General features: G+C 46.9%; 1 protein-coding gene and 2 long non-coding RNA genes across 7 annotated transcripts; all 3 read left to right on the top strand.

The window, feature by feature from the left end:
* The first annotated feature begins 5,137 nt into the window (after window positions 1-5,137).
* LOC129622631 (uncharacterized) lies at window positions 5,138-10,668 on the top strand. Of its 2 annotated transcripts, none has more exons than XR_008700094.1 (4): window positions 5,138-5,427; window positions 6,551-6,640; window positions 7,829-7,909; window positions 10,491-10,668. It is a non-coding gene; the product is annotated as an uncharacterized LOC129622631 (long non-coding RNA). The 2 variants fall into 2 exon arrangements; XR_008700093.1 differs by having other exon boundaries at window positions 5,138-5,548.
* A 42,495-nt stretch (window positions 10,669-53,163) lies between these two features.
* Window positions 53,164-272,934, top strand: MED27 (mediator complex subunit 27). 4 transcript variants are annotated; one of them, XM_055541463.1, is made up of 8 exons: window positions 53,169-53,456; window positions 55,746-55,890; window positions 124,259-124,389; window positions 195,163-195,256; window positions 241,284-241,391; window positions 252,701-252,742; window positions 270,357-270,434; window positions 272,387-272,934. In XM_055541463.1, the coding sequence occupies exons 1-8, from the start codon at window positions 53,254-53,256 to the stop codon at window positions 272,519-272,521; spliced, it is 936 nt and encodes a 311-aa protein (XP_055397438.1). In that variant the 5' UTR covers window positions 53,169-53,253; the 3' UTR covers window positions 272,522-272,934. The 4 variants fall into 4 exon arrangements, with proteins under 4 accessions (XP_055397436.1, XP_055397438.1, XP_055397439.1 ...); XM_055541464.1 differs by lacking the exons at window positions 270,357-270,434; window positions 272,387-272,934 and adding an exon at window positions 255,692-255,876; XM_055541461.1 differs by lacking the exons at window positions 241,284-241,391; window positions 252,701-252,742; window positions 270,357-270,434; window positions 272,387-272,934 and adding an exon at window positions 228,271-228,654 and having other exon boundaries at window positions 53,164-53,456.
* LOC129623677 (uncharacterized) lies at window positions 55,918-86,768 on the top strand. The gene is made up of 3 exons (XR_008700619.1): window positions 55,918-56,094; window positions 66,280-66,453; window positions 80,849-86,768. It is a non-coding gene; the product is annotated as an uncharacterized LOC129623677 (long non-coding RNA).
* Window positions 272,935-288,358: the final 15,424 nt, after the last annotated feature.

Raw genomic sequence — 288,358 nt, 5'->3', positions numbered from 1 at the left:
AGTGCTCAGACCATCCTGGGTGGGAGAAATGACTGCCCTCTCGCTGTGCCAGCCCCGAGGAAGGGGAGCCCATTCCCGGAGCAGGGTGGACCTGGAGAAGGTCGCTTCTGTGCAAACGTTACTGAGTCCAAGCTCGCTCTGCTCGCCACACGACAGGCCGGTGAACCCAAGAGACCAGGGGTTGAGGCGAGGAAGAGACTTTTTTCGGGGAGCCGGCTGACCGAGAAGATAGCAGGCTAGCGCCTCAAGATAACCGTTTATTGGGGTCTGGATGCCAGTTTCTTTTATAGATCAGAGATGAGGTGGGGTGAGGAAGCAAAATCAAAAGGCCATTAACCTTGCAAACATCTCCTAGAAAGGCAAGCCTCAGGCCGGGCTATGTTCGTTTCTTCCTTCCTCCGTCTACAGGTGCACAGGGTTCTAAACAAAGGCACTCTAGTTTTAGTTCGACAGTCCAGCCGAGGGGCAGACTTCTCTGGGGCAGGTCCTTCTGTTTGATTATAATAACAAAAGCAACGAGAAGCAAGTCAAAGAGAGCTTCCAACAGGGAGTCAGAATTGGCTTCTTTGCAACACAAAGAATCCTAACATCTTAGATCCTGGACCCAGAAGGGACCTAAAGAGACTCTCCAATCCGTGTCCTCAGCCTATATGCCACAAAAGATGGGCACTTCTGGGTAAAACTGAGATTCAATGCAATCCCTCCTCCCCTGCTGCTCAAAAAGGAAAAAAAAAAAAAAAAAAATCAGTTCACGTGTATGCTACTGGTGGGCCTGAAACTCTGAGAGCCAGGGCAAGCATTCTGGTCCCCAGAGAGTTTCCAGGAGTGCCATGGGAAGTGCAGGGGCCAGGGGACTTGAGACCGACCTCAGCAGCAAGCACCCTCTGTGCCCCGCAGCTCCATACGCTCGCGCTGGCCCATATGGAGGGTGCTGATCCCCTGGAGGAGGGCATGGTAGCCCACTCCAGTGTTCTTACCTGGAGAATCCCGTGGACAGAGGAGCCTTGCAGGCTATGGTCCATGGGGAAGCAAAGAGTCAGATACGACTGAAGCAACTTGGCATGGTGACTAATACTGCCAAACACCTTTTCATGTGCTTAATTAGCTAGGGCTCTATTTAGAGGCAGGACTTGCCTCCCCCACAGGAATTAGAAAGATTAGAAGCAATCACACACAAAGCACATCTTCAAACCACTGATTTGCACTGTGAGTGCTGGCTCAGCGGTAAAGAATCCACCTCCCAAGGCAGGAGACATGGGTTCAATCCCTGGGTTGGGAAGATCCCCTGGAGTAGGTAATGGCAGCCCACTCCAGTATACTTGCCTGGGAAATTCCATGGACAGAGAAGTCCAGAGGGCCTGTGGTCCACGGGGTTGCAAAAGAGTTGGACATGATTGAGCAACTAAGCAACAACAATAAAACTCTTAGAGGCAAATGAGAGAAATGTATCGTAAACCAACGTAAGCCAAAACGCGTGTATTGCTTTAGGTCAGCAGCCAACAAAAACAGAGAGGTTGGTGAAAGGGTTCCCTTAATCCAGGGACTTGAACAGATTCAAGGATTTCTATTTCTATCTCCCTTCTCGACTCTTCTCTGTGGATAAGCCCCATTCTCTCAGAAAGAACAGCTGTGCGGCTGCTACAGCCTTACAACTCCTTACTAAGGTAGTGTAGAAAAAAGAGGACTTTCTCCCTTAGCTTAAGTATGAAAACTTTCAGGGAAAGACTTCTATTGGCCTGGCTTGGGTCACATGACCACGCATGGACCAATCATTACAGTTTCCTGAAGGAAAGGGAGTTTTTGACCCCAAGGAGATGGGAGGAGGGGTCTGTTCAGCACAGTTCTCCCCATCTGTGATGGGAAGAGAGGGAAAGGAGGAGAAAAAGGAGGGCAAGAGAGAAACAGTGTTCTTCAGGCTCCCATTCCTTCTCCCATCACCATTCTGGGGATAGTTTTCAGAGTCTTATCTCCCTTGACAACTCAAACAGAGCCAGATCCCCTAAACTCCAAGAGCTCTCATGTCCCTGGAGCCTGTATTGCTAAGTCCACATACTACCCAGCTTACTACCTAATTAAAAATTTTAAGTGTATTTTTTGTCCGAGCCAAGCAGCGTGTAGTATGTTAGTTCCCTGACCAGGGATCGAACCCTAGCCTCCCACATTGGAAGCTCAGAGTCTTAACCACTGGAAGTCCCTAATTTAAAAGTTTTGAATCATCTAATGTTTAACTTCATAATAAGTGCTTTCAAAAGAAAGTTTATATTACAATGGTAAATGGAAAATCAGTGCAACTGGCTGCAAACAAGGTAACTATAAAAATAAATACAACAGAAACTAAATGATGCTGACAATTTCAGAAGGAACTGTTTCCATTGGAAGCGGGGGAGCCTGAGGACAGACCTCCTTGTTAAGGAGAGAGATTAGAAGGTATCAGGGAGGCGTGAAACATGCAGAAGCACCAGAATCACAAGTTTCCCTTTAAGCAAAGGCGGAGGTTGAAAAAGAATTGGAAGGAGAGTAATTCTCACTGAGATTTGACATTATTCAACATCATGCTCGATTCTACTGAAGCTCTTCCACTTTCCACCTGGGCCACGCATCCCACACGTTGGCAGACAGTGAAATAATCCGTAAGGAGAGTCCACTCAGGGGGTCCTTGTGTCAGATTTCAGAAATCCAAATCATTAGGTTTGCTACCCCATCCGTCTGCCCTTTGCCCTTGGTTTCTGGCTGGGTGGGGAAGGGTGTGTTTATGTGTGTCTAACTGACTCCACGGTCTAAGCGCATCTTCTCATTAGGGTCCTAGAAGGCCAGGGACGCAGGACAAGCTGGCCTGTGTTCCCGGTCTCAGAGATTCCATTCAGCCAAGGTCTGGAGGTTATTACAGCCCCCTCTCCCCCGCAACTCCCTAGAAACCTCTGACACTCCATCAGCCAGGATGATAAATTGGTAACATTAGTATTTTGATAACTCCAGGCCCTGAAGCCACTCACCAGCAGAGACAACCCCACCCCAGGGCTGAATTATTAAAACAATGTCGATGTGATTGGAGAAACTAGAATGAGTACTCCCTGAGCCTTGCTCGGAGAGAAAGAGCGTATACAGATCTTCAGCAAGGCCGTGGGCCGGACTGCCTGTCATTGTTTTTATTAACTGTACAGACATCAGCTCTCTGTTGCTGCTTCTTACTTTATATTTCAGGAACAGGGGGTCGCTGGCAGGGGGTGCAGGGAATCCTTTCAAAAAGAAATTCAAGTCAGCTTTGAGAATAAGAAGCAGGGGGAGGGGAAACTCTTCCCTAAGCGCTGGGTTTATTTTGGGGACTTGTGGAGAGCAGGGTAGACTCTGAGACTTGCTTATTGAAACAAAGTTATCGATTGCTAGAAATCAATAGAGGGAGAGTTGTGTCTGAATCACCGGCTTTGAAGGACTCAGAAATCGCTTCCCTTCCTGCGTTCTTTCCCCTGCCAGGACTTGGAGAATTCTTGTCGGGGGCCAGGTGAGTCTGAAATTGAGACAGTGCTGAGTGAAAGTGACTCGGGTTCGGTCCCTGGGTGGGGAAGATCCCTTGGCTTCAGAAATGGCAACCCACTTCAGTATTCTTGCCTGGAAAATCCCACGGACAGGGGAGCCTGGTGGGCCACAGTCCACAGGGTCATAAAGAGTTGGACATGACCAAGCGACGCAGCACAAGAGTGCAAGCAGTGATTTTGCTCCCAGGAATCCAAACAGGAAGACTTTCATTCTGACATCAGATGGCCCGTGGAGTCATTTTCTGGAGGCAGACAGGCTTTTTTCCCTCAGGAAACCGAACACCGAGTTTCCTGATATGGGATCTTGGTGGTCAGGGGAGAGAGAATGGGGAGGAAGTAGGGCGGTCATCCTAAATAATGGGTTTCTAATGGACTTGGAAAAGCTTTGTTGCGTCTCTGGTGGTCTCTCCTGAAACCAAACCATCTGCTGGGGGCTAGCCACGGAAAAGGAAAGAGCAGAGGGGAGGAGAGTCTGCTGATAAAGGAGGAGGGGAGTGAAACATGGCCCCCCACACCCCAACAGCCGCTGCGCTGACCTCGTTTTCGCAGAAAGCTGAAATTAACAAGGACTGAAGACTTCTGGGAGTTAAGTCTTGATAAGAGTGCGGAATTAAGCATTATCAGCCCTGGTCAGTGTTAGATGATGCCAGTAGCATCGTCCTGTGTCCCTTCCGTGGCTGTCTTGTGATAGGCACAAATCCTTTACACGGGTTTTCAACTTTTCCTTCTAGATCCCTTTGTAGAGGAGCGGGAGGGGAGGGAAAGTGGGGAGGGGAAGGCCGAGGTCCTTCTTCCCTGACTTAAGTGACAGTCACTCAGTTGTGTCCAACTCTTTAGGACCCCATGGACTGTATACGACCCCATGGACTGTACAGTCCATGGAATTCTCCAGGCCAGAATACTGGGGTGGGTCGCCTTTCCCTTCTCCAGGGGCTCTTCCCCACCCAGGTCTCCTGCATTGAAGGTGGATTCTTTACCAGCTGAGCCAGAAGGGAAGCCCAAGAATACTAGAGTGGGTAGTCTATCCCTTCTCCAGGGGATCTTCCCAACCCAGGAATCGAACCAGGGGTCTCCTGCATTGCAGGCAGATTCTTTACCAACTGAGCTCTGAGGGGAGCCCCCCTCCACCCCCACCATCTTAAGGCTGAGAGAATGAAGCCTACAGCGCTGCTGTGGAAGAAAGTGACAGACATTCTGAGAGGGACTCACAGGAAGCGGGGGCCCCCAGCCTCTCCCCTCACCTGGCTCCCTCCGGGTGATCAGATGCTCCATCAGCACGTCAGGGCAGAGCGTGGAGGGCCCTGGAGGAATCACCGAACCTACCTGGTATTTTGGGAAAATCATACTGGGTAAAGCTGAGACTCGAAATGCAAGATGATGTGAATGTGGTGTAGATATCTCAGAGAAGACAGAGGAATTGCTCTCCAGTCACTCGCCCGTGCTTGGAATGCAGCCACTGGGCCACCTCCCCGCAGGACTCAGAACAAATTGCTCCCTTTTCCCGCTTGGTTTCATGCCCAACCCCAACCCCACCCTCGATCAACCTGTGACTAGAACCCATCAATGTGAAAGCGTTTCCCCAGGCGACGACCTGCCGTTGGGCAGAAAGAACAGGTCATCTGTCTGCCGTGGGACAGACTGACTAAGCTGAGCCCTGCCAGGCACACGACACAGCTCTCCCCGCAGAGCCCTGGAAAGCGCCAGACGCCGCTGTCCTTTGGCTTCACGTGCTCAACGACCCTTAAGATGAGAGCTGTCACCTCAGGCGTCTGGGGAGGAGACTCGGACTCAAAGGTTGAAGGTTTTGCTCCACGTGGAGGCACAGCTTCTGCCCAGTGGGGTTGAACAGTCCCGTTATGCTTCTGGCCTTGCCTCCATCTCACCCCAGCGACCCGTGAGTCTTAGACACAGAGGAGTTTACACCTGGCAGAGCCACGTTTTCAGCCTTCTTTTGCTTGTAGCCACCACCCACTCTAAACTTCTCCAAGGCTGGCTGGAATCTCCTTATACCTCTGGTCTGCTTCTCTCCCTCCCTCTTTTAAAAAATTATTTATTTACTTGGCTGCATCGGGCATTCAGGATCTTCTTGTGGTATTCAGAATCTTCCTTGCATCATGCAGGATCTTTCGCTGAGGCACATGGACCCTCTAGTTGCGGCGAGTGGGCTCAGTAATTGCAATGCGAGGGCTTAGTTGCTCCAGGACATGTGGAATCTTAGTTCCCTGACCAGGGAGCGAACCTGCACTGCAAGGGGCACTCTTAACCACTGGATCCCCAGGGAAGCCCCACTTGTTCTCCTTTGTCTGGGCTTCCCTTCCCTTGTTTTCCTCTTCCCTTCCCTTCAGAGCCCTTCCCAGACATAGCACACTTTGGTTAATAGATGTTTGTTATAGACTGTATGAATATATTTTGCCATTGTTGCTAAGCTGAATAATATACATATATATTTTTTTGTCTGCAGAGGAACCATTTGCCATACAAAAGAATCTTAAAGTGAGTTCCTTTGCAAATGAAGAGGGTGGACATCTGGCAGGGTCATTGCTGACAAGGCTTCTCTACTTAGGGACAGGGTAGGGATGGGGTGGAGGCTGGGTTAGTGTGAACAACCTCCGGGCTTCCATCCAACTCGAAGGGTCCTTGTTTCACATGTGTTGGCATTCTTACTTTATCTTTAGTTCATCTTAGATGATCTCCTCGTGATCTTTCTCTGTGTTCATATTTTACATAACAGATGTCCTTTAAGATGGACTACATTTGGAATTCTACAAGATAAATGACTTAGTTTCTTTCACAGCTAAATGGCATTTTCAAAAGGATATGATGCAGACTAAGAGGCATGTCCATCAAATACAATATGTGGTCCATAGGAACCAGCTGTATAAAAGACATTTTTTTAGATAATCGGGGGGAACAATTGAACAAGGACCAGGTATTAGGTAATATGTCATAAGGAATTACCTTCAAGTGTGTTTGATATGATAACGCTCTTGTGGTTATTTTTTTAATATCTGTTAAAGGTACATTGCGAAGTCATTACTGATGCTAATGATATGATGTCTGGGCTTTACTTTAAAGTGTCTTCTCCTGCCAAAAAAGGAAAAGGAGAAGTAAGGAGATATGATAAGAATGGTAAAATGTTGTAACTGTTGAAACTGGATGATGAACGCCTGGGAGATCATAGTCAATTTGCATTTCATGCATGTTTAAATTTCCCATCATAAAAAATTAAGGTTTTAAAACACATGTTACACTCAAGTACTATTAGATTTTCTTTCCTTTTTTTTTTTTTGGCTATACCCCACAGCATGTGGGATCTTAGTTCCCTGACCAGGGATCTAAACCGCATCCCCTTCATTGGAAAGAGGATTCTTTCTTTTCTTTTTAAACTTTTACTTTGTATTGGGGTATAGCCGATTAACAATGTTGTGGTAATTTCTGGTGAACAGTGAAGGGACTCAGCTCTCCATATATGTGTATCCATTCTCCTCATTTGAAAAGACCCTGATGCTGGGAAAGACTGAGGGCAGGAGGAGAAGGGGACGACAGAGGATGAGATCGTTGGATGGCATCACAACTCAATCACCAACATGGGTTTGGGTAAACTCTGGGAGTTGGTGATGGACAGGGAGGCCTGGTGTGCTGCGGTTCATGGAGTTGCAAAGAGTCGGACACGACTGAGCGACTGAACTGTTTCTCCTCCAAATCCCCCTCCCATCCAGGCTGGTACATAACATGGAGTAGAGTTCCATGTATGCAGTAGGTCCTTGTTGGTTATCTGTTTTGAATATAGCAGTGTGTACATGATGGAAGGCGGATTGATAACCACTGGCGCACCAGGGAAGTCTTGTCAAGTATTTTTAAATGTAGCCTGTGACTGACTGCATGCTGCATTCATGAACACCCAAACCTGGCCACTGCTCTCTGTGTGGTGGGCACATGTGTATATGAATGTTCTGTTTGCTTAGGTGGACTATGAGATTCTAGAGGACAAGGTTCGCTTCTTCCATATTATCTCAGCCCAGCACGGTGGAAGCCAGAATCCAGTGGGTATTTAGTACATGGTCTTAGCTGGTTGACCAAGGAATGGAGAGATTCACTGAAACTCAGCAAGCATCCCAAAGACCATGGTGTTCCCAGCAATGTTTCTTATGAGAGCAAGCAGGTCACCGAGCTAAACCATCCTTCGGCTGGGACAATATATGCAGGGGAACTGGGATAGCTATGAGATTTGATTTTAGTAAAATGTCTGCCATAATATGTTATGAAACTTTCCTTACAAAATAAATTCAACCTAGGATGAAGAAGAACCTCATTTTGAGAATGGAACTGCACACGCGCAAGCCAAAGATAAATGACGGAGGGCGGTCTCGTTGAAGGTGTGTGGAATTGCTGTCTGTCCCACTCTTATTTAACATCTTTAATAATGATCTGAAAGGTGGAGTGAACAGTTCACTAATGAAATTTGCATAAGGTCCTTAATCGGGAGGCGTTGCTCTCACCAAGAAGGCCCGAGAAGTAATGCAGAGGCCTCAGAGCAGGGTAAAGATATCGATGGAAAATAACAAAAATGAGATTTGGCTCAGAGGGAGAAATCAAATTCAATTGGGAGGGAAGTCTAAAATGGGATATTCCTTGGGGAGAAGAACAATGCAAAAATAATGCTGAAAGAGGTTCAGGCAGAGAGCAACCTCAGCTGAAGTGAGATGTGGGGGGAAATGGTCAAGATTAGGGAGGATGTTTGAAAGAAGACACACACGCCAATGGTGGGGTCCCCTTGCCTCCTGCTCCCCCAGAGTTTCATGGGCTCCAAGGCCTCCATCCAGGGCCGCACAGGTCACTTGGGCCCCAAAACTTCTGCGTGGTAAAGGGTCCTTACTGGGCAGTAGGGAATTTCCTTTATGACATCGTCCTGGTTTCCTGGAGACTAGACAAACATTTCCCAGAATCTTTATCCACTGGGACGGCACTGTGGACCGGGAACGTTTGGCCCCTGGAAGGCCAGTGGACGAGGGCCAGTCAGGCTGACCCAGCAGATGGCCCTTTGTGGTTTTCTGGACCAAAGAAATAGAAATTACAGCTTCTGGAAATGCTCTGCAAAGACGGGGAAATCCAGGAGGTTGATACTCTGTAGAAGGCATCTTACCCGGTGTGGAGATGCTAGTACCATTTCTGTTCACTGGAGATATAAAATTCTTTTGTTCAGCAAGTATTCTGTGAGCATCCACTGCAGTGCCAGCATCCATGCAGACGTGGGCCGTGTCCTTCTGGAACTTAGACTCTAGTGAACATAATACTTGTCCTCCAGTGACCACCTACCTCTAAAGGAATCGAGATGAGGGTGGTGTTGTGATTATATTCTTTTCTGAGAAGACATCCTCTAGACAATTACACAAATTCCTCCCCCCCTCACCTTCCTCCCCACCCCCCAAAAAAACAGGAAAAAAATAGTCCAGGAGATCGGCAGGTGACAAGTAGTGATTAAAGAAGTGGGGAGAGAGATCTAGAAAGATGAAGATGAATAACAAGATCAAGAAAGTAAGATGTAGATCATTGTCAAGTTCTGATGCGAGGATGATATTTTTCAAGTGTTGGCTCCCAGGCTGATGGCTGTTTGGGTCTCAAGTCTGCAATTTAATGAGAAGGACAGCCAGACAATAATGTTGAATTAATTGGTTAATTTCAAGTTAATAGACCTTTGAAATTAGCAGACTGGGTTTCAAGTTCAAGCTTCAGCTCTTACTAGTTGTGTGACCTTGGGCAAATCACTTGACCTCTCTGAAACTCAGTTCTTTCCTTCGTAAAGTGGGAACATCAACGGCACCTCACTCTTGGGAGTTGACATGAGATTTTAAATAAAATAGTTCACATAAAGTGCTTAGTGCTGGATCTGACTCTTGGTAAACTTTCAGCAGATGTAACTCTTAATGACTTTATTAGGGACTTTCCTGGTGGCTCAGACAGTAAAGAATTACCTGCAATTCAAGAGATCTGGGTTTGATTCCTGGTTTGGGGAGATCCCTGGAGAAGGGAATGGCTACCCACTCCACTATTCTTGCCTGGAGAATCCCATGGACAGAGGAGCCTGGCTGGCTACAGTCCATGGGGTCGCAAAGAGTCAGACGTGACCAATCCACTAACACACACACCCTAGGCTGTGACCTTAAACCACTATGCACAAGACAATCGACACCACGGCTTGAGCAGCGTCCCGGCCAGCTGTTTATACTTGCAGTCTGTCGGTGGCGATGGCAGCACACTTACTCTCCCAGGTGTGCAATACGGTGGAGGCATGGCACCTTCCCCCCCAGTCTTCCCTTTGGTAAAGTTATTTTCCAAACTTTTCATTCATTGTTCAACCAAATATTTATTGAGCTCCTTCTCCGTCCCAAGCTCCAAGACAAAGAAGAGGAAGCCCATCCTTGTGCCCAGGGCACTCCCAGTTCAGAACAGACAACTCAATAAACGGCCCTGCCTGTTTCCTCGATGCCTGGGTCAAGAGGCTTGCTCCCCAAAGATAGCTCTTTGACTTTTCTTCTCCCATCTTTGGGATTTGAGCCTCTTTATACTGTATTGCAGGCTTCCCCGGTGGCTCAGTGGTAAAGAATCCACCTGCAATGCAGAAACCACAGGACATTCGGGTTCAGTCCCTGTGTCAGGAAGATCCCCAGGAGGGGGGCATGACAACACACTCCAGTGTTCTTGCCTGGAGATTCCTATGGACAGAGGAGCCTGGCAGGCTACAGTCCACGGGGTCGCAAAGAGCCAAACAGGACTGAAGTGGCTTAGCACGCACACTTTATTGCCACTCTTCTGACTTCCAGTCTCAGATGTTATCAAGATTGAAGTGATGGACTCTGAGTTAGGAAGACTTGGATTTGAAACCCAGGTCTGCTTCTAGTTTGCTGTGTGACCGTGGAGAAGTTACGTAACCTCTCTAAACCTCAGTCTTCTTCACAGGGAAATGAAGATAATAGTGCCCACCTCCTAGGATTACTATGAAGACTGAATGAGGTACATCACCTGGCTTGGAAGCCCTTTTCCACAGCAGTGGGACGTGCTCAGGAAACAGTATTAAACTGCCATGACCTTAACCATGGCTGTAATTATGTGTGTAATTGTGCATTATCTTATCCAATAGAATCCTATGGCTTATTTCTATTTTTGTGGATTTATATCCCAAGGGCCAAACTGTCTTGAAAATATTGATCTTGCAACTTTATTGAGACCATCTCTTCCCTGGGGCCTCAGTTTCCCCATCTGTAAAATAAGAGAGCTGGACTCCCAATCATTCCTATGGACCCTCCAGCTTCCAAGTCTCAGTGTCCGTGGCTGGGGCAGGACAGGAGTGGGGTCCTCACTTCCTGGTTGACTTTGAAGCATCAAAAGTGATGCCAGATGAAATGAGTGGACCACTGTTGAAAAATGGAGAGTCCTGGGGAGGAGGGAGGAATGGTTAGCTGGGTCAGAGGAGGCATGATTGATGAAATTTAGAAACAGGTGGTATAGACTACATCTCAACGGAAAGCTCTCTGCCAGTGAGAGGTCAGCCTTCTTAGAAATTCCCAGCATTTACAGCCAGGATGGTCCAGCCATCCTGAAGTGGAGCTCAAGCAGATCTTTGCTGGATGGGGTTTGTAGCCACGAGGAGACCTGAGGAGTGACGGCTAGAGGTGTGGGGAATCTGGGGAGGAGCACGTGGGAGCCAGCAGGAAGCCAGGAATGGGTGGGCAGAGAGCAGAGGCCCTGAATACAAAAGCCATCTGAGGGCCTCTGGTATCTTCTGTATTTTCCACGTGTGTCCCATTGGACTGGGCACCCCCTCCCAAGACTCTCTACACAAGTGCTCTCCTGTCCCCATAACTGCCCTGTGAAGCAGGAATAACCATCTCAACAGTACAGATAAAGAGATTGAGGGTCGGGGAGGTTAAATGACTTGCCTGGGATCACACAGCAAGCAAGAGATGGCAGAGGGATTCAAACCCTAAAGCCTGGAGGTTTCCACTGCCCTAGAACAACATTTTTGGCCCTAGGGACTGGTTTTAGGAGAGACGATTTTTCTGCAGATGAGGGCCGGGGTTGGTTTGGGGATGATTCGAGTGTATTACATTTATTGTGCATTTATTGAGATCCACCTCAGATCATCAGGCATTACATCTGGGAGGTGGGGAACCCCTGTTGTAGAAGACACATCCATCTGGACAGAACCGAGAGGGTGCCCTGACCTTAGTCTTCTTGTTACCGCTTGCCGCTCAAAAGCCAACAAACAGGCCAGGCTGGTGGAAGGGGAAGTTTGCTTTATTTCAGGTGCCAGCAGCTGGGAAGGGGAAGGTGCCAGACTAAGGGGGCTACATGCAGAAATAGCACAGTCATCTCTAACAGTCATCTTCAGACTGGTCATTGGTGGTCTGACCAGAGTTATCTTGCTTGTTGTAGGTACAGTCAATCTTTAGTTCCAGGGTCCATTTGTTCCCATTTCTTTGTGGCCACTTCTCGGCATTGTGGCAGCTCAAGTCCTGGGTGTAGTCTGGTCATCGTGTAGTTAACTTCTTCCACCTGGGGTTTCAGCATCCATAAGACAGGTCTCAGGATATGGCTCAGAATATTATCTATAGCCCTTGAGAAAGAGCTAAAGGTCCTTAACTATGCTTGCTGCTGCTGCTGCTGCTAAGTCGCTTCAGTCGTGTCCGACTATGTGCGACCCCAGAGAAGGCAGCCCATCAGACTCCCCCGTCCCTGGGATTCTCCAGGCAAGAACACTGGAGTGGGTTGCCATTTCCTTCTCCAATGCAAGAAAGTGAAAAGTGAAAGTGAAGTCACTCAGTCGTGTCTGACTCCTAGCGACGCCATGGACTGCAGCCCACCAGGCCCCTCTGTCCATGGGATTTTCCAGGCAAGAGTACTGGAGTGGGTTGCCATTGCCTTCTCCTAACTATGTTTAGTGACTACATTACCATTATTTAGTCTCCTTTGATTGTTTTCCTTTATTTCCTCATTTCTCACTTCTCTGATTAAACTTATTCTTTGACTAAAGTTTTCTACAGACAAAAGGCAGGCAGAGGAAGGACCATAGGGCTCTGCTCCATTTCACTGTCTCAGGAAGTTTTTATTACACTAGTGAGCAGAGCAATAGCACTTGATGCTTTTATCTCAGGATACTTTCATATCAACCCTGTGTGGCAGGAAATGTATCATTTCATTTCTGTTTAACAGGTGAGGAAACAGGTTCATGGTAGTTAAGTAGCAAGGTCACTAGATAAGCTAGTGGCAGAGTTGGATCTAGAGTTCTACATTCCTAACTCTAACCCAGTGCTTTTCTTTCTTTCTGACTTTTCTTCTTTAATTATATTCCAGTGTCATTTGTTTTTTAATTGAGGGCTTGAGGTCTGGTGAGAATCACTTCCTAATAGGGAGACTTCATGAGATTTGGGGCAAGCTTCAAAGGAAAGATGGCCAGGGAGATGAGATAGATGAAAATGATTGAGGAAAGGCAGATGGTTTGGGGCAAGTCTTTTAACTTCTTAAGGTTCAGTCTTCTCTGTAAGATACGTGATAATGACCACCCATCTCTTCAACTTCTGCAGTCCCCCACCGCCTCCTGGGGGTTGCTCCTTGTAAAAAGGGTGCAGGGAAACTTTCAGTGAGAGCCTGGTGGGTAACACGTGCTCCGTAAATGACATCGCTGTCATTATGAAGAAAAGTGTGTTTGGGCTAGGGCTCAGTTGCCTCCCAAACTGGGAAGCTGTGGACCACTTTAGGGAAGAGAGATGAATGTCAAAGAAGCCTAAAAATCGAGCTCTGCACACTTAAAAAAAAAAAAAATTATTTCTGGGAGTTCCCTGGTGGTCCAGTGGTTAGGAACCTGCCTTCCAATGCAGGAGATGTGGTTTTGATCCCTGGTCCAGGAACTAAGATCCCACATGCCATAGAGCTACTGAACCCAAGCTAAGACCCAACATGGCAAAATAAATAAATACCTAAATAAATAAATATATTTTGAAAGTTTTTATCTTTGGCTGTGCTGGGTCTTCGTTGCTGCACATGGGCTTTCTCTAGTTGCAGCCGGCGGGGGGTGCTCTCTAGTTGTGGTCTGTGGGCTTCTCGCCGTGGGGGCTTCTCTCGCTGCAGCCCACAGGCTCCGGATGTGAGGGCTCAGTAGTTGTGACACACGGGCATAGTGGCCCTGCAGCATGTGGAATCTTCCCGAACCAGGAAAGGATTCTTAACCACTGGACCACCTGGGAAGTCCTCTGCACACTTCTAATATGCCTCAGCACACAGATTAGGGCTTCCCTGGTAGCTCAGTTGGTAAAGAATCTGCCTGCAAAGCGGGGAGACTTGGGTTTGATCCCTGGGTTGGGAAGATCCCCTGGAGAAGGGAAAGGCTACCCACTCCAGTATCCTGGCCTGGACAGTTCCATGGACTTTATAGTCACTGGGGTCACAAAGAGTCAGACATGACTGAGTGACTTTCACTTTCACTTCAGGACACAGATTTTTCTGGATCTTTTTGTCCCTTGAACCTCAGGGGCTTCACACGATGATTAAACAGCAGGTCATTTCCCAGGCATATATTGGCCCATCTGTCTCGAGCCTTCTCATCCAGGACCTTCTTGGCAATGCTCATCCAGACCCTGGTACAGCAGAAAGCTAGAGGAGGTGTCCCCCCTGGGCCCCCCCTCTCTTTCTCATACCTCTGTTCTCCACCACTTGCAGGCCCCGCCCCCCGCCCCCCAGCCACTGATGGAGCCAGGTACTTGCAAACAGCTTAGGCACACATTCACACAATCGATATCACAAAAGATAAATCTGCAGCAATTGACTCCAGGCTGTACTGTCACTAAGTGACAATGAAAAATGATCAGCACTTGAATACATTGCATTTTTATCTTTAAATCTTTCTACAGAAGCAGTGTCAATATAAGAGCACTAAATAATCTCTAGGTAGCAGGAAGAAGCAAGAACATTTTTTTCCTTCATGGAAGATGAATGTAGCTTTTTCGAAGATCTTAAATACTGAAGTAAGGAATTAGCTCTCTAAAGCCCTACGATGACTGGCTCCCTTGTCAGTCCTCCGAGGGCGATTTGAATACCCAACTCCTCTCTTCCATCAGTGTTCTTTAAATAACAATGCTTGGATCTGGGGACTAGAGACCTCTTCCAAGCCCTAATGAATCCATCAATCACGGCTTGCTGCATTTTATTCCTCAGACCCAGCTCAGTTAGCCAACAGGGGAAATTGAGGCAGAAGGAAGTTTAGAGTCTTATCTTATAAAGTCATGCAGGAATTGTTTTCCTTCAGAGTCAATCCTCTGGTCCTTAAGAAGAGGACATGGTCAGTTTCACCAGGGATTTTGAGATGGAAGTTTCATCAGCAATCAGATTGCTTGGTTGTCATCATCAAATGGGCATCAAATGCGGGGCATTATTAAGTGTAAGAGACTGATAGCCATTAGAAATGCAGAGAAATCAGCCTTCCTCTTTCCAGCTTACAAGGTATTGGGTGGAAGGACATTTGCTTAACAATGATGACCACCATACATTGAGCGATAGCAGCTCCAGGTTCTGCACTAAGAACTCTTGTTATTGATCAATCCCTAAGTTGCGTCTGACTCTGTGACCCCATGGACTGCAGCATGCCAGGCTTCCCTGTACTTCACCAACTCCCAGAGTTTACTCAAACTCACGTCAATTGAGTCAGTGATGCTATCCAACCATCTCATCTTCTGCTGCCCACTTCTCCTTTTGACTTCAATCTTCCCCGGCATCGGAATCTTTCCCAGTAAGTCAGCTCTTCACATCAGGTGGCCAAAGTACTGGAGCTTCAGCTTCGGCATCAGCCCTTCCAAAGAATATGCAGGGTAGATTTCCTTTAGGATTGACTGGTTTGATCTCCTTGCAAAACAAGGGACTCTCAAGAGTTTTCTGCAGCATCTCTGCGTGTACCCTGTCAGCTGAGCGGACCTCCCAGTAGTCCTACAAGGGGAGCATCATCAACCCCATTTTACAAACAAGGCAACATTGCCAGGGACAGATATCCAGGGCAGGACAGCAGACCCGGACTCGAGTCTCAGCTCTGTGTGAACTGGGGTAAGATATGACCCTCTTTGGCAGCTTCCTTTTAAGTAAAGTGAGGGGAGTCAGATTCTATGAACCCTGAAAAAAATACCCAGCCTTTACAATCATTAGTTCCATGACTATTCAACTAGATAGGCAATCTGTGTCCCTCGGCATTTGCCAAGTGCCTGCTTCACGCCAGGTCTGAGTTATCACTGAGCAATACATCTTCTGTTCTCTGTGTAGATAGAGAAGCTATGACAACAACCCTCTCCCATAAAGTTATTATAATAAAAAAAGCAATTAAATAGTAATCAACTCTAGTGTGCCTGGCACTGTCCCGGGGGGTGTTGGTATAGGACATGCAAAGAAGAAGAAAACAGTTTCTGACTTGAAAGAGTTTTTAGTTATGCTGGAGAGAGGAGACTGGTGTCCAATAAAATAGCCTTCATGATCAAATCCGGGAATAGGGGCTGGGGAGGCTGTAGGGTAGAGAGCACAGGGGAGGTGGAAGCCAAAGCCCTTTGGTCCGTAGTTAGTCATTAGGGAGTGGAGTAAGGTGCTCCAAGTTTGGAGCTGAAGACCCTCTACAGCAAGAAACTGGTAAGAATCAGCATGGAAGATATAATCATAGACATTTACTCACTCTGAGAAATAACCTGTGAATGCCTTGCTGACTTGGAAACACTCAAATCTAATCAAAGTGACCAAGCACTGACTAAGAAAGTGGTAACCCAACTGATTGGACTCTAACCTGTGTGGAGGAAAATTATTAACAGAAAAGTACTTGTCAGCATCAAGTACGAAAGGAGGGGAGTTGAATAGCAGGAACTAGTCAGCCTTTATCCATTACTCCCCAAAGGAGAGAGAGACTGAGGCAGCATTTTCAATGCCTTTTTGTCAGCTCCCTTCAGTTCCCTGAAATGCTTGGGTAAAGAGTTTCAAAATCCAGTACAGTTGGGAAAAGCTGCATGACATCCCCTCGGTGAGAGTCAATCTGGACATTAAAGCCCATTGAAGGACTTCCCTGGTGGTCTAGTGGCTAGGACTCCGAGCTCTCATTGCAGAGAGTCTGGGTTTGATCCCTGGTCAGGGAACTAGATTCCACAAGCCGCAACTAAAAAAGATCTTGCATTCTTCAACTAAGACCCGGGGCAGTCAAATAAATAAATACTAAAATAAATAAAGCCCACTGAAGTTCAGAGAAGTCATATAACAAGCAAACAAACAAAAATGCAAAACCTTACTTATCCTCCTTTAACCTGACATTTTAGGTTATTTGGAGATGAGATGGGGAAAAAACGTCCATGAATATGAAAGACAATTTAGAAAAGAATGATCTAAAGACTTAGATGAAATGCATTAATTGGTCTCACAGAAAAAGATAAATTATGAGGAATGGGGGAAACAATTTTAGAGAGATGCTAAACTAATATATACAATTGATGAGGATGATCTCACAGGTATATTGTATCACGTGAGAAAATCTAGATACAGAAGAGTGTGTGAAGTGTACTTTCATCATTTTTTAAAACAAGAAAGTATAAAAATATACATGAATATATATATGTATATTCTATTTATATTTGCTCACTCATGTCTGACTCTTTGCAACCCTGTGGCCCGTAGCCCACCAGACTCCTCTGTCCATGGAATTCTCTAGGCAAGAATCCTGGAGTTGGGTTGCCATTTCCAGGGGATCTTCCTGACCCAGGGATCTAACCCTGTATATAGAAGTGTATATATATATACACACTTCCATAGGCATAAGTTCAGTTCATTACAGTTCAGTCGCTCAGTCATGTCCGACTCTTTGCGACCCCATGAATCGCAGCACGCTAGGCCTCTCTGTCCATCACCAACTCCTGGAGTTCACTCAGACTCATGTCCATCGAGTCAGTGATGCCATCCAGCCATCTCATCCTCTGTCGTCCTCTTCTCCTCCTGCCCCCAATCCATCCCAGCTTCAGAGTCTTTTCCAATGAGTCAACTCTTCGCCTGAGGTGGCCAAAATACTGGAGTTTCAGCTTTAGCATCATTCCTTACAAAGAAATCCCAGGGCTGATCTCCTTCAGAATGGACTGGTTGGATCTCCTTGCAGTCCAAGGGACTCTCAAGAGTCTTCTCCCAACACCACAGTTCAAAAGCATCAATTCTTTGGCACTCAGCTTTCTTCACAGTCCAACTCTCCAACTCTCATATCCATACATGACTACTGGAAAAACCATAGCCTTGACTAGACAGACCTTTGTTGGCAAAGGAATGTCTCTGCTTTGAATATGCTATCTAGGTTGGTCATAACTTTTCTTCCAAGGAGTAAGCGTCTTTTAATTTCATGGCTGCAATCACCATCTGCAGTGATTTTGGAGCCCAAAACAATAAAGTCTGACACTGTGTCCACTGTTTCCCCTTCCATTTCCCATGAAGTGATGGAACCAGATGCCATGATCTTCGTTTTCTGAATGTTGAGTTTTAAGCCAACTTTTTCACTCTCCACTTTCACTTTCATCAAGAGGCTTTTTAGTTCCTCTTCACTTTCTGCCATAAGGGTGGTGTCATCTGCATATCTGAGCTTATTGATATTTCTGCCAGCAATCTTGATTCCAGCTTGTGCTTCTTCCAGCCCAGCGTTTCTCGTGATGTCCTCTGCATAGAAGTTAAATAAGCAGGGCGACAATATACAGCCTTGACATACTCCTTTTCCTATTTGGAACCAGTCTGTTGTTCCATGTCCAGTTCTAACTGTTGCTTCCTGACCTGCATACAAATTTCTCAAGAGGCAGGTCAGGTGGTCTTGTATTCCCATCTCTTTCAGAATTGTCCACAGTTTATTGTGATCCACACAGTCAAAGGCTTTGGCATAGTCAATAAAGCAGAAATAGATGTTTTTCTGGAACTCTCTTGCTTTTTCAATGATCCAGCGGATGTTGGCAATTTGGTCTCTGGTTCCTCTGCGTTTTCTAAAACCAGCTTGAACATCTGGAAGTTCACAGTTCATGTATTGCTGAAGCCTGGCTTGGAGAATTTTGAGCATTACTTTACTAGCATGTGAGATGAGTGCAATTGTGCGGTAGTTTGAGCATTCTTTGGCATTGCCTTTCTTTGGGATTGGAATGAACACTGACCTTTTCCAGTCCTGTGGCCACTGCTGAGTTTTCCACATTTGCTGGCATATTGAGTGGAGCACTTTCACAGCATCATCTTTCAGGACTTGGAATAGCTCATCTGGAATTCCATCACCTCCACTAGCTTTGTTCGTAGTGATGCTTTCTAAGGCCCACTTGACTTCACATTCCAGGATATCTGGCTCTAGGTGAGTGATCATGCCATCGTGATTATCTGGGTCATGAAGATGTTTTTTTGTACAGTTCTTCTGTGTATTCTTGCCACCTCGTCTTAATATCTTCTGCTTCTGTTAGGCCCATACCATTTCTGTCCTTTATCGAGCCCATCTTTGCATGAAATGTTTCCTTGGTATCTCTAATTTTCTTGAAGAGATCTCTAGTCTTTCCCATTCTATTATTTTCCTCTATTTCTTTGCATTGATTGCTGAGGAAGGCTTTCTTATCTCTCCTTGCTTATATCTTTCCTTTTCTCCTTTGCTTTTCGCTTCTCTTCTTTTCACAGCTATTTGTAAGGCCTCCCCAGACAGCCATTTTGCTTTTTTGCATTTCTTTTCCATGGGGATGGTCTTGATCCCTGTCTCCTGTACAATGTCACGAACCTCATTCCATAGTTCATCAGGCACTCTATCTATCAGATCTAGTCCCTTAATCCATTTCTCACTTCCACTGTGTAATCATAACGGGTTTGATTTAGGTCATACCTGAATGGTCTAGTGGTTTTCCCTACTTTCTTCAATTTAAGTCTGAATTTGGCAATAAGGAGTTCATGATCTGAGCCACAGTCAGCTCCTGGTCTTGTTTTTGCTGACTGAATAGAGCTTCTCCATCTTTGGCTGCAAAGAATATAATCAATCTGATTTCGGTGTTGACCATCTGGTGATGTCCATGTGTAGAGTCTTCTCTTGTGTTGTTGGAAGAGGGTGTTTGCTATGACCAGTGCGTTCTCTTGGCAAAACTCTATTAGTCTTTGCCCTGCTTCATTCTGTATTCCAAGGCCAAATTTGCCTGTTACTCCAGGTGTTTCTTGACTTCCTACTTTTGCATTCCAGTCCCCTATAATGAAAAGGACATCTTTTTTGAGTGTTAGTTCTAAAAGGTCTTGTAGGTCTTCATAGAACCGTTCAACTTCAGCTTCTTCAGCGTTACTGGTTGGGGCATAGACTTGGATTACTGTGATATTGAATGGTTTGCCTTGGAAACGAACAGAGATCATTCTGTTGTTTTTGAGATTGCATCCAAGTACTGCATTTTGGACTCTTGTTGACCATGATGGCTACTCCATTTCTTCTGAGGGATTGCTGCCGCAGTAGTAGATATAATGGTCATTTGAGTTAAATTCACCCATTCCAGTCCATTTTAGTTCGCTGATTCCTAGAATGTCGACATTCACTCTTGCCATCTCTTGTTTGACCACTTAAAATTTGCCTTGATTCATGGACCTGACATTCCAGGTTCCTATGCAATATTGCTCTTTACAGCATCGGACCTTGCTTCTATCACCAGTCACATCCACAGCTGGGTATTCTTTTTGCTTTGGCTCCATCCCTTCATTCTTTCTGGAGTTATTTCTGCACTGATCTCCAGCAGCATATTGGGCACCTACTGACCTGGGGAGTTCCTCTGTCAGTATCCTGTCATTTTGCCTTTTCATACTGTTCATGGGGTTCTCAAGGCAAGAATACTGAAGTGGTTTGCCATTCCTTTCTCCAGTGGACCACATTCTGTCAGACCTCTCCACAATGACCCGCCCATCTTGGGTGGCCCCATGGGCATGGCTTAGTTTCAGTGAGTTAGACAAGGCTGTGGTCCTAGTGTGATTAGATTGACTAGTTTTCTGTGAGTATGGTTTCAGTGTGTCTACCTTCTGATGCCCTCTTGCAGGGGTTGGTCTCAGCGTTTGTTCAGCCTCCTTAGGAGAGCACTGTCAAAGGAAGTGAAAGAGCAAGTGGGCACAAACTGGTTCGGGAACAAATACTATTATATCCCGGAGTACAAGAACTGGAGAACTTCACTAGGAATGTTTTAATTCGTCGGAGTCTACCCTTATGGACAGCTTTCTTGAAGAAATGTAACTAGCGCAGGCGGCTGCGACCGGCGCATTTAGCGCAGCCGAGAGGAGCTACCCCACATCCGAGGTCAGGGGCAGAAGCCCGGAGGACCCCATGCCCGAGGGGAGGCGGCCAAGAGGAGTTACCCTACGTCCAAGCTCAGGGGCAGCGGCCGAGAGTGCCAGGCTGCGACAGCGCAGGAACGGCCGAGAGGAACTACCCCACGTCCGAGGTCAGGGGCGGCGGCCGGGAGGACCTACCCCACGCCATAGGCATAAGACATCCCCAGAAATAGAAAAAGGAAGTCAATAACACTGGCTGACTCCTGGGAAAAAAGAGAGGAAAGAGACTTTTCAACGAATCCTTTCAAATTTTGAATCATGTAAAAGTATCATCTATTAAAAAGTAAAACAAAAATATCCTGAAATATTAGGTACCATTCAATGTGAATGGAACTAACAAGTAACTATTGCTAAGAGTCATTGCTCCCCTTAAAATACTTCAGCAGCTTTCCACGTCCCCTTGAGATAAAGACTAGACCTCCTGGAGGCCCTGCGTGGTGTGCCTTATCCCTCCTTCCATTCCCATCCATCTTCTCCACAGCAGCCACGCTGGTATTCTTGCAGCTTTTCTAAAAAACTATAGTCTGACTCTCTTCTCATGGTTTTTACATAAGCTAGACATTCCACTTGGAGTACTCTCTCCCCAAATGTTCGTATGGGAAATCCGTGCTCCTCATTGAAGTTTTTCATCGGATATATTTGATCCACCCCGTTAGCCACCTCCCACGGTGTCCACTGCCTCTCGGGCCACTCTGCAGTGTACCCTGTGTGGGTTGCTGTCCGTGGTGCTGATAATAACACAATTGGGAACGGGGCGATCTGCCCTCGTGTTGTTCGGATGCTACAGTGATGAAACTGAATGTACACATTACAAGCCATTTATTAATGGTGCCCCTTTCATTCTCAGAGTGTCATTTGGATTTTAAGTTATCAAGTCATGCCAGCTATGAAGAAAATAAAGCGTGCTAAAAAAGTAACGCGCTGTTACTGCATTGTGGGCCAAGGTTTTTCATGACCCTTGAGTTGAATGTGTGTGAAAAACAAGCATCCAGAAACAGGAGAACAAAATAAAGGGACGGGTTGTTTCAAAGCCCACTAGAAGCAAAGAGGCCTTTAAAAGTAGGGTCTTGTCCCTCTTGAGAATTACTTCTGCTCTTAGCTTTCATAGGTAATATCTCTTATCTTTAATCTTTCAGCAGTCACAGAAATGCTGAACTGCAGTGAAATAAAATGACCCAAGCAAAGTGGAAGTAAGATTTCCCATTGTGGGGACCAAGGTGATATATAAACACATTTTGTATGTCTTTCTTTCTTTGTTTGCAACAGGACTTAGAAGCACCCAGGATCTTTAATTGTGGCATGTGGGATCTAGTTCCCTGGCTAGGAATTGAATCTGGGCCCCCTACATTGGGAGCAGGGAGTCTTAGCCACTGGATCACCAAGGAAGTTCCAGTATGTATGTCTTTCTAATCAACCTATTGGAGGGTGGAGGACAGAAGGAGATAGTTAGGGAGCTAAAAGAATGTACTCCTCTGGGGCTTTATTCCCTCTTCACCCAGTGTCCTGGAGTGGAAGAAGTGTGTTTATGAAAATTCTATCACTTTTTAATATTGACATTGCAGACCTAGACAAATGCTTTTTCACAGCCAGCTTTTAATCCATTTATTCTTGTTGAATTCTACTTTCTGAATCCTGATCTGGTTGCTTTTTCTGAATTTTGGGGGCGTTGCCTCACTAGGCTGGGAAGCGTGCATTTTGGAGAGTGGTAACTGAAAGTTTTGGTCTCGATCAATGGAGAGATTTTATTTGTGTAGCTGAAGAACTTAATCAGGACTAGGATCCAATCTTCCAGGCATATCATTATCAACCACGGAGTGTGTGCTTTCCTTGTAAATACATGTGGTTCCTGATATGATGCCAGAAATACATTTTAGGACAGGCTTTTCTTTTCCTCCTTGTGCCCAGAGCCTATAATTGCCAGGCTATATTTGAGAAGTGAGCTCAGATGCAGATTTCTAGACTATGTTTTGTTGTAGACAGTTCTTGTCCTAACCTCCTCCCAGCCACGACAACTATCTACAGGAAACAGAATGTTTGTATCAACCTGGGTTTTGCTAACCAGTATCTCTAAAGATCTCATTTGTACCACTGTGATTGTGGGTGAGGTTTTGTTTTGGGATTTTTATTTGTTTGTTTGTTGCCTCTCATGATTATTTAATGAGCCTAGTATACACACAGAGGTTTTTGAAACTTTGGCAGAGGCAGAGAACCTCTTCTTAAAAGACAACTACTCAAGTCTCAATATAAATGGTGTAAAAATAGAGCTGTTTTTGGTTGAAGAGGGCCTGAGGATCTACTCTCTGACCATCCCTTTCCTTATCTTTATTCTTGAGGCCTACCTTATCTTCATGATATTTCTAAGGACTTCTGGTGCCTTAAGGAACCCAGTTTGAAAACCACTGGTATGGAAGCATAGCACTACTTCAAAGTTCCAAGACCTGGTCCTATATTAGTCCTCCCCTTAGCTATTGGACTTTGAGCAAGTCACTCAATCCCAGTGGGCCCAGTTTCTCTACCTATGCAGTGAATTTCCCAAACTGGATAATTTCTAAAATCCCGAACTCTCAGCTTTGATATGATGAAGATCGCATGACTGTGAAATTTCAGTTCCGTTCAGTCACTCAGTCATGTCTGACTCTCTGTGACCTCATGGACTGCAGCACATCAGGCCTCCCTGTCCCTCACCAACTTCCGGAGCTTGCTCAAACTCACGTCCATTAAGTTGGTGATGCCATCCAACCGTCTCATCTTCTGTCATCCCCTTCTCCTCCTGCCCTTAATCTTCCCCAGCATCAGGGTCTTTTCAAATGAGTCAGCTCTTCACATCAGGTTGTCAAAGTATTGGAGCTTCAACTTCAGCATCAGTCCCTTCAGTGAATCTTCAGGATTGATTTCCTTTAGGATGGACTGGTTGAATCTCTTTGCTGTCCAAGGGACTCTCAAGAGTCTACTCCAACACCATAGTTCAAAAGCATCAGTTCCTTGACACTCAGCTTTCTTTATAGTCCAACTCTCACATCCATATATGACTACTGGAAAAACCATAGTCTTGACTAGATGGACCTTTGTTGGCAAAGTAATGTCTCTGCTTTTCAATATGCTGTCTATGCTGGTCATAGCTTTTCTTCCAAGGAGTAAGCATCTTTTAATTTCATGGCTGCAATCACCATCTGCAGTGATTTTGGAGCTCAGAAAACTAAAATCAGCCACTCTTTCCACTGTTTCCCCATCTATTTCCTATGAAGTGATGGGACCAGATGCCATGATCTTAGTTTTCTGAATGTTGAGCTTTACCCCAACTTTTTCACTCTCCGCTTTCACTTTCATCAAGAGGCTCTTTAGTTCTTTTTCACTTTCTGCCATAAGGGTGTTATCATCTGCATATCTGAAGTTATTGATATTTCTCCCGGCAATCTTGATTCCAGCCTGTGCTTCCTCCAGCCCAGCATTTCTCATGATGTACTCTGCATAGAAGTTAAATAAGCAGGGTGACAATATACAGCCTTGACGTACTTCTTTCCCAATTTGGAACCAGTCTGTTGTTCCATGTCCAGTTCTAACTGTTGCTTCCTGACCTGCATACAGGTTTTTCAACAGGCAGGTCAGGTGGTCTGGTATTCCCATCTCTTTCAGAATTTTCCACAGTTTGTGGTGGTGATCCACACAGTCAAAGGCTTTGGCATAGTCAATAAAGCAGAAATAGATGTTTTTCTGGAACTCTCTTGTTGTTTTGATGATCCAGCAGATTCTGGCAGTTTGATCTCTCGTTCCTTTGCGTTTTCTAAAACCAGCTTGAACATCTGGAAATTCACGATTCATGTATTGCTGAAGCCTGGCTTGGAGAATTTTGAGCATTACTTTAGTAGCGTGTGAGATGAGTGCAATTGTGCGGTAGTTTGAGCATTCTTTGGCATTGCCTTTCTTTGGGATTGGAATGAACACTGACCTTTTCCAGTCTTGTGGCCACTGCTGAGTTTTCCAAATTTGCTGGCATATTGAGTGCAGCACTTTCACAGCATCATCTTTCAGGATTTGAAATAGCTCAACTAGAATTCCATCACCTCCACTAGCTTTGTTCGTAGTGATGCTTCCTAAGGCCCCCTTGACTTCTCATTCCAGGATGTCTGGCTCTAGGTGAGTGATCATGCCATCGTGATTATCTGGGTCATGAAGATCTTTTTTGTACAGTTCTTCTGTGTATTCTTGCCACCTCGTCTTAATATCTTCTGCTTCTGTTAGGTCCATACCATTTCTGCCCTTTATTGTGCCCATCTTTGCATGAAATGTGCCCTTGGTATCTCTAATTTTCTTGAAGGGATCTCTAGTCTTTCCTATTCTATTGTTTTCCCCTATTTCTTTGCATTGATCACTGAAGAAGGCTTTCTTATCTCTCCTTGCTAGTCTTTGGAGCTCTGCATTCAGATGGGTATATCTTTCCTTTTCTCCTTTGCTTTTCGCTTCTCTTCTTTTCTCAGATATTTTTAAGGCCTCCTCAGACAGCCGTTTTGCTTTTTTGCATTTCTTTTTCATGGGGATGGTCTTGATCCCTGTCTCCTGTACAATGTCATGAACTTCCATCCATAGTTCATCAGGCACTCTGTCTATCAGATCTAGTCCCTTAAATCTATTTGTCATTTCTAGTGTATGATCGTAAGGGATTTGATTACATCATACCTGAATGGTCACACAATGGTTTTTCCTACTTTCTTAAATTTAAGTCTGAATTTGGCAATAAGGAGTTCATGATCTGAGCCATAGTCAGCTCCTGGTCTTGTTTTTGCTGACAGTATAGAGCTTCTCCACCTTTGGCTGCAAAAAGTATAATCAATCTGATTTTGGTGTTGACCATCTGGTGATGTCCATGTGTAGAGTCTTCTCTTGTGTTGTTGGAAGAGGGTGTTTGCTATGACCAGTGTGTTCTCTTGGCAAAACTCTATTAGCCTTTGCCCTGCTTCATTCTGTACTCCAAGGCCAAATTTGCCTGTTACTTCAGATGTTTCTTGACTTCCCACTTTTGTGAAATTTAGGTTCCAAAATTTTATGATCCTCAAATTCTGGAAGTCTTCATCTTACAATTCCTAAGAAGGATTGTGTACTTTAATGATAATTTCATAGTAACTATTATATCTTTTTAAATAGGCTTTGAGTGTTAGTTTTTTTTTTTTTGTTTTTTTTTTTTAAGAAAGAGTAGTTAAAAAATGTATTTATGGAGGAAAGGATTGAGTAATACAAAGATCTGTGGGAAAAGTATTCCTGGAAGAAAGATGAGCATATGCCAAGGCCCTGTGGTGGGGAGTGAGCTTGGCACATTCAGGGAAAAAGTAAGCAGACCAGCAGGGCCGGAATGGAGTAAGCACGGGAGAGGGTGTTAAGAGGGGGGTGGAAAGGTTGGCTGGGGTCCTCTCTGCAAAGTACTGAGTCTGGATTTTATTCTAAGTGCAAACAGTAGTCACAGGGGAGATACAAGCAAGGGGAGACATAACCTGACTTTTTAAAAAAATTTTTATTGGTTGATTTACAAAGAGATCAGGCAGAAAGCTAAAACAGCGTTCCAGATGAGAGGTATCTGTGACACAGAGCTGGGAAGCATCAGAGGAGGTGGCGAGACGTGGTTAGCTTTGAAATACCTTTGATGGTGGAACTCACAGGACTCGATGACTGATTGGATGATAACTGCAGACATAAGAAACAAAAAGCAAATTCTAATACGAGCCTTAAAGGTCGTGAGCACGATGCTCAGCATTGTTGATGTTGGTCTGCCATTGGGCTGCTTCTCACGTGGGCAGCTTTAGGGAGAGCCTGCTCTAGGGCACAGAGGAGCAAGGGCGTATTTATTTCACAATTGCTCAAGATTCTTTTGAACCACACAAGTCAGGCCAGCTAGTACAGATGTGAACATGTATTAATATACATATACGCAATATATGGATATGTATATACATATATACATATAATATACATATACATATACGCACATGGTATATGTAGCCAAAAGTGAGCAATTTTCTTTTTCATGCACTTAAAAATTTTTCTAAGCTTTTTTAACAGGTGAATATAAATCCCTTTAAGACAAAAAGTAAATCTACTCTGGCACTCCTGGAGAGAGATGTAGTTTGAGACATTCGGGGAGAAGGTGTATTTTGTTTCTCTTGCCACCTGCAATGTCTTTCTTTAAAAAAACTTTTTTTAAGATTTCTTCATTTATTTGGCTGTGTCAGGTCTCAGTTGTGGCACATGGGGCCTCCCTGCATCGTGTGGGATCTTTCATTGCAGCACATGGGATCCAGAGCGCATGGGCTCAGTAGTTGCTATAGGCAGGTTTAGTTGCTCCATGACATGTGGGATCTAAGTTCCCCGACCAGGGATGGAACTCGTGTCCCTTGCATTGCAAGGCAGATTCTTAATCACTGGACCACCAGGAAGTCCCTGCTGTCTTTTATAATTCCCAGTTCTCAGCTCTTAACTACAGCTTTTGATCATTTGCCTACTGACAAGTGTCCCACTTTGGCTGCCCACCCTTTCCTCCCAGCTGTCTCTTGGGTTTGGGCTTCACTGGCACCTGGGCTGTACCAGAGGGGCCCTGGCTTTGGCACCCTGACCTACACCTGCTCAGAGCGAGGAACACCCTGCTCAGGCAGTAGCTGTGATTTGACCGCCTGATTGATTCATTTGTCTAATGGGAACACATTGCTGGGGTGCTAAGTTTGCTATTCCCCCAAACATTTTGAGGTTTTCCTCCTGACAACTGTGTTCATTGCAGTCCTGGTGAAAACAACAAAATGGAAAGGAATCTCATGGGCCACACACTTCGACACGATGTAGGGAAACATTTGGTTTCTCGTAGCTGTCAACACAATTATACCCACAGAGAAAGAAAATGAAAGGCGAGGCTGAGACAGCTCAATTGGGCTTGGAGAGTGGGTGCGAAGGCTTGGGACCTTCACGCCTGGGCAGAAGGATGCCAAGACCTCTCTGGCTGGGCAGGGGCCGAGCCCCTGTGGAGACACACCGGTGAGAGGGAGCTGCAAGGTCGGCAATACACGAGTGTTTAGCCAAAGACCTGCCAATCCTGCAAAGAGTGTGATGTTAAAGCCCCAGGGAGGAGATGAAGGGGCGATGAGGTCTCCAATGCTGGAGATCCCAAGAGGATGACCCTTCCTCCCAGCATAGGTGACAATGGCTCCCAAGCCACACTTGCAGTTCTTTTCCTCTCTGGGGACTCACAGGAAAGAACCATACCAAACAACGCATGATTTTAAAGTAAGGCAAGATTAAGTTTTCTGGAGGCTCCTTTGGACTATTGATTGCTCAGTGAGAAGAAGGGATTTCCCCTTGGGGGAGGGACCAGAGTCTCAGTGAGAGCTTTTTTCATCTAGTTCCTACCCCCACCTCCCACACATTCTAATTTTGCCATCATAGGGGGAAGTGGGCTCTACCACCAGCTACAGCCATTGATGGAAGTGCCTTAGTCATTCATTCAGTGACTCCGTGCCAGGCACAGGCTTCAGGAGGACCGAGGCTAGAAACATAGGTTCTGAGCCTCTGGGGTTTAATTTAGACTCTGTGACAAAGACTAGGTGAACACAACTGAGGTTTTGTGTTACTAAGTCTTCTCCCTTCTTCTGATGTTCTTATTTGAAAAGCAGAGGGGAAATAATGCCCATATTGATTGAGTTCCTCCCTCCAATGTGCCAGACATCACGCTGCTGTACATGCCTCATCTCATGTGATCCTAAGAAGGTTAAGGAGTGGATATTCACCTGACTTTTACAGAGGAAAAAGTGAAGGCTCAGGGAAGGTAATGAACTCGGGTCACACAGCGAGTGCATGGCAGAGCGGGATGCTGGCTCAGGTGTCTCTGACGCTATAGCACGTGGATGAGGGCCTTGTGACTTACGTGGACGGGCTGCATCCATATTACTTGGGCATTTGTTGGAAAGGCACCTGCTGAATCATGACTCGAGCTTTTAATACGGATCGAGGTGATTCATTTACACATTAACATTTGAGAAGCACTGAACCAGGAAACTCACACACAGAAACACTCTCAAGCACAGTACACTCTTTGGAAATCAGAAAGATTTATCACGTTTGCCCCATTCTGTTTTCATCAGCTTCTCAAATGCTACCCTGCAGCTTTTAAAGAGAGTTCCTCCCCAACCCAGAGTGGGAAAACCTTGCATTTAAGTGGCGAAAATCGCCAGGTGGACTTTGTGTACTAAGGGTGATTCTCCACACCCTGCTCCATGTGCTGTCCAGGACGGATCAGACAGTGGGGGCAGGGGGAGTTTTTATTTACCAGTCATAGTGGCCAAGACTGAACGCCCCAGTTTCTCAAAGGGTGGCCAGAGGATGTGGACCTTGTTTCGGGAAATAATTGGCACCAGTTCTAATAGAATTGGTCAAAGTCCACTATTCGCTTTCTCACTTCTCAGATGAGCTAGTGCAAGCCTGCTGCCTGGGAGACTAACACCCACCCAGCTCAACTTTGGGGTTTGTATGTATTAGTCACTCAGTTGTATCCGACTCTTTGTGACCCAGTGGGCTATAGCCCACCAGGCTCCTCTGTCCATGGGATTTTCCAGGCAAGAATACTGGAGTGGGTAGCCATTCCCTTCTCCAAGGGATCTTCCTGACACAGGGATCAAACCTGGGTTTCCTGCATTGCAGGTGGATTCTCTACCGTCTGAGCCACCAGGGAAGCTTTGGGGTTTAAAGACCCTAATAATCAGTCCAGAAATCATTGATATGAGGCTGCTCATGGATCTCTAAACCCTACAACCTAACACGAAGTCAGAGTTACTGCTGAGTCATATAGCAGTACCTTTGTGCAAGCTATTAATAGAAAAAGTGTCCCCTCCAGATGGATTCTGTGTTCCCCAAACTGTGTTGACTTAGCGAGGGGAATGAGGGTAGATTTCAGCTCCCCATTGCCTCTTTGGCCTGGAGCCTTTGTGCAGTGAATACCCTGCACAACCACACATGGCAGCCCCTCAGGAAATAGTTATTTAATATCAGTTATGAAGTTGTATTGTCAGCTCTACAAGCACAGAGATGACATCTGTCTTGCTCATCTGTATCCAAGCATCTAGTTCAGAGCCTGACTCAGAGTTGGTGCTTAATTAAATACATGCTGGACAGATGGATGAATGAGGAAGGAAAATAGAGTTAGTGACTCACCAAGCTCAGATGTGCAAAGTCAATGGCCTTGGAGAGCCTGAGACAAGGAATATTCATGAGATTATCTCTGTTACCTGCAACTTTCCACGCACAGGTTGAAAGCCCAAATACTGCATGAGAAGGCGCTACTGCAAGTGGACCTATGCTATTCTGCCTTTGCAAAAGGTACAGGGGCCCTTTCTGAAATTGTTGCATGAGGGCTTTTATTAACAGATATTCTTGTTGTTGTTCAGTGGCTAAGTCATATCCGACTCTTTGGGACCCCCCAGTGCGCCAGGCTCCTCTGTCCCCCACTGCCTGTCAAAGTTAGCTTAAATTCATGTCCTTTGAGTTGGTGATGCTATTTAACCATCTATCCTCTGTTGTCCTTTTCTTCTTTTGCCTTCCATCTTTCCCAGCATTGGGGTCTTTTCCAATGAGTCAACCCTTCACATCAGGTGGCCGCAAGTATTGGAGTTTCAGCTTCAATACCAGTCCTTCCAGTGAATATTCAGGGTTGATTTCCTTTAGGATTGATTGGTTTGATTTCCTTGCAGTCCAAGGGACTCAGGAGTCTTCTCCAGTAGTGTACATCTTACTTCTTAGGAACTAAGGCATGAAACTAAACAATTCTGATTCTCATGACAAAGTTTTTTTGGGGGGTGGGTTGAAAAGAGATCCAAGAATTCAGGAAAGAACCAGTAGATTCAGGTCCCCTAAGGTCCTATTTCTTAAATCTCTTCTCCAGGTCTAAGAAAATCAGTTAAAAACAAAGATGCCAAAAAAAAAAAAGAGAGAGAGAGAGATGCCTTGTATGGAAACCAGCAACTACATGACTGGTACATGAGAAAAAGATGAAGTTCCGCCTGCAAACATTTCAGGTTAGCCTTATATGGTGGGGGTTCAGGAACAAAGAACATGGATGTGCTCTGACCAAGCACATCCGCAAATAGAGCTCCAGATTTTCAAGCCCTCAGGTGCTCCAGATGCTTGGCCAGTGTTTCCCAAAGCATCTTCCATCGAATTCTGATCCTGGGGGTTGCTTCTTGGGAACAGGTACCATTGTCAAAAGGAACAACCTTTTTCAGAATATTTCCAATGAATATTCAACTATTTGGCATTCCTGCCCATTTCCTTTGTTTAGCCTAGCATTTTCCAAACTCACTTGACCCCAGACAACCCACCTTTCCACTGCACACACCTTTCACACATCTGTGACTAATCATGAGGTTTTCCTGATGGCTCAGCAGGTAAAGAATCTGCCTGAAATGCAGGAGACACAGGAGACATGGGTTCAATCCTGGGTCAGGAAGATCCCTTGGAGAAGGAAAATGGCAACCCACTCCAGTATTCTTGCCTGAAAAATTGATCCCATGGACAAAGGAGCCTGGTGGGATACAGTCCAAAGGGTTGCAAAGAGTCGGACACGACTGAGCAACTAATCACCACCACTAGTCAGCAGGGCAAGACCTAACAGAAGCAGAAGATATTAAGAAGAGGTGGCAAGAATACACAGAAGAACTGTACAAAAAAGATCTTCATGACCCAGATAATCACGATGGTGTGATAACTCAACTAGAGCCAGACATCCTGGAATGTGAAGTCAAATGGGCCTTAGAAATCATCACTACGAACAAAGCTAGTGGAGGTGATGGAATTCCAGTTGAGCTATTTCAGATCCTGAAAGAGAATTCTGTGAAAGTGCTGCACTCAATATGCCAGCAAATTTGGAAAACTCAGCAGTGGCCACAGGACTGGAAAAGGTCAGTTTTCATTCCAATCCCAAAGAAAGGCAATGCCAAAAAATGCTCAAACTACCGCTCAATTGCACTCATCTCACATGCTACTAAAGTAATGCTCAAAATTCTCCAAGCCAGGCTTCAGCAATACATGAACTGTGAACTTCCAGATGTTCAAGCTGGTTTTAGAAAAGGCAGAGGAACCAGAGATCAAACAGCCAGAATCTGCTGGATCATCAAAACAGCAAGAGAGTTCCAGAAAAACATCTATTTCTGCTTTATTGACTATGCCAAAGCCTTTGACTGTGTGGATCACAATAAACTGTGGACAATTCTGAAAGAGATGGGAATACCAGACCACCTGACCTGCCTGTTGAGAAACCTGTATGCAGGTCAGGAAGCAGCAGTTAGAACTGGACATGGAACAACAGATTGTTTCCAAATTGGGAAAGGAGTACGTCAAGGCTGTATATTGTCACCCTACTTTTTTAACTTATATGCAGAGTACATCATGAGAAACGCTGGGCTGGAGGAAGCACAAGCTGGAATCAAGATTGCTAGGAGAAATATTAATAACCTCAGATATGCAGATGACACCACCCTTATGGCAGAAAGGGAAGAAGAACTAAAGAGCCTCTTGATGAAAGTGAAAGAGGAGAATGAAAAAGTTGGCTTAAAGCTCAACATTCAGAAAACTAAGATCACGGCATCTGGTTCCATCACTTCATGGGAAATAGATGGGGAAACAGTGGAAAGAGTGGCTGACTTTATTTTTCTGAGCTCCAAAATCACTGCAGATGGTGATTGCAGCCATGAAATTAAAAGATGCTTACTCCTTGGAAGGAAAGTTATGACCAACCTAGACAGCATATTAAAAAGCAGAGACATTACTTTGTCAACAAAGGTCTATCTAGTCAAGGCTATGGTTTTTCCAGTGGTCATGTATGGATGTGAGAGTTGAACTATAAAGAAAGCTGAGCGCCAAAGAATTGATGCTTTTGAATTGTGGTGTTGGAGAAGAGTCTTGAGAGTCCCTTGGACTGCAAGGTGATCCAACCAGCCAATCCTAAAGGAAATCAGTCCTGAATATTCATTGGAAGGACTGAGGCTGAAGATGAAACTCCAATACTTTGGCCACCTCATGTGAAGAGCTGACTCATTTGAATAGACCCTGATGCTGGGAAAGATTGAGGGCAGGAGGAGAAGGAGACGACAGAGGATGAGATGGTTGGATGGCATCACTGACACAATGGACATGGGTTTGGGTGGACTCTGGGAGTTGGTGATGGACAGGGAGGCCTGGGGTGCTGCAGTTCATGGAGTCACAAAGAGTCGGACACGATGCAGCGACTGAACTGACTGAGTCAGCAAGGCTAGTCAATTACAGAGAACATGGTTCTGTGGCAAATTTAGGGAATAAGTTTATTTTCCTCTGGGCTCAAGAGAGAAGTGTCCTGCTCAAGGGCCTCCAGATTGGGTTTCCATCTCCCTTTGAGGATGTCAGTCCATGGAAGTCTGGGCTTCAATGTTTTGACAGTACATCTCACATGAGTTTTGCTTGTGAGGACCCAGCATAATCTGATGGTGATCAGCATTGCATTTTATTCATTTTTTAAATTAATTCATTTATTTCAATCGGCGGCTAATTACTTTACAATATTGTGATGGTTTTGGCCATACATTGACATGAATCAGCCATGGGTGTACATGTGTCCCCCATCCCGAGCCCCCCTCCCACCTCCTTCCCCATCCCATCCCTCAGGGTCATCCCAGTGCACCAGCTTTGAGTGCCCTGTTTCATGCATCAAACTTGGACTGGTCATCTTTTTCACATATGGTTATACACATGTTTCAGTGCTATTCTCTCAAATCATCCCACCCTTGCCTTCTCCCACAGAGTCCAAGAGTCTGTTCTTTATATCTGTGTCTCTTTTGCTGTCTTGCATATAGGGTCATCGTTACCATCTTTCTAAATTTCATATATATGCATTAGTATTTTTCTTTCTGACTTACTTCACTCTGTATAATAGGCTCCAGTTTCATCCACCTCATTAGAAGTGATTCAAATGCGTTCTTTTTAATAGCTGAGTAATATTCCATTGTGTATATGTACCACAACTTTCTTATCCATTCGTCTGCTGATGGACATCTAGGTTGCTTCCATGTCCTAGCTATTGTAAACAGCACTGTGAGCATCACATTTTAAAAGAGAGACAGAAGGGGCTTCCCTAGTGGTGCAGTGGATAAGAATCCACCTGCCAGTGCAGGGGACGTGGATTTGACCCCTCATCCAGGCAGATGTCACATGCTGTGGAGAAACTAAACCCAGGAACTGCAACCACTGAGCCCGTTTGCCTTAGAGCCCATCCTCCCCAAGAAGGGAAGTCATCGCAGTGAGAAGCCCCCTCCAAACAACCAAAACCCAGTGCAGCCAAAAATAAATAGATAAATAAAATAAAAAAGAGAAATATAGGAAACCAACCAGAATCACCTGCCATTCTCCCATCCCCAGACTAGAAGTGATCGCGTTCTTTCAACTCTTCACCACCAGGGTGTCAGAACCTGGGCAACCTGGGGTCCTGGTCGAATCACAGGAGGGACAGGCACCTCCTTGTTGATGGAGGGCAGAATCTTCTTTTACTCCCCAGGCAAGTGCCCCTGCCAGGGCGGCCCTTCTTCCTTGAGATCTTCTGAAGTAGAGCAGAAAGGCGAGGGTAGCCGAGGATGGAGATCGGCCCAGGCTGCCAGAGCAGGCTGAGCTGTGTTCACGTTCCCAGTGAGCAGGATGCCAAACAGAGCCCCACCCCTATCCCGACTCCCCAGTCTCCCTCCAGTCCTCCTTCCTGCCTCCCCCACCCAGGTCTATCCCAGGAAGCATTGTTATTCCCAAGCTGACCTCTCCACCAGGGTCTCCAGACCTGCTGGGAGGACTCCGGGCAGTGACAGGTGTCTGCAGTTCACAGGGCCCTGTCCACCATCCCTCTAGCTCTTGTGGCAGCAGCCACTGTGATTGCCTGAGAGGGCAGAGGGCTTCGTCGCCTCCCCAGACCTCCTGCAGGTTTGATATCCTTTACTGCGATTATCTCCCTCTTGCGATTTAATGAGGCTGAAATCAGAGAAAATCTGAAACTGACATAGGGCCTGTGTTTCCCAGAACCCACCACCTGCCTCCTTTCTCAGGGAGCATCCTTCCTGTCTCTCCCCTTTAAAACATTTTTTTAAGTTAATCAAAGTAACACATGTACATGGTTTAAAAAGTGAAAAAGAACCAATAAGGCTTATATTTTAAACTGGTCCCACTTGCTGACCCTGGTCTTGTCCCCAGAGGAAGCCACCTTCAACCCTTTCAGCTGTATCTTGATTTTTCAGCTATAGGCACCTTCTAATTGACTTCCACTAGAGAAAATGAAGATTTAACTCTGCTACACACACACACTCTCTCTCTCACATACTTCCTCCCTACTCTTCCTCCCAATCTCATAGATTCTACTTAAATCAATCTTCAGTGCTTACTGTTCTAGGATTTATGTAAATATTGCTTGCCAAAACCACCCAATATATGATGATGACATTTTTGTACGAGTTTGTATTTCTCAGAATTAATAATATTTCTGGTTGTTTAGTGTTCTGTGTAGCTAACTATGTCTCCAAACTCTACATCATGACTCTAAGATTCTTGTTACTATAACGGAAACCTCAGGAACCTATAAATTCCACATTTCGCTTTGAATCCTATACCCTGGGCCCAGTCAAGGCTGATTGCTGTGCTGGGCCTGAGGTCTATCTGTGAGTCAGGGCACACTGGGAGCTGGGGTCTTCTGGGATAAGCTTTGCCTTTCTCCTGTGTTACATCTGCTCTTCCCTGGATTCTCTGCTTTCCACTTTCTTGGTTTACCCCCTCGTTTTGATGGGGCACATCCTCTAGTAGCTTTCTGATAAAGGGTGCATAAGAGTAAGATTTGGTGAGACCTAGCACGTCTGAAATGTATTTTGTCCACATTTAGGCTTAAGGGATAAAATGGTTAATAAATTCAGGGCTGGGAATTATCTTTCCTTCAGGATTATGAAGGTTCTGTACCATGTCTAAGTTTTAGTGATGATGTTAAAAGGTTCAGCGCCTGATCCCTGATCCTTTGTGGACGATATTCTGTTTTTTGAAGCTTTCAATAGGCTTCTGTGCTTGGCATTCTGAACGCTCTTTAAATCTGGAAACATACAGTCCTGGGAAACTGCCATATATACTTTCGTTTTTTTTTTTAATAATAATTTCCTCCCCTCTGTTCTTTTAGTCTAGATCTCTTATTTTTGGATATTAAACTTCATGGATTGTGGTAGACAGAATAATCCTCTCCAACCCAACCCCTGAAACCTGTGAATGTGCTGTCTTACATGGCAGAAGGGACTTTGCTAAGGTAATTAAGTTAGGGATCTTGAAACAGGGAGAATACCCAGGATTAATCAGGTGGGCCCAGAGTAATCACAAGAGTCCTTGTAAGAGGGAGGCAGAAGTGGGGGTCAAGTCAGAAAGTGGAGTTGTGGAAATGGAAGCAGAGGTTGGCATGATGTGCTTTAAAGATGAAGGAAGGGGCCCTCCTGTACAGCACGGGGAACTCTGTTCAATGTTATGAGGCAGCCTGGCCAGGAGGGGAGTGTGGGGGAGAACGGATACATGTGTATGTATGGCTGAATCCCTTTGCGATCCCCCTGAACCTATCACAGCATTGTTAATTGGTTATGCTCCAATATAAAATAAAAAGTTTCAAACAAAGATGAAGGAAAAGGCCACGAGTTAAGGAATGTGGGGGCCTCTAGAAGCTGGAAAGACAAGGTACTGGATTCTCACCTCGTCTCCAGTAAGAACACAGCCCTGCAGGCACCATGATTTTAGCCAGGTGAGAACCAGTTCAGACTTATACCCTCCAGAACCGTAAGAGAATAAATGTGTATCGTTTTCAGCCACTAACTTTGCAGTGGTTTGTTACAGCAGCCACAGGAATCCCATAAAAAGGACTGGAGAGCATCTGCTACATGCCCAGGCATCACCCAACAGTGTACACTCTTTAACTTCTCCATGGACGCTCTCCTGAGCCTTCACAACAGAATGGACCCCATGCTGCAAACTCTCCCTGCTGTGTCCGTCGTCATGCTGATTGAACTGTGATGGCTGTGGTTATTCCTCGAGTGTCTCTCTACCCACTGGACCACGGGCACCAGGAGGGCCGGGATTGTGGGTCTGTTCATTTCATTCACCACTTTGTCCCAGTGTTGTTGTTCAGGCACTAAGTCGTGTCTGACTCTTTGCGACCCCGTGGACTGCAGCACGCCAGGCTCCCCTGTCTTCCACTATCTCCCAGGGTCTGCTCACATTAATTCCATTGAGTTGGTGATGCCATCCAATCATCTCATCCTCTGCTGCCCACTTCTCCTTTAGCCTTCAATCATAATAAATTCGTGCTGCGTGAATGACTAAATGAATCAAATGAATTCCACTCGGCAGTCCTCCCAGCAACCCCATGAAGCGGGAGCCATTGTCCGTTTCACAGGTGAGGAAACCGAGACACAAGTGAGGCGCCATCCCATCACTTTTCCCAGGATGCATGGATTAGAAGGCGTGGGGCCAGGATGTGAACCCAGCATTGTCTGTCTGTGCCCAACAGCCCATCAGAGCAGCCTCTAGGCTAAAAACGTCCCAACTGTCTGCCTCTGCCTCTCTGAGTGTCCCTACCCCTAGCTGACTTCTGCCCAGCAAACTAACACTCCAGGGGAAGGAGCATCTTAATTAGGCTAGCCTGCAGCTGTTAGGGGAGCTGCCTGGTCCACAGTGGAGGCGGAGGTTTCAATGACGAATCCCGCGCTTAGCTGGGCTGAGGGCGAAAAGCAACAGGATTTGTCAAGTTGCTCTGGGCTCCTCGTGAATGGGCAGCGTTCCAGAACCATAGTCATCATTCTTATTATTGTTTTTTTTTTTTTTATATCTAATCTGTTCTTGAGAACAACCATTTTGAAATTGGGCAAAAATACAGCCTAATATATTTAAACATATATATTTTTATTTTTATATAATTTAAAAATAAACGCATTGATGTACATTTTCCAAGTGCCTGCCTGCTGAATTCCTAATGTAATACAACATGACTCAGAGCTAAATTTAAAGAGAGAAGCACATATGTTTAAAGCAGGCACCAACTTTCAATCTGAGGAGAAACAGAGTCAAAAGTATTTTTTTTAGCGTGTGAACGGACTGAGTGCAAAGTGAATTATCTCCAAGCCATCTGGGAAGTCTGGTGTTTTTCAATGCCTTCACAACTCTAATTTTAAGCCGTTATTTGGCCTTTAAATAACAATATCTTTTCTTTCCATTGGAATTTGCACCAGATTCCGCATTTATTGCGCTATCGACTCCAAAAAGAGACCTATCTTTTTGAGAGCAAAAAGAGCAAAAGTTATTGAACGTATTACTCTGCAGATTGGCTCTGGGAAAAAAACAGCAGTCTGATATTTTGCAAATGAAGTTTGACATATTCTGGGATGGCATATTGCACTCACCACAAACAGGCTGCTTGTGCCCGGAGGAGAAAGCTTAATTAAAGCCCCCTTAACAGCATGCAACTCCAGGAAAACGACTCCAAGTGCACTGTAAGTGACCTTAAGTCGTTCCATGGGGTTCCCATTCATGAACGGTCTTGATTTTTACCTAGAAGACAGTACAACGTGATTATAGAATTTCAGCCCTAAGGGGCTTCTGCTCTATGCTACCAGCCTGTGCTGGGATCCCCTACATAGACTCCAGGTAATACCTTTAGTCAATGGACTCGCTGCCTTCCCAATTGCAGGAAGTGCCATGCATTATTAGGTTGAAATCTTCCTCCCTACAACTGGTTCTCATTATTGCCACTAGATTACATAGGAGTCTTCCCCATGGTTGACTCAAAGGTGAGTTGAAGGTCACCATCACGACGACCTTCCACCGGCTTTCATCTGCTCTGCTCCAAATCAAGCACACCCAGCTCCTCTAAGAACTTGGGCGGGTTCTCTCCAGTAATAAAGATCACAATTTTTTAGGAACTTGTCTATAAGGGAGTGGACAAAGAGACAAAGGAGAAGATGTCTTGAACCTCTGTGAAATCAAACTTGGCCAATAATTTATTTCATTTGAATCCCAAACCTTCTATTTCTTCTACAGCCTCTGTGTACGGTCTCTTCAGAGGTATGGACTTGGCTGAAAACCAAATCCTTATTAGTACAGAGGTTCTCAATTGGTTCTTCAGCCACTAAGTCAAGTCTGACTCTTTGAGACCCCATGGACCGCAGGACTCCAGGCTCCCCAGTCCACTATCTCCCAGAGTTTGCTCAGATTCATGTCCATTGAGTCAGTGATGCTATCCAACCATCTCATCCTCTGCCACCCCCTTCTCCTTTTGCCTTCAACCTTTCTCAGCATCAGGGTCTTTTCCAGTGAGTCAGCTCTTCACATCACGTGGCCAGAGTACTGAGCTTCAGCTTTAGCATCAGTCCTTCCAACGAATATTCAGGACTGATTTCATTTAGGATGGACTGGTTAGATGTGATCTTCAGATCAGATCAGTCGCTCAGTCGTGTCCGACTCTTTGCGACCCCATGAATCGCAGCACGCCAGGCCTCCCTGTCCATCACCAACTCCCGGAATTCACCCAAACTCATGTCCATCGAGTCAGTGATGCCATCCAGCCATCTCATCCTCTGTCGTCCCCATCTCCTCTTGCCCCCAATCCCTCCCAGCATCAGAGTCATTGACTCATTGGAAAAGATGTGATCTTACCCCCTATGAATTCTCCTTTGCCTTCTCTTCTGCAGGAATGCATTTTAAAAAGATATCTTCCCAGGTCAAACCCTAGGCTCATACAGGTTACCACTCAAAGATCTCTTTATCAGACTAATCTGTCAGAATGACGACCTCCTCGTCACTCTGTCCATTCATCCTGCTTTATATTACTTAACAGCCCTCACTACATGAAATATTACAGATATAGCTTTTTTTTTTTTTGCCACCTACTTCCCTTTACTAGAATGTAGGCTCTGCAAGGTAGGGACGTTATCTCACCATGTACCCTGTTGAATCCCCTGGGCTTATAATAATATTTGATTAATCCATATTTATTGAATAAATGTTTGAGGATCAATATGTAGATATTGGTCCATGGATATCAAACCCAGAATATCCTTCTGCCAGGCTTGAGAAGGACTGGATTAGCCTGAATGCTACATCCTTCAGGAGCCCTTTTTGCCTCCCAGATAAAGTGACTCTCCCTTCCATAAGTTCTTCTCAAACTCAGGGATCACCATTCATATGGCCTTGATCTTACAGCAGATTGGATTTTAGTTGACTTGCATTTATATCTCCCCTGTTGGGAGCAATTCCTGGAGAGCAATCTCTTCAGCCTGATGCCAGCAGTTGCCCAGAAAATACAAGGTATTGAAAGGAATGGCATCCTCTTCCTCCCTCTGTTCTCCTTCATGGAAAGGTTTTGGGGATATTTTGGTGATGGGAGCTAGTCATGATGAAGACTCATCACATCTGGTACAATCTGGGATGTGGGTTAACAGTTCAGATGAGGTTTAGTATGGTGAATATCTCAAAGAACTTTTACTTTTTGCTCACTTTTGTCCACTATAATGTCAGGTAGCATTCAGAATTAATTTGAAAAACCCTTTTGAAATGCAACAATGAAAAGACAGAGTTTAAAATGGACAAAGGATCTGAATAGACACTTCTCCAAAGAAGGTATACAAATGGCCAATAAGCCTAAGAAAAGATGGTCAACATCATTAGTCATCAGAGAAACGCAAATCAAAGCTACCATGAGATTTCAGTTCACACCTACTAGGATGGCTATCATCAAAAAGGTAGACAATAAAAGGTGTTGATGAAGATGTGGAGAAATTATAACCCTCACACGTTGTTGGTGAGAATGTAAAATGTTGCAGCCGCTATGGAAAACTTTGGCAGTTTCTCAAGAAATGAGAAAGAGTTAACATTTGACCCAGCAAGAAAAAGCAAGAGAGTTCCAGAAAAACATCTATTTCTTCTTTGTTGACTATGCCAAAGCCTTTGACTGTGGAATCACACCAAACTGTGGAAAATTCTTAAGGAGATGGGAATACCAGACCACCTGACCTGCCTCTTGAGAAATCTATACGCAGGTCAAGAAGCAACAGTTAGAGCTGAACATGGAACAACAGACTGGTTCCAAATTGGGAAAGGAGTACATCAAGGCTGTGTATTGTCACTCTGTTTATTTAACTTATATGCTGAGTACATCATGCGAAATGCTGGGCTGGATGAAGCACAAGCTGGAATCAAGATTGCTAGGAGAAATATCAATAAGCTCAGATATGCAGATGACACCACCCTTATGGCAGAAAGCAAAGAAGAACTAAAGAGCCTCTTGATGAAGGTGAAAGAGGAGAGTGAAAAAGTTGGCTTAAAGCTCAACATTCAGAAAACTAAGATCATGGCATCCAGTCCCATCATTTCATGGCAAACAGATGGGGAAACAATGAAAACAGTGAGAGACTTTATTGTTTTGGGCTCCAAAATCACTGCAGATGGTGGCTGTAGCCATGAAATGAAAAGACGCTTGCTCCTTGAAAGAAAAGCTATGACCAACCTAGACAGCATATTCAAAAGCAGAGACATTACTTTGCCAACAAAGGTCTGTCTAGTCAAAGCTATGGCTTTTCCAGTAGTCCAGTAGTCACACATGGATGTGAGAATTGGACTATAAAGAAAGCTGAGTGCCGAAGAACTGACGCTTTTGAAATGTGGTGTTGGAGAAGACTCTTGAGAGTCCCTTGGACATCAAGGAGATCAAACAGATCAATCCTAAAGGAAATCAGTCCTGAATATTCATTGGAAGGACTGATGTTGAAGCTGAAGCTCCAATACTTTGGCCACCTGATGGGAAGAACTGACTCATTGGAAAAGACCCTGATGCTGGGAAAGATTGAAGGCAGGAGGAAAAAGGGACGACAGAGGATGAGATGGTTGATGGCATCACAAACTCAATAGACACATGTTTGAGTAAGCTCTGGGAGTTGGTGATGGACAGGGAAGCCTGGCGTGCTGCAGTCCATGGGGTCACAAAGAGTCAAACATGACTGAGCAACTGAACTGAACTTGACCCAGCAATTCCATTCCTAGATCAATATGCAAGAGAACTGAAGACATATACCAACACAATAACTTGTACACATATGTTTGCAGCAACATTATTCAGTATAGCCAAAAAAGTGGGAACAACCTAAATGTCCATCAACTGTTGAATGGACAAACACACATGGCATGCCCTTTTCTTTTGGCCATAAAAGAATGAAGTACTGATGCACGCTACAATGGGCTTTCCAGGTGACACAGCAGTAAAGAGTCCACCTGCCAATGCAAGAGACACAGGAGATGTGGGTTCAGTCCCTGGGTCAGGAAAATCCCCTGGAGGAGGAAATGGCAACCCACGCCAGTATTTTTGCCTGGGATTTTCCATGGACAGAGGAGTCTGGCAGGCTACTGTCCATGGCGTTGCAAAGAGTCAGACACTACTGAGCGACTAACCACGTGTTACAACATAAGCAAGTCTTGAAAACACTATGCTGAGTGAAAGAAGCCAGACACAAAAGACCGTGTATCATATGATTCCATATATATGAAAATTTCAGAGTAGGCAAATCCCATAGAGACAGAAAGTAATTAGTGTCTTCCAGGGACTAAGAGGAGCGAAAAATGTTCTGGAATTAGATAGCAGTGACGATTGTGGAACTTTGTGAATATGCGAAAAACGTTTTTTAAAGGTGAATTTTAAAGCATGTGAATTATATTTCAATGACACTGTTATTTAAAAAAAGAAAGCTTTCCTCACCTTTCAGTAATTGAACACTCAACAAAAGTGATTACTATAGTTAGCTCTTACATATTCAAATCAATTATGAAAAAAAAAACACCCAAACTCACCTGGAAATAAAGCAGTTGGATAGAGTCAATTACCATTTAGACAGCCTTCAACTCACATAAGATAACATAAGACAACCTAACATCAGATAACACAAAACGTCACCTTTTGAGTGAAGAGAAAACAGAAGTCTCTTTCTTGGGGAAATTACACAGAAGAAATAAATCTTCTTCCATTCCACCAATGACCATCACAGTGGACAGTGCGTTGGCTGCTTCTGGTGTCCAAGAAGCCACTTAGATCATTTTTTTCTACCAGGCTGTCACCAGAACCAACAAATTCTTAAAAAAGCAAAAAGACCTAGAATCAGAAAACTGCAAGGCATGTTCAACACACATAATATCCTTAAAAAAAAAAACACTTTATTTTCATTATGGAAAATATCAAATAGTATAGTGAAACACACAAACTCATCACCAGCTCAATAATTATCAGCTGACAGTCAATCTTCTCTCACCCTTCCCCCCACTTACTTCTGTCCTTCCATATTATTGAGAAGTGAAACTCATAAATTATATCATCTTCCCCAGAAATATTTCAGTATGACCCTTTCAAAAAACCCCAAAAATATATTCATATTTCCTTTGGTGTCTTACAAACATTTAAAGGAACAATTTGCATAATGTCCTTTTTAATTGTTATCTCCATTCTCCATGGATACGTGAGAACATGAATAGCAATTACTACTATTTACAGGAGCAGCTATTGTGTGCCAGACGGTTTACTGGGGCTTTCTACATATCAACGAACATGATTCTTGCATCAATCACAAGGGACAGCGCCCGTGTTCCATCCCCCAGCTCAGGGGGGTGAATGATCCATCCCCCAGCTCAGGGGAGTGAGCGAACCCAACCGAGGGTCAGGCTGGCTGACCCGTCCTCTGTCTCCCACTCATGGCTCTCTCTTGCCTGCCTCTTTTAGGGCTCTGCTGTCCAATACTATAACCGCTGGGCTCTGCTCGCAGTCTTGTCCGACCCTTTGCAACTCCATGAACTGTAGCCCGCCAGGCTCCTCTATCCATGGAATTTTCCAGACAAGAATATTGGAGTGGGTTGCCATACTCTTGCCTGGAAAATCCCATGGACGGAGGAGCCTGGTGGGCTGCAGTCCATGGGGTCGCACAGAGTCGGGCACGACTGAACGACTTCACTTTCACTTTTCACTTTCATGCATTGGAGAAAGAAATGGCAACCCACTCCAGTATTCTTGCCTGGAGAATCCCGGGGACAGAGGAGCCTGGTGGGCTGCAGTCCATGGGGTCGCACAGAGTCGGGCACGACTGAAGCAATGCAGCAGCAGCCGCAGCCATTTCCTCCTCTAGCGGATCTTCCTGGTCCAGGGATCGAACCCACGTCTCCTGCATTACAGGTGGATTCTTTACCACTGAGCCACCAGGGAAGCCTCTAGTATAGCCACTACCTACCTGCAAAAAATTTCAAAAATGTAGTAGGCAAAAAAGAATGTAAATGATCTCATTAGTAATGTTGATGTTAAAATGATCATGCTTTGGGTGTATTGGGTTAAATAAAACCTCTTGCTGTACAACAATTGTTGCTGTACAACAATTTTATGTGATAAAATACACATAACATAAGGTTGACCATCTCAACCTTTTTAAAGTGTGCAGCAGTGTTGAGTGCACCCCCTTTGCTGGGCACCCATCAGCGCCATCCAGCTGCAGGACCCCTATGTACTCCCAGACCACTTATCAAGCCCTCCTCTCTTTGAACTACCTTTAGGTTTCTCCATAACTGTTAGTGGCAGCCAAGCATTCGCTAATGGGATCACTCATAAGTGGCGTAGTGGAGACCAGCACACCTGTCTCTCTGTCCTCCAAAGCTTGTGCTCCTTCCACCTCTGCCCTGCCACTGCCTCCCAAGAATGGACTGGTGATGCCAGCGTGGTGGAAACTGGTCTCCTGGTTCTCCTCTGTACCTATTCCCTAAGATCTTACAGGAAAACCCAAACAAACTTTTTGGCCAACCCAACATTATCCCCCAAACAGGGGAAGGAATTTGCAGCCGAATGGTGAACAACCATCAATTGCAAGGAAGGTGTGCACTCTACACACAAAAATTGACAAGTTAGGATGTCCACTGCTGTAGTGTTTCAGGTGGAAAAACCTAGATGGTCAACAACGGGGGATTCAATTGTTGTTGTCTAGTCACTAAGCTGTGTCTGACTCTTTGTCACCCCATGGACTGCAGCATGCCAGGCTCCTCAATAAATTATGTTAAACCATCAAATGGGATCCTTGGCAATAAATAAAACATTTTTGAAGACTATTTTATGATAGGGAAAGATATTTAGGCTCTATTATGAAAAATGGTGGCTCAGATGGTAAAGAATCTGCCTGCCAAGCGAGAGACGTGGGTTTGATCCCTGGGTCGAGAAGATCCTCTGGAGAAGGGAATGGCAAACCACTCCAGTAATCTTGCCTAGAGACTTATTTTGTAAACTAATGTGTGTAAATAATCAAAATGCTGAGTAGTGAAATTTTGCATAGCTTCATGTTCTTTTTTTTTTTTTTTTTTTGCTTCATGTTCTTTACAGGCTTTTTCTACAGTTTCCAAGATTTCAAAGTAAGTCTACATTTATAAATAGGAAAAATAAAGCAATACATTAAAAAAAAAAATGAGGCTTCATCACCAAGGTGAATGGATTGCTTCTTGGTCAGCATTCTGCTTGGTCACCTTTCTTGGTGTGGTCTTACCTGAGGCTTACCAGGAACTGGAGGCGGGGACATGGAGCTGCAGGAGGGTGTGGGGAGGAGGAGGAGGGCTAAAGGAGAGTTGCTGAGACAGAGATTCTTTTGCTTCCGTGGCTGCCCCACACCTTGGCTTCCCCTGGAAGCCCACAAGCTTGGCACCTTCCCTCTGCCCTCAGGTTCTGGGTGAGGGCTCTAGGGTTGGTAGCTTCTGATGCTGGCCGTCCATGGTCCCTCTTAATTAAAATGCACCATCCACATAACACAGTAATGGAATTAGAAGGCGGTTCCTCCCTCAGAAGGGCTGCGGTCAAGGCTGCACAAACAACTTGTGTTTTCTTCCACTGTGATTCAGCCTAATGTGTTGGTAAAAGGGTCCATTCCCGAGATGTTTTGTACTTAATTACGTATGAACATGGCAGAAAGCAGAGGCCCCTAACAACATGCTTGGTGGTTGATTAAGTGAGCATCTGGATGGGCAATCAATAATTTACTAAAATATTTAGAACACCGCCTGGCTTCCTGTGACGGGAAAAATATGGCTTGCTTGTGGTCCTTTGGTGGTTGTTCTGCAGGTAGAGGTCCTCCTGGCTTTCCAGTCTCTCTGCCTCTAGCTTGGACACTTCTGCGGCTAGAGTGTGAACTTTCAGAAACACGCAGATCTAATCACATCACACCTCCACGTTGTCCACTGAACTCTCTTACCTCTGTGTCTCCCCTACCCCGACTGCGCCTGGTCACCTGGGCAGGCCTGGGCCTCACTGCATTTCATGTCCCATCTGTGATTGTCTTCCCTGCTAGGCTGTGAGCGGACACCATGGGACAGGAACATATTCTGTTTGGATCCTTATTTAATCCTTTTATTTGGTGGATGTCGCTGGGTAAATGAATGCATTGGCAGCACAGGAATCCTGGCGCAGTGGTTGTGATCAGCGTTAAAGGCAAATGATACTCTCTCATTTCCCCCATCTTAAAAAAGAAACTTTAAAAAATACAATTTATTGTTCTATTTTTGTTTGTGCTGGGTCTTCATTGCTGCACATGGTCTTTCTTTATTGCGGCAAGTGGGGGCTACTCTCGAGTTGTAGTGCTCAGGCTTCTCGCTGAAGCGGCTTCCCTTGTCGTGGAGCACAGGTTCTAGGGCATGTGGACTTCAGCAGCTGTGGTCCATGGGCTCAGTTGTCCCAGGGCATGTGGAATCTTTCCAGGCCAGGGATCAAACCTGTGTCCCCTACTGGCAGAAGGATTCTCAAACACTAGACAACCAGGGAAGTCCCCGTTTTCCTCCTCTTGAATTAATAGCAAATTCCTTTAATCTTAGGGCTTCCCAAGTGTGGCTCAGTGGTGAAGAATCCGCCTGCCAATACAGGAAATGCAAGAGACACAGGTTTGATCCCTGAGTCGGGAAGATCCCCTGCAAGAGGAAATGGCAACCCACTCCAGTATCCTTGTCCGGGAAACCCCACTGACCAAGGAGCCTGGCGGGCTGCAGTCCATGGGGTCACAAAGAGCTGGACACAACTGAGCGTGGACGCATTGTGCATTGTATCACTCTCTAATCTTACACTCCTGATGGTTAGTTCTGGGGGCCACCCCTCTTCCTAATCCTCTGAATGCAAGAACTGAGGTTCAGAAGGGTTAACCCATTTGCCTGAGAGACCCCAGTGGGGCTGAGCCACCAGCCTGGGTTGACTTCCTGACCTTCAGGAATCTTCTTTGTCCCTGGGATCATTTTGGTCACCACATCACTAGCGTCATCGCCATCATTGTGTCAAGGTTGTGAGAGGCAGGAAATAAGAGGAAAACAGGAGCAGACTCAGAAGAGACCAAAGGGGATTCTTTACCATACGTGCTTAAATTGATCATAACAAACTTGGTTCCGAGCAATTTAAAAAATGACTGATGCCCCGAGTGTTAAGCAGGTGAATAGGGAGGAACACACGTTCCACTTGTGATATTTTCAGTGATATTTATCAGGCGACACTGGGCCTGGTTTTACCACTGGCTCCCCAGCTGTTTAGCAAAATGTCGAGTACATTCAATATCTATATTTGTTGAATGACTAACTTGAATGCCTACCATGTCCCCAGAACCATGGGCTGTCTCACCATAATCCTCAGGGCCACCCCAAGGTCTTAAGCATTGTGCCATGTTGATTACAACAGGTGGCTCAGTTCCCAGGTGGTTTATCCAGGGAAAATTTGGATTTAAAGCTATCTGGTGACTTTCTGTGCACCCCTCCAATGCAGTGTTCTGTGTCCAGTGAATCCTTAATAATTATTAATTGATGAGGGTGCTTTCTCAGTCTGAATGCTTAACACATGCTCTCTGAATATGATGGGTGTTGCAGCATATTTTAATTAAATCCTGACAACTTTAATTCTGATTGCTCATTCTAATACTCTTGAGCTGCTAGCACCAAGCTAATGACTTGTTCATTTTGGAAGATATTAGTAGCAGGGTGCTGCCTTTTAGCCAAACATAACATCATAATAATTAAAATCTGATATTTCTTGAAATGAACTCCTTTAAAGTGATTTCTATTCCACAAGCACACACACAGATGCAAGCATACATGTGTCAACATGCTCAAGAATTTACAACACCTCGGAGAAGCTCTGTCCATTCCTTTCCAAAATGAAAAGTTGGTTGTTGATGTGATGATAGACTCCTTACAAGGTTCAGGGGAAATGTGTATTTCCACTGATCAATTTCTGTGTTTCCCAGAAGAGGGGAGCCGGAGAGAAATCCTGAGAACTAATGACGGTGGGAGCAGAGTGTATTTGTATTTTATTGCACCAATCAGAGTCTAAACCACTGAATCAGAGAAAGAGACAAAGGAAAATCTAATTGTGTGGGAAAAGTGGCGGGAGGACAGCTGAGCAGGTGCGAGAGATGGTATCTGAGTACACAAAGAGATGAGATAATTTGGAGAGAAGATCCAGGAAGCAAATATAATATACTGGGTTAACTCATTGCTCTCACAGAGTGAACATCTCTTGTGCTCAAGGCATCGGAGAGCTGACAGTTACAAGTTAGCTGCCGGCCATACACACGTGGTGCTTACCTTAGTGCATGATTCTAACCAGAGGTTCATTCTTGGGCTTTAGTGGTGCTGTGAACCCCCCGAAATTATATGCAAAACTTTGTGTTATGGGGACTTCCCTGGCAGTCTAGTGGTTAAGATGCCATGTTTCCAATGCAGGAAAACAGGGGTTCCATCCCTGGTCGGGGAACTAAGATCCCACATACAACATGGTCCAGTCAAACCCCCCACCCCAAACAAAAATCTGCATGTTTATAGATACACATGAGTGTGGGCAGAAATAGAGCGGCACAGTTCTCAACCTCTCCTCTCCTCTGGGACAAAAATACATAGCAAGGACCTCATTCTTTAAGACTTCATTTCAGTTCAGTTGCTCAGTCAAGTCTGACTCTTTGTGACCCCATGGACTGCAGCATGCCAGGCCTCCCTGTCCATCACCAAGTCCTGGAACTTGCTCAAACTCATGTCCATTGAGTCGCTGATGTCATCCAGCCAGCTCATCCTCTGTCATCCTGTTCTCCTCCTGCCTTCAATCTTTCCCAGCATCAGGGTCTTTTCCAGTGAGTCAGTTCGTCCCGTCAGGTGGCCAAACTATTGGAGTTTCAGCTTCAGCATCGGTCCTTGAAATGAATATTCAGGACTGATTTCCTTTAGGATTGACTGGTTTGATTTCCTTGCAGTCCAAGGGACTCTCAAGAGTCTTCTCCAACACCACAGTTCAAAAGCACCAGTTCTGTGGTGCTCAGCTTTCATTATAATCCAACTCTCACATCCATACATGAGTACTGGAAAAACCATAGCTTTGACTAGATGGATCTTTGTTGGCAAAGTAATGTCTCTGCTTTTCAATATGCTGTCTAGGCTGGTCATAGCTTTTCTTCCAAGGAGCAAGCATCTTTTAATTTCATGGCTGCAGTCACCATCTGCAGTGATTTTGGAGCCCCCCAAAATAAAATCTGTCACTGTTTCCATTGTTTTCCCATCTATTTGCCATGAAGTGATGCCATGATCTTTGTTTTCTGAATGTTGAGTTTTAAGCCAAGTTTTTCACTCTCCTCTTTCACTTTCAAGAGGCTTTTTAGTTCTTTGCTTTCTGCCATAGGGTGGTGTCATCTGCATATCTGAGGTTATTGATATTTCCCCCAGCATTCCTGATTCCAGCTTGTGCTTCATCCAGCCTGGTATTTCTCATGATGTACTCTGCATATTAGTTAAATAAGCAAAGTGATAATACACAGCCTTGATGTACTTCTTTCCCAATTTGGAACCAGTCTGTTGTTCCATGTCTGGTTCTAACTGTTGCTTCTTGACCTGCATACCGATTTCTCAGGAGGCAGGTAAGGTGGTCTGGTATTCCCAACTCTTGAAGGATTTTCCACAGTTTGGTGTGATCCACAAAGTCAAAGGTTTTGATGTAGTCAATAAAGCAGAAGTAAATTTTTTTTCTGGAATTCTCTTGCTTTTTCTATGATCCAATGGATGTTGGCAATTTGATCTCTGGTTCCTCTGCCTTTTCTAAATCCAGCTTGAACATCTGGAAGTTCACGGTTCACATACTGTTGAAGCCTGGCTTGCAGAATTTTGAGCGTTACTTTGCTAGCATGTGAGATGAGTGCAGTTGTGCGGTAGTTTGAGTATTCTTTGGCATTGTGTCAAAACATGATATGGAGTTTGCCTTCTCTACTCTTCCCCTAGAAAGGATGAATAAACTGAAGCCATAACCAAAACCAGCCAAAAGACACAGATATTTTTCTTCACTTTTGTAAAGTTAAATAGTATCTTCTGCAAAAAAACTTAAAAAAGAAAAACAACTCCCCAAAAGAGATTTTTAAAAAGACCATTTAAAATATCGAACTATAGGACACAGTTCATTGACAAGTTCTTATCAACAGGGTGATGTCATTAGAGACAATTTGAATAGAACCCTTGCTGATCCTTGCTTGATTCTATGCAAAGACTCCTCAAGTGGGAGATGGAAGCGTAGGTCACAGTCCCATCGGAAACTTTCTCAGCACATCCTCCTCACAGTTAAGATCTTCTGACTGTTCATTGTATGCTGAGGATATTTCAAAAGCTTTGCGTGCAAGGTGTTATAAACCCCACAGCTATTTTATAAAGATAGGTGTTGTTACTAGGGGCCTCCCAGGTGGCACAAGTGGTAAAGAACCCACCTACCAAAGCAGGAGATGCCGGAGATGTGGGTTTGATCCCTGGTTCAGGAAGATCCCCTGGAGGAGGGCATGGCAACCCATACCAGTATTCTTGCCTGGAGAATCCCATGGGCACAGGAGTCTGGTGGGATACAGTCCATGGGCTTGCAAAGAGTCAGACACGACTGAAGTAACTTGGCACGCATGTATGCATGCATGATTGCTGCTGCTGCTGCTAAGTCACTTCAGTCGTGTCCAACTCTGTGCGACCCCATAGATGGCAGCTCGCCAGGCTCCCCCGTCCCTGGGATTCTCCAGGCAAGAACATGGAGTGGGTTGCCATTTCCTTCTCCAATGCATGAAAGTGAAAAGTGAAAGTGGAGTCACTCAGTCGTGCCCGACTCTTAGCGACCCCATGGACTGCAGCCCACCAGGCTCCTCCGCCTGTGGGATTTTCCAGGCAAGAGTACTGGAGTGGGTTCCATTGCATGATTACTAGACCTAATTTACAGATGAGAAAACTGAGGCTCAGTGAGACTCAATGAATTGTTTACAATTCCACACCTAGACATTTCCTGCTATCTCTACCCCTTTCCCTTAGGGAACACTATAAATGGCCACACTAGAAAGGTAAGGTAGAAAATGAAACTCTATAAACCCAAGACAATAAAACACCTTTCTTTCTTAAGGGTCTATTAACATCTCTGAGTTTGTCAGACATCCTGAGCAGGTTCAGGGTTTGCATTTTTTGGCTGGAACATCACAGAAGTCATGTTGTGATCTGTGCCTCACATCAGGGGGTGGGTTGTCCTATACTGGTGATTTGACCTTGATCTCTCAGTGTGGTGTCAGCCAGGTTTCTTCACTGCGAAGTTCTATTCCCTACCCACCCCTCACTGACATTATTGAATTAAAAACCTTTATGATAAAATATATATAACCTAAAATTACCATTTTAACCATTTGAAGTGTCCAGTTCTGTAGCATTAAGTCCATTCTCACTGCTGGGCAACTGTCACCAACATGCACAGAACTTTTTCATCTTCCCAAACTGAAATTATGTCCTCTGAACAATGATTTCCCTTTCCCCCTTCCACAGCTCCCGGCAACCACTATCCACTCTCTGTTTCTATGAATTTGACTCTTCTAGGTACTTCATCAGAGAAGGCAATGGCACCCCACTCTAGTACTCTTGCTTGGAAAATCCCATGGACGGAGGACCCTGGTAGGCTGCAGTCCATGGGGTCGCTTAGAGTCGGACATGACTGAGCAACTTCACTTTCACCTTTCACTTTCATGCATTGGAGAAGGAAATGGCAACCCACTCCATGTTCTTGCCTGGAGAATCCCAGGGATGGTGGAGCCTGGTGGGCTGCCATCTATAGGGTGGCACAGAGTTGGACACGACTGAAGCGACTTAGCAGCAGCAGCAGCAGGTACTTCATATAAGTGGAATTATACGGTGTTTATCATTTTGTGTCTGACTCATTTCACCTAGTATAACATCTTTAAGCTTCACCCATGTTATACGTCCCTGTGTGCTCAGTGGCTTCAGTCATGTCCTATTCTTTGGGACCCTATGGACTGCAGCCCCCCAGGCTCCTCTGTCCATGAAAGTCTCCAGGGAAGAATATTAGATTGGGTTGCCATGCCCTCCTCCAGGGGATCTTCCCAACCCAGGGACCAAATCGGAGTCTCCTGTGTCTCCTGCATTGCAGGTGGATTCTTTACTGCTGAGCCAGTGAGGATGCCCTCACCCACACTGTAATATGTGTGGGTGTCAGAACATCCTTCCTTTTTAAGACTGAATAAATGTTCCCTTGTGTGTATATGCCACATGTTAATGAACTCATCCCAGGACGGACACTTGGGTTGCCTCCACCTTTTGGCTCTTGTGGATAATGCTGCTACAAACTTGGGTGTACAAATAACGAATACCTTTTCCAGACCCTACTTTTCCTTCTTTTGATCATACAGCCAGAGCTGAAACTTCTGGATTATTATTTTTTCCTTCTTAATTAGCGAGTTTCTTGAGGGATGCTACTTTGAGACTATATAACCATGCTGCTATTCCTCACCCTTTCACCCCCTGGCATTCTTCAGTTCCTATTTGAATCAATAATTAATCTAACAGTTGCCAAGTAGTAATTTTCTTTCCATCATTCATTCTGCATTTATTAGCTGGCATTCTACTGTAGGGAAGAAATTTCCCTTCTCCCCCATTGATTTACGAATATGGAGGAATTTTATTCAATCCTTTACACCACGGACCCTTTATTGCTCTGAGCAATTCATTTCCATATGACTCCCAAAAGTGCAAGTTTGGGGAAGTGAGGGAACTTTCTGTATTTCCTTGTTACCATGAAGAAAGCCGAGAGCGCAGCCCGACTTCCCTAAATTCAGGTGATCGCGTTCCTGCCCACGCATTCCTTTAAAGTGGAAATCCTCTCTCCTAGGGTGGCCTCACAAACCTCCCGGACGGCCCCGTCCCGCGAAAACTACATTTCCCAGAATCCTCCGAGCGCTTGCGTCATCAGCGGGCGCGTCTTTTTGCTCGCCGGTTTCGAAGAGCCGGCTGTGGCGGCGGCAACATGGCGGACGTGCTAAGTGTTGGTGTCAATCTGGAGGCCTTTGCCCAGGCCATTAGTGCCATTCAGGCGCTCCGCTCTAGCGTGAGCAGGGTGTTCGACTGCCTGAAGGATGGCATGCGGAACAAAGAGACGCTGGAGGGCCGGGAGAAGGCCTTCATTGCTCACTTCCAGGACAACTTGCATTCGGTCAACCGGGACCTCAAGTAGGTACCGGCTGAAGGGGCCGGGGGTCGGGACCTCCTACCCTGCCCCACCCCCGCGGGAGTCTCCTTAGTCACGGGCTGCTCGTTCTTTTCGTTGCTCCCTCTCTCTCCTCTCTAGGCCTCTCCCTGCCCCTCACGGCCTCCTCATCTTCCACCCCCGCTTTCGCGTCTCCCTTCTCTTGGCGTCCTGCTGTTGGCTGACTCCCGCCACCCAGGACCACCTCTGTGGTCCTTCCATTCCTCGCGAGGGGACCTGCTCTTCCCATTAACTTCCACTCGTCTTCTCGGCTCGTCAGGGTTCCCACCTGTGGGCCCTCTGGGCTCCACCACGTCTGATCAAATAGTACCAAAAAGGACCTGTTCAACGCTGCCCCAGAGTCAAGTGTATTCCACCTAATTGGCCACAGGTTTTCGTCCCTGAACTTGGAATTCATCAGTTCCAGTCCCTACCCCACCTCCAAAACATGATTAAACAGGCTTTGTTCTTTCTCTTTTCTCCTACCCCACCCCCTAACCACCTGATCACTACTTTAACTCCCACTCTCACTGCTTCTATTAAGTTCCTGCCTCAAAAGAGACCTCATCACAGGCTTAACCAGCTTAATGACTTCTGCTTAAACACCTCATCCCCACACCCCCACCCTAGGCCTCCCAACAAAAGCTAATTTGGGGTCCTTCAGGGTTAAGGATTGTATATTTCTTTCTCTTAACAAGTCAACTTCTTCTACTTTATCAGTGACATGAAGTGAGAGGATGCTTGTAAAATGCCTGGTACTTAATAGGCAATTTTTAATAGGTCCTATCCTTATGAGAGTCAGACCTTCTCAGGGAAGTTAGAATTACAGGGTTTTTGTCTTTTACTTCTCAAAACTGACCTTAGCAGGCGAAGGCATTGGGTGAGCTACTCATCCTAATTTCTGGAGTGGCTAGGTTTGTTTTTTTTTTTTAAGTCTCCTCAACTTGGTCTCCTTAGTAACCAGATGGAAGGAGGAGGTAGAATGGAGGAGGAGGTGGTAACCAAATGCTGGGAGCCTCTTCTTATTTATTTTTTTTCTTGTAAGTAAGTTGCCATTCTTGTTCTGGGGGAGAGCCAGGCGGCCACACCCCCTCCTCACTCCCACACTTACTTTCTGTTCTCTGGTGAAGTTCCAGTTAATACTTGCCCTGCCTGAGTCTGGGTGCTGGTGGTTCTTCCCTTTCTTCTCCTCTTCGGTGGGTTTTCCTTGGTAATGTGCAGGGTGCTGAAAACCATCAGCATTGTAGAAAGTTTAATAAGAGTGTTGATCTCACCCCATTGTCTTCATAAATCTGTAGACAGCAGCGCGAAGAGGAAAGAGGCTGAAGAGTCCAAGAAGAACGTGGCATGAGAAGCTGTTCCTATGGTCTCTTGTTGACACTCGGGCACTGGCCCCTCAGAACGTGCTGCTGAATGTGCTTTTGCTGTTCACTCTCTTTCCCAAGCTGCTCTAGGGTTTGTTTTTTTTTTTCCTGCTACACTGAAGCGTGTTTGTTTGACACAGCCCCCTCCATGGTGTCTTTCCGTTTGTTTATCTCTTTTTTGTTTTGTTAAGTTTTACCATCTGTGAAGCACCACGTACAAATCTCTCTCTCTGTGAATGGTAAATAATCATCATTTATTGAGGTACTTGCTGTACTGCAAATAGAATGATCTGTATGTGGATCTGAAAACTCTCTTAGTGAGAAGCAGTGTTATACCACATTTTGAAATTCCAGAAGGCCCTCCCCTCCCCCAGCCCTGCAAAGAATGATTTGAGTTGTTCAATCCTGATTTTAGGAGTCCTGTTGATTTCATTGCTCTTGACCCTTGTTCTCCTCTGGAATGGTGCCAGAAAGCTCAGCTGTAAAATGGGATAAGCCCCTGCTAGGGGTTCTCTCACGTGGCTCTAGTCATCTTCTTCTTTTTAATATTTGTCTATTTACTTGGGATTTTTGTTCCGTCGTGTGGGACCTTTCATTGCAGCACTTGGACCTTCCATTTGCTGCTCAGGCTCAGCTGTTCCATGTGGGTTTCATTGCTCCTCGGCATGTGGGGTCTTAGTTCCCTGACCAGGGATTGAACCCGTGTCCCCCACAATGCAAGACAGGTTCTTGAGTGCTGGACCACTAGGGAAGCTCCTGGCCCTTGTCTTCTTAACCTTTCAGAAAGTATTTCTTCTTAAGGGACTTATAAATGAGCAGTTTGAAGAACAGCCTTGGACCGATGCAGTAGGCTAAGGACTGGAGTTTCAGGGGACTCAGGTTTTCTTGCTGCGTCTGTTTGCTTTTCAGTGAGCTGGAACGTCTGAGCAACTTGGTGGGCAAGCCTTCTGAGAACCATCCTCTCCATAACAGCGGGCTGTTAAGTCTGGATCCCGTGCAGGACAAAACCCCTCTGTACAGTCAGCTCCTCCAGGCGTATAAATGGTCAAACAAGGTAAGGGGGATGTGTCAGGAATGAAGCTAATACAGGAAAAAGCAAGCTTTCTGACATTGCATAAAGGCAGAAAGTGAGGGTAAGTTTTTCTTAACTTTTTTTGTTCTTGATTTGGCATGGGGTTATAGAGTTGGAAGTTTTAGACTGTCCCTGGGAGAGATTATATAGTCCTCTGAAGTCTCAGAAATTAATCATGATGCTCAGGTAATTACATTTTTTTTAAAGTTCAAACTTGGGTGTGTTTAACCTAGAGACTGGGTTAAGGAGCAGTTATTTTGACCCCATGAAATCACACTCCGAGTTGTGCTGGTGTGTGTGTGTTTTTCTGGGAAGGACTCCCTAGCTTTCATCAGATTCTCGGGGGTTCCTGACTCCCAGGAAGCGAAGGACTGGTGGTCTGCAAGTGCAGCTGCACACTCTGCTTTTATTGCTTGGCCTGCCTTCCCCATTGTTGATGGAACGTCTCTAGAGGACTGTTTGGTAAATCACTCTCACTGTCCTTTTTTCATCTGTTGTTTTAAATTGAACTGTAGTTGATTGATAGTATCGTATCGGTTTTAGGCGCATACATATCTATGTATATATTCTTCAGATTTTCTCATTCATAGGTTATTACAAACTATTGTGAATAGTTCTCTGTTCTGTGGAGTAAGTCCTTGCTGATGATCTATTTTATATATGGTAGTGTGTGCTTAGTTGCCCAGTCGTGTCCGACTCTTGGCAGCCCCAAGAACTGTAGCCCACCAGGCTCCGCTGTCCACGGAATTCTCCAGGCAAGAATACCGGAGTTGGTGCCATTTCCTTCTCCATATATATAGTAGTGCGTATACGTTAATCCCCACCTCCTAATACTCTCTCTTCTCTTAACTACTCTGCCCCCGTCTGTGGGAGATTGCTCTAAGCGCTCTCTATTGTTCACTTGCTCAATTGTGTCTGACTCCCCATGGAGGGGAACACTCTCCATAGAATTTGCTGTTCGTGGTAGCCCCGTGGCGGAGCCCCCAGGACCTCTGTGAAAGGAAAACTAAGCTGCAGTGTAAGAATACCAGGAGAATCAGGCTCGTCAGCCTGGCGCAGTCCGTGTGCTTGCTCACGGGTTCCTCTTGTTTGGTGCTGTGGGCTGTTGTGTTGTGCTTTGTTTTGTTTTCTGCTGCTGATGGAAAGCTAGAATGTATGTTTGGAACGATTTTGGAAGCTTTTCTCCCTAGGCTGCTGCTCCCTGGAGAGGATTGTTCTTAGCGTTACTGATTGTGATCTGCCCTTCCCTCTCCCGTTACCCATCACCCTTCTCCTCTTTTCACTCTTGGGTCTCAGGTGACAGATGAGCCGTGGCAGTGTTTCTGGCGTGTAGCATTATGCCTTTGAATTTCTCTGTGGGAATATTTAACATTCTTTGGTTTACAGTGGGACCCAGGCAGCTGCGTCTGAGACTCAGGGAGAAACGATTTATTGTGGGACACTAAAGAAGGAGCTTGAGCCCGGGAGGCACGCATTTAGCCTGTAAGGGTTGTCCTCCAGACTCGGGCTGCTATGGACAGAAACCCACTTCAGTCCTGAGCATCAGGTGCCCAGCTGGTGTGGGCATCGGTCATTCTGCTGCCCTCTCTGTGCCCGCTTCCCAGTGTTGGCCTGGTGTCTCCCAGTGGTGGGAAAGACAGGCCGGCAGCTGGAGGTTTGTGTGGTCCTTCACGCCAGACGCTGAAAACGGATGCGAGCCCTGTTTGGGAGGAGCCCCTGCCTACCCAGACAGCTTGTTGAGCTCAGCGGTTGGGATTCTCTGATTGCCCAGTGCAGATCAGCTGAAACGCAGGGATTGGGGCTGCACGGATAGAGGCAGGAGGGGGTGCAGGACAGACACAAAACCATGGCTGTCTGGGGCAGTTGCCAGGGCCAGACACCAGGCTGTTCAGGCCCCACACGGAGAACGCTGCCCTCTCAGGCTGTCCTGTGTGAGCTTCCTTGTTTCCCCAGGGGCTCGTGTGGGCATCCTAGCACGGGGGATCTGATGTGTAGGTGACTTATTTCTGGTTGGATGCCTGATCTTGCCTTTTGGATGTGGAAGCTGTGTTGATGTATCGTGTGGGTAATGTTCTCAGAATAGGCTCAAGTGGTGGAGACGTTTCAGTGGTGGGAAGATTTAGGCTGATCTTGAGGCCATGAGTGCCAGAGACCCCAGTGGAAGCAGCTGGTTTTAAATCAAAGTGATGACACGTACCGGTTGAGTGAAGGTAGTTTTTTTTTTTTATTTTTAAATTTCGGCAGGTGAGTTGTTACACACTCCTTAGCGGATTCCGACGTGAAGGTAGTTTTGTTTGCCCAGTTTAATAGAATATTAAGATAGAAGTCCCTGTTCCTCCCCTCTCAGATGCAGAGGAGGGTGTGTTAGGGGAAAGAAGCAGTACGTGTGCGGAAATGCTTGTCCTGGAGACGCTGCGGGTTAAAACTAGATGTAGAGATGTGTCAGGGTGTACGTCCTGCCCAAGGAGTGTGAGTGGGGTTGGGGTTTGGGTCGCGTCCTGGCCTGGCGCACGTGGTGAAGTGACTGTTCCTTCACCAGCTCTCTATGCCCAGCAGGGAGGGCATTTTGGACCCCTGCACCATTACTCTGCAAAATAAGGAAAATGAATCAGAGATGTTTTTAGCTTATCCCCTTATTTTATAGCCAGGCAAGTCAAGGCCCCATGAACCACCCTGCCCACGGCCTCATAGCTAGACTAGAATTTGCCACTCCTGACTTAGCCCAGTGTTCTTCACTCTAAAACTGGATGCTGTAATCCCGTTTGGCTTAAGGTTTTGACTGTACTAAACATTTTCCCCTCCCTTTAGTCTTCTTGTCAGGAGCAATTCATGTGTCATACTTTATTCATGAATCTGTATCACGTTTTACTCATTTTTAGTGGTTTACTGAAGGGTGGAGATGGCAAATACAGGCCCCGCTCCTCACACTGTCGCTCCAGTCCAGGGCAAACATCGCTAATCACCTTCTGCATTCTTCCCTGCTGAGGCTCCCTCTGGACTCACAGCTCTGTTGTGGGGCTCAGCGGCCCTTGCCAGTTATCCAAAGTGGGCTGCAGAGAAGACATGTTTTTTATTTCTGTTACGGTAGATAATGTGTTATTTGGCTATTGCTTATTTATACTGTCCTTACTCTAGAAGGGATTTGAAATCTGTTATAAGAAAGCTGTACTTTGACCTTGAACAAAAAGAGGAAACCAAGGGTAAGGATGCCTTATATACATTTCTTTAATAAACTCAGGAAGTAGCCCCAAGAAATAAGCCAGTATTCTAATTTCCAGCTGGGGTTATGGAAGCAGGAAGCAATGATAGGTGTTTATCTTGCCCCTCCTACACATGAAAAGAGCTTTTTGATTGCAGATGCTTTCATCATTCATCATTTTACTCTCCAAGAGTTTAAACCAGTAGGTACATTAATATGTTAAGTGGATTTTGGGGTAACTTGCCAATGTCAGCTTTCCGCACTGTTGGCTAAGAATCGAAGAAAGTTTGGGAAAGGCTTTGATACCACCCATTTTGTGATGAACTTTCTGTTTTATGTGCTGTTGGCCAAAGAGAAGTCTTGTTCACGCTTACTGACTAATTATTTTCTTTAGGGGATTTTGTAATTTTTGTAAAGTCAGTCAGAATATTAATTACATGGTAGTTGGCATAATTGTTAGGGTAACACATTTAAAAATTAATGTAATGAAATGATGTCAAATTGCTGTGAGCAGCACTTTCCCTGTGCTGAATTGGGGAAGGAATGTAGCTTTCAACTCTGATGCACCTATAGATAATTGTTCTGTAGAGGGATGACAAGCTCTCTTGACGAGGGCAAAAAATAATTGGCGTCAGCGCTGTCCTTATAAGATAGCGGACGTGGACTTCCGTCACTGATGGCACCCAGATATGCCAAGCGTTAGACTGAACTGACTCCTCCAAGACCCCTTTCTGAAGGTTCCCAGCATCTCCTCACCAGGGATTTGATTTCCGGCTTTGACTGTCTTCCTTTCTTGAAGACCTCAGCCCTTCCCTGGTAGAGTTTGAAGCAGCGAAGACCCCAGAAGTGTCTCCTAGGGTTTAGGAAGTAGGCCCTGGGGAAACGGGCTGCCGCTGCCTTTTTTTGGCTTCTGTACACTTAATTTTTCACTTTTATTAGAGAAAAAGTGACTTTTTATTCCAGGAATATTCAGTTGGAGAGTCTGCAGACATTTTTCCCATTTTACCCTCCCGAGCTGTTATCACCAGAATCTGGTTTTCAGCAGCTTGAAGTTGCTGTAACATCGATGTCCCGCAGATCCAGCCTCGACGGTGCTCTTGACGTTTTGGGCATCAGGGAGCTAACGGTGCCGGGACTGGTTCAGGCTGCAACACGGAACCTTTTCCTCGAAGCGCCCCGTCGTCTTTTAAGTCCCAGGGGAGAGAGACTGCGCCTGTCTCGTTCCCTGGGGGAGTCCCACCCCAGTGCTGAGCGGGGCTCCTGGTACCCAGTGCACATTCAGTTATAATTCACTGAATGAATGAGAGAATAAGTAAAGAGCTTTTTCTGTTGAATTTTTAATTTACAAGCCCTTTTGTGGTTTGTGTGCTTGTATTTTTGATGAAGCGTGATTAGGGCATTTCCATTTGGGGCCATCACTGGGAAATCTAGCTATGTTACTTGTAGATGAGAAGATTCTGAGGTCCTGTGGTGGAGGCTAGGGCCAGGCTTCAGAAGGGTAATTTGACAGGAAAGGTGAGGTCAGTTGGTGAATTGACAGTAAGCTTTTTGAGGGCCAAGCCTGGTGTTTCATCGATGTGGCCTGTCACCTGGGGTGCCTTCGGCGCTCAGAAGGGGCGGGGCTTGGGGGAAGCCTTCTGGAGTCGATGGAGTCAGGCTCATTTCAGCGACAGCACCCCATGTCCGGTGTTCTGTGGCAGCTGCTGTTTTAGCAAAAGTGCGAAAACTATCTGGGAAGAGCCACGTCAACTCTGTCAGCCTCTCAGGGTTTATCCCACCTGGTGTATTACCGAGAACTGACTGTCCCGCTCGGTGCACTACCGCTCACTGGATATCACACTCAGTGTGAAGTGAAGTGAAGTCGCTCAGTCATGTCCGACTCTTTGCGACCCCATGGACTGTAGCCTACCAGGCTCCACCGTCCCTGGGATTCTCCAGGCAGGAATACTGGAGCGGGTTGCCATTTCCTTCTCCAGGAGATCTTCCCAACCCAGGGACTGAACCTGGGTCTCCCGTATTGCAGGCAGATGCTTTACCATCTGCGCCACCAGTGTATTTATTACCAGTAACTAATTTACGTTCCTAGTGTTTTTCTCTCCACCAGGCCCACCCGGACTCACTCAGGGAATATGGATTCATTCAGAACATAATGAGGAAAGAAAAGCACTAAAATAGCCCCCAAGCCTTAGTCATCACTTTGGATTAGGGACTGTTCCCAGATTGTTCTGATTGTTAGCAGAGGTCCCCGGTACCATTGTTAGAGGTTTTCTTTCACAAATTTGCCTGGAGTTTGACTAGAGTCGAGTCTTCCCTGGTTGGCCTTGAGCCTGCACCCTTGCTGCCCTCCCCACCCCAAGCCCTGTGGGAGCATTATGAGAAGAACAAAGAGTAACACAACCAAACAGAACAAAACCAGCCTCCGGGGTTTCTAGATACTGCTGGATTCAGAAGTGAAGGCAGATACAGCCAGAAGCGTCGAGACTTGGCTCTGAGTTCTGGAGTTGGGCTGCCCGAGATACGATCCACCTCTGCACTTAGCCTGTGCCTTGAACACGGGACAGGCTTGTTGGAAACATGCGTTTCCTTGCCTGTGAAGGGGGACGGTGCAGCCCTTTGTATCATAGTGTTAGAGGGGAGATGAAGGGCACAGCGCGTGTCGTGCCGTAGGGTGACTCTGTGCAGTGAGTGTGTGTGAGTGGCACGTGGAGACCGTGTGTGTGTCTACGCCGTGGCAGTGTTGCTCAGGCTGCAGACTTGGCCTTTGGTTCGCATTCCTGCTCTGCTCCCTGACAGCCATACGGTGTCCCTCTGTGTGCCTCAGTTTTGTATTCTCTGAAATGGGGATGACAGCTGTACCCACCACAGAGAAATATTTTGAGACCGAATGAGGTAATATAAGCACAGCACTTCCCTGGCACAGAGTAAGTAGGCTCTGGGGGCTGGTATTATGATCTTAAAAGACGGTGACCAGGACTGACCCTCGGGGCATGCTGGCCTGTCTTCCAGTGGTTTCCCTATTACCCGGCCTCCCAAACGTGACTTCAGTATATTCTTCTGAAATCCTACAAATCACAAGTTCATGTAAGTAGTCAGAACCTTTTACCCTTGAGGAGGCCTGGACATAGATCTCAGCACCTCACACATTGGTATGAATTCGTGGGAGGGGCTGTATTTCCTCATAAACCTGGAGATGGGGTGAGGGTTTGGGAGTTTGGTGAGGAAGGCACTTAGCCTCTTGGGGGCCTTGTGGTGTGGAGCCAGGGGTGTGGATGGGACGTGGGAGTTGAGGGGCGGTAAAGGCAGCGTGAAGGGCCTGGAAAGAAACCACAAGCAGGAAGGAAGGGACGGCCGAGGAGCCGGTGGGAAGGGCTGTGGCCGGCCCAGGGCAGACCATCGCTGTGAACTGAGGCGGAGTCCTCTCACTCAGGCCGTCAGGGAGGCCTTGCTCCCAGAGCTCAGGGTTCAGGTTGGTCTGTGGTCCCTTATCTGGTGGGGAGAATGCCATGGGCGTCAAGGATTTCTAGCGTTATTTCCTTAGGAGAACATTTGCACGCATGGGCCTGTGTAAAAACAAGCACTTGGATTATATCCAGTTTGTGAATTGGGTGCTTGTGACCAGCAAGGCTCTGGGGTTGGACTCTGTTGGGTTTGAGGCCCCAGCTTTATGACTTGGGGCGAGTTGGACACCCTCCCTGTCCCAGCCTCCTCATCAGTCACAAGTGGGTGATAACACGTCCCCCTTCCAGGACTGCAGGAGGACCAGTGAGTGTAACATGCCCGGGACCCAGAGCAGCGCCCAGCGCGTAGTGTGCGCGTGTGCCGTTAGCACCTCTTATTCCCTGTGACAGCAGGGTAAGGCTTTATCGAGGCAGCGGTGGTCACAGGAACGTTGGACAGAGGTCTCGAGAGTCTGGGGTTTGGTTCTGGCTGTGCGTTGTCCAGCCGTGGGCCCTGGCACGTGTGGCTTTGCTCCTCTGGGTTCTAGCTGCCTTGTTGGTAAAGAGTGGGCTGGATGATGGCTGAGGTCATCTCTCACCTGGGAAAGAACGGTGGAATCGTTTGTACATTTCCATGGTCCTGGAAATGAAAGTGCACCCCGGGAGTGGAGGAGAGTCAGTCTCGTCCGGTAACGTCTTAAGCGCAACCGTTGTGTGTCCTGCTGTGCCCACTACAGAGCATCTCAGACCAGACCAGGGCAGAGCTCAGCCCCAGAGGCCCTTAGTGGAGGACTCCCTCTCAGAGGTCCTCTAGACAGCGTAGCCTCCTGTGACACAGGAGTGGAGACGTTAGTGGAAGTCACGTGAGGCCCCCGTAATTCTAACTGGGCTCCACCCAGGGCTCTGGCCTGACTCCATGTCTCTGTTCCGCTCATTAGTTGTGGTTTCTGGAAACTGTCACTGTATTGTGGCCTGGAATCAGACTTGTGACTCCCTCCTCCTTCCTCTCTGAAGGAGCAGGAGATCTGTTAAGAAGCCACCCTGAGCAGGGGCAGAGGCGGCTGGACGTGTGGCACACGTGCCCTCCAGGAGTCTCTCTGTCCCGGGTGGGCGTTCGGGGGACTCAGCTTGAGTCCCGCTTTGGCTGTCTTACAGTAGCCCTTTCTGGGCTGATCAGGATTGTGTGTTTTGCCCAAAGCCTTCTGTGGGTTGTAACCAGAGCCTGCAAAGGGCACTTTCTCTTCTATTCCAGAGATGTTAGTGGACAGGAAATGGCCCCATATCATTTTTCCTCCAGGTGAGTTGCACATTGATGGTGGGGGATGGAGGCGCAGGGTTATCGGTGTGGAAGGAATCTGATGTCCCGCCTGCCCACTTTCTCAGCTTCTTTTCCTTGTGGTGGGTTGAGCCGGCGCAGGGCTGTGAGGCTCCTTGTGCTTCTCTCGTGTAATCCAGGCCTCCTCCGGGCCAGCTCATCTTTTCTGCCGCTTCACTTGCCAGTTGTGTCTGGATGACGCCACGCTTCAGGCCAGCCCTAGACTCTCTCCTGACAGGCTGACTCCTGCGTCAGAGAGCCTGCTGGATGTCTGCACTCTAAATATACGTCTTACATTTGTGTCCAAAGGGGAAAAACAGGGTACTGACTTCCTTGCCACTGTTAACGTAAGACCTGACCCAACTGGACTGTGTCCTGAAAGAGCTGTCCGTGGATTCTTGGAGCTGTGGCTTAATGACTGCATAGCAAGGCTGCTGCACGTTTGTTGTTCTGTTTGTGAGTGGGGGTCTCGCTGTTTTCTTTTGGCCACGCCGTGCAGCTTGTGGGGTCTTCGTTCCCCTACCAGGGATCCAACCCGAGAGCCTGCAGTGAAAGCTCTGAGTTCTCACTAGACCTGCGGGGCACTTCCTGTGAATGGGTCTCTGTACATTTCAGTACCTGGAGCCCTGATGGCCAATTTTGCCCATAGGCAAGGTCAGCCCCATGAGCTGACCAGTGCCTCCCGAGGGGCGAGCTGGGGGATGCTGGGTCCGCACCGGACCCCGGACTGCTTGCCTGACTGTCCAGCCGTTTACCTAGCTCACCACACTTAGGTTTCCTGGAAAAGGCGTTTATTCGAAATCCTCCCTTATCCCTGGGGTTTGTGATGAGAGTTAGAACCCCCCGAGTTTTAAGATCACATGAGTTCTTGGCCTGTCTTTCTTAGCAGACGACAGGCACCACTGAAGAGGTTTGTGTAGTTAGCAAGTAGAAGCGTGTTTTCTTTCCTTTGAAAGTCACTGCGATGATTTCTCTGTGTTACAGTTCCTCTCTGCATTTCGTCCTCTTCACCTGCATAGTGAATCTGAAGACACTTCTTTCTGTGGGCGTTAGCGCAGGGCCAGCGCAGAGTAAGCCCGCGGTGGGTATGGGCTTTCTTTCAGTGCTGCACATGCCCCCTTCACCCCTCAACACTTAACTTAAGCCGGTGGAGACGTGGCTGGTTAACTAGAGTACCCTCAGCTTGGTTTGGATAGCAAAAGTGCTTGCCCTAAATGCCTTTAAAGTTTCCAAGAAGCCACAGAGGATTCTAGAGGCTGATGCTCGCCGATCTTTGTTTTTCCCAGTCTAAAACAGAGCAGTCCGTGCTCATTTTAATTGCTTGGATGAGCTCAGACATTGAGATTTTAATGCGTTTTCACAGTAGTTCAGACAGCGTCACCACATTATCCTGCTGGCAGTTCATCGGAATCCTTGGCCAAAACACTGTGCTTGGGGACCTTGGCTTAGAAAACCAGAGCGTGGTAATTTCCTCGCAAGATGTCTTGTGGGGAATGCTGCCTTTCCCGGGGAGACTTCCTCTGAATCGTGTTGTCCTTCTCAGTCACGTAATGATGGGCACATCTTGCTTTCGAGGAGGGTTTTCAGAGCTTTTGGTTTGCAGAGGCTGGAGTTGCTTTATTCTGATGAGTCACGAGGTGGGAATGGGCCCTCGTAAGCCTTCGGTTTGTTTTTGATCCTGAAGGCACACTGACAATATCTGGTCCCCGGTGGGGTCTGGAGGGCACCTCCTAACACCTGCACCTGCCCCTTCCTCTCCCACCAATTAGCCAGCAGGCCAGCTTCGTAGGGAGGTGGCCACTGGGAGCCAGTGACCAGGGGAGGGCTGGGAACACTGCCTCTGGGTGGGCTGACGAAACCAGCAAAACCAACCAGGCCACATCGCTGCCTCGTGGATTTCACTCCCTCTGCACATCAGCGGCCCTGGACCCTCCTGCGTCCAGCACTGCGGTCAGTCGAACCATGGTTTCTGGTGCTTGGCACGTGCTTAGTAAGCGTTGGTTGCTAAACGGATGAGCGAACACCCCCACCGCTTCTCTCAGAGCCCGGGACATTTGCAGAAGTCTCCTCACTGGCCCCACTGTCTCACCACCTCCTGTCTCTCCCCGCATAGCATCAGAGTGACCTTTAAATGTGCAAGTTTGAGCTCACAAGTCTCCTGCTTAAAATATGTTGATGATTCCTTCTTCTGCTCAGGATGATGACGGGTGCCATGATGGAGCTGGTAACAGTCCGGCTCACTGTCTGACTCCCGTGGTGTCCCAGCTCAATCCTCAACCTGCGAGCCCTCCTGCTCTTTAAGCAGCCTGTTTCAGCGGGCCCCACCCCTCATGTTTGGCTGATATTCTCTTGCTTTATTGGGAGACTCTTTTTTAGCTCCTCAGGTCAGGGTGAGGTAACCCCTCTGTACTATCTTGCAGTGCCCCTTGCCCACCTCGTGGTGTGATCCGAGTTGGCCTGTAAGTACCAATGGCTGGAGCTGGGGCCAGGGACACTGCCTGCCTGCTCACCAGTGTCTTTCCAGTATCCGGCAAGACCTGGCAGAAGACAGACCAACAAAACACCTTCAACTAAGAGGCTTCCTTGTCTTTGAAGTCAGTCTTACGATTCTAATGACCCGTGTTTTTGGAGGGAGGAGGTGGGGGCTTAGGTAGGGCTCCGGGTCCCACTTCTCTTGGTGGGTGGGAGGTGGGTCTCAGCCACTGCATTTTCTGAGCACACGGCTGCTGAGATGTCTTTATTTGGCTTGTGCATTCCACTCATGGCCTGACTTATTGAAGGATAATGCATATTAAGTTGTTTTTTTTTTTTTTCCCAGCTAGTTTGGGGATACAAACAGAAGGCAAATTATCTTGATTATTTTGAGGCAGATCTGAAGAAGGCAAAGAAAGGAGACAGTGAAAAGTTGAAGTGTCTTGTGTTCATTTCAGCCCTTTATCGTTTCTAAAGCATGAACGCGTTTGTCATCTCCTTGGATCAGAGAGGCTGTGTAGCTTGTCATTAAAGACAGGTGCTCCGGGGCCTGCCTGGGTTCAAGTCCTGCTGCTTCTCTTTATTGGCTGTGACCTTGGGCAGTTTACTCCTGGTATCTGTCAGATGAGGTTGATGGTAGTCTCCCACTCAGGGCTGTTGTGAAGATCAGGAGCCTAGAATATGCGAGGGTCCAGAAGAGGGCTGACGCGCTAGTGACCATTAGCAGTATCATCGCTGACACCACCACCATCGATTCTCCAGTAGCCTTATTTTACTTACTTTTGTTCTCGAGTCTGCCTTTGCCATCTCCACAGCCCGGATCCAGGTAGCTGCTTGCTTTCTGTAGGACGCAGTGGTGTCTTTATAAGGAAGACATGGTTAGAAAATGGCTCTTCTCTTAGGTAAAAATCTTTGAATAGAAACTTTCAAAGATTTATTAACCATTGGAAGGACTGAAACTGAAGCTCCAATGGTTTGGCCAACTGATGCGAAGAGCCGACTCATTGAAAAATACCTTGATTTTGGGAAAGATTGAGAGCAGGAGGAGAAGAGGGCGACAGAGAATGAGATGGTTAGATGGCCTCACTGGCTCAGTGAACATGAATTTGAGCAAACTCTGGGAGATAGTGAAGGACAAGGGAGCCTGGCGAGCTGCAGTCCCTGGGGTCTCAGAGAGGGACCTGACTTAGCGACTGTGAAGTGTAAGTCACAAAGGTCATTGTAGTCTTACTTGAAATACATATATGGGCTGGCAAAGGAAAATGCCTTATGTGAATTGTAATTCCTTGGTTTAACTATATTACATCATATTTTCAGGGTTTTGTTGTTGTTATTGTGTTTAAATTTGAGTCACTAAAGCATAACTCAGCTCCCAAACCTTCAGAACCAGAGAAGTGATCTTTGGCCTTGATTATCAACAGTGCTCATCTGTCCTCCGGCTTCTGCCGGCTCGTGGCCAAGACATCGGACTGTGTTACTTTCTTTGCCTGTCAGTCGTCCACTCCTTGCCTGCCTGACACTGCTTGCCTGTTTTTGTGTGATAAAATATATATCATCAAAGAGTAGCTTCTCAAAAGGCAGGGGTCCTTCACTTGGTCCGGAATATATGTAGGTCCATTTTTCGGGAGACTAATCCTCAGCTTTCATCAAGATCTTTTCAGGGGTCTGTGGCCCTGAAAGTTCAACAGCCACTGCCACAGAGAAAGAAGTATTACTCTTTTCTTTTAAATTTGTATACAAAGCATTTTATTAATAAAATGTATACCCTTCTTACAATACAACAAATTTTGTAGTGATTGAGCATGCTGTACTTGGTAAAAACGTATCATAGAAAATTCAAGCCAAAACAAATAGTTTAAAAGTCTGCCACACAACCCTTCCTTTGTAACCTACTACCGGTGTGGGTATAAAAAGCAGTCTTGTAACAGACACCCAAATGTCTGTGCTGTGTCAGTCGTGTCGGACTCTTCGTGACCCCGTCGACTGCAGCCCGCCAGGCTCCTCTGTCCAGGGGCTCTTTCAGGCAAGAATTCTGGAGCAGATTGCCATTTCCTTACCAGGGGATCTTCCCAACTCGGGGGTCAAACCCACATCTCCTGCATTGCAGGCAGATTCTTTACTGCTGAGCTATCGGGGAAGCCCTTCCGAATGTCTAGGAGTATTATTATTACTTTAAGTATTTATTTATTTGTTTGCCTGCGCCAGGTCTCAGATGTGACACTCAGGATCTTCAGTCTTTGTTGGGGCGTGCCAGATCTAGTTTCCTGACTAGGGGAACTAGTTTAGTTCCCTGGGCCTGCTGCATTGGGAGCTTGGAGTCTTGGCCACTAGACCACTAGGTAAATCCCTGGAACAGTTTGTTTGAAAATTGAATTTGGAAGCTGAGTGGTGGAGTGTGATTGGTGGGAAAGTGTGGAGGGTTCCCTGTGGAAGCTCCGAAAGGGTGACTCTGATGAAGATTTCAGAGAAGCGTGGCCACTGAGTGGGACTGGGCGGCGGCCCCGTTGGAGGGCAGTGGCAGACCCTGTCCTGTGTGCTCGCTCCCCACCAGCTGCAGAAGACCGCGGTGGCCCGGTGGCCAGTGTGGAATTTGCTTTGTGACGTATCCATAGCTGATGGGCTGACCACATCAGGAGTGGGGCTGTACAGCTTTTCTGCATCTCCCCTCCCGCGCTCCTTCGGCCCAGCTTCTTCAGGCTGTGTCCGTCTGCTGATGGCCCGGGGTTTGCTTTTCTGCCAGACTGTGTGTCGCTGTTACTTCAGCTCATAGCAGGAGCCTGCTTTCTAATTTTGCAGGAATTACCACACCTGGGATGATGTTCCTGCGAGTCAGTTCTTTTATAAGGAAACAGTTTTCATTCATTTGTTAATATTTTTTTCTTCCTTGACTCTCCCCTCCTCCCCTGGCAGTGGAGCTACCTGTCTAGATTGATCCTAGGCTCTGTGGTTTGTTTACTGTGTGACATCGGGCAGGTCCCTTGGTCCATGAGTCTCAGGTTCCACATCTTCAAATGGGAATAATAGCAGTTCTTCCTTTCTTGGGTTATCAGCATTAAGTAAAGAACTTTGCCTAAGGCTCAATAAATGTTAGGTCTTAGGAGTATGCTAATGAAATAGAGTAGCATTGATCCTCACATGTCGATGATAACGTGACTTCTAAGTAAGCGGGTTGGGGGAGAGGAGAGCATACTGGTCACACATCTTTTTGGACAAGCGATCTGGCTTCAGCTGTGTTGCGGGCAAGGCATATTAATGGCTGCTTCCCCTAGGTCTTTGCTTTCCTGAGGATTTATTTCCAACCGTGATGTGTAAATGGCCGTGGGTGTTCAGGCTGTAATGGATCTGGTGTTTAAGGCTTCCACTGTCACGGCTCAGCGGAGCCCTCCTCCCGCCCGCCCCTCCGATTGCCACCCTGGCTTCTCTTCCCCTGGAGCGTGACTGCCTCTCTCCTGCCCCCATCACCTGCCAGCTCTGATCCGGGGGCTGTGAATCCCAGCTCTGGTGCTGCTGCCAGCTTGGCCTTAGGAGAAGCCAGGCGCTGGAGCTTGCCAGCACAATTTGTACTTTGATTAATTTATTTAATCTAACTATCTTGTATCAACCTGCGAGGATAATTACACACAAATTACTGTTTAAACTTGAAGCTTGCCTCCCTTGAACCGAGTCCCACGCTGGTCCAGAGCTCTTCCCTGTAGTCACTGTGGGGTGATTCTGCTCCCTCCTACCCTCCCTGAGATACGAGCCCCTCCCCGAAGTGAGGACTTGAGTTAGAAGCTTTGGGAAAGGAGAAACACTTGCTTAGCTTCTGATCTGGGAGGTTTCGTTTGACTTGTGGAGAGCTGTTCTCTTTGACCCGTGGACGGGAGATTGGTTGCCTTTCTCTCTGATGTCGTGAGGACACCTAGCCCACCGCTGCTGCTTCCTCCTTTCACATCAGCCGGGTTTCCAGATGCGGCTGGACTGGGTTTGTTAGTTCTTTTCAGGGGTGGGAAGGTGGTGTGAGTGGTGAGGGGTGGCGCCTTCACCAAGGGCCTTTGTTTTATTGACAGCGAGCTGCTGTTGATTGTAAGACGCATTGTGAGTTTTTGGACCGCTGAGAACGAGGTCATTTTCAGAGAGCATTTTCAGATGCGTTTTGATTTCAGAAGGTTTTAGAATAAGTGCAGTATGGTATATTGATGATGGAGCTGGTTTCAAAATCCTTAGCTTTTAATACATTTTCACTGAAGTTGTAGAGGTGTGGATCTGGAGGACCAAGATATTTTTGTCAGTGTCCTTCACATGACCTTCTAGTTGCTTAAAAAAAAAGAAAATGGAGTGCACTTTTCCTCTCTGTGCAGTAGGAAGAGGGGACCAGAATCCTCACAATGCACATTATATCATGCATTTTATGTATGACTTTCAAATGATCTCATACGGTCAACATACTGTCATTCAGCCTAATACTAAGGTTTTACTTTCAAATTGGTGGCTAAGTCTCATAAAATACTTAATGTAAAACAAAACCAGGACTGTCACTTTTTGTATTTTTTCCCTTGAGCACAGAATATCCCAGTGTATTTGTTGCCTCACTGGGAGCCAGAGTGGTGAGAACGTCCTCACCGTTGTCAGGGAGGGGCTGAGAAAGGAGTCGGGGGTCATTGGTTATTCGGTGTCTTGAAGAAACAAACTCAGTTCTCTGCCTTCAAGGGGCTTACGAGTCCTAAACTCAGGAGTCTTTTCACTTGGATGAGTAATACTTGGGACCACCTGCTAGAAAATCCCAGATACAGGCAGAATTTTCTAGTCACTAGCTGATTTAGTCTCTGAGAAGTTGAAATTTTGGCCTCCCATTGGCTTTGCCACGTGCTTACATTTTTTCCTGGAGAATATGAAACTCACTGAGGACCCACCGAAGTTATTCCTGACTGACTGAGGCAGAAGGAAGCTGGTGGCGGAAGCTGGAGAATGTCTGAGTGCCCAGCTCTGTGCTCCCTCAGGCTCCTTCATAGCCCTCTGGTGCTGTGCCTATGTCTGGTTCCCCCAGAGAACACTGCTCAGAGCAGACCCCAGCCCAGAGCCCCCTCTGTGATCACATCTGGACCTCCCAGAGGCTAGCACATGAGGCTGGCTGGATGCGGTGGTCCCTACGGGCTTGCTGGTGAGGATGCCAAACCCTGGAGAGGGTCGATGCCTCGCCTGAAACCTGAGGTGGCCCACACTCCTTCTCCCCCCTTGCTCCCCTTAGAGGCCAGTGAGACCTCAACAAGCTCCAGTGCTTGAAATAATCATGCTTAATGGGCTTGTCTGGGGATTGCCACAGGTGATAACAGGCCAACGTTTACTTTTGCCTTCTCTGGGGTTTTTTGGTTTCAAGGAAGAGACACACTTGTGTTCACATATGCAAAAAAGGGGGCATTCGTTGGGTGTTCTATGGAGCCAGTGGGCAGGAAACGCAGTGAGGTCTTCCATGGGGTTGCGCTGAGAAGCAGGAGGGTGTCAGGAACCGGGCAGCGCCTCTGTGGTCTTGGCCCTCCAGGACTCACGGCCCCCGTCCTGCCTCTCTGTGTCTCCATCAGGCATTTCTGTCTGCAGATGCGTGCGCTGGGCCAGGCCAAACAGCTTCAGGGCCTCGAGGTTTGCATCTCCTCAGCTCAGGTGAGTCCAGGGGCTGGGCGAGGCCCCTTCAGTTCCGCTCTCCACCAGGGAACTGGAATCAGCCATCTGTTCTGGTCCAGCGAACATGGCGTGGAGGGGGGTGGCAGCTCTTAGGGGAAGGAGTGGCGCTCAGTCCGTCCAGGGGCCTCCTCTGCACATCACGGGTCCTTGGGTAGCGTGGCGATCCCTTCCTCTCTTTTACTCTTTAAGTCAGGAGGTTGCTTTTCTGACATGGCTCATGCCTGTTGGAAGCTGGTGATGTTTCACCTGGCAGTTCTCCTGTTCGTTCGCCATCTGATGATTTGCCAGGGTGCCCAGCTGATGCGGTGGAGGTTTGCCCCTCCTCTTCCCGGTCAGGATGGCCCTGACGAGGAATCTGTTCAGATGCAGGAAGATTAATCTTTATTTCTCACTGGAGCGGTGTGCGTTGTAGGATTAATAATGAGCTGTAAAAACTGCCAGTATTTGTCCTGCTTAATGAAGTTACTTAATGAAGGCATGAAATAAACAATATGCCATAGTTATTGTGGTGGAAATGGGAGCGAATGTGGTGTCAATTACATTTGCGGGTTAAATTGCAAAGTCAGGGGCGTGACTGGGGCAGCACGGTTAAGCCCCAGGTTCTGTCTGATGCCAGCTTCCAGCTCTGCCTCTCCCTAGCCCTCCCTGGAGTCCCGGGGCAGCCGACTTAGCCCCTCATTACTTCTCGTCTGTGAAGTGGGCCTGACCACAGCAGCTTCCTCATTGGGTGGTTGTGGATTAATACACCTTCAGCACTCAGCATGGCATCTGGCGTATAATAAGGGCTCGATAAATAGCAGTTTATTTTCTGCGAAGAGCAGCAGGACTGTTAGAATTGGTTGTGACAGAGGTCTGACTAAAGTGCGAGCTCTGCCCTCTCTGTGGGTGTAGTGGTCCGGCTGCCCTGGGGACTCCAGCGAGCAGGTGGGTAATGAGGAGACCTCCCTCCGTTGGTCTCGGTCCACACCCCTTCCCTTCCCAACATGTCGTCTTGGAAGCAGGTTAGTGGTGCTGTGAGTGAGTGGAAGGCATCTTAAGGGCAGGTTTCAGTTGTGGTCTGGAGTCTGAATTGACCCACATCTAAATCCTTCTTGATTTAATTGTCTTTGCTGTCCTGTTTGATTGGGTAAATATTAATTTTATCTGGTCATACATGTGGTTTTCAGTGGTCCCAAGTTTAATTACTGTGTTTTGTTAATAAAGTTCTCATAGAAGGTGAGGCAGTTTGTAAAGTACTTTAAAAAGCTCAGTCCTGATATAAAATCAACACACAGAAATCCCTTGCATTCCTATACACTAATAATGAGAAAACAGAAAGAGAAATTAAGGAAACAATTCCATTCACCATTGCAACGGAAAGAATAAAATACTTAGGAATATATCTACCTAAAGAATCTAAAGACCTATATATAGAAAACTATAAAACACTGGTGAAAGAAATCAAAGAGGACACTAACAGATGGAGAAATATACCATGTTCATGGATTGGAAGAATCAATGTAGTGAAAATGAGTATATTACCCAAAGCAATCTATAGATTCAATGCAATCCCTATCAAGCTACCAACAGCATTCTTCACAGAGCTAGAACAAATAATTTCACAATTTGTATGGAAAAACAAAAAACCTCGAATAGCCAAAGCGATCTTGAGAAAGAAGAATGGAACTGGAGGAATCAACCTACCTGACTTCAGGCTCTACAACAAAGCCACAGTTATCAAGACAGTATGGTACTGGCACAAAGACAGAAATATAGATCAATGGAACAAAATAGAAAGCCCAGAGATAAATCCACGCACATATGGACACCTTATCTTCGACAAAGGAGGCAAGAATATACAATGGATTAAAGACAATCTCTTTAACAAGTGGTGCTGGGAACTCTGGTCAACCACTTGTAAAAGAATGAAACTAGAACACTTTCTAACACCATACACAAAAATAAACTCAAAATGGATTAAAGATCTCAACGTAAGACCAGAAACTATAAAACTCCTAGAGGAGAACATAGGCAAAACACTCTCCGACATACATCACAGCAGGATCCTCTATGACCCACCTCCTAGAATATTGGAAATAAAAGCAAAAACAAACAAATGGGACCTAATTAACCTTAAAAGCTTCTGCACATCAAAGGAAACTATTAGCAAGGTGAAAAGACAGCCTTCAGAATGGGAGAAGATAATAGCAAATGAAGCAACTGACAAACAACTAATCTCGAGAATATACAAGCAACTCCTCCAGCTCAACTCCAGAAAAATAAATGACCCAATCAAAAAATGGGCCAAAGAACTAAATAGACATTTCTCCAAAGAAGACATACAGATGGCTAACAAACACATGAAAAGATGCTCAACATCACTCATTATCAGAGAAATGCAAATCAAAACCACTATGAGGTACCACTTCACGCCAGTCAGAATGGCTGCGATCCAAAAGTCTACAAGTAATAAATGCTGGAGAGGGTGTGGAGAAAAGGGAACCCTCTTACACTGTTGGTGGGAATGCAAACTAGTACAGCCACTATGGAGAACAGTGTGGAGATTCCTTAAAAAACTGGAAATAGACATGCCTTATGATCCAGCAATCCCACTGCTGGGCATACACACTGAGAAAACCAGAAGGGAAAGAGACATGAGTACCCCAATGTTCATCGCAGCACTGTTTATAATAGCCAGGACATGGAAGCAACCTAGATGTCCATCAGCAGATGAATGGATAAGAAAGCTGTGGTACATATACACAATGGAGTATCACTCAGCCATTAAAAAGAATACATTTGAATCAGTTCTAATGAGATGGATGAAACTGGAGCCTATTATACAGAGTGAAGTAAGCCAGAAAGAAAAACACCAATACAGTATACTAACGCATATATATGGAATTTAGAAAGATGGTAACAATAACCCTGTGTACGAGACAGCAAAAGAGACACTGATGTATAGAACAGTCTTATGGACTCTGTGGGAGAGGGAGAGGGTGGGAAGATTTGGGAGAATGGCATTGAAACATGTAAAATATCATGTATGAAATGAGTTGCCAGTCCAGGTTCGATGCACGATACTGGATGCTTGGGGCTGGTGCACTGGGACGACCCAGAGGGATGGAATGGGGAGGGAGGAGGGAGGAGGGTTCAGGATGGGGAACACATGTATACCTGTGGCGGATTCATTTTGATATTTGGCAAATCTAATACAGTTATGTTAAGTTTAAAAATAAAATAAAATTTAAAAAAAAAATAAAAAAATAAAAAGCTCAGTCCTGGTTTAGGCCAGCAAACTCACTGGGGTGAGTCTTGGAGCATTATTGTAAAAAGAATTTCCAGTTTTTATAGGTGTGGCTCATGACCTTCCTTCTGCAGTCATTTGTTTGAGGAGATGTTTGAAACATAGCTCTTTTGTTGCTAAGTCGTGTCTGACTCTCTGCAACCCCATGGACTGGAGCCCGCCAGGCTCCTCTGTCCATGGAATTCTCCAGGCAAGAATAAGGGAGTGAGTTGCCATTTCCTTCTCCAGGAGATCTTCCTGACCCAGGGATCGATCCCTGGTCTCTTGCATTGCAGGTGAATTCTTTACCGACTGAGCTACCAGGGAAACATTGATGACAGAAGTGATCTTTCTGCCGAGAATGCTCGGGGCAGCCCCAGCGTGATCATTTAGGAAAGGATTCTTGAGGGCCTCCTGTGCTGGACTGGGTGGGCCCCGGAGGAGACAAGGCCCTGCCTTCATAAGGCTCCCAGTACAGTGAGAGGTGAGCCGGAACACGGATCCACGTGGTACAGAGCAGAGGGTCCTCACCCACCAGAAAGGCACACAGTGCCTCCGAGGGTCTTTTGGAGGAGGTGACCCCGGTCAGTACCGTAAAGAAGACTGTAGAGGAGGGCGTGCTGACCTGCCCCTGAAGTACGTCTGGCCTTTCGACAGGCAGACATGGAGGGTACGGAAGAAGGTAGGAAGAACATTCCAGGTAGAAAGGGCAACGTGAGCAAATGTTTAAAAAATAAAGTGTTCACTAGATTTCCAAACCGGCCAATCTGAAAAAAATGAGATTCCCAAACCACCTTCTTCTTCTCCTATTATTTTTACTTTTGATTACTTGATACCTTTTATTAGCTTTTTCCCTTAATATATATTGGCTTTAAAAAAGAAACTTCGTGATTTCTTTATTTATTGTATATGGGTTTTCTAACAGACGTTGTATTGCAGAGCTGCTGATACGAAAAGCATCACCTGGGAACAGCCCAGGACTCAACCTGGCAGACCCCAGCTTGCACACTTGGTGAACTCCGTATTTGGCTAATGAGGCGCGACTGACTGTTTTGCCTGGAACATAACATACACAGAGGAGAAGAGTAGGAGAAGACGCGGCAGCAGCGTCAGGACTGCAGCACAGGTGTCTCAGGCCTGCGTCCCGGAACCTGGCCGCCTGGGTTCACAGCCCGCTTCTGCTGTTCCCGGGCTGTGTGCCTTCCGCCGCGTTGCTCAGTGTCTGAGCACCTCCACTCTGTATGTAGCACGGGCTCAGTGATGGTGTTCTCCTTGTTGAGTCCTCGTGGGGACTGAGGTGGTGCCTGTGAGTTCCTCCCCACGGGGTTTAACACGTAGGAAGCACTCCCTGGGATGTCCGTGTGTCTGTGTGTGTGTTGTAAGAAGTACGCCTTTTCTTCTAACCCGCCTGCCTCTCCCCCCCACTCCCTCCAACCCCCTTTCTGTATTCAGATCTTTGGTGCGTATCATACAGAGATCGGCACCTCCTGCCTGTGAGCTTCTTTCTTCTTCCTGTGCTGTTCTTTATAGCCAGGCTTCCTACCAGGTTTCTGAGCCATCCTTCTGTGAAATCGTTAAAGGGCTGATTCATAAAGAGCGGGATGGAGCAGTCATTTCACTTGACCTGGAGTGTGGTGTGGAGAATCTCACTGCTCCTGAGTGAGACTGTATTTTGTTATGGAGAGTTTTTTTTTCTTCTCATTGTGTGAGCATTTAAATCTTACCTTTGAAATGTTAGTTCTGCACAGAGTTGTAGGCTTTATGCCGAGAGCCACTGTATTATTCTACAAAAACAGACCCAGTGCATGACTACTAGATAGTCACCGTGTGGAATTAATCTGTTATTATGAAACCTCAAAATAGGGGCCGTTGGCAGATTAAATATCAGCGCTTCTCTAAGATGTTTTGCTTGTGAAGCAGAGGTTTGTAGGCAGATAGCTGGCCCCTTTGAAAGGAAATATACAAGAATATAGTTGTCTCCAGGCCACTCCCTCCTGGAGTCAAGAGATCAGGTACCTGCTGCTGCCAGCTCCCCCCTCCTCGGTCCCTCTGCTGTGTGGGGTCCGTCTGCCCTGTGGCCATCCGTCTCTGCTCATGAGAGCTCTGCGTGCAGCTTGCCTGTATCACGGCCAGGCTGATGCTTGGGTCGGATGGAATAAATCAGAAAGTGAGTGGTAGCCCCGTTATTCTCTCCTGTTGCCCTTTTTCCTGGACCACAGTTTGTTTTGTTTTATGGTTCCCCTTTTGTACGGTTGATCATATGCTGAATGCCCTGTCATGGTTAAGATGCCAAGGGAAAGGGCCTGCTCTGGCCCTTCAGTCTCCTCCATTGCAGTTCTGGCCTCACTGTGGTACGTGACACACTCATTTTTGAATCCAGAGCAGTGCTGGCCAGTAGAACTTTCTGTGATGATGGAAATATTCTCTAGGTTACCCAATATGGTCGTCACTTGTGACCTGTAACTCTTGGCATACAATAGGTATTATTGACATGTAACTTGGAATGTGGCTAGTGTAACTGAAGGACTACATTTTAAATGTTTAAATATTAAATTTCAATTACATGGCCACACGTGGCCAGTGACCACTGTGTTGGATGACATGGATCTGGAGGCTGGACAGAACCTGGGCCACAGCGACCAGTACTGTGACCCCCTTTCTGTTTACTTGCATATTTCCGCAGTCTTGAGTCGGGCTCAGGGGTATGGCAGCAGATCTTGGAGAAACATTGTAGTGGTGGGATGAGACGGAAAGCAGACCCTCAGCTAGTGGGGGCAGTCTCTGACTAAGCCAGGCCCTCTCTTTTCCCCAGCATTGTCAGGTTTTAGAACAAAGTGTAGGTGGCATTTGGGCTAATCCTTCCAGAAATCCATGTCCTAGCTAGCTATAATGCTGTGACTTTCTTTCCCACTCAAGAAGGCTTACTGAAATGCAAATGAGTGGCAGATGTGTTGGGGACAACCTTGAATCTGCTCTGATATGAGTAAATAATTCACAAGCTCCTGTGCTTTAACTGTTACTGGGAACACATTATTTGGGACACACCTCACCATTGATTATACAAATAAAGACTATCATCTTGACACTGGTTGAAAAGGATAGATTGATTAGAGCATTGGCAGCAGGGTGTGTGTGTTGGATGGCGCATGTATGTGGGGCAGTGTGTGTGTGAGTGCATGTATGTATGTGTATGTAGGTTAGACGGAAAAGTGTCTGCCTACAATGCGGGAGACCCAGGTTCGATCCCTAGGTTGGGAAGATCCTCCAGAGAAAGCAGTGGCACCCCACTCCAAGTACTCTTGCCTGGAGAATCCCATGGACAGAGGAGCCTGGTGGGCTGCAGTCCTTGGGGTCACAAAGAGTCGGACACGACTGAGCGACTTCACTGTAAGGCGCGTGTTGAATCAGGGTTCCCTGGACAAGTTATGACTGAGAAACGCTGACTGAGGCCATCACTGTGTCTTTCCAGTTATTTGTCCAGTATGTGCTGAGTGCCTACTCTATGCTGAGATGTCGATATGGTGGTAACAGAAGGCTCAAGGTCCTTGCCATTGTGGAGCTTACGTTCTTGGTAGACGTGTGCATGGGTGTTAGTCGCTCAGTCGCGTCTGACTCTTTGTGATCCCGGGGACTGTAGCCTGCCAGGCTCCTTTGTCTATGGGATTCTCCAGGCGAGAACGCTGGAGTGGATTGCCCTCTCCTTCTCCAGACAACTAAAAAATATAACTGATATCAGGGAGTAAGAAGTACTTTAAAGACACACTAAAGCAGGAGGAAAGTCTGCGGGCAGAGGGGAGAGGAAGGCCTGTGTGAGGTGGGGGAGAGGTCCAGCCTCGGAGTCCGTGAAGGCATTCTGCTCCAGGTGCTGCTGTTGGCACTTTTTAAAAAAAAATTATTTATTTATTAATTTTTGGCTGCGCTGGGTCTTCGTTGCTGCGTATGGGCTCTCTGGTTGTGGTGAGCGGGGGCTACTCTTCATCCCACTGCGCTGACCTTTCATTGCGGTGCTTCTCTTGTGGAAGCCGCAGGCTTAGTTGCCCCATGGCATGTGGATTCATCCTAGACCAGGCATTGAACCTATGTCCTCTGCGTTAGCAGGTGGATTCTTCCCACTGGACCACCAGTGAAGTCCGGCTGTTAGTATCTTCTACTGTCAAGAAAGATCCTTTCTGTCTGTAGCATATATTGACTTAATTAAAAGACGCTTACTCCTTGGAAGGAAAGTTATGACCAACCTAGACAGCGTTTTAAAAAGCAGAGGCATTACTTTGCCAACAAAGATCCGTCTAGTCAAGGCTATGGTTTTTCCAGTAGTCAGGTATGGATGTGAGAGTTGGGCTATAAAGAAAGCTGAGCGCCGAAGAATTGATGCTTTTGAACTGTGGTGTTGGAGAAGACTCTTGAGAGTCCCTTGGACTGCAAGGAGATCCAACCAGTCCATCCTAAATGAGGTCAGTCCTGGATGTTCATTGAAAGGACTGATGCTGAAGTTGAAACTCCAATACTTGGGCCACCTGATGTGAAGAACTGACTCATTGGAAAAGACCCTGATGATGGGAAGGATTGAAGGCGGGAGGAGAAGGGGACAACAGAGGATGAGATGGTTGGATGGCATCACTGACTCAATGGACATGAGTTTGAGTAAACTCCATGAGTTGGTGATGGACAGGGAGGCTTGGAGTGCTGCACTCCATGGGGTTGCAAAGAGTTGGACACAACGGAGCGACCGAAGTGAACTGAGTGTTCTTTTCCCCGTGACTATAGCAGGGCCTGGACCCTGTCTCTTACAGTGACTTGTTGGACATCTTTAGCCAAAATCAGGCTGTGAGTTGCCACCCCGTGGCCTGCCTTCTCCCCTTCCGGTTGCAGTGATGTGCTCGGTGGTGGTCTTCTTGGCAGCTTCCGCCCTCCTTAGCCTGGCGTTCAGACCGCAGCCCGCCCGGCTGCCTCTCCCCTCTGACACCCTGTGTGCATCCTGTAGTCAGAGTATCCCATCTTCTGTCAGCTCGTATTTTCCAGATTTCCCTCTTGCTGATGTTGGGCCTCTTCTGAAGCGTCCTTTTCTCCTCAGTCCTTCCCAGATCCTCGCTGGCCCTGAAGACCCACCTGCCCTCACTTCCTGTGGACACGTGCCACGTCACCTGCTTGTGACCTTCTCTCCTGATTCGTAGTTAAGTGCTGCTTATGTGACATCACAAGAATGTCCTAGTGTTTCTTGAGCTGGTGATAAGTATGATCAGGCCTGTTCTACAGTGTAAGAAACATTTCATTCCTCCAGTTCCTTGGGCTTGAACCCAGGGACTCTTTGTGGTGTTAGGTTTAAGAGAAAGGGATAACTTTATTTTAAAATCGTGTAATGCCTCTGTGTACACACATTCCAATTCTGTTTTTTTTAAAGAAATGTCACCTCTCCTTGTCCTCTTTGGACTGCCTCCATCTCTTCCTGGCGGTGCTCTCACTTTGCTGCTTTTCCTGAGGCTTCGGTGTGTGCTTAGGGTGACGTGGGGTTCTGGGAACCAGCCTTGTTGGCAGCTGGTGGAGCAGAAGTTCAGAATCAGCTGCTGAGTGCTTGAATTGCTGTGTTTCTTTCTCAGGCTTTCTGATCATAAGGTCCTGTCCAAGTCTCCACGTTCTTTGATGGTATTTTCCTGGTTGAGCCTACCTGGTTCTCTGTGGAGCGTTGGACCAGATCTTGCCAACTTGCCACGAGAAGTGCAGGAGCAGTGAACCATTGGCGTGAGTGGCCTTCCAGCCCCTCACACAGGGGCTCTCCCCACGGGACTCTAGAATCACCTTTTGGCTGCTATTCTGGCCCCGAAGAAGAGCACGTGCACACAGAATCTCGTCTCAGGAATATTGAACTTTTTCCTTGATTTTTCCCACAGTCTGCAGAGCCTGATTTAGGGCCGCATCAGGATTAAGTAAGATTACCAGCATCTTCTCTCCGTGTCTCCTGTGTATCTTGTATGAATGTGTCCTAATAACTATTGATATCAAGTTCATCCCTCAAGAAACCAAGCCGACCTTTAGTACCCTGCTGAGGTTGCAGTTTTATGATGTGTTTTCCTTGCAAGTAAAATCAATTGAGATAAATCTCAGTAGCTTTTTCTGCACAATGAGCTGGTGAGGCCCTGCTGCCATGGTGGGTCCCCCTCTACAGGGCGCGCTCCCAGGTCCCACGCAAGGTTTTGTCTCACCAAAATTGACTGTTGATCTGCTCCTCTTGAAGGTCATGCTTAATCACATTTCAGGGAGACCGAAGAAGATACCAAATTGCCCAGGTACCAGAGTTGACTCTGCTGTCCTTTGGTGCTGTTTGCTTTTAGCGCACATCTCTAATTAACTAGGCAGTCACACCAGCGCTTAAAGGGCAGAAACCCATTGTGCATGTTGTACCCGGAAAATTAGTCACAGTGAGTTGTGCTGTGGTTTCAGAATGGTCTGTTTTTCTCCTGGACATTGTAACGCCAGTGGACGAGACCCCAGCATGCTGCCAATCCCTGCTCCCCACCCCCGTAACCAGGGTGTCGGTTGAAGGACAGAGCTCGGTCACAGAGTGGCCTGGCTTATCCGTGTGGTTGATGGGCCAGGCTGACAGGCCCGGAGGGTTCTGCTGTTAGCCTTTCATGCTAAGCCTGAAACGGTAGAACAGATGGAGGGGAAGGGGCCTCCTTGACGGTTTGGGAAGGTGGGGACCTTTAAGTTAGGAGGAATCAAAAGAACAGTTTAGTCATTAGTGGCGTCTGTGTGACAGCTTGACATTCTGTAATTGTCCATGGAGACCAGGCTGCTTTGGAATGGTGTTCTTGCAAATGTGTCCTATTAAAATTTTTTTCCTAATAAGGAGGACTGGTCTGATTTGAGTAGTTCTGAGTAATTTCACATTACTTATTAGCCATCAGCAGTAGGAATGTTTTTCCTTGCCAAGTGTTTGACTGGAGGGCTAGAAACAAGAGTAATTGAGATTCCTGCATTCAAGAAACATTTTTTTCATTCTCAAGAGAAAATTTTTGATTGGAAAATCTGTAACATGACTTAGTATCTTGAGAGATAATGTTGAGAGTGCAGGATAGGGAACGTTTTGGAGGAGGCAGGAAGTAGTTACTATTTTCAAAGTAACATGCGCTTATTACCCCAGTCTGAAAAACAGAAGCCGAAAGAAGAAAAAGTCATCCGTAATCCCTACTTAGTTTAGCACCGTTAACACTGTAATATTCTTTTCTTTTCGTCTTTTTTTTCTAGGTTAATGCTTTTGTGTTTAGCTTTGTTGTGTTCATTCTTTATATATAATCAAAGCTACCCTCACCCCCACTTCCCATTATGTCCCAAGAATTTTTAATGGTATTGTTACATTATCAATGATAATGTTATAATGATATTTTATGTCCATAGTTCTTTAGGCACTCTGTCTGCCATATCTAATTCTTTGAATCTATTCATCACCTCCATTGTATAATCATAAGGGATTTGATTTAGGTCATACCTGAATGGTCTAGTTGTTTTCGCTACTTTCTTCATTTAAAGCCCAGGTTTTGCAATAAGGAGTTCATGATCTGAGCCACAGTCAGCTCCAGGTCTTGTTTTTGCTGACTGTATAGATTGTCTCCATCTTCCACTACAAAGAGTGTAATCCATCTGATTTCAGTATTGACCATCTGGTGGTGTCCATGTGTAGAGTCGTCTCTTGTGTTGTTGGAAGAAGGTGTTTGTTATCACCAGTGTGTTTTCTTGATAAAACTCTGTTAGCCTGTGCCCTGCTTCATTTTGTACTCCCAAGATCAAACGTGCCTCTTACTCCAGGTATCTCTTGACCTGCTTTGCGTTCCAGTCGTCTATGATGAAAAGAACATCTTTTTTTTGGTGTTAGTTCTAGAAGGTCTTGGAGGTTTTCATCAAACCATTCAACTTCAGCTTCTTGGCATTGGTGGTTGGGGCATAGACTTGGATTACTGTGATGTTGAATGGTTTGCCTTGGAAATGAACCCAGATCGTTCTGTCATTTTTGAGGTCTGTCATTTTCAAGTACTGAATTTCAGACTCTTGTTGATTATGAGGGCTACTCCTTTTCTTCTAAGGCATTCTTGCCCACAGTAGTAGATACAGTGATCTGAGGAGGCTGTGCAAATAGCTGAGAAAAGAGATGCGAAAGGCAAAGGAGAAAGGGAAAGATACACCAACTTAAGGCAGAGTTCCAGAGAACAGCAAGGAGCGATAAGAAAGACTTCTTAAGTGAACAATGCAAAGAAATAGAGGAAAACAATAGAATGGGAAAGACTAGAGATCTCTTCAAGAAAATTAGAGATACCAAGGGGACATTTCATGCAAAGATGGGCACAATAAAGGACAGAAGCGGTATGGACCTAACAGAAGCAGAAGATATTAAGAAGAGGTGGCAAGAATACACAGGAGAACCATACAAAAAAGGTCTTAATCACCCAGATAACCATGATGGTGTGGTCACTTACTTAGAGCTAGACCTTCTGTATTGTGAAGTCAGTTGTACCCTAAGAAGCATTACTACAAACAAAGCTAGTGGAGCTGATGGAATTCCAAAGTATTTAAAATCGTAAAAGGTAATGCTGTAAAAGTGCTGTACTGAATATGTCAGCAAATTCTGAAAGCTCAGCAGTGGCCACAAGACTGAAAAAGTCGGTTTTCTTTCTTTTAAATATTTATTTATTTATTTATTTGGATGCCTTGGGTCTTGGTGGTGGCAAGCAGGATCTTTGATCTTTGTTGTGGCATGTGAAATCTTTAGTTGTAGCATTCAAGCTCTTAGTTACAGCATGTGGGATATAGTTCCCTGGCCAGGAATTGAATTTTGGCCCCCTGCATTGGGAGCACAGAGTCTTAGCCACAGGACCACCAGGAAAATCCCTGGAAAAGTTCAGTTTTCATTCTAGTCCCAAGAAAGGCAATGCCAAAGGTTGCTCAAACTACTGTACAGTTCCACTGATTTCACATGCCAGCAAGGTAATGCTCAAAATCCTTCAAGCTAGGCTTCAATAGTACGGGAACCGAGGACTTCCAGATGTACAAGCTGGATTTAGAAAAGGTAGAGGAACTAGAGATCAGATTGCCAACATCCATTGGATCATAGAAAAAGCAAGAGAGTTCCAGAAAAACATTTGCTTCTGAAGCCTTTGACTGGGTGGATCACAACAAACTGGAAATTCTTCAAGATATGGGAATTCCAGGCCACCTGACCTACCTCCTGAGAAACACCTGTATGCAGGTCAAGAAGCAACAGTTAGAAGCAGACACGGAACGACGGACTGGTTCCAAATCAGGAAAGGAGTACGTCAAGGCTGTATATTGTCACCCTGCTTGTTTAACTTATATACAGAATACATTATGTGAAGTGCTGGGCTGGATGAATCACAAACTAGAATCAAGATTGCTGGGAGGAATATCAGCAACTTCAGATATGTACATGATAACACTCTAATGGCAGAAAGCAAAGAGGAACCAAAGAGCCTATTGATACAGGTGGAAGAGGAGAGTGAAAAAGCTGGTTTAAAACTCAACATTCAGAAAACCTAAGATCATGGCATCCGGTCCCATTATTTCATGGCAAACAGATGGGGAAAAAGTGGAAACAGTGACAGATTTTATTTTTTTGGGCTCCAAAATTACTGCAGACAATGACTGCAGCCATGAAATTAAAAGATGCTTGCTCCTTGTAAGAAAAGCTATGAACAACCTAGGCAGCATATTAAAAAGCAGAGACATTACTTTGCTGACAAAGGTCCATCTAGTCAAAGCTATGGTTTTTCCAGTAGTCATTCATGTATGGATGTGAGAGTTGGACCATGAAGAAGGCTGAGTGCTGAAAATGGATGCTTTCTAAGTGCAGTGCTGGAGAAGACTCTTGAGAGTCCCTTGGACAGCAGGGAAATCAAACCAGTCAATACTAAAGGAGGTCAACCCTGACTGTTCATTGGAAAGACTGATGCTGAAGCTGAAGCGCCGATACTTTGGCCAACTGATGCAAAGGGCCAACTCATTGGAAAAGACTATGATGCTGGGAAAGATTGAAGGCAGGAGAAGGGGCTGACAGAAGATGAGATGGTTGGATGGCGTGACGGACTCCAATGGACATGAATTTGAGCAAACTCCGGGGGACAGGGAAGGGCAGGGAAGCCAGTGGTGCTGCACTCCGTGGGGTTGCAGGGTCTGAGCGACTTAGTCTCTGAGCGCTGACCGTGTTGTTATGTAGCGTTCTGAAAATTTAAATTCTAGTAACTGTGTAATACTCTGCTCAGGGCCTGTGCCATACTTTGCTATAGTATTTCCCTGTTAGCTTGGACATTTAGTTTACCACTGTTACAAATAGTGATGGAATAAAGATCTTTGAGCACAGAGTTTTGTCTTTGCTTAGAAGTCCTTTCTAAGGCTAGAGCCCTAGAAGTAGAATTATTGGGGCAAAGGGTAGTGATTTTTTCCCCCCCAAGGATTTGGACAGGCTTTATTATAAAACCATAGGTTACCAGTTGAACTACTGCAAAGGTGCCATGTGGTCTAAGATGTGTGTGTGTGTGTTTCTGTTTTTTGCTTCTAAAATTCCATTTAGCTCTTCCTTGTATCTTTCTTTGCTGAGACTTTCTGTGTTTCTGTTCAAAAGTGGTTACTCTTACTTGTTGGAGCATTTTTATGATAGCCATTTAATGCCGTTATTAGAAAATTCCAACATCAGTGTACATGTACACTGTTTACATTGGTATGTTTACATTATGTTACATTGGTATGTTTACATTACCTATTTGAATTGAAATTTTCCTTATCATTTACATGCCAAGTAATGTTGGCTTGTATTCTAGACATTCTGTTATTATGAGGAAAACTCTGTTTAAATTCTGTGGAGAATGTGGATATTTTTCTTTTCAGCAAACCGTCAACCCTGTTGTTTTAGGCTGCAGGTTCAGATCAGCCTTCTGAGTTGTGGTTTTGTTGTGTTGTTTTCAAAGCCTTTGCATGACTCTTCTCATCTGTCTCGTGCTCATGCCATTCGTATTGGTGATTTGATGATCATCTATCCCATAGGCAAGTTGTTGAGAATGTGCATGATGCTTTCTAGGGGCAAACCTGTGCTTGTGCTGGAGTTAATAAACAACTTTAGGAGTTTGCTTCTCCAAGCACATCTTTTTCTGTGATCTTATACGCTCTGTTTCTCTGGGCCTCTCCTTTTCGGTCCTTGGCTAGAAAGCTGGGGCCTTACTTACACCGCTGTGCTGTGTACTTCTCCCGGTTGCCTTTGGGATGAAATAGTGGGAGGGCGGAGAGAGAATTAAAGGATTGGAGCATGTTCCTCCACTCCTTCAGGTCCATAGCGCTTCAGATTGGAAAGGAAGTTCCCCACACCCTCATAACTTCTGGCCCTTTTGGGTTGCCCTTGTGAGAAACACGCTCACCAGCCCAAACTCAAAAAATGGAGACGCCAAGTGCAGCGGGAGGTGAGGCTTTCGTGACAGGCTTGTGAGATCAGCTGTCTGCTGGGCAGGCAGACCTTCAGTCCACACGGCAGCAGGTTATCCCTGGCACGCAAGTCTTTCCCCCAGTTCCTCGTTGGCTGAGTGCTGTGGGGGGAACGGTCTTCCCGGATGTCGCCTCCCTCTTCATGGCTGGCCCCTCCCTGCCACCCTGTGTCCTCCTTTCCCGCGCACCCATTCCTGATCTTAAGGTGTGAAATCACTAATAGGATGAACCCACGCAAAACCCTAATCCAGTTCCTATGTTTAAATTCACCAGTGGAATGAACCCGTGTGAAAATCCTAGGCATCTCGCCCTCCCATTGTCTGCCCAGTTTTGTAATCCTCAGCGGCCATTGGCTATTACATCAGCAAGCTGTCCCTCAGAGCTCCTGTTGTTGAAAATGGACCACTCTTGAATTTGCTTGTTATACCACTGCAGCTACCAATGCTGTTGTCACTGGCCCTGCTACAGTTGCAGAGGAACTGGGACGGGAGAGAAGGGAAAGGTCCAACAGGGGACGATTTTGCCCACTGTCTGAACTGGGTGACCCTTTCCTGACTCATTGAGCATAGACGGACAACTTTTCTGGATGTCTTAGTCTTCGCTGACGCATGCTTCCGGTTTTGGGCAGCATTGACTTCAGGCTGAGGATGTTGGAGAATAAACGGATAGTTCCCTCATCGCTGGTTCAGTGGTGCTTTGCATTCTGGTCTTCCTCCTTAATTCATCTGCTGCTGTCCACCTCTCAGAATCCTCAGATCATAGCCCCTTACATGCTGTCTGCGTTTTGTAGCTGCTGTCAGCGGAGAGGCAGAGTGGAAGATGCTCACTTTTACCTGGGTCTGATGTGTGATTTGGACTTTTAGAAACACCCTTGCTACATATTACCAAATGGCTTTCCAAAATGACTGTCAGTTCAGTTCAGGTGCTCAGTCGTGTCCAACTCTTTGCGAGCCCATGAATCACAGCACACCAGGCCTCCCTGTCCATCACCAACTCCTGGAGTTCACTCAGACTCACGTCCATCGAGTCAGTGATGCCATCCAGCCATCTCATCCTCTGTCGTCCCCTTCTCCTCCTGCCCCCAATCCCTCCCAGCATCAGGGTCTTTTCCAATAAGTCAACTCTTTGCATGAGCTGGCCAAAGTATTGGAGTTTCAGCTTTAGCATCAGTCCTTCCAATGGACACCCAGGACCTATCTCCTTTAGAGTGGAGTGGTTGGATCTCCTTGCAGTCCAAGGGACTCTGTAGAGTCTTCTCCAACACCACAGTTCAGAAGCATCAGTTCTTGGGCGCTAAGCTTTCTTCACAGTCCAACTCTCACATTCTTACATGACCACTGGAAAAACCATAGCCTTGACTAGACGGACCTTTGTTGGCAAAGTAATGTCTCTGTTTTTCAATATGCTATCTAGGTTGGTCATAACTTTCCTTCCAAGGAGTAAGCGTCTTTTAATTTCATGCCTGCAGTCACCATCTGCAGTGATTTTGGAGCCCCCCCAAAATAAAGTCTGACACTGTTTCCCCGTCTATTTCCCATGAAGTGATGGGACCAGATGCCATGATCTTCGTTTTCTGAATATTGATCTTTAAGCCAACTTTTTCACTCTCTTCTTTCACCTTCATCAAGAGGCTCTTTAGTTCCTCTTCACTTTCTGCCATAAGGGTGGTGTCATCTGCACATCTGAGCTTATTGATATTTCTCCTGGCAATTTTGATTCCAGCTTGTGGTTCTTCTAGCTCAGCATTTCTCATCATGTACTCTGCATATAACTTAAATAAGCAGGTGACAATATACAGCCTTGACGTACTCCTTTTCCTATTTGGAACCAGTCTGTTGTTCCATGTCCAGTTCTAACTGTTGCTTCCTGACCTGCATATAGGTTTCTCAAGAGGCTGGTCAGGTGGTCTGGTATGCCCATCTCTTTCGGAATTTTCCACAGTTTGTGGTGGTGATCCACACAGTCAAAGGCTTTGGCATAGTCAATAAAGCAGAAATGGATATTTTTCTGGAAGTCTCTTGCTTTTTCAGTGATCCAGCAGATTCTGGCAGTTTGATCTCTGGTTCCTCTGGTTTTTCAAAAACCAGCTTGAACATCTGGAAGTTCACAGTTCATGTATTGCTGAAGCCTGGCTTGGAGAATTTTGACCATTACTTTACTAGCGTGTGAGATGAGTGCAATTGTGCAGTAGTCTGAGCATTCTTTGGCATTGCCTTTCTTTGGGATTGGAATGTAAACTGACCTTTTCCAGTCCTGTGGGCACTGCTGAGTTTTCCAAATTTGCTGGCATATTGAGTGCAGCACTTTCACAGCATCATCTTTCAGGATTTGAAATAGCTCAACTGGAATTCATCACCTCCACTAGCTTTGTTCGTAGTGATGCTTCCTAAGGCCCACTTGACTTCACATTCCAGGATGTCTGGCTCTAGGTGAGTGATCACACCATCGTGATTATCTTGGTCGTGAAGATCTTTTTTGTACCGTTCTTTAGTGTATTCTTGCCACCTCTTCTTAATATCTTCTGCTTCTGTTAGGTCCATACCATTTCTGTCCTTTATCGAGCCCATCTTTGCATGAAATGTTCCCTTGGTATCTCTAATTTTCTTGAAGAGATCTCTAGTCTTTCCCGTTCTGTTGTTTTCCTCTTATTTCTTTGCACTGATCACTGAGGAAGGCTTTCTTATCTCTCCTTCGTATTCTTTGGAACTCTGCATTCAGATGCTTATATCTTTCCTTTTCTCCTTTGCTTTTCGCTTCTCTTCTTTTCACAGCTATTTGTAAGGCCTCCCCAGACGGGCATTTTGCTTTTTTGCATTTCTTTTCCATGGGGATGGTCTTGATCCCTGTCTCCTGTACAGTGTCACGAACCTCAGTCCATAGTTCATCAGGCACTGTATCAGATCTAGTCCCTTAAATCTATTTCTCAGTTCCACTGTATAATCATAAGGGATTTGATTTAGGTCATACCTGAATGGTCTAGTGGTTCTCCCTACTTTCTTCAATTTCAGTCTGAATTTGGCAATAAGGAGTTCAAGATCTGAACCAGAGTCAGCTCCCAGTCTTGTTTTTGCTAACTGTATAGAGTTTCTCCATCTTCGGCTGCAAAGAATATAATCAGTCTGATTTTGGTGTTGACCATGTGGTGATGTCCATGTGTAGAGTCTTCTCTTGTGTTGTTGGAAGAGGGTGTTTGCTATGACCAGTGCGTTCTCTTGGCAAAACTCTATTAGCCTTTGCCCTGCTTAATTCTGTGTTCCAAAGCCAAATTTGCCTGTTACCCCAGGTGTTTCTTGACTTCCTAAAATGACTATACCATGTTACACTGCGTGACAATATCTGTTAACCTATTTCAGTGTGTGAAAAGATGAATACTGGAAAAAATTGTCAAAATAAGACAAACGTATTCCCATGTTGACTTAGTTGATAGATGAACTACAACAGCTTATTGTGTTCCTTTATCTCCTTAATTAGTAGTGCGATTGAATGTTCACCTTTATATTTCTTTCTTAGGTGTAGTTCTTGTCTTCTCCTCATTTGTCAGTTCAGATCATTGCCTATTAATTTGTTAAGTTTTAGACATATATGTTTGTTTGTATCAGGATCAGGTTTGGCTGTAAATACCATAGTCCTTTCAGAATAGTCCAAGGTTGGTATGGAGCTCTGTATTGTCAGGGACCAAGGTTCCACTTACGTTACTGCTTTGCCATGTGTAGTCTTCATGTCTAAGTTGTCTGGTATGGCTGCTGGCGTTCCAGCCATCTCATTCTCTTTCCTAGCAGGTTTCCTGGAACCTGGCAAAACGTTTTTGTTTGTTGGTCAGAACTTTGACACTTGGTTATACCTAGCTGTAAGTCTTGTTGAGAAATAGTTTTTTGGCTGGGCAGCAACAGGTCCTGTTTAAAAGCTTGAGCTTCTGTTTCTAAGAAAGTAAAGGAGAATGGATGTTGGACCAGCAGTTAGAGGTGGCTGTAAAACAAACATAGAGCTCTGAAAAGTAAATAAATGGCGAGGGCGGGGTCCTGCCCACCCGTTCCCCCTGCCACTCAGATATAACCTTTTTTGTTTGTTTGTTTATAACCATTATTAACAGCTTGATGAACAGTTCTTTAGGACCTTTGTGTGTGTGTGTAATAGAAAAAACAAAAAACCAAATATAGATCTAATTAAACATCTTATAATTCTCTTTCATTCAGTAATATACAGATCATATGTATGAACACCAAACATTTGCTATTCCACTGTACAGATATAGCCTCTATATTTTACTTTTTCCTGTTGATGGACAGATTGCCTAGTTATTTCATACTTAAAAATTATGCAGCAGGGAATATTCTTAAACATGTATCTTGGCATACTTTATGCAAATATTTTTCATTGTTTTTCTTTAACACTATTAATATTAAGCTTTTTTGTTTTTGCATATATCTTCCCAAATTGTTGTTTGCCTTAGATTTTGTTATGTTTTCTTTTTTTAACCAACAGAGGTATTTATTTAGTCAAATCTGTTGATCTTTTTCTCTTTTGTCTTGTGTTTCTTTTAAATGAAGAAAGTAGTTGTGAAATGGTCATATCTTTTTTCTCCCATGTTTTTCTGTGACTTGATTCCATACTTTTAACTCTAATCAACCTAGAATTATTTTCAGTGTATGATGTGAGATAATACTTTTGATTAGAACCTTTCCCTGTGTTTAATGCATGTCTACTGAATTAAATAAATTTTATTTTTGCCTTGTTAATGGCATGCTCCTTATTAAATGAAAACTGACCAGAAATGAAATGAAGTAAAGGAGTGTCTTCATTTGACTCAGTTCTATAGGTAATTTTCCAGCCATGGACTTTGTGGGTAAAATGTGCACTGTTTTTGATCATTTAAGCAGATACAGGATTGTCCTTCAGATGTAAGGTCAGCAGATCCAACTGCAAAGCAGATAATTAGAAACAAAGTTAGCTTGCAAACTAAAAATGTGGTGCAGTGGGCAGAAGGCTGCCAATAGACCAGCTGCCCCAGGGGAGAGAAAGGCTGCACGGTCCTCCCTGTTCTCTCCTTGCCCCTGAGGACAGACCTCCTGGGCACTAGCCCCCTCTCCCTTTGGGGTTTCTGGTGAAAGACCCCTGAAGAAGTGGCAGCCATGAGAAGTAGGAGTAATAATAAAAAGAGCATTTGTTGTGCACTTGTAAAATCAACCCTGAATATTCATTGGAAGGACTGACGCTGAAGCTCCAATACTGTGGCCACCTGATGCAAAAAGCTGACTCATTGGAAAAGATCCTGATGCTGAGGAAGATTGAGGGCAGGAGGAGAAGGGGGCAACAGAAAATGAGATGGTTGGATGGCATCGCTGACTCAATGCACATGAGTTTGAGCAAACTCCAGGAGACATGGAGGACAGGGAAGCCTGGCATGCTGCAGTCCATGGGCTCGCAGAGATTCGGACACGACTGAGCCACTGAACGACAGCAATAAGCTCTCAGACTCTGTGCTAGGCCCTTTATGTTATTTCTCAACCAAGAAGCAGCTCTGACAGATGCATTGTCGTCTGTCTCTCTTTTCATTCTTTCATTTAAAATAATACTTTTATTTGGCTGCCGTGGGTCTTAGTCACGGCATCCTCGATGTCCACTGCGGCATGCGGTGCTCTGAGTTGCAGCGGGTGGGATCTGGTTCTGTGACCAGGGATTGAGCCTGGGCCCCCTGCATGGAGGTGCAGCATTTTACCCACTGGACCGCCAGGGAAGGCCTTTGTTGTCCTTTCACAGAGGAGAGAACTGAGCCCGAGAGCTAGTGACCTGTGCCAGCTTCTTGGCTGCCAAGCCTGGAGCCTCAGGTTCTCCCTGCCACCTTCTCCTTCCTTCTCTCCTCCCAGCTCTTCATCCACCCTTTGTCCTTCTCTCCTTTTTTCTTTCCAGTAGCCTCATGAATCACTTACAAAATTACATTTTAAATGATGGAGGTAACAGATTTATTATGGAAGTTTGGAAGCAATAGCAGATGGGAAGAAGGAAAGTCCTGACTGATGCCCTGGACCTCAGTGTGTGTGGATGCCATTTCTCCCGATTTTTGTCAGTACTGGATATCAGTGGGAGAGGATCCTCGTCAGCTCCCCAGGAGAGACTGGGGTTTATGTGTCTTCATTCACACTTTGCTCATTCATGCTTTGGCCCCTCTTTCACGTGGATGGTTTCTCAGTTTTCTTATTGATGTCCATCCACTGTGCTGCCCAGTGTTGGTTCTCTCATGCCAAGAACCTTCTTCCCAAGTCATAAATTATGCTGCCCATTAGAAGATGGTCATATTTTGCTGACCATTAGCATTTCCTTTTAAATCTCTTAACTTAAATTTTAAGTGAAGTCATCTGTTTACTCTTGTCAGATAGTGTATATTTTCATTTGTTCTCCACATTAGGCAATCATTGGGGCTTCCTGGATAGCGCAGTTGGTAAAGAATCCACCTGCAATGCAGGAGACCCCAGTTCACTTCCTGGGTTGGGAAGATCCACTGGAGAAGGGATAAGCTACCCACTCCAGTATTCTGGCCTGGAGAATTCCATGGACTGTATAGTCCCTGCGGTTGCAAACAGTTGGACACGACTGAGCGACTTTACTTTCACTTTAAGGCAGTCAGAAACGGTTTTTTTTTTTTCCCTTTTAAAAATTATGCCAGATTTTATATGCAAAATATGAATCTATTCATATGCAAAATGCATAAATAATAGGAAAGTGAAGATTTGTTCACCTACTCCTAGTTTAAGAGACCAAGTCAGTTCTTGCCCGGGTGCTTGTGAGCCCCTCCCCCTCGCACTCCCCCAGCACACACAGTTCTGCAGTGTGCTGGAGTTTGAGTTCCCTTCCTCAATTTTTTGTTTTTAAATAAGATGGTAGATGGGAAAGTGGAGTCTGGCAGTCAAGATAACTGTGATCCTGGCACCATACTAGCTGCTAGTAGATCGTTATTTTTTTCTTTCTCTTTTGAAACATTGTACTGTCCGCTCACTTTCTTGGGAGCATGATGTCCTCCTCATCGTCCTAATTTTATCTGTATAGATTTATAAAGAGTACCTTCAAGTTGTTTGCAGATAGTGCTTTATTACTGAGAGTTTTACCTTTGCCTACTTCATACGTTAGAAAACTTACCCTGACCCTCACAAAATAACCTGATGGTCCCCCTGATTTGTTTCCATAGCTAGGGTTGCTCGAGGTAATGTCCACGTGATTAATGGGAACACGGTCACCTCTTTTATATAGTCCATGCCGTGACTCCAAGTAAATAAGCATATATTGGAAGATACTTAGTGAGCCTCTCAAAAAACCAACTGCTGGGGATTTTCCACTGCATCTAGTTCAGGTTTTGTTCGTTTTTACAACTCACATCAGCATTCGGGTCACAGGCGTGGACTGAAGGTGGCGCCTCGTGGAACAAGGCCTGTCTGGCCGTCCTGCTGGGCGCAGCACAGTCCACTCCTGGAGCTGAGGTTCCAGGCGCTGAGGTGCCTAGTGCTCATCTCGGCTTTTGCTTCTGTGACCACTCAGAGCAAAGGCAGATTGTGGCCACTGGACTCTGGGTACTGGAGGGATGGAATTGTAGGGCTCTTCATGGGCTCTTCAGTGGCTGCTGGGCAGCGTGGTACCGTGGCTACAAGCACAGTCTCTGGGGTCACATACCTGTCTTGGCTTTCCCGCTCTTAGCTGTGTGACTTTGGGCAAGTGACTTTACGTCTCTGAGCCCAGCTTGCTCAGCTGTAAAATGGGGACATTAGTACACATACTCTCGGACATAAGGAGTTTAAACAAGGTACAGAGAGGGTATAAATGAGGTCGTTGGTGTAAAACGCTCCTCTCTCGCGTCAGGCACACAGCGTGCACTGATGATCTAGCTGCCAGTCAGAATTGCCAGTCACCGTCATCGCCATCTTTAAGCCAGCCCCCGTTTTGTCAAGGAAGAAATCGAGTCCTGGATCTCCTGGCTGAGACAAGAGTTGCGTCTCTGCCTCCCCGCCTGCGGTGCCCGGTCCACGGCTGCCTGCCCGTCTGCCCGCACGCCGTGGCCTTTGCGGTGTCACCTCCACGGCTCTCCGCAGTGCTGCGCCGGCCCCCGCTCCTGAGCCGGTAGCTCCTAACGACAGATGGTGCTGTTTTGAATTAAAACAATTTAACTCGAGATCCATCAACTGCCAACATCAAACACCCTTAAAAGAAGGAAGGAAACTCATTATCAAGAGTATTTAAGCAAAGTAGGTATTTAATCTATCTTAATCATGTGCATTCTTGAGAAGAAGAAAGTTGGTGGCAGCTGCCACCGCACGCCGGACCCGGAACGCGGCTGCATGTAATTGCTTCAGACTGAATTCTCCCCACCTTTCTTCTCGCCACAGAGTACTCATTTGGACTTCGGTCCTAAGTTTTTAAGCCACACCAAATATTTTAAAATTTAAAAACATAATCTTTTTTTTTTTTTTCTGGTCCACAAATTCTGTGACTGCACGTTTTTCAGTAGCAGGGGTTCAGCTCACAGCCGGAGCTTTGTCAACACACACAGGAGTGCTGCAGGCTGGCCCACTCCTCAGGGGGCGGTGCCCACAGCCCTGGGTGAGGAGGGGGTGAGGCTGAGTCTGTGGGCCCCGCACTCAGGTCTCAGGACAGGTGTGCGCCTGTGCCAGCTGGATTCTCAGAAGCTCGGTGTTCTCTCAGTGCTGCCCCGCTCTGCTTTCTGCACCTTGTTCTTTCCAGAGCTTGGCGTCCACGCAGTTGCAGTCACCTCTGGACCACCACCTGGATCGATGGTGGACGTGAGATCGAGGACAGGACGCCCACTCTGAGTACCTCTGTGTCTCCAGCTTGACCCGTTCCCGCCCGGCTCCTCGTGACTGTCTCCCATGCTGCTCTCTGCTCGTCGCCTCCCCCGTCAGCGCATCCCCCGTTTCTGCCCTCTGGCGCCCTGCCCACAGCCCACGTTGAGGGGTGCTGACGTTGGAGGCCCTCACTTGACCTACCTTTTCTTCTTCATGGTTTTCTTTCTCTGCCCCTCTTCTTCCGCTTTGTTTTGTTCTTTCTCCTTCCTCCCTTTTATCCTTCTTCGGTGCCCCTGGTTTGGTCCGTTGAGTAATGCTGGTCCTGCCTTGCGCTGCTCCATGGATGAGTGGTGAGCGGCACCCCCGGGGTCATGCGGGAACCCCTGTGGCCCTGGGTCCCGGCTCCTGACCACGGGTACAGCCTGGCTTCAGGCCACAGATCCTTCTCTCAGCCAGTCTCTGCAAGAGGAAAGAAGACTACAGAAGACATCCGTTATCTCTGAAATTGGCAAAACACAGGGGAAATAAAAATGTCTCCTGGCCTTCCCAGAAAATCCTGATGTGTGCCATCGTGTGAGCGTGGAGGGGAGTGTGTGTGCAGGGGAGTGTGTGTGCAGGGACGCGCTGGCGGGAAGAAGTGAAACCTGCTGCGTCAGTGGAACACTTCGTCACTCTTCATACTTCTCGTTGGACCTTCGTGTCCTCGATCTGGATTTATCCTAACGGGCTGCCAGGCCTGGGTGTCGTCAAGCCCTGCTCTCTGCCCCCTTCAGGACACGGCTCGAGGTACACATGCTGCCTGAGTACTTGTTTGCTGCCTCACACTGTTGCCCAGTGTATAGATCTGCAGTCTTATTTATAGCTTTCCTTACTGTCCGCGCAGCAGCCTCCAGTCAGGCGACACCCTCTCTGGACGTGGAGCCGCCCGGCTCCCTTGCCCCCTCCCTCGCGGCCCCGCCCCTCCACACCAGCCTTTCTGTGCCTGTGTTTTTAAACGGCTGTTCTAAAGTCACCTGCCATGCAGGCTCTTCCCTTGTGTGGTTTCAGCTGTCCTTCCATAGGAAATAAAGCAGAAAGGGGGTGGCATGTGCTCTTATCTCTTAATAATTCAGTTCCCCACCTCAGGGAAGAGAGTGAGGCTCCGATGGCTTGGGGAAGCCTGGTTTTGTTCAGTGTCGATGGGCCCACATGTCAGGACTGATGCTGAGCACGAGGAGTAATCAGTTTCTATCTGACAGCATTTTGAACAGTGACCTGTAATGGTTGATACGGGTGTGGTAGCGTGAGTGAGATCTGTCACACCAGAAAGTGTGCTGGGGGGTAATGCTTATTGTCTGTTCTCTCTTTCTCAAGTTATTCTACCTTTTTGTCGATGCTTTCCCCCTTTCTAAGGTCTTAGGAAACAAACAAAACCAAAACAGAGAGTCATGACATTTCAGAGCCGGGAGAGAGGCCATAGAGGCGGTAGTCTTTATAAGGGCTGGGCCTGCGGTCCCAGAGGTGAAGGGTGTCTGCTGGGTAAACGCCTTGTGGTGGGACCCAGCGTCGTGGGTCACGGCGTCCCCTGGCCCGCGCAGGGGCTGGCTCTGCTCCGGCAGACACCCGCTCCCTGGTTCCTCTTCCTCCTCCTTGGACAGTGGTGTCCTTGTTTGCTCCCTTGAAGGAGGCCTCCCTGCCAGGTCCCAGGCTGGCCTCTGATATCAGACAGCCCAGGCAGGATTCAGCTCCGAGTCCCCAACCCTAGAGCCCACCTCGTTCTCCTCCTGTAGTGCGGTGGCCTGGGGCCTGTATGAGGACTGCATTATCGGTGGCAACTGGTAATGACAGTGGCCACCGTTCATTGAGCACTGGCACGTGCCAGGCAGTGGGCTAGGTTTTTTGTGAAGTACCACATTGAACCGCCACAGCAGCCCTAAGTCGTAGATACAGTTATTACATTATTCTCATTCTGGGGGGACTGAGCCTGCCTTCAGAGTCTGGCCCCGGAGCCATGCCGTCCCCTGGCCTCTGAGTCCTCCCACCTCTCAGCCAAGCACCTGCCACATTGCACTCATGTAGTAACTGACAGGTTTGATGATAAAGCATTTGCACATCAGATCTCCTAAAAGTTCTGTTCGTGTTCTTTGTTTTTTTGAAGCCTGAGAAGTTCACCTCCCATCCAAAAATCATGAACTCTATATTCTACAAGGAGATATTTTGATCTATGATATTCTTTGCAGTTTAGAATCCGTGTTGAAAGTAAAAGGACGAGAATGTCACCACTGGATCGGAAGCCCTTGTTAAAGCTGGTTGACCTCCACGTTCTCGTTGTGGACCTGCCCTGGGCTTGGTGGCCCTCCCTGCTTCTCTCGCCTGGTCTCAACCAGCGCTCAGGGCGTGCTTTAGTGGGAAAGTCCAGACACGTCGTGCCTCTGCCTCAAGCCCTGCAGTGGCTCCCGCCTGTCCCAGAGTAAAGGCCCAGCTGCTCTCGGTGGCCCCCACCCCTCCCGGCTCCGTGCGTCTCCTCTCCTCTGCGGTCTCTGCTCCAGCTGTTAGCCTCCTTCCTGATTCCAGGACACAGGCGTGCCCCATCTCCCCTCAGAGTCCCTGTGCTGACTGTCCCCCTCTCAGCAGCCCACATTCCTGTGTCCCCGTTTTCACACCTTTCTCAGTGTGCACCACACTTGACCTTGCAGCGCCCTCACTTCCAGCCACCCTACCCTGCACGTGTTAAAATCATAACGTGTTTCATCTTCTCGCACACCAGATCTTTCGCTTAAAAAAAAGGAACGTATTGTCTGTCTTTCTCTTCTTGGAAATGTTCTTTATTTCATTGCTGTTTCCCAAGGGCACATTTTAGGAAGTGTCCCATAAATATTTGTTGAAGAAATGAATGAATGAATGAATGAAAGAAATGATTGAAGATGTCACCTTGGTGAAGTCACTTCTCTTCGGACCTTTTTTTTTCCTTAAATACACAGCATGCGTCCAGGTGAAAGGTCACATCTGTCCGCCTGAATTTCTGCGGATTCTTTGCACCGTAGTTGTTGGTCACTCATCTGTCCCCCCCCCACGCAGCTTGAGGCACGATTTAGCTGGTGCTGGGGAGGCAGGTGACGTGTCACTGCTGGTTGCAGAGAGCCGCGTTCCCCTCTTCCGGCGAGGGAACACGCTCTGTGTCGGCCAAAGCTTGTGCACAGGAAACCTGCCTTTCCACCTCCTCTGGAGGCCTGTTTTGCCCTTGGCGTTTCGTGCTGTCCCCAGAGCCTCGTGGCTGCACCGCTGTCCTTCCCCTCGCTGCCCGGCAGCAGCTCCCGTTCGCTCTCATCGCCCGAGCCCGTTGTTGCCGGGAATGTGTTTGCATATTGCAGAGCCATCTGTTCTTGCTACCATCCAGGCTTCAGATTTGGAGGTACGAATGACCACCGCTCCACGGATTTCAGTGGCTTGCTGTTTGTTTGCATCCCAGCAACTAGTCTTTCAACTACTAGAACCTCTGTTCTCAAAGCCTACCTTACTCCCGTTTTTGTGTGTGTGTGTGTATAGATGCCTGGGGTGATTTGCACTGAAGGAGCTGCTGCCCAGGTACAGAACCGAGCCGCAGGCTGGAAAACCTCATGCAGCTGTTACTGCTCATGCTTTCATTCCAGAGGCGACACTCAATCAGAAAGTCATTTCAGAAAGTGACCAGAATATGACCACCCCATACATGGTGAACCTGTAAATTAAGAGGACACTCATTTCAAGTCTGCTTATGTGCGTTGTGACTCGGGCTGCCCCGTGCCCACGGTGTATGGAGCACTCCGTGCACGCCATGGGCAGGCTGTCCTGCTTCTCCAGCAGCGTCGGTTGCACCGCTGTCCTCTGTGGAGGGCCCCCTGCTCCCAGCCCTGCCAGTAAACATTTCACACACACTTTCTCATTCCACTTTCACAGGCTCACCTTACCTCTGCATTTTCACATGCTGTTCCTTCTGCTGGGAATGTCCTTCTGACCTAAGCTTTTACCACTGGGCCTTTTTATTGAGACATTTGTCACAAAAGCTTGTGAGTTTTTAGTTTTGGGAGTTATCTATTTAATATCTAGCTATACTTACAGACTCAGTGCCAAAGAATTGATGCTTTCAAACTGTGGTGCTGGAGAAGACTCCTGAGAGTCCCTGAGACTGCAAAGAGATCAAACCAGTCAATCCTAAAGAAAATCAACCCTGAATATTCATTGGAAGGACTGATGCTGATGCTGAAGCTGAAGCTCCAATACTTTGGCCACTTGATGCGAAGGATCAGCTCATTGGAAAAGATCTTGATGCTGGGAAAGACTGAAGGCAAAAGGAGAAGGGGGCAACAGAGGATAAAATGGTTAGATAACATCACCAACTCAGTGGATATGACTTTGAGCAAACTCCAGGAAATAGTGGAGGACAGAGGAGCCTGATGTGCTGTAGCATGGGGTTGGACGCAACTTAGTGACTGAACAGCAATAATACTCACAGGGTGTACGCTCCATGAGGCTCGAAGCCACATCCCTAGCACCCAGCACTATACTTGGAGGTAGAGTCAGTACTATTTATACGGCAAATGGTGTGTTTCCGTTTTCACAGACAACCCTATGAAATTATGTGTATTATATGTTTTTGAAACGGGGGTTAAAAAAGAGGTTAAATCATTTGCCCTAAGATCCTTCAGGTCATGGGGGCAGAGCCAAGATTCGAATCCAAACTGTTAACATCATGTTCATTCTTAATAACCAGGAAATGTTGGCCCTCCTGACATACAAATTACCAATACAGTTAAAACACAGTTAACACATAAACCAAATGACCTGTATTCTGAGTGCATCTAGATACTTGGAAAAATGAGGTGTTCTTACATATTAATTGTTAACTAGATAAAATTTTTGTTCTCTGGCTTTTTCAGGTGTTTCCAAAACATCTCTTTTTCCTACTTTAAATAATCCAGCACGCAAATACAATGCTTTCCTTTTTTCTTCTGAGCAGTCTGCAGGTCCTTCACAGCCATCAGTGAGTGTCCGCTCTTGCTGGGCCGGACTCAGAAGATGGGTGGGCGGGAGGGTGGGCTGCACGGCCATTGACCCAGAACCTGAGTTGGAACTTACTCTGTTGCCTCTCAGGCTGGGTCAGGGGATGGCGTGCCAACTAGCTGACTGAAGCTTTGGGCCAGTTACTGCCATGCAGAGGTCTTCCACCACCTTCCCTTCTCAGCTGGCTTCGGGTACCCGCCTAGACGCCATGTCTCTTTGAAGGGGCCCCCGCTTGTCTGGGTGTCGTAATGCTTTCTGCTAGTGATGCCTGGCCATGGCCATGACACTTCCCTTAAATGTTATGCTTTGAAAATATTTCCAGCTTTTTCAGAAAAGTTATAAGGAATAATAGTGCATTAAACTCTGTATACTCAACTGGATTCACCACATTTATTCTGTCTTTGTCATTATGCATATTATCGTTACTTTATTTTTTGCTAAAGCACTGAAGAATGCATAGCCTGTATCCTGACCCTTTACTCCTCCGAGAATGAGGGGATCTTCATTTATGACCACTATCCATGTCAGACATCTTCTTCGGAAAGACTAGTATTTCATCCTCACTGCTCTTAGCTCATCTTTTCTTAAACATCTGCTTATATAGAGTCTCCTCTGTGGAAGTACTGGCTTCTCTGGTGGCTCAGACGGTAAAGTGTCTCTTTGCAGTGCAGGAGACCCAGGTTCGATCCCTGGGTTGGGAAGATCCCTTGGAGAAGGAAATGGCACCCCACTCCAGTACTCTTGCCTGGAAAATCCCATGGACGTAGGAGCCTAGTAGGCTACAGTCCATGGGGTTTCACAAAGTTGGACACGACTGAGTGACTTCACTTGTGGGGGTCCCACACCCAGCTCTCCGCAGAGGGAGTGTAGGTTATTTCCAGTCTTTGCCGCAGCAGGTGCTCTGGTATGTAAGTGTGTGCCCAGAGGTCCAGTAAGTTTCTAGGGGACTCCGTTTACCATTTCCATAGACCCTGTCTACTTGCCCTTCAGGGTGGTTGTACCCGTTTACACTCTCCACCAACAGAGACCAGGTGCCTGGTTTTTCCCCTCACGCTCGATTTTATCTAGTCTTCCGCTCTTTGTTAATCAGTGGGCAAACAGAGGCGCATGACCACATCCTTACCCGCGTGTGCCTATGTGTGGTCAGAGTGAGGGATGAGCAGTGTCAGAAGGAGCACTCCGTGTGTGGAATGAGTTTTGACAAGTGGAGTTGGAGACGGAGGAGGACCAGGCTTAGGACCAGCCAGGCTTAGAGTCTCGGGTGGTGACGGTGAAGCCAGAGACCTGCTCAGTGCCCACGGGTGCCCTCGGGCTGGAAGCTGTGAGGGGTGATGCGCAGCTGTCCTGAGAAGGGCTCCCCCTGGAGTTCTTCCAGGCAGACTGCAAGTGCGTCTCCTTTTCTGTCCCAGTTCTCAGACCACCTCAGAGATGCCTGGGTGCCCTTCAGGTCCTGGCTCAGATGGCACCGTCTCAGAGGGGCCTTCCTAGACCACCCTGTTCAGTGTTGCAGCCTCCGAGCTGCCCTCATCTGCCTCTGTGTCATTTTTCTCCTCGCTCACGATCACATTTATCACCCTGTGTGTTTTACTCCTTTTGTTCATTGTCTTTTTCACACCCTCTCTGGAATGTTCTCTCCATGAGGATGGGAGTTGGCTTCGCTCATTGGTTTATTCCCAGTGTTGTACTAAAGCAGTGCCAAGCGTACCGGATTCACAGTACATATTATTATCATTCGGTACTGAATGAGTGAAATTCTGTTTATCGAGACAGTATAGCTTAGTAGTTAAACTTGCAGGGTGGGGTTCATTTGGACCTGAAATCAGCTATATGACTTTAGGCAAGTGACTTCACTTTCCTCAGCTTCTTTCCTTAAAGGTGAAGTGGGGTTTATGAGAACACCTCCATTGTTGAGTCATGAGGATTAAGTGTCTGGCATACATTGGACACATTATTGTTTCATAAGTTATATAGACTTTCCGTCTTTTTTTTTGAAGCTTTTTATTTTGAATTAGCTCATTAATAATGTGATAGTTTCAGGTGAAGACATGTATCCATTCTCCCTCAAGCTCCCCATCCATCCAGGCTGCCTCCTAACATTGAGAGGAGTTCCCTGCGCTATACAGTAGGTCCTTGTTGGTTATCCATTTTAAATACAGCAGTGTGTACATGTCCACCCCAAAGTCCCTACCTATCCCGACTCCACGTCATCCCCCAGCAACATAAGTTCACTCTCTAAGTCTGTGATAGACTAGGAGTCTTTCTATGGGCGAGTCTCCTGGGTGGGCCCCAGCCCTCACCTAATGAGGTGAGCTTTTTACTTATTTTGTAAATCTGTTTTACTTAGCTTTGGCTCTGCTGGGTCTTGGTTGCCGTGCGGCTTTTTCTAGTTGCGGCGAGCCGGGCTCCTCGTCGTCGTGGCGCGCAGGTTTCTCACTGGGGCGGCTTCTCGTGTTGCAGAGCACGGCTAGGCGTGCAGGCTTCAGTGGTTGTGGCTCAGAGGCTCGTAGTTCCTGCTCGCAGGCCCCAGAGTGTGGGGGCTCAGGAGTTGTGGCTCACGGGCCTAGTTGCTCTGTAGCATGTGGAATCTTCCTGGCCCAGGGATCGAACCCGAGACCCCTGCAGTGGCAGATGGATTCTTATCCACTGCGCCACCATGGAAGTCCAGACTAGGAGTCTTGATATGTCTTTTCTGTGATGTGCGTTTGAGATAAGTGTGCGTGTATGTGCGTGTACTTGTGCGCTGTGGTGAATTTGTCATGCTGTGAATGAACTAGGCCAGCTTCACAGGTAGTTTTAAGAGCTGAAGGCTCAGCACAAACAGTCCCTGTTTTTTACTCATCGCAGTCAGATGTTTTATAATAAAGGCATTGTAAATCAACTATATTTCAGTAAGAAACTTAAAAAAAGAATGAAATGAAAAACCAAACCAAACCCTGTATATGACATCCTCCCGCCTTGAGCCTCTTCCTCGCTGACCTGTGCTCGTGGCCAGATGGGAGAAGGGTGGCAGCCACAGACAGCACCCAGCCAGGGGCTCTGCTTGAATCCACTGCAGGCAAAGGGAGGAGCCATCCCTAAGTGGACTTGTGCGTGGGGTTGTTGAGGAAGCAAGGAGGGTGCCGGTCAGTGTCTTCATGGCAAGATAGCAGAGCCCCAGGCTATTGTTTTGAGATTCTGTTCTCCACCGCTTGCTCATGTTTAGCCATCTTTGGACCTGGGAGTGAGTTATACCTTGGTTTCTTCTGCAGACGTCTCTAGAGAACGTTTTCCCGGCTGCATCCTCGGACAGAGCACTGGGATGGTAGCGAAGTGAAGGGCAGGCTTTGTTAGGAAACTGGTTCTTGGCGAAGTGAGAACTGGGCTCTGTTTCACTGTCATAATCATAATAGGTGACTTTGGTGACCTTAAATCCTTGAGTCTGATATACTTTGATGAATTTATCATCTCGATTTGTCCATGAGCACTTTAAAGCTCACCTTCCCTGTCTTCCTTGAATCTTAATAAAGGTAATCTCTTGTTTTCTGTTTCAGATCTGTTTATATTTATGAGAGCTAATGATATGTTGTGCCTTTGGGAAAGAAAGCAAAAATTCTTCCTGATTCTCCAGCTGGGGAGGGCAGAGCAGTCAGCTGCGAACTTTATTCGCATGCGTTTAATCAGTTTGCAGTGGTACTCAGGATTCCACGCCTGTTCAGACGGGGCTGTGTGCTGGTGCTGTGTTGCTGCTGCTAGATTGGCACTGTTATATTATTAAAGTACTGATCACACATGCCTTGCATTTAATATAGAACATAAGAGGCTCACCTAGCATGAATGAGAAATCCCAAATTGAAAGTGTAGACGCTATAAAATTTTTAAAGAAGGGAATGTGTTACGATTGAACTTCTGAAATAAAAATAGTGTATTTTTAATCACCAAGTTATGAATGTCCTTGGATTCTTGAGTGGGGTGGGGGGTTGGTGTGGGAAAGGGAAGAAGGTGTCTTCCTCTTGCTTTTGGGCCACACAGAATCCAGAGGCTTCCATGGAACACCGAGGGTCTCAGTTATGCCAACAGAAATGAAGAGAAAATAAAAAGGAGTTTAGGGAGGCAGCCGTTCCATTATTAATTCATCCGGTTATGCCAGCGATGGTGGAGATCTCAGAACAGTTGGAGATTTATATACATAAATGTGTGTGCTGAAATACCACATTCTGATGACATTCGATGGAGGGGTAACCTTTGATGATGAATTTTCTTGCCCTTTTTAGGGGAGTGGAAGGGGAGGCGGGTGGTACTTCACAAGACTCTAAATTTACCAAAGTTGTTCAAATTTGAATTTTCTTGGAAAAAATGTCAAATGATTGTAGATCCAAAAATGCCTTTGTTGGCATTTTAATGGTGCCTTTGGAGCCCAGTATGGTGCACGAGTGAAAGAAAAAAGGAGTTTCTTTTCTTGGTAATAATGGTATTGAATCTGAAGTCCTGGACCAAACAATATCCCAGGAATCTTCATGATTTATATATTGTATGTGATCTTTTCTTAAACGTTGTTAACCTGTGCCCTTTACAGACAATGCCAGGTCAGAAAATGTCAGAGAACCTTCAGCTTTCATAAGCATGTAAAGAAAATTATTGTCCTCAAAATCCAGGAGCTCTGACAGGCATTCTTAGTAGAGTGATATGTTCAGAGGGCCAGACACCGTGCGTAAGACTGCTTTTGGCTGGTGGAGAATGAAAAATATTTGAGTGATGGTTTACTTCTGCCCGGGACCCATTGTGAAGGAGAAAATGTGTGTTTGCTACCTGTCAGGCTGCTGTAGACACCTGTTTAATTTGTTGGAAAGGTGAATTCTCAAAGCAGGAAGCCTTCTGAAATGCTTATTCACACTCAGACAGTTTATCACAGACTAGAAAGACGGCTCAGTGTGGGCTGCAGTCCCGGGCGCTGCCCATAAGGAGAGGGGCTTGACCACAAGGCTTTGGGAGCTGGGACGTGATGCCGGGAGGGAGGCTGGGTGGGAAAGACGCCTGTCCTGGAGCAAGTGGAACCAGGAAAAGGAACCTTTGATGGGGGTGTTGCCAATCCTGTCGACTAGCTCTGCCTGACAGGCTGTCTTAGCTTCTTGCGGTATTAAGAGCTGCAGTGGATAACTTGTTCTGTACAAAATGCTATTTGCATAGGTGAAAACGAAGAAGTGTCTTCTTGTTCATCTTATCATTTGGGTCATTAAAAAAAAGAAGGGTTTTAAGTGAAAGTGAGAAGAGAGACAGTTTTTTGGCAGAGCCAGAAGCGGTATAACTATTTTCAACCCTGTGTTCTGAAGCAACTTTGGTTACTTCGGTTCAGCTCTTTCAGAAAGAAGAAGAAGAAGAAAAATAAAACGTGTGGGCTTGAGAGGCGGTTTTGCCAAATCACAGTCCAGGGTTGAACTCAGAGTGCCACATCCTTTCTTTTCAAAAAGTTTACTTTCTTGGTAAACCCGTAATGAGAACCTATAAAAAGGAGCAGAAAAGCCATGATGCTATTTCATGAGGCAGAGACGGTCTCTCACTCCCTTGCTAGAGTGTCTCTAGAATTTTTCCATTGCTTTTCCCTCTTCCACGGTGGCTGCCCTTATGTTCCTTCTCTTGATTGGAGGCCGGGCCAGTCCTTGGGGCCCGTGGGCTAAGGCAGAGCAGCCTCGGGAGTCCAGTCGGCTCCAGCTTGCTGCTGACAGCCCAGTTATCGCCTCGCCCACCACAGCCACCTTCTGACGGCAGTGTTCACCAGTGGAAAGAAGCTTTCTGCACCTCATTAGTTCTGCAACCTGAGTGAACTTGCAAATTAATTGATGTGTGGGAGGGACAGCATCTGCTATTATAAAACCCTTTAACTGTCGCCATAAAACTTGAAATAAAATTAAGTGTTACTATAGTAAGCTAATAGTGCCCAGGTGATGGAGCACGTTTTGTAGTGTGTAGGGGCTTCACGTCTTCAGGACCTGCTTAACTGAGGCTCTGGTTGTGTTTTTTTTTTTCCTATTACAGTTTTATTTTCATCAAAGGAACCCAAGAAGATGAATAAGGAAGCCTACAAGATTTATGGCTCAGGCATTCGTCCTTTGCCTGCCTGTTCCACAAGCCAGTCCCTGGAGGCAGCGCCTTTAAACTCTTCTGGTTGCTTCTTTGGATCCCTGCCTGCGTTTTTCTAGACAGCTTGCCTGGCCTGCTGTCTTAGGTGTCATCTGTTGACTCCAGTATGGATGATGAAGATTTAACCCGCATATCCCACCTTCTCCCCATCAGTTTGCTTTAATATTCAGGTTGGACACTGTTTCACGGCTGTGAAATGTTCACAGCCGAGCCGTGTAGTATACTACAATTGCTGTTCCTTCTGTGCAGACAGTGGGAGGGAGGCTGTCTCGCTATTCAAAGGGCAGGTCTTTTCTCCTGTTTTCAGTTGTCCCTGAGCCTCCCTGGGGCAGCCTCGTGAATTCTGATGGGAATAGGGGTCTATGTTTACAGAAGACTTAACCAGTCCACCTTGTTTTTATTCCTACCCCACATCCGGCCTTCTACCATCCTGGGTGCCTCCGCATCCGTAGTCTTTGCAAATTCCACAGTCCAGTTCCCTTGGCTCTTTCTTGACTGCTGCCCTCCTAACCTCCCTAACCCTGCTTCCCTCGTTCTGCCCTCTGCCAGGCAGCCAGAGGAAGCCGCAGCACACTGCTCTCGGCTGAGGTGGTCGTGGTCAGTGCTTCGTGTCTTCTAAAATGTAGTTGGCATCTTCTCTGTTGTTGTCTCTCTTGATCCTTGTGGGTTTACACTCTGCTGTCGTCTCTGTGGTTTGGGATGAGAGTGTAGGGAACGCGACTGTTCATGCTTACCATGTGCAACTGGAAGATCTGGCTCCTGTAGGAAACATTTTGCTTCTGTTACACATGGGCTTCCAGCATCTTAACTTAGTATTTTAAAAGCACATTTTGATGTAGTGGACTTCTGTTTTCCATGAGGGGTCTCTTCTTCCATTGCATGCTTCTAAGAAATTTGCGCAGACACTTGCACATGGCTGACTTGAAATAGAGTAGTATGTCTCTGCGTCCCTCATCTGCTTTCTAAGAGGATCTGTCTGATGCTAGCATTTCATTATGTAGCAGCAAAGAGAGATGATAAAACACCGAGTTCTTGAGAAGAAAAGACTGACCTTTTCCCCCTCTTTTACCTACAAGCTGGTTTTAAAACCTCTTTCTCAGCAGAGCTCTCTCATTATTTTGGCTCTCAGCAGTTAGCTTTTCCAGAGTGTACAGTTGAGGGCAGGAGTACATGGGGGATGACTACTGTGTTAAAAGCTGAACTTTTCAGAGACTGTGAGTCCATTAAAATTAGGGCCACTGTCCTTGTTCTGGGACAGGGGAGGGCCAGCAGTGCTCTAGTGAGGGGCTGGGGACGCCGTCCCCAGGAGGAAGCGTGGCTCTGGAGCCAGTGCACAGGGCCCTTCTTGGAATACTGGTGGAGCGCCGGGCTGGGCCCTCACCAGGCCTGTGCCGTCTTGAACAGACGGACCACATTATGGACTGAACGTTTGTATCCCCGCTAGATGTCTTACGTTGAAGCCCTAATGTTAACCTCATTGTATTAGGAGGCAGGGCCTTTAAGATGATTAAGTTAGATGAGGTCATGAGAGTCGGGCCCCCATAATGAGATTAGATATCCTTACTAAAAGAGGCAGAGGGACCTGAGTGCTGTGAGTACGCAGAGAACAGGTCACATGAACCCATGGCGAGGTGGTGGCCAAGTGCAGCCTGGAAAGAAGGCCCTCACGGGGAGCCAGGTTTGCTGGTGCCTGGATCTTGGACTTCTCAACCTCGTGTGTGTGTGCATGCGTGTGCAATCGTGTCTGACTCTCTGCGACCCCAGGAACTGTAGCCCACCAGGCTCCTCTAATACTGGAGTGTGTTGTCATTTCCTACTCCAAGGGCTCTTCCCAACCCAGGAATCGAACCCATGTCTCTTGCATTGGCAGGCAGATTCTTTGCCACTGAGCCACTGGGAAGCCCCTCAACCTCCAGAAGTATGAGAAATAAGTGTCTGTTGATTAAGCCTCCCAGTCTATGGCATTTTGTTATGGTGAGCAGAGCTGATGAAGGCAGACAGGTAAAGCCTTTTGCATCTCTTCCTGTCCTTGCAAATGAGGATGTAAGCCACCAATTTTAGCATGCTGCCTTTGAGGGATCTTTGAGTTTTCTGTCTGGGCATTAGAGCCCATGTAAACCCACTTTTCTTGACCTCTGTGCCACCTTTAGCAGCAGCTGGCACATAGTAGCCTATGTACTTTGATCTACAACTTTTGGATACCTCTACCGCCCTTCTTTTGCAAGGGTAATGCAGAATGCAGCCCCTAGGCCTGTCTCACACCTTATTAAAACATCATTTCCCCTGCCTATTCCCAGGTCTCTGTGCTTAATCACAGAAAGGCAGCTTGTTCAAATATACATTCCTCTTGTTTGGAAAGTTCTGTTGGCTTGTCTTCCTTCTCACCCTGCCTGCATATTTTGTAACCCTGCCTCACGGAGGCTGTTCTTACTAAATATCAAAATTTGCTCATTGGAAAGTTACTTGTAAACTTAATTAACTCTCTGTCAGTGGTTGAGTTAACTTTCTCCCTTTAATTTCAGCCTCCTTGGTCATGGTTTTCCCTACTCTGACCTGTGCCTGTTAAAGACTTGGTAAATAGTTTTGAAATGCCAGTTGGTGATATATGGGCCTCTTTAGCATTTCTTTGATTTATGTGCAGTGCTGTGGAAAAAGGCAAAGAAAGCAAATTATATGGCAAAAAATGTTGCCAATCTTCACTTTTTTACTTGTAGTTTTAAAAAGTACACTTATCAATCACATCTGATGGATTTTCTTTTTTATAAAGATTGAAAATTTAACTATTTGAAGACTCTTGCAGTGCAGGTTCTGTGTCTGCTTAATCAAGTGCGGTTTAGAGCTTGGGGTAGAGTCTCAGAATTCTAGAAGCTCTTTCAGTCTCTGCTGTGTGTCCTGCTAGGACACTCTTCAACAATATATGCTGGAAACAGATTTTTGTGGAAACATTTTGCATTCATGTTTCAAACCCTGAATCTGTGCAGTGGGCCAACAAGAGTTGTATCTTTAGAGTAGCTAATTGTGACTGGTCTGAGGTTTCCTTGTGTAGCATATTCATGGTGAGTTCCAAGTAGAGATTGACTTCTTCAATCAATGAGTCGACAAATATTTTTTAGATTGTCCTATGAAGTGAAGTGGCTCAGTCGTGCCCGACTCTTTGTGACCCCATGGACCGTAGCCTACCAGGCTCTTCGTCTATGGGGTTCTCCAGTACTCTTGCCTGGAAAACCCCGTATATGGAGGGGCCTGGTGGGCTGCAGTCCACGGGTCACAAAGAGTCGGGCTCGACTGGAGCCGCTGTAGCACGCACGCACTGCAGGTGGTTCTGGTGCGGACGGGCTCGGGCTGTTTTGAAAAATGACTTGAGGACTCTAGTGCCCTTTGCTTGTACCACTCCCAGGCCTGATGTCCTCAGGGGCACCCCTCCCCCAATCGTCTACCAAATAAAGTCCACAGAGGGTGTAAAAAATCCATACTGCTTGGGAGGGTATGGATTTTTAATTTGTGTAGGCCGGGTGTGTGGGTCTGGCTGGGCACAGTTCCTGCGATGTCTCCGTGCCTCTTCTGAGTGTTTTCTTATTTCTTCATTCATTCGTCAAGTACTTACTGAGCTGTGTGCCAGGCACTGTTCTGGGTATTGGGGCCCCAGCGGTGATGGAGAGAGCTGGGGTCTGGGTTTCAGGGGCGCTTTCATATCAAGTGTGTTGTTGGCGGGTGAGGGGTGGAGCGGGGGACAGATACACTAAACCCAGAAAGAAACAGTGTGTATCAAATACCTCTTTGGATTTGCTGCTGTGATTAAGGTGAGACCCTGTGGTGTGATGAGATGACTTCCAAGAAGGTGAAGTTCAGGTTGAGACTTGAGTGACAGGAAGTCGGAAGTGCTGCCCAGCCTGCTCGCCACCGCGTGTCCCAGGTCCACAGCTCCTCCTCCAGAGCTTCCGCGTCCGTGTTCTGGATTTGGAATGTTCTGGGTTATTGAAAGGTAGTGTGGTTCATATACCACGAAGTTCTCCAGCAGGGTCTGGGGCAGTACCCTGTAACCAAATGTTGTGTAGCAAGACGTTTGACTGTCACACTAAGTGAGATAAATTAAGAAGTAAACAGACTCACATCAGTTCATGTCAGTTTTTGCTGCCACAGGAATTTTGGCGCCTATATTGATGAGAAAGCTTTTGACTTTCAGAACTTTTTATACATTTTTATATTGCAAAAAAAAAAAAAATATATTGTGGCTCTGTAATGCCAGCTCCTTGTGCACCCTTCATTTCTCTGGTGTGAGAAGGCACTCCATGGGTGAAGGGGGGGCGTGTGTGCACGTTTGCACCCTCACATGGCAGTGGGCAGGGGCCTGGGTGAGACGCGTTCCTGTCTGCTGAGGGCCTGTCTGTGGGTTCATTGGCTCTCTCCGCTTCCCTGGGAGCCTCACAGCAGACCCTTATTAACTGCGTGACTGGGAAAGGCCGAGCTGGGGAGGAGGGGAGGCCATGGAGCCCCACCGTCCTCCCACTCTGTAGGGCCTTCTGCATGAAGGTGATTCAGAGTCCAGATTCCCTCCATACTCTGGCATTTAGTTCAGGTCTCCTGGAGCTGTCCCCTGCTACTTATGTATTCATCTATTCATTTACTTAAAAAAACACTTTGATACAAGGGTTTGTTTAAAAAAAGCAAAGCAAAAAGGAAATAAAAATGAAAATCCTTCTGGAGAACATGCCAAGTTCTGGAGAAGCCATCGAGTGTTGTGGTTGCAGAGCAGGGACTCTGGGGCCAGGCTGTCCAGATTCCAGGCCTTAATGGCTCCATGACCTTGAGCAGGCCACTTACCATCTGTGGCTCCATTTTCCTCATCTGTAAAATAGAGCTAATAGTACCTGCCTCATAAGGTGGTTGTATAGATTGAGTTAAGTGAATTAGAATAAAACCTAGTTACAACGAGCCCTATGTATACAATGTGTGTGCTCGGTCGTTCAGTCATGTCTGCCTCTTCATGTGGGCTCCTCTGTCCATGGGATTCTCCAGGCAAGGATACTGGCATGGGTTGCCATTTCCTCCTCTAGGGGATCTTCCCCATCCAGGGTTCAAAACCACATCTCTTGTGTCTCCTGCACTGGCAGGCAGGTTCTTCCCCACTAGCGCCAGCCGGGAGGCCCATTGTATGCTTGGGCTCATGTTGCTGTTATTGTGATGCTGAGCACTGTTCCAGACACTGGGGACCTAGCAGTGAAGACTAGGGAGCTCTGTGGAGCTCTTAGCTGCTCTCATGCATCTTGTATTCTAGGCAAGTCTTGACCCTCTAAAAGCAGAGACCATTTCTTTTCACATCCATCCATGTCTAGCACTATACTCGGCATCCATCAAGTCATCCCGTTCTCAGCGAGGATTTATTGAACATCCGTGCAGGCCCCTCTGCTAAGCCTGTGAGGCTTGTTAAACGATGTGAGACAGTCTGGCAAAGACAGATACACAGAAAACCATCCTCTAGGGTATAGTCATCAGCCCTGTAAAAGGTGCTTCAGAAAGGCTTCTGGACTGGCTTGCACAAGCTTCAGCTCTTCTCAGCTTCTACCTACCAAGTACTTAAGGGAAAAGGCCCTGTATTTATTGGAGTATCACTAGGTGTGGCGCCAGTTGCCTATTATTTTCCCGTCTCTGGTCCCAGTGGAAGCTGCTTCCGAACATCTGGTTGGATGTAGCTGATAGTAGATGTGTTGTTACTGTTTCTTCTCGGACATTCCTGGCTGCCTGCTGCTGATCCCCATTTTGGATTGACTTGTTCTTCATAGCACAGTTCGGAGTTCCAGTAGGGCTGCAAAGCATCATGCTGCTGCTTGCTAAGTCATGTCAGTTGTGTCCGACTCTGTGCGACCCCACAGACGGCAGCCCACCAAGCTCTAGAATTAAATAAATAACTAGTCCATCAGAGTAACCCGTTTTGTATCAGAGGCTCAGCTCTCTTGTGGTCCTGCCATGCCTGTACACTCCCCAGCCCAGATCCACCCAGAAACAGGCCTGTTTTTCATTGGCTTATCTCTGAGGCTTTTCATCAGAGGCAGGGCCTGGCTCAGTCACCCCTTGCACTCAGTCTAACTGTTGGTGGCTCGGCAACCTCAGCAAGCTACAACAGAGCAAACGTTCCTCGCGTCTGTATTTTGTGCCAGCCACTTTGCTCAGTGCTTTCACATGCTTAGTTTTCACTGATTCCAAGAACCTGACTGTGATTTTGCTTCTTTAAACTCCGGGTTGCTTCAAGGATAATCATGTGGTATCTAGCAGCAGTATTATCTGTGATACGGAGACTCCGGAAAGTTGAATAACTCAGCTAAGCTCACAGTTGGTTAAGCGGAGGGTTGATGGTTTATATTCAGGTGGTTGACTCCGTGCTTCCACTCTAATGGATTAAGAAGCTGTGCCTCAGTCCTGTTGATCAGTAGAAATAAACTGACCTGGCGTTCATTTTAAACCAAACACATACCTGTTGTATGTGTGGCTTTTGCCTTTCTTTTTCCCTCCAAAAGAAGGTATCTTTGTGCCACATTTGTCATAAGAAAATCCTGCATTGACTCCGGCTTTTACCTTTTCTCATATTTCCTCAGTCAGAACTTAAACCAACAGAAAACCTTCAGTAGTCCAATAAAGAAGGAAACAAGTACAGTTCAGTCCACCCTCTGTATCCATGGGTTCTGCCTCCTCACATTCAACCAACTGCAGAGAGAAAATATTTGGGAAAAAAATTCCAGAAAGCTCCGAAAAGTAAAATTTGAATTTGCTGTCACTGCAACTATTCACATAGCATCTGCCTTGTTCTTATAACTATTTACATAACATGTGCATTGTATTAGGTGTTATTATACAAGTAACCTAGAGATGGTTTAAAGTATCCAGGAGGATGTGTGTAGGTTATATGCAAATGCTGCACCGTTTATGTAAGGGACTTAAGCGTCTGCGGAGTTTGGTACCCACCTCAGGTCCTAGATCCAGTCACCCGCAGATACCTAGGGACAGCTGTACTCAGGGAGTCTGGAGAGAGACTTTGATCTTCCTGTGCTGAGTTCTTTGTCAGCTGCCTGGAAGGTGCTCTATAACTTTCTTGTTTCGTGCATCAAGGTTTAGCCAAGTTTCTGGGCATTTTGATTGTTCGTAACTTTAAGACCAGTCTCCACAGAATCCTGGAAGGAACTTCTGCATGGATCCTCTCATTGCCTTTGTGTGGAGTGCTTCCCGTGTTTCCACAGGCCCTGTACAGCTGCCCTGGGTTCTGTGGAGAGTTTTACACAGAGTCGACCACGAGGCATCACAGTGTGATGGATTCCTTTCCTTGTTTGTACGAGAAGAGCCAGGCTGGGGCGCCTCCTCAGTATACCTGCTGGTTCAGAACAGCCTGGAGGGGGGGCATTTTTTCCTTTTTCCATTATACTTGCCAGTTTATTATCTGACATGTTTATTTATTTATTTATTTTAATTTTATTTTATTTTTAAATTTTACATAATTGTATTAGTTTTGCCAAATATCAAAATGAATCCGCCACAGGTATACATGTGTTCCCCATCCTGAACTCTCCTCCCTCCTCCCTCCCCATACCATCCCTCTGGGTCGTCCCAGTGCACTAGCCCCAAGCATCCAGTATCGTGCATCGAACCTGGACTGGCAACTCGTTTCATACATGATATTTTACATGTTTCAATGCCATTCTCCCAAATCTTCCCACCCTCTCCCTCTCCCACAAAGTCCATAAGACTGTTCTATATATCTGACATGTTTAGAGTGACGGTGTTTGATTAAAAGAAGTGAAGTGAAAGTCGCTCAGACATGTCCAACTCTTTGCGACCCCATGGACTATACAGTCCATGGAATTCTCCAGGCCAGAATACTGGAGTGGGTAGCCTTTCCCTTCTCCAGGGGATCTTCCCAACCCAGCGATTGAACCCAGGTCTCCTGCATTGCGGGCAGATTCTTTACCAGCTGAGCCACAAAGGAAGCCCAAGAATACTGCAGTGGGTAGCCTATCCCTTTGCCAGCGGATCTTCCCAACTCAGAAATCAAACCGGGGTCTCCTGCATTGCAGGCGGGTTCTTTACCAGCTGAGCTATGAGGGAAGCCGTCATTAAAAGGCAATGCTTTTGCTTAGTTGTGAACCTTCTCATTCCTGGTATTGTTGGAAGAGATGAATTTGGGGGCATAGTCACTTCTGATAATCACAAGACCAACTCTGTCTGTTCCCGGGGCGCTGGGCCCTGTGCTGAATGAAGTCTTTTGCATGCATCATATCACTTTATTCCTGAACCTTCCATTTCTTCATATCACTGAACCTTATGTGATATGATATCACATCGTATCACTGAACCTTCCATTTCTTCATCTGTAAGAGGAGGCTGCACTACCTCTCTCCATGGGGTTGTTGTGCTATAAGGAAAAAGCACTGTTAAAGTCTGCTTTAGGGAGTGTGCTCAGTCAACAAGAGAACAGCTTTGTCCTTGTGAGAGAAAAAGAATCCCCGCACCCCTCATTTTGGACTGAGGAAGAAACAGGCTCAGAGGGGAGAGAGAACACCCAGAGATGCCCGGGATCACTTGTGCTGAAGCTGAGGTTTGAACTCAGGGCCATCTGACTACAAAGCTTGTCCCCCTACGCGGTAGCCACACTGCCTGTGAATTTTCACCCTTTCTGCCAGAGTACAAAGGAAAACACTTGCCTCCTTAGACTTATTGCCCCTTAAGCCACCTGACCTTGTTCCTCCTATTCCTGAAGGGAAAAGGCAGTTGTTAAAAAAGATCAATAAAAAAATGCGTCCTCCTGAATGTTTTCTTCTGTTTCCCGATTCCTGCTCTCACAGGCCTTTGACCTGAGCAGCTCACTGTTTCTTTCCTTCCACTCCTGTTATTCTCAGCTTGTCTGACATCACGGTTATAATCTTTTAAAGTCAGTGATCTTGAGCCCACTTCATGTTCTTCCTCCTTCTGAGTCACATCTGTGCTTCCTTTCCTTCTTCCCTACCTCCTGGCTTCATTTCCCGGGTAAGGGAGGGGTGGGGTGAGGCTGGTCAGACCCCTGATTTGGAGCCAGTTACCTCCCAGCCGATGACTGGTTGATAGAAGCAGAAGAAGCTGATGGGGGCTGCTTTTGATGGTCATTGAAATGATGCTTAAAGCAGAAATGAGCATTTTCATGACATGAGATAAAGGAAGAGTTAAACTGTCCAACTACCTCTAAGCTGACTTTGAGCACATAGGAATCATTTTTTCTACCTATAAAAGAAGTTTATAATAATCTAATTGGAATTTTAAACTGATCAGATTGATCATTTTTTAAAAATCATGTTTACTAGTTTCTTAACTGAAGTCTTTTCAGTGATAACTCGGCAAAGGATTAATGCTTAGAAGTCAGTGGCTAGAATCAAGATATGGAAGCGACCGGTGATTTTCACGTTACTCATTTCTCAGTTGGAAAAAAACACTCATTTTCTTTTAGGGGAGGAAGAGGGAAAAAGAAATAGCCAAGGACATACCTATTATATGGAAATATTCAGTTCCACAGACCTCACCTATGAATGTTTGGGGAGAATAACGAACTAGTGTTTGTCAGCAGGCATGTGCTGATTGCTGGGCCTCCAGCATTGCACACTAGGCTTTGTTTAGAGCAAAGAGCTGACTCATTGGAAAAGACCCTGATGCTGGGAAAGATTGATGGTAGGAGAAGGGGGTGACAGAGGATAAGATGGTTGGATGGCATCACTCGCTCAATGGACATGAGTTTGAGCAAACTTTGGGAGATGGTGAAGGACAGGGAAGCCTGGCATGCTACAGTCCAAGAGGTTGCAAAGAGTCGGACACGGCTGAGCGACTAGAGAACAACAGTAAAGTTTTACCTAACACCCGGCCTCAGACATCGCAGGGAGCCCTTTCCCCTCTTTAACTGCCTGAAGTGGAGACTTTTGGTGACTAGTACAATGTTTGTGTTTAATAAACATATTTAAATTTCACCAGTGCAAGTTCAGACTGCAGTTTCATAGAGAAATACAACAACATAGAATTTCGGTGTTCGAGGACCTTCGGCATAATTCCAGCCATCTGTTTTAGCCTCTGGCCCAGGCCTGAGGCATGCAGTAACAAGCTAGTGTTGGGCATTTTGGTGGAAGCACGAAGCTGAGTCCGGGATGTGTGCTGTTCCTCTGCCGCTTCTCTTTTGGTCAGGAATAGAGAACGGGCTAGGACGCACTCTGTGTTTGTGGGATCCAGTGTGGTGTGTGAATGGGTGGTGATTCTAGGGCGGTCCAAGCCTAATTGCGGGTGCCCTCCTGACACGGGCTGCTTCCTCTAGTCGGAATGCAGGTGAGCGAGACTGCCGCCACGCTGTCCTCTTCAGAGAGCGTGTTCTCATGTCAGCGCCTGTTAATAAGCTGTTAGGGTGCCCTCATTCGTGCACTGCCAGACTTGCCTTGATCCTGTTTGTATTTCCTGCCTACATCTTCCTAAGTGGCCCTGTGACCTTCCGCCAAGATCCTTGTGAGCTTGTGCATTGCACTCCGGGACCCCTCAGGTACAGAGCTGAGAGCCTGCTGTGAAATGTGAGGTGGTTCACAGGAGATGGGCAGCACCCTAGTCTGTTAGTGTTTGTAGCTCGTCTTTGCTTTTTGGCTTTCTTTTGTCTGCTTTTTCTCTCCCTCTGCAAATAGCCCCTGTGATGGGTGTTTTCTCCATTTTTAGCCGCATTCACAGTTTACCTTTTAGTGAATCTGTTTGGATATCTGAGTGATAACTCTTCCGACTGATTGGCATCCTCTCAGTATGCTAACGTGCACACAGCTGTAGTGTAAACAGAAGCAGTTGTGGAGAAAGGCCTATTAATAAAGGTGTGAGTTCTGAAACATTCCAGAGGAACAATTCTAAACAAGCCTAAACATTACAGATATTTAAGAAAGAAAAAGGCTGCTGTCTGTCCTCTCGGTTTACTTTTTTGACAGTTTTAAAGTCTGGACATTTGAGGATTCACGTGCAGGAAGTAGAAACCCAGCCGGCCTTCGGGACGTAAATGAGCCCCAGTTCAGCAGAAGCGGGCCCCTTGGTTTGGTGTCCTGCTTTTATGGTAATTGAAAGGCCTGAGCCCAGCTTCCCAGTAGAGAACAAATGGGCAAAGAAATGGGAGGCTTCCTTCTTATGGTTTATTGATGCTGTTTTGCCCAAGTAAAGAGATCATTTACCCATAAAAGCTCAAATCTGAGGGTGTTTTTCTTTCTTTCTTTCTTTCATACTGGCTATTTGAAAGAAGCATTAGGAGATAAAAGGAGAAAAGAAGCTAATATCATTGTCTAATATTTAGATAAAAACCCAAGCAAAACAATTAGATTTATGGTATTTTTCTGTAGCTGTTTTCCTTGGCACGGATAATACCAGGCAACCTTGCTTATTTCTTTCCTTAGAGTTATGTTCAAAAGAAGAAACAGGGCTTTATTGTAAGACATGGTTCTTTCTCATTAGCTGGGAACAAAACACATTTCAATAATGAGGGGCAAAGGTCTTTGCAACTCAAAGTGGTGACGAAGTGTTCCTAGTTTTGCACAAATATTGGTTTTAGTTGAAAGCGTAATGGTTTAGGAGAAATATGGCTCCTAAGTATGAGAGTGAGAGTCTCACAGGAGCCTCCCCAACCCCGCAGTGCTGCATACACATGTGGCAGCTTCATGGCGTGTGACTCAACCCAGGTGTTGTGGCTTGAGTTGATCCAGGTGCCGTGCGTCCCTGGATTGGCGCTGGGAGCCTGGCGTGCACTCTTGCCTCTGGGAAGGGTTTGCAGTGCCCTTGGGCCCACCAGCTCTGCAGCGCTGGTTAGCGCTCTGCAGGGGAGGTGGTCCTCCATGGCTAATGTCCTTACCTGTTACTGTCGTGATGTATTACACAAATCCTCAAAGAGAATCCTAAGTAAAAACAGATTATGCGTGTGGCTGCTCCTGGGCAATAAGATGATTTATAAAAACCCACGAAGCACTCCACAAGCACAGTTGCCCCATTAGGACACTGTCAAGGCTGCTAGGAAGGTCAGATGTGTTACTGCTGAGTCTAGAAACTAGGTTTTTGACAATCTTGAGGTGTCTGTGGTTTCTTGATTATTTTGTCTTTGAAGTTTTTGTTGCTAAATGGTATTAAAACCATAAAATGAGAGCATTTAGAACTTCCCCAAACTCCCCACCTTAGACATGACTGGAGTCAGTAGGAAGAAAAAGGCTTGTGACATCTCAACGCTGAAAGGTGAGAGTGAGGGAGCGGACAGGAGCTGGCAAACGCTGGCGATGCTCTGTGCTCCTTTCCTCAGCTCCGGTTCCTGGCCTGAGAAGAAGGGCTGCATTTCACAGCCTGAGCAGTGATAATAAATGCCAGGTCCCGTGGTTAAAAAGATGCAGCACACGTAAAACAACAGGACAAAGTATGTGAGTTAAACCCTGAATGGCCTGTTTCCCTTTTACGATGTGTGAGACCCTGGGCTGGTGACCTCTTTACGATCAGAGTCTCCTCTCCCATAAAGTGGGGTGGAGAGGAGGTGGAGGGTGGCTTCTCCAAGCCTCTTCTCTGACGTTAGAATTCTGTGATTTGAAGCAATTGGAGGGCAGTCCCTATGAAGGTCTTTTCCTAAGGTCAAGCCTGCAGAGGGGTTCGACATACCTGCTTTTTTAGCATTTAGAATAAGAGGGAGTCAGGACTCTTTCGTGGCTCTGTCACGACAGTGAACATCTGCAAAGCCGAGAGTCTGCTTTTGTTAGAAACCAGCCTCGAGAGGGCTGTCTGATGGAGTCGTTCTGTTCTCTAGGTTGGCTCCAGCCACAGGCCAGGCCACGGCAGCGTCACCAGTCGGCCAGCCCACTTATCAGTTGACAAATCCATTAGCATCTCCTGTACTTAACGCACTACCCTGCACACCATAGAGAATACAGAGTTATCAGTAGTAACAAGGCTGTGTCCTCACGGTATGTCTCCCTCATGGCCAGCTTCACTCCTGGCCCAAGAAAGAACACCAGGCCTCCCTGCCTGGATGCCACGTCCCAGAGACAGAGAGGAGCTCTGTGCAGGGAGGAGGGATGGGGTTCTCCAGCCCTTGATCTCTTCTTCCCCTCCTATGGGCCCCGCTGCACTCAGGCAGCCAGAATTTATCATAGCTTGGCTCTGTCACATTCTTCATCCAGAGGGTTTAGTTACTGGAAGTACCAATGTGTCTTCCTAGTGTTCTTAGGAACCTATATGTAATTTTGTGTGAAGTGATTTTTTTTAATGGAGTTGAAATGCCTTAAGGTTAAGGAGAACTCTGTCGTTGCTGTTTTTAACTTGCTCCCCCCGCCCCAAAGAAGCCTTTGATGGAAAAGAAAATAATGATTTTCATGGTAGGAAGAATCAAACCTTGAGTGAGCTGGCTTGTAAATTTTGAAACTTTTGAATGTTAGTTTTCTTAAAGTGGGATTCAGGCCATATGGCATGGGAAGGATCATGTTGCTTATGAATAGATGCTATACCCCAGACCCCAGGGGGGTTCTAGCAAACACATCAGCTTTTAAGCTCTAGGCCTGATCGAATGCCAGTGGCTTAATCGGTATATTGAATGTGATCAGTGGGATGGATTTCCTTCTGTTTTCTTCTCAAACTTCTGTCTATTGCAGAACATGTCCTTTATTTATCTTGGAGCAGGTACATCATTCAGAACAGTGTGGAACATGGAAAACCAGTTGGAGGACTAACTAAGGGGACCATTGCTCACTTGATTTTCTGAACCTGAGATTTAAATCAGAAACTTTGCATTTGAGTTGTTTTTAAAATAATTTCCTTTCATATTGTTTCCTCTCAGTCTGTTTTGTCTTTGTAATTTGAAGCATATTAAAGCTAACTGGATTTGAGCCTCAATAATTTGGACTTTAAAAATAAAGACCTTAGGCTATCCAGAGGAAAAGGGTTTGCCATTGTATGAAATTGTAGGGACATTACTTCACCAGTTTTTGGTGAAGCCAAATACCCTTGTGATGTGTTTAGAAGCCTAGAGCTTGGAATTAAACTTGAGAGTTTGCTGGGTCCTTGGAGAAAATGTAATGCGAATGAGCCATGTAAGACTGCACAGCTTTTATTAGTAGCAGGTCCAGCAGCACATTCTAGAGGCTCTTAGTCTGTACAGTGGCATTCACCAGGACTTGATCACGTTCCACGCTTGTGCATGTCTAAGATTACTAAAACAGCACTTATTCAGTAAATCAAGGTTTTCCTAATTCAGAGTTGTGTTTCCCTCAGATCATTATGAGGTGTTGAAAATATCGCAGGCATAGAACTAATTAGTAGGTATAATTGATTAGAAAAGGCTTTAGGTTGAGAACTGACCGAAAAATACGACGTTCGTTATAGAAAGTGGAAGCTTGACATGAATAGATAGGTTTCTCTTGGAACCGAGAAATTTGCTCTCAAAAGTCAGAGAACACGGAAATAGCTAGACTGCCAAGCAGCAGCCAGCAAAGACCCCCTCCCCCCAGCTGGCCACGCAGCACTCCCTTTCCCCAGCTGCAAGACGTGGACGTTCACAGAATGGACTGTTTGATTTCTCTCGCACTTTCATTTTACTCTTGCTGGTTAGTGGAGAAATGATCTTGGATAGAAAAATCACGTTACAACTTTGATAAGTTGCCTTTTGAAATAGAGCTGTTTCCATGCCACAGACGTTTGGAGCAAAGTATGTTTATTGAAATATATTTTTGTAAAAAATATTACCGAACCTGTAATTGAACACGTATGGCAGTATTTTGAGGAGTGATATGTTCTTAATGTTAATTTGTGGATTAGCTCTGAACTCCCTTCTGCTGTTTTGAAACCATTGGCTGAGTGAACATTTTCCAAGAGTCTTTGCAGATCTACGCAGTGTTTCATGGAATAGAGTATTTAGTGCTTAAATAATGTATAAATCCAGTTGGACAGGAGCTGCCTGTCAGTTTTATTAACTTTGACCTTTTCTCCCATTATAAAGATGCTTTGGTAAATATTTAATGGGCCCCTTATAGATCTTGACAGTCGGAGCTGTGTTCCTGGAAACTGGGAACCGTATATATGATTAACAAATGTCGCTTAATCACTGTGAGTCAGCTTTCAAGGGCAGGTTTTTTTCTGGGAGAAGAAAACTCCTTCCATCTCCATGTGCTCTTGGGTGTGGCGTACATTGAGAGCATCCAAGATGGTAGAAGTCTCATCGGAAGCCTGGGAAAGACAGACAGCAGCTAGCGTGCATTCCTGCTGTTTGGGGGTTTTTGTTTGTTTGAGCAAATGATCAAAATGATGCCAGGTGGACAAAATCACCCTGCCACTCTGCATAGTTAGCAGGACTCTTCCACTCAAAAGAGTCAGCAGGGTTGGAATGGCTGAGCTTGCATGGACCCTAATAAGATACAAAGGAGAAGGAGAGCCAGAAGGAGAGCCAGATCCTGGAGCCAGGAGGAGCCCCTGCCAAGCTGTCTTTCCCTTTAATTCCATAAAGCCCCATGCATATTGCACTCATTGCAAATTCTGGTGGGGAGGATCGAAACCCAAGTAGCTGACATTTTGAAACATTGTCTTTCAAACTTGTACTGTCCCTTGCTTCCATTGATTTCCCATTTAAGAAATCTGTAGGAGAAAAATAAATTTGAGCAAAATTCATTGGTCTGCGATGAGTTGTTAGAGCCAAATTATACCCCCCTTTTTCCACCTCGAGAAGAGCTCCGTTTTTATTATGAATGTGATATGTCTCTGTCTCGTATTGTGCAGCCATGAGGCTCCCACAGCAAATCGACCAAGTAAATCAAGAGCCTGTTAAAAAGCAGTATGGATGCTCCAAATACAGACATTTCAGTCTTTGCTGGGTCACTGGATATCTTCATTTTTATAGCCACTTCAAGAAGCAGATCATTTCAGTTGGTTGTGTTTTCTTTCACTCTCTGTTTGTGTGCAGCCCAGTGGCTTTACGGGAGGCCATTTATTTTTCAGGACGTTATTACCCTTTGCATCCAGGGCCCAACCCCTTTTATATGGTGGTCACCGATTTCATTACCATGAGCTGTAATGTAGCTGACTCTGCAAAGGAAATCTATGCAATGGAAGAGCATTTTGAAAAGAAATTCAGAGCCACAGAATGAATTACTGTTTGTATATTCAGTTAATTCTAAATAAATGTTTGAAAAACCTTGCTTAATTTGAGGAGGGAAAAAGAAACATGTTGGATGTTATAAATGGTCTCAATCCAAGTTTCTTAGCTTGGTGTTTTCAAGTTCGAATGTTTTATTGACATCTGTTCAAAATTGGGATACCTTTCAAGGATAATTTTGTTATAGAGATGGATGACAACTCTTCACATCTAAAGTACATGAGTATGGGGTTTTAAAAGGAAAACGGGTGTCCCTGTCACATGTCAAATTGGAGATAAGCTTCGTTTGGTAACGAGCGAGAGTGATGAGCTGTATTGTAAATCAGAAGATCCTGATGATCGGAGTTGAGGGCGGGGGCCTGCCCGCGTGGGGCGCTGGGGAACTTTCTGCAGTGATGGAGGCTGCGTCCTGATGGGGCTGACAGTGTCACAGGTGTGTGTTATCAGGACATCACACACTGGACACCTAAAATGTGTGCATTTTATTTTATGTGAATTATAACTCAATAAACGTTTTTTTTTTTAAGTCCTGTTTGGTTTAGAACTAGGCAGTGTTATTTCTCTTTTCCAATAGAGAAAGTCTAGAGAAGTAAAATGATCTGTCCTGAGTAACCTCGAAGCTCAGCAGTTTGTCCAGAACAAAGCAAACGATGCTGGCTCTGAGCCCGCGTAGAGTCTGCCGCGTCCTCACTTGCATTGTTCCAACTGCATGTGCATGGAGTGGAATTAACTTCTCCAGCCAGTGCTCTTCAGTGAGCCTGTATCCATTTGTGTACATTGTCATGAGATGCATTCCTGTGCTTATTTTTGTGGTCAATACTTGTATCTTAACCACTGGGAACAGCAGCCCAGCTGTGTGTTTGAATCTGTTTATGGTCAGCCTGTTGCGCTGCTGCTGACCACAGTGGTCTGTGAGTTATGTTCGTTATTACAAGCAAGACATGACAGTAGCAAGAGTTCCTAGAACTAATTTTTTTTTGAGGAAACCCACTGGATCCTCTTTTTAAAAACCATTTACATAAAGCAGATGTGAACAGGAGTGAAAAAAGAGGTAAAAAATTATCACAATTCTCTTCAGAAATACACTGTTAACCTTTTGGAGAGCATGCTTTAACCTTCTGGAGAACGTTTTTAAGTACCTCTTTGTTTACAATGCCTTTTTTTTTTAATTCAACAAAATGATGTTGTAAAGTTCTTTATGTATTTACCCAATTTCCCTCTTATTATTGGGCATTTAGATTGATTCCAGTTCTTTATCATTTTGTAATGCCATGACGAGCATCCTTATTCATGCTTGTTTTCCTGTTTGTCTGATTATCGCCTATGAATACATTTCTTGAAGCAAGATGTTAGCAGGTATATTTGAAATTATTAAAAATGTTCTGGGCTGGTAAGATGTATCAAGTATTGATAGTTTAATAGCCCTTGTCCTGCTTTTACCAAATGTTATTTTTCTTCCCCTTTTGTTTGGTTCTCCTCTGCAGTTGCAGTACCACGCAGGTCTGGCATCTGGCCTTTTGAATCAACAGTCGTTGAAACGTTCTGCTAACCAGATGGGAGTGTCTGCTAAACGTAGACCAAAGGCTCAACCCACGACTCTCGTCTTACCGCCTCAGTGAGTGACGGGTTGGAAAAAGTTCTTTTGTCCTGGGTGAACTCTAATTTGTGCTTGTTTTTGGCTATTGGAAACTCATTTTGGCAAGATGGTCCTTTCTTTTAAAAAGGTTTCTGTTAAGATTGGAGACCAAACATGTAGGTCACCTATTTTGCATAGGTCTTCAAAGAAGCAGTTACAATGCACTCCCTAGTTTGCCTGGTGTGTGTGTGTCTAGGACTTTAAGATACCTCATGGCTTATTCTTTGTTTTCTTTCACACTCCCAGAGTTGGCAGAGTGTGAGTGCAGTTCTCCATATTTCACAAGTGAGGCCACTGAGGAGCACGTTTTGATAAACTGCAGGCCGTCTAGAAAATCTGGTAGCACTGGGATTAGAATCAGTGCTGGGCTCACTTGCTCTTTTTTAAAAGAGAAATGTATGTGCTCTTCCTTTTCCCAGTAGGAGGGAGAGCAGACACTGTGACATGTACGTTCGGATGGATGGTTTTTTCACGTGTCTGCCTCTGTGTAGCTCCCATAGATCAGGCCACTGGCCACCACTTCCAGGACTCCCTGAGGGTTCTCACATTCCCACCCTGCACACAGGCTGCCACCTCCCTAAGTTGACCACTGTCCTGACTTCTTTGAACAGTTCATTTGCCCTGTTCTTGAACTACATATAGATGCGATCACACATTATGTAATCTTCTATAGGAGCTGTCTTCACTCAACATAATATCTGTTAGATTGCTTGTTCTTTTTTGTTGCTGCATAGTATTCCTTTGAACGTGCCATAGGTGTTCCGCCCATTGGATTGGCCTTTACTCCAAACCTCAGGAGTTGAGAGCCATGGCTCACTCAGTGATGTAGAATCAGAAATTGAACACGCCAGTCTTTGCTGGCAGTTTTTCCATTCCACACACAGACTCCCCTGGAAGGGGTGCTGCCTCCCAAAGGCTTGACCTGATTTTTAAACATATTGCCCAGCTCAGCCTGTTCTCCTATTGTACCCTCTTTCCTTAATATCCTCAGTTACAAACTACATTTTAAAGTTTCCAGTCTGAAGGGGGTTTGCAGGGGAGATTCAGTTTGCCTTCACACAGGATCTCATTTATGTTCTGTTTGGTTAGCAAATATTTATTATACCTCCTGTCTGCCATGCACTGTCCTCAGCTTTGGGGATACAGTCACAAGCAAGACAGACATGGTCCCATCTTCCCAAAGCTTTTGATTTACTGGGGAGGAAAGGCAAAAAGCAAGTACCTCTAAACCAATAAATAAACCAGTGCAGTAATTTCTGGTTACGGCGAGTACTTGTGAAGGGAACACACAGGATGGTAAGGAGGGCAGGCTGCTCACAGCAGGCGGTCAGAGAAGGCCTCTCCAAGGTGCTGGTGCTGGGGGGGCTTGAGGACAGGGAGGAGAAGACCAGTGAGGAGCTGGGAAAACTACACGGCATGATTCTGGGGGGGTCTCTTCTCTCACCAGTGGATGCTCGTAGCCCACCATTTGTATGACTTTCGGGTTTTCTTCACCAGTAGCATTTGCTTCCAGGGTGGGATGAACATAACCAGCTGGCCTCCAGCAAATTCCTTTCTGTCTGCCACACACACAGGCACCATCCTTTCCAGAGACAGCAGGGCCTGCTTCCTCGAGTGATGCAGGAAAGAGGGAGTTTTCACCATTTGGCAAAAAGCTTCCTCTGTCTGATGTTTGGCACATGTTGACTTGGCGATTCTGCACATCTCAACTTTTGGCTCTCAGAAGTCTAATGGGCCTTATAACTTGTCATCCTCCCTGCCTGGCTTGTCTACTGAGGCAGGATGTGTGGTGAGAAGTGAAAGACTTTCTAATGGTCCCACAAGACTGGAGCCAGAAGTGTTTGTTGCTAACTCTCTCCCGACAAAAGTCAGTTCGTAGTCCATCTGTTCACCATTTGTTAATTTGCATTGGCTTGAAACCTGTTTACAGGTGACATGCTATTATGAGGACACTTAGAAACTATTTTAAGCAGCAAGGCAATCAACAGACTCTGTTCTCATGCCAAGAAAAAAAACTGGGTGTTCACAACTGTCATTATAAATTTATAATAAATCACTCAAAATACTTAGTTTCAAAGAGAAAAGTGGTTCCCGTGCCCTAAGAACGCAGTGTTGAAATGATTTCCTATATTTGATAGCCTCTTTTCCTGTGAAAATTGACTGTAGCCTTTTCATATCCTTGAGCTTTGTGGATTCACATTATCCTGACATCCCTTTTAGAGCAACTGTCCAGTAGGCGGGATCTATAACTGAAGGACATTCTGGTCACTGTTACTGAGGACCTACTATGTGGCACTTGCTGCGTTAGTTGTCAGGAGTAGACACACCAGTATACGGCATAGCTGCCGACCTGATTGGATCATACATCGTAAAAAGAAAAAAAGAAGAAACTAGTAATGTATACATATTGTAGATTTTGGAAAAAATCAAAGGTTATTAAAAAAGAAAAAATAATAGTGCTGTCACCCTGATAACGTTATCGTTAAAGTTTTGAAGGCCGTTCTAGATTTTTTTTCCTATGCATGTGTAATATATAATTTTTAAAAACAAAAACCAGCCTTTAAGAAGAATTGTCTTGTGATACTGTTCTGTATCACATCCCAACATTTATTGTAGTTGTTAGGTTTTAAGGTAGTATAATTTGACCCATGGAGTATTTAAAATTGCCTGTTAATCAGCCGTGTTGTGGTTTTATCATAGGACATTTCCTCATTACAGAATTCTTACTATAAACATGGTATGACCATAAACTTTATCTTTAAGGAAATCCCTTGAACTCCCTTATAATACAGCATCTAAATGCTCCAAGGTTGCTGCATTTTCATCCATTGCTACAAAACAAATTCCCCCCAGACTTAGTGGGTTTAATGACAATAAACATAATCCCCCATATTTTCTGTGGGTCTGGAGACTGGGAGTAACCTGGTTCAGAGCCTCTTATAAGTCAGATAGCCAGGACCACAGCCATCTGAAAGTTGGGCCAGGGCCCAAAGGCCACTTCCAAGGTGGTCACTCATGGCTGTTGGTGGGAGACCTCAGTTCCTCCCCACACCTCTCCACAGGCTGCCTGAGTGTCCTCTGGACATACGGCGACTCTCCCAGAGCAGGCACACTCAGAGAAGGCGAGCCGGGCAGAGCCTGTCCTTTTTATGGCCTCACCTCAAGAAATGTAGCATCAGTTCCACCTGTTCTGTGGATTAGAAATGAGCTGCCAAGTCTGACTGACACTCGTGGGGAGGGGGTGAGGCGCTCGCTTCTGAAGGAAGGCGTGTCCAAATTTGCAGACATATTTTAAAACCACCACGATTGCCAACAAGGAGACACTGCACAGAGAGTAGGGTGGTGGGGCCTGTGAGCCCCATTCTCTTGTTTATCCAGCAAATATTTACCTGGGGCCTACAGGTGCTTGGTTCTGTGCTCCGAGCTGGGGATTTGGAGATGAATAGGATAGGATTTTCAGAGAAGGCAATGGCACCCCACTCCAGTACTCTTGCCTGGAAAATCCCACGGATGGAGGAGCCTGGTGGGCTGCAGTCTATGGGGTCGCTGGGAGTCAGACACGACTGAGTGACTTCCCTTTCACTTTTCACTTTCATGCATTGGAGAAGGAAATGGCAACCCACTCCAGTGTTCTTGCCTGGAGAATCCCAGGGACGCAGGAGCCTGGTGGGCTGCTGTCTATGGGGTCGCACAGAGTCGGACACGACTGAAGTGACTTAGCAAGATAGGATTTTGGCTTTTGGGATGCTCCGAGTAGAAGCAGAGGAACAAATGAGCAGCAAGGGATGACCATACTGCAGCATCATAGTCACGTGTCCGAGAAGGCCATGGCAGTGCTAAGAGAGGCCACGCGGGGACCAGACTTAATCGAGTCTCTCTGCTGCCGGCCAAGAGGGATGGAGGCTTCCTTGTGGAGAGCTAGGAGCTTTCTTGCATAGGCCTACAGAACTCTGAGGAAAGGGCTTATTTCTAAACAGTGGAGGAGGCGGTTAAGGGCCGGGGGCTGGCCTCCTCACTTGCCCTCCCCTAGAACTCTGTGTGCCTGTTAGTGCGGAGGCGCTGGGGCTTCTGCATTGGCTCGTGTCAGCAGTTGGGTGGTGTGGAAGCTGCTGCCCCAAAGCCTCTTCCTGAGCGTGCTGAGACCACGGTTGTGGCAAGAATGCAGGAGATTTGTACCATCATTGATGTGTTTGTTTTTAAAGTGCAGTTGGCTTTAAAAGCAATAGTCTTTGAAGACTCGGATTCCATGCCTCACCACCAGCCCCCACCCGCCAAGTTCCCAGAGGATTAGTGATTTGTGGGATTAACGATTCATATCTTTCTCCCCCTCCAAAGACACTTGTAAGGAAACAAGATGCTGTTCGTGATGAAAGATCTCTGATCCTATATTAGCATTCAGAGGGCCCTGGTGAAGCGACCTCACTCCCAGATTCCCGAGTGTTCTTCTTAAGTCTTTTGCAGAAGGACAGACACTATCGTTTTCATAAGGAGGCTGTGTCCCCCCCGTTGCTGGGTAAACATGGTTCGCCTTTGACCTTGTGGGACTGGGCTCAGTCTGGGAAGCGGCTGTCGCACTTGACTGACGTGTAAGTTGCATCCAGGGATCCCTGTGTCAGCTGGCGCCTTATTTCCTTGTGCCGTCGTAGACGGCAGCTTCCGCTCTTCAAGACCTTGCTCCGTGTACTCTTGTGGCAGCGTGGGGTGTTGGTTTTAGTCATTGTGGCCAAGTCACACACAATCAGTGTGATTCCTGGGTTTCATCAGAGGTGAAAGACCCTTGTGTGTTCTTATTTTGCACGTGTAGATCTCATTTGGGTTTTTTTTTTAATACTTATTTTCATTTATTTGGCTGTACTGGCATGTGGGATCTAGTCTCCCGACCAGGGATTGAACCCGGACCGCTGCATCGGGAGCTTGGAATCTTAGCCACTGGACCACCAGGGAAGTTCCAGTTTCACTTAGGTTTGAAGGGAAAAAAAAGTTATTTGTTTTACAGAAAGGTTATTTTTAAAAGTATTAGCTGCCCTCCCTGCCACCACCCCGCTGGAGGTTGTGACGCCAGGCGCTTTCTGGGTATCACATTATGGTTTGTGAAGAGGTGCTGCCTGTGAGACTAGGGATGCTTCAGAGGCCGCCTTCACTCTTCACCGGGGTTGCTCCAGCCCTGCTTGCAGCCCGGAGCAGCCCTTCTGCTCATTCATGGGTCCAGTGCCCCTCACCTGCTCCCACGCGTTTCTGCAGGGGCCTCCTGTTTCTCTCCCACCCCATCTGTGTTCCCTTTCTCCTGCTTCGTTCTTGGTTGAATGGAAATGGGCGAACCCCAGAACCATCTCCTGGGAGAACACCGACTCCTAGGACCTCCTCCGTTCCCCACCCCCGCTCCTCTCTGCAGCACAACTCCTGGAGAGACTGACTGTACTTGTCCCCGGTTTCTCAGCCACCCCAGGCGACAGGCATTGGTTCCGACCCCTGTTCTCTAGCTTTGCCTCTTCTAGCGCTCCACGTAAACAGAGTCATGCGGAGCACAGTGCTTTCTCCCTGGCTTCTTTTGCACGACGTGATGTTTTGGAGATTCATTCATGTGTGTGTCAGCCCTCTGCTCGATTTTATTGCTGAACAGGATTCCTTGCTGTTCTCCAGAGCACACCAGTGGCACTTCCTCACCGTGTGGCATCCGCTTCAGTATTGTCTCATACCTCTGAGAGTGCGGGGCATCTTCACTTCCTGCCCCTGCTCTTGGATGACCTACCTCAGGTTTGAGTAACAACGACACATAAAAACCACGTGCTGGGACACGTGTTGCTGGGGAGAAATGCCACTGATGGAGACAGGCACTGGCACAATGACTCCGCTTGGCCACCTCAGGCTTCCAGCGTTTGAACAGCAGATTGTCTCGGTATGGCCACTGATTGGGTTCTGGAAGTTGAACTGAAAGAGGCTCATATTCTGCCATTGCCTTGCACACTAGTTCCCATGAAGATCTGGACTTGAAATCACACACGGTACTTGTATCAGTGACTGGATTCTCTCTAAGACATGTGGTAAGTGCTGCCTCCGCTCTCGAAAGGGAGAGGCTCCTGTTGTCTCTCGCTTAATGTGAAACTGCCAGGAGACCCAGAGAGCAAAGCAGAGACATGGATCCGTGCTGGGCGACAATGATGAACGAGGGGGCCCACTCTTCGTCGTCATTGACATTGAAATCAAGAAAGGCAAATATTTGCCAGGATGAGCATACGAAACCCAGGTCTCTTCCTGTAGCTTCCTGGCCATTACATCATTCTCTCTCCTGTTGCTGATTTTCCCAGACCTTATCTTTGAGTTTTTTCCTCAGCCGCACAGAGATGAAACTCCAGGTTTCTGTGTTTGCTTTGCTATTACAGAAGCCCCGATTTAGCCATCATTTGATAGTGACTGTGACCCTGCTTCCTTGCAGGTACCTAACCCTTCTCTTGATTACTTAGGCTTTGTTTTGTCTCCCGAGGATCTTGATATTTTGTTGAGGGCAGCATTTGGTTGTATGTTGATAGGTTTATATTTAAGTGCTTCAACTCAGATGGTGAGAGGAGCCCTGAACAGGAATGTTTGGCATCTCTTTTCATGGAAGTTTAGTTTGTCTCTGAGCAAAGGAGGCTCGGATGATAAAGAATCCGCCTGCAATACAGGAGACAGGGGCGGGAAGATCCCCTGGAGGAAGACGTGGCAACCCACTCCAGTATTCTTGCCTGGAGAATCCCACGGACAGAGGAGCCTGGCAGGCTACAGTTTATGGGGTTGCAAGGAGTTGGACACGACAGTGACTAAGGATTTTTCACTTTTCACTTTCAAAGCATCGGTTAATATACCACGAATGAGAAGCAAACTGATTGATTGCTGTGGGTTTTAGAAATATACGGCCTTGCCTCCTATAACGCCCTCTTCCGGGCTGCTTGTTTGCCGGGCCGGCGCTCTCTGGGCCTCAGCTGCGGAGCAGAGCCAGTGCGCGGTTGGCTGTTGCAAGTGTCCCCAAAATGAAACACAGAACTTTGCAGCTTTGAAGCTTCCTTGAGCTTGGCAAAAAGTCATCAAAACTTAAGTAGAGATTCACAAAATTCCCCTTTCCCCTACTGGCATGTATTAAGTAACAATATTCATTAGATACCACTGAGAGGCTGTGTAATAAAGAAATAATCCTAGGCCTTGGTGGCTCTCACTCTCCAGAAGAGTTGAAATTGAGAATATAATTAAAGATTAAAACATTGTTTGCATTCTAGAACATGGAGAAATCTTCCTCTCCATTGCGGGACCATATTAATAAGGAAGAGATCAGTTTCCAATAACCAAGACCACAGAAGCTCATTTATTAACATCAGTCATATTGAAGCTGTCTGACTCGTTACTTCTTCGTCTTTTTCCGACAAGACTGGAGCTGTGTCCAGGAATAGTGAAGGATACCAGTCTTATCTCAAAAAAGAATTTATCAAAATCGATGCAGCATCCTGAATTTGGATGGGACTGTTCACAGGGAAAGGGGGCGGCAGAGGATGAGATGGTTAGATCACTGACTCGGTGGACTCGAATTTGAGCAAACTCTGGGCGATAGTGGAGGACACAGGAGCCTGGCGTGCCACAGTCCACAGGGTTGGAAAGAGTCAGACACGACTTAGAGACTGAACAGCAGTTCAGTGCAGGCGCTCAGTCACGTCTGAGTCTTTGCGACCCTGTGGACTACAGCATGCCAGCCTCCCTGTCCATCACCAACTCCCGGAGTTCACTCAAACTCATGTCCATTTAGTCGGTGATGCCATCAAACCATCTCATTCTCTGTCATCCCCATCTCCTCCCACCTTCAATCTTTCCCAGCATCAGGGTCTTTTCAGATGAGTCAGTTTTTCGCTCGTTGGCCAAAGTATTGGAGTTTCAGCTTCAACATCAGTCCTTCCAACGAATATTCAGGACTGATTTCCTTTAGGATGGACCGATTTGATCTCCTTGCAGTCCAAGGGACTCTCAAGAGTCTTCTCCAACGCCGCAGTTCAAAAGCATCAATTCTTCAGTGCTCAACCTTCTTTATAGTCCCAACTCTCACATCCATACATGACTACTGGAAAAACCATATCCTTGACTGGACGGACCTTTGTTGGTAAAGTACTGTCTCTGTTTTTTAATATGCTATCTAGGTTGGTCATAACTTTTCTTCCAAGGAGTAAGCATCTTTTAATTTCATGGCTGCAGTCACCATCTGCAGTGATTTTGCAGCCCAAAAAAATAAAGTCTGACACTGTTTCCACTCTTTCCCCATCTATTTGCCATGAAGTGATGGGACTAGATGCCATGATCTTGGTTTTCTGAATGTTGAACTTTAAGCCAACTTTTTCACTCTCCTCTTTCACTTTCATCAAGAGACTCTTTAGTTCTTCTTTGCTTTCTGCCGTAAGGGTGGTCTGAGGTTATTGATATTTCTGCATGTCTGAGGTTATTGATATTTCTCCCGGCAATCTTGATTCCAGCTTGTGCTTCATCCAGCCCAACATTTTTCATGATGTACTCTGCATATATGTTAAATAATCAGGGTGACAATATACAGCATTGATATACTCCTTTCCCGATTTGGAACCAGTCTGTTGTTCCATGTCCGGTTCTAACTGTTGCTTCCTGACCTGCATACAGGTTTCTCAAGAGGCAGGTTGGGTGGTCTGGTATTCCCATCTCTTTCAGAATTTTCCACAGTTTGTTGTGAGACTGAACAAAAGCAACCTCAATATGGCGCTTCAGTTCTGTAATTCACTGTATTCCTCTGTTTGTCAAAAAATAATTTTCACACTGTCAGGTTCAGCCAGTTTTTTATGCAAAAATAAAAGGTTGATAGGAACTTGTGTACCTACCTGTGTTGAGGTTGTATCATTGAGGCTGGGAAAGAGGCAAGAACACAATAAAATGTCAGACCATCTTGACACAGTGACAAAAGAAACCTCGGCGGTCAGATACCTTGTACTCTGAGCTCCTTGCAGCCCACCGCACCCTGGACCTCAGAGTGGGCTCAGAGAAGAGCCTGGGGCCTTGCCCAATTGGATTGTAAAAGTTTACCTGCACAAGCACCGTTTCATTTTCTCTCTCTGCTTTTTTGTTGCTGTTCACATTTGTTTGTTTTCCATGTGCCTCAAAATCGAATCTGAAGGCATTCAAAGCCAAGGGTGCAGGATAGTCTTGTGTATCCAGGCGGCGCTGTCGCCTGTTTTTGCTCTCTAGAGTTTTTGAGGGCCCAGAGAAGATGCTGTCAGTAATAGTTCTTGAAATGTCCTTTTTTATGTTTATTGCTAGTGTTATTGGTAGGTGGAGGAGGAGAATGTGGTTCAGCAACTGGGCAGAAAGAAACTGTCCGCTCCTGGGTCCGCTCCTGGCTCTGTACAGCTTGCATTTGGTAGCCAAATGCCTCTGGCTTTGCCACTCTCTGCCTTGTGTTTTGTTGAGACTGGAAACTCCCTGGGGACCAGGGCTCCCTGCATCCCCTTCCTGCCTGGTCTTGGCTCGCCTGAGTGAACCAGCCCTGAAGGCTAGTTCCCCTCTGTGCCTCCTTCCCCGCTCCCCGCCCAGCTGCTGAGGCAAGAATGTCTTTTTACAAGATGCGCTGGTCGTCATCCTTTATACTGCTCATGGCTCTCAGTAAACTGGAAGCGTTGAGCGTCGGGTATTTAAGTGGATGGGAACCAGGACTTCTCCACTGGTTAGGAGTCCGCCTGCCAATGCAGGGGACACGGGTTTGATCCCTGGTCCGGGAAGATTGCATGTGCCTCAGGGCAGCTAAGCCTGTGCGCCACCGTGACAGGAGCCCGCACTCCAGAGCCTGCGCACAGCAGCTAGCGAGCAGTCCTCGTCACCGTGCCTGGAGAAAGCCTGAGCACAGCAACGAAGACCCAGCACAGCCAGAAGTTTAAGAAATCAGTGGCTGAGAACCAGGTGCAGGGGTGCCTGCAGGTGAGCATGCGAAGATGACTGCTGTGTTGTGGGGACAGGATTGGATCTGCAGGCTCCGGCAGCAGGCAGGGCCGGAAAGGCAGGCGGAGGCCTCATAGCGGCCACCTCTGGGGGCAGCAGGCCCTGGGGGCTCATGAGCAGGCCTGGTGTGTGCAAAGTGGTGTTTTAGGACAATTAATCAAGTGGAAGAATGCAGCTAAATAAGGTAGTTCTTTGTAGCTCTTAAAAAGATAATTGGTTCATGTTACTTATCTTTTATCCCTCTGTTTGGGCAGGAGAAAAATCTCCAGGAGAAAGAAACGAGGAATCCCTCATAAATATTAATGTAAAAATCTGTCTATGGAGAATAAATATAGGGACATTTTGCTTTAAATGCTCTATGTCGTTGTGCTTCATTAGCATATGTGTTGTGAAAGATCCTCCTTTCCCCTTGAGAAAACTGTATTTAGTTCAGCTAATAGCTGCCTGCTGAGAGCCGCAGGTTGTCAGATCCTTGTACTTCAGACGGCCAGGAGAGCTGCTGTGCCCCGTGTCAGCCGGCCGGTTTCCTGGGCTCTCCGTCCTCAGGAGTGCTGGGCCCCGGCAGGAAGCCAGCAGCGAGTCCTGGATCCAGTCTCGTTTTCTGGATCCTTTTTCCGGACCTTTGCTTCATCGCTGGGTTCCTAGTGTGTCTGTGTGCACGTGTGAGTGCACAGACACATGTACTTGTGTTTTGTACTCTTCAGTTTGTAGGCATTCATCAGGCCCTCTCTGTACGCTAGGCATGTGCTTAATCAAGCTGGAACTGTAAGGTGTTCAAGTACTCCTGTCTGTATAAACAGAAAAGAGAACAAGTTGCCTGTGAAGCTGGTTAGGTTGGAGGCCCCCACAAGCCTCGGGAGAAACAAAATGATGGACTTGCCTACACTCCATGCCTCCCACTTCTCAAAAGTGTTGGGGAGGAGACTTCCCCTGGGGTCCAGCCAAAAAAAAAGTCCTCTTCATTATAGGGGACTGGAATGCAAAAGTAGGAAGTCAAGAGCTACCTGGAGTAACAGGCAAATTTGGCCTCCGCGTACAAAACGAAGCAGATCAAAGGCTAACAGAATTTTGCCAAGAGAATGCGCTGGTCATACCAAACACCCTCTTCCAACAACATAAGAGAAGACTCTACACATGGACATCACCAGATGGTCAATACCGAAATCAGATTGTTTATATTCTTTGCAGCCAAATGTGGAGAAGCCCTATACAGTCAGCAAAAACAAGACCGGGAGCTTACTGTGACTCAGATCATGAACTCCTTATTGCCAAATTCAGACTTAAATTGAAGAAAGTAGGGAAAACCACTAGACCATTCATGTATGACCTAAATCAAATCCCTTATGATTATACAGTGGAAGTGACAAATAAATTCAAGGGATTAGATCTGATAGAGTGTCTGAAGAACTATGGATGGAGGTTCATGACATTGTACAGGAGACAGGGATCAAGACCATCCCCAAGAAAAAGTAAGGCAAAATGGCTGTCTGACGAGGCTTTACAAATAGCTGAGAAGAGAAAAGACAGGATAGGCAAGGATGAAAAGGAAAGATATATCCATTTGAATGCAGAGTTCCAAAGAATAACAAGGAGAGATAAGAAAGCCTTCTTCAGTGATCAATGCAAAGAAATAGAGGAAAACAACAGAATGGGAAAGACTAGAGATCTCTTTAAGAAAATTAGAGATACCAAGGTAACATTTCATGCAAAGATGGGTACAATAAAGGACAGAAACAGTGTGGACCTAATAGAAGCAGAAGATATTAAGAGGTTGCAAGAATGCACAGAAGAACTGTACAAAAACGATCTTCATGATCCAGATAACCACGATGGTGATTACTCACCTAGAGCCAGACATCCTAGAGTGCGAAGTCAAGTGGGCCTTAGGGAGCATTGCTACGAACAGGGCTAGTGGAGGTGATGGAATTCCAGTTGAGCTATTTCAAATCCTAGAAGACAATGCTGTGAAAGTGCTGCATTCATATACCAGCAAATTTGTAAAACTCAGCAGTGGCCACAGGACTGGAAAAGCTCAGTTTTCATTCCGATCCCAAAGAAAGGCAATGCCAAAGAATGCTCAAACTACCACACAATTGCGCTCATCTTACATGCTAGCAAAGTAATGCTCAAAATTCTCCAAGCCAGGCATCAACAGTACGCGAACCGTGAACTTCCAGATGTTCAAGCTGGATTTAGAAAAGGCAGAGGAACCAGCGATCAAATTGCCAACATCTGCTGGGTCATTGAAAAAGCCAGAGAATTCCAGAAAGACATCTACTTTTGCTTTATTGGCTACACCAGAGCCTTTGACTGTGTGGATCACAGCAAACTGTGGAAAATCCTTAAAGAGGTAGGAATACCAGACTACCTGACCTACCTCCTGAGAAATCTGTATGCAGGTCAAGTAGCAACAGTTAGAACCAGACATGGAACAACGGACTGGTTCCAAATCAGGAAAGGAGTAAGTCAAGGCTGTATATTGTCACCCTGCTTATTTAACTTCTATGCAGAGTATATCATGATAATTGCTGGACTGGATAAAGCACAGGCTGGAATGGAGATTGCTGGGAGAAATATCAATAACTTCAGATATGCAGATGACACCACCCTTATGGTAGAAAGTAAAGAAGAACTAAAGAACCTCTTGATGAAAGTAAAGAGGAGAGTGAAAAAGCTGGCTTAAAACTCAACATTCCGAAAACTAAGATCCTGGCATCCGGTTGCAGCACTTCATGGCAAATAGATGGAGAACCAATGGAAACAGTGGCAGGCTTTTACTTTTTTGGGCTACTAAATCACTGCAGATGGTGACTGCAGCCATGAAATTAAAAGACGCTTGCTCCTTGAAAGAAAAGCTGTGACCAACCTAGACAGCATATTCAAAAGCAGAGACATTACTTTGTCAACAAAGGTCCGTCGAGGCTATGGTTTTCCCAGTAGTCATGTATGGATGTGAGAGTTGGACTATAAAGAAAGTTGAGTGGAGAATAATTGATGCTTTTGAACTGTTGTGTTGGAGAAGACTCTTGAGAGTCCCTTGGACTGCAAGGAGATCCAGCCGGTCCATCCTACAGTCCTGAATATTCATTGGAAGGACTGATGTTGAAGCTGAAATTCCAATACTCCGGCCACCTGATGTGAAGAGCTGACTCATTTGAAAAGACCCTGATGCTGGGAAAGATTGAGAGCAGGAGGAGAAGGGGACAACAGAGGATGAACTGGTTGGATGGCATCACCGAGTCAATGGACATGAGTTTGAGCAAGTTCCGGGAGTTGGTGATGGACAGGGAGGCCTGGTGTGCTGCAGTCCTGGGGTCACAAAGAGTCACACACAAGTGAACGACTGAATTTAACTGAACTGAACTGAATCATGGACACTGGGTCATGATACCTTCATACTGTCAATGAGCTCATTATAATATACTGTTTTTGTCTACTTTTGTGTATATTTTAAGTTTTTTCAGTGTTTTTTTTTTTCTTATTTAAATATGAAGCTTGGGAGCTTGGATTATTGTTGAAGAAGTGGAGTTTCAGTGTGGGGATGGTAGGAGAAGTCTTGGGAGTGGGTGCCATCTGCCAGGGGCGGTGGAGGGAGCGCCGAGGGGAGGGCACACAGGGAAGGTGCTGGCGAAGGACACTGTCGCCCTTCCCAGCCCTGCCCTGTCCCGCCGCCAGGGCACCTCAGCCCTTTGCTGTCAGGTTCTGGCCCCAGCCTCACTCTCAGTGATCTGTCCTATATTTATCTCAGGCCCTTTGTGACACAGACTAAAATTTAAGACTCCATGTCTTCCATAGATACTGAATCAAAGAGAAATTGCATCAAGTGGAAAACTATAATAAAGAACCTGGCCATTAAGCACCAAGTCAGATGTGGCAGCCTGCGAGATCAGTTTAAACTTATATTTCATTGCATCCTCTAATTGCATTTCTCCTTTACAAGGTGATTTTATCTAGGAAGACAGCTGTCTAGTGTGGTTATTACATCACTCCAGCCAGTCCTAGGCAAAGGAAGAAAAGAAATGGTGGTTGTATAGTACACTCATCAAATAGAAGTTGGGTCTCTTTTTAAATCCCTTTTTGCATAACAAAGAGAGCTTCAGGATTGTTAATATTTCACAGGATGCCTTTCCCAATCCACAGTGGTTCTAAGTGAAGCTTTTTTTTTTTTTTTTTCATTTTTCTGCTCTTTCTTGGAATGGACAGTCATTTCATCAGTCTCTTGAAGAGTGTCTCTTCTTTCTGTGCCGTTGAGGCTATTAGTAACCCATAGATTTTGACCCAGAAAGTCCCTGTTTAGAGTCATAATGGTCTCTGTTCATCTTTCCTGAAAACTGCTCTGTTAGCTCTGACCGGTACAGTGACGTCAGTAACGTGGAAACACGAAATGGCTTTGTCTATTAGTTTGAGTCTTCTGGGGCAGAATGGATTTTGATCTGGGGTACCAGTCACTTTGATAGTCCTCATTTATGGCAGATACCCAGGGTTTGTTTTTTTTTAATGATACAACACAAAAAACAACCTAAAAGACCCTTTTTCAGCCCAGGTTAGACTTATTTCTAGCTTCCTGAAACTTGAGGTATATCGTCTCCTTAAGTGTGCTTAGCATGAAGGAATTGGTCATGGTCTTTCCGTTTGGAAAGTTTTTCAACTCGGATTCAGCTCTGAGCTCAGGGCACGCTGGTCCTTAGGATGAGCTGTCAAGGTCAGTCTTCACTCTAGACATTCTGACAGCAGGGTAGTACTGATCTGGAACGGGATCCCGAGAAAAGGGACCTATGGGCCAGGTGTGGGGGCCAGCTCTTCCTCGGAGTGAGGGAGCCTTTGGAGCGGTGATTCCCACCCCAGATGCAAGTTAGAATTTTACTGGGAGCCCTCTGTGGGGAGAGGCCCAGACACTCACACTCTTAAACAGCTCCCAGGGGGATCCCTGTTGGCACCTGAGATTCAGGACACCTGCTCCAAGAGGGGTGAAGGGACACTCCAGGGACAGAGCTATTTTGTCAGAACGTCTGCAAGATGTGGGGAATAACTGTTGTGGGGAAGAGTTGGGGAGAGCCTGTTTGCTTAAGGCCGCCAACAAGAACCTGCTGCAATTTAAAACTCAGAAAAAGGTGCATCCTGACTTGGTTGCTCGTCAGTTCCCAGATGTATCGTATGTCTCAATACCTGACTTCTCTGACCAGCTTTATTGAGCTTTGTGGCTCTTGGGTCCACAGAATAAGGTAGTCTGGTGATCCTTTACTTTTTTCCTTTAAATGTATTTTTATATTAGTGGTTTGGTCCTTCAGATTAAATTGCAGTCTACAACGAAGCATGTTGCATTGTCATTTTGTACACTTTTAAGGTATTGCTATAAATTAGAAGTATACAATTTAGTTTATTGTTAGTCTGATATAACTTTTCATTATAGCATTTTTGAACAACTTTATTGGGGTGTACAAAAAATACAGTAAGGTGCATGTGTATAAAGTATGTCATTTTTGACACCCGTGAAACCATCACCTTATCATAATCAAGATAATGAACATATTCCTCACCCCTGCATTTCCTCTCACCCCTTTGTCGTCTTGCTCACCCTTTACCTCCATCCCTTCACAGCCTCTGAGCTGCTTTTAGTTGCTCTGGATTAATTTGCATTTTCCAGAAGTTTATATAAATGGAATCATAGTATATACTCTTTTTTCATTGTGACAGTTTTTACTCAGCATTGTTTTGAGATTAATCTATATTGTTGCAGGTATCAGTTGATCATTTGTTTTTATTGCTGAATTGTGTTCCACTGAATGGATATACCACGACTCATTTATTCCCATTGCTGAACATTTTCGTTGTTTGCAGTTTTTGACTACTGCAAATAGAGCCGGTATAAACATTCATGCTCAAGTCTCTGTATGGACATGTGCTTTCATTTCCTCCTGGATAAGCTCTTAAAGAGTACAATATCTAGGTCAAATGGTAGGTGTATGTTTAATTTTTTAAGAAATTGCCTAACAGTTTTCCAAAGTGACTGTAGCATTTTCCGTTCCTGCCAGCAGGGCATGAGAGTGCCAGTTGCTCCCTGTCCTCACCAACACTTGGCATAATCAGTCTTTTTAATGTTAAACATTCTAATAAGTGTGCAGTGGTATCTCATTGTGGTTTTAACCTGCAAATTTCCTTAATGACTAACGATGTTGAGCATCTTTCTTGTGCTTATTCACTGTATATGTATCTTTTTTGGCAAAGCACAAACATTTGAGAAATGAAAGTTTCCTTTGATGGCTTTTAAGAGGCCTTAATATAGAGCCTATCATAGATGTTACTATATATTGCCTGATTGGTGTGTATCTGTCAGGTGCCTACTGTGTGCTCATCATGCTACCAGTTGTTCTGAGGAATTGAAAGGAAATAGTAGTCAGGACCTTGGGGATCAAACACTGCAGGTTTTACTTGAACGTTTCATGGTGTTTCTTCACCTTGTCCATCTTCTTTCCTGTGCTTGTGTCATGGCTGTGGGTCTGGAGTTGATTGGTGCTGAAGAATAGGTATTTAATTCAGTTCGTGCTGACTTTTCTGGTAAGGGTACTGGTCTCTGAGCCACTGTGGTCTAGACTCTTGCTGTCCTTTATCTTTAATTGGTATTTATTTATAGTCTGCTCTGCTTTTTGTTAATTTTAAAAATAAAATCTGACGTCCATAATGCCAGATGCCGGATATCCAGTGATGAATAAACCTTTCTTTAAAGAACTTAGAGTGTCCTGAGGAGACAAGTGCAGAGGCTCTTAGAACTCAAAAGGACATGAAATCAACTCCAGGGAACCAGGAATGCTCTCTGGATGATAGGGACTCAGAAAAGCTGAAATTCCCTATAAACAGACTTAAATATAATGTTGATGGCTTGTATTAGAACAGCCTAAGACAGGCCTACTGGGCTTCCCAGGTGGCTCAGTGGATAAAGAATCTGCCTGCATTGCAGGAGATGCAAGTTTGATCCCTGGGTTGGGAAGATCCCCTGGAGAAGGGAGTGGCTACCCACTCTAGTGTTCTTGCCTGGAGAATGCCATGGACAGAGGAGCCTGTAGGGTCCGTGGGGTTGCAGAGGGTCAAAGAGTCACATACAGCTGAAGTGACTGGACGCACACACAGCAAGACAGGTCCACTGCCCATTACTTCCTAAGAGGAAGGGGTAGAGGCAAGACTCTAGAAGTAGAAACTGCTGGGTTGGACCACCCCGTTTCACTTCTCACTCTTCTACCCAGAGCCCACTTCCTGAAGTAGTGGAGAGAGACCGATCCCTTCAGCTCTCTGGGAGACTCGAAGGGGCCTAGAGCAGCTGCCTGTGTCCCTGGCCCTGGGGCCCCGCGATGTGGAGATTGGCAGACTGCTGTGATGGTGGGCCTGAGACCCGGTGCTGCCTTCTGTGGCTCTCTTTCTGAGGTGGTGGTTCTCCCTTCTCTCTATCATCCTTGTCCCTAGAAACCTTGTGGGGTTTTTTGTCCCCCCCTCCCCCACTATTTAATAACCCCGGCAGTGGACTTTGCCAGGCTTGAGATCAAGCTTGCATAGTCTCCAGGTGTCGGTGGACACTCAGTGGGACAGAGCCACCGCTGGTGGTCCCCTGGTGTGCTCTGACCGCAGAGCGACTCCATTATGTACTGCTGAGCTGAATGTCCTCACGCCCCCTCCATCGCCCCTATCCTGCTGTATTTGGGGCTCAAGCACAGACATTCACAGGTAGATCTTTCAAAGAAATGTTAATTCTTGGCTCTAAGAACTTTGTTTTTGTACGATTGCCCCAGTTTCCCCCCACTCACCCCCCGAGTTAGATTTGCTGGGACTTAAATGTCTCCAGAGAAGAAACCTAGGGGTTTTTAGCTGTAGATTTAATATCCTGTCCCCTCTCCCATCCTAGCTCCACCTGTTGCAGCTCCACTCATGTTTCCTGGGGTCTGTTCCTTCCACTCATCTGCTCCTACTGTTACATCTCAGTGTCCCAAAGAGGAAATCCTCAGAAGTCTCTCACAGTCTTAAATAAAATTTCATTTCATTTTTATCATATTGTTAAGCCAATGTAAATCCCAAGCACAGTAGCTCCAAAAAGGCGTTCATTTCCTATCTGACACATAACAAAATAGATTTAAATTTTTGTTGTTGTTGTTGACTTGAGCACCTTGGGAAAAGTAAAATAAAATAACTGAAATTAAGTAAATAAAAGGCACCAAATCCCTTTTCCTTCTCTTGGCCTAAACTCTCGTCTTCTATTGTCAGTTAAAATGGACCCCCACTCCAGATGTGTAATGCACAGAACCCAACTTCACAGATCAGGTGTGGGGCCAGGGTGGGTTCTTATAAGTTAACTTCCTCTCTCTTTAAAAGATTTTTTGTTGTTGTTGCACTTTTTAAACAAAGGGCACTTAAATATTTAACGGTCTCCTAAGACCAATTAATTCAATACAGTTCATCCAGCAGACATTTAGACAGCGTGTGGCATTGTCCTCCCCATTAAGGCGGCTCTGAAGTTGAGGGCCGTGTCTAGAGTGTCATGAAAGCCCAGACTCATAAGAGCCAGGAGGCAGCTGCTTCCCCCAGATCATTTCACTTTGAAGAAAGCCAAGGGTGCAGGTAGAGAGGTATTTCTCCTGAACAAGTCACAGGCATTCTTAGCAGCAGAGCCAGGACTGGACTGTGTTGATTGTTCTGCCCCTCTGATGCTCCTGCTGGTATTCTGCTGCTGTCTCCTGACTTGGTGGGTAGTGGCAGTGAAGGAGGAAGAGAGAGAGAAACCTCAAAAACAAGATACGAAAAAACTGTGGGAATTTCCCTGGCAGTCTAGAGGGTCGGACCATGAAGAAGGCTGATTGTCAAAGAATTGATGCTTCTGAATTTCAGTGCTGGAGAAGACTCTTGAGAGTCCCTGGGACAGCACGGAGACCAAACCAGTCAATCCTAAAGGGAATCAACCCTGACAGTTCATTGGAAAGACTGATGCTGATGCTCCCATACTTTGGCCACCTGATGCAAAGAGCTGACTCATTGGAAAGACCGTGATGCTGGGAAAGACGGAGAGCAGAAGGAGAAGGGGGCAGCAGAGGATGAGATGGTTAGATGGCAGTGGACGTGAATTGAAGCAAACTCCCGGAGATAGTGAAGGACAGGGAAGCCGGTGTGCTGCAGTCCATGGGGACGCTAAGAGTCGGACCCGACTGAGCGACTTCACTTTCACTTTTCACTTTCATGCATTGGAGAAGGAAATGGCAACCCACTCTGGTGTTCTTGCCTGGAGAATCCCAGGGACGGGGGAGCCTGGTGGGCTGCCATCTAGGGGGTCACACAGAGTCAGACACGACTGAAGCGTCTTAGCAGCAGCAGCAGGCCTAGTTGCAGTGCGTGGGTCTTCAGTTGTGGCATGGGAACTCTTAGTTGGGGCGTGTGCAGTCTCGCTCCTTGACCGGGGTGGGACCCAGGCCCCCTGCACGGGGAGTGAGGAGTCTCAGCCACTGGACCACCAGGAACGTCCCTGCACCTTAGACTTTCTTGTGCTGACCTTCCAGTCTTTCCCTCTAGGCCCTTAACCGAATGACTGGACCACTCGTCACTGCCCATAAGCCCGTGGATCATCTAACCTGTACCCCTGGCTCTCCGTACACGGTCGACACCTTGCTACAACTGCTCAGCACCTTACTGGTCAGGAGGCCTCTCTCCCTGCTGGCTTTGTGCCCCTCCTGAACAAAGCTATACTATAGCTGCCGGGCACTTCTGGCTTGCACCCACAAAAGGCAGGCTTGGGCTTCTTCCTCCTCCTCCGGCTGATCCGTGGGGTGCCCTGTAGAGACCAGTACAAGGTGCGGAAGGGAGGCTGAGGCCGCGCGGGTGCCTAGAGCCGGAGGCCTGCGGTTCTGCTGGTGCTCCGTCCAGGGTGTACTGTTGCCCTCTCCGCGCTGGCGGTGGCTGGGCCTGAGCAACCCGAGGACTGGGTGCGTCTGACAGCACCCAGCGAGCCGCACCAGACGTGGTGCTTATTTCCCCGTGCTAAGAGATGCAAGATGCAGTCGCTTGTGTTTTACTTTATATAGGTGTAAAGAGCTGTGAAAGGTCTGAGACTTTTACTGGCCTCTCCCCCCACCCCTTTTCAAGCTAAAATGTTAGCTTATCACAGTTACATAGATGCTGCAGAAATCCCAGCAAAAGGAGTAGCCAGACTGTCAGCAGGGTCTTGTTGGGCCCCCTGAACCCCATGAGGGGTGATGTCGGTGTCCCCAGATGGATGCCTGCATTCACAGTGGGTTACATCACAGGAAGGGACACTGAGTCTGGGAACTCACTGCCTTAGGGCAGCCTATCAGCTGCTTGCTCTTTATTTGCAAGGAGATGTTATCTTATCCCTTGAGGCTGCTCACAGCAAACAGGACCTTGAGAGACGCCCCAGACCGAGAGTGCTCTGGGCCCCACGTTCTCAGCGTACCGGTAGATGTGTGGGGTGTGGGAAGCCTGCAGAGGGCTGTCTCTACAGTAAGGCATCCTGCCACGCACCCAGCCTCTGGACCCCTAAACATTTTCATGGGTGGGGAAGACAGCACGTCTTTCACCAAGGCCTCCAACGACTTGGCCGCCTCGTCTTCATCTAAGTTGCTCAGCAGCGTGTCGTTATGTCATGGATCCCTGTGATGATCAGAGAAAAGTCCAGGCATCCAGACATCTCTTCCTACTGTATTATGACAGAGGGCAGAAGTCTGCCCTCAGGCAGAGCTGTGAATGTACACTGTTCGGTGGAATATGGACTGTTTCTGATCTTTTTTTGATTGATTGAAATAAAAAAATGCATTCACTAAATCAATGACTTTGTATAATCAGACATCGTGTTACTGTGTCCTAGGAAAGATGCTACGGAGAAGGCGGTGGCACCCCACTCCAGTACTCTTGCCTGGAAAACCCCATGGATGGAGGAGCCTGGTAGGCTGCAGTCCATGGGGTCGCTGAGAGTCGGACACAACTGAGCAACTTCACTTTAACTTTTCACTTTCATGAGTTGGAGAAGGAAATGGCAACCCACTCCAGTGTTCTTGCCTGGAGAATCCCAGGGACGGGGAAGCCTTGTGGGCTGCCGTCTCTGGGGTCGCACAGAGTCAGACACGACTGAAGCGACTTAGCAGCAGCAGCAGGAAAGAAGCTACATCTGACACAGTGGCTGTGGTCAGGGCTGTCTTCTTGGTTGACCTCTCAGTAGTCCACAGTCTTCCTCCAGTATCCATCTGGTTTCTGCAGGATTCAGGCTGGCGAATTAAACCCACCCGGGCAGGATGGGAACCACTGCCCCTGCATCCAGTTTCTGCTATTGCCCTGGGATGCAGTGTTATTTTTGATTTCCTGTCTTGGCTGGGAGACAGGGGAGGGACAGGGCAGGGTGGTATCAACCTTGTACTTGGCCTTCTCCACTCTGATAGGTCTTACCCACAGACCAAGGACCTAATGCCGTGGTTGTGTCACCTGCCAAGTATGTTCATCTCAACTGAGAGCTTCCAGCTGGTCTGTAGACACCGTGGACAAACCCACTATAAATGGGGCCTGGGCTCAGGGTACATATACTTCCTGGCCCTCACGCGCCTCTGTTTTTAACAGGGAGAGAGTGATGAAGCTGTAGGTCTCTGTGAACTGGTGTTAATGCAGAACAGTGGCTCTCTATAGCTGACACTGACCCAGAATGAGTGGACTACTGGAGGCTGACTGCGCTGCCCACAGCCCGGCAGCCAGGCCTTCCCAAAGGGCAGCTGAGGGGTGTGGCCCCTGCCTGCCTTAATCTTCCTTAGCCATGAGACTGTTGCTGTATGGCCAGGACCCAGAATCTTCTTTGCACGAGCATACCTTGGAGAGTTGGAGGTTTGGTTCCGGACAACCCCAATAAAGTGAGTATCACAATAAAGTAAGCCACATGTGTTTTTGGTTTCCCAGTGCATATAAAAGTTACATTTACACATAGTGTAGTCTCTTAAGTGTGCAATAACATTATGTCTAAAAAAACAATGTACATACCTTATTTCAGTTCAGTCGCTCAGTCGTGTCCAACTCTTTGCAGCCCCATGAATCACAGCACCCTAGGCCTCCCTATCCATCACCAACTCCCGGAGTTTACTCAAATTCATGTCCATCGAGTTGGTGATGCTGTCCAGCCATCTCATCCTCTGTCATCCCCTTCTCCTCCTGCCCCCAATCCCTCCCAGCATCAGAGTCTTTTCCAATGAGTCTACTTTTCGCATGAGGTGGCCAAAGTATTGGAGTTTCAGCTTTAGCGTCAGTCCTTCCAGTGAACACCCAGGACTGATCTCCTTTGGAATGGACTGGTTGGATCTCCTTGCAGTCCAAGGGACTCTCAAGAATCTTCTCCCAACACCACAGTTCAAAAGCATCAATTCTTCAGTGCTCAGCTTTCTTCACAGTCCAACTCTCACATCCGTACATGACCACTGGAAAAACCATAGCCTTGACTAGATGGACCTTTGTTGGCAAAGTAATGTCTCTGCTTTTTAATATGCTGTCTAGGTTGGACATAACTTTCCTTCCAAGGAGTAAGCGTCTTTTAATTTCATGGCTGCAATCACCATCTGCAGTGATTTTGGAGCCCCCAAAAATAAAGTCTGACACTGTTTCCACTGTTTCCCCTTCTATTTCCCATGAAGTGATGGGACCAGATGCCATGATCTTAGTTTTCTGAATGCTGAGCTTTAAGCCTTAAAAATACTTTATTGAAAATTCCCTGGTGGTTCAGTGGTTAGGACTTGGTGCTTTCAGTACTGGAGCCTGGGTTTGATTCCTGGCTGAGGATCTAAGATTCTGCAGACTTCATGGCACAGCCAAAAAAATTTAAAAAACACCTAACTTTCTTATTAAAAAATGCTAACCATCATCTGACAACACAGGGTTGCCCCAAACCTTCAATTTGTGAAAATGCAGTATCTGCAAAGCTCAGTGAAGCAAAGTGCAATAAAAAGAGGCATTCCTGTATAACCTTTCAACGTGGTAAATAAGGTTTGCAAGGAGAAAGTTTGACTGTTTTGTTTTTTAATGAATACCAAATGATGTTAAACTGCTGTGCTATTTATTAATCAGCAGACTTATATAAGGCATGGTGGTAGACTCTGGGAACATAGAGAACCCTTGTTCTTAGATGTTTATAGATGTTTACAGCCAAGGGGATTTAGAACATAGTGCATGTGAAACATAAACCAGGAAGCACAGGCTGAAAGAAGTAGCTTCGAGAGTCCATTTTCTTGGGTTTGAACAAGCCTGGATGTCCCATTAACTGCCTGTATGCCTCTGGGCTTCTGAATTCACCCCTCTCACCGTTGGTTTTCTCATTGGTTAATGGAGATAATACTGATGGGCCAACAGGACAGTATCGCTCTGTAAATGCTTGTTGCCTGTTTACTGTGGAAGCGCTGTGACTCGGATGCTAGTAGCGCAGAGTGAGTGTTACGGGCCGAGAGCTCTAGTGAGGGGCAGTGAAGAAGGCTCCGTGGGAAGGTAGGCTCTGAAGAGCTACCCGCTGCAGGAGTACATGCCTTTCTTTTAAGAGACAGCAACGGTATTAACGCACTGCAATTTTGTAGATTTTTATCTACAAGCAGCCATTTCGCATATCCACGTCCTATGAGGTAAAGATTCCCGAAGCAAAAGAGTCTATCATCACTATTACTGGTGATGGAAACAGAAACAGGTCTTCCTTTCCGGATTTTCTCATCACTTTAAACTCTCTGAAATTATGTCTCTTTATTGGCTTGTATGTTTTCTGTTGCATGCAGACACACACGTAACACACACAGTACACATAGAGGGACATTGCTTTCTTTCCAGATGACGTCATAGGGATTGGCCAACGAAGAACAAGAAAATGTCACGAGAGGTCACCACAGGAACTTACCAAAAGCTCTGCTAACAGCCTTGTTTTGTAAATGTCCTGATTTAAATTAATCCAAGACACTGGGAAGTGTGAGTTCCATTCTGAACCTACAGAGAAAAGTTAAATTCTGTTTTATGTAGTTGATGTTGTTTTATTTTGAAAATGATTGACTTATATTTAAGTGTCATAGCAAACGCCCTCTTCCAACAACACAAGAGAAGACTCGACACGTGGACACCACCAGACGGCCAACACCAAAACCAGACTGGTTCTATTCTTTGCAGCCGAAGATGGAAAAGCTCTATACAATCTGCAAAAACAGACCGGGAGCTGACTGTGGCTCAGATCATGAACTCCTTATTGCCAAATTCAGACTTAAATTGAAGGAATTAGGGAGAACCACTAGACCATTCAGGTATGACCTAAATCAAATCCCTTATGATTATACAGTGGAAGTGAGAAATAGATTTAAGGGACTAGATCTGATAGAGTGCCTGATGAACTATGGAATGAGGTTCGTGACATTGTACAGGAGACAGGAATCCAGACCATCCCCAAGAAAAAGAAATGCAAAAAGGCAAAATGGCTGTCTGAGGAGGCCTTACAAATAGCTGTGAAAAGAAGAGAAGCAAAAAGCAAACGAGAAAAGGAAAGATATACCCACTTGAATGCAGAGTTCCAAAGACCAGCAAGGAGAGCCAAGAGAGCCTTCCTCAGTGATCAGTGCAAAGAAATAGAGGAAAACAACAGAATGGAAAAGACTAGAGATCTCTACAAGAAAATTAGAGATACCATGGGAACATTTCATGCAAAGATGGGCTCGATAAAGGACAGAAATGGTATGGACCTAATAGAAGCAGAAGATATTAAGAGGTGGCAAGAATACACAGAACAACAATACAAAAATGATCTTCATGACCCAGATAACAGTGATGGTGTGATCACTTACCTAGAGCCAGACATCCTGGAATGTGAAGTCAAGTGGGCTTTAGGGAGCATTCCTACAAACAAAGCTAGTGGAGGTGATGGAATTCCAGTTGAGCTATTTCAAATCCTAAAAGATGATGCTGTGAAAGTGCTTCATTCTATATGTCAGCAGATTTATAAAACTCAGCAGTGGCCACAGGACTGGAAAAGGTCAGTGTTCATTCCAGTCTCAAAGAAAGGCAATGCCAAAGAATACTCAAACTACTGTACAGTGGCACTCATCTCACATGCTAGCAAAGTAATGCTCAAAATTCTCCAAGCCAGCCTTCCAACAGTGAACTGAGAACCTCCAGATGTTCAGCTGGATTTAGAAAAGGCAAAGAAACATGAAATCAAATTGCCACCATCCTTTGGATCATTGAAAAAGCAAGAGAGTCCCAGAAAAGCATCTATTTCTGCTTTATTGACTACACCAAAGCCTTTGACTGTGTGGATCACAACAAACTGGAAAATTATTCAAAAGACGGGAATACCAGACCGCCTTACTGCCTCCTGAGAAACCTGTATGCAGGTCAGGAAGCAGCAGGGAACAGACACGGAATCAGAAGAGGAACAACAGGCTGGTTCCGTATTGGGAATGGAGTGCGTCAAGGCTGTGTATTGTCACCCTGGTTATTTAATTTCTATGCAGAGTACATCATGTGAAATGCCAGGCTGGTTAAAGCACAAGCTGGAATCAAGATTGCTGGCACAAATACCAATAACCTCAGATATGCAGATGACTCCACCCTTATGGCAGAAAGTGAAGAGGAACTGAAGAGCCTCTTGATGAAAGTGAAAGGAGAGTGAAAAAGCTGGCTTAAAGCTCAACATTCTAAAAACTAAGATCATGACATCCAGTCCCATCACTTCATGGCAAATAAGGGAGAAACAGTGGAAACAGTAACAGATTTTATTTTCTTTGGCTCCAAAATCACTGCAGATGGTGACTGCAGCCATGAAATGAAAAGACACTTGCTCCTTGGAAGAAAAGCTATGACCATCCTAGACAGCATATTAAAAAGCAGAGACATTACTTTGCCAACACAGTTCCCATCTAGTAAAAGCTATGGTTTTTCCAGGAGTCATGTATTGATGCTTTTTAATTGTGGTGGTGGAGAGGACTCTTTAGAGTCCCTTGGACTGCTAGGTGATCAAACCAGTCACTCCTAAAGGAAATCAGTCCTGAATATTCATTGGAAGGACTGATGCTGAAGCTGAAACTCCAATACTTTGGCCACCTGATGCAAAGAACTGACTCATTGGAAAAGACTCTATGCTGGGAAAGATTGAAGGCAGGAGGAGAAGGGGACGACAGAGGATGAGATGGACATGAGTTCAAGCAAGCTTTGGGAGTTGGTGATGGACAGAGAAGCCTGGTGTGCTACAATCCATGGGGTCGCAAAGTCATGACTGAGTGACTGAACTGAACTGAATATTTAAGTGTGTTGCGGTAAAAGAGGAAGTTAAGTCACTAGCACCTGGCTTTGTAAGAGGACAGATCGTGTACAGAGCTCAGCGGAGATTTGCCCGTTACCCTTATTGAGTTTGATTCACATCTTTGTGGGCTGTGGGCAGGGATAAGTCAGAGGTATTTGTCTTGCTTCCAGTAGGGAGTTAGATTGTTTTGGATTTCTACAGCAACTAATAAAATTAGGTTGTTCTATCTGTTCGGTAAGGGATTCCTGGCTCGTTAGAGAATGTGGAATTAATAGCTCTGCTTTATGGCGGAAGTTCTGAGCTGTGGTGTCTGGTGGTATCGCAGCTCTCTCTCCACAGGTGCAGAGTTAGGTCTCTGATGGCACCTGCATTTTTTGAAATGCAACTGTACTTCTGTATAGCAAGCATCTGTTGATTTGTATGTCTGCCATAAAGATACTTGGGGAGGTGAAAAACTGCCCCAAGTTGTCTTGGAAGGGAAGGAGGCTCTTTTAGTGCCTCTGGTTTATGATTTGAAAGACAACACTTTCTTTGTTGCTCTACTCTTCAGCATACCTCCACATTTCCCATTGTTCCTGCCCCTGTAATGCCAATGGCCTGGAGTAATTAATTGACCACGCCTGTTTCTGGATTTTTCACCCTGTGTCTGATTAGTGCACAGTGTCATGTGCCCTTGACTATGAGGAGCTTGCAATCGGACTGAAGGACGAAATTATGTTCAGAGGCAGAACAGAGAATATCATGATAGTCTCTGTCCCAGATAATCTGTACAGACAGTCCTTCATGCGATTACTGTGAGCTGCAGTCCTCTGGGAGGTGAGGTTTGGCCAGGGCCCCTCCTCTAATGGAAATCCTCCCTGTAGTCAGAACCTGAGACTGAGGCAGGACTGGCTTTCAGACTGCAGCACATGGGGTTCAGGGTGACCCAGGAGCCCACACCCTCTCAGAGGTCATGCTTAAACCAATGACCAGGTGGGCCATTTGACCAAGGCATGGATCCAAAAGGACTAGACTGGAGGGTCTGGATTTTTTTTTGTATCAGAGACATCCCCCATGTTTGGAAAATGTATGGGATGCTCGATAAACATTGGTGGGAGCGGGTACTCTGCTAGGCACAAGGGATCTGGTATGCCTAATCAAACAGGATCCCTGGTCTCATGGAAATTGTAGTCTTGGGAGCAATATAAACTTGCGTGCAATTTCAGGACCGCAGGTCAGGCAGCCTCGGGGTAGATGAGAAAGAGGCCCATGGACAAACAGAAGACACCCATCAGAGCAGGAATGTTCCAGAGGCCTCGACTCCTCAGAGCATCCCTGCCTTGTCGGAGATGTGCCATAGGTGCCTGTTACAATGTATCCATGGGCTGCAATGTATCCTGGGAAGGAGAGCGCCCATTCAGGTACTTACAGAGGCGGTGTGAGGAGGAAAAATGGGGTGGTGGGTTGGAGAAGGGCCGCCTCAGGGAAGTTGGCGATGGAGCTGACTCTCTGGGAACGGGAGAGATGGTGAGCTGTCTGGTTTGTGGGCAGACCGGGGCCTGATTGGGTGCTGGTGAAGGTGGCTTTTAACTAGCAGGTGGTCCATAACAGTATTTTGATTAGGGAGCTCCTGGTTCAATTACTGTAAAGATGAATATGTTGCTTCCTAGTGGTGGGTGTTAAAATACAACTCTGTCATACTACAGTAGATTGTAGGTGCATTGATAATGAATTTGTGTTACTCTTTTATTTTTTTTTTAAAGTATGGTTATGTGGAGGGTGGATAAGTAAAATAGGATGGGTAATTGCTAGAGCTGGCTGAGTTTTATTATATGGTTCTCTCTACTTTTGGATATATTCAAACATTTCCATAATAAAAAGTTAAAAATTATATAGCTAGCTGCACAACCTTATGCAGGTACTTAATGCCATCAAACTGTATACTTGGAAATGGTAAATTTGTGTTATGTATGTTTAACCACATTACCTACAAAGGAGTAATAATAGATTGTGGCTAGAGAAGGCAATGGCAGCCCACTCCAGTACTCTTGCCTGGAAAATCCCATGGACGGAGGAGCCTGGTAGGCTACAGTCCATGGGGTCCCTAAGAGTCGGACTCGACTGAGCGACTTCACTTTCACTTTTCTCTTTCATGCACTGGAGAAGGAAATGGCAACCCACTCTAGTATTCTTGCCTGGAGAATCCCAGGGACGACGGAGCCTGGTGGGCTGCCGTCTATGGGGTCGCACAGAGTTGGACACGACTGAAGTGACTTAGCATAGCATAGCATAGCAGCCATAGGACCCACTGCTGAGGCCTCTGAAGACACATTTTTATGGGGTGAAAGGTCAAGGGAAAAAATTCCAGGCTCCTTTTGTCCTGAGAGGGAAGTTCCCAGGTAAAATATTAGAACCACACCAGTTCCTTTGCTTCATGATTTTGTTAAGACGAAACTCAATCTTAGTGAAGTCGAAATAAACGGAATGTTTTCAAAGTGTTATAAATCCTTTTTTCTGATGTTCACCAGCTACTTATACTGTAGCCTTGGTTTCTTCACCCACAAAATAGGGATGATAACACTTGTTACCATTTATCAAAACAGGGATGACAGCGTTCACAGTTGTTGTGAAGTTTGAATGAGATAATGAACATGAGGAAACCCAGCACCGTTCCCATCACCCCTCATTTCTGAATATCCTCGTTCAGAGCTAGTATGCAAAGTTAATAGCTTCTTTAATGGACAAATCTCAGTTGATCCATTAATGACTATTCCTGTGTAAACAAGCATATCCAACTGTCATTTTTTTTTTTTAATTAAAAAATCTGAGTAATCATTATGCTAGAGAATTTTTAAAAAAGGAAAAAGAGCTCATTTTTTTCACTTTAATACCATGATTTTGTTTTACTTTATGACTGTGTTTATAGAAATAATTTTCCTGGCTCATTTTTTAAAAAAATGTAAATCTAAAAGTCAGGTGATTCAGTCCATGTCTTAAGAGATACAAACTCTGACATTTTCCAATAGTTTTCGCTGCCCAGGACTTCAGCATGTACTCTCATGGTGTAACTGGGACCTCTGTCATTTACATAGGATGAGAGTGGAGCCAGAGCTAATTCCACCACCCCTACCCCTCCACACACACACCCCAGTCCTGAATCCTAGCTGACTGCTGTCTCTGTTGCCTCAGCAGAATCCAGATGGCTCAGTCAGTAAAGAATCCTCCTGCAATGCGGGAGACCCTGGTTCGATCCCTGGGCCAGGAATATCCCCTGGAGGAGAAAATGACAACCCACTCCAATATTCTTGGCTGGGAAAATATCATGGGCTGTAGCTGTCCTTGGGGGTCACAAAAAGTCGGGCCAGACTTAGCAGCTAAACCACCACCACTTCTGATACTTCTTCCAGTAGGAAGAGGACCAATTTCATGCATAATTCTTTATGACTGCCCAGGACAATTTTAATTGCTTGCTACTGTGTCAAAATACTGTCCTCCTGACAGTTGGGATAATGTAAACAGAAAGCAAGAGGAGATAGAAAATTGAGTAAATTTGCAAGAAAATAGGAATGCCTTTGAAAGACTGACTTAACGTCACCAGGAAAGCATCTTGATCCAGTGCACTGTCAGGCATGATTTGCAGGGTGGGGAGTGCTTTCTGGAAGACAGGGCCTGTTGAGAGTGAAGGAAAAGCACTCTGGCCCCTGCCTGTCCACACCCCGCCACCACACCTGTCCCGCTCCCAAACGGAGTGCCTTCCTCTCTGGGCGAGTTCGGGACACGTGTGTCCTGTGTGACCGATGGGGTGCTTGTTCACACTTCTCTCTGCTCAGTCTCATCTCTATGCCTTTGCTTATTCCCTGTTTCAAAAACTGCCCAAATTTCTGGTCACTCCACCAGGCCTCTACTCATGACACTTAATGAAAAAAACAAACAAGAAGTTGAAATTAGCAAAAGATGCACCAGTCAATCCGAGGAAGGGCCTTAACCTCCTTGAAAACCAGTGTCCAGGGAAAGTATCACACTTCACAGGAATCGTTCTCTCAGGCTCTTTTCTGCAGCATTCATTCAATGCCAGGAGAGTGTACCACAGAATCTGGATGGAAAGTTTGACCCAAGAATTCAGCCAAGTGTTGTTAAATAGAAGGACAGCACTGTTGGGACTTCCTGGTGGTCCAGTGGTTAGGACTCTATGCTCCCAATGCAGGGGGCCTGGGTTCAATCCCTGGTCGGGGAACTAAGATCTTACATGCTGCAATAAGACCAGCACAGTCGAGTAAGTAAATAAAATAATTTTTTTTAAGAAAGTGGTGTTAGCAGTGTTTTTTTTTTTTTTTTTTTTTTAAAAAGGAGGGGGTGTGGGGAGAGGAGTGCGGAATAAAGCATGAACTCTGGGAAAAGCTCATGAGCCTTTCTTTAAATACCTACTCGGTGACAACATGCAGTGAGTTGGGATCAGCCAAGTCCATTCATTGTCGGCAAATGTGTATCAACTGCCTCTTGTGTTCAAGTGGTGTTCTAGGCACAGGGAGTATAAATGTTTACTTTTTGGTGAATAATGGCAAAATCATCGCTCATTTTGAATGTATAATCAAGGCCATATCATTGTCAAGACTAATTATATATCAGAAGGTAAATGTTGCCAAACATGGGGATGTAAAAACATTCACAGAGCAGATAGAATCGAATTTGGTAGGCATATTTTCTCATCTTATTTGGGAGCCAGAAATATGTCTAAACATCAAGAAATAGAGGTTTAAGTGTATGAAGTAAAATTAGAAAACCCTCGAGGGCAAAAAAAAAAAAAAAAAAAATGCAGTATAAACCCCCAAGACAACAAAAAGACAGTCCATGAGACAAGAGGTTTTTTAAAAAACCAAAATGTTAATAGGTAAAAACACAAAATAAGATGGCCAGTTTTAGACTGCACATCTGTATTATTAATATATACCCAATAGAATAAACACCCATTAAAAAGTCTCATCAGATTGTCCCCCAAACCAAAATCCTACCATACATAGCATTCAAGGAATATTGGACAAAGATAGATCCTGCATTTCTAACTAAGAGGTTTGTGATAGAAATACCAGAAAAGTTGAGTTCAAGGCACATGGCCTAAATGGCTGCAGAGGGAAATGTTGAAACGACAGAGTGTACAGTCCAGAGTGAGGCCATGACAGGTAAACCTGGGGCCGAAGTGCTGACTGTACAGAGGCAGGAAGTGCCAGGAGAAGCAGAGCCCGAGCATAAGTCGGGGGCTGTGCCTGCCCTAGCCCATGACGTACTGGACAACAGGAAGTCAAAGGAGCATGAGCAAGAGTCTGCTATCTCCTTTTTGTGCAGTTTTTTAGCTGAAATGTCACCTCAGAGAGGCCTTCCCTGACTGCAGTCGAAAGTAGCTTCTCCCGTCATTCTCTCATACTAGCTTTTAATTATCTCTGTAGGACTCATGACCATCAGCTGTTCTCTTACTGGTGTGCCGCTGCTGCTGCTAAGTCGCTTCAGTCGTGTCCGACTCTGTGCGACCCCATAGACGGCAGCCCACCAGGCTCCCCCATCCCTGGGATTCTCCAGGCAAGAACACTGGAGTGGGTTGCCATTTCCTTCTCCAATGCATGAAAGTGAAAAGTGAAAGTGAAGACAGTCGTATCCGACTCTTTGCGACCCCGTGGACTGCAGCCCACCAGGCTCCTCCGTCCATGGGATTTTCCAGGCAAGAGTACTGGAGTGGGTTGCCATTGCCTTCTCCACTTACTGGTGTATTACTTTGGATTTTTTTTTTTAATTTTTAATTATTGGGCTGAAATCTCTGTGCAAGAGGGACCCTGTTTGTCTTGTTCACTGCCATAGCCTAGAACAGTACCCGGCAGAGAAGTCATTCCTGATTGAACAGATAGCTACTGAATGCCACCTCTTGGATTGGCCAACAAATTCGTTTGAGTTTTTCAGTAAGATCTTATAAAAATCCAAGCAGACTTTTTGGCCAACCTGGTATATATATATGTGTAGATGTATGTGTACATATGGTTCTAGGTGCTCAGAATACTTCCATCAACAACTTTCCTCCCCTCCTGGAGCCTACATTCTAGCAGAGTGCGTGGAAGGAAGTTACTGTAGTAAATAAGGAACATACAGTGTCAGAGGAGCTGAGAGAGCTGGCCTGAAAGGAATGGTGAGGGGAGACCCTGGAGCTGGTTACATTCGAACGCATGGAAGAAGAGGGTTAGGCCTGTGGGCCTCTGAGGGGAAAGGGCTCCAGGCAGAGCAGTACAAAGAATGGGGAGCATCACTATAAGGCTGTGAGGACAAGTGGGGACCTGGAACAGAATAGCAAGTGAAGATGGCGGGTCTTGTTGGTGAAACTTAGAGATAAAAAACGGCCCCAGTCAGATAGGGTAGAGTCAGTTGGAGCAACATACGGAATTTAAACTGATTCGTGACCTTGAGCCGAGCTGCTGCTTGTGGGCAGTTTCGCCTTGGTGTAACATAAACATTCGTTCTTGTTTTATAGATCGTTTCGAGGGCTACAATATGTGCTGATTTCAATTATTAAAATGTCCATTTAGAACATTTATTAGCACAAATGAATTCAATTATTTCAAATATAGAAGCAAAATATTGTACAGAGTGAAAATATACGATATAATTAGACTATTAATGAAAACACTTACATACCCTCCGTGATTGAAAATGAAAGCTTAACAGTCTCAAAAGGATGGTGCTAAATATTTACATATCTGTCTGAGATGCACATTTTTAGATGCTAAAAATATTCATTGTTAATGACTGGAAGGGAAGGCTAGGTTTAATGTAGTAATAAACTTCCGTATATTTGTCTCACACCAAAGTCAAAGCCAATTTTGTAAAGTAATACAGGCAGCCTTTGAAATAGAAACTAAGGCTGAAATAAAAGGAGAATCTTCCCAGGCAGTTAACAGTAACTATTTAGTGAGGGAAAGGTTTGCAGGATGATGAGGAAATGAGAAAGTTTACTTGGCAGGTTGGCTGATATATCTAAATTCTGTATACACATCTTAAACTTTTCCTTCTAAAGTGTGACATTCTTGAGGCAGTAAGAGGAGACTGAGTTATACTGAAGTACAGCCACATTTTGTGGGCTGAAGCAAGTACCAGAATCAGCTGAGACTTAAGGAGAAGGGACTGGCCAAAACAAGGGTGTGAATAACAGTGTTCCAGCGGGGGCCATCAGCGCAGCCAACTACTGCACGTGGAAGGACACAGGAAGTGCAAAACACACGCACCGCGCCCACTACCACTGCTGCTGCTGTTCCAGCACGTGCACATCTAAGTGGGATGGGGGCTTGGTCTAAGCGTGATAGCTCTGTTCTGCAAATGCTTTCCTCCTGATTGGAATCCCTTTTCTCACCTTCCCTACCACTTCAAAATAAAGTGGGAAGAAAACAGATCCGTGGTCAGATGTGATTGGAAATCGGAGGCCCATTCTTGTCTGAAAGCCTGCTAATTCCTTGCCCAGCATCGCGCCCTGCCTCCGAGCTCGCCTTGCTGCCTCCGGTGGTAGAGCGATGATCCTGGGCCCACACGGCCGACCGTAGCCCGCCCTTTCATGCTGTAGCCTTACTGGGTGGTTGGGTCAAGGTGGTGAATCGCCTTCCTGCCATTGTGTCTGCAGACCAGCCTTAGCCGCCCAGGTGGTTGTAAATCCTGCGAGCCCCCTCTGGTCCCCATCTTTGGAACTAGTCATTTCTTCTCCTTGGAGGAGTCGATGGAAGAAGAGCTGTGCTGTGTGCATGGGTTAGGCATGTTTCTCACAAATGGCCACATTTTAAAACAAACAGACAGGAGAGAAAGGCATTTGGGATCATCTGTGCATTTTCTTATGTGTTTGACTTCTTCATGATTGGAGATGGTATTTTCGTTTCATTTCAGCACATGGGCCCAGGCTCCATGGAGCTTACGCTCGTCTTATTGCAGTTTTGAGGGAAAACGTCTTTAGCTATCACCCTGTGCAGAAATCAGAAGCATGTGATTTATTGTAATTAAGCTAAAACAAATAGTGGTTTTCCTTAGAACTTGCAACAATTGCTGTGAATGAGCAACTGTTTATACAAGGTGTGAAATTAAGTTTCATACAGTCACAAAATGTGAGTCCTTGCCAACAGCTCTGAAATCATTTATATTTTGGGTAACAATTTCAGTGGTGTTCTTTGTCGCAGTTAGGAGCCCTGCTGCTTTGAGAAATGATACCATGTCCAGATTTAGCTCTTGATGAAGAAAGCTGGGCTAGAGCTTCTCCAATCTGGAGATTCGAGTCCCACCTTTGGGGCTGCCTTTCTGTGAGCATGAAAATCAGATTCCAAGGAGGGGGAACCCTTAAAATATTTCTGGCTTGCATTCTGAATTTGCCTGCTTTCCTGGAAGCTGTGTGGTAAGCAAAGGGTCTGACCTTGCTCAGACCATGTGTGCAGAGCTCCAGGAGGCCTGGGACCAGGACTCTCTCACTGGGGACCAGGGTCGCCAGGATCAGGGCAGGGGGAACAGAGGTGGTGGATGCCCCCAGTGGTTCTCTTCTCCAGATAGGAGGGTGTGAATAAAGGGTTTGGTGATTTCATTTATTGAGAGGTCTCTCTGCAAGCAGGCGGCCAGAGCTGAGGGCCAGGGTCGGGGTAGGAGTCCAGCTGGACTCGTGGTGATGGTTCAGAGAAGGCAATCAGGAGGTGGAGACAGGGAGGTTGGCAGGAGGGACAGGAGGCTTTGTAGAGGGGACTCGCTGGAATTTGTGTGTGTATATTACACTGGGAAGAACCGAGTTCAGTTGAGAGGGTGAGCTGGAGTGCTGAGCTGAGCGAAAGCTCAGCTATAAGAGGCAGTAGAACCTTGGGCAAGTCCCAGCTGCTTGGTTTCTTCAGCAGTTAAATCCAGATGAAAGAAAGTATGGACTAGAGCAAGGGTCACTTGTTAATAGCAATTAGAGCTCATAAACAAATTCAGCAAAGTCTCAGGGTATAAAATCAATACAAATCAGTTGTATTTCTATAAACTAGCAATTAACAACCAGAAAACAAAACAATTCCATTTATAATACCACCAAAAAAAAAAAAAAAAAAAAACACCTATGCTGACTTCTGGTGAAAACCTGGGATTTAATCCTTGCTTTTAAAATGTGCAGATTCTGTCAAACAATTTAGGTGACTGAAACTCTTCCTCCAGGGTTTTATTTCCTAATCGGCTCCATTGAACCGTTTCTCCCACTAACAAGGAATTAAATTGTGTCTTTGCTGAATGCTGTCTCCTGCAAGAAGTGTCAGAATTCATTGAACTAAGAAGGTTCTCCTTAACAGCAGTGAACTAGTTAAAGCTCAGCATCTCTTGTGCCTTTTTGAAACAGTGGTACTAGGCAGGCTCATGTTTCTATACAGCTTTTCCACCAAACAGTCAAAACCCATTTTCAAGAGAGTTTCCAAGAAGAGCAAAATTCATAAAATGATTGAATATTGTGCACTGATTTTTAGGAATTAATTGGGGAGCAGAACTGTCTCCTGTCAGACTCTTCCTGATAAGTGAAGAGTGATGTATTATTTTGTACCCCTTACCTTTTTGCCCTAAGGTCCCGTTTGTTTTATGGAAAGACACAGTGTCGACACATGAAATGGCTTACTGTGAAAGGGGAGCTGGCGCCGCCAGGCTCTTTCCAGCTCTCGCAAACGCCAGAATCTCTTAATCGGCGCAGTCTTCTGCTGATTGCAGTAGTCTGTATTTGGGGGTCAAAATCAGGTGTGCCTCTGAATGAGAGGAAATTTTTGCCTGGTCCAGCATTTGATATTTAATGATTTAGGTGGCTGGTTCATTTCAAAAGCAGTTTTGTTCTGTGGCTCTTGTTAGGCAGCAGCTCGACTTCTCTCCTCTCCCCTCCCCTCTGCCCACTTGTTAAAGGCCGTTTTGTACATCTGCCTCTCCACAAGAAACAGCGATTTTCTTGTTAGTGATGTGTTTGTACTTTTGGCAATTTGCAGACCAAAAGTCATTTAAAGAAATAGTTACAGTTTGAGCTGGGATTCTGAAATGGAGATCCATATAGCTTTATTATGTTTTCAATAAAAAGTTGAAATGTCAATTTGGGCAGACCCAGTAGCTTAAGGTTCTGAGAAAAAGGATCCTAGAGAATCCTGTGGATGGGGTAGATTTTATGGTCTGTCTATCCATTCTTCGCCCCTCTTGTCTTCTAGGGCCAGGTGTTACTCTGCAAGGACGTAGGTAGCAGGGTGTAGTGCAGAGAACCCTGTTTGAAGGTGAGTATTCTGGGATAAGGGGCTGGGCCACTGAGGAAGTTGTGTTTCCTGGGGGTGTCACTTGATAAGCAGGCTTCGCTTCCCAAAGCTCCGCTTCTTTCTTCATTGAGTAACTGCTGCATCCCAGGCACTGGGAGGGGGTGGGGGGTGGGGGTAGCAGATAGCAGGAAGCCCACAAGTATTGATCTTGTTTCAATACTAAAATCCAGGAGTTTTAAAAGAACAGTTTTTACATGTTAGTAGCAAGTAAGTAACACAATTGAATAAACCAAATATCTCCTCATATTTATTGTATGCCTATAATGCAGGAAGGAAGATACACAAACATTGGTTAAACTTCCTAATCTGTTTAAAACCAGAGATTCCCAAGATGCCCTGGATCTTATCTGTCTTAATTCATTGGTTGGTCCGACGTCGTTCTTTAAAAGGACGGGGCCGAAAGGAAGGTGCTGGGTCCCATTGTTTGACTTAGATTGGGTGGCCACGGCCTCCAGGCCTCCGCCACCGGAGAGCCAGAGGACACTCGGGAGCGCCTGAGGCCCAAGGCCTGGGTGGGAGGGAGACAGAAAAGGCAAGTGACGCTGATGACGGCCGTCACCTCTGCAGGCATCATTCTCCCGTTCAGGCACGCCCCGGATTGTCACCGCATCGCTGTTGCTCAGTGATCCAGTGCATGTAAAGCTTAGGATTGTAATTCATTTCTGTGTGTAGGGCTCTTTGACGTGATTTTTAGGGTTTTGTGATATAAACAATCTGTGCACACCACAAAGCCATAAATTTTAGGGTTTTGTGGTATGCATGGATTGTGGGGGGAAAGGGTAGAGATGATCTAGTTATCTTAAAAGCAATAGAGTTTTCTTTGCTGGAAGTTCTTTATATATAAAATTAAAAGCTGAATGCTGGGCCCCCTTGAGGTGGCTCATTCAGACCCGTGATTGTTCTAAAGAGCAGCCCATTTGAGCTCCAGTGCAGGCTAGTACTGTGGGTTCTGAGGACCACGTAGAACTGGGCCTGAAACAGTCTTTTATCATTATTATTATTTTAATCAACTGAATTCTCTCATAGCAGTGTTAGGTTCACAGCAAAACTGAGCAATAAGTATAGAGAGTTCCCACACACTTCCTGTCCCCCTCCAGACTGGTGTGTTTGTTAGAATGGAAGAAACTAGACTGACACCTCATTATCACCCCAAATCCATAGTTTTATAAAGAGTTCAGTCTCGGGGTTGTATATCCTGTGGGTTTTGACAAATGTATAATGACATGTGGCTGCTATTATAGTATCACACGGAATATTTCCACTACCCTGAAAATTATCTGTCCTCTACCAATTCTTCCCCAATAATTTTGTTAGTGTTATTTTTTTTTTAACTTTTTAATGGAGAATTTCGAACATACACAAAAGTAGAGGTAATTGTAGTTAACTCAAGTGTAACCCCAGCAGCCTCGTATTACTTTGAAGCAATCTAAGACATGTCATTTTCTCCATAGTATGTATCTTCAAAGTATAGAGATACATAAAGTCTTTAAAAAACAACAAACCTGTTGTCTTATTTAAAATAAAAGTAAGAATAGTTCTGTAACTCCCAGCGTCCAGTCAGTGTCCAAATTTCCAGTTGTTTCCTAAATGTCACAGATTTTGCTGTTGTCGTTTAACAGTTCATCTGAATTGGGAGCCACATAAAATCCACATCTTGTGATTGGCTGATGTGTCTTTTGTGTAGTGTGTTTCAGTCTGCAGTTCTTTCTCCATTCTCTCCTTCCTTCCTTCCTTCCTTCTCACAATGTTGTCACTGGTGTTGAAGAGACCAGGTTGTTTATCCTCTAGTTTCCCGAGGTCTGGATTTGGCTGGCTGAGTCCCCGTGGTTTCCTTGATCATGTCTGTTTATCCTCTGTGTAATATCTGTATAGACAATATATGTATCTATCTCCTCTATGCACTGTATAAATTGGCACTTGGATCAAGAAGCTTGGTCAGCCGTGTTTGACTTGCTTGTTAAGGCTGCTTCATCTATGGCCTTGTCTTCTGTCAGGAGGCACAAAATGTGAGGTTGTCTCTCTCTTTCTTGATGACGTCACCAGCTGTTTGTGTTCCGTGTCCAGATTCATTAGGGCACAGAGAGGTGATATATTAATGCCATCGTTCCTGTTCATCTGTTGGCTGGAATGCTTCTGTAAAGACAGCCTCTGCCGTATCAACTGTTTAGTTAGCGTGTGTGTTCACATGTGCTCAGTTGCTCAGTCGTGTCTGACTCTCTGTGGCCCCGTGAACCGTAGCCTGCCAGGCTTCTCTGTCCATGTAATTTTCCAGGCAAGAATACTGGAGTAGGTTGCCATTTCCTTCTCCAGGTGATTTTTCCGATCCCAAGATAGACTGGTGCCTTAGCAATTATCTGAACCAAATTACTATTTTTTTTTTTTATCTTTCTCCTTTTTAAAAATTGTGATAAAATACACATAAACTAAAGTTTATCACCCTAACCAGTTTTAAGTGCACCGTTGATTGGTGTTAAGTACGTGTACCTTGTCATACAGCCACCAGCACCGTCCATCCCAGTACCTGACCAACTCACTTTTACAGTCCAGGAAAATAAGACCCAGAAAGACTATGTAAGGCTACAGCAGCCAGAGCGAATGGAGACCACGTTTTCCAGCTTTCAGTTCAGTCCTTCTTCCAAGAAGCCAGGCTTTGACCTGACTGCCTTGGCCCCTGGAGCTGTCGCTTCCGTACTGGACGGACTTACTCAGTTGCCACCTGACTGCTGTGTGATCGTCGCAGAGCAGAGACCCCTGTCAGAGGGCGTATCACGTGAGAGACGTTCCTGCAGAAGCAGCTTCCGAGTAGGGGCTCAGAAAGCGTGATGGAATAACTAGCAGCCTAAGGGTTAACAACCTTCCTGACTCTGGCTTGGCAGGGCCATAAAGAATTCTGCTCAAGTTCATCCTTGCAACTGACATCAAAGTAGTACAGCTGCTGCTGGAGTCCCAATTAGTGCTTTTCCTGTTTAAATGGAGCTCCTGCAAGTTGAATCTTAAAATGACTGTGTTGTGATTGGGGTTTGGGAGAGCAAAAAGGGGAAGGTCTCTCTTATAATTACAGTGTTCTTAAAGCATAATGATCTGTTTTCCAGTCTTTCCTGATTAGATAATAGCATTGTGGATACATTCATAACCACCTTAGTTTATCGCTGTGCTCATTTGTTATTTGGTTGGATGTCTTTTGGTAGCTATTTCCATAATCACTGTAAAGTTTGTATTTACAGATTTTTTCTTAAAGCAAGGGATGAGGCAAATTGGTCAAAAGTTCAGCTTATCAAGGAAGAAAACAGACTTTGAAGGTATTGCTTTGCTCACTTGCCTAGATTGCCTTCTTTTTCCCAGCAGGATTGGTTTTAATTCATTGGCAAGGCTTGTCAGTAATGGGAGGTTGAATTAGTGATAACATTTGTTCACAGTTGGTTTCAGGACTAGCATTCAGGAACCTGGGATTAATCCTGTCACTTATCCCAGTATTAAAATAACCTAATATCCCCCCTGCCCAATGTCTATCTTCATTTTTGTCTCCCCGCCCCTCCACTCTCTCAGCCTTTGATTTTAAGCTCATAACTTATCAACTGATTAGGATAATAGGGAAATAACTGAATCTCTGGGGTCCTAGCGTTTTAGAGCAGGGGTGTGGTTACGTTCCTGGGCCGAGTGAGAGACCAGAAGCTGGTCCTTTCTGGGCTCTTTGAATTTAGCTGGTGACCTTGGGCCCACAAGACTTGAATTTACCCCCAGTTCTTCACTTCTGACTAAGAGAAGTTGAACAAATACAGTTCTAAGATCTCTTTTAACTCCTCTATAATATCACTCAGGTTCTTATAGAACCTCTGTCTCCTGGGTGTGACAGTTATTGCCTCCACCGATTGCTCAGCCCTCACGCCCCTTCCTAGAGGAGCTGCCGACCTCACACCCCGCTCTTCCATCACAGACCCTGCTGAGTGGGGTGGTTGTTGGCCCTGAGACAGAGAGATAGAGATGCTGCCTAGATCCTTAGCAGCCCCTCAGTTCCTAGGCCTTCTCGCTTGGAGCACTGGCAGCTTTCCTGTTACCTGGGTCTGCAAGAGACATCTCTGTGTCCTGCCAATGAACGCCCTGTTTTCCTTTAGTTTTAGTGAATTCCTGTCCATTGCGCCCAGTTGATTCCAAAGACATCTATATCCTCGTCATGCTGCCATGTTTCTTGTCTGTGTGATTCCTTATCTTGTCTGTCTTTCCGTGTCAGTGTTTCTCCTTGCCTTTCTATACTGTGAACTCTTTGAGGGCAGGGATTGCATCACGTTCATCTTTGTGCCCCCAGTGCTTGTAATCGTTCAGGATATGGTAAACGTTGGTTTAAAAATGAATGACTCTAGACACAGCTACTTTTTAAACTGAAACCAAGTCCCTGATGCTGGGAAAGATGGAAGGCAGAAGGAGAAGGGAGTGACAGAGGATGAGATGGTTGGATGGCATCATCACCTCAATGGACATGAGTTTGATTGAACTCTGGGAGGTAGTGAAGGACAGGGAAGCCTGGCGTGCTGCAGTCCATGGGGTCGCAAAGAGTCAAGCAGACTTAGTGACTGAACAACGATAACAAAGAAGTATTTGCTCGATCTTTTAGAATCAGCAGCTGGATGAGAACTCAGGATTTTTTTTATCAAGCTTGCACTTTCTTGTAGTCATTTTGGTTTCTTTCTTCTCTTTGATTCTTTCCTTGGTATTCTAGTGAGACAGGAAGGGGGCAGGGCACGACCTTTCAAAGAACGACAGCTATTGAGGACTTGACACAAACTGGTTAGAATCAGCTAGATCCAGGGCGGCAGACAGATCCACTTCCACTAGACCTTGAACCTCATTAATGCTCGTGACAATACATTAGCTTAGGCTAAATGACACACCTACAGGCACCATGACAGTTCCAAGGCTGTCAAAGATAAAAGGTCAAAAAGTGGGCAACGACCCCATTCCTGAAAATCTCCACCCTTTCCCCCAAATAGTTGGAATAATCCTCCCACTCATTAGCCTATGAAATCACCCAGCCAGTGAGAGCTGACCACCCCATATTTCTGGGTCTCTCACCTTCTGAGATGGCCCACAGTCTGGAGTGTTTCTCCCAGGGCTGCTCTCACTTTCTGAGATGTACCACATTCTATGAAATGTGCATCTCCCTAAATAAGCCTGGTTTTACTTTACTGTGGTTCTTTCTTTCTTGTGCGAAGCCAGGAACCCACAGTTGGCAGCCAATCCCAGAGACTAGCCTGAGACCTGGGACACGACCACCCTCCTGAGTCGCGCTCTTTGCTGCAGCACTAGCATGTGGCAGAACTTGCCCTTGCTTCTGCCCACTGCCTGTTGGGGGCAATAGTAAGCAGTGGGGCTGGCCAGCAGGCTTAAAGGAAGATGATGCGGTCTGGACGGGCCACTAACTGCCTTCCTATGTACTCTTTGTAACACAGAGGGGTGACTGCTTGCAATACTAAAAATTAGGTGAACCTCTCATAGTAGAGGTGTGATACTAACCTGCCATTTATTCAGTGCCCATCATTCAAAATGGGCAACACGTTCCTTTTGAAAAATAGAGGCTCCAACATACTACAAAAACTTACTTGAGTATTCAGCAAACCTTCTCCAGCTCACATGTTTAAAGGATAAAAAATAAAACAGTAACCAAAACAAGTTTTAGGAATGACTGCAAAGTAATTAAGTTTCTTTTTATGGCTTTTTACATTGGCTTAAAGGTCAGCATGAAAATAGATGAGAGTTAAACTTAGAACCAAGTGTCTCAGACAGAAAATCACTTAGGTCCCATTGATCACCCCCTCTCACCAAAGTTTTTATACCTGAATTGCACGGTTCTCCCTGGCTGGTCTTTAAAAAAATCTAGGTGCCCTTCTGAACTGATGGAAAGCAGGCGAGATAGTAGAAAAGCAGCCTTGAGGAAGCGACCAGTGTAGGGAGAGATGGAGGATGGTCACGGGAACGCAGTTGACGCGATGAGAAGCCCGCGGTGCAGCAGGAGTGCCCGGGATGAACTGGGACGAGAATTTACAGTGAAACACTGCTTGGGTCAACTGCCATTCTTCTGCACGACACCTTTGGGCATGTGGGCACAGCAGGCCCCAGTGGGTGTGCCAGGCAGCCCGGATCACAGTCAGCACCCTCAGAGTCTGTCATTGACAGGCCCTGTGTCTTTGGACAGGTCACTTCCTTTTGGGCCTGAGTTTTCTCACTTTTTAAATGAGATAATTAAATTCGACAACTTCTAAGGCCCCTTCCTCACTGTAAAAAATAAAAACAAAACCTTGTCTACATGGTTAGAGATAATAACACATCCTGATTGAATGGGGTGGTTAACAAGCTAGCCTAGTGGTAGTACAGGTGGAAAAGAATGGAAATAAGTTTATGGACTCGGTACCACCCAGGAGCCCCAGGTCATTCCTGTTTGATCTGTACGGTAGGCCCTCTGCATCTGCAGATTCAACCAACTGGGGACTGGAAATATTCAGAGGAGAAAAAAAAAAAATCCTAGAAAGTTCCCTGAAGCAAACCTAACGTTTACATTGTATTTCCAACTATTTACATAGCATTTATATTGTATTAGGTGTAAAGTAATCTAGAGATGGTTTAAAGTATACAGGAGGATGCGAGGAGGTTGTATGCAGATACTGCAGCATTTTACATCAGAGATTTGAGCACCAGCAGATTTTGGTGTCGGAGGAAATCCTGGAACCAGCCCTCTGGCTACAAAGGGACAGCTGTACATCAGTTACACCTGGTACCTTCTCCACAAGTATCGGAAAGGCCAGTGAACTAACTTAAGCAGTAGGACAGTCTGTTTATCACAGGACAGTTCATTATGAAAGGTTCTGAGATGGAGGAGCTCTGGGGAGCGTACTGTGGTCTGTGTGCATATTTGCTCACGTATTTTCATGTCCCACTCTGTGTGGCCCCATGGACTGTAACCCGCCAGGCTACTCTGTCCATGGGATTTTCCAGGCAAAAATAGTGGAATGTGTTACCATTTCCTCCTCCAGGGGATCTTCCCGGCCCAGGGATCAAACCCAAGTCTCTTGCATCTCCTGCATTGACAGGCGCCCCTTGGGGAGCCCACTTGTGGTGCACCGTATTTAATCAAATCTAGGATGTCACCAATGGTAAGATGTACCCTCATTTTACATTCCACTGAAAGAGAATCATCTCTGCCAGTTAAACTATGACATACTACCGAATAAAAGACATCTGATTTGACAGATAATTAAATGTGGGGTAAGAATGTATCTTGGAATCCAGTGAAATACTAATTCACTAGCGGGTGGTTATCATCCTTCCAGACTGCCTTCTCAGCCTGTTGACCTTGTCCATGGCTGTCTCCCTTCACGGGTGCAAGACAGCTGCAGACAAGGTGAAGGAGCGATGGAGGTGGGCCTGCCTATTCTGGCACCTCCTGTTAGGAAAAAGGGGACCTTCCCCAGAAGCCCTGCAGCTGATTTCACCACAAGTCTCATTGGCTGAAAGGTCACAGGTCACACAAATGCCCCCTGGCATCTAGGTCACTGCCCAGGGGCCCGTTAGAGTCAGACTAATTAGGATTTACCCTCCCATGGGGGATGATTTCTGACAGGAGAAAGAAAGAGGGAGTGAACAGATCATTACGGAAGCAAGAAAGTACAGAGATAGATCTTGGGATTTTTCCAGGTAGAAACTGATGAGAGGAAGGTGGTTTGTGTTTAATGTCAGTTATCTTCTTGGTCTGAGCATTTGAGTGTTTGAAGTTTTGTTTTTTGGTTTTTGTTTTGTTTTGTTTTTCTGCCACATAACTTGTGGAATCTTAGTTCCCCAACCAGGGATTGAACCTGGGCCCTGGTAGTGACGGTGCCGAGTGTGAACCACTGGACCACCAGGGAACTCCCATGAAGGTTGTTGCTGATTCATTAAATTGTTTCTGCAGTAGTAATTAACTTTCTGTGCATTTTAATATAGAAAGATATATCATTAGTTTTGGAAAAAATTCGTAATCTTTTTCTTTCCCTGTTTTATTGACATGTAACTGACATACAGCATTTTGTAAGTTTAAGGTGTACAGCATAAGGTGCACAGGTGTGATTTGACTTACACACACCATGCAATGATTATCATAGTAAGCTTAGTGAACGTCCATCATCTCATATAGATACAAAATTAAGGAAAGAGAAAAAAATTTTTTTCCTTGTGATGAGAACTCTCAGGATTTACTCTTTTAACAACTTTCCTATATATAACATACAGCCATGTTAATTATATTTATCATGTTCTACACTACATCCATAATATTGTAACTGGAAGTTCATACCTTTTGACCACCTTCATCCAATTCTCTCTCCCCCAACCCCCTGCTTTGGTAACCACAAATCTGATCTCTTTTTCTATAAGTTTATATTTGACCTATAATTGATCTATAGCACCATTAGTTCCTCTTACACAGCATAGTGATTTGATATTTCTATACATTTCAAAATGATCACCACTGTAGTTCTAGTTTCAGAATGTTTACCATAAAAAGGTGCTCTCCACACTGTACATTTCAAACCTGTGACGCAGTTATTTCGCAGCTGGAAGTTTGTGTATCTTCATCTCCCTCACCTCTCTCCTCCTCCCACCACTCTCCCCTCTGGCAACTGCCTGTTTTTTTCTGTATCTATAACTCTTGTTTTTGTTTTTTGTTTGTCCATTTGTTTTGGGTTTTTTTAATTTTTTTTAGACTCTTCAGATAAGGAAATCATTTAGCATAATACCCTCTAGGTTCATCCATGTTGTCCCTAATGGCAAGATTTCTTTTTTCTTTCTTTTCTTTTTTATGGCGGATACTCCTCTATGTGTGCATGTGTGCATGCGTGTGCGCATGCGTGTGTGTGGACGTACATACAATATCCTTTTAATCCACTCATCTATTGATGAGCAGTTGCTTCCCTATTTTGGCTGTTGTTAACTATGCTGGCGCGAACATAGGAATACAGAAACCTTTTCTAATGAGTGTTTTCGTTTTCTCTGGCTGGATGCGCAGGCGCAGCATTGGCGGGCCTTGTGGTCGTCCTCTCTTGAGAGTTTGAGGGCCCTCCGCACGGTTTTCCACAGCGGCTGCACCACTTTACATCCTCAGCAGCAGCGTAACAAGCTTCCTTTTTCTCCACATCTTCATGAACGCTTGTTATGTATTGTCTTTTTTATAATAGCCATTCTGATAGATGGTATCTTATTATGGTTTTGATTTGCATTTCCCTAATGACAGTGATGTTGAGCATCTTTTCGTGTGCCTCTTGGCCATCTGTATGTCTTCTTTGGAAAAACTTCCCAATTTTTTTAAGCCGTGAGGTTTGTTTCTAAATTCTTGCTGGTTGATTCTGTTATGACATGCTGTTCTTAAAATTCCTTTACAGGTGGATACTAGATTACTCGTGTTTGAACATTCTTACTTCATACATTTAGCCTTAATTTTATCATTTTAAAATGCTTCACAACAATGCAGAACGTGTTCTTAACGGCCCCACTTTTATTTGGACTAATGCAGCTGTTTATTCTTTTCCTGATAAAGATCTGGAACATTTTAGACACTGTGGCCCCCTTGCTTCTTCTTTTATTTATTTATTTATTTTTTAATTTTAATTTTATTTTATTTTTAAACTTTACAAAATTGTATTAGTTTTGCCAAATATCAAAATGAATCCGCCACAGGTATACATGTGTTCCCCATCCTGAACCCTCCTCCCTCCTCCCTCCCCATACCATCCCTCTGGGTCGTCCCAGTGCACTAGCCCCAAGCATCCAGTATCGTGCATCGAACCTGGACTGGCAACTCATTTCATACATGATATTTTACATGTTTCAATGCCATTCTCCCAAATCTTCCCACCCTCTCCCTCTCCCACAGAGTCCATAAGACTGTTCTATACATCAGTGTCTCTTTTGCTGTCTCGTACACAGGGTTATTGTTACCATCTTTCTAAATTCCATATATATGCGTTAGTATACTGATAGACGGTATCCAGCTCATCCTCTTGGCCTTCACCTTTGTGCCCACAGTCCCTCTTTACTTAGTGACTGGGAGGTGACCCATTTCTTTCACGTTTCTCCTGAAAAACTTGCCCTGATTGCACCATATGTTTCCTACTTCTGCTCTTTGTACATTGGTGCTTAGTTTGTTCCCAATTTTCTGAGTAGAGTGGATGGCACAGACTCGGGAAGATGCCCAGCGCCCAGGCTGTTGCTTTTGTGGTACAGCAGTTCTTCCCACAATGTCACCCGGGGTTTTCTTGACCTGTGTCCTCTGGAGCATTGCTCTGAGTTGAGCCTCTCTGCATTCAGCTCAGGGACTTGAAGCGTTCAGGGGAGGAGGGCCGTTAGAGTCAAAGACCGCATTTATTCATGTACTGAGCCCTCGTGTCTGCAGCGCCCAGTGCCGCGCGCTGAGGAGGACTCACCGCAGAGGTGACATGGATGTGTCACCTGAGACTTCGGCACCCTCAGAAGGAGGGTCTGGCTTTTGAGGAGCTTATTGCTGGAGTTCACTGTTCTTTGCTGCCTGGCGGGTACTTCTGTTCTTTCTCCCTTGAGTGCACAGGCATCCTTCTTGACTTTCTCTCCTCTGTTCTCAGTGCAGCATTTCTGAGAATCGGTATATGACAGAGGAATGAGTTAACGCCTGTTACGATACTGTTTTGTATTGAGGACTTGCTCTAACAAGAAAAAGGACAGATCATTGTAGTATTCATTGCTCCAAAAGTATCTAAATAAGTATTCAATGGTTCAGACCTCTTATATGTGAAGTTTAGGTTTGTGAACAAATCCAAGTAGAAGTCATCTGTACTAGACCCAAAGTGCTGCTTGGGCAGAAGACAGTAATTGCCAGCGTAGGAATTGTTTTTAAAGTGAGAGTGTGGAGGGCCGTGCAGTCTCCTCTCTCTCGTTGCTCACCTGCGTAGTCTGTGTGTTTCTGGTCTCATTTTCCGTTAAAGGAGTGGCCTGAGCCAAGGTACGTGTAAGTCAGACTTCTGATGGTAATTTAAATCTGACAGTGCTTTTGAAAATTTCTTTTAGAAAAAGAGGACCCTTGGCATGGAGCACCATTTAGAGATAGCCAGAAAGAACTGGGAAATTTCTTCTCATTTCTGAGAAAAGATTACGATCAGAGACATCATTAGGATGACTACAGTCCAAGAAGGAACATGTCTTTTCTTGACCTCCTCTCCTCCTTTCCCCCACTCCAGTCCACCAGCAGTATCTCTAAATCGTATCTTACACCCCACCCTTCTCTCTGTCACCACCGATGGGGTCCAAGTCACACCTGGAGCCCTGCAAACCCCTCACTGGTCTCCCTGCTTCCATTCTTGCCCCTACACAGAGCAGTGTTTTCCAACTTAAATTCAACTTTTCCTGTCAGTTTAAAAATAAATTCCAGGCGCCTCCTCTGGGTCGACAAAGGCCAGGCCTGCATAACGTGGCCTCTGCTTGGTTCCATAGCTTCAGCTCCATCCACTTCACCCTTGACCTCCCCCATGACCTCTCTCCTCTTACCCGCTGCACCCGCCCCCCAGCTACAGGCTTTCCCCTTGTTTCTGGAAATCTCCAAGTTCATTTCTGCCTTGAGCCTCAGCACTGTTCCTTCTGCCTGCCTGCTCTACCCTCCCCTGATCACGGGACAGGTGCCCCCTCCCCCCATTAAAGTTTCAAATATATGTAAAAGAAGAGAGAAGTAGGGTGAACTCCATGGGACAGTCCCCTAAATCCAAATCACCGATATTCAGCCATGCTTTCCTTTTCCTTTTTTTCATTGTTTAAAATTGTTTCTGCTGCAGGGCTTCCCTGGTGGCTCAGTGGTACAGAATCTGCCTGCCATTGCAGGAGACACGGGTTCGATCCCTGATCCGGGAAGATCCCACATGCCTCGGAGCAACTAAGCCTGTGCGCCATAACTACTGAACCTGTGCGCTAGAGCCTGGGCTCCACAGTGAGCACAAAGCTGCTCTCCACAACAAGAGAAGCCACCACAGTGAAAAGCCCGCACACTGTAGCTAGAGGGGCGCCCCGTTCTCCACAACTAGAGAAAGCCATCACGCAGCAACAAAGACCCAGCACAACCAGGAACAAATACAATTATTTGTTTTAATTGTTTCCACTGTAACTCTTGAAAGCAAATCTCTGACATCATGTCATCTTGCTCCTGAATACTTGTTTCTACAAAATAAGGACATTTACTTTATAATCACAATGTCATTATCACACTTAACAAAATTAACAGTAATTCCCTCACATCATGTAACACTCAACTCTTATTCACATTTCCCCAGTTGTCTTGAAAATGTGCTTTTATGGTTTTCTTTTTTTTTTTAACCAGCATCCAAACAAGCTCCACACAATACATCGGATTCTTACATCCCTCTCTTGTCTCTTTCTTGCCTCCATTCCTCTTACTGTGCTTTCTGTGATGTCTCTTTGCTCTGATGTTTCTTTTAATTTGGTCTGATTTCTAAAGAATATTTCTCACATTTTGCTGAATTTTGTTAGCTCTCATTATATATGCTCTTGTTGTCCAGCTGTCTCACTTCTGAGAACTTCTAATTTGTGTTGTTTTTCAAAGCTTTGGTTGTGTTCCCTTAATTTCTTTTAACTCATTTTGAAATAATTGGTTAGTTTTCATCTGCTTGTGGTCACTTTTTCATGGCTTAGTCTATTCACTCTACCTTTTTTTTCTTGTCGTACTGAGTGGGGCAGGATCGCATTTCTAATGTGTCCCTGTGTGTGTGTGGGGGGGGGTGGACCTCCTGTTCTGTGGGGGGAGCATGGCAGCCAGGGTGGCCTCCCCATCTCATAAAGGACCCAGGTGCTGGTCTGCCTCTCAGAGCTCCATGCTGTGCAGGCCTTCAAGGGTGCTGGCTGCCCAGCCTTTTGATGCTGTTTGCCATTTGGCACTTGCTCTGGATGGCCCACCCGCCTACCTTTAGGGGCTTTGATTCCTGTTTCATGTGATGGCCGTTCCCAGCGTGTGCCCTCAGCAGGAGGGCTGCCTTCTGAGTGGAGTGTTTGCCGGATGGCTCTGTGGACCAGGCAGCACTGGCCAGCCCTCCTGAGCCCCTGTGAGTGTTGGGATCTTTCTTGCTCAGACACTGAGAGGGTGCACTCGGTTTGTCAGCATTTCCTAGCCCCAGGTTGCAGGGCTCCTGCTCAGGTAGGACCCCTCTTTTTGGAGGAGATGTTTCCTGGTGGTTTGGGGATCTGAGGCCCTGGGGCCACTCAGTTGTCCCTTTTCCTTCCCACCACCCAGCCTCACAGCTGTTGACCCTGTGCAGTCCTGCACAGCTGTATTCTGTGGTTTTGGGGAATTTTTAAAATCAAGTTTTACCGAAGATTTCATCTACTTCTCACTGTTCTAGTTACTCTGTCTAGTTTCCAGGAGGAAATTTAGAGAGATTCTAACAATTCTGCAGGCTCCATCTAGTTAAATGCTGCCTCAGAGGCCTTCCTGGCCACCCTCGACACAGCAACCCCTGTACCCTGCCACCTCACCCACTTTGAGCTCTGTGCATGATGCCCATTGCCACCAGAATGGAAGCTTCTCTTCCTTCTCTGGTCATTAGTCAGGGCTCTCTTCCTTGCTCCTGAATCCCCACTGGGCCCCGTGACAGTAGATGGTGACCCATGGGCACTTAAGGCCCCACCCGTCCCTACTCGCACTAAAATTGTGAAACTTTCCCCAAAAGCTCTAACCTTTTTTACTATGATTATACTACCCTGGAAAATAATGAAAAGAAAAGCATTTCTCTAAAATGTTTTGAAGGCACATAAACTAAAAAATAATCCAAGATATTAAAATAGTAATGTGATATACACTGACTTAAGTATCATCAAAGATTTTAAAATCTAGTTTTACCATGTCCCAGCAAAGAGGACTTTTCCGTTATAATTTCTGTTATAGAGTCTCTCATTGCACTGTGTGTGTGTGTGTGTGTGTGTGTGTGTGTGTGTGTGTGTGTGTAGACGTATCATACTGTGGTCAAACACAGAATAGTAACTGGTGTCTAAGACAGTGCAAACTCTAGATTCACAGAATGTCTGCACTGGGGAGCCTTCTAATATTAGAGTGGGAGGAAAGATGGTCTTGGAGCCAGAAGCGAAGCAAGATCCTCGCCCCACCTCTGCCATTGGTAATTACATGACCCCGGGTCTACCACTTACTGTCACTGGGTTCTACCCATCACTAAGATACGGGGGTTGGGTTCCTTTCAGCTCTGAGTACTAGGATTCTTGTAATCATAAATACTTGTTAGCTGAAGACCCATTCCAACCTCCCAGTATAAGAGTCCTGAGACACAAGTGTTTTCTGAGTTGAAGTCTCCACTGTAAACGTAACCTGATAACAAAAGCAGGAGTGATACCTTAAAAAATATATATATGCACTTCAGTTTAATTTTGCAGTTATCCATCTGCAAATAACCACTGAACATATTTTTTGTTGATTCACAGCCGTGGTGTCATGGGGGATACGTTTAAGAGATTTCCAAAAATAGTAGTACCAAGCATTTTTGAAATTTTTGAATTAACACCCACAAATTGGAATGGCCCAGGGTTTGTGTCCTGAGTAAGTATATGGCATATTGTTTATTCAGACACCAAGATTCTTGAACGAAGTAGAGAACGGTGTGAGCAAGTGTTCAGTTCTGATCACTGTGATGGAGCACGTGTTGTGTACTAGACTCTGTGCCCAGCACTCATTACACGCAGTGTGACTTAATCATGCTGTGAGCAAAGTATTGTGCTTGTTTTACAGATGAAGAAACTGGGATGCAAGAAGGGGAGCCAGGGCCACACAGCTAGTGAAGAGCGAGCGGTGTCAGGTTCTAGTGAGCATTCATTCAGATACTCCACGCTGCTCTCTGGTCTTAGGATTCAGCATTTAATAAGCCATTTAATGCTTACAGGATCCCCGTGAAGCTGGTACTATCATGTTTCCTTAACACAGGAGGAAACTGAGGCACAGAGAGGTTTGATGACTCGGCCAAGGTCACACAGGTGTGTGGTGTCAGAGTGCGGATTTGAGCCAGGGCGGTCATTGTCCAGAGTGCAGGTTCTTCTGGACAGTGTCGCCTGGCAGCAGTGTGGTGACTGACACTGAGACTGTGTCACTTGGAGTGGTACTGGAAGAGCAGAGAGAATCGTCAGAGATTGTAAAACTTGCCCTTCCTTACGTTGGGGACAATGTTGTGTTTTTGGCCCTATTGCACATGACTTGAAATCCGACAAAAGTAAAACTTCCTCTTTCCCTAAAATGTGAAGTTTGTGATTAGCAAGATCGCACTCTTCATCTCAGTTGTCAGAGTCACATGCCCCTCTAGATAGACATGGTTACCAAGGATCATTAGACTCCCGAATCTCTGATTTTCGTCATGCTTGGTTACTCTGTGCTGAAGGGTTAGTGTTTGACAGATGCTAATTTAAAAAGAGAATTCCTCCGGATTTGTGGGGAGGAGGGATGGTGAGATCTAAAGTTAGTGACATTTTTTATGAGAAGTTTGAGAATACATATCAACAAGTGAGGGTGGCCTAGGCTTTAAAATGGAATCCTTTGTAGTTGTTGTTATTTGGACTGTTTATTAACTTTGGGTTTGTGTTTAAGAAAAAGTGAAACCCAGCTGTACTTTTCAATGTAAGGTAGCCTGAGATTTTGGTGGACGTGTAGACCCTGCAGGGAGAAATTCAGGCTCTGTGTCTTGCTGGACTCTGCTCCAGTGCCACCCACGAGCCAGAGCACTGAGCCAGGGGCCGTAAATGACAGAGAAGGGCCAAGATCAGCAGGTCCAGTGTGACTGCCTCGCCCGCTGGCTATTGAGCTGATTGCTTGAAAAGTCTTTAGTGGTTTTTCAACTTGAAAAGAACAAATTTGAAATAAATAAATTGATCCATTAACCTGTTACAGGAAGGTTCCCACTGTGCTTAGGACCCCAGATCATCTCAGACAAGGTTGACTAAGCCACACCATGATAGATTTTCAGGGTAATATGTGGACCATAAAGTGACCATTAACCAACTTGCTTTGTTTATGGGAGGCAGGCTCTTAATGCCACTGGCCTTGTGCTGAAAGCACATTCCACTGTGGTCTGTTTCATCGCTGTGAAGTCATTGATCAGATGAAAATGACCAGTTAGCAAGTAAGTGTTTCCTGGGCTGCAGGCTTTATGAATAATGTGTTCTTCAGTTAAAAACAGCACTTTAAGCAATTGTTTAAACCTAACCATTTGGGAATGAGGCAGAGAGCTTCATGAATAATTTATTTTCAAAAGAAAAGATTAAGGGATCTGAATTTTTTTCACCTTCCCAAACCCTTTTTACATTAAGTGAACATATCTATAAATGATAGCTAGATCCAGATAAATAAGATTCATAATGCATACGTGGTATCTGTAAGTTTATGTGCTTTCCCTTTTAAAGAACCTTTACTGAGAAAAGTACAGCCATGTAAATACAGTGAGTTTAAAGTAAGAACTGAGAATGGAGTTGCTGGAAGGGTTGCGGGATCTGAGAATGTAGCATTGAGCACGCATTAGCATAGTGCCGTGGGAAAGCTTGAAATGTGGTTAATATGTCCTTGTGTCGAAAAGGACTCCGTCAAAGCAGACCAGTTTGATCCCTTGTGCTTAGACATTATGCTTTCCACTTGCTAAACCAGATCACCGTCTTAGGAGAATTTGCACATCCTTGCTTCAAGGGTCCAGTAAGAGGTTGAGGCAGAGCGGGTACTAGCACCACAATCCAGCCCCATCCGCACCCCGTTCCCTCCCGCCTCGCCAGCTCCCCTCTTCTTCCTCTGTTCTTAATATCATTAAGAATCCCCATGGTGTTTTGTTTGTGAGCCTGATAGATGATTTGCCTCAGTGGATGAAGTTTTCATCGAGCATCTTGGCCTTGAAGGCACCAACAGAGGCGCAGAGGGGCCTGGACACCGCCTCACCACTCACACCGCTGTCGCCACGACAGGCAGCTGTTGGTTTTCGAGTGATTACCTGGTTTCAGGCGGTTCCAGGCCCCATTCTAAGGACTTTACACCTTATTTAATCCTAACAACCTCCTGAGCTAAGTGCAGCCATTACCCTCATTTGCAGTTGAGGAGCCGGAAACAGTGTTTACTTACCTGCCCAGGTTCACCGGAGCCCATGTGTTTATCCCTTCAGCGCCTCTGCTGCCTCTGCATCGCCTCGTGGTCACACCCGGGGCCTCAGTGCATCATCATTCTATGATGCCGGCTGGGCCGCCAGCAGCATAGAAGGGCGCCTTCACTTGGTCACCGTTTGGTTTCTGGCCCCGTAACAGATTGGAACCTAGTCAAGAACCGAGACACATGAGAGCAGGCCCCACTGATGTGGCTCTTGTCAGTTTCCCAGATGTCCAAGGCCCTCTCACAGAGCCCATTTCCTTTGGGTTGTCAGGGTAACGCGTTTGGAAACACGCGGCACACATTCTAACAACAGCCAGGAGCCAATGCTTATATAACAGGAGAGAAACAGTAGAAAAAGAAAGAAAGGAAATTATAAATATAAAGCACAGGGACTTGCATTGGTGCCCATGACGTTAACTGAATATGAATAGATTGTTTTCTTATTAGGAATAATATATCTTTGTTTTCAGAAGATAGTCATAAAAATGGATACAGTTAAGTTCAGGTATCAAGAGAGACAGGTGGAGGCACTGAAACCTCTGAGGGGCAGTCCCAGATGACGGACAGCCCACCGTCTGGCAGTGGTAGCCGGGTTGGGCCCAGCTGCCAGTATTTAGTCTCCCTCGCCCAGCTGTTGGCATCAGAAATACTTTTGCCATGATATAGGAGTCTTGATTGTTCCCATCTTTTTCTGCTTGATGCTTCTGGGGGCTTTAAAATGTCCTGTGTAAGATGGCAGCCCTCCCCTTTTGAGCCAGTCACACTTGAAAAATATACCCTGAAATTATCCAAACTTAATTTCTGGCCATTTTGTTTCAGAAATACCAACCCCAGGGGTTCTCTGTTCTTTCCACTAAAACTTAATCTATTTGGAAAAATTCCATTTACCCTCTGTAGAAATCGACTGGACATGGCTCCTGTGAATTATATGGTTGCTATTATCCCTGAACACTGTAAAAATGAACTTTGAAACAGTTGGGTTGGACCCAAACAGAAAGTGATGTATGGCTTGGAAATGGTCTCGTTGAACGGCATGCTTCAGTGTTTGACTGGGCAGTGCAGCGCTGGTTTTCAAAACACATGTTCAGTTTTTTAAAGTTATGTTTTTAGAGTGGAAACTTTCTCACAAACCAAAATAGATGAATCAAGCATGTTTGAATCAATGCTGAAATGTCATGCACGTCTGTGGAGTGAAAATCATTAACCTGTTTCTTGAAATCCACATCAAATAAAACCATTTTACTTCATTCTTCATCCAGCCTCACCTCCTCACTGAAGGAGAGAGTGCTGAGAGTCTACGAAAATGCATGTAACTGGATTATTATTTTTTCCCCGAAAGGTTTTCAGAAATGCTAAAGCCAGGTATTCATCGAGCACGGGGCAGCACCCTAGCTGGACTGAGTCAAGGACGTCCAAAAGTGCACTGAACACAAACTCATCATTTCTCCAAGTCTGTGCTTGAAAATAGATCGAGACTATTTCTCCAAACCATGGGGCATAATTTCAAGTACATTTAAACTATGACCAGAATGTACTGTTGGAAAAGTGAGAGTGCGTGCGAGTATTGTGAAAACCACAGGGTAAAAGTACAGTGACAACTCTTTTACACATAACTCGAAGAGGCTCTTAAATCTGTCTTTTGGAAGAGTTTGTGAAAGTCGCTCAGTTGATCCGACTCTTTGCGGCCCCATGGACTGTTCAGTCCATGGAATTCTCTAGGCCAGAATACTGGAGTGGGTAGCCTTTCCCTTCTCCAGGGGATCTGTTGGTTCATTATGTTTAGTAGGGCTTCACTCGTGGCTTAGTGGTAAAGAATCTGTCTGCAGTGCAGGTGTGGATTCGATCCCTGGGTCAGGAAGATCCCCTGTAGAAGGAATTGGCAAGCCTCTCCAGTATTCATGCCTGGGAAATCCTGTAAACAGAAGAGCCTGGCGGGCTACAGTCCATGGGTCAAAAAAGAGTCAGACATGACTTAGCGACTAAACAAACAAAAACCGTATGTTGGTAACCACATATTTAGGACCTGAAGACACTCAGAAGGTCTGCGTTCTAATCCCAGCTTTGCCTACAGCCACCTAGAAGGCTTTATCCAAACCCGTCAGTTTCCATGCCCCAGTTTTGTTTCCAAAGAGTAAAGAATTTGGACTAGCCGTTCTACGTGCATTCTAGCTCTGGAATTATATGATTTGGGGGAGTGGGGCTATTATTCCGATTCTTAAATCTGTCAACTCTTGGAATGTATTTCCAAAGAGGGAGATAAACTAAAGTGCCTTCCTTTTCATGGAGGAAAAAAGTGCTGGAAGTGACATTCTCCACCTTGTCATCTCAGAAAGTGAGCAGAAAACCTTTTAGTCTTAGAGCGTTTAAGTCCCAGTGGACACGTATGGACTCTGCCAGCCTAGATGAGAAGCGATCGTGGAAAGCAGAGTCTCCCCCCACACACACGGGATTCCTTGGCTAGTTAATGAAGGTGGGAGTTCTGATCTGGACCCTGCTGCCTTCATTAGGCCTTGGAACACAGAGGCTGATGGTCAGTGATCATTTACAGTAGAAATCTGTTTAAAACAAAACAAAAAAACAGCCCTATTTCCCAGACTTGTTAGCAGGCCCTTAGAACCTTCCTGAAAATGATGAAAAGTTTCTGGGTCATGCTAATCAAGCCTAAACGCTTTACATTGCTTAACAACAAGTAATATGCCCCTGTTTGGAACTCAACAAAGAAAGCAAGCTTTAAATTAAGACCGGGAAATGTCAGAGAGCGTGGCAGGCAGGGAGGAAGTGCTGTTGTCTGGGTGTGCTGTGTATTACCCAGCGCCACCTTCCAGAAAGCCCGCCTTTGTTTTCTCCAAAACAATCGCCATTGTGTTGACTTCTTGCCCGCCGCAGCAGATGCAGAGCATTTTCAAAGGCGTGTGATGGGTTTAAGGGTCAAGAGTTTTGCCCAGTGGGTAAAACCCTCACTTATACCAGAGGGTTAAAAGTGTTGAAAAGCGGGAGTTTAACCTCCTGTTTTCTTCCTCCTTTAGATCAGAGCAGACCTCTCTGGTGGCACATTTCTCACGTTCTCCTGAACTGTGGCAGGAATAATTCGGGTATAATTAGGCAGGTGTCGAGTTTAACCCTGAATGTCTCTACAGGCGATCATTGCCGTGCCTTTCCTGGCAGCCTCTCTCCTCTACTAGGAGTCCTTCTACTTGTAAAGTTTTGCCTAATATTTAACCTAAGTGTTCCCTGCTGGAACTCTCTCTTCTTATTCTCATCGACCAAGAATAATTGATCTGTCTTCACTTGGCAACATCCATTTGCATGTTTCAGGAGTAACCGTGTTATCTCTGTTAGAGACAGACTCTCTCCTCTTGTGAAGTCTTTGTACACCTTGCTTCCAAAAAGGATTACTTGGTGTGTTCATCTTCTAAGCATACTCTCCAATTTGTCATCCATTTATTATCATGCATGTTGGTACTGCAGCTGTTTTTACCACGATGGACTGATTCTCTCTCCTTTTACACATAATCCTCCAGGTTCTGAGCGTTTGATTTGGACCCATTGTGTTGTCGACTCATTTGCAGGGTGATTCGCCAAGTCCTGTGTGTCGAGGACTGCTGTGAGATCCTAGCAGGAGAAACATGTTTCATCCCTATAAGCTACGTCCCCAGCTCTTGAGCAGTCTGTTCTGCCCCCGGAAATACGTGTGTGTGTGTGTGTGTGTGTGTGTGTGTGTGTGTGCGTGTAATGCATGTGCACACCTGTGCGCACACACTCACCTTGACAGGTCAGAGCTGCCTTACAGCCTTCACGGGTAATTGTATATGGGGATATTTGGAGCGTTACATGGAGTGACTTCTTCGACAAACAAATCTGAGTACATTTGCATCCGTTGGTTGTAGCAGGTCTTCTGTTTATGAGAGTGGGCGTCCGAGGTTTGAGCATTTAAGGACCTGGATGCTTATACTCCTGGCTTCTATTCCTAAAGCCATTAGCATTCAAGTAAATGCTTGTTTTTATCTGTTTTATTCTGAGATCCTCAAGTGAAAGATGTATTTGTTATGTGCCCTTTAATTACGCATGCCCTCTGAGTATGCTACTCGCCACGTTAGGGCAGCCCACTCGGCCGCAGTAAATATTCATGTGTGAACTCTAATGGAGAGAGTCCTTCCTGAAAATTTCCTTGATTACAGAATTGCTGTTTCCTGGGGTTCTTGTTAAGAGACTCATCTTGAGTCCTAAGACTTGGTTGTGGGAGTCCTTTCTAGTTATACGTTTCTTCAGACATTTCTAGAAACGGGCCCCACTAGACAGTGACAAAGGCCATGTGTTTTATGCCAGGACTAGATACTTGAAGTAGTCCTGCTGTTAAAACCCTGATAAATTTTTACCAAAGTACAGTAGATTTCAGTTACTCACAAAGGTTAAGGAATAGGGTGTTCTGATTCATTGGATTTTCTATAATGATTACCATATGTACCATTCAAAGACGGATAGTCTTTGGAAACTGAAATCGCTTCTTTGTGTATATAGTAAGCTCTTAGGAAGTGGGTGCTGAATTGACTAGATTTGGAAGGACCTGTTGAGTTCATCTTGTCCAAAGAAGAGGAGACCAGAGCTGGAAGGGCTAGATGTTTTGCCCACTGTGGCCTCTGAGTGAGCGGGAACTAGGAGAGAGCCCAGATCTTTCCACACCCGACCCAGGATTCTCTCAGCCATAATTTGAAAGACTACTGCAAGACCTCTCAGTGTAGGGTAATATGATGAATGTTGAGTTGGCTCTGGTTCGGTGAGGCCATCATAGTCCTGTAGGGGGTGCCCTCTGAGAGTGTGTTCAGGCTGCCTTAAGCATCGCCTGCCATGGGTGGGATCCTAGACTCGGCTCCACTGGAGAACTATGTTCTGGTACAGTTTTTCACTCCTTTTGAGGGTGGCAAAAGGAACTCTGGAGCTGGTGGCCACGCATGCTGGTGCCGGACTGAAAGCCGTTTTATTTTCTGTGAAGGAGGCCTCTGTCTCTTGCTCACGTGGCAGGTTCCCAGACACACATTCTTGTGTAGTCAGCGCCCAGGGTGATTGATCAGCACGGCCCTTGCTTCACCGTATTGCTGACCTAAACACCTCGCCCCTCTGAGGATGCGTATCCATATCCTGTTTTCAATAGCTCCAGATGTATGAGTGACAACAGATTTTTTAAGGTCCAAAGTGAAGATTCATTTAGAATTTTAAAAAAAACACCCCACAATCTACAAAGACAAGCAAAACCTTTCAAAACAAAGCTGTTTAATTACCTGGTTTATTTGAAGGGTGATTCTAAACTCAGTCATTTTTAGTCTCTTATAGGATGTTTGCCATAATCTTTATTCAGCTATTCTATTAGTTCCATATTTTTCTCTAAATAAACTCATTTTTTAAAACTTACCCTCATTCTAAGAAATAATGCCTGTGAAATCACAGGTTTTATTTGCTACCTACATGCTGTTCTATATGTTGTTGCTGCTGCTGTTGTTCAGTGGCTAAGGCGTTTCCAACTCTTCGTGACTCCGTGGACTGCAGTGTGCCAGGCTCCTTTGTCCTCCACTGTCTCCTGGAGTTTGCTCAAATTCACATCCATTGAGTGGGTATTGTGTTCTGACCATCTCATCCTCTGTCGCCCCCTTCTCCTTTTGTCTTCAATCTTTCTCAGTGTCAGGGTCTTTTCCAGTATACATATATTTAAGTTGAAAGTGTTCATCCATATGGGACGGCTCTGGTGGTCCAGCGGTTAAGACTGCATGTCCAATGCAGGACATGTGTGTTTGATTCCTGGTCAGAGAACTAAGATCCCACATGTGCTGGTACAGCCATCAGTAAATAAATAAATTTTTTTTTTTTAAGGCAAATGTTTGTCCATACCACATACCAATCTGTGAGTGTCACGTCGCGTTTTGAGAATTGTTGCTCTGGGGCAGATGTGAACCGGACAGTGAACGTGGGGGAGAAGCAGACTGTTGCTCGGCAGGGGTCTGTGGAGGAGCGGTTTGTGTCTGCAGTGTGGAGGGCCGTGGTGCATTTAAGGAGGAAGGAGCCGCAAGAGGAGGAGAGACTGATTCTCAGGGCAGCAGATACTTTGATTATGATTCCATGATTCTGTTTAAATGCCATGAATTTCAAAACTAGCCACATCCCATGGTTATAACACCCCAGGAAATACTTGTTGACAAATGATGTTGCATTAAGTAAGCAGAGTGGCTGTAAAGTTGTACTTCATTACCAATTTAGAATAGTCATATCAGTCTTCTCAATTAATTGAACTGTTTTTCAGCTTTCTTACTCTAGCAGGAGAATTGCAGGGTAGGTTTTAATGTCATAGGATTTGTTTGAGAAGAGTCTTTTATTGTTCCGGGAGGAGACTCCAGCAGAGGGACGATTTCCAGGGTGAGAGGTCTTTAGTAAAGGGACCAGCGGGTGTGGGAATCCCAGGGACCTGTGCAGTAATAGCCCAGGCCAGCCCTTCCCCTGCGGGAAGAGTTTGGTTACTGGAGCCCAAAGTGAGAGAGTGAGTGAGCTGTGAGCTGTGAGAGAGTGAGTGAGCTGTGAACTCCAGGGGTCATTTTTGCAACTCTGACATAGGTGACCAATTTAACAACTTGTTAATTGGTCATGTTGGAAAGCTCAATGTGGATTTTTGTTTGGAATTTTTCCCCCCTCTGTGTAACATGGTAGGGCTTGCAGAGGAGGTAGATCCCGAGTGAAACTGTAAATTCTTCCCTAAGCTTAATACCTTGTTTAAACATTTTAGGGAAAACTAGGACCCACCAGTATCTGAATGAACTTTTTAATGCAAGAAGAACCGAAGTTGAGGAAAACGTCTACCTCCTAGTTATTTAGTTCAATTCAGTCGCTCAGTCGTGTCCGACTCTTTGCGACCCCATGAATCGCAGCACACCAGGCCTCCCTGTCCATCACCATCTCCCAGAGTTCAGTCAAACTCACATCCATCGAGTCGGTGATGCCATCCAGCCATCTCATCCTCTGTCCCCTTCTCCTCCTGCCCCCAATCCCTCCCAGCATCAGAGTCTTTTCCAATGAGTCAACTCTTCGCATGAGGTGGCCGAAGTACTGGAGTTTCAGCTTTAGCATCATTCCTTCCAAAGAAATCCCAGGGCTGATCTCCTTCAGAATGGACTGGTTGGATCTGCTTGCAGTCCAAGGGACTCTGAAGAGTCTTCTCCAACACCACAGTTCAAAAGCATCAATTCTTTGGCACTCAGCTTTCTTCACAGTCCAACTCTCGCATCCATACACGACCACTGGAAAAACCACAGCCTTGACTAGACGGACCTTTGTTGGCAAAGGAATGTCTCTGCTTTTGAATATGCTATCTAGGTTGGTCATAACTTTCCTTCCAAGGAGTAAGCGTCTTTTAATTTGATGGCTGCAGTCACCACCTGCAGTGATCTTGGAGCCCCAAAAAATAAAGTCTGACCCTGTTTCCACTGTTTCCCCATCTGTTTCCCATGAAGTGGTGGGACCAGATGCCGTGATCTTCGTTTTCTGAATGTTGAGTGTCCTAGTTATTAATATAAAATAAAACCAAAAAATGTATTCACTTTTCCGCCCCTTCCTGTAGCCTACCAACTTTGCACTTTAATTTTCCTCCTGACAGGAGAATCGAAGGAACTTTAACTTAGCTGTCCTGGTTTTTCTGAAGGAAGATGCCTTGTAACCAAATGAAGTGTAAGCCCTGACAGGTGGAAACCACCAGAGCATCCCTGTGTCCCTGGGCCCAGTGGGGCACCGAGTGGGTACTTACTGAACGACTGGAAGAGAGAAAATCATACACGGATTCTATTTTGTCAGTACGCTACCTCTCACTTTCTCAGTTATCTTCTAAAGTCTGGGGAATGAGAAAGGGGCAGTCTGCCTTTTCCGTGCGGTCCTCCCAGACTTGTAAAGTACCGCGGGGGGCAGGGCAGGGAAACCCTGGGGTGGGGATCAGAGAGGCCCAGTCTGAGGCCGGCTCAGCCACTCTGTGCTGTCACCTCGGGCAGGTCACTTAACCTCCTTTTTTCTGTTGTTTATAAAGCAGGAGTTTTGCACTTGCCCTTCTTGTTTTACAGACTTGGTAAGGGATCGAACAAGATAAAGAACACACAAGTGCCTTGGAAACTGGAAAACAAGGCCTGCTTTCCTGCTCAGCCTGACTCCTCCAGCAGAAAGCACAGGCTGGACCCATCCCTCCAGAGAAAGCCTGCTGGGAGCCAGCTAATACAATATATATATATATTTTTTTTAATTTTATTTTATTTTTAAACTTTACATAACTGTATTAGATTTGCCAAATATCAAAATGAATCCGCCACAGGTATACATGTGTTCCCCATCCTGAACCCTCCTCCCTTCTCCCTCCCCATTCCATCCCTCTGGGTCGTCCCAGTGCACCAGCCCCAAGCATGCAGTATCGTGCATCGAACCAATATATTTTTTTTAATTAATTTATTTTTAGCCAGTGAGTGAGTTGTGTCTGAGCGACTTTGCGACCCCATGGATTATAGTCTCCCAGGCTCATCTGGCCATGGGATTTCCCAGGCAAGAATACTGGAGTGGGTTGCATTTCCTTCTCCAGAGGATCTTCCCAACCCAGGGATCGAACACGGATCTCCTGCATTGTAGGAATTGCTTTACATTATTCTGTTGGTTTCTGCCATACATCAACGTGAATCAGCCATAGTTGGTACACACATGTGCCCTCCCTTGTGAACCTCCGTCCCACCTTTCATTCCAGTTTTGGTTTTTTTTTAATCCTTAGATACTTAAGATCATTCCCTGAACACAATAATTATTGACAATTGTAGACACTCATTAAATATTTGTTAATAGATACAATAGGGATAGTTTACAAACTAATCTCGTTACCTCTCCTCTTTTTTAGTCCATGTGCTGCCGAAGTGAGCGCTACCTCTCTGTTTTGATGGTTTAGTCACTCAGTCCTGTCCCACTCTTTGTAACCCCGGGGACTGTGCCCACCAGGCGCTTCTGTCCATGGGATTTCCCAGGCAAGAATACTGGAGTGGGTTGCCATTGCCTCCTCCAGACGATCTTCCCGACCCAGGGATCAAACCCATGACTCCTGCATTGCATGTGGATTCTTTACCACTCCGCCACCAGGGAAGCCCAAGGCACTCAATAAATATTTGTTAATAGATATAATAGGGATAGTTACAAACTAGGATAGTATAGGAAAAATTCTGTCTCGTGATGGTGTTTGCTATGTGTTCCAGTTTGTACATAACCAGGGTTTACTAGGCTGCTTGTACCTAATAGAAGAAGAGAGGTTAGACTCTGTATGAGTCTAGGTGGTGAGTGCACATTTATTTCACCTTATGGAAATGGAGGTGGCTTTTGTTTGCTTGCCCAGGTGATTCTTCAGGTTACACACTGATGTAGTTCAGAGTTCATCGGCTGTTCAGGGAGAAGAGGAAGAAGCCGCTCTTCTACATCCGTGGCCTGGCTGCAGCTCCCCTCCAAGGAAGCATGCCTTCCTGATCTGTATCTCCTTAGGTGTTGAGTTTCCATAAAGAAATTTTGAAGTTTTGAGTGTCTTTTCTTTCCTATGGTAAGAAACAGATCCTCAGGTCTATTACTTATTATTTATCTTTGGCTGTGTGGGCTCTTTGTTGTGGCACAACAGGAGGTGTTCACACCTTAGGGCTTAGTTGCATGTGGGATCTTAGTTCCCCAGCTAGGGCTTCGAACCTGTGACCCCTGCATTGGAAGGTGGATTCCTAACCACTGGAGCGCCAGGGAAGTCCCTGTGTGTCTTTTCTTGAAGGGGACTTAACAGTAGGCAGGCCGCTAGTTGGGTAGAAGTGGTAAGGGAGTGGGTGCAGTGAGAGAGAGTGGAGGAATCTAAGCTGCTCTTTTTGTCTGTAACTCATCTGCTGCTTACGACTTCCCTCATAGCTCAGTCGGTAAAGAATCTGCCTGCAATGCAGGAGACCCAGGTTCGATTCCTGGGTCAGGAAGATCCTCTGGAGAAGAAAATGGCAACCCACTCCAGTATTCTTGCCTGAGGATAGAGGAGCCCATGAGGCTATAGGCCATGGGATCTCAAGAGTTGGACACGACTTAGCGACTAGACCACCATCTGCTGCTTAGTTGCTTCAGTCATGTCTGACTCTGTGTGAGCCCATGGACTGTAGCTCACCAGCCTTCTCTGACCTTGGGATTATCTGGTCAAGAATACTGGAGTGGGTTGCCATGTTCTCCTCCAGGGGATCTTCCCAACCCAGGGATCGAAGCCACGTCTCCTGCAGTAGGGTAGGCAGATTCTGTACCACTGAACTACCAGCAGCTGCTGCTGCTGCTGCTGCTAAGTCACTTCACTCGTGTCTGACTCTGTGCAACCCCATAGACGGCAGCCCACCAGGCTCCCCCATCCCTGGGATTCTTCAGGCAAGAACACTGGAGTGGGTTGCCATTTCCTTCTCCAATGCATGAAAGTGAAAAGTGAAAGTAAAGTCGCTCAGTCGTATCCGACTCTTAGTGACCCCATGAACTGCAGCCCACCAGGTTCCTCTGTCCATGGGATTTTCCAGGCAAGAGTACTGGGGTGGGGTGCCATTGCCTTCTCCGCTGAGCCACTAGAGAAGCCCCCAACTCATCTGGTCTTCCTTCTTAATGTACAGTTAGAGAACAACCAAACTCCTTTTATAGACATGTTGATTCCAATATTTTACAAACCTAAGAAGTTTGACCAAATTGGGAGGAGTGAGCAAGTTTGACCTAAGTTCCCAATCCTGTTTCTTCATCATATTTAGATTAATAGTTGGAGTTCAGGCAATCTCATTCTCACAAAGTAATTAAACAAACCCCTTTCTGTTTCCACCCACCGGCAAAGTCCACTCGGTCTCATCATTTTTGGACAGGTGTAGAGGAAAATCTTAAATCAATTTCAGATGGTGTAAATTGCTCCCTTTTTGTTATCTCCTGGGCATCACCCTTTCCCCAAGAAGGTGGTTTATTAATCTATGCATCCCTAACTTTCAGGTTTTGTATGGGGGAGAAAATGAACAGCATGTGTTGTGTGCACCGTGTGGGGTAAATGCTATTTAAATATCTGGTTCGAGCTGCTAAGCATCTCACTAACACAGGATCACTGGCCGGAGTCCAGCTTTGTTGGTTGTTTTTTTTCTTTTGAGGAGGGGTCAGACTTTATAGAGAGCTAAGCCATCTGTCCAGCAAGTTATTTTAAGGCTTTAATGACAAATGCTTTGCCATGTATTTCATTGTGCAAGGGAGAGAACTAACATTTTACAAAACCGGTATCTTTAGAAATGTCTTCCACGTTCTGTCTTGCTATCGTTTGGGGGTATTGTGATCCCGATTTGGTAGCACGCATCTTTGTACTAATGTTTTTGCAGAATTAATTAGTTCATTAGAAGCAGCATTTGAAAACTGGCATGTTGATAACGCAGTGTACATCTTCAGAAGGCTCCTGCTTCCAGGAGGCATCGAGCTTCTCCTAAAACAGATGCAGGGGCTTTGTAGCCACGTCTTAAGCAGTAAGACTTTGAAGCGTCTCTCCTGCCTTCTTTGAGGTTGCTTCTGCGGGGCTCTATGGCTGCTGCTGGTAGTGAATTTTGCTGGCTAATGTAATGAACTCTTCAACACCTCAAATCTTCATCTGCTAAAGAGAACTTTGTGTTGAGTCGTTTCATAACTGCCCGACTGGCATTTGCATAGCTTACTTCGAATGTCCTGTCTCTTTCTTAGGCAAATATTTGAGGAGTGTCTGGTGGGTGCCAGGTACAGTTGGCCATGTGCTGGGATTCCGCCTTTCTAAAGAAGGCAGTAGTGTGATTCCATGGAGAGACCTGTTGGGGAGATAGACATTAAACAAATAATCACTCGGAAAAATTGCTTAATTACAGCTGGGACAGGAGACACAGAGAGGATTAAAAAGTGCCACAGAAGTGAGATGAAGGCCACTGAGTGATGGGGGGCCCAGCCCAAAGCTGAGCTGGGTATGGCGTGGGGGAGTTACCAGACGAATCCTCCAGGCAGAGAATGCAGAGTGTGCGTTGCAGGGTGCTGCGAGCCTGCTGGGGTCATGGAGGGAGGAGGCGGGGCCAGACCAGCACCTGGACTTGGCCCTCCTAGGACTTGAGGTTGAGTTCACCGCTGACTTATGCCTTAAGGGGTGATGCAGAAGGCAGGGGCTCTTTCTTTATAGAAGCATGGAGTTTCCGTAAAGCCCAGGTATGACGTGGCTGTCAGGGAGGAAAGGTTTCCTTACTGTCAGGTGACCTCTAAGGTCAGAGAAGTAGGTCTTTGCCTTTGTTGAAAAGATTAGCAGTGAGAGGCAGTAGTTTAAGAACAAACATTAACCTTGGACTCCAACATGGAGCCATGACTTTAAGATAATCAGAGCTAGGAGATGCGGTGTGCCCCATGCCGCACTCCAGTGCGTGCACTTGTGGGCTGATAAACATGTGTTTCTAAGATGAAGGTGGCTTCATTGAAAAAGACTACAATTTACCATTCAGAAAGGAACAGAGGAAAACCAGGCGCCTCATTCTAGAACAGGTCCAGAGCAGCTATTCTGAACTTGGGGTCCATGAATGGTCTTTAAGGGACCTCTAAACTGCAGAGAATTGGATGGAAAACTGTGTGCAGACATGTATTTTTGTTTTCAGCACCTTCTGAAAGGGATCTGTGATCCAAGAAAGAGTTAAAAGCACCGATAAGCCGGAAGCCTAATAGTCTTTTATGTGTTTGCAGAAAGCCTTAGATTTCAGAGGAAGTGCCTGTATGTGGCTTCACAAGGCTCAAGACTGAAGGGGGGAATTGGGTGAAGACACTGGTCAGTGGGTTGGAAGCAGCCTGGTAGTCCAGTAGTGAGTGGGGCTGCCTTGTGAGCCGTGCTCCAGGGTGGTTGACTTAAGCAGACCACCTCTTGGAGATGCTGTTAAGTCCCTAGAGTGACAGGGACATTGAGTAAGAGGACCTCTGGGGTTCCAGTGTTAATTCTCTGATTAAAGACACTTACAGAAGGAGGCCAAGCTCCTTGAAGAAAATCAGAAGAGAGCAAGGTTTATAGGGCTTCAGAGATGAACCTTAGGAGCCTGAGAATGGCATGATTGTTTCTGATGAAGCAGAGATGTGGGAAGAGTTGAGACTGAAACTTGGTGCTAAGGACGCCTTTGGAAACCCTGAGAAGGAACCATCAGATGCACTAAGGAAATTGAATCAGAAACCATTGAGAGTCTGACTGTAACGGGGGGAGGGCAGGCCAGGGAAACGAAATTCTCTTAATTGCTGAAAGATTCATTTTCTACCTGAAAATACTGACGCTATGAATCACACCTTGATCTGAACCTGTGATTTCTAGGAGTTTATGTTTCTAAAAGTCTGGTTCTTGGCCCAGCCAGCCAGCGGATGGGCTGCGTGCTTCATGGAGGGAGAACGAAGCAGCTCTCCGTTTTCGAAAGGCCTCTGTAATGTAAATAGGAACAGCAATCTTTCCAAGTTATTACCCTGTTAACAGGTTGACAGATATGTGCAAATTGTGACTCACTGCTCAATTTGGCACTAAATTAATGTCGTTCCGCACCACGTCTGCTCAAGTGTAAACTAGTCACCGCTGCTGTGTTAGCGCTTGTTTGCCTATATTCCAAAGGTAAAAATTAAAGTAATTCGATCCTGCCGCAGAGCGGAGTGGAACATATGGTGGTGTGTGGGAGGGCGGGGAGCGCACTGTTCCTACCTGTCCTGGCCCTTCACGCCCAGCTCTGCACGCACTGGCATGGCGGGCAGGGCACATTGGCCGGGGGATGCTGCCAGAGAGGAAACCAGGACCCCCTGCCAGGCCAGCCCCCAGCCCCGGCAGAAAGAAAATGTCATCTCCTCAGCCTCCAGCTTTTTAGCTTGCCGTTCCAAGCTTTCCTTATTTCTGTCAAGTCACTAGTGGTGGATTTGCGTTTTGAAGGTTGGGTCTACTTGAAAATGAAATGTTTTGCTTCTTTGCTTCTAGGATTTAGACACTGTTTTCCTCAGTGAAAGATGCAGCTGACTTTTTCTCTTTTTGGCAAATACATAATGTCACCTGTAAAAAGGAAATTTGCATCTCCTTTATGTTAGGCACGGGAAGGAAAAACAGTTTCCTTGAAATGCATTTGTGCTTAATAAAATCTTTGGATCGAGCTTGCTGAGCTTTATCTGAGATCACTGGTTGGAGGGGGAACAAAAACTACCGCCCCAGACCTCTCTACTTCCCTGTGTCCACGTTAGATATTTCTCCTAGGAACTCTTTTTCTCCCTCCATGGCCTTCCTTTGCAAGTAAAGAGTTCACATATAAAGGATTCCAGAAATGGCCAGAAACATTTATCGTCTGCCCTTTCAGAACGCTGGCTCCTGCTGAAAGCAGGTCAGGTAGTTGGCTTAGTATCCTGGAAGTCTATACCCTGAACTTGGTTCTGGAATCATCACCTAGCCTACCTATCCCCCTAAGTTCTTAGCCTACTAGAGACACAAGTGTTCTAGAAAGTATTCCCTTCAAGGTGAACAGTACACGGGAGAGCAGATTAGGATACCTTTGTGCTGAAGTTCTGCACGTTCATTTGCATTTTGCTGTCCAGAGCTATGATGGCTATTGATTGAGGATTCGTTCAGAAGGCATTGCCAGCCCCCCTCCCCATTAGCATATACTTAGCAATGACCTCCGTTCACACAGGACAGCAGGTTTTTGCTTCCTGCTGAGTCTGAAAGAACAGAGTTTAAGCCATACACATAGAGTTAGCAAAGAAGTATGTAAATGCAGAGATGTTTCCAGTGACCTGGTGTCAACTTTTGACATGAATCTTGCCACGTGTCTTCCACCATCTCCAGAAACTGGAGGTAGTAATGAAAAATGTGTTCATTTCCTCCTCTCTTCATCTTTTCATCTCCTTGTAGCATCTCCTTGTAGCTGAGAGCTGAGGTTGTGCATCCTGAAGCTGTAAATCTAGGAAGGACCATGGACATGATGTCTTTGTCAGTCTTCCTCTCAGCCATCCAGGAAAGATTGTTTCCTAACCATTTTCAAAGTCCACAGAAATAGGGCCTTGTAGGGCCCTGCCTTTAAGCAGTACCTCTCACACCTCTTGTTCTTTCTGAGCTCGTTTGCTTTTTAATGCCACAACCTCCTCTTATGGTCCTTTCTCAAGGTGGAAGATGACTGTGTGGTACCTGAGTTTGTTAAAGTTATTTACATGCTTGAAGAATACGTTGAGTCTTCCTGCAGGCAGCCCTCTTCTGCAGGGGCAAGTAGCCTTGAAGGCATCTCCACCTCTTTTCACACATCTTTGCTCTGGTCTTCCTAGCATCACTCCTCAGCACTGGGCCTTCTGGAGTTCTCCTCCTTTGTCAGCTTGAAGTCTAAAGCTGCATGGAGCATTCTCTAAGGAAAACCTGATAAGTTAATCAGCAAGATTACTTTCTAACTTCCCACAGTTGGTATGTTGGTATTCACAGCATTGTGTTGTCTGCTCTCTCTTGTGAGTGCCAGGTTTCACACTAAAGTCTGTTCATGTTGCGAGTGGAGAGCTAATCTCTCTCTTTCCCCAAGAGAACATATCTTTTACATGTCCCTGATCTAATAGACATGTAATTTGTCATATCCGACGGGTATAAAATCAAATGTTAAAGCCTTAACAGGTAGTTTTGAGTCTCAGCTGTTGTATTCTGCAGCCCCTTTGTGTCATGTGACTTTGGACAGTGAGCATGAGTGCTGCTGTGATTCCCCTCTCAGAGGGTCTGAACCAGACCCAGCTCTAGCTCTGCTCAGGCTGTGGGTTGGCATATCCTCAATGGGCTTCCACTGGGGTGGTGGAGGCGGGAGGGAGTCTTCCTGCAAAGAGAGGACATCTTTGCAGACTACCCATAATGCCCATGATAGTCCAGTGAGAGTGTTTATAATTTTTGAGGTTTTAGTATATGCCACGCTGAGTGTTAGTGTTGGTAATCTCAATGATTATTAAATCTTAAGAGATACAAGTTCCATTTGGGTCAGAAAAACAGAAGACTGCCTTTCAGAGGAATGTTTCCAGAAAAAAAATGTAAACTGATAGAGTGTCTGATATGTTTGACCATAGTGAGAGAAGTTTTAGAGTCAGGCAGAGAGTTTTAAGGGAAAAAATTGTAATAGGTACATAGAAAACTAATTAAGTAAAAATTCAGTAAGACAAAAATAACTGTAAATTACCCATGAGCCACTGTGTGGCTCAGTTATTAAAAACATGCAGATGGGTTGTCCCTGACACTCCAGTGGTTGAGACTTCACCTTCCAAAGCAAGGGGTGTGGGTTCAATCCCTGGCCATGGAGTTAAGATAGTCTGCATGCCTCGTGCAAAAAAAAAACCCAAAACACAAAGCAGAAACAATACTGTAACAAATTCAATAAAGACTTTTTTTAAATTCCCTTAAAAAAATAAGCAAATATTTTAGAATGTGAACAATAAATACTGATTTAAGCAAAAATTGTGATGTAATTTGAATGCATTAGCCGCAAACCAGAAAAATGGGAATGACTTCAGGTACTTAAAACAGAAGGAATTTAATCCAGAGAATTGACTGTTGAGGTGATTGAGATAAGAAGGAAACAGGAAACAAGAAGCAAGCAGAGGTGAGCAAAACAGGAAGCCACTTCCACCCCTAAACCAGGGGACAGAGGGAGGGGCCCCGGTCAGTGGGGCCCAGCGGCCAGGAGGGCGGTGGAATTAAATTCTGATCTATAGAGGAAAGCCACAAGGTCATACCTTAAAATGAAAGACCAAGAACTGGCATTAAAAACACATCACGTGGAAATGCGGAGGTAAATAGCAAAAGAAATCACTAAAAAAAAATGGATGGTTCTGGAAAGCAAGAGGAGGAACTAGGGAGCCATATTTTTGCTAAAAAAAAAAAAGGCCTTATAAATCCCACTAGCCTTCTTAAAAATGCATTTCACTAATGAAAACTTAAACTGAGAAGAGAAGCCTCTAGTGCACTGTAGATTTTTATCTCTCAGTCGGGGCTCCAGCTCTTACACATTGTTTCTTCCTCTCAGATATGTTGATGACGTGATCAGCCGCATCGACCGGATGTTCCCTGAAATGACCATCCACTTGTCCAGACCCAATGGGACATCCGCCATGCTTCTGGTAAGTTCTCTCTGACCTCTCTGTAGGGACATGTGCATGTTTCTGTGTTGTCAGAGCTCAGGAATGGAAATTCAGTCCCAGTTAGATGGTGAAGAGTGTGTTTCTTCTCCTTACTGGCATTCTCTAGGTTAAAAATTCTGAATGCTGATTCCTTGCTTTTGAATGAAATCCCAGAGCCCATCTAAGAGTTCCCAGACAGGAAGTACAGTGTGAGACTCCCTCACCTATCAGTTCACGAGTTTTGGTGAATCTGTTTTGTAGTATCCCAAAGACAATGGAAATGCTCATCTGTTGGATCCTGCTGATAAAAACAGCCTCTTAAAACAGAAACAGGTTTTATAGGAAGTCATTTATAAAATTCATTCTGTATGTGAAGCAAGTGTCTGTGACCTTACCACGGACAGTTTCTGATTTTGTTGTTTCTGATGTGACTCTGCTCTGAGCAAGTTGGCCCCGTGACCTCACCACTGATGTTTGTATTCACATAAATTCACCAAAGACAGGTGTGTTTGAGACTTCAGTGATGAGATGTTTTTTCTGGTGCTCTGTGTCCTAATACACACTTGAAGAGCACAGATATTGAGGAGCCTCCACATTTGCAAAAAAGGAGAATTCACTGAGTGAGAGCAAGGTGTTTGGTGGCCGTGATGGAGGCGAGCTTCAGGATTGGGTGTTTTTACGTCTCGCCAGCACTGCTGCTCTGGGGCCCAGTGTCAATTTCTTGGACTTCGCATTTTACTTTTGTGAACTTTTATAAATATCCAGTCACCCAGGATCAGTGACTGTTCACTCAGTCCATTTACCTGAAGAGGACAGACTTATTGTGCGCCTAAATAACTTGGCTTGTTTGGCTGTGCTGGGTCTTCATCGCTGGGCAGACACTTCTCTCGCTGTGGCGAGCGGGGGCTGCTCTCTAGTTGCAGTGTGCTGGCTTCTCAGTGCAGTGACTTCTCTCCTTACAGAGCACAGGCTTTAGAGCACGAGGGCTTCAATAGCCGTGGTGCATGGGCTTAATTGCTCCAAGGCACGTGGGATCTTCCAGATCGGGGACCGAAGCCATGTCTCCTGCACTGGCAGGCGGATTCTGCACCACTGAGCCACCAGGGAAGCCTCTCTCTTAAGAGGGGGAAAAGACATAGGATTATTAAATGGGTGGGATTTCATGTGAGAAAAAATTAAGTGACATTGATCTGGGTGACATGCTACTTTTCTTTAAAATTCTTCCAGTTAAAAAATACAGTGAATGAGATAACATGGTGTTCTTTCACTCGAAAAAGAAAACAATTTGTACCTGTCTACAAAACATGCGGTATTTTCTGCCCCCCCGTTAAAGGTACAGATTGTCTACGTGTTAAGATCCTCTAAACCCAGCGGCCAAAACATAAATCCTGCTCCCAGGATGCTTGACAGGGACCAAAGAGTTAATGAAGATAAAAATGAAAGCGTCTGCAGTGAGATAGGTTTGCTCAGATTATTTCTGGGTCGTTGGGCTTCCATTTCCTGATGAAGGTAGGAATTTGGCATTGATGGGAATGAGCAGAGAGAACAGGATTCTGGGTAAACAGGGTTAAGATATTAGACTTACTTCCACGTGAGAGAGTGGGCTTTTATTTCACAGTGACCTGTCATCCTCATCTGCTTTCTCACCAAGCTTCTGTTTTAATAGGCTGATGAGAGTTTAGGGGCTTGAGTCAAGGGCAGAATTCTATTTTATACACACCATTTTGACTGCCATGAGTGGCTAATTCAGGTCGCTGTGCATCTGGCCAGCTAGCTGTCATCTTCCCCAGTTGACATGGGAATTCACACGAGGTGTGGCCTATTTACAGGAAGAGAGTGGGTGATCTGATTCAGAATCAGATTGCCAGGTGGATAATCATACTTTTAACATGATGGCTTTATTTGGCTTTTACTTTTAAAAGATGGTATTTTATTAGATGGCAGGTTTCTGTTCCACTGCTGCCACCCATGTCTCTGAGGTCGAAAGGAATTTTCCCTGGGGTGGAGAGCAGGACCGGGGGCTGCCACCTCCCCTCCTACCCTTGCCAGTCGCCTCTTCCCTGGGGCGGTGGAGGAGGTGTGGGGCCCGTGCTGTAGGCAGTGGGGAACTGCTGCATGAAGTTCATGCAAGAGGTCAAAGCTGTTTTCTGGAGCGTCTTCTGAAGTGAGCTTTGTGAATCTGGGAGGCAGGTACCCTGAGAGTTTGGGAGGCAAGTGAGATTGAAGGGGAGGCTAGCCAGGCTTCCGTGAGTACAGGCAACAGAAGCCTCCTCTGATGAACTTAAAGATGAAAAGCCTTGCCTTTTGTCTTTGTTTTGCTCTTTACTGATGCTGGCTGGTCACAGACATGAAGATAGAGCTGCTCTGTCAGGGAGAAGAGAAAGCAGGATGGCTCCAGGGTGTCAGGAGCAGGACTGCGTCCCTGGGGACCCTGTGGCCAGAGTGATTGGGCATCAGCTGCCTTCCATCCTTTCGCCCATGCCTGTGCTCATGCATCCCGGGAGAACACTGCCGCTGGCCTAACCTGGGGTTGGGGGGGTCCTGCCTTGGTAGGCCCCCAGAACCACTGTGGAGTAGAGGGGGTCATTCCCCCCAGGGAAGAGAAGCAGGGCCAAGAAAGCAGCAATCGCTGACACAGTAAGTGTCCCCTGTCCCTGAGGAGGCTGGGGTTTACCTAGCCTCATCTCCTCTCACCCTCATCGTGCCCTCGAGGGAGGCAGCACCGACTGTTTTCATTTTACAAGTGAGGAACCTAAGGTGGTGGTTTCTCCTGGGTCATGGGGCCAGGACACTGCTCCCAAGCCTCCAGGATGCTCCTGCTCCCATCCCTGATTGTAGTTCATGGTGCTGCTGAGTGAGATTTGGACGACCAGGGGACTTCCCTGGTGGTCCAGTGGTTAAGACTCCAGGCTTGCACTGCAGGGGGCACGGATTCAATCCCTGGTCAAGGAACTAAGATCCCACATGCTGCACAGTGTGGCCGAAAAAAAAAAAAAGAAAAAAAGATTTGGATGACCAGAATTACCAGGCAGGTAATTTTTCCTTATTATTTTTTAAGTCATGTCATTTGTATGTCAGTTATAAAGTCTAATGTTGAACACCTGAGCTCACATCCAACCTAAGAAGCAGAGTATAACCAATGTGCTCTTCTCCTCAACCCCCACCCTTCCCAACAACATCACCACCATCCTGATAATCATCTCCTCTTCCTTTTATAAGTGTGAGTTACCACGTGGACATGTATCCCCATATGTATCCCCGAGTAACGTATCATTGAGTTCTGTTGAATTTTGAACTTTATAAGAGCAGTATCATATTGTGTGATTGTTTCTAACATGCAGCCATGTTGGTGGTTGTGTGTGACAATCTGATCATCTTCTTGGTTGTGTGATGGTTCAGTCTGTAACCATGCACACTCTATTCTTTCTCCCGTCACTGTGTGTTGATGGTTCAGTCTGTAACCATGCACACTCTATTCTTTCTCCCGTCACTGTGTGTTTGGGTGGTTTCTGGCTTTGCTTTTTAAATAATGGTAGTATAAGGACTTCCCTGGTGGTGCAGTGGATAGGAATCTGCCTGCCAATGCAAGGGACACAGGTTCGATCCCTTTTCCAGAAAGATCCCCATGTTGTGGGGCCGCTAAACCCGTGTACCGCAACTACTGATGCTTGCGCGCTCTAGGGCCCGTGAGCCACAGTTACTGAATCCTGCGTGCCCTAGAGCCAGCGCGTCGTGACTGCTGAGCCTGAGTGCTGCGACTCCTGAAGCCCACGCTCCTAGAGCCTTGCCCCACCAGCAAGAGAAGCCACTGCAATGAGGAGCCCACACACACAGAGATCCTCCGCAGCTAGAGAAAGCCCGCGCGCGGCACCGAAGACCCAGCGCAGCCAGAAATAAGTTAAAGAAAGAAATAGAGCCATGTGTACGTGTCAAAAGTAAATAAATAAATAATGCTGGCATGAGCATTCTTGTACATACACCGGGATATATTTTTAAGCTTTATCCCAAGCCATCGAGCCAGTGTGGGCCCCTGTCTAGCAGAGGAAGGGGCATGTTGGGAGCACTGGAGTAGATAGTTTTTTCCAAAAGTCACACAACTGTAAAATACAGAGGTGTGCTGCCCACTCTGCTGTACACATCAGTCCAGAAATGACTAGTTAGTAGCCTGACCTCCATGATCAGCGTGTTCCCCTGGTTTTGTCATCAGTATAGATCTCTTCTGGTTTTGGTATGTGAGTGCAGAGGGGCTTTTGGATTTTTTTTTGTGCACGCATGGGGAAATGGCATAAAGCCACTGAAGTCTAGAGCATTCTATGAACAAGAGGCAGGCTTGGTGACCCCGTTTGGTTTCCTCCTTCAGCAGGCAGTCCCTGCCAAGAAGCAGCAGAGTGCCTTAGATCTATAGACATCGGTTCCTGGGAGTCCCAACCTGTCATCATAGCTTCTTTACAGTGTAGGAGGGGAAAGGAAAAAATGAGGGCTGTATGTAGAAAAGGCGCATTGTAAGGCAATTTGGGATCAATGTGGCTCCTCTAAAAGCTCAACCTGCCTTTCCTTGTCCTGGAGGCATCAGGCTTCAGAGCCTGTGAGACTTAGAAGCAATCACTTGTGGGCCTGGGCTCTGTGCTTGACCTGGAAGGCCAGGCACACACCTGCTGATGGACCCACGGGGAGCAGGGCACAGGAGACAGGGTGGAGGAGAGAAAGGGGGACAGACAGAGGCGGAGTCAGGGTTCGCTGTGTGAACCCACGAGTGACACAGGAAAGCGTCCTTCCTTTCTGGGTGTGTCAGTCTCTCCCCACTGCTGCATGGGGGACCTGTTGCTTAGGGGAGATGGAGCAGGCCTCAGTACTAGCCTGCTTCCAGAACTCTCCGGGCAGTTATCATCTGAACTGCTCCTGGCGTCTCTGTGAGCCTGGGGTCACCGACTGGAGCCTGGACAGCCCAGTCATGGCTAATGTGAAGTCTAAACTTTCAGCCTCTTACGTAAGCCTTAATTGCTGTGGCCGGCTCTGTTCGGGGGCTGTTTCATGTTGTGTAAGTTAATAACTTATGATACAATGAATCCTGCTTCCGTTATTTGAAGAGATGAGCTCAGTCATCCAAAAATAAATCTAGCTCTGTTGATATTTAGTTTCAGTTAATCTACGGCCTAACATCCCATTATTAATTTCTTCAAACAGTCAAAATATTGTAAGAGCTTAACTGAGTCAGACTAGAACAAGCAGCTGGCTCCTTTCGGCATTTAAAATATTAATCCACAATGTTTTACTGATCCACTAGGTATGAAAATGTAAGAGAAGGAAAAAATGAACCTTCAGCCGTGATATTTGAAACATACCTTAATATCTTATAAATTAATCTTTCTTTGTATGTTATATGGTTTGCAGCAGATAAAACTCATTTATCAGTCTCTTTAATGTACATTTTTACCAACCCTCAATTTCTTTAGCATATTCGTGCCTTGTTTTTGAATGATACATCTGTTTTAAACCATGAGACTCATCATCTTATTTTGCTGTATCCCAAGCTCTCTGAAATGGGAAAGACCGTTGAACAGCCAAACTGCTTAACTGTTCAGGGCATTGATTCCTCTGCTGGGTTCAGTAGTTCTCAAACTTGAGAGGCTCAAGAGTCAGCAGTGTAGTTTGTGGACAATGCATATTCCTGGCAGGATGCCCAGAAATTCTGATTCAGTGGCTCTGGGGTAGAGCCCCAAAGCCGCATTCCCCACCCGTGTCGGGTCGTCTTGGAGCTCGTTTCAAACAGCATGATGTTAAACCATGGTGCCCTTGGAGTTCCAATGAAGGTGGGCCTTTTGGGTAAGTCCCAGATCAAGCGTCAGGCTCTTTTGTGAGCTAGGTTGCTGAAGCATTTGTGTATTTACTCAGTAACCTGAGCACCAGGGAGGAAGGCGTAGTTCTGGGTTCTGTTCAGCACTGACCACCATCCCTGCTCTCAGGGCACCTGCATTGCACTCACGGGTGGGAGACCAACCAGGCATTGTATAATATGCTGGCTGCGGGGATCTGGGGGAGAACAGGACAGGGGGTGGAGAGAGACAGAGGGCATGGTGTGGGGAGCAGAAGCAAACAAAACTACAAAAACTGTGGCAAGTGAGGCGAGCCGGGAGCTGGGCCCAGGAGAGGCAGCACAGCATCAAAGACCCGAGCCCAGGCCAGTGGGCGTGTTCAGATCACACCCAGGAGGCCAGGCGGCCGGAGTGCAGGCAGCGAGTGAAGACAGGGAGGAGGCAAGACGTCGTCACAGACTGTGGTCAGCTGGGCAATTGACTCTAAGTTTTAACTTCAGGTTAAAGTCAGTCATAATCCTTAATTGATCACACTGTCATCATTGATCCAGACATGGCTCATTCATATTTATTTATTTAATAATATACAAATAATATTATAAAATAATGTTTTATATTATTATTAATTAATATTATTGTTTATAATAATATTATAAAATAACAAATAATAAATCTGCCACCCAGCCTCAGAGCTAGAACATTATCTGCAACCTGCACCCCTGTGAGGGCCCCTCTGCCCACCCCGCCCACCTCTGTCCTGTAGGAACTGTTATCCCTTCCTATTTGGTCATTCTCTTTCCTTTTATGAGGGAGGGTTTGACACAAATATATGTATTTCTAAATATGTGTGTGTGTATATATATATAATGTATCCTTTTTTTTTTGGCCTGCCTGGGGTCTTAGTTGCATCATGCAGGATCTTTTGCTGCAGTGCGCGGACTCTAGTTGTCGCATGCAGGCTTCGTTGCTCTGCAACGTGTGGAATGTTAGTTCCTTGACCAGGGATCGAATCTGAGTGTGGCAAATTTTGGTAATTTTTAAATTTGGGTGAATATTAGTTACTCTCTCTTCCTTTATGTTTGAAAATGTTCACACTCAGAAGTGTTATGAATGGTTATTTAAATTTAGGTCTCTCTACATATCCTCCAAAGAGTATGGAAAAGCAGAAACAAATAAGACTATAAAACCACACCTTAAACATGACCAAGAGACCAAGAATGCCCACACTCCAAATCTTGTGTAAATAAAAAGCAAGCACATCCTAGTGAGCTGTCGCTTGCACACCCGTTAGCTTTCCTGAGGGAAAATATATCTTATAGAAGAGTATATATGTGTGATGGCATTACATGACATTTTAGGATGGACCAAAACAAGGGGAATAAAAATCAGAACTGTGTGCGTGTGTGTGTGTGTGTGTGTGACCGTGACCCCCACCCCCTCACCAGAAGGCATAGAGCAGACAAAGATTGGGAGGGGCATGAGGAAATGGTGGTGGTAGTGAAAGTGTTCTGAATTTTGATAACATGTGATTTATGTGGCTGTATGCAGTTGCCAGAGTTCAGAGAATGGTGCTTTCTAAAGATTTATGCACTTTACTGGAGGTAAATTTTACCTCAAAAGATACTGTTTTAAGTAACTCTAAGCTGCCTGATGGCATGCTTGCTTTCGTGTTTAGGGATGAACTGTACTAATGTCTGCAACTTTCAAGCTCTTCCAAAAACTAAAATAAATGGCCAGACAGATGAGTATATATGTTAGAACAAAATGATAACAGTTGTGGAATCTAGCTCATGAGGATACAGATATTCATCTTAAAACTCAATTTTTGCGATATATAAAGTTCTTTGTAATAAAATGTTAAAGGAAATAAATAGTTCAACTAAAGAAATGCCACCCCCAAGGAAACAAACACCACAAAGCAGAAGGAAGCTATTTAACACAGACAGCACTCTAAACTGGCTTTAACATCCTCAAGCATTTGGAGAGGCAATAAGACAAACCCTTATATCAGGAATCCAGAAATCAGAAACAGGCAAAAAGATGAAGAAAAGAGATGGATTTACTGTACAGGAAAAATGATAAAATTCTATCTGAAATTAAGGCTAAATCTCAAGATGCTCAAGGAAGAATAGATTCACATGAGATTTAATAAAGGGCATTGAAGAAAGGCTGAGAAACAACCAAGAGAGAAAAATAAGGTAAAGAACGAAGTAGAAGGGTTCACAGAAAGTGGTTCAAATGAAACTCAGGGAAGAAACAGCATGTACATAATTGGAGCCCGTGAAGAAGGAAAAGGAATTAATGGAACAGAAGCAATGTGTAAAGCTGCAATCTAAGAAGAATTCCTACAAATGAAAGGTCTACATTTGCGCAGTGAAATGTCTCACTGTGTACTTAGGAAACTGACCAACAACAATCAAGTCTGAGAGGTATTCTAGTAATGCTAGCTGACTTTAAAGATGAAGAACAAATCCTCAAGGCTTCCAAGCAAAAACAAAAACATAACTTACAAGGCGAAAGATTTAAACTGGCGTCAAATGTCTTGAAAACAGTATCCAAAACAAGACATCCACAGAGCAGCATTTTCAAAGAAATTGTGAATCAAAGATAAATGTGTCTTTCAAGTATTGAAGAAAAACCATTTTAAACACACAAGCATTCTGTACCCATTAGCCAGTCTCAAGGAGTCTTCCAGAGAATGAGATTCATGCTCCAAAGAGATAAATGGGAAAAATTCAGCCTAAGGACCAAGAATGAGTGTATAATGTATTTAATTGTTGAGATAAGATGAAAACAAAGGTCATGATGAGGCCAAAGTATTAATATATAAATGTTATGTGTTCTAATACAGTAGAAATAATCTAAGCAAAAAATAAGGTAAGGGATAAAGATGAAAGTAAAATGAACTCTGTGATTGTTAGGTATGTAATAGATAAGACTATTAAAAATTGACAAAATGTTAAAATGATATCTAAGAAAAGGGGAATATAAGGGCTTTAAAATGTTATAGGTACAAAGATAAGCATGAGAACAAATATACAAACATTCCTAAATACAAACAGAATATACAGTGGAGAAAAGATAGTCTCTTCCATAAGTGGTCCTGAGAAAACTGAACAGCTACGTGTAAAAAGAATAAAATTAGAACACTTCCTAACACCATACATAAAAATAAGCTTAAATACAATCAGTCAGTGAGTGAGCAAGCAAAGAAAACATCACTTAGAGAAAAAGCAACATTGTAAATATGAGGCACATAGTAACTGTACTGTCGTGTGATCATATTGAGACCACATGTATCAGTCATATCAGTAAATGTGAACAAATATAATACAGTCATTAAAAGATTTCATTCTAGTTGATATTAAAGTTCATATGTAAAAGAAGCATGCAAGAAAGAATGGAAAAGCACAAAAGCTACCAGGGAACTTACCCTATCGGACATTGAAGCATACTATAAAGCCTCTATAATTAAAACTGTATGGTGCTGACTCATGGCTAGATAAACAGGCTGGTAGAATAGACTATAAGTAGATTCTACTTCTAGAATCAAATTGACCTTATGGACTATAGCCTGCCAGGCTCCTCTGTCCATGGAATTCTCCAGGCAGGAATACTGGAGTGGGTAGCCATTCCCTTCTCCAGGGGATCATCCCGACTCAGGGATCGAACCCAGGTCTCTCCTGCATTGCAGGCAGATTCTTTACTGTCTGAGCCACCAGGGGAGCCTGAAGTAGATTCAATTACGTAAAAATTTAGCATGTGATAAAGGTACTACCTAAAATCAATAGTACCTCTACCATAAAAAAGGAAAAAAAAAAACAACATAACAAAGTCTGAAGACAGCTGACTTGCTGGGACATGTATCATAGATACAGGACTAGTATACCTAGTCTTACAAAGGGTAAAAAGACCAAAAATGGAATAGAAGATGAGGAAAAGAGACAGTCCCCCGAAAAGATATAAAAATGGTACTTAAACATATGAAAAGACGTTCAACCGTACCCATAATTAGAGAAATGCAAATTAAAACGGCTCTGAGGTACGGTTTCTCACCTACCAGATTCGCAGAAATTAAAAAGTGTAACAACACATTCTGTCGGTGAACCTGTAAGGAGACAGCCAGCGTTGTGCGTTGTGGCGGGAATGCAGAGTGGCACAGCCACTTTGGAGGATTTGGCGACGTGTGACAGAGCGGCGTGCGCGTGTGCCTTCCGGCCCAGCCGTGCTACTGGGGATTCACCCTGAGGACACGCCTCCGACAGTGTGGGAACAGACACGTGTGCAGGGTTATTCACTGCACCTTGTTTGCAGTTGCAAAATACTGGAAATAACCGTAATCCCTGCGCAGAGGAAAGGCATTGAATAAATACAGCTGCACAATGGAGCCACCCGTGTCTTTTTTCCATCTTTTAAAAAAAGAATGAGAAGGACCTTTATGACTCATTTGAAGTGATTTCTAGGGTACATTAAGAGAAAAAAATCAAAGTGTAAGAGGGTCCTTAATATGCTTCCTCTTTTGTAGGAAAGGAGATTAAAAAAGAAAAATACCCTTTATCTTATTTGTAGAGGAAACACACAGAAAAGATGATCAACTGGAAACCAGTTGATAGAGTGAGCAGGTGGCAGTAGGGTAGGATGGGTGTGTGAAGGAAGGGAGCGTTTCTCTGAGAACGTCGTGTTACATGGTTTTGACTTTTAGAACCATGGTAATGTTTCACATATGCAAAAAAATAAATAATCGACCAGAGTGGATTTAAAAAAAAAAAGGAATGCAGATAGAAATAATAAACTTAACTATAATGAATAATGTAATCGCACTTTGGGGAAGGGATGGAGATGGAACCCTGGTAACCTTTGAACACAGCATTGTGACTCCAGATTCTTAGACTAAGGATTGTTAGACCTTGTGAAGAAATACTGAAACTCTTGGTACTTTGCCAGTTTTTCAGAGAGGGTATGGGTTAACAATTCTGAAGCCGCTTTGTGTGTATTCTTGGATTGAGCAAATAAGGAAATCAATTGCAGATAATGAAAACCAAACTTCTCCCTTTTGCAGAGGGACATTATTAAAAAAAAAAAAAAAAGGAAAAGGAAAAGTGCTAGAATAAGCCCTTGGTATTGGATTGAAACCAGAAGTATCAGTGGGAGCTAATTGTTTTGAATATGTACATGCAGATAGATCTAGAAAGAGATACACGCGTGTGCACACATACCCCTGTGCGCGTGTGTCCCACTCTGTCTGCTGAGGTCTACAAGCGTGGAGACTCTAGGAACCATGAGTGAATCTCTTTTCCCCATCTTAGTTTCTAAACATCATTCTCACTAATAAGAACCAGGCTCCTTGGAGAAATGGCTGCTTCCAAGACAGGGACAGAGAAAGGACAGGGTGAACCAGAATATCTTCTCAGGCCAAAGCGAGGCAAGTGCTCACAGAACGACAAGGGCGTGTGCCCTGGACACAGAAGCCAGTTTGGCTCCTGGGGGCCATGCCTGGGCCCGTTGAGCACCAAGGTAGACGTGATGGTCATGGATTGCAGACCTGAGAAGCCATCGTAGCCCATGTGTTGTCCACGCTGATTTAAATTAATAAAGCAGTAGAGAAAGAAACAGGAGGTGTTTGTATCACATAAAAATAGCCACAGGAAAGCCATTCCTTCAGGAGAACATGAACTAGTAAATGCAGAAGGGCTTAGAAAATTTGGCAGCCACCATAGTAATAATTGCTTTACATAAGAATCAAGAATTACCAGTGAGTGCTAAAATTAATGGGTAAAAGGTTGATGACAGCCAGTGTGAGTGTGGGTGCGCGCGCGCGCGTGTGTGTGTGTGAGAGACAGAGAGAGAGTAGACCCATGGTCTCTTTAAAGGGAAACTCGAGTAGTGTGTCCTCTGCGCTCAGCCCTGTCAGCGGCTCCATGTCACTCCAGTAGAGGCCCCCGTCCTTCTGAGTCTCTGGTTCCACCTGCAGTCTCCCCCGCCTGCTGGGCACTCTGCTGCCTTGGGGCTGGCCTCATTCCTCACAGCCTTCGAGGTTTGCTCTGGGGTCGCTGCTCCGTGAGACCTCTCCTGACCAGGATGGGCTACTCCTGCCCCCTTATCTGCTTGAATGTCCTTTAATTTTTTAAAAATAGTTCTTTTTACTTTCTAAGACAGTACCTGATTTTCTTGTCTGGTAGAGCCTTGCAGCTTGCCAGATCTCAGTTCCCTGTCCAGGGGTTGAGCCCAGGCAGCCCTTGGCAGTGACGGTGGAGAGTCCTAACCACTGGACCACCAGGGAACTCTCTGGGCTTATTGTCCCTTACCTGTTTCCTTCGAAAAGACTGTGAGCTCCACAGGAGAGAGATCGTGTCTTGGTTCACTGATGTGAAGTGGTGCCTGGCGCATAGTAGGTGCTCAGTAAGTGTGTGCTGAATGAACATTTGTTCACTTTCGTGTGTGTGTCTATAAAAGGAAACTGAACAGAGAGGTTTCCTAAAACACTGAGATGAGCTGTTAGGGGCTGATGTGAGCCTGGAGTAGACGGCGGCCCCGGGAAGTGGGCGTGCACCTGGTCGTAACTTCATTTGTGAACGGTCCAGGGGGGCTGTCTTTACCCCCTGAAAGAGTAGTGGTTGTCTCATGGTGGAGGGGGGAGAGGAGTTAGTTCTTGAACTATCTGCTTGAAACACTTAAATATTGTCTGGTTTCTTTTATTGTAATCACACATTATTCTTTGGATTCAATTTTATAGAAGAAAAACTGCGTTTTTAAGTATAAAATTCATTGGGAACAGAAATACTGGCCTGATGTTACCGATTTCCTAAGTATCTGCTTAGTCATTGTGCTGTCTGTGCTGGGCACCAAGCTCAGGTCTTCACGTGCCCCGCAACCCCAGGAGGTGGGGGCTTTATCCCCCTTTTCCAGATTAATAAGCTGGGACTTGAAGAGGACCAAGGTCACACAGCTGGAAAATAACTCCAGTCGTGGGTGACAGTTCAGCCCCTGGTCTGCTTGACTCAAGAGCTCAAACTTTCAGCCATTAAGCAGTGAAACAATTGCGTGAAGTTGCCCAGGTGTCGTTTCGCTCTTTCCTGGCCCTGAGGCATGTTGCTCCTGCTTTCTCCGGGTGCTTTCTGCTCTGGGAGCATCCAGCACCCAAGGTGCTAGAGACAAACTCAGGACCCAGCAAAGCGAGGAGACTCTTCTAGGGACGTAGGGAGGGTTCATGGGCTCTGTCATTTTGCAGGGCCCACTGGATCCCTTGTGGCTCAGCTGGTGAAGAATCGCCTGCAGTGCGGGAGACGTGGGTTTGATTCCTGGGTTGGGAAGATCCCCTGGAGAAGAGAAAGACTACCCACTCCAGTATTCTGGCCTGGAGAATTCCATGGACTGTATAGTCCATGGGGTCGCAAACAGTCGGACATGGCTGAGCAACTTCACTCCCTGGATCCTGAGGTTTCTTAGGCGAAACATGTGTAGTGCTTCTGGCTGAACATGCAACCAGAGTCGTGCTGGGCTTGATCTTCTGAAAGCTTGTGATTTTGAGTACTGTATAGATACGGTGTTCCATAAGACACACAGATGTTTTTGTGGGGAGTTCCCTATCTGGTTCTGACTCAGTTTTTGAAACTAGCTCTTGTCATAACCACAGGGATCATAAGCTTGGTTCGTGAACTCCCAGAAGGTAGTGGATAGACTTCAAGAAGTCTCTAAACCCCTGCAGGTTTTGTGTGTAGGTGTATTTATATGCCTTTTTCTGAGGAAGAGGGTCTGTGACTCCCATTAGAAAAGGCAGTTAATTCCCGGAGAGGGTTAATGACGTTGGTCTGAAGCCCTGGTGGAACTCTGGTCCTTTCTCAGGGCTCTCCAGTTACCTGCTGATTCAGCCTCTTATCTCCATATTCTTGTTTTATATTCAGTATATTCTAGCATCCATGCTTCATTTCCATATGAATTTCTTGTGGCTTCCAGGTTAAAGCACCATGCTAGAGATACTGCTCTTAAAAGAGAACTGCCGTGTGAAGGAAGGCATCAGAGTGGAGCAGCTTTAAAATGCTTGGCCATTAAATCTGCTTTTCAGTTTTCTGACGACCAAAGCAGAAAGCAAATTTTTTTTAGTCACATAGATTTTGTATTCTGATAAAACCATTTTTTCCTTTTAGAACTAATTTCAAGAGTAGTTTATATCTTTTCCCTTTTCTTTCCTTTTCTATTTGTTTTCTTTTCTCCTTCCCTCCCTCCCTCCTCTCTAAATACCATTTGCTCAGTATATGTTGTTTCTTTAGTTTCTTTAGCTATCAGTTCAAGACAGTGGCTCCCAGAGGCAGTGGGGCACTTCCATCTGTCATATGAATGTGTGCTTAGGGCTCAGTGCTGATTGTTAGTGTCCCTTAGATTATCTAAAAGTATTTAGTCTAAACTAGTGATAGCCTAGTTAGACGTCCCAGAATTCCCCCCCTAAAATGCTAATATGCCAGCAGTTACTGGGATCCACCATTTCTTATGATACTTTGGAAGCTTGTGATTCAGACCTCTAGTTCCCCCCAACACCTCTCAATTGCGTTTATCCCCCCAAACTTGGGAAGTACATTCTGCCAACTCTACCAGGTGTATTTCACTAGGCTAGCATCTACAGTAGTGAATTTAAATGTTGGAGAAAGCTATTCCAACTCCAAGGGAGTTTTATTGGATTTTAGTTTTAAGCTACTATGAATTCATTTATAAAATTCATGTCTGGTAGAAACCTGTGACACTTGCCTTTTTGGAGCTGAGTGAAACTGTGTTTTCAAAAATCAGACAAAAAGGAGATTGAGTAAATGCACAGTTACCTTAAGAAGTAGTAGTAAAAACCACAACTACTTTTTTTTTTTTTTTTTTGGTCTAATTCAGATTTATTCAACGGCTCTGTTTCCAGGGCACCTGAGTTCCAGGCTTCTTGTCTTATCATCTGCTCCCAGTGTGGCAGCTCTCTGTCACATCACTTGTCTTCATTCATATATCAAATATTTATTAATCAAATACTATGTGAAAGACGACCCCACATTGTGAGCCATACACACAAAGCGCCACATCCATACTCTTCCTGACATGCTGTCTGCCTTGCACCTTCCAGGCAGCCCCTCTGCCCGCCTCCCCTGCTCTCATTTCCTGTAACCTAAATTCTTGCTGGAGCCTCCGAGCTGATCTGCTGGTCTCCTTGTTTCTAGCCGTTCAGCCTCCACTCCATCTTTGATACTTAGTGCTTGTCCCAAAGGGTAGGTCTCCACAGGCCAGTCTCCTCCGTTGCTTGCAGGATGAAGCCATCCTCCTTAAGGAAGCTTCAGTTCAGTGCAGTCACTCAGTCGTGTTCGACTCTCTGCGATCCCATGGACTGCACCACGCCAGGCTTCCCTGTCCATCACCAACTTCGGGAACTTACTCGAACTCATGTCCATCAAGTCGGTGATGCCATCCAACCATCTCATCCTCTGTCGTCCCCTTCTCCTCCCGCCTTCAATCTTTGCCAGCATCAGGGTCTTTTCCAATAAGTCAGTTCTTCGCATCAGGTGGCCAAAGTATTGGAGTTTCGGCTTCAGTGTCAGTCTTTCCAATGAATATTCAGGACTGATTTTTTTTTTTTTAGGATTGACTGGTTGGATCTCCTTGCAGTCCAAGGGACTCTCAAGAGTCTGCTCCAGCGCCACAGTTCAAACGCATCCATTCTTTGGTGCTCAGCTTTGTAGTCCAGCTCTCACATCCATACATGACTACTGGAAAAACCATAGCCTTGACTAGATGGACCTTTGTTGGCAAAGTAATGTCTCTGCTTTTTAATATGCTGTCTAGTTTCATAGCTTTTCTTCCAAGGAGCAAGCATCTTTTAATTTCATGGCTGCAGTCACCATCTGCAGTGATTTTTGCTTCTCTTCTTTTCTCAGCTATTTGTAAGGCCTCCTCAGACAACCATTTTGCCTTTTTACATTTCTTTTCTTGGGGATGGTCTTGATCCCTGCTTTCTGTACAGTATCACCAACCTCAGTCCATAGTTCTTCCGGCACTCTGTCTATCAGATCTAATCCCTTGAATCTATTTGTCACTTCCACTGTATAATCATAAGAGATTTGATTTAGATCGTACCTGAATGGTCTAGTGGTTTTCCCTACTTTCTTCAGTTTAGGTCTGAATTTGGCAATAAGGAGTTCATGATCTGAGCCACAGAAGGCTTCCAGTCTTGTTTTTGATGACTGTATAGAGCTTCTCCATCTTCTGCTGCAAACAATATAATCAGTCTGATTTTGGTATTGACGATCTGGTGATGTCCATGTGTAGAATCTTCTCTTGTGTTGTTGGAAGAGGGTGTTTGCTATGACCAGTGTGTTCCCTTGGCAAAACTCTATTAGCCTTTGCCCTGCTTCATTTTGTACTCCAAGCCAAATTTGCCTGTTACTCCGGGTGTTTCTTGACTTCCTACTTTTGCATTCCAGTCCCCTGTAATGAAAAGGACATCTTTTTTGGGTGTTAGTTCTAAAAGGTCTTGTAGGTTTTCATAGAACCATTCAGGTTCTTCTTCAGCGTTACTGGTTGGGGCATAGACTTGGATTACTGTGATATTGAATGGTTTGTCTTGGAAATGAACAGAGATCATTCTGTTGTTTTTGAGATTGCATCCAAGTACTGCATTTTGGACTCTCTTGTTGACTATGAGGGCTACTCCATTTCTTCTAAGAGATTCTTGCCCACAGTAGTAGATACAGTGGTCATCTGAGTTAAATTCACCCATTCCAGTCCATTTTAGTTCACTGATGCCTAAAATGTCGACATTTACTCTTGCCATCTCCTGTTTGACCACCTCCAATTTATCTTGATTCATGGACCTAACATTCCAGGTTCCTGTGCACTATTTCTCTTTATACCATCAGACTTTACTTCCATCACCAGTCACATCCACAGCTGGGTGTTGTTTTTGCATTGGCTCTGTCTCTTCATTCTTTCTGGAGTTATTTCTCCGCTCTTCTCCAGTAGCCTATTGGGCACCTACTGACCTGGGGAGTTCATCTTTCAGTGTCCTATCTTTCTACCTTTTCGTCCTGTTCATGGGGTTCTCAAGGCAAGAAGGCTGAAGTAGTTTGCCATTCCCTTCTCCAGCGTAGGGACGCTTATGGGGTCTTTATAATGCAACCTCAGTTTGCCTTTTCAACCTCTTCCCCTCTTACTGTCTCCTGGCCACCTGGGTGTCCAGTGCTCCTCAGCAGAGGCACCCCTGGCATTTTGGACGGGACAGCCCCTCCCTGTACAGAAATGTTTGGTATCCTGCAGAAGAACTAGCATCCCTGACCCCAGACTGCTAAGTGTGGGCAGCTCTCCCCACTCAACGTGGCAAGCAAAATGCATCCTCGTTTCCAGGGGCTCCTTAGAACCCACAGGATTCCCCAGACCCTCCGTGCCTGTTTGCTCCTGCACCTTGTGCCTGCTTTTCCTTCTGATTGTGGCATCCTTGTCCAACCCCTGACCCTCTGGCAAAACTGCTGTGCCTTTGAGACTGGGGTCTAACGGTAACATTTCAAGATCATCCCTACTTCTTCAGGCCAAGGTAGTTCCTTCCTTCGTGCTCCTAAAGTCCTGTTTATGCCTGTATTAAAAGAGTATACTGTGTGCAGAGGTGTTCTGGGTTGATCTTAAGAGGATCTCTGCTTTAAAATGCATTTGACAGGGACTCCCCTGGTGGTCCAGTGGCTACAAATCCGCCTGCCAGTGCAAGGGACACGGATTTGATTCCTGGTTGGGGAAGATCTACCTGCTCTGACATAACTAAGCCTGAGCACCACAACCCATGAGCCCATGTGTTCCCGAGCCCATGTTCCACAACAAGAGAAGCCACCACAAGGAGAATCCCGTGCACAGCAGTGAGGACCCAGCACAGCCGAAAATAAATATTAAAAAAGTTAGAATGCCTTTGACAGGGCTTGCAGCACCTTGTGCCACTGTGCCCAAAGCCTTTGTGAAGAGCCTGAGAGGAGGTGCTCCGTCCAGCCGGGACCTGTGAGCGTCTGTTCTGATCCCCCTGCTTGTGTAGCACTACGCAGCCCTTGGTGCTAGGCAGCCCTTGGTGCTAGACGTGGGGGACTTTACAAAGAAGAAAGGGTCTCCTGGGGCATCATGATTTCCATAAGACAAAGAGACAATGTAAATTGTTGTTGTTGGTCTTGTTATTAGAAGAACAAGAATATTGATCAGTAGATTCTTTGAATCCCTGGCAACTTATCTCGGGGTTTCTATTTGACCAAATGGAGCCGTTTCTCTCAGTACCCCCTGCAATCAATAATATGACGCAAAATGATATTACTCTTTCCGAATCATCATCTTTGTTTCGAAGAGTTATTAACACAAGAGCCCAAGCTGCTATTTTCTTTAGATACTTGGGTTGTCCTGCTTCAGATTTATACACAGCAATTGAATCTCATTAGCCCGGCTTTATACTGCATAGACCAAGCGTGTAAATAATTGAAACTTTCCAGGGCTGCATTAAATCTTCAGCTGATTTTAAAAGCAGTTTTAGCTTGGTATCTTACTACTCCCTAACCCCAATCTACACAGTTGATTTTCCCCCATTCATTCTTTCCTTTGTGTCTGTGCACTGAGATAAAACAGTTGCTTGATTCTAATAAAAGTGACATATACAATCCATTTTGGTTGGCAATTGAATTAAAAAATGAGCAGGAGTTTATACTAATATGGTCTATAGTATTATTGATGATGTAAATTACCTTATATTGAATTTTAATGAAAAGTAATGGACCTAACTGTGCTGCGTGTAGTTGTAGGAGTAGTGATTGTCATCATTCTCATGCCCGTCGTAATTAACTCAGCTCCTAAGCAATCCTGGGGTCAGTCCACTAGGTTTAGCTCCTTTCTCTGCTGATTCTGTTTGTGTGACGTTGAGTCGTCACTTGACGTCTCTACCGTCCGTTCCTCCTGGGTAAAACAGAGCTGATCAGAGTCCCCTCCTGGGCTTGTTGTGAACATCACCTGGTTAATCCTTGGAGCCAGACCAGCTGCTGGCCAGCTCAGGAAGTCAGCCGGCCAGGGTTGGGGGTTGGGGTGGAATTCAGTGATGTCTGCTACACGTTTGTTGAAGTTTACGAAATTGTATGGGCCTTTTCCTGACTTAATTACCATGTTGACTGTTGCTCATAAACACTATGAAGATAAGAAAAAAAATTGTTTATATTCAAAAATCCTTTACAATAATGTGGGACCTGTTTTTTAAACACAGACAAAAATTCTCACCTTCCTTTTTCTCCTCATTCTTGAATTATAATTTTAGTTAAACTCATCTGGTGACTGTCTTTGCGTCTGCTTTTATGGCGACTACTCAGTGATCATGCTTCATTTGGTTCAATTAGAGATGTGACAGTTGTCAAATGGAATTTTGGAGTCAGGGTTTTGACAGGTTTTGCCCTAAAAGTAGCACTCATAATGTTTGTTTTGTTGTTGTTCAGTCACTCAGCTGTGTCTCACTCTTTGCAACCCAGTGGACTGCACAGTCTAGGCTTCCCTGTCCTTCACCATCTCCAGAGCTTGCTCAAACTCATGTCCATTGAGTCAGTGATGCCATCCAACCATCTCATCCTCTGTCATCCCCTTCTCCTCCTCCCCTTATCTTTCCCATCATCAAGATCTTTTCTAATGATTTGGGTCTTCACATCAGGTAGTCAGAGTATTAGAGTTTGAGCTTCAGCAGCAGTCCTTCCAATGAATATTCAGGGTTGATTTCAAACCAGGATTGACTGTTTTGATCTCCTTGCAGTCCAAAATTCTTAAGAGTCTTCTCCGTCACCACAGTTCAAAAGCATCAATTGTTTAGCTCTCAGCCTTCTTTATGGTTCAACTCTCACATCCATAGATGACTACTGGAAAAACCATAGCTCTGACTAGATGGACCTTTGTCAGCAAAGTAACACATCTGCTGTTTAATACGCTGCCTAGGTTGTCATAGCTTTTCTTCCAAGGAGCAAGTGTCTTTTAGTTTCATAGCTGCAGTCATTGTCTGCAATGATTTTGGAGCCCAAGAAAATAAAGTCTGTCATTGTTTCCATTGTTTCCCCATCTATTTGCCATGAAGTGATGGGACCAGATGCCCTGATCTTAGTATTTTGAATGTTGAGTTTTAAGCCAGCTTTTTCACTCTCCTGTTTCAATTTCATCAAGAGGCTTTTTAGTTTCTCTTCGCTTTCTGCCATAAGGGTAGTGTCATCTGCATATCGGAGATTATTGATATTTCTCCCAGCAATCTTGACTCCAGCTTGTGCTTCATCTAGCCCAGCATTTCACATAATGTACTCTGCATAGAAGTTAAATGAGCAGGGTGACAATATACAGCCTTGATGTACTTCTTTCCAATTTGGAGCTAGTCTGTTGTTCCACGTCCCGTTCTAACTGTTGTTTCCTGACCGGCATACAGATTTCTCAGGAGGCAGGTCAGGTGATCTGGTATTCCCATCTCTTGAAGAATTTTCCACAGTTTGTTGTGATCCACACAGTCAAAGGCTTTAGCATAGTCAATGAAGCAGAAGTGGATGTTTTTCTGGAATTCTCTTGCTTTTTCTGTAATCCAGTGGATGTTGGCAATTTGATCTCTGGTTCCTCTGCCTTTTCTAAATCCAGCTTGTACATCTGGAAGTTCTCAGTTCATGTACTGTTGAAGCCTAGCTTTTGAGCATGACCTTGCTAGCATGTGAGATGAGTGCAATTGTGTGGTAGTTTGAACATTCTTTGGCATTGCAATCCTTATTGGGGATTGGGATGAAAACTGACCTTTTGGGACTGGGATGCAAACTGCAATAGTGTGGTAGTTTGAGCATTCTTTTGCATCCCAGTCCTTATTTGGGATTGGGATGAAAACTGACCTTTTCCAGTCCTGTGGCCACTGCTGAGTTTTCCAAATATGCTGGTCTGTTGAGTGCAGCACTTTAACAGCATCATCTTTTAGGATCTGAAATAGCTCAGCTGGAATTCCATCACCTCCACTAGCTTTGTTCATGTTGATGCTTCCTAAGGCCCACTTGACTTCCCGCTCCAGGTTATCTGGCTATAGGTGAGTGATCACTTATAATCTTAGCTGCTTTTTATTCCGGGCCTCTTCCCACTTCCCTGGTTATTCCTTCTTGGTCTTCTCTCTATTATAGGTTCCTTTTCCTCCTCCCAAAACATTGGCATGTCCCAGGCTCAGTTCTTGGGTTTGGTCTCTTCTCCGTTCATACTCTCGAGGTGATCTCATCCATCCCAGGATTTTAAATACGTTCTAGTTGCTTCTGATGCCCAGGTTTACACCCTTGCTCAGGTCTCTACCCAGACTTCAGCTCAAGTGCCTGTGGACGTCACCACCTCATTTCCACACTTGTGGTCGGGCAGCAGTCCCATGTACTAAATGACTCCTCTGTGCATCCTGTTGCCCAGACCAGAAGTCTTGGAGTGGCCTCTGCCTCTTCTGTCTCGTATTTCCCAGCCAGTCCTTTGGTAGATTCTGTGGGTTCTTCCTCAGAAATACATCCAGAACCCATTCACATCTCACCAGCTCCAACCCATGCCCCAGTCCAAGCTGCCATCTCGTCTCACCTGGTGGACTGCAGCCCCTCCCAGCTGGCCCCAGTGGCCCCACCCTTGCCTCTCTGTAGCCTTTTGCATGCTGTAATCACTTTGCAGCTAGAGTACTGCTTCTGAAATGCCACTCTTCTTCCTAGAAGACTCTACCAGTTTCCATCGCACCTTCTCCAAGGCCCCACACAACCCCTTCCCTCCCCCGCTGTGTCTCAGACCCCCACCTCCTGTCAGTGCCCTGGCTCCCTCCACGCCAGCCCCCCTGCCTTCCTTACCGCTCTTGGAGCACGTCAGGCCTGCCCCGGCTCCCTCCTTTGCTTTCTTAGAGTTTCTAGGTCTCCCCTGACTGCAGTATTTACAATAAACCAGCACCCTGCCCCACCCCTTGCCATTCTGTCCCTTATCCCTTACCCTGCTTTATTTTCCTTCATAGCATTCTCACCATGTGGCATGTGATTCATTAGCTTACTGTGCATATCCACCCTCCAGAATTCGAGCTCTTTGAAGGCAGAGACTTTGTTTGGTTCCCTGCTGTATCTGCAGTGCCTGGAACAGCGCCTGGCCCGTGCTGAGTGCCCGGCAATATCAGTGAGTGAGTGTGCTCTCTGCAGTGTGCTCTCACAGCAGCCCTGAGGTGGGTGAGGCACGGAGAGGCAGAGGAAGTTGTCCAGCTTGCCTGAGGCACGTAGCAGGTAAGTAGCAGAGCTGGGGTTTAGTTAGCCTCTGCCAGTTTGACTCCAGAGTGCACGTTCTTTCTGTTCTACTGCATGTCCTCCCGTTTCTGAATGTTTCCAAACCACCATCAGATCTCTGAGAATTTTATCGTGCCTTCAAAGCTTACCATCTTGATTTTGTTTGTTGTCATCAAATTGTGTTTGGGTGTCCGGCTTCCACAGGACCTTGGCTGTCACAAAGGTAAAGGAAGGTGCCTAGCCCCTGCCCTTCTGTTCTCTTCCTGGAGCAAATCCCCCATGAAATGGTGAGTTTCCCCAGGAAAATCTCTTTCTTGGTTCTTGTCATCTTTATGACCAACCTACACAGCATATTAAAAAGCAGAGACATTACTTGGCCAATAAGGTCCGTCTCGTCAAGGCTGTGGTTTTTCCAGTGGTCATGTATGGATGTGAGAGTTGGACTATAAAGAAAGCTGAGCACCAAAGAATTGATGCTTTTGAACTGTGGTGAGACTCTTGAGAGTCCCTTGGACTGCAAGGAGATCCAACCAGTCCATCCTAAAGGAGATCAGTCCTGAGTGTTCATTGGAAGGACTGATGTTGAAGCTGAAACTCCAGTGCTTTGGCCACCTTATGTGAAGAGCTGACTCATTGGAAAAGACCTTGATGCTGGGAAAGATTGAGGGCAGGAGGAGAAGGGGACGACAGAGGGTGAGATGGTTGGATGGCATCACCAACTCAATGGACGTGAGTTTGAGTAAACTCTGGGAGTTGGTGATGGACAGGGAGGCCTGGCGTGCTGCGGTTCATGTGGTTGCAAAGAGTCGGACACAACCGAGTGACTGAACTGAACTGAACTGAACTTGCAGGGCTTAGCACTATGCCTGGCAAAAAGGGGGCACTCCCTTCCTAGCTGTGGGATGAATGAATGAATGGATACAGGGCACGAGGAGGTGCTGTGAGAGCACATGTTCTTTGTCTTTGGCCAGCTGAGCACTGCCAGAGTTGGGTGCCTCCCGGGTGCTGAGAGACTCACTGGACTCTGTGCTTGTCAGAAATGTCAGCTCCACTCCAGAGCTACTGGGGTGACCGGGACTGCGGTGTCTGATTCAGATGGGGTTGTGGTCCACACCTTGAGAAACCCACTGCTGCCCAGTGAAAATACACACCATAGGAGAGACTTACCAGCTAAACCGTCGAGGAAGGGGTGAGATTCGGGAAGCCATTAAGAGGGCCTTCCAAGCAGGGAGAAATAAAAGTGAAAAGTGAGGCTTGTTTTTAGATTTTAGAGAAGTCTGCCCCTGCCACTGTGAATATAATAGTTCTAATAATTGCTACCACTTCCTGTGCCTGCCGTGTGCTGGGAACTCTATTTGGCTCTTAAATATACGCTTATTAATTTGGTTTTCACACCAACCCCTCAACACAAGGTGTTATCACCATCTTATAGACAAGAACATTGAGACTCAGAAGGTTAACTCACTCGTTCAAGGTCACACGTAGTGGTAGAGCTGGGATTTGAAGGGAGATCTGGGAAGCACCCGAGTCAAGGTCTTTTCCATCATCCTCCACGCTGTCCATGAAAAGGTTTCATGGACTCAAAGAAGTACAGGAAGCTCCTAGTACATGTAGGGAGCTGGGGGAAATGTACTGAAATGAGTCAAGTTTTCTTGAAAGTGCCTTAAAAGAATAATGGTTTTCATAGCATTTAATTTTGGTCAGAAATACTTTTTGAATATACTCCTGACTTTCCCAGTTCTTTTTTCTTCTTTCACACAAGCTTTATCAAATGATTGTTTTGTTGATAAATTTAGTGTGCAGTTGGGACTTACATGTAGATTATACCTACCCTCAAAGGGAGAGAGGATTTTATAGTTTCCATTCATTCTCATTAAAATCAGAACATTTGCATCTTAACTTTTACATCTTGTTCCAGGAATTTTAAGCAGTCTGATTGTATGGAAGTGGGTCGTATTAATTGCAAATGGGCTAGACATCTGTTCACTAACACGGAATGATTTTTTTTAGCTCAATTTTGTTTTTATATATGATCTACCAGAGCGATTAAGTGAAGGCTGTATGGGCTGCTGTTACAAGACCAGGATTTTCAGAGACTTATAATAAAAAGATAAAAATGAACTGAAGAATGAATCTTTGAATATTCTTGAACTGAGAGCAGTTAAACATCTTACAGTTGATAAATTTTTATCCACAGTCTGTTTTCCATTGTTGGGCCTCTGTTGGTCTGGTGTACAGCGAGCCCAGGTCTCTTGGGCTCTCGGCTCTGGGGTGAGTGGTGCTGTGCTTTTTCTGCCTGTGGGGAGGAAACTAGGCAGGGAATGAGCTGAGGTGGAGCATCAGACTGGAAACACAGGATCCAGCCTGCTGGGGACTGGCTGAGTAGGCTGGGTATTTCTTTCCTGGTAGTAACCTAACAGTGTTTCCCAAAGTGGATTTCTTGCAACACGAATTCTGTGTGTGTGTGTGTGTGTGTGTGTGTCTGTGTCTGTGTGTGTCTGTGTGTCTGTGTGTGTGTATATGTGTAATGGAGCTTCCCAGGTGGCGCCAGTGGTAAAGAACCTGCCTGCCAAATCCCCTGGAGAAGGGCATGGCAACCCAAAAATTCTCCAGTATTCTTGCCTGGAGAATGTCATGGACAGAGGGGCCTGGTGGGCTACAGTCCATGGGGTTGCAAAGAGTCAGACACGACTGAAGCGACTTAGCATGCCTATTTGTAACGTATTTATTTATGGTTGCGCTGGGTCTTCCTTGCTGTGTTTCTCTAGTTGCAGCTACTCTGTTGTGGTGCCTGGGCTTCCCGTCGCAGTGGCTTCTCTTGCGGCGGAGCACGGGCTCTAGGCACACAGGCTCAGTAGTTGTGGCACTCAGGCTTAGTTGCTCCGGGGGATGTGGAATCTTCCCAGACCAGATCAAACCCGAGTCCCCAGCCTTGGTAGGTGGACTCTCATCCACGGTACCACCAGGGAAGTCCCAGAACACGACTTCTTAAGGAGGGCGATGTGGACAGTAAGTTGGAAGCACTCACTGGTTAAACCATCCTAGTTAGGCGTGTTCCTTCATTGCAGCCTTTCCAGCACCTTTAATATGCCCGTGTACACTGTGCATCTGTAAGAGGAGGACAGTGTCTACACAGTTTCTGGGACACACTTGGCCAGAATCCCCCTTCTTACTGATCTCAGATGGCCTCAGCCCGCAGCAGCCTGAAGCAGGACGTGAAGTTAGGCTGAGGCAGTGAGAGCGTGAATCCTAGCCACCAGGGCCCAGTGGCCAGTGATGAGGCCCTAGGCCTTCAGCTGTGTAGACATGAATTTCCAAATAGAGACAGAAAGTAGTGAAACAAGTAGTGTTTATTAGGAGGAGAAAGGGTGTGTGTGGATAGACACGTGGGCGAGCTCAGATAGTCATGCCCTTATGGTGGTTTGAATCACTTATATGGGGCGTTTCTTCCAGATTTTCCTTTGCCCAGTCATCTTGCTTTGCCTGGTTCTGAGTCTGTATTTGGTTTAACTCAGGATCCTCCCCTGTGTGCGTGCATCTCTTGGGCAAGATGGATTCTAGTGAAGAGGCCTGCGGGTGGGTTGGCATTGCTCCCATTTTGGCCTTTCTGCACATGTGTATTCGGGAAGGTCTCCTTGACCTTGAGGAGGAGAAGTATGTGGCCTCTTGTCTCAGCAGTTCCTCCTCCTTTGCATCTTGGAGTGTCCATCCACAGGGGACAAACTTGCTGCTGCTCAGCCTGGGGCCCATCTATCTCTGCCTCGTCATGGGACTCAGTTCAGGATATGTTGCCATGGAGAATGTCCCAAGTTTTATCTTAAAACCAGGAGCTGGGGAATCTGGTTGAGGCTCCCTGGTCAAATAGTTGAATACAAAGTCTCAAGTCCACAGGGCAGCTGCCTCAGCCATCTCGCCCCTCAGGACCTCCTAGGACCTGTTTTGCTTTTTTTTTTCAGAGTTGTGAATTCCAAGCCAGTGGCACCACCGGCCCAGTCAGGGAGCAGGAGGGAAGCTGGGGCCCGTGTGCATCCATGCATGTCTGTATTTGACAGAGAGGAAGATGGTACAGAGCTTGGCAGCAGTGGTTAGGGAAGGACAAGTAAAATACACAAGAGACAAAAGAGTTGTTTCCTAAAGGAGTCTCCCGACCCTGGTCCTGCACTTGCTACCCAGAGGGGCACAGTCCATGTTTGTTAAATGAATAAATTGTTGGTACTCCAAGCCCTTCGCAAAAAAGATAGCTAATGTTGGGACAGCATCATACTCTGTTTCAGTGGAGTTTGGCTGCCAAATGTGTGTAATCTTTCACTCACCTGGAATCAGAGGTGAAGCCACCAGAACTTTTCTTTCCCTCACTTCACCGAGGCCCCTTTCTGCAGAGCTCTCTGCCAAGTACTGCCTGGCCGCAGAGCACGCGTCCCTGGATATTATTATTCTAGGGGTGGGAATGGACGTGAGACAACTGATCCACACCTTTACTCCTTCTCTGTTGGGACCAGTGATAGAAAGCTAATAAATGTGAAGTGGTGACTTGAAAAGGAGTAAAGCTAGTCGACTCAGAAGAGGGGCGAAGGCCACAGTGTGAACCTATGACCTTGACCTCCTTAGCCTCAGGCCTCTGAAGCACCAGCTGGTGGTGATGGTGTGATGCCTGTCTTACTGCTGAAGTCCTCCTCCTGCTGCTCAGTGCTGCTGTCTTCCCATCTCATCCCCTCCTTCTGCAGAGCATGGCTTGTTACCCAAAGGAAGGATCGCTGGCTCACCCTTAATATGGGGAAATCATTTAGAGCACTTAATTTGTGTTGACTCTTTATTGGTGCACTATTGCAATTAAGTTAGATTAATGAAAGGTAAATTCCAGTCTATACATGAGAAAAAAAAAATCTCTTGTAAAGATCCTAATTAGTATGTGTGTTTACTTAGTCTCTCATGGTTTAATTGCATCCCATCTTGCTATTTACAAACAGGCATCATTAAAGAATAATGAGTGTGTGACAAGAGCATTAATGCTAGCAGCAGATGAGGTGACTGGCAGCCAGTGGGGAGAGGGAGCTGGGTGGGTGAAGTCTGCCGGTTTGTGTTATTTCCCGATGAAGGAGAACGCAAGGCTGGGGGAGGACAGAACAGATACTGCGCGCGGCAGCAGCTCGTCCTTTGACGGCAGAGACTTGGGCTGCTTTTCATCTGCTGCTACAGTGTCAGCTGGAAAGGTGAACACACACTCTCAGGATTGTCTCAGGACCTCAGCCAGCAGCGTTTAGGTTGGAGCTTTCTTTTCTACCCCGTGTTACAGGATATCTGCACCTGAACTCCATGAGGGTTCCCTGGGATGCTGAAAAGGCCACCCAATGTGGGCCTTTCCTCCTGCAGTCCAGCTCCTGTCCCTTCAGCAGCCTCTTTTTGAAAAATATCCAGACGTAAAATAAATTAAGCAATAGGCTTGTGAGATTTCCCTACTGCTGCTGCTGCTAAGTCGCTTCAGTCATGTCCGACTCTGTGCGACCCCATAGACGGCAGCCCACCAGGCTCCTCCGTCCCTGGGATTCTCCAGGCAAGAATACTGGAATGGGTTGCCATTTCCTTCTCCCTGGCATCCTTCATATCATTCCAATTTTACGTAATTTGCAGTTGTTCCTCAAAATTACAAAGCCATTTTATCTTTTTAGGTGGATGTGTATGATCATTTCTAGTCTATTCTAACCTGGACTAAGGGTGGGGAAGCTGAGATCCACGTGGGGTAGCAGTGAAGTTGAAGGAAGAACAACCCAGAAGAAGCCAGGTGCTATAGTGTCTTCCTCATTTGCTGCTTGATTCTCTGGTTGACAGTACAGAGTAAGCACTTCTCTAACGTCAAGAAGCAAATGTGGACAAAGGTGGTGAGTCTGAGGAGAAGGTGTCCTGGAGCCCGGGTTGCCTTCCTTGTTGGAGTCAGACTCGGGAATACCTGCCTCGGTTTCCTCTTACGTTATGGTTATCATTGTAAGCAGGCTTGTGAGTATGTTCTATATAAATGTAAATTGCCACTATTCAGACTATATTAAAGCTTTAGATTTCTCTAGGGATTCCTGGGTGAGCTGAAGTCCAGGGTTTAATTTATTTAAAATCAGGTTATAGGAATTCAGTTTTTAGTACATTTTATGTTTTTTTTTTTTTAAAAGAGAAACTATAGTTTAATTTTAAGCTACCCTGAATAGAAGCCTATATATATATTTTTCCAGTGTTCTTAGTACTGCCTGTATCTAAGGGCACAGCAAGCTGCATTATCAAACACAGAAGGACCCAAACAGGCTTCCGTGGCTGTCTCTTTTGTTGTTGTTAACTTGCAACTATTCCATTTTCAGCTCACAGAACTGTGGGGCATATTGTCCCATTCATATTAATTGGATTTTAAAGTGACCTTGTCCAGGTATTGATTTGAATTAAAATTTTCTACATCAAGGTCAAGTTGGCACACATTGTACAGTCGAAATATTAAAAAGCCAAGTCCTGCCTAACAGGGTATGGACAGAAGTGGAGATGCAACGGGACCATGTTTGCCGCAGCAGACACTGGTACCTTTACTGCAGGTGGCAGATCTGTGTGGGGGTCACTTTCACCTGGACTTGAGTCGCCCCACCAAAGGGACGGTTCCTGTTTAAGTCCACAGACTCACCTTTTCCCAGGAAGAATGTCCCTGAGCAACTCAGAGCTCAGATAATGCTGCTCAGGCGCTCAGGTTTAGGGTGAAGTTTCAGTTCATCTGAATTCACCCAGGCTGCCTTGAAAACGAGGGCCTGATACGATCGTTCGTAAACTTGAACTATCTAGCCCCGACCTCAGCCGTGAGTCCCAGTTTCCAAACTGCCTGTTTAATATCTCTCTGCTGAGACATTTCAGAAATAATCTTAAACTTCATAAAAGCGAAGTAGTTTTCCCCTCTCCCTGTCTTACACTCTGCTTCCCCCTCTTATCTCATTAAATAGCAAAACCATCTACCTGGTGCTCAAGCCAGACATCTACAAGCTTCCTTAGTGTCCCCCTTTCTCTCACCCCCAAGCCCGTCTGTCAGCAGATCCTGTCTTCAGTTCCTCTTCATTCTCTCTGGAATCAATCGGCGTCTCCTGCCGCCCTGGCTCCGGTCAGAGCTGTCACCGTCCTCTCTTGTGGCCCCCATTTCTTCTCTTGATCTCGCCACCATGCAACCAGGGACATGTTTTTTTAAAGCACGCACATCAGCCGTGTCATTTCTTGGCACTGACTTCCCTTCACCCTGAGTACAGCTACATTCCTTGTCAGAGCTGCTGCCACCAGCAGACCCTGGCCCGTCCTGGCCTGGCACCTGTGCTCTGCTGCCCGCCCCGCCCCTCCCCCAGGCCCTCCCCACACAAGGCCTTTGCTCAGGCGCCTCCCACGGGGGCCCTCTGCAGGGGTCTGCACAGCCCAGCACAGCCCAGCCCAGCCCAGCCTTAGGCAGTAGGTGTCCACCCAGTGTGAACCTAACCCCTCACCCGGCTTTATTGTCTTCCCAGCCCCACGCGGATCTCGTATTTTTGTTTCTTTATTGTCTGCGCATCCCCGTCCCCAAGAATGCGCCCTCCTGAGGCGTTTCGTTCACCGCTCTGTCTCTAATCCTTAGACCAGTGCTTGGCACAACAGTGGACGTCCAAGAAATACTTGAGTGAATTGAATGAACAAATGAATAATTGAATCATCTGGTCTAAGTGTCATCCTGGGGCACACATTGGTATTGCCTACATCTCTCTGAGCTGTCCCCTTTTTGTTCATTTCCCTTAAAACTCCTTGCAAATTATACATTTTTATTTACATACAGATTTGTTGCCTGTCTCCTCCACTAGACTCTTAGCTCTCTGAAGTGTTTCATCTGCTAACCTAATGCCTAGCCTGCACTTGTTTCAAATTAACAAGTAATTGTCGGATGGAAGGCGGGGGACACTGGAAGGCAAGTCATTGCCCATCTAAGGCAGCTCCACGTTCCAGTATGTCCATCTGTCGGTCCATCTCCCCTCCTTTCCCCCACCCTTCATTCGTTCCCCATAGATTCTTCCAGCACAGCCACCTTCTCACCGGAGAACTGGTTCCAGTTCCCAGTCTTCTCCATGTTCTCCAGTCCAGGTTCTGGAAGGAGGCAGTGTACGTGGCCTAGCCAGCATGGGGAGAGCCTTCTCTCAGACCGGCATAGGGCTGCCTTTGGACCTGGTACCTTCCCCTGGGCCGTCTGCTTCTGCCCAGGACAGGAAATAGCAGCTGCTTCCTGGGCAGCAGGCCCACCAATGAGACAGGAGCGCTGGGTGCAGTGGCTCTCCTGCCGCCACGCGCAGCGTGGGGGACAAGTAAAGGGTGTGCGTGCACGGGGATTCCTCTTCACGTCCCTACAAGAAGCTTCACGTTTCAGCCTGTTGGAGAAAACAGTGGTCGGCGTCTCCTTTTGTCAGCGAACCCGTTTCTACTTCACTGCCGCAACATCTTTTTGGAATCTCAATGCCCTATTTTTATATAGCCATCACATTCTCCTCTTTCCCAGAGGGGTTTCTGTGATATACTTGAATGTATGTTTTATAAATGAAAACGAACTAATTCTGTTTTGACAATTTGGGGGTTTTTCACGACACTGCTTCTTTACATCGTGTGTGGATTTTGTTGTGGTTGAGAGGAACGGGAAGCCAGATGAGAGGGGAGGACTGTAAGGAAGGTGGCCTTCAATCGTATGAAATGCAAACTTATTTCTTAACCCTTCCATGTCATGAAAATGGCTAATGAGGTCTGGAGAAGGAGGAGGTCCTCTCTGCTGAAACTCCCCTCCCTCCGGGGCAGTTTTGACTATTGAAGAGACGAATGGATTCAGGAAGAGCAGAAGTACCCGGAGTGTTAGCGTTGATGGCCCCTTGGGAGATGATTCAAAGTCACTCATCCAGGGAGTAAGCCACCTAGTGAAAATAAACGTCATCTTATGAGGCAGGCGCTTCATAATTGTTAAAGGAATGACTTGCAGTGGTACTAACGGCTGCTGCCACATAGCGAGTGCCGGTAGCGGCTCCCTGGACACTTCATAGCCCTGGCCGTGCATCCTTACGAAGGGCTCTGTTTTAGAGACGAGGAAGCGAAGCTCACGGAGGCTGGTTTTCCCCAACCCATGCTGGTTTACCACGCTGCTCTGTACGTGGCAGAGGCAAAATTTGAACTTGGGTCTCTCAGGCTCCAAAGCCCTGGCTCTCGCCCCGCCCCCAACCCCTATGCTGTCTGTCCCCCGTGACAAAGGCAAGGAGGCAGTGACCCTGCCTGACCATGGATGGCAGATGCCAACTTTGAATCCCAGTGCTAAGCCCTTCACAAGGCTGGTGTCATTTCCTCCTCCCAAAAGCCTCATCCTGAGTCTGCAGGCCAAAAATCTGGGAAGTGACAGTCCAGGGAACTTGCCTCAAGTCACACAGCCATGGGGCTTCCCTGGGGTCCAGTGGTCGAGATTCTGTGCTGCCACTGCAGGGGGCACGGGTTTGAAGAACTGAGACCCTGTAAGCCATCTCATATGGCCAAAAAAAACAAGGTCACACAGCACCAGGAAGAGGCAGAGCTGAAATCTAAACTCGGGTTTACTTTTTTCCCCAGTCTATACATGTTAACACTCGAGCTTGCTTGCCTTACTGGCAAGTTGATTTTCTAACTTGTTGGTAGACAGAACCTAAAGTGAGTTTATCTGCCTTATGTCTCCTGGGTCTTTGTCAGAAGGGAAGATGTAACTCACCTCTCGAGGCTGTAACAGCTCCTCAGCTCCAGTCTAGTCCATCATCCCTGGAAGTTACCTTCTAGTTTGATTTTCCCTGTCTTGAATCACACTACATTGAACTGCGTTTTATCATCAGAGACACACTTGAACCCCCCACCCCCACTGCCCGCCCCGCCCCCGCCCTGTCGCATTGAGCCAAAAATAAGTGACCTCTTGGTTTCCGTGTCACGTAGCCCATTTCTTGTGGCGGGCTCGTTACTGTCCAGCTCTCTGCAGTGCCAGCAGCCTCGTCCAGCCGTGACGGCAAGTTTGTTGTCTCTGCCTCCGCCTGGCAGAGCCGCAGCCTCTCAGGGTTGCTCTGTGTCCATTTCCCCTTGGCTGTTTCCAGTTTTACGGTTTTCCTCGAAAGAAGCAGGAGCCAGTTTCCCTCGAGCTCCCGGTCCCCCTTGGCTGCTCCTGCTTTGGGAAACCTGCTGTGAGGACAGCCCGCCAGCACGGTTCTGCAGGACGGCACACACCTAGCAGCTGTGCAGAACTCAGAGCGCCAAGTTCAAAGAGAAGCGAAACAGCGAAACACTGAGATTAGTCAAAGCCAGTGTTTTAGTGGCGTCTCATGGATGGGGTTGGGGCTTCCCTGGTAGCTCAGTGGTAAAGAATCCACCTGCCAATGCAGGAGAGGCAGGAGAGGCATCTTCAATCCCTGAGGGGGAAAAGATCCCCTAGAGAAGGAAATGGCAACCCACTCCGGTATTCTTGCCTGGGAAATCCCAGTCAGACAGGACTTAGTGACTCGACAACAATTAACAATAGCTGGGGTCAGGAGTGTGAGTATAAAACCATTTGGGAAGGAGGCCAGGAGCCGTGTGAAGCAAGATTTTGAGCCACTTACCAGAGTCCCCGAATATATGACTGGCAGTTAGAGAATTAGATGGGCCAAGGCTCTGTGGTCGCCCTGTCTTATGATTTAGAGATGCTGCTGTGGGGCCAGGGACCAGGCGCAAACAGCGGAAATAGTGAACAGCAGGCCCTGCGCAGAAACCTTAGCTTCCTGCCGTTACGAATGAGAGTAAGACACCTGCCCGGGGCACAGCACAGGGTTCTCAGATGGAGGAGGGAGCTGCAGCCCTGTGGGCACACCCTGGTCCTTGTCCTAGAGTCAAGGATGTGTCCACACTGTTCAGGGAAGACCCCCAGGTGTCAGAGGAAAGTTTGGAGGAACGTTTTTTCCAGGTCACATTCCAAGAACATCTCCTGAAGGAACGTTCTGTGGGACATCATCTGGGGAGTGCTCATCCGTATAACCAACCCCTCCTTTCAAGACGTGGGATGCGTTGGACAGGCGCCCAGCAAGCATTTTCCAGCCGCTCAGTGACACAGCACCTTCTCCCCAGACTCCTCGGGTACAGTGAGCCCCACGTGCTGAAGCACTGTGCCCCCCGTTACTGCGGGCACAGCTCACTTTTAACCACTTTCTTCAAGGTTGATTGTCATTCAGTCACTAGCTCGTCTCCAACTTTCAGCAACCACATGGACTGCAGCATGCCAGGCTTCCCTGTGCTTCAGTGTTTCCTGAAATTTGCTCAGACTCATGTCCATTGAGTTGGTGATGCCATCCAGCTATCTCATCCTCTGTCGTCCCCTTCTCCTCCTGCCTTCAATTTTTCCCAGCATCAGGGTCTTTTCCAGTGAGTCGGCTCTTAGGATCAGGTGGCCATAGTATGGGAGCTTCAGCTTCAGCATCAGTCCTTCCAATGAATGTTCAGGGTTGATTTCCTTTAGGATTGACTGGTTTGATCTCCTTGCTGTCCAAGGGACTCTGAAGAATCTTTATCCAGCACCACAGTTCAAAAGCATCAAATTTTTCAGCACTCAGCCTTCTTTATGGTCCAGCTCTCACATCCATACATGACTACTGGAAAAACCATAGCTTTGAGAGCTTTATGGACCTTTGTCAGCAAAGTTATGTCTCTGCTCTTTAATACACCTTCAAAGCGGGAACCGTATTTGATACCTTTTAACCTCTCAAGGCTTCAGTTTACCCCCTTGAAAATGAGACAGTTGAAAGTGACTTTTTTAAAACGCCAGCTCTGTTCTGGATCTGCATCAGTGTCCTCACCCAGAGCTTCACGTAATACACACACTTATATATTCGTGAATAAATGCTTACCGGGCTCGTTCCCTTTATCCCCATCTTTCTTTGTAATTAGCACAAAGGGGAAGGTTCTTGGTTCCATACTGAGAAGAACTGTTCCTGAACCTCCTGTAGGTGCCCATGTGCCCCTCCCTCTCTCCCTTCCCCTTTCTAACTATACTTGGAAAAACATCACTGCAAGTACAGCAGACCCCTTACAGACACTTCCACGGTAAGCTTTTACCTTGTTTGTACCTGGAAAATAATGTTTGTGGACATGTGTGTGTATGTGGTTGGTTGTTTTTTTCCCCCCAATGTATCCCTTCCCCAAAGCAGAGCTCAGCCGTGCATCCTTTGCCTTGGTGACAGATACTGTGGTACCCACTGCGCTCCCCAGTCACGGGCTCTGTGCGGGACCTGGGGCTGCAAAGAAGCCATTGGTCAGCTCGTCTCCCCTGCATCCTAGACAGCTCTGCTTAGGCTCAGGGCGCCTGCTCCCTGCACAAGCCCAGGGGTTGAGGTTGCAGGTGATTGGCTCCTCTCCCCTTCTCAGCTCACCTGGTCTTAGCTGCAAGATTTGTTACATTTGCATTGGGTAGCAGTTGGCGGCAGAGCAGAATGAAATATTTTGGCTATCCTCAACTTGCCTCCCACTTTGCAGCTTGCCTTGACATAGTGAACTAGAGATTTTCCCAATGTCATATCGCTCGGCAGATGAATGCCAGAGAAGAGACAGAGAAGACCACCCATTCAGCTCCCGCGCCCCTGCAAGGGGAGGTGCTGTGACAGGTCTCTAAGGGCACTTCCTAGAAGAGTGATGGCCTGCTGGGCAGACCCCCAGCGGCTTCATCTCCAAGCGCACCCCAGTTCTCTCTGGAGAAGCACAGTGCTCCCCTTGACTTCATGACTTGCCATGTGAACACACGGGGACCAGCACTGGAGGGCTGGTGAGAGAGCTGCTCAGTGCAGAGGGTTACCTTGGCAACCGCAAACCCGCTTCATTACCAGATGGCATTAGCGTTATTTGTGGGATCCCATGGCAGTTGCCAAGCACAGACCTGTAGCCCCATCTCTGAACATTTTGCTCCGACCACAGCCAGCACTGACTAGTACGTAGAACAGTGTCCGTCGGCCAGTATATGGTGCCCCACCATATCAGTCTGCCAGAACTCCAGGGTCATTACAACCTGCTGCGTGCAAGTGTGTTAGAACTGGCACAGTCCAGACATGAGAATATGAATCATGATAGAGTGCCATGCAGGCTGGAAAGAACATTAGGTGCACAAAGCCCCTTCTCCAGGGCCAGGGGATGAAGGGCTCACGGACCCTCTCAGCCGCATCACCTCTGAGTTGAACGAAGGCTGATGGCTGGAGCATTGTATGACTCACCATGCCGCTGGCTACATGTCTCCCAAGGATCGTCCCATCTCATTGCTCCGCAGGCCCCTCTGCACTTCACAGCTGAGTGAACAGGCACCAGCGGTGGCTGGACTTCCCTCGGTCGCCCTGCCTGTAAGTGGCAGGTGTGGCAGAGTCCAGTGCACTTGACCTTCATAGTCAGTGGCCTCCTTTGGAAGTCAGTGAGGTCAGCTCCCGTGGCAGCCTCGTCCTGTCCCCACAGCACCCGCACCTCAGGCTTACCAACTCAGCAGCCATTCAACAGGAGCGTGCTTTTGTTCAAACTTCAGCGCCCACACAGCTGACACCCCCTCTCTGCAGCATCCCTTTCGCCCAGGTGTGACAGCACGAGGGCAGATTAGCACAAGTGGTCGTCTCACTGGACCAGAGGCAGTGACCGTACTTGTTCCAGCTTTGATGTTGACTGGCTTCAGATCATTTCACCTCTGCAAAGTCCAGACGAGGGTGTGGGCCGAGCAGTGAGGACTGCCCCAGGAACGTAGTCTGTGCCGGGCCCTCTGCCGCACCCGTATCAGTGAATCGACCCCTCGGGGTCGTTCTCAGAGGGCACTCTCGGTATCTCCATCAGATGGAGGACACTGACATCCAGAGAAGGCAAGTGATGGGGCCAAGCTCTCCCATAGCAGAGCCCAGACCTCATTCCAGATGCACCTGATTCCAAAGCTCGAAACGTTGAGCTTCAAAATTGCATGTGTAGTTTCATTGTAACCATGTTAAAAATGCAAAAGGCCATAAATCTGTGCATTTGCAGCCTAGTTGAGTACCAGAGTCCTTTCTGACTATAAAAAATGAGATTTGATAAACTTCATAGCGCATGACAGGTTTGAGAGAGAATAAAAGTGAACCAGAGCCAGACTTCATAGCACCGAATGTCTGGAAGCATCCAGCTCAGGAACGGCATAGCTGAAGAGATGCTCTTGGTGAGCCTCCGACGTGCGCGCGCCCTCCCTTACGGGTGAAGCCGCGGCACAGGAGCAGCGCATGGAAAGTCTGTCTCAGCTCCGGAGTGACCAGGCAGGGGGCTGGGGGGAGTGTGACTGGCTGAGGGCGGGCATGGAGCTGGGAAGTATGATTGGTGAGGGAGCGGTATGCTGGTAGAATCTCGTGTTTAGAAAAGAAAACACTTAAACCTCAATATATAAATGAACATAGGAAAAGAAAAAAAGGGGGGTGGTAAAGGAAAAACTATCCTAGCCCAGATTCATAAAATGCAAAACAAAAATTTTAACCTGTCTAACAATGATCTGCCCCTCTCGCCCGGTTGTGGACTTGAAATACCATTTCCCACGAAAAGAACCAGAGCTGCTTATGGAAGTGGCTGATCCGTGACCTCAGGTGGGACTTGCACAGGACAGGCCTGGAGTATCGTGTATGAGGCATCAACTGTCAGAGACCAGGGTTACAACCTGACAGGCCTGGAGTGCTGTGCATCAGAGAGCAAGGAGGCCGCCTTGGAGACCGGGGTTACGACCTCACAGAGATGCCCGTGCAAAGAATTGCATCAGATACATACACCTCAGATCTGCTTCCCTTTTTGAGTTTATGCTAATGTTAAGGGGGAAAAGCTAACCCATGTGTTGATACATTGGAAGTAAACTAGAGAACTAATGCGTTATTTGAAAACTGGCAGATAAATGGAAAGAACTGACCTTTTAACCTGTCTTTCCTATATAGTAAATTCACCCATGAGGTGACCAATTAGTAGGTAGGTGGAGTTTTTCTTTACAAAAGTATTCCAGCTAATACCTGAAGGCTGGGTGATCCCCTTGGAGTACGACCATCTGTAACCCCTGGTGAATTTAATGGGTCAGCAGCTGCCAGTGGCACACACTGAGATGCCTGACCTCCCATGCTTCCTGTTGGCAAACTGTGACACCCCCGTGAAGCAGTCCTGCCAAAAATAGTAATAACAATAATCAAGCCCGCATCTCATATAATTACCAATTTATAGGAAGTACCGAGTAAGGAAGACCATGTAAAGTACACCACCAGGACGCCATCAGCAAAATCCAAGCTGGAAAACTCGATAGAGAAAATGAGCCAGTTTCTTCAACAAATAAAATGGTGGGGAGGGGATAGAGAGAAATTTTTAGTTTAGGAGAGACTTTTGAGACATCAGCCAGTCACTGGGTGTGGACCATATTCAGATCCCAAGTCAAGCAAACTTTTTTAAAATGTGGCCTTTGTGAGACTGTTGGAAATTTGAACACTGACTGGCCTGCAGATTTGATAACACTGGAGAATTCCTATTATTGTTTCAGATATGGATTGGTAGCACAGCTATCTGTTTTATTTGTTTTCAGAACCCTCCTCTTTCAGAGATCCAGACTGAAATATTTGCAGATAAAGTGATATCTTGGCTGTTATTTGTTTCCAAATAAAACAGGAAGGGAAAAGTAGGTGCTGCTGCTGCTGCTAAGTCGCTTTAGTCGTGTCCGACTCTGTGCGACCCCATAGACGGCAGCCCACCAGGCTCCCCCGTCCCTGGGATTCTCCAGGCAAGAACACTGGAGTGGGTTGCCATTTCCTTCTCCAACGCATGAAAGTGAAAAGTGAAAGTGAAGTTGCTCAGTCATGAGGGTGTAGGTAAAACAAATCTGCCAAGAGTTATTGCCATTGGGGTGGGTCCAAGGAGGTTCATACTATTTCATTTACTTTTGTATGTTTTCTTTTAAGGCTTCCATAATAAAAACTTTAAAGAAAGTAATTAAGTCAGTACTTCAGGGCAGGGGGTGGATATTATTTTGTTCTGTTGAGGTTTCCTTGTTGTTCAGTCGCTAAGTTGTGTGCGACTCTTTGTGAACCCATGTACTGCAGCAGGCCAGGTCCCTCTGTCCTCCACTGTCTCAAGGAGTTTGCTCAAATTCACATCCATCAAGTCAGTGATGCTGTCAGACCATCTCATCCTCTGCTGTTCCCTTCTCCTCTTGCCCTCAGTCTTTCACAGCATCAGGGGCTTTTCCACTAAGTTGGCTGTTCACATCAGGTGGCCAAAGTATTGGTGCTTTAGCATCAGTTTTCCAATGAAGATGCAAGGTTGATTTCCTTTAGGACTGGCTGGTTTGATCTCCTTGCTGTCCCAGGGACTTATGTTTTAATAGCACCCATTGCTGATGGGGGTGGAGAGCAGACAACAGTGTTCTTAACCCTTATGGTTAGCAGTTGGTAGATTGTATCAGAAGCTTCAAAACATTTGTACTGTTCACCCCGGTAAATTACAGCTCTACAAACCTATCCTCAGGAAATAATCCCAAACACAGGAAAAGCCAGGTGAACAAAAGTACACATTGCAGCCCAATATTAATATTAGGGAAAATTTGGAAGTGACTAACGTCCAACAATAGGTTAAAGAAATTACAGTATATCCACTCAGAATGCTAGACCCACATGTCTTGCCATTTTTGAAGACTGCACAGCAATATGGAACAATGCTTACCTCATAATTTTAAATAAAGTTTTGACTTGAAATTATATATTTAGTTTCAGTTATAAACGTGAAAAATTCAAAACCCATGAATCTTTGATAGTACAAAGATTGAAAGGAAGTACCCCAAATGTTAATGGTGATTCTCTTTGGATGGAAAGACTATAAACAATTTATTCCTTTTTTCTCTAATTTTAGATTGTCCCCTAGTAAGCCTTTATTAACTCTTACTATTAGTTAACTTTAAAATATCAAAATTCTCTTTTTATCAGTTAAAGTCACCTAGATCTTGCTTCTTTTAAGGAAACAGTTGCTCAGTTTTCTGCTTATTAGCAGAAATTCTAAGAAATTCTGTGCTTATTAGCAAAGAGAGTTAAAATATGTTGGAAATGGTAGCCCCGTTGGGGGAGGTGTGCTGGCCCATCACTGTAGCCCAGCAAGAGGCAATTAACTTCAGTGCTTATAACTTCAGTGCTTATGACTTTAATTCTGTTCAGTTCAGTCGCTCAGTTGTGTCTGACTCTGCAAGCCCAGGGATTACAGCACACCAGGCTTCCCTGTCCATCACCAACTCCCGTAGTCTGCCCAAACTCATGTCCATCGAGTCAGTGATTCCATCCAACCATCTCATCCTCTGTCGTCCCCTTCTCCTGCCTTGAGTCTTTCCCAACATCAGGGTCTTTCCCAGTGAAAAAGACCACATAGGTGGCCAAAGTATTGGAGCTTCAGCTTCAGCATTAGTCCTTCCAATAAATATTCAGGACTGATTTCCTTTAGGAATTGTTGATATTAATATTAATTAGGAATATATTAATATGAATATTGGGCTGCAGTGCATACTTGATTTCCTTTAGGAATTGACTTCGCACTCTAGGATGTCTGGCTCTAGGTGACTGATCACACTATCGTGGTTATCTGGGTCATTAAGATCTCTTTTGTATAGTTCTTCTGTGTATTCTTGCCACCTGTTCTTAATATCTTCTGCTTCTGTTACGTCCACAGACCTTTAGGATTGACTGGTTTGATCTCCCTGCAGTCCAAGGTACTCTCAAGACTCTTCCAACACCACAGTTCTAAAGCATCAATTCTTCAGTGCTCAGCCTTCTTCATGGTCCAAATCTCACATCCATACCTGACTACTAGAAAAACCATAGCTTTTTATCTAGATGGACCTTTGTTGGCAAAGTAATGTCTCTGCTTTTGATTATGCTGTCTAGGTTGGTCCTACCTTTCCTTCCAAGGAGCAAGCGTCTTTTAAGTTTGTGGCTGCAGTCACTGTCCACAGTGATTTTGGAGCCCAGGAATATTAAGTCTGTCACTGTTTCCATTGTTTTCCCATCTGTTTGCCATGAAGTGATGGGACCGGATGCCATGGTCTTAGTTTTTGAATGCTGAGTTTTAAGCCAGCTATTTCACTCTGCTCTTTCACTTTCATCAAAAGGCTCTTCAGTTTCTCTTCACTTTCTGCTGTAAGGGTGGTGTCATCTGCATATCTGAGGTTATTGATATTTCTCCCAGCAATCTTGATTCCAACTGGTGCTTCATCCAGCGCGGTGCTTCTCATGATGTACTCTGCATAGAAGTTAAACAAGCAGGGTGACTATATACAGCCTTGACATACTCCTTTCCCAATTTGGAACCACTCCATTCTTCTATGTCCATTTCTAACTGTTGCTTCTTGACCTACATACAGATTTCTCAGGAGGCAGATAAGGTGGTCTAGTATTCCCATCTCTAAGAATTTTCCATAGTTTGTTGTGATCCACATAGTCAAAGGCTTTAGTGTAGTCAATGAAGCAGAAGTAGATGTTTTTCTGGAACTCTCTTGCTTTCTCAAAGATCCAACAGATGTTGGCAGTTTGTTCTCTGGTTTCTCTACCTTTCTAAATCCAGCTTGAACATCTGGAATTTCACAGTTCACATACTGTTGAGCCTGGCTTGGAGAATTTTAAGCATTCTTTGCTACCGTGTGAGATGAGTGCAGTTGTGTGGTAGTTTGAACATTCTTTGGCATCACCTTTCTTTGGCACTGGAATGAAAACTGACCTTTCCCAGTCCACTGGGAAGTTTCCCAAATTTGGAAAATTTGGCCACTGCTGAGTTTTCCAAATTTGCTGACATATTGAGTGCAGCACTTTCACAGCATCATCTTTTAGGATTTAAAATAGCTCAGCTTGAATTCCATCGCCTCCACTAGCTTTGTCCGTAGTGATGCTTCCTAAAGCACACTAGACTTCACATTCCAGGATGCCTGGCTCTAGGTGAGTGATCACACCATCGTAGTTATCTGGATCATGATCTTTTTTGTACAGTTCTTCAGTGTATTCTTGCCACCTCTTCTTAATATCTTCTGCTTCTGTTAGGTCCATACCATTTCTGTCCTTTATCGAGCCCATCTTTGCATGAAATGTTCCTTTGGTATCTCTAATTTTCTTGAAGAGATCTCTAGTCTTTCCCATTCTATTGTTTTCCTCTATTTCTTTGCGTTGATCGTTTAGGAAGTCTTGAATCTCTTCTTGCTATTCTTTGGAACTCTGCCTTCAGATGGATATATCTTTCCTTTCCTCCTTTGCCTTTTGCTTCTCTTCTTTTCTCAGCTATTTGTAAGGCCTCCTCAGACAACCATTGTGCCTTTTTGCATTTCTTTTCCTTGGGGATGGTTTTGTTACAGCCTCCTTCCTGTACGATGTTACGAACCTCCATCCATAGTTCTTCAGGCATTCTATCAGATATAATCCCTTGAATCTATTTGTCACTTCCACTGTGTAATTGCACGGGATTTGATTTAGGTCATACCTGAATGTTCTAGTGGTTTTCCCTACTTTCTTCAATTTAAGCCTGAATTTTGGAATAAGGAGTCATGATCTGAGGCACAGTAAGCTCCAGGTCTTGTTTTTGCTGACTGTATAGAGCTTCTCCATGTTCGGCTGCAGAGAATATAATCAGTCTCATTACGGTACTGACCATGGTGCTGACTATGTGTGGAGTCATCGCGTGTGTTGTTGCAAGAGAATGTTTGCTATGACCAGTGCGTTCTCTTGGCAAAACTCTGTTAGCCTTTGCCCTGCTTCATTTTGTACTCCAAGACCAAACTTGCCTGTTATTCCAGGTATCTCTTGACTTCTTACTTTTGCATTCCAGTCCCCTATGATGAAAAGGATATCTTTTTTGGGTGTTAGTTCTAGAAGATTTTGTAAGTCTTTATAGAACCATTCAACTTCAGCTTCTTCAGCATTAGTGGTTGGGGCATAGACTCAGATTACTGTGATATGAATGGTTTGTGTTGGAAATGAACAGAGATCATTCTGTTGTTTTTGAGATTGCACCCAAGTACTGCATTTTGGACTCTTTTGTTGACTATGAGGGCTACTGCATTTCTTCTAAGGGATTCTTGCCCACAGTAGCAGATATAATGGTCATCTGAATTAAATTAGTCCATTCCAGTTGATTTTAGTTCACTGATGCCTAAAATGTTGATATTCACTCTTGCTGTCTCCTGTTTGACCACTTCGAATTTACCTTGATTCATGGACCTAACATTCCAGGTTCCTATGCAGTATTGCTCCTTGTAGCATCGGGCTTTACTTCCACCACCAGTCACATCCACAACTGGGCGTTGTTTTTGCTTTGGCTCCGTCTCTTCATTTTTTTTTTTTGGAGTTATTTCTCCACTCTTCTCCAGTAACATATTGGGCACCTACTGACCTGGGGAGTTGATCTTTCAGTGTCCTATCTTTTTGCCTTTTCATCCTGTTCATGGGGTTCTCAAGGCAAGAATACTGAAGTGGTTTGCCATTCCCTTCTCCAGTGGACTACGTTTTGTCAGAACTCTCCACCATGACCCATCCATCTTGGGTGGCCTACACGACATGGCTTCTAGTTTCATTGACTTAGGCAAGGCTGTGATCCATGTCATCTTTTTGATTAGTTTTCTGTGATTGTGGTTTTCATTCTGTCTGCCTTCTGATGGATAAGGATAAGAGGCTTGTGGAAGCTTCTTGATGGGAGGGACTTCAGTGCTTATGACTACCAAATTGTAACTGGGTTCCTTTCCTTCCCTTGCTTCCTTCCAAGACTACACGTAAATTAAAGGCAGTTTCTGTTCCTGCCTTGGCGGTTTATTGGCATCCTTAAACAGTGATTTCTCATTTTACAAGAAATGACCCATTAAATGTTACATGGTATAGCAGAATTTAAAAGTACTATGCAGATGTAAGATGCTTTTATTAACATTCTCTTAAATATAAACAAAAGTATCATGTTTTTTTCTTAACCTTTTTATATTCTGTACCATTGAGGGCATATAGAAATACAGATCAACTCAGCATTATTGAAGGAACCCGGTATTAGTAATGTTCACCGACACCCGGGACTGATCAAGGAGAGAAACTGTTGTTATTGGGGACAGTAGGGTGAAGATGATGCTGTGAAAGTGCTGCACTCAATGTGTCAGCAAATTTGGAAAACTCAACAGTGGCCACAGGACTGGAAAAGGTCAGTTTTCATTCCAATCCCTAAGAAAGGCAATGCCAAAGAATGCTCAAATTACCGCAGAATTGCACTCATCTCACATGCTAGTAAAGTAATGCTCAAAATTCTCCAAGCCAGGCTTCAGCAATACGTGAACCATGAACTTCCAGATATTCAAGCTGGTTTTAGAAAAGGCAGAGGAACCAGAGATCAAATTGCCAACATCCTCTGGATCATCGAAAAAGCAAGAGAGTTCCAGAAAAACATCTATTTCTGCTTTATTGACTATGCCAAAGCCTTTGACTGTGTGGATCACCACCACAAACTGTGGAAAATTCTGAAAGAGATGGGCATACCAGACCACCTGACCTGCCTCTTGAGAAATCTGTATGCAGGTCAGGAAGCAACAGTTCGAACTGGACATGGAACAACAGACTGGTTCCAAATAGGAAAAGGAGTACGTCAAGGCTGTATACTGTCACCCTGCTTATTTAACTTCTATGCAGAGTACATCATGAGAAACGCTGGACTGTAAGAAGCACAAGCTGGAATCAAGATTGCCGGGAGAAATATCAATAACCTCAGATATGCAGATGACACCACCCTTATGGCAGAAAGTGAAGAAGAACTAAAGAGCCTCTTGATGAGATGATAGTGGAAAAGTTAAAAAGTGGAAAAGTTGGCTGAAGGCTCAACATTCAGAAAACTAAGATCATGGCATCTGGTCCCATCACTTACTTCATGGCAAATAGATGGGGAAACAATGGAAACAGTGACAAACTTTATTTTGGGGGGCTCCAAAATCACTGCAGATGGTGATTGCAGCCATGAATTTAAAAGACACTTGCTCCTTGGAAGAAAAGTTACGACCAACCTAGACAGCATATTCAAAAGCAGAGACGTTACTTTGCCAACAAAGGTCCGTCTAGTCAAGGCTATGGTTTTTCCAGTAGTCATGTATGGATATGAGAGTTGGAGTATAAAGAAAGCTGAGCGCCGAAGAATTGATGCTTTTGAATTGTGGTGTTGGAGAAGACTTTTGAGAGTCCCTTGGACTACAAAGCGATCCAACCAGTCCATCCTAAAGGAAATCAGTCCTGGGTGTTCATTGGAAGGACTGATGTTGAAGCTGAAACACCAGTACTTTGGCCACCTGATTCGAAGAACTGACTCATATGAAAAGACCCTGATGGTGGGAAGGATCGATGGCAGGAGGAGAAGGGGATGACAGAGGATGAGATGGCTGGATGGCATCACTTACTCAGCGGATATGGGTTTGGGTGAACTCTGGGAGTTGGTGACAGACAGGAAGGTTTGGCATGCTGCGTTTCATGGGGTCGCAAAGAGTCAGAGATGACTGAGCGACTGAACTGAACTGAACTGAGGGTAAAAACTGTAGGAAATGGGGAATAAGGGAAGGCTGGCAGGAGGTGGCACCCCCAGAAACAGCCTGCACGCTGGAGTTGCAACATTAGCAGTGCTGTTGGCGGGGAGACTCTGGTCTGAGCCCAGAGGGTTCCCTGTAGCCAATTCTGTGATGTCAGAGCTTCACGGAACAGCCTAGACAGTGGGCCTTGGTTTGGGACCTGTGCCCAGTCTGTCTGTAGGGTCTCATCTAGGAGATGAAAAGAAGAGGCCTGACAAAGTATCGGAAGGGTTATGTGAGCCCCTTAAAGAATGGAAGGTGCTGTCTGTCTTGAGGGCTGAGTCTGTTCAGCAAGCACATCAGGTTGTTTTTCCCCTTTGTGGTGGTTTAGTCTCTCAGTCGTGTCCAGCTGTTTTGCAGACCCATGGACTGTAGCCCGCCAGGCTCCTCTGTCCATTGCATTCTCCTGGCAAGAATACTGGAGTGGGTTCCCATCACCTACTCTAGGGGAGCTTTCCGACCCAGGGATCAAACCAGCACCTCCAGCATTGGCAGGCAGATTCTTTACTACTGAGCCACCTGGGGAGCCTCTTTCCCCTGGCGTATATGAAACTGCACTTTTTATAGCTGGTGTTGGTAATGCCTGTTTGTCTTTGGCTGCACCACATGGCCTGCCAGACCCGAGTTCCCCAGCCAGGGACTGAACCTGTACTGCTGCAGTGGAAGCACCGTCTTAACCACTGGACCACCAGGGAAGTCCTGGTACTTAGGTTCAAGAGAGGAAAAACGCTTAAATGTATTTACAGGATCGTGTTCCTTTTTGGAGGTAAAACTCAACTACTTCTTATGTACCTTCAGAACTGCTCCACTTTTCCACCAGCTGTTAAAAATAGACAGTTCGACCAGGGGGTGTCTGGTGTCTGTATTGTACTCCCTGCATATCCCGTGAGTGTATGAAGGGTCATTCCATCGTGTGAAACAAATGTGCTCACTAACTCCTGCAAGGCCTCCGTCGTAGGGTCACCTTTCAAGAAAGTAATCTTAAGACAGAAAAAAATAAAAGGGAAATTTGCTTTATCCAGCAAACAGACATTTAGAACTTATTCTGAGAGTTTATAAGTCAAAATTATAAGTAAATTCAGGGTTAGATGAGCTGGGACCTGCACCACCTTAAATGCCTTAGGAGGCTGGCACAAGGGTGACCACCATGCCTGCCTTCCTCCACGCATCCACTGGTGCATGTCTCGGAAGCAGACAGAGGTGGCTTTCTGCTCGTTGTGTTGCTAGCATGTGTGGTTCATGTGTGCATGGGGGAGCGTTCAGGTTGCCAGCGTGTGTGGTTCGCGTGTGCACAGGGGAGCGTTCAGGTTGCCAGCTTGTGTGGTTCACGTGTGCACGGTGAGCACTCAGGTTTGCCCCCTGTGTTTTGCCAGGTGACCTTGGGAAAGGTGTTGAAAGTGATCGTCGTCATGCGGAGCCTGTTCATCGATCGAACGATAGTGAAGGGGTATAATGAAAACGTCTACACAGAAGATGGCAAGGTAAGCATGCTGGCGTCTTTTGTTTTCTCCGTTATTTTCTGTATCCCAGAACAAATGTATTCGAGTACCAGATGAATGACATTAAACACTGGCAATCATAACTGTGAAATGATCAACAAACGTAGATTTATCAGTGTGAAGCCGAACGCTTTACAAAAAAACATTTCTCTCCCCTTGCATTTTTCATCAAGCTTCTGCTTTTTTCCTTTAAGCCTGATACCCTTAGTTGAATTTCTAATTTATCACCTTGGACCCCAGTTGCCTCATTAAATGTGTCTTCTGAGGAAATGGATTTCTTTCTTTTCTTTCCTTTTTTCCCCCCTCTGCCTAGTCATGCAGCACATCAATAGCCTAGGGTTCAGCATTTTGCTTTTCCAAGAACCATGAGGAAAATTCAAGTAAGTCTGACACACACCTGCCGTCCAGCCTTTTCCTCAGAACTAAGGGGCACCCCAGAAGCTGCTTGTCCATAGTGGTACATGTTGAATACTGCTGTTGAAAAAAGAGGAGTCATTTCCATGGTTGAGCTGCTTCATGGGACGCCCACCTGTGTGAAGCCCTGACTCCTCTGGACTGCACACTCTCCGTATGGAGATCGAGCACGAGAGGATGCTAACAGAAGCTGACAGGGTGCATTCATGTTTGCTTCCAGAGCGTGATGAGCGTTCTGCCAGAGAAACCACCCAGGTGTGCCCTGGTCACTTCTGGCACTGAGCCTCCGTCTTCCCCTCTCCCTGGAGCTTTCCCTTCTTTTCATGAATCCCATTAAAATGTAAAAGTTTGTTAGTACCAGCACTTAGCACCCAACGCCCACATTATAATGAGGATAGGACGCTCTCCAAAAACAGGTGACGAATGTAGCTTAGCACATACCTGTGCATTATGTAAGAGGTGTGACCCATACAGTAACGAGGTCTGTATTTTGATCAAGGAACCCAGCATTTTCTAATTTCCACTTTCCGCTCCAGTGTTGTCACTGTGGGCAGCTACTCTCACTCCCAGGGCTCTGCCAGGTTCTCATGAATCTCCCCATGGAGAGGAAAGCTTATTCCTCAAGGGAAGCTTTCCCCTTTCTTTTTGGAAAGACTAAAATGCCTCTGGAGCAAGGGTGGAGAATAAAGTAGATAATCGGGGGAAGCATGACCCATGGTGTGTGTGACTCGTCAACTCTGATGGCGAATCTAAGCCAGAAATCCCAAACTCCTTCCCAACAGTAGAGGCAAGACTGGGTCAGGGGAGACTCTGGCCCAGAGCCCGAGTCAGTGGTCATTTTTGTGGCCTCTGTTCGTGATTTACAGCTTCATAGTCACCCCTGGTGTGAGTCTCAGCCCGTGCTCTCCGAGGACTTACAAATACGTAAAAGCTGTATACTAGAAGAGAAACTGAATTCAGGACACAAGTGAAGCATACTCTGAACTTAGAGTACAAGGAGTAGTTCAGTTCAGATCAGTCGCTCAGTCATGTCTGACTCTTTGCAACCCCATGAATCGCAGCAGGCCAGGCCTCCCTGTCCATCACCAACTCCCGGAGTTCACCCAAACTCACGTCCATCGAGTCAGTGATGCCATCCAGCCATCTCATCCTCTGTCGTCCCCTTCTCCTCCTGCCCCCAATCCCTCCCAGCATCAGAGTCTTTTCCAATGAGTCAACTCTTCACATGAGGTGGCCAAAGTACTGGTGTTTCAGCTTCAGCATCATTCCCTCCAAAGAAATCCCAGGGCTGATCTCCTTCAGAATGGACTGGTCGGATCTCCTTGCAGTCCAAGGGACTTCTTCAACACCACAGTTCAAAAGCATCAATTCTTCTGCACTCAGCCTTCTTCACAGTCCAACTCTCACATCCATACATGACCACTGGAAAAACCATAGCCTTGATTAGACGGACCTTTGTTGGCAAAGTAATGTCTCTGCTTTTGAATATGCTATCTAGGTTGGTCATAACTTTCCTTCCAAGGAGTAAGCGTCTTTTAATTTCATGGCTGCAGTCACCATCTGCAGTGATTTTGGAGCCCCCCCAAAATAAAGTCTGACACTGTTTCCACTGTTTCCCCTTCTATTTCCCATGAAGCGATGGGACCGGATGCCATGATCTTCATTTTCTGAATGTTGAGCTTGAAGCCAACTTTTTCACTCTCCACTTTCACTTTCATCAAGAGGCTTTTTAGTTCCTCTTCACTTTCTGCCATAAGGGTGGTGTCATCTGCATATCTGAGGTTATTGATATTTCTCCTGGCAATCTTGATTCCAGCTTGTGCTTCTTCCATCCCAGCGTTTCTCATGATGTACTCTGCATATAAGTTAAATAAGCAGGGTGACAGTATACAGCCTTGACGAACTCCTTTTCCTATTTGGAACCAGTCTGTTGTTCCATGTCCAGTTCTAACTGTTGCTTCCTGACCTGCATACAGATTTCTCAAGAGGCAGGTCAGGTGGTCTGGTATGCCCATCTCTTTCAGAATTTTCCACAGTTTGTGGTGGTGATCCACACAGTCAAAGGCTTTGGCATAGTCAATAAAGCAGAAATAGATGTTTTTCTGGAACTCTCTTGCTTTTTCGATGATCCAGAGGATGTTGGCAATTTGATCTCTGGTTCCTCTGCCTTTTCTAAAACCAGCTTGAACATCAGGAAGTTCACGGTTCACATATTGCTGAAGCCTGGCTTGGAGAATTTTGAGCATTACTTTACTAAGAGTTGACTCTTTGGAAAAGACTCTGATGCTAGGAGGGATTAGGGGCAGGAGGAGTAGGGGACGACAGAGGATGAGATGGCTGGATGGCATCACTGACTCGATGGACGTGAGTTTGGGTGAACTCCGGGAGTTGGTGATGGACAGGGAGGCCTGGCATGCTGCGATTCATGGGGTCGCAAAGAGTCGGACACGACTGAGCGACTGAACTGAACTGAACTGAGATGAGTGCAATTGTGTGGTAGTTTGAGCATTCTTTGGCATTGCCTTTCTTTGAGATTAGAATGAAAACTGACCTTTTCCAGTCCAGTGACCACTGCTGAGTTTTCCAAATTTGCTGGCATATTGAGTGGAACACTTTCACAGCATCATCTTTCAGGATTTGAAATAGCACAAGGAGTAGAGGTTTTGCCTACTCTGCAGCACCCACATCAGTCTTAACATGATATTTATTTAAATGCCCCATACTGAAAGTGTCCAAAATCATGCAAAGGCTTTGCCACCTAGTTGATACTCAGTAAGTTGTAACTAGTATTGTTTTTATTCTGCACTTAAATCCAGTAGTTAGAGAATGGTCTCACATGCATATGTTCTAGAATTTCTCTCTGATTCCTCCTCCTCAGCTATTTGGGGTAGTCCTTTCCTCCCCTCTACCCGCTTGACTCCCAGACTCCCCAGGGGCTCCCTCCCGGCTGCAGTCCTGCCTCTCAGCCACCCTCGTGTCCTTGCGGGTTCCCGTGTCCCCTCGTAGAGATCCCCGCTGATGTGTGTCAGAGTCAGACCTCCTCCCCAGCTGCACCTCAGGTTCAACCTGTCCAAAATCAGCCTCAACGCCCCTGGGCCGGTCCCCACCCAGGGTGCCTGTGCCAGCCAACTGCTCAGGCCTGCCTCCTCCATTCAGAGTCTGTTGGCAGGCTCTGGCGAGTCTCCCTCTATCCCTGCAGCCGGGCGCCTCCTGTCCATCTCCACTTCTCACTTCTCCTTGTTTCTCCACCAAGTTGCAGCCTCGGCCTCCTCACTTCCTGTGTCTAGTCCTGCTTCCCTCCCCCGTCTGTCCTTCACTTGGCCTCCAGAGCCATCTTCCTGAAATACACAGTCAAGGGGGTGATTTCTTGCTTTTTGCCATCCCCCATTGCCCAGAGCAGAAAAGTGGCATATAAGTAGACGTTGGGCACAAAGCAGTCCACAATTGAAAGAGTTCGGGAAACTTGGGGTTAGAGAAAGTTCTACAGTAAAAGTGGGACTCTTTACTGTAGAAATGCTTAGAGATTGGAGTCTGCCTGTGTGCCCTTTGTGAATCTCCCAAGACGGGTGTGTAGTATACAGTCTCTTCCTAACCAGTTTGACCATCCGTTTTTTTTTCTTCCTTTATTCTTGGAGCGTGTGGTGACATTGGCGTTTGGCAAAACACTCTTCTGAAATCTCTGGCTTGTAGAATAAAATCCAGACCCCTAAGCGAGACATAGAACTGCCTAGTGATCTGGCGCCTGCCCCCTGTCCTAACCTCATCTGCCGTCATTCTCTGCCCGTGTTTTGTCTTACCTTCCGGCCTTTTGTGCTCCTTGTGGCTCTCCGAATGTTCCAGGTTCTTCCACATGCTTAACACCTGCTCTGTGCCCTTGACCTGGGATGTTTGCACCTCCTGCTCAGCTGACATACTTACTCTTCCCTTTGCACTGACCGAATGCCATCTCTCTTCTCGTCCTGTCCCCCTTCCCCTGGAGGCCTCTTCTATGCGCATGGGCTCCAGAGAGAGCAGGCCTGGGTTTCCCTCAACTTATAGCACAAATCACCATCATCACTCTTGCCTCTGTGGTGTTTTGAACAGTCATTTTCTCGTACCGGGACTAGTACATCCTAGTTGCTTGTTGACGTGTCTGCCTCATAATTAATAAAAATACTGGCGCACTCCATGTTTGTTCTGACAGGCCTTGTACAAAGCAGACTGAACCTCCAGTGGTCACAGAATCCTAGGGACCACTGTTAGACTCATATTTCTGATAAGGAGCCTGAGACCCAGAGTGGTAAAGTGGCTGCCCCCAGTCACACACGGAGCCAGTTCTCAAACCTCCCTCTGCCAGCAGCTCCTCAAGGGCCCAGGCTCTGTCCTGAGTGTCTTTGCCTCCTGTGGATACACAGCAGGGCCTGGAACACAGTAGCGTAATAATGTGTGGGAGGGGATAATGAAAAAGCCCACTGGGGATATGAAAATGCTTTAGCTGGGATGGAAAAGTGGAGAGTCAGAAATTAGAGACAGGAAACAAGGAAATTAGAGATGGGTACTAGACAAAGCAGCAGGGACTGATGTCATCACTTCAGTCCAGTGGCTCAGTCGTGTCCGACTCTTTGTGACCCCATGAACCGCAGCACGCCAGGCCTCCCTGTCCATCACCAACTCCTGGAGCCCACCCAAACTCATGTCCATTGAGTCAGTGATGCGATCCAACCATCTCATCCTCTGTCGTCCCCTTCTCCTCGTGTCCTCAACCTTTCCCAGCATCAGGGTCTCTCGTCATAAGTAAAGAACAAAGGAGGTACACACGCGTGCACACGGGTCATAGTTTCCTGATGAGAGATGAGCGTGGGTCTCTGTTCCCCAGAAGGAAGGTGAATGTGTGCCCGGGAGCCTGAATTCTCCTGAGTCATTTCACAGAGGGGACCCGGGAGGCCCCCTGCTCCCTGTTACAACGGCATACATTGGTCCCAGTGATCTGCAGGGACCCTGAAAGTCAGAAGAGCAGGGCTGAGAGGATGGAGTCCCCTTGTTACTTTAAAGGCACATCTACCACATTTGGCAGAGAAGCACTCACACGACTGCTCTGCCCAGAAACTACACCTAGCCAATTTGATCAGCGCCCCCTCCCCTTTTTTTTCAGAGTACTTTACAAATGATAAAGTCACGCAGACATTATTAGTGTTCTGTTTTCAGAAGCGATCCTGGTATATGTGAACTTCAGTATTTATATACACTTGCATCAGTGTCGTCTGTGTGTTGAACCGTCTGGCGCATCCCAGATGAAACGTGGCATTCGGAAGGACACTGGCGCTCGAGGTGTGGTCCATGAGAGCCAGTCTCTGCCTGCACTTGTGCTGTTCCAGAGGCACAGCCCTGCATTTGCTGAGCTGGTGCCTGAGTGCTTGCCTGGGGTGGGCCGCTGCCGGACCCAGTGGCTGTGGCTTCGAAAGCCTTGCCTCACCTTCCAAGGGTCCGAATTCCTCCTGCCTGTGCAGTTGTGTCTTCCAAATCCAAGGCAGCCAGCTTCTAAATGGTTTACTTAGCTGCTCTGGCACAACAGCAGCCCTGAGCCACCCCCAAGTCCCAGCTCCGGCAGGTCCCCCACCCCCATTACAGTCCCACCAAGCCTGTCTGTCACTCTGCACTAACAACCACCACCTCTACCCTGATCATCCTCTTTACCTGGATGCATATTTTTGATGCCAAGCACCAGTAGATTAATTCCTCTAATAAAACATAAAAATGCTGCCAAGACTTGCCGGCCCGCTCTGCCTGTCGTCAGGGAGGAGCCCAGAGCCCTGACTCAGCATGCTAAGAGTCCGCTTGAGGTTGACTACCTGGCCGGTGTTATGACTTCACACAGTCAGACCTAGCTGGAAAAAAATGCAAGTGTCTCCATTGAATTTATCTTATTAGGGGATTTAGGTTATGTTAATGCTATAGCTTCATTAATTACCCCATATCAATAATAAAAAAAAAAAAAGCAGCTTTTAGCCTCCTAGCGCAAGAGAGGAGAAGAAATGGTGGTATCAAAGGGAACCTTCAAAGACAGCCAGAGCTGTCTCCAGGGTAATTTCTGATCCCCGCATTCTTCCCACTTCAAAGTTGGATGTGTGTGTGTGTTTGGGTCGAGGAGGCTGGGGGAAGCTTGAATCTGATTTCTCTAATAAGTGTTGGCATCAGCCCTGTTTGATATTAGATGCAGGGAACATTTTGATTTGTTATAGCCTTTGAAATTGTTCAGACGACCTTCAGAAAAATGGCCTCTTGTTACTTTGGGGGAAGGGTGAAAGCTGGGGAAGGGGAATCCGGTTTAATTCGTATGCCGAGGATGCCCTGAAATGGTGCTCTCAGCAGTTTTTTTTAGTAACGAATGTATGTCCTGATTGAAAGTGAAAAGTTGAAGAAGAACAGACCTGTAAAACTCCTTCACTTTTCTATTCTCCGGGGGAGAGTGGGCAGACTTAAGCAGATGACCCAGTAGAAGTCTGTGCCCTGACTTGGATGGCTGTGGAGGAGTCCATCACCATTGCAGCTTTATAGCACCCCGCCCCTCCTGACCCATCACCTGTTGACCTTGCAGGATGAAGCTACTAGGAAATGAAAGCTCTAGAAGCTGACGTCTCTGTGAGGCTTACAAGTTTTATTTGAAAGTGTCAGTGTAAGATCATTTATAGTTCATTGCAGTATTTTTTTGAAATGCAGAACTGGTAGCTTTCTGATGAGCTGCCGTCGTCTTCACTTGCCACTAAAGGAACTTGAGTGCCGATGGTGTCACATGACCTGGCCTGGAAGGTTTCTCATCTTGAACTTTGCAGGAATGCCCCCTGCCCTTTGAACTGACAGCTTGGGGAACACCATGTGAGTCCCCTTCCATCTGGATTATAGCTGCAGGGCCCTCTTACTCCTGGGTTAAGAGCTAAGGCCTCTTTTTTGTTAGCTGTTAGTTTTATATCGGGGTACAGCCAATTACCAAGGTTGTGGTAGTCTCAGGTGAACAGGGAAGGGCCTCAGCCATATATACACATGTATCCGTTCTCCCCCAAACTCCCCTCCCATCCAGGCTGCTGTATGACATTGAGCAGAGCTCCCTGTGCTATGCAGTAGGTCATTGTTGGTTGTCCATTTTAAATAGAGCAGTGTGTACATGTCCATCCACACTCCCTGATTGTCCCATCCCTCGATCCTTCCCCCAGCAACCATAAGTTGGTTCACTAAGAATCACTGACCTGGTTTTGAATTCTCTACCACATATTAACTGTGTGATGTCGGACAAGTCCCTTAACTTCTCTGAGCTTCAGTGTTCTCAGCTGTGAATTGGAAATAATTTTATCATCACCATGCAACTGCTGAGAGACTTTAGAAAGATAACACAGGTCAGTGTAGGCTAAGCACATAGTCATCAGCAAACGGCATCCATCCTCCCTGGTGGGGCCAGAGATGCCGCTGCTGGTGGCCGCCGTCATGGTCAGCGTTCGTGGGCCTGCTGGTCTGGGGGTGTTCGGACTTTTCTCTTCGGTGAGTAAAATTGACTGTCACTGCTCTCACCATTTCTTCCTGTGCCTCAAGAGGACCTTTGATGTCTGACGTGAAACCTGAGAGCAGGTGTGTCTGTGCTGAAGCAGTTGGTCGTTGAGGGGTGTGTTTCCATTTTACCTGAGGAGAGGCCCCCTTCCCACCTGTAAGATACTCTGGTCCCTGGAGTCTGACGGGCTGCTCCTAAAATGGCAGGTTCAGCCCCAATTACCAGAAAGTTGACTTTTCCATTTTAAGATCTGTCTAAGTCCTGCCCAGAATACTGAGGGGATGCTCTCATTTGTTTTTCTTGACACTATAGTTCAGAATCATTTCTCATTCATGGGGCTGAAAGTTTTGTAGCTTCCAGAATCCTCATTTTTGAGTATCACAGCCAACAAAGAATCAGTAGCCATGCCCTCCTCTGCGACAAATAAGCTGAAGCTAATAAATATTCACTTGGCTCTGTCCCGGCTCCCTGAAACAAGTTTCTGAAATCTTCCCGGCCCTGAGGAGAGGCAGGGCACTGACTCCAGAACACTTGCTTAAATGGCTTTCTTCGGCATAAATCTAGCAGAAAATCAAGGACAAACTGCCTGCTGTGCCTTCCCAGCAAAGGGGGAAGCCATTGCCCTCGGATTCCTCTCTCAGCCCCGCGCACCTGGGAGATCGTTGTATTGCCTAATGTCCTTCTATCCCAGATGGTCAGAACCAGTCCCTGGGGTCCTGAATAATATGTTTAAACTGCCTTCCAAAAGAGCAGTGTGCTCACTTGGAATGAGCTAAGTATGTTTTGAGAAGTCAGTTTAGCTAGAGGGTCCACCTCTTAATTAAACCTGTGCATACTTCTCTCTGGATAATTTTTCTATTTAAAACATTTTGCAGGTTCTGAAGGGCTGGGTTTTTTTTAATATGTATATAATTTTCTCTTCTGAATGAAGACTAACTTGTCAGTCTCTGTGCGGATTCTTCCTCTTTTCTCTTTCCGTGGCCCTGGGTTTGTGTCTGCCTGTGTGTGATGGGAACAGGCAGGAAGGATCAGCAGCAGAGAACTTCAGCAGCAGCAGCAGCTGTGGACTGAAAATGGAAAGAGCTAGATTCGTTCCAAGTTCAGGCACTGATGTGACTTTTCCCAAAATTTAGATTTAGAATCTTTGGCATCTCCCTGTCATCTTGGAACTAAGACTAAAAGATGCAAAAAGTCATTCTCATTCCTTCCACAATGTCTGAATAGTCTTTAAATGTAACGTTTGTGAAGCTCTGGGCTAAACCGCGACACTAAGATCATGATATGAACCTGACTTATCCTCCCAGATATGACCGGCTACCCAGCAATTTTCTTCAACAGAACTGCTAATGTAGGAAATTAATAATTTTGTATGCGTATTTGGAGATTTCCTTCAGAGTTATCTGGGGGTAACATGTCACTTTTCTCCCTTCAAGTTGCTAACCTATCCAATTAAAAATCTAATGTCTGAAGAGATTTAAAATTCTTACACTATCCATTAGGTTAAAGTGAGGGGCAGTGACTAAAAACTGACACCCTCTTTCTGGAGAGCAGTTCAGCCAGGGTAGAAGGAGAGCGGTCAGGTGGGGGCTTCTGTGGAAATGCAGGAAGGGGGTGGTTCTGCAGTGGGTGTGGCGGGAAGCAGACCGATTGAAATCAGTGTTCAGTCACAGCTCTTCCTTCATTGTTCCTGGACTTGGATCTGCTAAACTTACCCTGTCCAGCAGGAACCTGCCGAGGGCTGGAGAGGGTGGGGGGCTCCTCTGTACCACACAGGTTCTTCTACTTAAGACCAGGAAGAACCAGAAGAGCTGCACACGTGCCTGTTCCCAGCCCAACCTTTCCCTCCTGAGGACGGTTTTCAGAAAACCCTCAGAACAGAGACAGACTTCCAGCCTGTCCCACATCAGGTGCAGCACTTCCGGTCTTCCTAGAGCAGTCTTCCCAGCTGATGGCTCCTGATCCTCCTAGGCGCTCCAGAGTCAACACACAACACACAGGCTGAAGTAGCCATGTCTCAGCTTCCCGCCGTGACCACTGGCCAACCTCAAAGGCGAATTTCAAGAGGCACACTGACCAGGCGTTTCAATTTGCTCCACTCTTGAACTCATATATTAAAGCTGACTTCTGAGCACCCATGGGACCTCCTGACGGCCCCTCTTTTAATCTGCAGTTTCCTCACTGTACTGGGGGTGGGGGGTAATTCTATTTTTCCATACTCCCTTTTGTTCTAACCTCTTGAAACAGTGAGAAAGCATTGATTTAATTTCTCATACAACCTGTCAAACCAGAGTGGCTTGGTTAGACAGCCACGGAGCATCCCATTCAAGACCAACTGTGGCCCGAGGACTGGACTCTGAACTCTGCCCACATTCCATCTCAGACCGCTGTTTCCCCGACCAAGGGTTCCTGACACAGGGCTTCATCACAGTGAACCTGTGGAGCCCTGTGAAAACAAGTGGACAAATCAGTATATTCTCGGGCCCACTCCAGACCTTTTAATTCAGACATTCCAGGGAAGGGACCAAGAAATCTGTAGATTAAAAAACAAAAAATTCCCTAAGGGCCTCTGATGCCAGGCATGTTTGAGCACCACCAAGCGAGCCCATCCATAAGAAGCTCCTCCACATTACTGTGGGCAGTTGAATGGCTCCAAATGCAGTCTCACCATCTGGGAAGAAAGGTTGCTGATGGGACCAGCTCCCCAGGCTCGTCCTGGGGATGGTAGGAGAGGGCACGTGGAAGGCCCAGGGCGTGCCTGGCAGGGGGCAGGTTTTCAACAGCAGGGGTCTGCTTTCCTCCGCACGTGCCTGGGACATGGCCCTATCCTGTGCCAGGATGGTGTAAACAGAATAAATAAAAGCGTCAGTCAGTTTTAAGTGTGATGAAAATATTTAATTTTTGAAAGGATAAAGAGAAGCAAGACAACAAGTATGGGAATGATATTTTAAAACCGAGTAACTGGGCGATGCCTCTTGGACAAGTGACGTTTGAGCCAAAAGAAGTATACGAGGAGCTGTGCGAGGGTTTGTGGGGGAAGCAGTCCAGGTGCCGCAGGTGCAGGGGTCCTGGGGCAGGGCTGACCTGACCGCAGCGGTCGAGTGATGCAGGAGCACCGAGGAGGAGTCAGTGTTAGAACAGTGGGCACGGGGCCATGGGCGTGGCAGGTGCCTCACGCTGACTGCTTTTTGTCTCTTCAGTTCATCTCCTTAAATCACCACAATTGATAAAGAAGAAATCCAGCATGTGTTTTTCTTATAATCATAGGGTTTTTCCAAGCTTAGTAATAGTAGTTACAATATCATTTCTTAGAGTCCACAGTTCTAAAATTGATGCTGATATTTTATCTCTTTCCCCCCCACAGCTTGATATATGGTCCAAATCCAACTATCAAGTGTTCCAAAAGGTGAGTTTTCCTTTTTGCTTCTTCCTCAAGAGGCTTTTAGGGAAATGCGATGACTTCGAGGTGGAAATATTGGTCTTAAATCAGAGACCTTTTAAAAAGTGAAAAAGCCAGACACAGAATTCTGCTCAGTGTAGGATTCCATTTATGTGACATTCTGGGAAAGACAAAACATCAGTGACAGAAATCAGAGCAGTGATTGCCAGGGCTTGGGCGTGAGGGCAGGAGATGGTCCCCAGAGGGGTGTCGAACAACATGTTTGGGTGATGGAAATATTCTTTGTCATAATTATGGGATCACGCAACTGTATGTTTCAAAACTCACAGACTAAATGCCTACAAAGGGCAAATTTTACTATGTATAAATTATACATTTAAAGAAAAAGTCAGAGGCTCTTGAGTTCCCCCAAGATTAACCCACAGCTTTGTTTGTTTGCTTAGTATTTATTTCTTTTTGGCTATGCTGGGTCTTTGTTGCTGCGTGTAGACTTTCTCTAGTAGCAGGGAGCAGGGGCTACTCTAGCTGTGAGCACAGGCTTCTCGCTGCGCTGGCTTCTCTTGCTGTGGGGCACTGGGCTCCAGGGCCTGCGGTCTTAGTGGCTGTGGTCCTTAGCTGCCCCCTTAGCATGTGGTATCTTCCCGGACCAGGGACTGAACCCTTGTCTCCTGCCTTGGAAGGTGGGTTCTTAACCCCTGGACCACCAGGGAAGTCCCACCGCACAGTTTTTAAATTCAGTTTCCCACAGCCCTGTAATCTACACATGTGCCTTAAGGGTGGGCTGAAGGAGGCAGGCTGGCCCCCTCACCCTGCCCCACCCACTCTGTACTACAGTGACATCTTTTCAGGTGTCGGGCTTCCTGAAGAAGTACTGTCTGGGAGATGTCAGAAAAAAAGGAAATGTGACCAGAGAAAATCCATTTCCCAGCTCCCAGTGGTGGAAGGGTCCCTTCCCTGGACCAGCTCAGGACCTGGGGCTTCTGAGGGCTCCTCCCACAGCACTCAGGCCAGCTCCCCGGCAGGGCAGCGGCCTCCTCCTCCTGTGCCCCCCGTCCTGTCTGCTTCCATCCAGCAGTGCAAATGATAGGGGAGGCTGTCAGCTCGCTTGTTGCCTCCTCGTTCAACAGCAGTTGTTTATTTACCCCTTTGCCATGTGCAGGTTCTGGGCTCAGTGCTACAGGGGAAATAAGACAAACAGGGAGAGAGGGTCAGGAAGGGACTCCAGGCTGTTACCTGGGGGCCGTGGTCGAGGACAGGAGGGTCTCCTTCACATAAGAGTGGTCGCAGGAGTCCTTGATGCAGCACGAGTTAAACTGAGACAGGAGGCAGATGAAGAAGCCAGCCATATGGAAAGCCACGGGAAGAGGGTCCCAGGCTATGAAACTACAGCCCCGAACCCCGTGTGGACGGGGGACTTGGCATAGCCCCACACACCACAGGGGCCCGTGCGATGCAGCAGGCAGACGGAGGGCAGGTGGGAGAGTGTGGGATTTTCGGCCTGGCCGGCAGGTGCCCCTCAGTCCTGGTGCAGAACTTGAATTTTATTCTCAATTCAGTGAGGAACCACTGGAGGGATTGGTGTGGAGAAGGACACGATTTTCAGGGCTGGGCCCGAGTTACCCCACTTGAGTAATAGCTGTGTCCGGGGTGTGCCGGTAGCTCAGCATAGGATAGTGGTGGTAGTTTTTTCAGTTGAGGCGAAATTCATATAACATGAAGCTAACCATTTCTAATCATTTTAAAGTCAGCAGTTCCATAGCTTTTAGTACTTTCACAGCATTGTACAACCATCACCTCTATCGCATTCCAGAACATTGTTCTCATCCAAAGGGAAACCTTGTTCCCGTTAAGGCGCGGGCCCTGGGCTTCATGGGCTTCCTTGGTGGCTCAGACGGTAAAGCGTCTGCCTGCAGTGCAGGAGATCCAGGTTCAATCCCTGGGTCAGGAAGATCCCCCGGAGAAGGAAATGGCAACCCCCTCTAGTACTCTTGCCTGGAAAATTCCATGGACTGAGGAGCCTGGTAGGCTACAGTCCATGGGGTTGCAAAGAGTCAGACACAACTGAGCGACTTCACTTTCTTTCTGGGCTTCATATCAAAGGAGCATGATGGACCAGCCTCTGATGGTGACTAACGTACCTCAGTTCGTAGCGCTCCCTGGACCCCTTTCCGGTGAAAGGGAGAAGCCAGGGACAGGTGTCCAGGGCTGGGGAGGGTCTGAGGCTCACCCCCTCATCTATGGAGTGTGTGCAGGCAGGAAAGTGTTCTGGTTTTATCACGGCTCCGGGCACTGTGCTGCCCCAGATTGGATCCGGAGCCAGGAAGGACTTATTAATGGAGAAACTGATGAAATCCAAATAAAGTCTGGGCTCGACTCAGTAATAAGTTACAACATTGGTTTCTTCGTTGTGATGAACCTACCTGATGATGACAGATGCCAACAGCGGGGAAACGGGGTGTGCGGTCTGTGGGAACTGTGTGTGGCGTCTCTGCAGCGTCTCTGTAGACCTGAAATTAGTCTGAAGTTTAAAATTCATCTTAAAAAGAAAAATCATAGTGTTGACTCTTCTAACACGTCTTTACCCAACTGAGGTACCCAGACACAGAAAGGAAAAAACAGCCTCCCTCCCTGGGTCCAGCCCCTAAAGCAAAGACGTCCGTAGTCACATGGGGCTAGCGTGGGCGACACCGTGTTAATCCAGGCACTCTTATCTAAGTGACCAGACCAACTGTACCTGTTCAGCTCACATAGAAGATCGGCCTTAGCTGCTAACTCTGTCCATGCCAACGGCTCTTGTCGTTTCTCCCCCAGCAGCTGGTTGAAAAGCATTCTGAGGCGAAAGAACACTGCTCATTATCTGTATCTTGTTTCCCTTTCACAGTGAGGAACACTAAAATGTTTTGGGCTTGTTTGTTTGTTTAACCTGGTTTATCTTCGTGTCCTCTGGTCTTGCAGGTGGTTACTTTCTGGCTCCAGGGAAGGCAGGTGATGACTTCAGCCCCTCCGCTGCCGCCCCCCACTCCCCAGCATCACAGAACCACAATCTGGGATTTTAACCATGGTCCAATTTCCATTCAGATACCCTTCATGAGGGAGGGCCTTGCCCAGGCTTGCCTTGGCAAATAAATTTTTTAACGTTCTGTGTGGTATTAAGTATTTTTGAATGCAAGCGGAAAGTTTATTAGGAAGTTGTAAAATGTGTGAAACACAGATTTGGTGAAGCACGGATTTAGAGAGACGGTGCTATATTTGTATTCTACTGCCCCTAAAAATAACCTGCCAAGCGCTCTTTATATGTCTTTAAAACTACAAACACGGTGCGGCAGGGTTTAAAATTTGATATTAGCTAGTTGGGGAGACTCCAGAGCACCCACCACTTTCCTCCTCGTAGTTTATGTAACCTGTTCAAAGCAGCAGAAGTGGAAGAATTTGTAGAGATGGGAATTTTATCTCGGCCAGTGAATGGCTTGCTGTCTCTCTGTGCAGAGCCCTTTCTCGGGCTGCTGTGTCATCCCTCCCCTCACCTGTATTTTAACTAAATGGACTTGACCTCTGAGACTGACCTGCACTAGATTCAGTTCAGTTCAGTTCAGTCCAGTTGCTCAGTCGTGTCCAACTCTTTGCGACCCCATGAATCGCAGCATGCCAGGCCTCCCTGTCCATCACCAACTCCCGGAGTTCACTCAAACTCATGTCCATCAAGTTGGTGATGCCATCCAGCCATTTCATCCTCTGTCATCCCCTTCTCCTCCTGCCCCCAATCCCTCCCAGCATCAGAGTCTTTTCCAATGAGTCAACTATTTGCATGAGGTGGCCAAAGTACTGGAGTTTCAGCTTTAGCATCATTCCCTCCAAAGAACACCCAGGGCTGATTTCCTTAAGAATGGACTGGTTGGATCTCCTTGCAGTCCAAGGGACTCTTAGGAGTCTTCTCCAGCACCACAGTTCAAAAGCATCAATTCTTTGGTGCTCAGCTTTCTTCACAGTCCAACTCTCGCATCCATACATGACTATTGGAAAAACCATAGCCTTGACAAGATGCACTAGATTAAAGAGTGACAATTTGGAGGCAGGAGAGTGTGCTTTCTGATGAGAATGAAAGGCAGGTGATGTTAAAGTCCTTTTTCTCTTTTCAGGGGCAGGTAATAGTTACTGGATTACAGAATCCTTCCCTCCAGAAACATTGTCTGTTTGTTATCAAATGAAGAAATATATTGGAAAATGACGTAGCACAAAATTGAGTTGAATCCTTTATCAGTAAAGTTTTCCAACTCATCACAGCCGCGTGGCAGGGCGTCGGGATCTTGTTCTCTTGGGGAGCGCTGGTAAAGGGGATGAGGAGCGTGTAATGTGAAGTCACCACGGGGTAGGGGAGTGACTGCACTGGGCTTGCTTCATTGTGTTCGTCTCAGGCAGTGTTGGAAGTCAGAGGACAGCCCTCTGTATTCCACAGCCAGACCACCCACTGAAAGCAAGGCTGGGGCCATATGTTCCCTGCAGATTCTGAAGGCTGGGTCCAATTGACGGGATGATGTTTAACATTTCAAACTCAACATGCCAAAGGAAGAGATGAGGTGGCAGCATTTCCCCACTCTGCTTTTTAGTATCGGCTTTTCCCTAGAATTCTGTTTTCTTCCTGTCCACCCATTTAAAGTCTAGGTGTCCTGACTGATGTTGCTTGTAGCGTTTCCTGGGATCGCAGTGGTGAGCGTTCCCTTCTGCCCATCATCCGCCTGCTGACGCCCACCCAGCAGCCCGACCAGGGCAGACTCACTGAGTGCCCTGATCCAGGAAGATCGACCTGGAACAGAAGTCAAAGTGACTGAGAAAGTGCGAGGTCAGGGAGGATCCTTGGTCACCAGCGAGAAGGCATTTCTCGGGCAGAAATGTGTCCTAACTGTGTAGGTAGATGGCGGAGCTGCGCCCCGGCGCTGAGGTTTGGACACTGGCTGCCAGCATGACTGCTTGGCATCGCTTGGGGAGCGCTCTCTCTGCATTGCCCTGGGTTGAGCCCCAGCGCTCCCTTTCCTAGGCGCTCATTATGTGGTTGCAGTTGCTGTGGATCGTCTGTGTTTTCTTGCCCACAAGTAGCAGCGGTGGCCACTGCAGAAAGAGGCCCGACGGGAAGGCGGGAAGCCATCCCAGGTCTTTCCCTGCAAAGTGACAAAGCTGGAGGCGGGAGGGGGCATTGACTCACAGAGCCATGCCAAGCTCACACTTGCCTTTTTATTTCTGGAAACTCATACCTGTCAAATTCTCCTCGGTCTGATCCTGGCTCCCCAGGTTAAAGATGAGCACGCAAGGTACCACTGCAAATCCGGCTCCCAGAAGCTAGTGTGACCTGCCTTTTGTCTGCTACAGGGCCTGTCGGTGAGCCCTTTCCCTCATCCTCATTAGCCCCCTTCCCCGGTGGTGGGGCGCGGTGGAGGGCCGGGGACAGCTGGCCATGGGTCCGCGGCTGCCAACAGGCCCCCATCATTTACCGCGGTGCCCCGGAGGCGCTTTGCACTCAGTCCTGGGGCGAAGGAGCTTTTTATAGCCGGCAAGTCTCCAGCAGAGCAGATTCAGAGAATGGAACTTGGAAATAGGGGGGACCGTCTGAAAGGGCAGAATCACAAAGAGCCGGGAAAGGTTTCAAGCGTGTTCGGATTTTTCTGACATTTAAACTCTGCAGGGGCACTCACTGTTTTGATCTTTTAACCTCCTCTCTTCAAAACAGTGGGCATTTTCATCCAGTAACTTGGGAAGAGCGGGAGCAACTCTGTAGCTACTTACCGAGTTAAATCCTGGCAAGGAGGCCTGAGAGAGGGGGAGGGCTCTCAGCTCCAGGCAGGCCAGCGGGGACAGAGAGGTGATGTCGGAGCGTCCGCCACCTGTGTCCCAGCTCTTTCACTCAGGGGCAGGCAGGGCACAAAAGTCACAGCCCCAGGTGTCCAGGGCTGCCCCGCTCCGTATTCTAGGGGCAGCAGAGGGAAGAGGAGCCTTTCAGCCCCGTGCTGAGCTTGGCGTGGACGGGCGGGCTGGCCGCCGCTGCTCCGTTCCTGGGTTCACCCGCTAATTCGTCTGTTCACTCCCTCACTCAGGCTTCGGTCCCAACACTGGCCTCTGTCAGGGAGGCTTCCTCAAGGGGAAGCTTTATCAAGTGGCTCCCCAGAGCTTGTCAACAGATGAGATTATGTCCCAGAAAAGTCAGTTCTCTGAACTTTCTGAGACATTGAGCCCCTCGCATAAATCTAGGGCCTATCCAGATCGTGGTTCGTTGGCTAAATCACATCCAGCTGTTTAGCCACCCCATGGACTGTAACCCGCCAGGCTCCTCCATCCATGGGATTTCCCAGGCAAGAATACTGGAGTGGGTTGCCATTTCCTCCTCCAGCCTCCCCAAATAGTCTGTGACAAACCTAACTTGTCACCAACTCCAAGCCCAGGAAGGGGGGCTGTCCCAACATGGGGTGTTCGCAGAGGACAGGACTCTCCTCTTGCTTAGGGCTGTGCATGTCTGTACCTGCTGTAACATCGAACGTCCCCAGAGGGACTCAGTAAATACTCATTCAGTTCTTTTCAGTCTCATGCCTTAGAATATCTAAATACCTTCCCACCAGCTCATTTCCATTTTCTTTCAGAAGCCCCTCTTCAGACAGCTCAGAGAAGGCCCTGGAAGGGCTGTGGACCTCCTGCCAGGTCTCTGTCCTTGCTCTTGTCGGGTGTCCTGCTCAGGTGAGGCCATGAGCAGAGGCCCTGCACCTAGAGGGGACACCCCCCAATCCAAAGAGGGGTCTCACATTGTAGGAAGGGCCTCTGTTTTGTCCCCTTTACTCTTAAATGGTGTCTAACCTTTTCCGAAAGGAGAGCACGTGCAGTGGAGCCGATACGGTGTCATCGTCATCCTGTTTCCATGCCTTCTGTCCTGCCTCCCATGTGTGTCTTCGTAGCCTCAGTCAGAAAAGCCAAGGGAGCACCTTTGACTAGTGAGAGGCTGAGGGGCAGCTTCATGAAGGAAGAGAGATTCCCGCTGGTGGTCTCCATGAGCATGGTAGGGGGAAGCTGCAGAAGCCAAGCCTTGGGCTGTCGACAAGCTTCAGGACTGGAGGGGTGACGGACAGTTCCAGGGTCATCCCAGAGGGCAGCCCTTTCCTGAGCAGAGAGCCAAACTGCATTGACCTCGCTGGGTCAGCAGAAAGGAGGGAGGAGGGTATGTCGTTAAGTGTCAGCCCAGGGCCCTGGGAGCTGAGAACCGGAGGGGGCGGGAGGAGGGGCATTCTGCTCACCCTGAGCCTTGATCACCACATTGTCTGTTAAATATTCACAAGCTTCTAAAGCAGGATAAGGTTGATGGTGTACTTTCCCACCTTGCTACCTCTGCAAGGCTCCCTACACCTCCGCGGAGGGTGGTCGTGACCAGGAGCTTCCCGTGGACCCAGGCCTGCAGTCACTGTGGAGCAGGAAAGCCTGCCTGCCGGCGGGAAGTGGTTTGCGGTCTCTACCATTAGAGGAGTCGCAGAGGACCTGCTCTCGTCTCGTAGCTTCCTTCTTCCTGAGGGCTTGCCCGAGACGTGTGTGCCCTGGGTCAGAGCCTAGCAGCTGCTTCTGGGAAGCCCGGCCTCCTGCCCTTGCCCAGGCCCCTTCCCACACTCCCAGTGCCTTCCCGGCAGCGTGCCTGTATGCCCCCCACCGCGCCACCGTGAGGCTCAGCCTCACCGGTCACGTTCCCCACCGTGACCAGTCCAGAGAGAGGCGGTCCGGCCAGGCTGGCCACTACTCCCTGTGTGGCCGCCCTTGCCTCAGCCCCCTCATCTGTGAAACAAAGGGCATAAGGGTACCTGCCTCACAGAATTGGCACCCCAGATTACAGACCCCCACCCCTACCCCAGCAGTACCCTTTGGGCAGCCCTGACACGCTGATGTAGAATCCTGGTCCCAGGACCTGAAACAGTGCCTAGTGTCCTGAGAGGGCTGGTGGCCCCTCTGGCCATTCACTGAGATGGGAGTGTTCCCCACCCAGCAGGGCTGCTGAGAGGCTCCCAGCGCCACGGCAGCAGAGCCGCCTCTCAGGCTCTGCAGCGTCTGCTCTTTCTCCTGCGGTTGCCTCAGTTTTGAGGGGCAAGTAGGTGGTATTGTCTGTATTTCTTGGGAGCCCAGATGTCTTTGGATGTGTTTCTCTAACTGCCAGGCTGTTCCCCGCAGAAAATAACATCACACCAAGTGGGTACAGAGCAATTCAGGTGTCCTCGGGCTTGGGCTCTGCTGGCAGCCAGCAGCAGAACCTGGCGTTTTACCATCTGGAAAGCACTGAACTTTTTTCGTTCAGCTAAATGAAGAGTCTTAATGCCTTAACCCTGGGAAACGTGAAGGATCTTCTGTGAGCGCCTCCCTTGGCCCCGCACAAGGCCATTGTGGTGGTGGTGTAGTCGCTGTCTTGTCTGACTCTGTGCAACCATGTGGGCCATACAGGCTCCTCTGTCCATGGAATTTCCCAGGGGAGAATGCTGGAGTGGGGTGCCATTGCCTTCTGCAGGGGACCTTCCCAACCCAGGGGTCAAACCCACATCTTCCTGCATTGCAGGCAGATTCTTGACCCCTGAGCCACCCAGGGAAGCTGCACAAAGCTGGTCAGGACTCTGGAGAGTTCTCTCAAGGTTGCCATAGGGTTTCTCTGTTCACCAAGGTGTTCCTCCCCAAGGTACCCCATGACCTCAGCTTTTTCCACCCCTGAACACCCCCCTTTTACTCTGCTCCCCTAACCCCATCAGCCAAAAATAAATCCATAGCTTCTTGCCTGCTCCATCTCTCCTCCTCTTGGGTCCTGCCAGGTGTGTGGAGCCAGTGCAGAGCATCGCCTGGGGCGAGGCAGGGACTTCTGGTCACGGTTGGGCAAGCACAGAACCGCAGTGTCCACAGGGTGCTGCTGGGGGTGCAGGAGAGCCCAGGGTGGGAGGGGAGTCCCCTGGCCTAAGTCTCCAGGGGAGAGAAGTTAGCCAGGGTCTAGGCATTCCAGGCTCAAGCCTGGAGAGCAGAGTCAGGGAAGCCAGTCTGGGAGGAGGGGTTACTAAGGCAGCGGTGTCACTGAGGTGTGATGTGGGGCTGAGGGGAGACAGAACCGGGACCCTGGTCATGGAGGACCACATACGTGTGCTCCCATGTCAGGAAGGCTCCTGCAGGCGGCTGCCGAGTGTCCTGGGGGAGACACGTCTGCCTCCGGAGGGTTTGCAGCCAGTCTGTGCTCGAGAGTCCTGGGCGTTGACGGGCTTTGCTTTGGGTCATCGGTGGCATCTTGGCTGAGACTTCCAAGAGGGTCAGATTGGAAACCCCTCACACCAGACAAAAACTTCTTTATGGAGGCCCCAGTCTACGTGCCTCAGGCCATGTTCTATACTTTACAAACAAGACCTCATCCTTCTCAGACAGAACTTGAACTCAAAGCCACGAGGAGGGATTTTGCACAGGATGGAGCAGTGTCTGCCTTTGCTCCCCAGTTCCCGCCCAGCCAGCCCCGTCCCTGTCGGCCCCGAGCAGCATTGCCAGCGGACAGTTAGTTATAAGCCCTCATGCAGATGGCGCCTTCATCAGCACTGAAGGGAGTATTGATCTCGTCTAAGTAAATCCCTAGTCCCCTTGGACCTCGATGCCTCCTCCTCAGGCCTCTGGGCGTGTGAACCCATGGCACACAAATCCAGGGTATGGATTAGAGACTGGAGCTGAGTGATGAAAATGAAACCCCATGCTTCCAGCCTCCCAGACTTCATCCCAGCGTTGGAAGCCAGTCTCTGCATTGCTCAGCATGCCCCCAGCACTTTTCAGGACTGGCTTCATAGCTCTCAGTTTTGAAATAGTGATGGTTCCTCTTTTTATGGAATGAGTACTTCTGGGACTGTTTGCAGTATTCTTCATGAAACCAGTGCTCATCCTTGGGGCAGCATTGCTGTCTCTTGAAACAGTTAACTCACTAGGTTCACGTCTTTGACTCCCAGACCCACAGAGAATTTTCTCATTCCATGAGATTCCCAGTGTCCCTCTCATTAAGGGCGGGTCTGTCTCTACCCTGCGTAGAGACCCAGACTCTTAGCTTGCAAGTGTATCCCGCAGATGAAAGTTCCTTTTTATTACTTTGAGTTGCAGAAGCAGCATGTGTACAACGAAGTAACAAATGTCTGGCTTTGCTGCCTGTTGGTCTGTGCTCCAGTCTCTTTGAAACCCACGGAGATGGGAAGAGGTTCCCAAGAAGAGCGCTGTGCTGATGGTCTCCCTTGTTCTGAGCTCTTGGTAACCGGCCCAGAATTTGAGGACCCCATGAGGGTGACATCCCATCAGGACAGCAGGTGGAGGCAGGCAGGAACCCGGTGCCCCTGCCGCCTGCTGGGACCAGCTTGTCTTTTCTAAAAGAACAAAGGGCTTTCATGTCTCTCTGGTTGGCCTGAGGGCAGAGCACGACACAAGTGTGCCCTGAGGGCGTTCAGTCAGGCCCTGCAGCAGCGCCCCCTGAAAGCAAGACCTCGAGGCGCCCAGTGATCCCAGTCTCCTTTACTGAAGGCCAGTGTAGGGAGTGATGTGGCCAAGGTCACCCAGATAATTAGTGAGGAACCCAGGCTGGAGCTCTGGGCTCCCCACAGCTCCAGGTCATCTTCCCCCCACCCCCTGACTGCCATTTGTTCGCGGTCATGCTGGCATTGAGATGCTCCCCTTCACAGCGGGTGCGAGCCGGCATTGCTGGCAGAGAGCCAGAGCTGGGTCTCTACCAGACTGTCTTTTAAATAAGCAACTTCTGAACACTCGGGCACTTAACTTCTCCTATTACTCTTGCGGGACGGACTTCCGAGGCAGAGGCTGCAGCTCCTCTGGCTGAGCAGGGGAGGCCTTGGGCGTCGCGGGCTGCATGCGGGCAGATGCTGTGCTCTCGGTGCCATCAGTCCACGGCCCGAGGAAGGGCTCTGCGGCGCTGGGGGCCGCTGCCCAGGGGTGGGGAGTGGTGCTCGGCTGCCCGCCTCCAGAGTCTGACGCCTTACCTCTGCTGTAGCACCAGCTGTCCCCTCTGGCTTGGAAGCCCGCACAGAGTCAGGATGACCCTGCAACCTTAGTGGACTCAGGAATCCCTGAGGATAATTCCTGGGCCACCACGAAATGCAGCACATTGTTTTTGAAGGAGGGAGCTGCTGGGGGCGGTATTCCGTTAGGAGGGCCTGGTGCCCCCCCACGCCTCGCTGGCCCTGTCTGTATATCACCGCTCTGTCCTTTGTTCTCCCCTACGGACATCGCCCCTTTGGGCTTCCCTCGTGGCTCAGCTGCTAAAGAATCCACCTGTGATGTGGGAGACCGGGGTTCAATCCCTGGGTTGGGAAGATCCCCTGGAGAAGGGAAAGGCTGCCCACTCTTGTGTTCTGGCCTGGAGAATTCCATGGACCATATACTTCACAGGGTCGCAAAGAGTCGGACACGACTGACCGACTTTCACTTCCCCTTTCACGGACAAAGAACAGAGCCTACCAGGCCACCATCAAACCCAGGCCCTGAGGGGCTGGCCTTCAGCCGAAAGTAGTCCAGCAGGGCTTGAACCCGCTCGCTGCCCCTCCCGACCCCCCCAGCTGGAGCAGGGCACAAGTGGGGGCAGAGTGGGCTCTGAGTGCCAAAGCCATTCCTGCCGCAGCACCGCCCCCACCCCCAGACCGTGCTCTGGGTGTCCCTTGATGCGCACGGCGCACGCCTGACGTGACACTGCCAGCTTCATCTGCCCGCAAGGCCGGGAGACGCCTTCCCTCCTGAGCTCTGCAGGGTCCTGAGTGCCATTGTTCCTGCTGGGCGCTGGCTCTGGGTGGGTGGTTGAGCGGGACGGGCAGAAGCTTCCGGTTGGGGAGGCGGATGGCAGCCGCGCCAGTCGGGAGAGCTGAGGTTGCATGAGCAGGCTTGGGACTGAGTCCCGCTTCCCTCTGAGAGTCCTGGGCTCCATTCCCAGTGGGGAGGAGATGGCCTCCACGGCCTCCTGTCTGTGTCCCCCTCCCCCGCAGGCTCTATCCCGCCAGAAGCATGGTGCCCTGCCCTGCTGCTCAGGAGCCGCTTGGCTTGGGCACGTCACCTCCCTGTGGCTTCGCTGCCTTACTTGGAGTGAAAATCATCTCCCGTTCGTAGCCTCCTCCCCGTGTTGTGGGGAAGGGGAGGGTGACTCCCACTGGGTGGGTGTGGGCTGTTGGTCAGGCCCTTTCATTCACTGTCCCTGTATTGACACATTTAATCCTTGTCCACAGCCACCTGGCTCGTAAGTGACAGGCACGATCCAAGTGGGTGCCATCTGCGCCCACAGCCTGGACCCCTCACCGGGCGCGTGTGTACAGCAGCCCTTGCTCAGAGCTGGTGCTCAGTAGCTGTCGCCGCGGAGCCCTGCCCTGGCTGCAGGTGGTTTCACGTAGGGTTCAGCTGCAGCAGCTCGTGACCTCCCCGGGACCCTGTCGATGTCAGCTCTTTGCACACAGTATGGCTGGGGAGCTTCGAGAGGCTTGTTGTGACTGGTGTCTCCTCCAGCATGTTGACTGGCAGCTGTTCCAAGGTCTCTTGAAAGACTCCTCTCTCACCTTCTGAGCTGAGTTCCCTGTCGGTTTGGGTGCAGGAAGACCTCTTGTGCCTCTCTCAGCCTGGGAAAGGGGGGTGGTTTGTAAGCTTGATCGGTGGAAGAGAAAACTAGGAGTCAGTTTCACAGAGCAGAGTGGGTGTGTTGGCAACAATAGAGACATCACCCTCCTCTAAGTGAGTAAATCACGTGCAGTCCAGCCGGAGCCGGGGCTCGGGGTGGGGTGCACACCCCAAACGGAGCCGGAGCATCTGCAGTTTCTCTTGGCCTTGAGGATAGGTGGGACATCTCTTGACGGAGTCCCCGGTGTCTGTACACTCCTCGAGCAGGAGTGTTCAGACACTGTCTTTCTGTGGCGTCCTCTTCCCGCCCGTACGGTCACCCCTGCCCCCCCACCCAGTCCTCCTTCCCGCTTCCCCTATCTCCTTGGCTTATTGTTATTTTCATGTCTTCTCCTCCCTCCCTCTCCTTGGGTTCGCCACCCGCTTTGATCTCTTCTGCGCTGTCTTCAAACCCGCACTCACTGGTGGGATGAATGGCCTCTCTCCCGCGGGAACATTAGTGCCCTTCTGCGGCCTCTGCTGCCGGCCGGGGTGGCTTTCATCTCCCAGCGGAATCTCATTAGCTCGACATCACAATGGGACCGAGCCTCCGTCGGCTGGCCCAGAGTCAGTTTAAATTACTTAATAGCCATCTTTGTTGTTGTTGCCCCGGGCTTGTTTTTTTCCCCCACATCTTGGATGCTGAGCAAAAAAAAAAAAAAAATTTTGTTGTTAAAAAGTGTAAAACAAAACAAGTACTGAAGGTGGAATGTTCTGACAAAAAGGAAGATCACTGCAGGTGAATTTCTCCAGTATCTGACGACCACGTCGTACCCACCGCGTTGGAGTTCAGCCCTGGGAACGTGAAAACCAGGGGAGGAAATTCGGGAGGTGGCAGGGACGGAAAACATAGCAAACCAGTTAGCTTTGCTTCCCTCTGCTAAAATATTTCTGTAATTGGAGATGGGAAGTTGAAGAAATTCAACGATCGTGTCAGCACTAGAAAAAGCTGCCACCATTTGGCAATGAAGAGAATATACTGGGGTTGCTGACCCAGTAATGGGAAAACTGAATCAGTGCCCTGCCTGGGAGCCAGGTGCCAAAACGGAGCTTTGGTATGTGACCCCAGCCCTTTGTGGAAAAGGACGTTTTCTGGTTAGTGCGCTTTGTTCTGCTCTGGAGAAGCCTGTTACCCGGCAGCCACATTTCCAGACCTGACCTGCAGCTGGCAGCGGGACTCTGGCTTTCTGTACCCTTCGCTGGGCCGGGGGATGGTGGGCAGATGACGCTGGGGCTCGGGACAGGAGCTTCTGTCCACAGACGCAGAGCTGGCCAGGGCGTCTCAGGAGGGAAGGCGGTATAGGCTCAGGTCTCATGGGCTCCGGGCCCACACACCCCTTGCCCCTCCCCAGCTGTGTGGCCTGTAAGTTTCCATTTCTTCATCTATAAAAATGGACCTGGGGGACTTTTCCCTGGTGGTTCAGTGGCTTTGACTCTGCGTTTCCAATGCAGGGAGCCCAGGTTTCATCCCCGGTCAGGAAACTAGATCCCATATGCTGCAACTAAGACCCAGCACAGCAGAGGTAGAGAATCTGCCTGAAAAGCAGGAGACCCAGGTTCTGTCCCTGGGTCAGGAAGATCCCCTGGGGAAGGGCATGTCAACCCACTCCAGTAGTCTTGCCTGGAGAATCCCATGGACAGGGGAGCCTGGCGGACTACAGTCCATGGGGTCACAGAGCTGGACACGACTGAGGGACTAAAACACATACACAAAACGAACCTTGGAGACCACCCGCCTCAGTGTGTTCAAGGAGTGAGTGAGCGGGCACACGCCTCACACGCTGTCATCAATGTGGCTGTCCTTGATTCACAAAATCAGCCCACGGTCCTGAAAGAGCACCTTTCCAAAATAAGGAAAACCCTGCCAGCCCACTACCATTACCCCCGCTCCCTCTTTCCACTGCAACATCATGAAATATGGGTAGTGTGCTGTTTTTGATTCATGAAGAAGACAAGTGATCCTTCAAGTTTGTGGTCCTTTGTTTCCCTCATGCCCCAGAAGGAAATGCCTTTTTCCTCTACTGCCAAGAATACTCTGCCTCCTGAGCGGCCTGGCTCCTCAGCTGCAGCAGGGGCAGGCCTGGGGGGCTGCTGGAAATGCCCAGTCTTGGCCCCACCCCACACCTGCCTATGATAATTGGCCAGTAGTCATGCATGGATGTGAGAGTTGGACTATAAAGAAAGCTGAGCGCCAAAGAATTGATGCTTTTGAACTGTGGTGTTGGAGAAGACTCTTGAGAGCCCCTTGGACTGCAAGGAGATCCAACCAGTTCATCTTAAAGGAAATCCGTCCTGAATATTCATTGGAAGGACTGATGCTGAAGCTGAAACTCCAATACTTTGGCCACCTGATGCGAAGAACTGACTCATCTGAAAAGACCCTGATGCTGGGAAAGATTGAAGGTGGGAGGAGACGGGGACGACAGGATGAGATGGTTGGATGGCATCACCAACTCATTGGACATGAGTTTGAGTAAGCTGCGGGAGTTGGTGATGGACGGGGAGGCCTGGTGTGCTGCAGTCCATGGGGTCACAAAGAGTCAGACTGAGCGACTGAACTGAACAGAACAGCAAGATCCCCAGGGGGTCTGTATGCCTATTCACATTTGCCTCCTCCTGTATTTCGGGATCCCAAAGAACAGCTGGAAAGGCCAGCTTGATTTCAGGGCCCCCACCCCAGAGATTAGATTCTAGGTCTGCACTGGGGCCCAAAAGCTCATGTTTCCAACACATTCCTGGGTGATGCCTAAGCGGGCATCCAGCACCAGCCTGCTTCTCTGCTCCGAGTGCTTGTGTGCACTTTTGTCAGCAAACCAGAGAACCGGCCCGGGTGTCTTAGACGGGAGGCAACGTAGCGAGCTTCCTGAGAGGCATAGAAAATGAGTGGTAGGGACAGGAGAAAGAATTCTCCAGAAACTTTGTTTCATGTGATGGCAAATGTGATTGTAAGGACTGTCTTATGAGCCTATAAACAGCACTTGTGCGGGACTTTGTTTTTAGCAGGCACCTGGATGGGTAAGAACCAAGCTCTAAGCTCAGGCATCCTCGGGGCCCAGTTGGCTTCGCTGCGCTTTGTAGCCGTTCATTTCACCCCGCCAATCACCACCCGCCATTTTGCCAAGTTATCATTCTACTGTATGGTTTTTTTTTTTAAAGCCTTGCTCATTTTAGAAAGCTGTCTGTCAAAAATGCTTAAAATAAAAACAGTCTTTGCACTTGAAGCAATAAGTACCATTTATCTTGAAAGTCACTTGGGTAAGAATTTCTCTGCATGGTTGGATATACGAAGCACGACTGTGTTTGCAGGAAAACCAGCACAGGTGTTTCTGGTTCGTGGCTTTTGGTGAGTGGCCATTTTATAGTTTATTTCTTTATTCAGCAAATATGTGCTGAGCACCTGCTAGATGCCAGGTGATAGTCTAGGCCCTGGGGACACAGCATGATCCTCGCCTGCACAGAGCTGGTTGTCTCACGGAGTTCACTAGCCACCAGGCAGGCCCTGAAAGTCCAGTGGGAAAGAGGGCCAGTCCCAGGGCCAGGCAGTGCAGAAGAGAGGGGGCAGGCGGGCCCAAGGCACGGCTGGAGGATGAGCACTTCACACGCCTGACCATTTCACCTGAGGGGAAACCACGGCTTCGAGAGGTTCTGTGAGCTGGGGAGCCTGCCTCCTTGCTCTTCAGGGTGTGGCCTCTCTGGCCTTGAGTGTAGATACACAGGCGGACTAATTTCTGGATCATTCATAACGCCTCTTGCGGAACCCAGACCAGACCAGCCCTGCTGATTTCCAGCTGATCAGTTTGCTTAACCGCTGCTGAGGTCTGTCAGCGCATCATGGTGTCCTGGTGGGAACGGTGCCGACTGAAGAAATACACACAACCTGGTCCGGCAGGAAATACTCCGTTTCTCAGCGGGAGGACGGACGAGTCAACGCAGGCAGACCACGCTTACTCGTGTTCACAAAGCTGATTGTTTTGTCTGACGTTTTTGTTTCCTTTTGTCTTTTGACCATATCATTTGTAATGGCAAGATTCCCTAATGAAGACAATCAAATAAACCATGAGTTTGAACACAGCTATCAAATTAGGAACAATCTATTCATCTGCTGATGGGTGGCAGGCATTAGCAATCTAGGGTGTCATCACATTTCAGAACTACAGGGGATCTTCAGCCAGCACTTTGCTTTTTAGGAGGCACACTGAGACCCAGAGAGATTTCGATGGATCAAGGTGAGCAGACAGAGCTGGGGCGGAGACCCAGCACACGTTCCATCTGGTCCCCAGATGCCCCGCGTGAACTTAGAGTCGTAATGCCCTTGGGCCTGCTGGCGGAGTTGTGAGAACAGCGGGTGTGGCCCACTGGACCACAGCTTTCAGGGAGCTGGCCAGACTGAGGACCACACTGGGAGCAGCACAGCTCGTCAGAAGGGTAGTATCTCTGAGGCCCTGGGGAAGGATCCTCAGAAACGAACAGAATCCTGGTCGCAGAACACATATAGCTACAAGTTATGAGACATAATGGGAATTGAAGGAAGCAGAGAGACAGACCAGTTACACTGGCAGGAAAATCATCCCCGGGCAGAGACTGGAGTTGAGCATGGACAGTTGGAAACGAGCCTCTGCGTCCAGGCGGTGTGCCGCGCAGTGGAGGGGCTGCTAACGCCCCTGGCACCCGCCGCCCTCTTACCTCTCCACCAGCCTCTGGCCACATCTGTCTCAGGTGGCGCAGCCTACCTGGACTTGCTGGAAGGCTCCACACTTCACTTGGCCCCAGACATGAATATTTATGTCCTTTCTGCTCTCAACACTCCTCCTCTCCCCTTCCTTGCCCCCAACCTTGCTAACTAGCTTTCCACCTTCGGGCTTTATTAGGTATCTTTTCCTCCATGAGCCGTCAGATAAAAGGAGCACCTTCTTGTTTAATCTGCTGGTTCCAAGTGGCTGACCTAGTTCTTATCCTTGGTTCCCAGGTGACCGACCATGCCACCACCGCCCTGCTCCACTACCAGCTGCCCCAGATGCCAGACGTCGTGGTCCGCTCCTTCATGGTAAGTGGCTCTAGAGGTCAAGCCTCATGAAGGCTTGGCCCCTCAAGTGAAAACAGGCAGCTCAGAAGGTAGCTCGCAGGGGCCTCGCCAAGGAGACAGCCCTGTGTGGAAGTGATACTTCCTTTCAGCTGGGCAGGGATCTAAGATAAACCCCATCCCGCACCGTTAACTGGTTTTCCTATCATTGCCAAACATGTGGTTTCAGAAGTGACCTTGCGGCACAGCTTCCGGGGTTGGTTTGGTCAGTAGGTGTTGATGGAGCTCCTGGCTGCGCCGGGCCCCGAGCTTGGTGCTGCAGTGGCGTCGTTCTTCCAAGACGCCCGCTGCTTACTGTCAGGTCAGAGCCCAGGATGGCGGGGGACCAGAAACAGCCACGTCCTGTGTGCGCCAGCTCCCGCCAGCTCTCGTTAACGTTGAGGATTTCTCAAGCCAGTTGTTTAACCGTTGGTGACTTGACATGGAACCAGAACGCTTACATCGTGGACATCTGTCCTCCATGTTAGGACTCTGCTCTGACCCCCATCCCTCCCCGCCCCAAGGCAGTTCATCAGGTTATCACATGCCTGCCAGTCGGCCTCAGCCTGGCCCACAGCTGGCCCACATCCTGGCAGAGGCGGCCAGCTGTTAGCACCTCGGCATCACGCCCTCACATCGTTGGCTTCTCTCTCACTGGGGCTGACGCTCCCTGCTTCACTCCTGCCTGGGGGCTGCCCCTTAGAGTACGGACCTATTAGCAAGATCGCATCCGTGCTGACAGCCATGTGGAGTTGTGCGCCTGTGATCCACCTCTTCATGTTCACCACCACAATTAAGCTTCTAGGAGCCTGTAGTTCATGCCTTAGAAAATACAGCCCGACTCATTGACTGGCTCCCACGCTGGGGAGGCTGAACACGCAGACCCGGGCTTTGTGAAGCATCACACAGCGATTCTCTCATGTATGGAGAACACTTTCAATCAGCAGTCTCGCTTCTTGGGTGGATAGAAAGACTTGCTTTTTAACTTAACGTGTTAAAATGCCTGGTTTCCCTTTAGAAAGGATAAATAGTTTAACTGAATGACCATTGACCTCCTCACATTTGTTGCCAGAACCTCAGGCCTCGAGCCTTTGGAGGGGGCAGGATGGGTGGGCCACGGTCAGCCATCAGGAGGGCCGCTGTGATGAAGACAGCAGGATTTGTGTCAGTCAGCTTGGCTGAGGCCTCCCAAGAGCGATCTCCTCCGACCGACGGACGTGATCACGGTGGCGCCCGCCCCCCTTGCTGGCCTGTCGCCGCGACTTTGGGCTGGCTCGGCCGTGCGTCTCCTTGAGTCGGGGAATTGAGTTACGAGTCTCATCCTTATGTATGACACCCGAAGGAACTCTGCCCCCTGAACCCTCGAGTGTGCACTTGCCGCTTATTGCGTTACTCGGTGGCACCGGATTGTCCCCGCCCTCCCCCCAGGTGTGTCAGGCCACGTTGTGATAGTGAGTGGTAGCCTGTGAAATCAGATTAGAAAGAAGGCATTCGACCTTAGCGGGGAATTCTCTGCTCGCCCTCTATCTGCATGTGTCTCGGGCCACCTCTGGGTGGCGAACACAGAGAGGCTCAATGCCAGTGTTCAGAAGACCCAGGACTCAGATGGAAGGTGGTTACGCGTGGCCCCTGAGCCAGGAGGCTGGGCCGAGGTTCACATCCGCCCCTTTCCGGGAGCCCTGCCTGCCTCCCAGAGTAGGGACTTCTATTTTAAATCTCCCCTAGTCAGGAGGGGCCCAGGGCGCCAGAACTGAGACTCAGCAGCACTGTGACCTTGTGGATGATCCAAGGAGCTTTCTGTAAAATCTTGCAGCACCTCCCGGGGTCACGGCCAGCCCAGGTCCTCCGTCCTAGAGATCATTAGGCTGGGCAGGAAGGATGACATTGGAAGCACCCGGCTCCATGTCTTTCACTTCTCTCCTCACTTCTCTTTTTAGACCTGGCTAAGAAGTTACATAAAGCTGTTCCAGGCCCCGTGCCAGCGCTGCGGGAAGTTTCTGCAGGACGGCCTGCCCCCGACCTGGAGGGATTTCCGCACCCTCGAGGCCTTCCACGACACCTGCCGGCAGTGATCCCACCCCAGCCCCGCACCGGCCCCCGGACCCCCACCCAGATCCTTCCCAGGCAAGCCCTCAGTCACAGCGATGGCTCAGATGCGTCTTCATGGCCGGAATAGCAGGTCCGCCACCTGCTCGCTTCCGTCGTGCGCTCAGGCCAGGCTTGGTGAATAGCAGAGTCCCCTGTGTTGACGGGACCATTACACCGTTGAGCTGGCATGTGGGGGCACAGAGAGCGCCTCAGGACCCGGGACGAGGCAGTCAGGCAGCTTGCTTTCTCGTGTGTGTTCACCATGCTGGTGCATCAGCCCTCCTGGATCTGTGTTCTAAGTCATTTTGCAGTTGGAGTGAGCCCTTGTCATGCCGAGCGTTTTGTTCTGTTCCGTAACTTATTTTTATAAGCAGTAAACCTTTTCTACCCGGGATAAGGCTTCGTGTCCTGTTTCTTAAAGCACCTTTTGTGTTCAGTTCTGTGAACATGTGAGCAGATCTTGGCCTTTTGAAGGAGGAAAAAAAAAGTAAAACTTAGTAATGTCTGCGTTTGAAATAATTCTTTTTGAGGACACATCTCCCTGCTTCTTGCCTTCGGGAGAGAGGGCAGTGTTGGCAAATATTCCATTTCAAAGACGTTTCAGCGGCTTGAAAAATGGATTGTTCTTTTTAAGGAGAGAAGTGCACAGATGTTTCATTTTACTAAACCAGTAATACATGTATCTAACAAAGGGGAAAGGAATCTGCCCGCATTGCCAGCAGACCGTGTGTGAGAGGGCAGGACAGCTGTGCCTGGCTTGTTGGTCCCCTTTTGTCCTGAATCTTAACCACGAGCAGATTCCAGCCCCATCTACTGAGTTTATTCAGGGCCTCGACCCTGTTTAAAGCCGTGACCTACATATATGAAGAAGCATTGACCTGCTGAAGGTCTTGAGAAGGATGAGCAAGTCCCCAGAGCTTTTCCAGCAGGCCCAGCTTAGAGACAGGGCCAGAGAGACGCTGCTTTCTGACGGGTCCCAGAACCTGGGTTCTGGTACCACCCAGACCTTCCTCACCTACCCCTCCCAAGCTGAAAAGAGCCAGAGAATAAAGGAGATTTAGTGATGGGGGGATGCAATAGGACAGTCCACCCCAAGAGTGGTCCAGTAGTCCTGGCGTCCTGGAAGCTTGTTGAACAAATACTCAGAACTTCCCTGGTGGTCCAGTGGCCCAGAGCTGCGCTCCCAGTGCAGAGGACCTGGGTTTGATCCCTGATCAGAGAACTAGATTCCACAAGCCGCGACTGAGAGTTCACAGGCCACCGCTAAGAGTTTGCATGCCACAAGTAAAGATCCCACGTGCCACAGCTGAGACCCAGTGCATCCTCAGGCCCCACCCCAGACTGGCTGAATCAGAGACTGGGGGTGGGGCCCAGCACCCTGGTGGTTAGCAAGTCCGGATGTGGGCCCCAGTCTGAGAAGCACCAGTCTCTAGGAGATGGCAGTGCTCTCAGGGCACAGTTTGGGTCAGGAGGGTGAGCGGCGGCAGGATGATGTACAGGAACGTTTGCACACAGCGGGTGATTTTAGATTAAATACCAGGGTTTGTCACATTTAAGATGCCATCACTCGTAAGATGCACCATTATTTCACGATCCCCCTAACAAAGAAAAACATGCTGCCAATTAAACCATGGTGCAGGCTTTAATGATAATCCTGTGTGACACATGAATCGGTCACACCAGCCTTTCATGGCTCTGAAACTGCTTTCATCTCTTCCAAGGGGGTTGGTGGTTTCTCCTGCCTCGAGTCTCACTGTCTAACATGTGACAGGCGATCCCTTCCCAGGGCTCCTAGTAACACATCCCCAATGACTTGCCTGTATCCTCCTTTCTTTGGTCTTGTAAGACACTTGTTTGTTGCAAGAAAGTCCAGAATTGAGGCCACTGGGTGTATAACATTTTGTTATATAACAACATTTTGTTGCACAGCTGCACGTCTTTTTAGAGACATTTAGATGGCAAATAAAAGACCCCATGCAGGACGTACAGGTACACAGAGCCCGTGTGAAGTGACGACAAGATGACCAGCTGTGACAGGTGGGAGCACATGCTGATGACGAGTGTGTTTTGACAGTCAGCTGGCCGATAGCCCACGTCGGGGACCTTCTCGCATGTGAACCAGCCCTCTGACAATCAATGGGATTATGGTAACAGTACACCACGTTGTGGGGCTTCCCTGGTGGCTGAGTGGTAAAGAACTCACCTGCCAGTGCAGGAGATGAGGGTCCGATCGCTGGGTCAGGAAGAGGCCTTGGAGAAGGATATGGCAACCAACTCCAGTATTCTTGCCTGGGAAATCCCACAGACAGAGGAGCCTGGTGAGGCTAAAGTCCATGGGGTCGCAAAGAGTCGGACACAGCTTAATGACTAAACAACAGCAGCAACCCCACGTTGTGAGAGAGCTATTTGGATTTTTAAGTGTTGGCAACAAATCTGAGAGCCTCCTGCTGGTGCTGCTAAGTCGCTTCAGTCGTGTCCGACTCTGTGCGACCCCATAGACAGCAGCCCACCAGACTCCGCCGTCCCTGGGATTCTCCAGGCAAGAACACTGGAGTGGGTTGCCATTTCCTTCTCCAATGCGTGAAAGTGAAGTCGCTCAGTCGTGTCCGACTCTTCATGACCCCATGGACTGCAGCCCACCAGGCTCCTCCGTCCGTGGGATTTTCCAGGCAAGAGTACTGGAGTGGGTTGCCACTGCCTTCTCCGAGAGCCTCCTAGTTGGTCCCAAAGATCCCTCCACCTCCCGCCGAGCTGCGTTTCCAATGGAGAGAGCAGACCTTGAGTTCAGTGCCCTGGGCAGGCAGTCATTTCTGCTCAGGTTTGAGGGACAGTGTTCTTGGTCTCACTACATCACCTTCAGTGATACCCACTCTGTGGCCGCTGATGCCTGTTCCCCACTTACAGGAGCTTCCGTGTTAAAATAATGTACTTAGGGGAAAAGCACGACCCCTAATGTTAAATAATAACACACAACTGCGGAAACTAACACAAGATTGTAAAGCAACTATATACTTCAATAAAAATTTAGTAACAGCACAGCTGAAGCGTAGCCACAGCAGAAGGTGTGAGGGGGGTGGCCGGTTCAGGACCTCAGCTCCGGCCTCCTGCTCCCAGTTGTAGGACTTGGACAAGTCACTCATCCTCTCCCAAAACATGCACGTCAGTGGCCCAGGGCCAGCAAGGCAGGAGAGTGGGAGGGGCTGGGGGCTCGTAGACGAGACGTCCATGAACAGATAATCCCTGAAGCTGGGTGCCGGACAGGTGGGTGATGCGTGTGATTCTGTTTTTCTAGTTTTTAATTGTCCCTAATTAAAAGGAGGGGGAGGAGTATAAGGGTCGGGCTAGGCAACCGTTAGGGTGTTCTCCTCTCTGACATTCAGTGCCAAGAAGGGGAAGCCAAAAGGGAGAGAGCCGGGCCAGGCCGGGAAAGGGGTTTGTTCACCAGATCCCTGAATGCTTGGTGCTTCAGAGATGCCCCAATATAGAGAACACACTGACCTGAAGTGGGCAAAAACAGACTGGGGGTGGGCTGGGGTCAGTTCCAAGACATGGACTGTGAGGAAGCTGGGACCTGGTGCTGCTAGGGGCACCGTCCCCGGGGCCAGAACCGCCCGGTGGAGCCCCTCACAAAGGGGTCCTGACCATCAGCACTATGCCAGCCACCCCCCGCCGACCCCCATCACTCAGACTGTGCGGCAAGCTCTCGGCCAGAACCACGAGATGTTTTAGGTGACCTGATAACCGCCCGGACAGCCCAGCATCTCCTCTGTACCAGGCGCTCCCCATATGTTGTTGATTTTCTCCCGGGTAGGTTTGTGCTGTTTTCCCCCTCGTGTGCACGAGGCCTGGAGGGGCCTGGGTGTCCCACTACCCTCATCGCTTCCTCCCCGGGAGCAGAGGGGCTGAGCAGTCCCTGCTCTGCGGGGCATGTTGTGTCGAGAATTGCCCATGAACCTCCCTCAGCCCAGACTTGGAAATCTGTCTTGCAGTTGCATCTGCCAGATTGAGCAGCGATGTGTCTTTTCCGTGCTCTCTGCCGGCTGAGTTCCTGTTGATCAGCAGGGCACCTGTTAGGAACCAGCAGGATGGGATGAGGAGGGCCAGGAAAGGTGGGCTGGATTTTTCCCCCCGAACTAAATCGGGAATTGGCCTTTTGGTATCGAGTGATGTTTTTACACTTCACGCCACTGAAGGAAAGCTGCGGGCTTAAAATGATCTTTCGGTGTTAACGTGCCAATTCTCCATCGCATTTTGAGTGTCAGAGTGTGGGCCTGCTGCTAAATCGAGAGCCTTTTAAGGTCACCCGAGCTGGGAGGAGAAGAGACAGCGGCTTCAGCCACCAGGAATCCCAGTAAGATCTGGAAAGCCCGCCCAATGGACGGGAGGCAGCATTGGGCCGTTGGGTCTGTGGACAGAGGACAGGATGTGACCGCTCACCTGGCTTGGCTGTGCCCCTCAGCGTCTGTATCTCCGCCTCCGCGCCAAAGATGAGCAGGGGGCTTCAGTGTCCTGCCTTTGACAGGAAAGGGTGGGCCAGTCCCGCTCACTCGGGATGCAGCCAGCCAGGCTGTTCTATGGCAGAGAAAGCTCCTTCAAGTCTGCACAGTATGTGCCTCGGAGATGAGCCTGTGGCGTCTGTGGACAAGCCTGTCCTCCAGCTCATCTGCCCGGGGAATAATTAGGCTTCACTTTCTGGGACAGGCAGGTTTCTTTCACCATCTCTGTCGTCCTGCCCCCACTCTCATCCCCACCCCTGCTCCTCAAATTAATGGAAGGAACCTCCCAGCATCACTCCTGAGTTGCACTTCAAATTGCTGGCTGGCTGCTCCCTATTAGTACTGGAAGAACTAAACCTTCACGTTCACAGGCACATCCCTGGTAGAGGCTCTTCTTGGCAGCTCTCAGACAATTAGTTACTCGAGAGCAGCTTCAGCCTGTCTCTGTGCTAATTGAGTTGAAATTTCAGCTGCAGGTTGACTGTCCTTGGGGACAGTGGGCGCGGTGGCCTGGCGCTCACCACACAGGCAGGTCCTGCCGGCAGCAGGCTTCTGCAGCCTCGCGGGTCCCCCAGCTGGATAGAGACAAAGGAGTGAAGCAGCCCTCTGGGCAAGAAGGTACGGGGAAGGTAGGGGCCAAGGGGTGACGAGGGAAGGGTGGAGGGTGGTAAGAGGCCACTAGCTCAAGCGCCAGCCTGGGCCGCCAGCAAGCTTCATCAGCTCCCACACTGTGGGACGCGTGGGTACTTAATGCCTTACTCATCCTCGTCTAATTCTTGGCTGTCGTCTCAATCGTGGGCTCGCTTTCTTAATACCAGAAGGAATACATGTGTTCCTTTTATAGAAAATTAGGTAATGTGGGCAAGCAAAAGGAAGGATACCCATAATTCCAACCAACAGGAGACAAAGACCAGAGAACACTGTGGCGTACACCTTTCCAGACCTTCGTGTGGACGCGCTGGGGTGAGGACATATTTGTAAAAGAGCATACTAGGATAGTGTTTGAAACCTGCTTTTTTGGATTTAGCAAACGCTAAGTTGCTCCAACACAGAGGTCTCAAAACACCTCTAGGGAACATAGACACGTACTTCCCGTCCACTTCAGTGCCCCAGAGGGAGGGAGCATTTCGGGTCCCAGGGCTGCTCTGAGCCACATGGTCACTCCGGAGGCCTGTTCCCCCACCTTCTCGCCCACATGACCTTGGACGTGACCCATGTGCTGGAAGCGGAGTCATGGGCGCCTTCCAAGTTGACAAAAAGGGAAAAACGTAGAGGCGTTGTAAGGCCAGGCCCAGCACGGGCACGTGTCAGTTCTGCTCGACCTTCGTGAGCGAGAGCTTAGGCACGTGGCAGACCTAGCTGCAGGGGCTGCTGGGAGGCGCCGTCCCTGCGCACCCTGGGTCTGGCCGGGACCCTTGCTCTGGACGAGAAGGGCCACCTCCACCGTGCAGTGCGCCCTCCTGCATCGGGACTGTGAGCAGTGACGCTGCCCGGAGGGCTCGGTGGGCCTTGTTTCCGCCGTCCTTTGGTTTTGTGCGATGGTGGCCTCCCACGTTTGATAACCATAACTCAGGCAAGGAGCCGCTCCTGGATCTTCAGAGTTTTGTTTTGAAGTAATTACAGATTCACCAGAAAGTTACCAGGACACGTGCATGGGGGTGCCAGGCATACTTGACCAGCTTTCCCCAGGGTCGGCGTCTTGTGCAGACCCGTCCACCGCGTCTGTAGCTGCTTGCACAGCTACAGCACAGTGTACAAACCAGGAAGTTGACTTGGGCACCATGCGGCGCGTTTATCACCAACTCAGTGGACATGAGTCTGAGCAAACTCTGGGAGATGGTGAGGGACGGGGGGCCTGGCATGCTGCAGTCCACGCGGTCGCAAAGAGTCAGACACGACTGAACGACAGCGTAGCATTTACTTGCGTTCCACCGGCTCCACGCGCGCTTAGAGATGCATCTGTGCGATGGTGTGTCTGCGTGCAGCTTAATGCAGTTTTATCGTATGTGTAGCTTCATGCAACCACCACCACCAGGACACGCCGCCGTTCCCTCCCCGCGAGACCCCCTCGCACTACCTTTTCCTGATGGCGTGCCCCTCCTTCCCTGTCCCTGCCCCCTGGCCACCCCTAAGCTGCTCTCTATCTCCAGAATCACTTTATTTCATGAATGTTATAAAGAGTGGGATTCCACCGCATATATGTGCCTTTGAGGTTGGCTTTTTTCATCCAGCAGAATTTCCCTGAGGCTCATCCAAGGTGCTGTGTGTATCAGTGATCCATTCCCTTCCGTTGCTGAGTGATATTCCAGGGGTTTCCACCCCTTGTTTAACCACTTACCCAGCGGAGGACGTCTGGTGCTTTTCAGTTTGTGGCCATTATCAACAGAGCCACTATGAACACTCATGTACAATTTTCTGCATAAAAAGAAGTTTTCATTTCTGTGGAATATATACGCCCATGAGTACAGTTGCTGGGTCATATAGTAAGTCCATTTTTAGTTTTAAAAGGAAATGCCAAACCATATCATTTTACATTGATCTGAATAATCCAATTTCTGCACAGCTTTGCCAGCATTTGGTGTTGTCGCTGTTTCTTATTTTGATCATTGTGGTAGGTGTGGAGTGATACCTCGTGGTGGTTTTTATTTGCACTCCTCCAACGGCTGATGATGTTGAACATCTTTTCGCGTGCTTCTTTGCCATCTGGCTATTGTCTTGGGTGAAATGTCTGTGCGTGTCTTTTGCCCAGTTTCTAATTGGATTGTTTTTGAACGCTGAGTTTTGAGTTCTTTATATATTCTACATATGAGTCCTTGGCAGGCATGTCATTTGTGCATATTTTCTCCCAACTGTCGTTTGTCTTTTCATCCTCTTAATGGGGCTTTTTGAAAAGCAGATATATTCAGTTTTGATGAGGTCCAATTTATCAAATTTTTTTTGTTTATGAGTTGTGCTTTTGGTGTTGAGTCGAACCTGCTGGGTTTCGGATTGAGTGTTGTTTTGCTGTAATGAGCATCAGTGCTCCTCACTCCCTTCCTTCCTCCCCCTGCCCCCGCCCCGTCTCTCTCTCTGTCTCTCTCCCTCCCCCAGCAGGGACCTCAGCTGCCCTCTCCTTCTATCGGATGGTCACTCAGGACATCCAAGGTTGGGAACCCTGGCCTGGCTCACCCAGCAGGTCAGTGGCAGCGAGAAGACCAGAACCAAACTCCCTCAGTCACCGTGTTTCCCGCTTCCCCGAGACTCTTCTCGGGGAAACACTTGAACTGCGGTGTCAAAATGAAATAGATCCGCTACAGCAGGGAGTATTAAAGGAAAGCGTTGGCAGTGACAGACTTGTTTCTCCAGCTCAGCCTGGGGCCCGGGGAGCGGTGCTCTGATGATGCGCCTCTTGCAGGAGCGAGATCTGATGCCAGTGGTCCTCGCCCTCCCAGGCTCAGGAAGGCAGTCGGGCAGCGTCCTGCGGGCAGATGGGCAGCTGGGGCCTGAGTCCCTAGCATTTAGCCAAGCCGGTGTGGTCACTGGGGGACTATGGGGCAGCTTCCCGGGGGTGACGCCTCCCCTCTCACCTTTCAGCCTCCGGGATTGCCCACCCACCTACCCCCACCATGGCGCTACCGTGGAAGGGGGTGGAGGGGACACAGAGATGTGTTGGAGGTGGGAGTTCGGGTCTCAGAAGATGGACGGCCCTTTTCCAGGTTGTGCTTGATGCCCGTCCCTCCCAGGCAGGACCCCACACGCCCAAGGATGCCAGGGGTTAGGGTTCAGGTCCCTTCCCCAGGTTCCTGGGGGCCCACATTCAGGACAGAGGTTGTCATCACCCCAGCCTCATGCTTGCTGTCACCGTCTTCTGGGAGGTCACCGTCCTCAAACATGGCGGACAGAGGGTGTCCGGCTCGGGGCTGGGAAGCACCTCCAAGTGGAATCTCTTCCTTTCAGGAAGCATTCGACCTTTCACCTCCCAGCCTCTGGGTGATTTTCTCCCCAGAGATCCCTCCCAGGAAGCCCCATGGCACATTCTTCCCCCCTCCCCCCGCAGTTATTAATCCTATGCTCACCCAGCCCACTTCCTCTTCCTAAACACCCAGCAAAAGTCTCTTTCCCGGGTCCCTTGTGTCTAAGTGGGGCCGTGACACGTGAGCAGAAGAGGCAGCTAAAAGCAGACCGCGTTTCCCATGCTCTCGCTTCCTTTTCTGAGACCCCACTGGGGGCAACGCACAGCCATGGTGGAGTTAGAGGTTGGAAGGGTTCTGAGTCCCCGGGGCCACCGCCTGGAGGCAAGACTGCCCGGGTGAGCCGCCCAGTGGATTCTATGGGACGGAAGTAAACTGTTAAACTTCTTATTGGGTTAAATCACTGAGACTTGGGGTGTATTTTTTTTTAAATAGCTGCTCGGATTATTTACCCCACCCATCATGAAAATACCCTGAAAACAGTGCCACGAACTGGAAGCTCTTGATAGATGGTAGAGGTTACTGTTTCTCCTGTTTCTATGTTAGCTTGAGTCCAAGTCATCTTTCACTTCGATTAGAAGAGGGCCACAGGGGTTTCCCTGGCGGTCCAGCGGCCAGGACTGTGCTCCCAGTGCAGGTGGCCTGGATTCGATACCTGCTTGGGGACCTAGATTCCACATGCTGCACTGGATTTCCTGTGGCACAACCAGAAGACCCGTCATGCCACCACTAAGCCCTGGCACAGCCGAAGCAGATAAATAAACTTTTTTTTTTAAAGAGAAGAAGAGGATCATGTGCAGAGTCAACTCGGGCTGTCCTCTGGTTCCTCCAGGAAGAGCAGCCTTATCAGACACCTTCCTGACCGCTCTCAAGGAGTTTGGACATTCCATCCCTTCTGCCCCCTTCCTCTGATCGTCTTCAGAGCCCCTCCTCTTGCATTGATCAGTCGTTATTATCTTGTTCGCCACCTGCTCCGAGACAGTCAGCTCCACAAGGCCGGGAACCGAGTCTGTCTGGAGCACTGCCCTGTCCCCTTGCACACAGAAGGTGCTCAGTAAGTATTTACCGAACGTGGAGAAGAGTAAGGAAGCCCCGCGCTCTGCTGCTCAGTGGGGGACCTTGGGCCAGGCACGTGATCCTTCCGAGTGTGGATGCTTCACCCGTGAGTGGGGCAGTGGCCCTGGCTGGCCATGCAGAGCTGAAGTCCTGTGAGGGAATCACACCAGATGTTTGTTGTGCACCTACTGTGTGCAGGTGCTCGGTGCCCGAATGTAGTCCAAGTGGCAAACGAGAAAGGGGCCAGGCAGTCAAGATAGCCTTGTCAGTGACGTCCACCGCAGGCAGGGCAAGGATGCTCTGGGGCCGTGGTCACCAGGTGGGGCCTCTTCCATCTTCCACCGTGGCCTTGGTGACACCCACGCTCCTCTCTTTGCTCACCCTGAGAAAACATTCAGAGAAAGAAATCCGGAGGCTTGGTGGCCTCCCCTCTGAGATGCAGCCTCAGCTGTGCACCCTCTCTTAAGCACAAGAGATTTCAGACGCCACCTGGAAAGCGGAAGTACCCAGAAGAGACTGTCAGGGGCGCAGATCTTCCCCTGTTCCCATCCCATCCGCACTGCTGTGAATGAGCGCATCTCCCTGCCTTGAGGATAAGCGGGTCCCTTTCTTGCTGTGGCCTTTTGATATTTGACTTTGCACTCGATGCCCCTAAAGCTAATAGGCCCTGGCCTTTCATTTCCAAAGGGTAGTTGGTCAAATTAATGATCGCCAAAAGGCCAGAGGTAATTTGCTTTCCTCCCGGTTTCTTTCCATTCGTTTGCAAACCAGCAAAGTTCAAGAAAGCTTCTGAGCATGAAAGAGTAGGGGATCTAATTAGGAAGCAGGCAGGTAGTTCGAAAACTTTCTCGAGAACTTAGGGGCCATAGTCACAGGGTGGTTATGAGATTGTCCCAGCAAGGACACTGAATTCTGCGTGGGCCGGTCCCAGCCGTGGGCCTCATTCCCAGAAGCCCAAACAGCTTGCAAATGGATGAATGTGTATCCCTGTTCAGCCTGTCTTCAGCCTCGATGAGGGACCCCAGCCCAGACCATCTGCTTGGGGGCAGGGGGTGGCTAGCCGGCAAAGGGCTGAGGTTGACAAGGGACAGGAACCATTCTACAGCTGCCTGCATCCTCAGAATATAAACACCCACCGTGTGAGGCGCGTGGGGCGAGGTGTGTCTGGTTTGCTGTTATGCACAGTGGAGGTGTTTTATGGCTGGGTCTTGTACCTGGGCCTGAGCATTTCCAGATAAGCCACACACTGCAGAAAGGCTATGGGTTCTCAGGAGCCCGGCCTGATGACTGGCCGAGTGCCCCAGGCCACCAGGGACGCGGCGGGGGTGTCAGCCTGCCATGAGCCACGTCTGTGAATGGAGAACACGTGACCCCAGGAATCCAGACACCATGGTTGTATCACCCCCTTGGGATTAAAAACAGGCCCTTGCCTTGCCTCTGGCGACCAACACCCAACGCCACTCATCCCTCCACGTGTTACAATTAGAAGGTCTCTCATCAGTCCGTCCCCACCCCCGCCCACTCCAGAGGAAGGGAGTCCTGGCCAGTCTCAGTGCCAGACTCACCCACACACACACCCTCCTGTGATTGGTTCAGGGATGGGCAGACGATCTCACACACCCCTCCAAAGACACAGTTATGTCCTGCTTGGTGCTAAGAGACAAGTACTGCTAGTTTCCACTGAGTGTGAACAGAGAAGGTTGAGCAGCTGCTAGAACCAGGACCTGGAATCCGCCCAGGGGCCAAGCTCACTCCTGTCCAGCTTGGGCCAGGGTGGGCAAGGGGAAGAGCCCTTCCCCTGCAGTCTGTGTGCTCAGCACTTGACACGCACCAGCAGGCACAGGAAACCGCTCAGAGGGCCCAGATGCACTGTGCAGATCAGCCAGTGAAGGGTGAATCTGAGGCAGTAAGCTGGTGACTGGCCCATGAGGCCTTGCGCTAGGCATCTGAGGTATCACACAGGATCTTACAGTCCTTTCCTGGTTTAATCTTTGCTCAGAGGATGTTTTTTAAGAGAGTTTTCTTAAAATACTTATTTGGCTGCGTTGGCTCTTTGTTGTGGCACACAGGCCTCAGAGCATGGAGACTCCGTAGTTGCCTGGCTCTGCTGCCCCGAGGCATGTGGGATCTTAGTTCCTGGACCAGGGATCAAACCTGTGTCCCCTGCATTGGAAGGCGGAGTCTTAACCACTAGACCACCAGGGAAGTCCCAGAGGCCATTTTCTAATTTGAGAATTTTTTTGCCATCTGGAGAGACTAGGAATGAGAAGCAGCTTTATCTTCAAACCTAGCAAGTAATGGCTCCTTTACATTTCCTTTAAATTTACTGTAAAACTGAGAAGTTTTCTTTTAGCACTCAGGAGGCAAGGCGGCTTCTTCCAGAGGGAGTCTCCTTAAGAGGACAGTTGGGTCCATTGGGCAGCGATCCCGGCTTCCGCTTGACCGTGGAGACGACCCTGTCAGACTGCACCACCACCTGACCCGGGCCCCTTCCCTCCCCTCCCCCTCTGCGCCCTCACCAGTGGCCTCCGCAGGCCCCCCTAGATAGGAGGTGTGTCAGGAAGGTGTGGAGGGGCCTCCCTCTATTTCCCGTTCATGCTGTGGGATGAGGGCCGCCCTCCGGGACCGAGGCAGCAGCGCGTGCAGACAAGGTAGACTAGATGCCCGGGCTCCAGGCCAGCCCTCTGCCACCTCCTGGCCCGGGGTGAGAGACGTGAGCTGTTTCAGGCATGGCTGCACGTGCCTGTGGTCCCTCACAGCCTAATCCACCCCTGACACACACACATACACACAACACACGCACACACACACACCATACACAACACACACAACACACATGACACACACATACACACACCACATGCAAACACAACACACACACCATACACAACACACATGACACACACATGACACACAACATGTGCACACACACCACACACACCATACACACACAACACATACCACACGCACACACAACATACACACACCATACACAACACACACATACCACACACAACGCGCACACACCATACACAACACACAACATGACACACACCACACGCGCACACAATGCGCACACACCATACACAACACACATGACACACACACACACCACACGCACACACAACGTGCACACACCATACACAACACACAACATGACACACACACACCACACGCACACACAACGCGCACACACCATACACAACACACATGACACACACACACACCACACGCACACACAACGTGCACACACCATACACAACACACAACATGACACACACACACACCACACGCACACACAACGCGCACACACCATACACAACACACAACATGACACACACACACCACACGCACACACAACGCGTGCACACCATACACAACACACAACATGACACACACACACCACACGCGCACACAATGCGCACACACCATACACAACACACAACACACATGACACACCCAAACCACATGCACACACACACCACATGCACACAATGCACATACACCATACACCACACACACACATGACACACACACATACCATGTGCACACACCATACACAACACACATGACACACACTACATGACAAACACATGCACACACAACATGCACACACAACACGCACACACCATACACAACACATATGACACACACAACACATGCACACACACCACACGCACACACACCATACACAACACACATGAAACACATACCACACACACAACACACACCGTACACAACACACAACACATATGACACACACCACACACAAACCACGTGCATACACAACGTACACACACCATACACAACACACATGACACACACACACAACGCACACACACCATATACAACACACATGACACACATACCACACGCAAACACAACACACACACCATACACAACACACATGACACACACACATACCACACACACACCATACACAACACACACATACCACACACAACGTGCACACACCATACACAACACACAACATGACACACACACGCACACAGACCATACACAACACACATGAAACACACACACAACACACACCATACACAATGCACACACCATACACAACACACATGACACACCCATACCACACACACACACACACCACACGCACACACAACGCACACACACCATACACCACACACACACAACACACACACATACCACGTGCACACACCATACACAACACACATGACACACACATATACACACACAACACATGCACACACTACACACCACCCACATGACACACACATACACACACAACACACACACACACCATACACAACACACATGACACATACAACACATGCACACACAACACACATGACACACACACAACACATGCACACATACCACACACAACGTGCATACACCATACACAACACACCTGAAACACACATACCACACACACAACACACACCATACACAACACACATGACACACACACAACATGCAAACACAACACACACACCATACACAACACACATGACACACACACATACCACACACACCATACACAACACACATGACACACCACACACAATGCACTCACACCATACCCAACACACACAACACACATGACACACACACATACCACACACACACACCATACGCAAACACAATGCACACACACCATTCACAACACACATGACACACGCACAACATACCACACACACAACACACGCACACACACCACACACAATGCACTCACACCATACCCAACACACACAGAACATGCATACCACACACACACACCGCATGCACACACAACGCACACACACCATACACCACACACACATGACACACACACCACACACACAGCGCACACACACATGAAACACACACACCATACACAATGCACACACACCATACACAACACACACCCCACACAATGCACACATACCATACACAACACACAATACACATGACACACACATACCACACACACAACGCATACCACACAACACACATGCACACCACATACCACACACACACACCACACAAACACACATGACACCACACATGATGCACACTACACCACACACATACCACACAACATACATGCACACCACACACAACACACACACCACACACAACACACACACATATACCACACATCACACACAGTACACACCACACACACACACAACACACACACACACACCTGCAGTGGGTTTCTTGGCCCTGACTGCATCAGAAACATCCTGTTTGTTCATGGAAATATTTGATCAGTATCTGACTGTTACCCCAGTAGATTTTAAGCACATCAGTCAGTTCAGTTCAGTCTCTCAGTCATGTCTGACTCTTTGCGATCCCATGAATCACAGCACACCAGGCCTCCCTGTTCATCACCAACTCCTGGAGTTCACTCAGACTCAGGTCCATTGAGTCGGTGATGCCATCCAGCCATCTCATCCTCTGTTGTCCCCTTCTCCTCCTGCCCCCAATCTCTCCCAGCATCAGAGTCTTTTCCAATGAGTCAACTCTTCGCATGAGGTGGCCAAAGTACTGGAGTTTCAGCTTTAGCATCATTCCTTCCAAAGAAATCCCAGGGCTGATCTCCTTCAGAATGGACTGGTTGGATCTCTGTGCAGTCCAAGAGACTCTCAAGAGTCTTCTCCAACACCACAGTTCAAAAGCATCAATTCTTCCGCACTCAGCTTTCTTCACAGTTCAACTCTCACATCCATACATGACCACTGGAAAAACTATAGCCTTGACTAGACAGTCTGTATTAGGAACCTAGGGGTTTTTTTCATAGCTTTTTTTCATGGTTAACAGACTATTCAGATTAACTGCAAATGTCTCTCAAGACATGGAGCCCAAAATCCAGACTGAGGATCTCGCCATGCCTTAGCACAGAGGGACTAAAATATTGGGGTGCTGCAGGCCAGCTGGAGAGTTGAGAGTGTGGACGAGGTCGAGGGAGGTTTTGTGTTCCGCCTGGATGAAGTTTACCGCTTTTGCACTGTATGGCAGGAATAGCATCGTGAGTTAAATGTCACAGTTTACATGACTAATTCCATGCACTTTTAACATTCTGTCACGTTACACTTTCCCCCTTCCAGGGGGGCTTATGCTCCACCTCTGTCAATCTCCCCTTCCCCTCCATTGCTCTCAAGGTCAATGTCTTGTTTTGACGAAAGACATTGCTTTGATTCAGGCTGAACGTATTCTGGCTCCAAGACATGGCTGGAATCTGTTTGCCTACCTCAAGAGTCACACTTCCATTCTTCCCTTCCAAACAGAGCTCCCAACTTCAGCCTGGGATAAAGACTTCATATCCCAACTCCTTTACAGTTAT

This window comes from Bubalus kerabau, chromosome 11 (assembly GCF_029407905.1).
Source record: "Bubalus kerabau isolate K-KA32 ecotype Philippines breed swamp buffalo chromosome 11, PCC_UOA_SB_1v2, whole genome shotgun sequence".
Lineage (NCBI taxonomy): Eukaryota > Metazoa > Chordata > Mammalia > Artiodactyla > Bovidae > Bubalus > Bubalus kerabau.
The sequence above is the reverse complement of the archived record's forward strand: the minus strand, read 5'-3'. Positions and strand labels throughout refer to the sequence as shown.

Excerpts from the sequence above, each read along its gene's own strand:
- MED27 (XM_055541461.1), top strand. The coding sequence starts at position 53,254 with ATGGCGGACGTGCTAAGTGTTGGTGTCAATCTGGAGGCCTTTGCCCAG. Across the intron at positions 53,457-55,745 it reads TCGGTCAACCGGGACCTCAA|TGAGCTGGAACGTCTGAGCA; the intron begins GTAGGTACCGGC and ends TTTGCTTTTCAG. Across the intron at positions 195,257-228,270 it reads GGACATCCGCCATGCTTCTG|GTCACATTCCAAGAACATCT; the intron begins GTAAGTTCTCTC and ends CGTTTTTTCCAG.